General features: G+C 40.5%; 15 protein-coding genes across 24 annotated transcripts; 5 read left to right on the top strand and 10 right to left on the bottom strand.

The window, feature by feature from the left end:
• Positions 1–5796: 5796 nt before the first annotated feature.
• On the bottom strand, positions 5797–30582 carry LOC307029195 (glutamate decarboxylase 1). Of its 6 annotated transcripts, none has more exons than XM_079664939.1 (20): positions 30443–30582; positions 21147–21233; positions 20029–20126; positions 18947–19449; positions 17909–18081; positions 16162–16224; positions 14960–15115; positions 14296–14538; positions 14062–14152; positions 11636–11748; positions 10879–10994; positions 10703–10782; positions 10558–10612; positions 10034–10150; positions 9885–9949; positions 8878–8956; positions 8619–8768; positions 8416–8523; positions 8020–8109; positions 5797–7485 (listed from the first exon to the last, which is right to left on the bottom strand). In XM_079664939.1, exons 5-20 carry the CDS (start codon positions 17982–17984, stop codon positions 7312–7314), a joined length of 1776 nt encoding a protein of 591 aa, XP_079521065.1. In that variant the 5' UTR covers positions 17985–18081; positions 18947–19449; positions 20029–20126; positions 21147–21233; positions 30443–30582; the 3' UTR covers positions 5797–7311. The 6 variants fall into 6 exon arrangements, with proteins under 6 accessions (XP_079521065.1, XP_079521066.1, XP_079521064.1 ...); XM_079664940.1 differs by lacking the exon at positions 30443–30582 and adding an exon at positions 23040–23083; XM_079664938.1 differs by lacking the exon at positions 20029–20126.
• sp5a (Sp5 transcription factor a) lies at positions 28000–30581 on the bottom strand. The gene is made up of 2 exons (XM_079664944.1): positions 30443–30581; positions 28000–30072 (listed from the first exon to the last, which is right to left on the bottom strand). Exons 1-2 carry the CDS (start codon positions 30491–30493, stop codon positions 28996–28998), a joined length of 1128 nt encoding a protein of 375 aa, XP_079521070.1. The 5' UTR covers positions 30494–30581; the 3' UTR covers positions 28000–28995.
• A 3093-nt stretch (positions 30583–33675) lies between the features above and the next one.
• Positions 33676–94089, bottom strand: myo3b (myosin IIIB; the record flags this gene model as incomplete). 4 transcript variants are annotated; one of them, XM_079663982.1, is made up of 38 exons in its annotated part: positions 94004–94089; positions 93659–93695; positions 88707–88890; positions 88231–88251; positions 87409–87543; positions 86112–86216; positions 85751–85850; positions 85033–85109; positions 84175–84320; positions 78991–79056; positions 76873–77028; positions 74220–74304; positions 74018–74134; positions 73541–73645; positions 73309–73392; positions 72986–73188; positions 72812–72910; positions 72603–72717; positions 72371–72497; positions 71619–71829; positions 70685–70832; positions 69452–69605; positions 69191–69279; positions 68713–68842; positions 61464–61543; positions 60646–60666; positions 59444–59521; positions 58480–58685; positions 56287–56398; positions 55976–56138; positions 55496–55576; positions 53988–54084; positions 52559–52613; positions 51545–51668; positions 40335–40435; positions 39911–39957; positions 39434–39588; positions 33676–33813 (listed from the first exon to the last, which is right to left on the bottom strand). In XM_079663982.1, the coding sequence occupies exons 1-37, from the start codon at positions 94056–94058 to the stop codon at positions 39480–39482; spliced, it is 4023 nt and encodes a 1340-aa protein (XP_079520108.1). In that variant the 5' UTR covers positions 94059–94089. The 4 variants fall into 4 exon arrangements, with proteins under 4 accessions (XP_079520108.1, XP_079520111.1, XP_079520110.1 ...); XM_079663985.1 differs by lacking the exon at positions 88231–88251; XM_079663984.1 differs by lacking the exons at positions 60646–60666; positions 88231–88251.
• Positions 94090–94891: 802 nt separating this feature from the next.
• Positions 94892–132152, bottom strand: ubr3 (ubiquitin protein ligase E3 component n-recognin 3). Its single transcript, XM_079662462.1, is given in 40 exon segments — positions 94892–96856; positions 97473–97612; positions 97764–97973; positions 98923–99102; positions 100567–100692; positions 100918–101025; positions 102644–102768; positions 103790–103893; positions 105379–105484; positions 107819–107834; positions 107836–107905; positions 111387–111523; positions 111767–111967; positions 112457–112567; positions 113178–113311; positions 114175–114324; positions 117090–117178; positions 118550–118995; positions 120882–121052; positions 121132–121236; positions 121871–122012; positions 123063–123159; positions 123841–123982; positions 124079–124164; positions 124401–124534; positions 125416–125468; positions 125560–125688; positions 125778–125867; positions 125956–126021; positions 126107–126193; positions 126359–126492; positions 127249–127428; positions 128179–128407; positions 128634–128764; positions 128850–128916; positions 129083–129123; positions 129482–129637; positions 129794–129946; positions 130236–130375; positions 131681–132152. Coding segments are annotated over 40 exon segments (5538 nt in total). The 5' UTR covers positions 132115–132152; the 3' UTR covers positions 94892–96738.
• A 1076-nt stretch (positions 132153–133228) lies between these two features.
• mettl5 (methyltransferase 5, N6-adenosine) lies at positions 133229–135789 on the top strand. Its single transcript, XM_079666189.1, has 7 exons — positions 133229–133464; positions 133544–133658; positions 134284–134468; positions 134827–134909; positions 135156–135207; positions 135281–135330; positions 135646–135789. The coding sequence occupies exons 1-7, from the start codon at positions 133365–133367 to the stop codon at positions 135685–135687; spliced, it is 627 nt and encodes a 208-aa protein (XP_079522315.1). The 5' UTR covers positions 133229–133364; the 3' UTR covers positions 135688–135789.
• ssb (small RNA binding exonuclease protection factor La) lies at positions 135383–140968 on the bottom strand. The gene is made up of 12 exons (XM_079666188.1): positions 140782–140968; positions 140095–140167; positions 139904–140007; positions 139246–139420; positions 138923–139027; positions 138717–138820; positions 138014–138085; positions 137878–137920; positions 137648–137788; positions 137383–137569; positions 137141–137293; positions 135383–135863 (listed from the first exon to the last, which is right to left on the bottom strand). The coding sequence occupies exons 2-12, from the start codon at positions 140152–140154 to the stop codon at positions 135784–135786; spliced, it is 1224 nt and encodes a 407-aa protein (XP_079522314.1). The 5' UTR covers positions 140155–140167; positions 140782–140968; the 3' UTR covers positions 135383–135783.
• Positions 140969–141443: 475 nt separating this feature from the next.
• klhl23 (kelch-like family member 23) lies at positions 141444–145544 on the bottom strand. 2 transcript variants are annotated; one of them, XM_079667420.1, is made up of 5 exons: positions 145466–145544; positions 145095–145270; positions 143721–144950; positions 142567–142719; positions 141444–142492 (listed from the first exon to the last, which is right to left on the bottom strand). In XM_079667420.1, exons 2-5 carry the CDS (start codon positions 145099–145101, stop codon positions 142182–142184), a joined length of 1701 nt encoding a protein of 566 aa, XP_079523546.1. In that variant the 5' UTR covers positions 145102–145270; positions 145466–145544; the 3' UTR covers positions 141444–142181. The 2 variants fall into 2 exon arrangements, with proteins under 2 accessions (XP_079523546.1, XP_079523545.1); XM_079667419.1 differs by lacking the exon at positions 145466–145544 and having other exon boundaries at positions 145095–145336.
• A 696-nt stretch (positions 145545–146240) lies between these two features.
• On the bottom strand, positions 146241–154356 carry phgdh (phosphoglycerate dehydrogenase). The gene is made up of 12 exons (XM_079663541.1): positions 154014–154356; positions 152173–152321; positions 152024–152089; positions 151848–151902; positions 151592–151690; positions 151375–151507; positions 151142–151290; positions 150892–151044; positions 150208–150346; positions 149868–149995; positions 149552–149771; positions 146241–146683 (listed from the first exon to the last, which is right to left on the bottom strand). Exons 1-12 carry the CDS (start codon positions 154149–154151, stop codon positions 146529–146531), a joined length of 1584 nt encoding a protein of 527 aa, XP_079519667.1. The 5' UTR covers positions 154152–154356; the 3' UTR covers positions 146241–146528.
• Positions 154357–155290: 934 nt separating this feature from the next.
• On the top strand, positions 155291–158740 carry cfap210 (cilia and flagella associated protein 210). Its single transcript, XM_079663540.1, has 9 exons — positions 155291–155523; positions 156309–156517; positions 156645–156818; positions 156917–157122; positions 157206–157362; positions 157437–157576; positions 157663–157855; positions 158084–158248; positions 158317–158740. Exons 1-9 carry the CDS (start codon positions 155475–155477, stop codon positions 158656–158658), a joined length of 1635 nt encoding a protein of 544 aa, XP_079519666.1. The 5' UTR covers positions 155291–155474; the 3' UTR covers positions 158659–158740.
• A 1345-nt stretch (positions 158741–160085) lies between these two features.
• ppig (peptidylprolyl isomerase G (cyclophilin G)) lies at positions 160086–167253 on the bottom strand. Its single transcript, XM_079666521.1, has 13 exons — positions 167100–167253; positions 165529–165612; positions 165108–165182; positions 164905–165012; positions 164566–164610; positions 164392–164479; positions 164255–164284; positions 164025–164164; positions 163703–163880; positions 163437–163622; positions 163257–163347; positions 162193–162326; positions 160086–161895 (listed from the first exon to the last, which is right to left on the bottom strand). Exons 2-13 carry the CDS (start codon positions 165587–165589, stop codon positions 160911–160913), a joined length of 2121 nt encoding a protein of 706 aa, XP_079522647.1. The 5' UTR covers positions 165590–165612; positions 167100–167253; the 3' UTR covers positions 160086–160910.
• Positions 167254–167694: 441 nt separating this feature from the next.
• On the top strand, positions 167695–174354 carry fastkd1 (FAST kinase domains 1). Its single transcript, XM_079666923.1, has 15 exons — positions 167695–168018; positions 168140–168650; positions 168746–168814; positions 168983–169108; positions 169189–169587; positions 169687–169797; positions 170198–170329; positions 170415–170892; positions 170983–171091; positions 171163–171291; positions 171383–171514; positions 171598–171711; positions 171983–172127; positions 173839–173953; positions 174060–174354. The coding sequence occupies exons 2-15, from the start codon at positions 168316–168318 to the stop codon at positions 174153–174155; spliced, it is 2490 nt and encodes an 829-aa protein (XP_079523049.1). The 5' UTR covers positions 167695–168018; positions 168140–168315; the 3' UTR covers positions 174156–174354.
• Positions 174355–174488: 134 nt separating this feature from the next.
• klhl41a (kelch-like family member 41a) lies at positions 174489–177580 on the bottom strand. The gene is made up of 6 exons (XM_079666924.1): positions 176427–177580; positions 176181–176338; positions 175981–176088; positions 175706–175891; positions 175057–175203; positions 174489–174938 (listed from the first exon to the last, which is right to left on the bottom strand). Exons 1-6 carry the CDS (start codon positions 177510–177512, stop codon positions 174827–174829), a joined length of 1797 nt encoding a protein of 598 aa, XP_079523050.1. The 5' UTR covers positions 177513–177580; the 3' UTR covers positions 174489–174826.
• Positions 177581–178385: 805 nt separating this feature from the next.
• On the bottom strand, positions 178386–182024 carry bbs5 (Bardet-Biedl syndrome 5). The gene is made up of 12 exons (XM_079665199.1): positions 181809–182024; positions 181410–181492; positions 181260–181325; positions 180867–180916; positions 180608–180735; positions 180392–180527; positions 179939–180034; positions 179591–179653; positions 179349–179483; positions 179011–179094; positions 178757–178780; positions 178386–178660 (listed from the first exon to the last, which is right to left on the bottom strand). The coding sequence occupies exons 1-12, from the start codon at positions 181868–181870 to the stop codon at positions 178559–178561; spliced, it is 1029 nt and encodes a 342-aa protein (XP_079521325.1). The 5' UTR covers positions 181871–182024; the 3' UTR covers positions 178386–178558.
• Positions 182025–213110: 31086 nt separating this feature from the next.
• olig2 (oligodendrocyte lineage transcription factor 2) lies at positions 213111–215110 on the top strand. Its single transcript, XM_079660411.1, has 2 exons — positions 213111–213204; positions 213660–215110. Exon 2 carries the CDS (start codon positions 213682–213684, stop codon positions 214477–214479), a length of 798 nt encoding a protein of 265 aa, XP_079516537.1. The 5' UTR covers positions 213111–213204; positions 213660–213681; the 3' UTR covers positions 214480–215110.
• Positions 215111–228636: 13526 nt separating this feature from the next.
• On the top strand, positions 228637–230043 carry olig1 (oligodendrocyte transcription factor 1). The gene has a single exon (XM_079666744.1). The coding sequence runs from the start codon at positions 228847–228849 to the stop codon at positions 229603–229605; it is 759 nt and encodes a 252-aa protein (XP_079522870.1). The 5' UTR covers positions 228637–228846; the 3' UTR covers positions 229606–230043.
• Positions 230044–238953: the final 8910 nt, after the last annotated feature.

The raw sequence follows: 238953 nt of genomic DNA on the forward strand, positions 1-238953 counted from the left end.
TGATCAAGAAGTGATAATAATGGATATCATCAGTGCTATAAAGAACATGGGCTCTAGGAGTAGATTAGTATAGTTGAATATCTCTGTAGTGCGGAAGCTCTTATCAAATAATTTGAAATAAACTTGGCCAGCATTGTGATTCTCCTCATCAATCACATCAGTTATCCTGTCAGTCTAGCGTCTGAGAGAGCTCACCTTGATGCTGTCTCTTTGCTGCACTGAATGATCCTTAAAGCTTTAACTGTGTCCTTACTTTAAGAGAGGACACACCGATCTTTGTGAAAAATCCTGACAAGTAGATGTTATTCTTGACATTGTGGTGTGAACCAACATAATCACTTTAGAATCATGTTTCTTATTTCGCACTTTGACCTCTGAATATCGCCAAAAGCAAAGTATTTTTTACCTGCATGCGGATTTGGTGCAGCAAAAGAATCAGTCTAAAGACCTGAAAAAGGCAGAAATTTAAAACATTTCAGTTTCAAGTTAGTTACTGTTTCGAAGTGTTATCTCTCTTTTAATGTGGCAACACTTATTTATGTTAAGCTTCACAAGACAACAACAGGATGGTTTGTTTATAATAAACTAATAATTTCAAGTAAGTTTTTCAAGCATTAGAAGAATTAAACATTGAATGGTTCTAGCTAATCCAATGTGAGGATGTGCTACTTTTTTCTGATAATTTTTGTTTTTTATTGAAAATATTGATTAAAAGCTATCTTCATTGGCTTACCACAGTCACTTCTCACTATTTTGTGATGTTTTATCAGTGTTGGGCAAGTTACTTTAAAAAAGTAACTAGTAATAGTTATAGTTAGGCCTACTTCTCTCACAAAGTAACTAGTTACTTTATTTGTTACTAAATAATAAAAGTAATTAGTAACAAGTTACTTTACTTTACTTTAAAAATAATAACAATAAAAATACAAGTTTTTGTATTGTTATTTGCTGACTTGTTCTCTGAAGGCAACAGAGTCGACCGTTGCGATGGGCAGCATGTCCTCAACAACATGGCAATCTATTTAGTTGACTCTGGGTGACACGTGGCGATTTGAAAGAATCGTTTTTTGGCTGTTTAGATGGTGTTGCTCCATCTGGGTCACTGCCGGTGGTTGAGACGGTGGGGTCTTTGGCGACTAGTTTTATAGCCCCATGTACATTACTTAGGTGCTTCAGGAGATTGGCATTGCTGTTATTCGATGTGGACAATGCTTTCTGTCCTGCACACAGTTTACATTTTTACCGTAATATTTTGTGCGTCCTTAATCCCCACAAATAGAAAATAGTGGTCATATCTCCAAGTTGTAAATGCGCTGCTGCTCTCGCTGATACTTGCATCTGCCATTGTGTGTGTGTGTGTGTGTGTGTGTGTGTGTGTGTGTGTGTGTGTGTGTGTGTGTGTGTGTGTGTGTGTGTGTGCGTGCGTGCGTGTGTGTGTGTGTGTGTGCTGGTGGTGAGCGTTGCCGTGTGTGTGTGTGTGTGTGTGTGTGTGTGTGTGTGTGTGTGTGTGTGTGTGTGTGTGTGTGTGTGTGTGTGTGTGTGTGTGTGTGTGTGTGTGTGTGTTAGCATTAGAAAGTGTTTGTGTGTCTGTTTATGTTCCCCATAAGGCAAGACCCGCCCAAGTCTGTCTCTGATTGGCTTATCCTGAAATGTTACCCCGCGTTAACCAATCATCACTCCTCTCTGGTTACTTTCACTTTTCAATGGTGCTGTGAGAGGACATCGCTGTATTCGCCTGTAAGTTACATCTGCAGGGAGATTCGGTTCAGTTCCATCACATAATGTAACGCAGTAACGCACCATTTAAATCACAGCAACTATAACGACGTTACTTAATGGGAATATGTAACTAGTAACGCTATTAACAAACCGCTGCGTTACAGTAACGCGTTACTGTGTAACGTGTTAGTCCCAACACTGTGTTTTATAGAACAAATTTGCAAATGATTGCCAAACAATTCAATAACAAATCAATAGTTGCAATCCTAATATCAATAACATACAAATACTGAACATTACATCATTCATTGTTGTTGAGCAGATCTTCATATCTTTTATCTACTATCAGTGAGAAATAAACTTCGCTTGGTGACACTTGCTCCTTCAAGAAGAAGATAAATAAACTCTGTATTTCAGCAGAAGCTTGCTGACGCTTTAAAACTCTGCGATCACTGTTCTGGATAGCTCTCTAAGATTTATACTTCTCCAGTCCTGCAAGAAATTTACAGCTGAAGCGGCAAAGCACTGTGCTGCTCTCCAGGCATTAACTGTATGAAACAAGTCTGATTAGGACAGGGAGACATTAACAAAGACATGGCCATAAATTAAAACGTCCATCATTTGATAATAGGTTTCCTTGTGTGTCCCGACCACACACTGCATTTCTACACCGTAAGCAAAGTCCCAGGTACAAACATCATAAGCTGTAATTGTCAGCGTTAGTTTCCTAATGTCTGTAAGAGGTGATATTCAGCAGAATGAAAGGGTCGTCTGCTGACATAATGTACTCTGTTGTGCTGGGAGGCAGAGATAAAATGCTAAGTAAAGGAGAAAATCCTGCATAAAGATGACAGGGCATGCAAGCCTAACATCAGTATAAGTCATGTCATTATCATTGTTATTTATCATTTTAATATCAGCAATATTGAATGTTTCCTCTCCTTACCATGTTGCCTAGTTCTTATTGAGGAAACAGGAAACGCAGCAGAGCACACGTGAAAGCATTAGCCTATATCACTATATGATTGTGCTTGGAGGTTGTTTTGTTCATTTAGCATGCGTGATAGCAATCACTTGGTTAGCGGCAGTGTAATTGCTCCTGGGCTCATGCTAATTCCTTTAGAAAAATGTCCAGCAGTAGACATTTACTAGCAGCCTTCAACTTTAACAAGCGTCACATTATTGGTTTACACTCCTCATCCATGCAGACGGGCGAGGTAAAGTCTCTAGATAATTTATCTCCTGCTTAAAACTTACTTTCTGCCAAGATTAATCAAGCCATGGACACACAGTCAATAAGAGGAGGCTATTTAGATAAGTGTAAACCATTATTATTACTTTAGAAGTCAGAGGCATTAAGGTGTTACAATTGATTCTGTTTGTTAATGTCCGACTTACACTTTATGTTCAATTTAAGAACAACATGAGCAGATTGCAGTGTTATAAAAACAACTTTTAGAGCACAAGAACTATTGACCTTGAAATCAATATATAAGAGTAGAAAGACTCTTATATATTATATAAGCGTGGTTTGTTATGTAAATAAGGTAGAAAAGGTTACCAAATTGTTTTCAGGCTAAATTGTGGCTATAGCGGCATGATGTGCATGTTAATGGGGTGTAGAGGAAAGGAGGGGGGAAGGGCTGACATGCAGCCCGCAGTCAATATCATCATCGTCATTTCATTAGACTTGACTTACACAATGCCAACGTCAGTATCTATCAGGAAGCTAATGTGGCAGTGATTCCCAGGGGCGGGAGATATATTTGGTACTTCAGGAAACAGCACTGCCTGAGATCCGTGGATAAATATAAGAGAGAGGATAACACAGCTGAGACAGGATAGATGGGAGAGCGACCCATTGTGGGAGAGAGAACTTTGCCTCAACGTTAAAATATCCACAAAATGTGTCTTTAACGGAAACACCATTAACACAAAGTAGAAAAAGACATTGCAAGAAGCTCGATGACTGTGATTATCTTTGGTTAATTTCACATTTGGAGTAATCAAACTGGGTTGAAACCTTTGTGTGTGTGTGTGTGTGTGTGTGTGTGTGTGTGTGTGTGTGTGTGTGTGTGTGTGTGTGTGTGTGTGTGTGCGTGCGTGCATGTGTGTGCGTGTGTGTGTGCATGTGCGTGCGTGCGTGCGTGCGTGTGTGTGTGTGTGTGTGTGCGTGTGTGTGTGTGTGCATGTGTGTGTGTGTGTGTGTGTGTGTGTGTGTGTGTGTGCCAGGTGTGAAATGGAGGGTGAACCTTTATATATACAGCCTATGAGGTGAACAGACTAGTGCAGAGACAGACATTAAGCGTTTCACAGTCTGGTGTTCAGAGCCAGTCCGCCCACCCTCCAGGGACCGAGGCTGCAAAAACAAAACTGCTCCTTATTATTTTACTGCCGCTGATCTCCTCTTGATGAAAGTTTAATTATGCTTGTAATTAGAATTGATGGCTATTGCTGATTGCTGATTAAACTGAACTCCCTTTAAAATACTGCTATATGTCAAATCTATAGTCTATGCCAGTTGCAAACCTTTTCCTTTCAAACCTCATATAGCTTTGTATACCAAAAATAGATAATTGTCTGAAAAATGATCATGTTCACTGAACAGACGGACTGATATTTGTATACTTACTCTGGGTGGCCATTCCTCCATGTGTAGCGAGTTACTTGACTGTGACCCACTATAGGAGCTGAAGCCCGTGGTTTCATTAGCATTCAATCATTATAAGATTCTCCAACACCTGCTTCCAAATTAGCCATGTCATTACGCTTTGGCACCCTCAATGATGCAGAGCTACAAAGAAAAAAGAAAATCACCCTGTATTTAGATATGGAAAGAAGTCAGGGGTTATTATTTCTATTACCCCATTATAGGAGTAGTTATCCCGTTATTCCTCAGTAACTTTACACAGCAGCCAGTGACACCCGGGCTGTAATGATCACTGCACTGAAGCGTGAAACAAAGAAGCAGCGTCTGCCCTGGTGGAGGATGGGAAGAGAAACAGCCCCTCCACGGCTGTTTCGAAATAAAAGGCAGCCAGGCAGGGCTTTCAAATAGGCGCCGTGGATTTTTTTTTTTAAGAGAGCACAGTCTAATGCCTTTTATGATAAATATCTTAAAAGTGTGAGTAATGAGAGGAGTGAGAGAATTGGCAGGCGGTGCTCGTGAAATCTCAGCTGTGAGATGATCAGCCAATAAAAAGTCCCTTCAGGGTGATTCATCTGACCAACGATGGGTGACAGCCAGGTGGATTGAAAAGATGTACCAGAAAAAAAAGAAGAGAGAGATGGAGGAGAATATGCACATTTACCCAAAATCTTCTACTAGTTTTAGACAGACAACATCAGGCTAAGATGAATGAATCATTCCACAACATTGTTAAGCTCTGTCCAAATAGGAGACCTTGCTTTGCATATATTAGTCTAGAGGTCAGAGACAGTTTTCTCACACTCAATCTGTCTGTGGCAGTGACTGATGAACAGCCAGACCATGAGACTGAGAGACTGTTTACTCTAATGATGTATTTGTTGGCCTGGAAACCCCAGTCGTCTTTACCACATAAACAACATACTCAACCAATGTTTCATCACCTTGATATTTCATAAATTGCTCTAGCAGCACCAACCCTGCCAAATCCCACATCATGTGAAAAGAGCTGTTAAGGGCTCTAACCTTACCCCTAAGTAACTAGCATGCAGGATATCATGAACTTTATTTTTCTGAACTAGCCTATACAAAACTTGTATAGCCAATATAGTATGTAAAACATTAACTATCATTCTGGTGTAATGAAAATGCTTCATGCTAACTTCTGCATTGTGTCAGCTTCACCATTCAACCCCAGTTTGTGTAGAAGGGGAATCTTTTCAGTCTAATACTTTCTATATAGTGTGTTTTAATAAGATTGGGGAAAAATAATCCTCTTTTCTTTGGGAATTTCTGTTTTTATCTCTCCACTATAGCAGTGTAAGTAGAGCTAACGTCACCTAACCACATAGACCGTTACTTCTCCATTGTAGATTGCCACATATATTTGACCTATTACAAACTGTAAAAAAGAAATGTGCCCACAGAAGTTTTTCAGCTCATGTTTTTATTAGCGCTGTGGATACAACAATAATACTCTGCAAATGATGGCATGAAGTTAAAGTGCCTACATAGAATTAAACAAGGGATATTTCATCCCACTAATTCAGGAATGTACAATTGTTCAATAAATCTCATCACAGTAGCAAACACTGGGCATGTTGTTGTTCAAGCTAAACTCTTCACGATAAATAATCTCGAGTTGTTTTTCTCAACATAAAAGTGTGCCTATTGAGCGTGTTAAGAAAAACAACATGTTGCATATTCCACTAAACACATTATAATTCAGACATATGTCTGTAGCATAAAAGGTGGGTTAGCTTTGTGCTTTTTATCTGAACTAAGTGCCGGCAGTAGCGGCCGCACTGCCGGTCATGCCTCCCACATAAAGCAGAGTGTCTAGACAACATTCAGTCAGTGAATCACAATGACAGTTACACAACATATATTGCACTAAAGTTAAGGGCGATAAGTGAAGTATTCTTATACAAACATCTGAATCCATCCACAATTGAGAATTAAGGGCATGTTCATAAATGTAACTCGACCCTTCTTTGGTTCACAAATACACTAAAATAATTCAATGTTGTTCAAAACATTGTGATATGATACAGCAGAGTTTCCAACTAGGAAGAAGGATACATTACAGATGGATCAAGACAGCAGATAACCTATCAACAATAAGAATCTCTGGGTATAAATAAAGGTATTTATCTATTACATATAATACTGTATGGTTCATTTACATATAGGATTTTCTCACTGTAAAACTAGGACACATTTGGCACAAAGGCAATGTAACAATACTATACACAATCTACACAAACATCTCTAAAAACACAGCGATCAAGTACAATGACTGTGCTATATATTCCCATCTATGTAATATAAAAGGGAAATAATAGCTAGGGTACAATGTGGCGAGGCATCTGGCTTGAGAAATTACACAGACAACATGGAGTATCAGTCAGTACACCATATTCAGTATATATATTACATTAATACTGTTAATGGAAATGCTTTTAAGTTCCCTACATTGTGCTCTGGTACTTGTGAAAAATATTTTGATTTCATTCTGTTTTTAATACTGACCTATAGTACACAGTAAAATAACCTTTGAATAGCTGTTATAGAAAGAATCACCTAAGTGCTCTAATATTCTTGATATTTCATTTTTACATGATTTTAATCTTATCTGAATCTATAGTTTTATATACGTTTAATTCGACGTAACATATGGATTACCAAGAATACAGTGAACTTTTGTGATTCTTTCACAGTTTTGAGTTTCTTTTCTCAGATATCCTTTTGTGCAAATGTTTTGAATATGTGTCATTGACAAAAGAGACAGAGAACACACAGGGCTTATTATTTCTTGTGCATTGCCAGAGAAGATCTGTAAGCAAAAATGTCAACGTCTTTATGAGACAGAAGGGACATGAAGCCAAGCTCAACGCTCTCCGGTCGGAAACATGTTGCGAAAAAAAGCAGTTTATGTGTCGGTCTTACAAGTCGAGCCCGAGTCGCTCGATCTCCTCGATCAGGAAGTCGATGTCTGACCTGGTAGCGGCGTGGTTTGAGATCACCATGCGGAAAAAGTTGACCTTGTCTCCTTGAGGCTGGTAACCCACCATCGTAGTCCCAGACTCCATCATCATCGCTTTGATCTTTGGGGCCACCTGTTGCAAGGAAAACACAAAGTATCACAGAGGTGGAAGAATACTCAGATCTTGTACTTAAGTAACTCTGTAGCAAGTAAACGTCATGCAAATCAAATGTTACTCAAGTATTATCATCAAAATATACAAAAAGTAAAAGTACTCTTTATGCAGATTGGCCCATTTCAGAATAATATTTATTATAAATGTATAACTATATTTTGTTTAAATTAGAAGTATCGATGCATTCAAGTGTTATAAAAGCTGGTAAAGGTGGAGCATGTTCTATTTACTTTGTATGCTGCAGGGTAGCTTGTGAATTTAACTCCTGGTGTAACTAACTCTTATTTAAGGGTTGATATGAGTAAATGTACTTAGTTACTTTACAACACTGCAATATTACCATCCTAACTCTGCAAATTACAAGCATATGCACACACAAGATGTCCATTACTTTACTTTGTGAATCCCTACATCCAAAATACACAATGACACAACCTAAGTGGGCAGGGGCAGTTCAAACTTATCTTGAAAAGCAGATTGATGAGTCATTACCTTGTGCAACCTCTCTTGCCTCTCCTGGCCATCAGGCAGGCCGCGCAGGCCCGGCGGAATATACCAGAAACACACATTAGTGTGCTGAGGCTGATAAGAGAAAATGGTAACAACATTTGTAATGAGCGGAGATAAACACAGCCTTCTGTAATTTCAGCTTTTCTTGTCTGCTTGTCAGCAATGCAAAATGGTCAAATCAATCCTAAAAGCAAGTTAAGATATGAGGTACATTGATGTAGTCGTTTATTACAAAAGAAAAGCAAGTGTTCTGTGGAGAGGAAAACCCCAGACACAGTAAGAATAGTACAGATAGGTGTCCTTTTTGCTGCATCTTAAGTATCAAATGAATTCTCAGTCAATATGTTTGCATTTAAAAATGTGCTTAGATTATCTTACCTCTCCTTCGGACACCAACTCGTAGCCCTCTCTGTTTTTTATTTTATCGTAGAGGTACCCTGACAGATCCAGGCACTTGTCAATATGCTGCTCAAATCCCACAGTTCCCTTTTGGGTAGATTAAAAAGAAAGGAGTTGTTACCATCACATTCTAGATATGGCAGCGGTGTTAGTAGAGGCTTTCAATTTGTATTAAGTCACACCTTTGCCTTCCACATGAGCCAGAACTTGAAGATATCCACATGCCGTCCACACTGAATGGCCTTGTCGCCCGTGTCGTATGAAGTATCGTACTGTTTATCTGGCTGGAAGAGGTAACCAGCACACATGGAGTTGCAGCCTTGTAATAATCCCTGCAATGGACACAGTGGTGGTGGAAGAAACACTGAGGTTACTAAACATTGGCAGAAAACAGTCCGCTTATCGATCTTGCTGGTGGAGGGGTGATATTGTGTGTCTCACCCTCTCTCTGACCAGAACGGCAGAGCACTGCAGCGGCACACCCATCATTTTATGGGGGTTCCAGGTGACTGAGTTGGCCCTGCACCGATATTGAAACAGTAAACAAAGCGCTGTGATTGTGTGTGTGTGTCAAGTCTGGGAACAAGAATCTAAAATCTGAAATAACTGTGGACATGAGTCCTTTGAAAGAGTGTCCAGGTTTACCCCTACTAAGATCATAAACAGATTTAGTAAACAATTTAGTATTCAACTTCAATGAAGGAGGGCAGATTGGGGTGCCATGATTAGCCACTTTTGTTGTATTTTGAGTTCCCTATTTGACTCCTCCCATTCCCTGTAACTGATCTACTGTCTGCCATGTTTTAAAGGCTATAAATGGAGAATGATTAAAAAAAGCTTTGTCTAAATCAAAGTAGGTGAGTGGAAGATATCCTGACTTTGAAGAAATAACATATTATATTTCTATATGGTTTAAGTAAAGGGTAAAAAATCAAATAGATTGAAGTAAAAGTTTCCTATTGAATTAGTAGGACATTACTCCAAATGCAAAATAGTACTCTGATACATCTCAGACGAAATGACTAAAAATATCGTCACACCATCAGCCCTCGGTTGTTATATCTCTTAGACAGTTTCTATTTCAGTACCCAGAGCACACTCTGCTGATCCCAGAGTGTGCTGCTCTGAATAACCAAATGGGATATTCCAACAGCGCTCCAAATGTACAAATGGTCCAGGTGCTTGAAGTAACTATTTACAAACGCAGTGGTAGATGCCCATGGATTTCTAACTCAAGGCCCCCAGTTTTACAGGAAGTCCATGCAAAAATATCCCTGATGATCTCATGGTTATCCTCCAGACCCACAGAGGAAGTTACTAACACTTCACAACCTGAGTTTTGCTCTCTGTGACAATCAAACTGAACTTCATGAGTAAAATATCCCACCCTTGTATTCCTGTACTGCATAAATCATCATGTCAAATGTTCACTCATTGAGTTCTTTTACCTCTCCACTCCATTCAGCTTGTGTCTGTGTTTCCTGGACATCAGCAGACCTCCTCCCCAGGCACCCTGCACAGGACACAACACATTTATAACAACAAGGATGCAAATGTCCACACAGCTCATCATTTAATAATATCAATATCATCTTACGTCCACGTGAAGCCACATGTTGTACTTTTCACAGATGTCTGCAATTTCATTGATGGGATCAAAGGCTCCGTAGACGGTGGTACCCGCAGTGGCATTCACAAACATCGGCACATAGCCCTGCAAACAGGGAGCATCGGAGAGAAAGAAAACATTCCATTGTTGGCTGGATTCAAGTAATTATGTTGACCCTCTCCTTGTGATTGTTGACATCAAAGACACAGACTTAAACACATTTCACAAATAATGCACTCTTCCTGTCTGGCCCTACTACTGCCTTCCCATTTATTCTAGTCTGTGAATCACTTTGCCTTTGAAGGAGAACTTCCAGGGTGTTACGTTCAGACCCAGGGAACATCACATGTGAGCAGACAGACGCTTTAACCTTATTGAACAATCCTCACTGCTCTGTCAGACACAAGTGTTTCCTTTGGTACGAGTAAACTCCATGGATCAGGGTGTTTCTCATTGCATGGAGTCACTGATACAAAGAGCACCATGTCTGAGACACAGCTGCTGACATTTACCTTCTGCTTGGCCTCTATTACTTTTGCTTCCAGATCGGCAGGAATGACTCGCCCTCTGGAGAAGAAGAAGAAGAACAAAACAGTTGTAAATTAATCTAGGTATTTGATATTCTACCAAACTTGTGGGTTCAGTAGAAAGCAAAACCTCTCATCTGTGCTCAGAAGGATCAGGTTCTCTGTCCCGAAGCCCAGAGCTGCACAGGCCTTCTTGATGGAATAGTGGCTCTGCAAGAAGCAACGTTTGATCAGTCAGTTCAGGCTGGATTAACACTTATATATTCAAACTTTGTTACAGTTATACAAAGACAGTTTTAGACGTACGTGCTCTGAGGTGAAGAGGACCAGCCTTGGGGCAGCTGACATGCCTTTGGTCTTGACATCAGGGAAGTATTTGTATCTTGCAATCATCACACTGTACATGTTGGAGATTGCTCCTCCTGTAGAAACAAACAGAGGTAGGAAGTTAGGACGGTAATAACTAAATACAGTTACTTGTTAGTTACTTGTACTAGCATAACTCCATTTAAAGGTCCTTTACACAACACATATTTCTGAGGGAAAGTTTTGCTCCACTACATTTATTTCAGTTTTTAGTTCCTGCAGATTATTCAAATGAACTGCATTCAGCTAATACAATATGAAGCGTAATTATAGAGTAGGCTGCACAGCAGTTTATAAGGCTTTAAAACTAGCCCCGCTTTTAATAGCTGCAACATTAAAGTAATGTGCATACACATTCATCCAAAGACTACTATATATCATTGAAATTCCCTATTTTCCATATTTAGAACTTGATTACAGAGATGCATTGATCAGATACTTGGTCCGATAATGGCCAGATTCAAATAATTGCCGTAGCTGTCATTACATTAGTATAATAATTATCTATCAAGCTATCCCTAATTTATTACATTTTGATGGCAACACTTGATGACAACCACATGAGATATTTTAGAAGTCAAACTAGAAATTCAGAAGCATAGCTAATATACAAACATACCAAAACATCTGGTGGTATCTGTTTCAGTCTGGAACGATAACAAAAGATTGCCTCAGGATTATTGAGGAACTTTCTCACCTGGAGAAAATATCCCATCGCCCTCTCCATTCGGCCAGCCAACCATCTCTCTCATCTTTTTCAGAGTCAGCTGCTCCATGAGCACAAAGACAGGGGCGATCTCGTAGGTAAACCTGAAACCAACCAAAAAAACACATTTGTATATTTAATGAGAGGTGGATGGAACTCACAGCTCCACTATAGTTTTTGGATTGTTGCGTTTTAATTAGGTAACACTGAATAAATACTATTTGTCTCTCTAGTGTTTTATTAAAGCGATATTCTACACAACATAAAATGAGCAGGAGAGACTGGGATCAATAAAGATAGGAAATATGCTGGTATTTAACAATATGTGTTTGTGTAATCTAATTGTACAGCATGTACTGAGCATGCTGCTGGCTCGATAGAAAAGGAACAGATACAACATTATGCAAATGGTCACACTTCAATAACAACACCATCTTGTGTTAGAAATGGCCTTCTGCTGCAGTGAAATGAAACAACAAATGCCACACAGGCTCATTGACAGAGCATCAGGATTGTGCTTCTGCAGAAGCATGGAAACAAATGTGGGAATAGAATGTGAGAATATTCAAAACGTGAACAATGCAATTTTAATAGGACTACCATAGAAACAAAGGAACTCAAATAGTTATTTCACATGCCTTTAACTTTCTCATTGTAGGAATTGTTTTCCCATGTCGTGTCCTCTGAAGTACACATTTCTTTCCTGTCTAATCAAAGTACATTAAACCCCTCTGCCTCAGAGAAGAGCACAGTTGATTTGGATTCACAGCACAGGGAGGCTCATCCATCTTCTCCTGACCAATATTCTTCTAATTACATAAGTATCTGTCTATTCAAGCAAAGAAAGTTAACGAATCAGTGGAAGATTGCAGGATGTCGCATTGTGCCCCTCAGCATCTTCAGAATACCCACAGGAATACGGAGAGGGAAAAATAAACAAGTCATATGCCACTTCGCAGATGTCGCACATTAATTTCACCCGCATTCATTCATGCAGGCGACGCTCTCCGATTCTGATTATGTAAGACCTGGAAGTGATTGTCACTCTATTAGTGTCAGTCAATATCTGCCAGGGGTAATTAGGGTTGATGGAGTAATTAATAAAGGTAAATTACAAGTATGTAAGCAACCTCCAACCTCTGGTTCAAGTCATCCTCGCTGATGTTGCCAATAACACACAAGCTGAGAAAGAAAGACTGGTGGCTGTGCCAGTATGAACGGGGCTATAAAAACTTGTTTAAGGACTGTTTTTAATATCAATTATAATTTATAAACCCACTATAAAGAGCACATTTTTACTGGTACAGAAATCTATCCATAGATATCCATTTATATGTTTTTACATTTGAACTCTCCCTCAAAGGTTATATTTCTGGTTAGGTTTGTTTGTTATTTGTCTTTTTGTCAGAAAGATACAGAAAAACTATTATCCCAGTTTTCATGAAACCCGGTGGGAGCGTGTAGCATGGGCAAAGGAAAAAAGCATTAACTTTTGCAGAGTGGAAACGAATGATGGGGCTGATACACCGATTATTATTCACTCATGGAAATGGCCTCTGAAGGTTTGCTTTCTCCCAGTACCCATCTAGTTTAATTGATATTATCTGTACTGTACTGCATATTGTATTCAACCCACATAAGTGCACAAGCAGTAATGATAAAAACATTTCCTCAAGCTGCATACGACCTCACTAAATATCAGCATATTACCTTTATTTAGTCGTTTACAAAAATGGAAATTAACTAGAATCAAACCTGGGACTTATGGTAAGGTAAGGAAATTACGTTTTTTCATCATATGTTGAGCTATCAATTAGAGTATCAGATAGTACAGAGGATAACAACACAGATGGAGTCAACCCCCTCAGACACAGATTCAGGAAAACTAAACCTAAATATCTTAATGCATGGAAAAACTCCTCACTGATTCCCACTGAGGGCTGTGTGCAGATGGTCTGAGGGGGAGAGGCTCTTTCCCCTGCCTGGCTTTGTTATGTCACAAGAACTAGCTTCCGATGAGACAAAGACACCATGTAAACTGTTAATGCGAATCAATAGGCAATTTAGTTTGCCTGCAGGGCTGAGTTATGTGACCACAGCCTGGGCAGAGACAACACCGTGGGGAGTATCTCTATAAATGTATTTTTATTTTCCTGCTTGATTGACAATCTATTACTCTGCTACCAGAGACGGTAATTACTGCATGTCACTTCAAGTGTTCCTCCAACTGAAAGCCTTTCTCCACGGGCAATGGAGAAAGGCAATGGATATTAGCATGAAATTAAACTATCGACTTCCAAACTGGATCTAATTCTTACTCCTTAAATCTTGAATATTATCCTCATTAATGCATTTCTGCAATGAACAATTTATTTAAAGAAATCAACTAATAAATGAGACGTTATCCCAGTACTCACATGTTGGTGTTGGCTGTGGAGGTAAGCCACTCTCCTGCCAACCCTACGATGTCTAATCCAGTGGAGAGCTGGTTAAAGAACCTAGGGTGACCTACGATTGATAAAGAGAAAACAAAGCAACATAATCCCCAGAAAACAATGCATCACTGGAGAATGAGAGAGAGAAAATGGCTTATCTGTAATCGTTACACTGGCATGTCAGCTAATAGGCCTTCAGGCCTCTTTCGTTCTCACCTGTTCTCACTCCGTACTTCAAGGTGTCCCTGCAGTCCACCAGGATCTGCTCCAGGGACTCAGGCTGGTCAGAGAGCTCCAGGTTGAAGCCCTCCATGCCCTCCAGCAGCTGGTGGGGGTGGTGGAAGTCCAGGACCTTGGTGGATCTGTCAAAGGTCTTCCTTACGTAGGTGGTAAGGATTTCCACAACCTCCAGCAAGAACTGCATGGTGGGCTCCTCTCCATTTTTGGCCGGCAACAGATCTACAAAATAAAAAACATACATTTAATTTATATTTGTTTGTATCTCCTCAATAACGATTTGCACTCATGTTGAGTTTTTCCAGGTTCATTTTTTAACCATTTACTTTCCTGTGACCTCTGGGTCTCAACTCAGCAAGTTAATCTTAGCTTTATTTTTGGTGCCAAACAGTTGGGTTTGAAGCAGCATTGAATAATTAATAATCACCAACAAATGCAGTCCTATTATTATGATAGTTATGTTGCCATTAGCAATATGTAATCAGCATATTATTTACTTGTATTTATTATCTATTTTACATTATTATAATCCAGATTAAAATATCCACACATATATTTCCTTAAGTGTAATGCGTTGTAATTCAAATAAATTGCAATTATTTTCAAATATCAAACACAAAGCCATTTTCCTCATCATTTTTACCTCTGGCGTACATGTTGGAGAAGTCGTTCTCCGTGCGTCTGAAGTGCGCGTCTCCTCCGGTGTTATCGCAGGACAGCAGGTTCTTGCTCGCTCGCTCTTTGAAGGAGCTCCCCATCCTGCCCCTCTCCTCCAGACTGTTGTTCTTCTGCAAAAACCCTAAACGATTACAAGAAGCAGAGGAGTCCGCATGGTGGTTACACTCCCCATACATGTTGACAGCTGCAGCTTGTTGATTACCTGGCAAACTAATACTTTCCAATCTGTGACTTTTATCTCCTCTTCGTCTTTCTCCGGGGAGCTACTGTTCTTACTCGCCCTTTATTTTAAAAATAGGGTTCCATGCTGCCCAGGGAATCCTATTTATGGGCGGAGGGCTCAGTGGGAGGTTGAGCCTGGTGACATCAGCATCAAACTCCAACCATGCAAAAACAAAAGGCTGTCGTGTAGCGGCTGTAAATTCTTACTCAAGCTCCTGTCACAGGAGCGAAATACACGATAAAAAACAGACTAGACGTAGATTTTTACAAAAGATATTCATTGATAAATAAAGCATGCAGGAGAATATACTCCACATATATATTTGACAGAAATCTCCTCTGAAAATGTTACAACCTGTTTATTTAAAGACATGAATCCTGCTGTTTAGACCCTGATATTAATCCTACCAGAATACAGCTTTGTTTTTTGTATCTCCCTATTGTATTGTGTAGCTTTCTACGGTGCTGGGTAATTAAATAGCCTTAATGAAACCAGCAGAACGTGTCGGTCAAAAATACTAGAAAATGGTACCGCGCGCTGGTGCGTGACATTCACCATTATAGGATGTCTGTCCGCCCTTTGGGTTGTGTTAGACTGGAAAACACTAAACAGTGTAAATCGGAAAGTCCATCTTTGAATATTCCCTCTTCAATTTCATCAGCATTGGCTCAGGAATACATGGATAGTGTCGACAGGTGCACCTCGCCTTTTCTACATTATGGTTAAATAAGTAAATCCAGATGTAATGGAATAAACTAAATAATATTGGTTAATCTAAATGGTTAATCCTTGCTTGTATGATATTAAAAATAAATCCTGTTCGCCCAGGAGTTTGTTTCCATTGTAATAAAATGATGCAGGCCATAGCCTACAGGCTTTCTGAAAAGTCATATTTGATATTTTCCTGACACATATTTCTTAAAAGAAAAAAATCAGCAACTTACCACATATCTTCATTCCCAATTTTCTAGTACATCCATGGGCAACTCCACACCAAGCATCATAGCCTAAAATTATCGTTTAAGAACAATTAGAGGGCCCCACATTTGCTTGAAAAAAAAGAAATCCAATTTAGGTGTACATTTTTATCTCAAACAATTAAATCGTGGACATGAATGGAGAAAGGTATATGAGGTGGAGTGATGTCGCAAACTGAAACTAAAATAGCCAGCATGAGAGTCTTGGGATTGTTTTAACATTAAACCGGCCCTCCCCCGGCCCCTGGATCTGGATTAGCCTATTTCCACTGTATGTCACCGTTTATGACCTAGGCGAGGACTTCAAATTAATTATCCCTTTGGATCCACGCCAGGCTAAAGATCTAATTGAGTGAATAGATAGATGCTGGTTAAAATGCGAGCTTCAGTAGACATGAGCCGGCTGGCCGCTGACAGATAGAGAATTACTGCGTTATCAAGGGCTACCAGCCACAGAGGGGATGGGGCACCTTGGGTGGAGGCATAGACCAAAATCCTCAAAAGCAGCAATTTAAGGGAGGAGGGGTGGGAGACTGTGTGTGTGTGTGTGTGTGTGTGTGTGTGTGTGTGTGTGTGTGTGTGTGTGTGTGTGTGTGTGTGTGTGTGTGTGTGTGTGGGGGGAGGGGGGGGTGCAGCCCCATTCCCACATCCCAATTTAACCCCTTGCTTTGGATCATTAGATAAATCATTACCCTGCTCAGCTCATTGGGCGCACTTAAACTCAGTCCCCTCAATGATTTCTCCCAAGCCAGGGGATATGAGATGGGCAACAAAGGGACAGCTAAAAACTGAAAAAGGAAGAAAAGAAACACGAGCAGATGTGCTGACAAAAAGGCATTCAGACATTTTCAGAGGTGCAGCTCGAAGGCTATACAGGCAATTTACGCATGGGCCTAACATGATCAAATCTCTGCTTTTCACAAGACTCTCACTGATTGACGAAGCAAAACCGTACGATAATAATGTCATTAGAGAGAAAAAATAGCTCATATTTTCACTGCAGACATTTGAGTGGATTGGATTTTTCTTTTTCTTATATATTTGTGTCAGGAGCACGTATGCACCTGTAACATGATTTTAGCCCTCTATTCACGAGGAGCAGGCTTCTTCTTTTATACCAGCTCACAATGAAAGGACTGTGGTGGCTGCAGGGTTTCTACAGAGCCCCTTCTCGAATGCTGCAAAGCTTAAGTGTACCATTAGGGCCACTTTAATATGGCTGAATTAACAGACACTTCAGGGGCAATTTTCTTTTTCCATTTTTTTCATGCAGGCACTTTATTCAGCCAGGGCGAATGTAGGCAAACCAAATAAAAATAAAATAAAAATAATGCATTAACACACCACCCCAGTTTTAAATAATAATGAAAAATCACAGTAATAATAATATTGTAATTTTTGCAGCAACATTTTTTATATATTTTTGCCTTTGTGATCTGATGTTCCGGTGCTGCAGCCTCGGGCTTGTTTGCAGGCTAATTGCCTAAGTGTACTGCTATAGTGGAGGGTATCAGCTTCTGACAGCAGCATTCGTCTGTCAGCAGCAGTCGGGAGGTCGGGATGGTGAATGAAATGCAGCGGTGATTTGTGGCAGAGGAAGCCTTCTCAAAAGACAGCACACTCTTTTTTCTCTCCCTCGATGAAAATGATTGATGGCATTTCCGACAAAGTAAATAGCACACGTGAAATAGCATATTATCTGTCATGGACCTACTTGTGCCCGGTGGTCGTAAATTTGTCGAGTTGGGATCCGACTCGCCGGCAGAGGAGGAGGGTGCAGACGCCGCCATCAGAGCCAAAGTCCTCACCTCAAAAAGCCTGGGACTTTTATTTTTTCTTTAATGCCCCCCAAAAGCTGTCTTTATACCATCCAATACGAAAGTCTCACTGACAGGGAAAGAGAAAAATCCCATATAAAATAAACAATAGGCTTTTTAAATATGTGCCTCTTTCTTCTTTATGCTTTTTTTTACATTAAAAGAGATGCTCAAGTTGGCGAACCAGACCGACAAGGACACAGTCTGTCTTGCAAGTTGAGATTCAATTAGTCGTCTCAGGATACAGAATAAAACATATTTTAAAATCTAAAATGACAAGTTAATCTATAACTGCTGACAGACAAAAGAAACCCCTCTAGTTAATAGCCAAAAGCAGGTTATTTCAAACTCATATCTTGATCCTCCTCAGGATGGATGACGGTTAACATCCGCCAGACAGCTTCATGCCTGTCCTCAAAATAAATAGCACGGCACTAATTGTTCTATATCGTATATCTATGAAATACAGACATATTAAACATGTGGAGATAAGGCAAAAAGGCAATTAGCAGCCTACAAAAATGAAAGTATTTTTGATTGTACTCAAATTAATAATATGGCCTATAGCCACCAGTAGCCTGGCGTTGAATCTACAAACTTGCATGAGAAATATCATTTTAAAGAGATTATTTGCATTGTTGATCGTGATGCAGATTCAAGTCACCCACTGAAAAAAGACATCCTGCATCCCTCTTTACAAACCACCAATCGGTTATTAAAGACAATGAGAACAATTAAATGGAGCAATTACATATTTGCAGAATAAACAAGTGAAATTCCTACACAAACTAAAGGCCGACTCTATCACTTAAAGCTATTATTTTTGCAGACAGTAAACCTTTTAAAACACCTGTTAGAGCATCACCAATGACAATTAAGAAATAGTTCGTTGAGTTTACACTTGAAAGACAGCATATATGAATAAAGCTACTTACCGGGATTACGTGTCTCCAGGTGAACAGGGGCAGTCCAGAAAAAGTGAATTTACCACCAAATTAAGTCCTGAAGGAGAAACGGCTGCGCTCTGAGGCAACACTCCGAGCAGCAGAGGCAGAAAAAATAGACCCGAGCTTCAATCACTGCTGGACCCACGCAAGGTGACCTTCCTTTTGTTGGAGTAGGTTTGATTTGCTGACATTCAAATCAAGCCGTGTGTGTTTATTGTCATTGCGCACGAATGAGTCACTGCGAGTATGGTACTACCTCCACCGGTGCATCTGATCTGTTTCTGCAGGCAGTCCGCAGGTTTGATACTGAATGGCGCCGCTCTTGGCCCCTGAAGTGTGACTTTTTTTTGGAAGTGATGATTGTCTTCGTATCTATATAGCTCTGGTCTGAATCCTGGTCACGGACTTGAAGTTTGATGATATGAGCAACACATTACGTGAGGAGGAATCAAGATCGAGGAGGGGAGGGGGAGAGGGTCGCTGGTGTTGTTCTTTGTGGGGAAACAAACAAGAGCACAACAATAAAGACACAATCACGTGCCTTAATACTCCATTAATTATATTATTTATTTATTTATCCCGTTCCAATCATGATAATTAGTTTGTAACCCCACATAATGAACTGAGATTAAAACGCTGACAGATCATTTAAACGCTATTTCCCATTGCCGAATCTAGAATTTGCACCATAATAAGTCTTATGTTCATATACTTTTTGTCCAGACAGGGTGATTTTTTGAAAGGTGAAGATGTAACCTATAAGGCATGACACAATGAAAGGACGAAACATCCACTAGGTGGCAGTGAGAAACCAAGAATATGACTCCTGCAGGGGCAGAGTCACAAATGGGCCACTCCAGAAATACTTCATGAAGCTAATTATAAACCGACCCATTAATCTGGAACACGTCACCATCATACACGAGCATGGACACACACAGAGACAAGCCAATCACAAGCAATCACCCATCAGTCTCTGGAGATCTCTTATCTCTTGTATCATAAAACTGATTAAAGGTCATTTTGTGACACTGTTGAGATAAAACATATAAACCGTACATTACACTCACAGTTAGGACAATATGGTTGTTTTCAGCACTGGAGAGCTCTTCAGCCTGCTCATGCTTTTAAAAGGCTGCTGTCCAGCCCTGACTTCTTTAAAGGTTCTCTGGGAACAATGAAAGGGGCAGGTTCATATTTGTATTGCGTGCCTCTACTGTGACATGTTTACATGTTTTAACGTTCAAAAAGCTCTTTATTTTGCTCATACTGCCTGTGCTGCAGCACCCCTTTTCACCCTCTGTCTGAAACCAGAGCCCAGTCTGCTCTGATTGGTTAGCTGGCCGGCTTTGTTGTAATTGGTCCACAGTTTAGAGATGTCCCGCCCCTTAGCCTATCACATGCAAATCTGTTGGAACGCTATAGCCAATAGAAGTACGAGTGTTACATGGTGATGTCATTATGTTTTGAAAGTATACAAAGGAGTCCAATAGAGGCGTTATAGGCAGTGAACGTTGGGGTTTTAGCCTTTGCAGACCATTTACAAGCACTAAAACCTATGTAACACAGCTCATGAGAAAACCCCAAAAAGCATAATAGGGCCCCTTTAAGCTTTTACCTTCTGTATCTCCCTTTATGGGCCACTATCATTGATGTGCGTCAGTTAGGATATGGTCATTTGACTAAGACTAACCTTTTCCAAACAAACAGGATTTGTAAGGATCTCCAGGCCCAATTCCCTCAAATGTAAAGGACCCAACACAGCATTGTTTGAGATATTGGTTTATTACTCTTAAAAAATGAAGAATGTTATAATAAGCACTAGCAGCTGGCATTACATAAGCTCACAGACAACAATAACAAATAAAACTATATATTGCGTAAGTTGCGGGATAGAGAATTATTTACAAACAGAAGAGTCAAACAATATAACTTCTTGTAAATCACATCAATTTAAGCCCTAAAAAAGACCTTGATTATCCCCCCTCAAATGTAAACAACTGATACAAGAACTACAACGACAAAGACCCGTGGAATTAGGGAATATGCACAATATTAAAGATGAAATACAGAAAAACTTCTTGATTTGCGGGCATTGGCCCTTATACAAAACAGTAGTATAAAAATAAAGGGCCTACCTTACAGAATATTTTCACATTTATTTAATCGATCTTAAAGCTATACTCACATGTCCATATGTATTTTGAAGCAGCTGCTGCACTTCCTTCCCTTTGTGTTACTGTTCTTACGCTCCAGATCAGCACAATGACACTCTCTGTGGAAAAAAAGAGGGGATTGTATATTAAAAACACTGAAAGTTTGATTAAATCGCTGAGTAATCATATTTGCCTCAACTGAACTTAAGAATGCATTTTTTTACACATAATGAGGATGCTGGATTTAGTATTTTCCAAGGAGACAGGACAAATCATCACAGTGCATGCAGTGCTGTATTAAAATAGACCTATCCTGTTAAGCCTTTATCACTAGTTTTAGTAAATGTGCAATTAATCAAGTTCCAACAAACCAATTGTCACACAGTAAACCAGGGGGTCTGTTTAATAGACCGTCTTTGTGTACAATCAATACTCTTCACAACAAACCCATTTGCACTTGTCACACATCTTTTGTGTACCCATCCTCTACCACCAGTATCTGTCATGAAGACTTGGTATTAAGGCGACCCTGCAGTGACAATGGATGATTTTTGGTTTCTCCGCTACAAGGAAGTGATTTAAAAAAAGAAACAACGAAAGATGTAAAAACCAAAGGGAAAGTGGTGGGGTTGTTTTTTTACCAGGAGCTGTATGAAACTCACCACAAGATGGGGCATAACCCAAATGTAGAGAGAGAGAGAGAGAGGGGAAGAGAGGAGGAGTGGATACAGGGAGATGTGCTCTTAGTATATTTGCCTTTTTTTTTTATTGTTTTCACTGCAATCTGTGACCAAGACTTGACTTAAACAGTCTAGCTGTCTAAATTGAAAACAGGCCAGTGAAATTAAATGAGACATCGACTAAAGAGGAAAAACAAAGGCTGGTCTTTTCCTTGTTTCTCTCAGAGCCGTTAGCTGTCAGTGAATTTCCTTCAACTGTCACACGGTGTCTCTCTGATCTCTCCTTCATCTTGTAGACTTTACATGTTGGTCTCAAGAAGCACTCATCTTACTATAGTGGTCTGCCTTGAATAGTGTGCTAAAAGCTTTATATCAAAATTAAAGTCTGTATAGAACTATTCTGAACTCAGTCCCTAACAAACAGACCCTTGCTGAGAGCCATGCTGGTGAAACAGAGCTTAGCAGCTAAGATCAGTGATAACATGAGTTAATGCTGAACTGTGTGAAAAGCCATGTTAGATCTGGTTGAAGCAGGTGAAGATGTGCTAACATCAGCAGCCATCATCTGGGACAGTTTCAGGGCCAAGTCTTTTACACTGACAAAATAAGGAGGTACAGTACTATCCTTAAGTACAGCTGTGAGGTACTTATACGAGTGTCTTTTCATTTTATGCAACTTTATACTTCTACTCCACTACATTTCAGAGACAAATATGGTCCAATCCATAATATCTGGTAAGGATTGGAAGTCATTGGGACACTTGACATGGAAGCTTATACTTTCAACAACAACAACAACAACAGCAACAACAACAAAAAGCCACTTATACTATTACAAAACTTATGACAAGAGGAGTGTCCATTGTAGTAGTACAATGCTGCATTGATTTAGAGTCATTAAGTCACATAACATTAAAACTATTTAAAATAAGACTTTTTGAAATAAAAATAGCTTGTCATTATTTTTCATAAACTATAAGAAAAATATATATAAATATATATAATAAAACAGCTGTGTTTTATTTATCCGGTGTAGTAATAATATTGGGTATGTGGAGGCTATTGAAAGATTTGTTGGTAAAAGAAACCCTGGGGTTAGGAGCAAGTGCCCGGATGTGAAACCGAACCCTAACGCGGTTTTGCCGGTATATAAATAGTTAGCATTTTCGTTCCAATTAAGGTAAAATGCTATTATCAGTAATCTCTCAAACAAATCATGCCATTGTTGAATAAACCAATACATACAGAGGATGGGAGCACAGGACTGAATATGAGAGCTGGAAGTTCTCCACGGATGTCTAAAGAAAACTGTTGTATGAAATCTATATATCCATGTATGAAATGCGTGTGGCTAAAAGCACTACTTCCTGTAAATGTCACATGACAGGATCACATGATGACGGTGGGAGAAAATATACCATTTCGCCGCTAGGAGGTGCAGAAAACAAGTTAAAAATCAACAATACAAGAAAGATACAAATAAGATAATGTAAAAAAGAATGACAAATTACTGTAAAACAAGAACTACAGGGCATTTAAAATGAAAAGGGGAATAGCTGTGCTGTTTTAAAGTTGTATAATTTAAATGCACAAAACAGGTGTACAGGACAATTGTAATATCAATAATTGGAATGGAAAATCCCCTTGTGAGCTTCAGAGGTTGTGTTACCTTACATTGCCAAGACAAGCTTTACAAAAACTCTGACCCACTTGATCTTCATCATCACCTTTTCTCATTTTCATCGCTTTCACACGTTTTTCAATGCCTTTTTCAAAACATTTAACACTGACCTCACAGAAAGACCTAACACTCTATTGGATTAGCTCATACGAAAGCAAGGATCTATTTATAGTTGATAGGAAGGAGTTTTTATTCATCATCCCATATTTGTTTGTGGGACATTTTTTGTTTTCTTCGATGAAGAAATGTACAGAAAGAGTACGATCCATGCTCTGATATTTGTGCATCTTATATTTGTCCCATACTCCAACTATGTAAAGTAACAAATGGCACTAGCACAAATGTTGTCTTTTGTTTAGTTATTTGGTTAAGGCCTGTGTTTGAACTGAACATGTAACTTCTAAATAGACACAATTGTTCAAGCAAAAAACGCAAATAAATGTATTTTTTTAAAGATAAAGACATGTTGCCTCTGGAGGCTTTCAAAAGACGAAGTTTTGACTAAGGTTTAAGCTCAAAGAGGGTCAAGGACAGACTATAAACAAAGTTTGATCTTGAATTAAAACACATCCACAGGGAGTAGCTGGTTCAGCTTGCACTGCCTTGTATTATTGGGCGTACACTGCAAAGCTATATGTAAATGCTTATCTGCATCTAAACATATTTATGTATTCAATAAAGAGATGGAAATCAGTTGTGAAGAAAAATATCATGTTTTAATTACATTTTAATCAGTGCGCACTGATGTATAAAACATTCAGCCCAGCGTGAGACTGACTCTTCTGACCTCTTACATAAAAACCGTCATTCGATTCACAATTTTTAATCAAAACTGCCATGAAATGTCCTCTTCATCCCCACAATGTCTCGATATAACAAGTCAAAGTTAAAATCTAATTTAACCATTTTTCATGGTTTTAATACACAATACTCCCTTATTCTTTAAAAGCCAATTAAAATATGCAAAAGTACAATCCTTTAATTTTCTCATAAAAATGTAAATGACACAAAATGGATACTTACAATCAGGGGAATGATTTAACAATGGAAAAAAAATCTACTTGTCTCCATGAAATTACAAAGCACTGACATCTCTTAAGTAAAGTACCACATGTAGGCTACATTAACTGAACTAAGGAACAACTGGGGTTTTTACTTCTCATGTTGTTGAGCTTTGCAGATGTAATGGGATGCATTATGGGGTCATCTTGCAAGAAAACAAGGTTTTATTGTCTTTGACTGAATGAGTCTGTTGTCTTGCCCTAACCACTGGAGCATTTTAAACTGGTCTCCTGTGAGACATGAAAACCTCCTATCACCTTCTCACAGCCAGAGACTCTTTAAGCTCCTGTGTGAACACAGAAGAGCTGAGCTCCAATATCTTACATACAGTCCACTTAAAAGAGTATCCGTGAAAGCAGCTAACAATCATTCTTTTAGTTTGATTGAATTAACCCAGTTATTTCAACAATTTCCAGCAAACTGAGTTGTGGCAATAACTGACTTATGTGCCGTGGATATGACCAACAGTACCTGGTCATCTTGTTCTGCGGTGTCCAGCCTTTCTCTCTAAACATATAACTGCGATGAATGCAGAATCTGTGGGCCATGGGAAGGTTTTGTTATTGCAGGCATTATGGTTTACGTTTGCTGTCAGATTATTTGACTAAATACAGCTGAGTGGGCTTTGGCTGAATGCAGTCAAACAATTGATTGTTTCACACAGATGGGTGTGAAGAGCAAAACAGTTGTAGAAATATCACTGAAGCATTCAAGCACAGGGGAATCAGCTACTAAATTAGTCAGCTGTCTACGAAGGTCAAACTACCAACTAGCTAGTTAGCCATCCATCTCAGAGCTCTTCCCGCTCTCTCCACAATTCACCCACAAGAAAAATATTTGCCTTGGAAGGCATGTTGTTACTTGAAGGCCTCAAAAACCGTTTAAATGTATGCTAAAGAATCCTACATGAACTCAAACATTGTAGTTTTTGTGCTGCTCCATCCCGATTTGGAAAAAAGGTGATTATTTGATTTATGTGCATCAATCAGAGCTTTTGCACAGCAAGTCTCAATATTTATTTTGTTTCTTTGTAAATCTTGTGATATATATTCAAACACTTTAGATTTATTAACTGAATACTTTAGTAGTTTTAAGTGGCTTTAAATTGAGGAGCATAAAGACAAGAATACAGTGCTGCTTCTCAGACAGTCCAGCTTCAGCTCACAGATTTAAGTATCATATTTCTAAACGCCCAGACCAACCTTTTTCACTTGCTCAACTAAATGTAACATCAGCTGCAAAATGTCAAGCAGTACATAACTATCCTCCATAGAGAGCAGCAGAGCTGTTGACATCAGGGATTTGATGCATGCCGTTGCTTGTCAGTCATTTTATTTTGAACAGACTCTGCAGAGCCAATGCCAAAGTGAAGAGGGATCACTTCGGATGAAAGGGATTGTCCCTTTGCTGACTGAACCTCATCCCAAAATGGTTGAAAAAAATGTAACCCAAAAGAAAACGACATATTGAATGAGATAATTAGGAATGAGCATTTCATCTACAATAATTATATAAACTTAATTATGCTTTTTATTTTACTTGACAGTGAAAGTTAATTCATTTATAGAAAAAAAACTTAAGCCACAACATATGATATCCTATCTATTATTAATTAAGCATTAAGGCCGGCTAAAGTCTTAAAGAATAGTGACTCTATCTTGACAATGAAGCCAAATCAGAGCCGAACAATGCCTTTGTGCTGAGCTGGTCTGCTGCATTCACCATATCCATCCACAGGCATTATTTTATAATAGGATCATACAGTGTGTGGATAAAGACTTCATAGTTCAAATGGCCACGTCTCATCATACTACTGTAGGTTTTTCCTTGAAACCTCCTCCTATTGTGTGAAATGTGTGTTAATATTAACGCAGATTGTCCATTTTGGGGATTTGGTGAAACTGGGCTTACTGTAGCTCTCAGTGAACATCTACTACCAAGCACATATTGCAGCAAAGCCGTAAAATAGTCAGTGCAGAGTGAGAAATTATTAGTTTGAATGCTATAGTTGATATAGCAAATTATCAAAAATTCAATTACTGTGTATAACGAACATGTATGGAAAAAAAATCTGTATTTTATATCTATTGACGTAAACAAACTTTTAACAAAACTAGCTAACATCATCATTTTTATTTGATTGTTGTCTTGAGTAGGTCATTATATTGATGTGTAAAGTTTATTTAGCAGGGACAACAATGTAAGGAGGAGAAGGAGTGAAATCAACATAAGACATATAACTTAGGCTGATGTATATGCAGCGGCGGTCATGGCCTTGAAATTCAGGTGAAAGTCAGTTTGCGATTGAGAAAGTTCGATTCCTGCATTTTGAAGTACAAGCAAAGTCAATCTTTAAATTTGAATGGTTGATTTCAAACTTAGGGTCACTTTGTCGCACATTTAGGTCATCAGATGACAGGGATATTTTACGATGGTGAAGTGAACTAAAGTGGATTAGAAATAGGCAGAGCATTTTGAGAAAAAACAACTAATAATCAAATAAAGTAATACCAATGGACTCAAACCTGTTGAACCTTCCAACATGTAATGTGTAGATAAAATGTTTGTATTTTAGTAAAAATGAACCTCTACAGATGACACTTTACTCACTATATTTGTCTGTTTTAATGAACTTGAGGTAACTGACAAAAGGGGGCGCTGTTGAGGCAAAAAACTGTTAAAAAAGCCGATGGATGGCAGTGGTTGTTCTCTTGATACTGACGTTTTTAGTGATCCTAATAAGACATACAGGACAATAATGTGACTGCTGACAGAAAGCATTTATACTCTCTAATAGTTAAGGACGGAAATTGGACCTTTGGATTATTGTATCATCAATCACATCTATTAGGTATCATTTGTTCTATGTTGATATGGAAGCAGTTCCCTCAAGGTAAACAAATCCAAGTATTTCTTCCCAGAATGTTACTTTTAATTTCCATCTCCTTAAGTATCAGTATTGTGGACGTCAATACTGATCCTCATTAGTTAGTTTAATGTACTTTGAGTGAGGAGAACTCAATGTTACATGACAATATGCGTTTTTCTCTGTACAATCTCCCCTATATAAGCAATTAAAAATTCCTCACCCAATAACACAACACTAAGTTCTTTGCCTAACACTTTGAGAGACATTAAACACGCTGAACATCTTGTGAGTAACTTGAATCAGGGATATTCATAAAAGCTGAGAGTTTCTCATTTCCTCCACGGTGTCACTTCAAAGTCCTTAGGTAAATGTAAAACTCAAAAATGGTCGCACAAAACAAATACACCACATATCAGAGTGCAGCAGTTTTACTACAGTTGAGTCTAATGGTAGAACATTAAAATCCAACTGTAAAAAAAAAAAAGGTGTGGTATTCTCCATCAACTTTATGTAAAATGTTATTAATTTTGACGAGTGTTTGCATTTTTTCTCTGTACAAAAATATTTAGTTTGGGTGAAAACTGTCCCTACATAGTTACGGTAGAAAGAGTTTGTGATATAGTTAAATTCACAATATCAGCACCTGTATGCACATGTGAAGCGCTCAGTTCTTTGTATGATGGAGAGTTCTTTTACAAGTCAGTTTTTACTCAGTCCGTTGAGATTCTAGCTTACAGAGCTTTATTTTGCTGTTTAACGTTGAACCAAAAATTATTAGACAGTGTATATACATTTCATTTTTTTCAAATACAGTCCATACAACTCTGCTTCTGTCAATACTTAAATATTGCCTTTGTGTTAAAGGGTAAACAATATCAGCAGTAGAATATCAGGGCACATTTTGACTCCCGCATTGTCAATAACATTTTTTTTAATGTTGTTTTATTTAGTCTGAAATATTCCTTTTTGACAACCACTCACAGTGAGAAACTAAATATAAGAAACGCTTTTTTCCACAAGGCACACTAATCCAAGAAATACTGAATATGTCCTTTTACATAAAAATTGATTGTCTTATCACCCATATAACTGAGGAGTATAAAATGAATTATTCGAGTTTAGAGTTGAGGAAAAATGTTATAATCTTTATTCTCACACAGTATTTGGGTCATATCAACAATAGCATATCTTTTCAAGAGCATGCTTAAAAACACCCCGTATGGAGCAAAAAACGGACACTTTCATTCAACAAAAGCTATTAAATATAATTTACAGGGGAGAGAAATCTTCCACCGAAGACAATGATCAAACACAAGTTGAAAACTTGAATTCCTTGATATGATCTATAGACAGTGAATTCAAACTCATGAGCTATAACTTCTCCATGGTCCCAAATTAACTTGTGAAACTTTATATATACACACAAAAATGTGCTACACAGACCAGCAATGTTAGAGATATTGTCGGGATGTAAGAAATCAAAGTAAATGGAATACCCTAAACAGATGAAGCTCACTGTGTACGTTAACTAATGTAGGACTGACTGTATTGCACTAGTGATTTCTACTGTTTTAAACGACTACAAGGTGTTACAACATATTCCTCGTGTCCTCCCTTTTTACATGGTCAAGTGTCTTGTCGTGGCACTTGGTCTTTTTGTTCTGGTGAGTTTTGACATGTTTGGCCAAGTGGTCACTCCTCATGAATCTCTTGCAGCAGTCCGGGCAAACAAAGCGCTTCTCCCCCGTGTGAGTCCTCAGGTGTCTCTGCAGCTCGTCCGACCTGGTGAAACTCTTCCCACAGAACAGCCAGTTGCACACAAACGGCCGCTCTCCAGAGTGCCACCGCAGGTGCGCTTTCAGGTGAGAAGTTTTCCCGTAAACTTTCCCGCAACCCGGTATGTGACAAATGTGTTGCTTCTTCTTCCCGGGCTCGTCGCTGGAGGTGGAGGACTGGCAGTTGGGACACCTGCACCTCCTGCACCTCCGCGCAGTCGCGAGGGGGGACTTGGTGTGCAGCAGAGCCGCAATTTGCGTCTGATATTGCGCAAAGTCCGTATGTCCCAGTACCAAGCCCCTCTGCAGCTGGAAGCGATGGTGACCGAGGGAGGCAGAGTGGCTTACATGGTTCCCCTGCTGGAGGCTCCACCACGGAATATCCTCTCCATGGTTTGGGGACAACTGTCTCTGCTGCTGGTGCACAAGGCCGGACGGTCCCGTGACAAAACTTGTCATTGCGGGCGGAAGGGGATTTGCGGCTGCGTAACTTACGGCGGGGACGTAGGTGGGAGGGCAGGAGGACTGCAGCGACTGCATGGAGCAAGGTAGCATCTTCACAGGGGAGAAGTCATAGGGGTACGAGGGGTCCGCCGGAGGGGTGAGGGGCAGTTCGTGGTGCGAGCTGAAGGAGCTCTGGATGTGCGCAGTGAGCTGGGGCTTGGAGGATAGTCCGAAAGTTGAGTTGCCAGCCAGGCTGCTCTGAGAAATCCCCTCGTTAGTCCACGGGTGAAATAAACGCGAAGGGGAGCCCAGAGTTGGGTCGTAAGGGACCTGGATGAAATCGGTGTGGTTTGATCCGTGGTGATGCCCGATCCGGTTACAAGTGGCAGCCAGGAGAGCCAGCGGGGAGTGCTTACAGTGCTCTGGAGAAGAGTTGGGAGTGCGATCCTGGATAACCGAGACACACGTGTTTTTATATTACAACCATTTCAAACACACTTTATGAGGTTAAAAAAAGATAAATCATGTGCAACGTTTTAATATTCAACCAAAGGATGTTAAAATAGTTTGTCTAAATCTAATGTGCACTAAATCCTGTCGCCTGAGTCGTGTTGATGTGACATAAAAGTTGGCGTAATGTTGCTGCAGCAGTCATTAAGACTGAAACCATTAGCGTTTGTAATAAAATTATATGACACTGGACTATCAAAGTAACACAACTTTTATCTTTGTTAAATATAAACGACTCGCAAACGTAAATCAACTCGCATGAGTGAGTTTACAAGTTATTGAAGTGAACAGAAACTTGCGCACAAACCTGGAGAAAAGCCTGGAGTGTTTCATTCCGCAGTACAGCCACTGCTGCCATGGTAAGCGTCCTCCTCCCTCTCGATGAAAACAAATAAAAATGAAAGCTCTAATTTAGATAAATGTGAGCATTCGCAGTAAAATGTCTCGTCGAGCAGGTCTCCACTCTTCAGTGCTTCCTCTCTCCGAGATATCCTTGGTCTATCTGAAGAGTGAGGGATCACTTCTTAGAATTTGATAAGGACTTTGGTGGGCCGCCAGCCAGTCAGAAATAAGATTTATTACTTTGAAGTTTGCCGCTGCCCAATCATCAAAGAATAGCGGCTCTTTGAGAGGGGAAAGCAAATCCTTTGAATCCACAAAGCTCCTATGGTGTGTTTGTTGGTCTGGATAAAGGAGCTGATTATTAGGGGGGATGGGAAGGGAGGAGATAAAGGCGGGACAATTAATGAAGTAATCACTATGTGGGAAATGTATATACACAAATAATTGGATTTTCTTGATCAAAGACCCCCATGCCGCCTGGAGACCTCAGTATTGGATGCTGTAGTCATCTGATCCTCTTTTTGTAATTAAGGATTTGTAGCAGAACCCTATGTGACAATGTGACATTGTTATCTCTGGAGATCTCCAGCGTTGCCTGACTGTTTGATGGAGGAAAGAAACCAAATCAAGTGACTCAACACAAAGTTCTCATCTCTCAAGAATCTGCGACTATTACATTTTTAATTTGAATTACATTTTCTTTGTTGTTCCTTTGAACTACAACACGGCATTAAACACTTAATTATGCCCTCTCTGAATTATTTAAATACTTAATTCTCCCTCACTCATTTCAATCATTTGTTTTATCAGGACCTTATTTCTAATTTAGAATTTTTCTCTTTGTTCAGCATCGAAATGTAAGCTTAGAGCCTTAGGGTAAAATCCCACAGCTAATTCAAATTATAACATGTTACTTAACATGACACAAAAGGGAAACCTCTGTTTTAAATCAGGTGACAAAAGCTACTCTTGAAATGGTGATGTCTCAATTATTTTGGTTCTGGGGAGGAAGTTCAGCACAGGATCTCGTCCACTCAAGCATCCAAATTAAACAAAGGATATTTAAGAAAACTTGGCACAAAGGCTACTGGCATAAAATATCATATTCCATCCTGTTTTTGTTTCAGAATATTTCATAAAAGTATGCGGTTTTCTTGAGATAATATTCAAAGTTTTGTGGCAGAGAAGTCGAAATGGAAGTTGTAGTTTTCTATATCATTCTCTGATCTTTATCTGGCTTCCCTGAAGAAACAATCACTGTCCTCTCAACTAGTTTGGAGCGGCAGATTTTGAATTAGATCTGTTCCTTTGAAGGGATTAATGTTCCCAGTCCTCTCCCACGGCTTTACACACAGTCATGAGGGAGAGGGGGAGTCCTGCTGGGCTGCACTGGAGCCATGTTAAACTACAACTCTGGCTACAGGAGTGGTGTACTCACACTGTCTGACTGATTAAAAAAGTGCAGAACTTCTTGTTTACATTAAGTTATTGCAGCATTGGGTGATGAAGTGTGTTGTGTGGAGCATATAAAAAGTGTGCAGAAAACACTACTTTGAATTCTGAGCTGCGTTGTATTGAATCTACCGTTTACAAGAGAGTGTGAGTGCTTTTATACACCTGTAAAATCAGCTTACATTGACAGTGCTAGAAATGGTTGCAACCTGATCCTCCTAATGTGTGAATGTTCTTTTTTTGCAGGATCAAGAAATAGGTACCACTTTTAAAAAGGTACCCTATAACACGGTTTACAACTAATCGCTTTATCAAATCTTTATAAATAAGTTATAAGCAATTATGATAAACAATTTGCCAAGTTGTGCATACTTTTGTTGATCCATCTTTAGCAGAAAGTGAGAAGCCCATAAGTATTTTAATAATGGTACTGTTGGTACGACAAATTCTACTGTTGGTTTACATGTATTCACTTTTTGCATTTGAGTTTTTAAGGATTTGGAATCAAAATAAATTGACACAAAAGACAATCAGACAAGGCGTGATGCTAAATTGGGTCAGGGTCGTAAAGTTGGGGAGGACCACAGCCATCTTCAAACTTGGCCTTCAATTGGGTTAGAAAAGCTTTGTGACTGCATCTTGTAAGGTTGCAAAGCTTAACAGGTGAAATTTGGCAACACACAAAACGTCGCAAAATATAACATTTTATCTAATTAGAAAGCTGGCCTTTCTGTATTTTCACCAAACAGGTGAAAAGCAGACTACCAGCTGAATCAACCAAATTGCTGAAAAGTTAAGATGTCACTTCAGTAAACATTTTCACAGTCTACTGGGTAGTTTGTATTTGTGCAGAAAAGTCCTGTCAGTTAGTGTTTGCTGCCAGGTTTAAATGTCAGATAAATGTCAAATGTTGTAATCTGCTCTCTTATGTCAAACTAGACAACTGTTAAAGTAAAGGGAAAATCCACCCTAAAACAGAAGTAACATTCCTCTATGATCCTGAACAGCAGCGCTGCTTTGAGGACATTAAAGAAGCAGATATGAATTCTGATTTAGGGTGTATTTCCACTTAAATCAGCCTTACATGTAAGCTGTCATGCTATGCAAAGGCACATTTCAGAACATATTTGACAAGTGCAAGAATTTTGTGAACCTTCAGAATTACCAAATTATTGATATCTTCCTTTGAGATACTCGGTTCAGCCCTAAATGCAAGTTCTTACATTTTAATGCATCTCAATGGGACCCCAGCTGAGAGATGGATTTGGCTGAGCAGGACTTTGATATATTTTGTAAGAAATTCATAACTGTGTGCTCGACACAATGTCCAGCCCCTGAGGTAATTTACTTACTCCAAACCAATACCGTCTGATGGCTATGCCTCAAGTTTTACAGAGTCACCTCAGCCGTGGTTTGGTTTAAGGAAAAAAATCCTGCAACATTTGATGGGAAAATTAACTTGGAGGAACCCCATTCCAATATTTCTCTACATGTAGACTCAAAGGTTTGAACATGGATCCAGCTTCAACCATGTGTGTATTTCATATGGTTCTTCAAAGCATGTGTAGGAAATGTTCAAAACTGTAATCACAGATGAACAGAATATCTAAAAAGAAGATTCAGTCCTGCAGTGGATACAGTAAACTGAACTGAGACAAGCTCAGAAAACTCAATTCCCTGCCTTTTAAAACTAAATGAATGAATAATTCAACAGGTGAAGTAGAACAAAAACAACAGTAGTCAAAAGTCAGTAGTTTAAACATATTTATTTTACCCTTATAAAATGTCAGTTTACTAGGTATAAATATAAATGTACAATAGATATATTAGCATGTTGCTGATTTTGTTTTGGTTCAGGTCCAGTTCAGAGTCGAAGAAGGCAATCTGCAGAAAAGAGAGAAAAAGTGCAGTGAAAATCACGGTTATGCAGCACACTCTACATTGTTTTCATTTTTCATTTTTATTTGTCCCGCTCATGGTACGCAAAACCCAATGTAGAATAATTGCCAACAAAACATGTCTCTACAAACACACCATTGAGCGAAAAGGAGCAGGGAGAAGAAACAAATCTTATATCACCAACCCCTTTCTAAAAAAAATAAAAAAAAATAGAAATAGATGGTCTGCCCTTCATAATATATATATTTCTTTTCACAGCCAAACATAACAGTATCTTAGGATACTAAGAGAAACACATATCTTTCACTTAGCTTGAGTTTTTATTGGTATAACTTTAATTAAAATATACTATTTATTGGATTGACCCCAAATGGATCTCAGAAAGTGGAGCTGAATGTGATCTTGACATTTTGAAAACTTTGAGCGAGCTGACAGTGTGGATTGACAGAGTCAGGGGGCAACGCCACAACAGGAACCCCTTTTTAGCTTTCCCTGTTCTCCGGACAGATGGAGAAAAAAAACAGGTTCAACATCTGTCTCATACGAGAGATTTCAGAGAGGATGTGGGTGGGGGTGGCGAGGGTGCATGTGTGAAAGTGAGAGTGAGTTTGAGTGTGTGGGAGAGAGCGAGGGGAGAAGGAGAAATGCTCGAGGCTACTGGGTACTTGAGCCGCTATAATGGTGTCTCGTATGAGAAAACATCTGTGAATTTCCTCAGTGATCTGCAACAATGTATAACTCAGAGCAGTCACTCAGCAGACCTTTTGAAGTTGCTGTCTGACAGAAAGCTGCCATTGTTCGTAGCCCCCAACGCACAGAAACTCCAACTTTGGTCTCACTAATTTCCCCTGCAATGCGATACAACTGCTTTTTTTCTCTTCCTCTCTGCCTCCTCTGAGCCTATGAAGCTGGAGATCACTGCATATTCAAGAGCAAAGAGCAAAGCCTTGGCAATGTGCAGGATTGGCCTGAGGTCACGTAAGGCGGGACAGGTCATTTTACCTTCCCTCAGCCCACCCTGGATGCCTTAATCCAGCCTAAAGAGGGAGACTCTTCCTCCACCGTGATGTACGTTACAGCCTGCAGCCCAGGAATCTGTAATCATACTATATGATGTGACATCTATTATTGAATTTACATCCATTTGTTCTGATCTTAAAACATTACAATGAGATTCCATGTTCTAGTAAGCGCGATATTTTATATTAATATGGCAATTTGAGTACATTAATTGAACAAAGTTTTTGAGGAAACTTTAAAACAGAGTGAAAAAACATTATAGAGAAATATTAACCTTTATCTTAACGAAGATCAAACATGTTAAATACAGTATTGTATTGCCTTGCCTATGTCAAACCACCCAGTTAGCTTAAAATATCAACTCAAATATAGTTTGGGCTAAATAAAAAGGAACATTTGGGCCCTATTTGAGCAGGTGACCTTAAGAGGTATGTTATAAATACTGTGTGGGGAAGTCTCCATATAACTACACATATAATACCACAGCTGAACCTCACTCTTTTTTATTGTGACCTCAGTCAAAAGGGCAGTTTGTTAGAGCACCAGGTGACACCTCCCTGCTCCTCCTGGCAGTGGCAAAAAGACAAGTTTCTGTAATGCATCCCAAACTGAAACAAGGCCGTGATAATTCTCACACTGTTACCCGTCCAGCGTGTGTTCAACGGCAGCTGGTCCCACCATCTGGGAAAGCAGCATCGGGGCAAAAACAAACAGGTTACACCTTTGGCCATGCCAAGTCTGCGAGTGCCCCGCTCCGTCTAAAAACTGAGAGGCTAATCATAATTTCACGCTCTGATTTGTCAACATCCCATTCCAACCCCGGAGGAACCAAAACAACTTGAAGTCCCTAAATGACATACAGGATAACAGCTTTGCCACACTGTGTTTTTATTGTTCTGGGTAACCCTGTTCTTCCTATAGCTTTTACACAAGGAAGCAACAAAATGGTTGCATTTCTCTTTTTGCAAATGGAAAGGAAGCTCTAAGTCTGACTGAAACATTTGGTCACCACCAAGATTAGCAGACAGGAACAAACTCTTATCTCCTCATGCATAAGTTTTATATTCATGCAAATGTTAACAACAAAACAGCGCATAGAGTGCCCTTAAAAAACTGCAGGTGTGAGGAAGCTGAAACAAAAGCCACTGTAACCCTAATGGCATCCCTTGTCATTAAGAGACCTTTGATGTATGTACTCAACAGACTCTTTTATCTCCTTCTTCCTCCATGCCTCTTACTCTCTCTGTCTCTACCCGGCTAAACCAGTTTCTTTATTAATGCCGTCTTTAGGGAATGTTCTTTTGCTCAGAGCCCTCAACACACATCTGACATCTGTTTGCCGCTCATGTATGTCACTTTCTTTGGGCACCAATCATTAGCCTCCGAAGAGCATCACAATGCAAAGTTTGTAGCTATTCTAAGAGTCTGTTCGTCCCCTGTCCTTGAAGTTAGTGGGAACAAAAACTATTAAAAAGAGGACTTGGCATTCACCCTTTAAAAGAGCTGTAGTATGCATCATAATGGAGTGTGATATATATTTTACTTTGCTGAAAATATGACGCATCTGGATATCAAAAGCAAGTAAACTGCATTAAAACAGTATTAAAAAAGCTGCACATAAAATACCGGTATTCAAACTCTCCCTTTGAACTCAAAGGATATAGAAACAGAACAATGTTGGCCTAATCGTGTTCTCTCTTTGAAGTGAGACATCACTATTAGGTGAAAAGGTAAGTATGCTTCTTTAGAAAAATAAAAGCTTTTCATCATTTGTTAAGACTGCGGCTCGGCCGATTTTCATAAAGGTGGTTTTAAAACTTTGGATAACAGTGTTTTGGGGCTGCCTTGCATGTAGCTTTAATGAAGCAATGGCAAGAATAACAGCAGCAGCAACGTTAGCCACATTAAAGGAGCTCTCCCTCGCACACCAGATGTTGATAGATTTAATGAGGAAAAACAAGAGGGAGCTGGATTCACGCAGACGTATTAAAGAAAACACAGGTGTCAGGCTCCGACACCGAGCTGACATCGCTCTGTCCTCAGCGTCCCGCAGACCGTCAGCCAGCACACAGAAGCTCCGGTTCACTGTTGTTTCATAACATTTGCCTTTTTTCAACACATAATCAGTTAGCCCAGATAATTACGTGCACACCTCCGCTCACCTCCTCTCATATGCTAAAGCAGGCAATCAGCCAGGGAGTTAATTTGGCAGAGAAAAGAAGCAGGGGAAGAAACACCCACTCTGAAACCATTTGTCACCACAGTCCAACCTTGTTATTCAAACTAGAGAGCCTATTTGAAATTCCTCTCCGTGGTAAAACAGGGCCAAAATAATCAAGGGAGCATGATCACACTTAATTGATTCAGTGTACTTTTAAGATGCACTACAGGGTGCTGGGGTGACCTATTTCAGACTGTCTTCAGAGGAACCAACTATCCCAGCAAGGGAGTGATGCACAACGAGGATTTTAATTATGGCAGGATCTGTGGCTAGGACCGGAGGTGAAATGCTTCTGAAGTGACTGTGACTCCACATTATAACACTGTAGACTGGGGTATAACTTTATGATCCTTCTTCTGGTGTTTTTATATCACGATACATTCATTATTTTATTATGTGAGCTGATTTGATAATGGGATTCATTGACAAGAACAAAATGACATAAAAACATGAACACTCATTTTAGATAGCTATAGGGCTGCTATTGTAAGTCCCTTTGCATTGTCTCGTGGATGCAGTAGTGGCATGTTAGTAAGTGCATTTACTCCAACACTGTGCTCAAGAACAATTTGTAGGACTTTTGGTAAAGCATTTTAATGTTATGCTAATTAATACTGCTGTGCACAAAAATGTAGAGGGAGATTATGTCTACTTTTAACTCTGCTTTCTGCTAGTACTCGTGTACATGGAGTATTTTAAACGTTTCAATGTCTACTTTTTAAGTAAAGTGTATGAATACTTTTTCCACCTCTGCATAGAGAGTGCATTTCTCCCAGAAGATGTGTAACATTCAAAACATTTCCAATTTACCAGACTACCACTATACAGAGTGTTTAGTAGGAAAATGACAGGTTAAAGCAAGAATAACTACAAAATATGTTATCTTAAAAAGTAATGTGAATAAATGCTTTAAAAAAGAATAGTTTTACAAGTTGTGTGTATGTGAGGAGTCAATCTCAACCAGAGTCGGACCCCCACAGTTCTTAAAAGTGAGATTCTAACATTTTGGGTCTCTTAAAACCCACCGGGATTCGAGTGAACCTGAACCTAAGAGAAGCCGCTATCTCTGCCTCGTTATCTAGGCAGAGCTATAATGTTTTCCCCACTGAGTGTAAGGAGGATGAGATCCTCAGTCATACCACCATACTCTTCCTATTAAGATCAAAATCTCCTCTCGGGCCCTCGGGTGTCAACAAAGGGAGATGCAGTAAATGATATGCAAATTGAAAAGAAAAAAAAAACCCCTCTACAAATCAACTCGCCAGCCCTGTATTTCCGACACTTCACATCTTAAAAGAACATTCCTGTATTTAGGGTGAAATTCAAAGTGAGGTCTAGCTCTGGTCTGTGAGGCTGAACGCGGTGATTCCAGCTCTCAGACAGCACAAAGCCCCTCGAACTACAGCCGCTCGCTCTGGGAGAAGTCGAGCGGAGAGTTGGAGCTTTCAGAAGGATTTGTCTCCGGATCTGTCTTAGACAATCGACATAATGCTAAGAAATAGGTAGATTTTACCGAGTCAGGTTAACACCACAGAGTTTAAAAAGGAACATGCTGCCTTGCAAGATGAGAGGCTCCTTAGAGTCAATGTGGAGCAGGGCTAAAACCACGATAGATTAGCCAAACGACAATCAATATAAAGTACAAACTTTCAAAATTAACTATTTATCTTGTCTCAGGCATTTGTCGGCGTTTCATAGACTGAAGAATCAATCAATAAATAATTAGTGGAAACATGGATAATAAGAGTAATCGTTTCTTTCAGCCCTTAGCATAGAGCTTTACCATCTGACACTAAAACTGCAAATGGGTGCTCAGCGTTTATGTGTTTTGTTGTGACTTTGCAAAATGTTTTTCCATTAATAAAACCTCCTGTCCCCAGCGCCCCACATGATGCTGCACCTTTTGAGCTACATGTATTGTCATTAATTAATTGATTGACAAAACATCTGTACAGTTTTGCAGCAGTTTGTAAGCTGAATGTTTATTTCTTCTTAAGTGCAGGTTTAAAGACCCCAAAAAACATTATAATATAGGAAATGTTTGCAACACTGAGACACACAATAGCAGCAAGTCAAGCAGAGAACGAGGAAAAAAGTAGACGTTTGAAGCCCCACCTGGCAAAATGTAACACCCATGTTTCTATATTCAAGAATTAAAGCAGCAGCATTTGGCATAATGCTTATTGAAACCGTAGTAATACATTCACTGATGAGTAAGTAGTTCCTGTAAATACTTTCAAACCGCTTCAGATGAACAGCTGAGGGTATTGCTGGAGCCGGTCTCTGGACTGCAGCTACTTGCTCCACATCTAACACTGAGCATGTTCTTTGGAGTGTCTGTCTACATGTCTGCGTCAGTCTTACCGGTTGACATGGTTGTAAGGCTCAGCTCTGACTGACGAGGGGCCCACTAGAAAGAGTGGGAGGGGGGGGCGGTCGCGTACTCTTCCTCAGGGATTGACTCCACAGTTGACAGTAATTTGTAGTACTCATCTTCTCCATCCAGAACTTTGATTTGACTGTGAAGGCGAGAAAGCGGGGAGAGGTACGATGTGAAAATCTAGACATTTAGAATAAAAACAATATTTGCAGAATCAGCAATGAGGAGGATGTCATTTATTGTGCAAATACAAGTCAGACCTTCAACAATTCAAATGAGCACGCTGACAAAGCCTTAATATGTAACCCTCTCTAATGACGCAGAGCAACTGCTCAAAAAAAGACTGTTATTTTGGGCTCTCCATTTACATGATAAGAAAACAACTCCATTTCTGGATTCTCCTATTCCACAAAGGGCCTGCTCTGTTTGGAGTTGCTGTAAGTAGGAAAGCAGTTATTTACCCAAGTTTTCTCGGCTTCCTCTTGCTCCCCTGGTAATCCAGAGTTCTCTGAGGAAAGGGCCAAGAGCACACAGTCAAAAGATGAGCAGAGAGTCATTAATTTTTAATTCAAAGTGATTTTGTGTTGAATGCGAGCAGATGCTGATAATATCAGAAGTCACAGCATAATTTTTTCTGATCAAAGGGCTCAAGTGAGTCTGATGAAGCATGCATCTTGCTCAGCTTTGATAAACCACATCAATTATTCACCGTGAAGGCAGACATCCTGACATGAAAGCAACAGATAAAGAGCATAAGCACATGTTCAAGACAAGAGGCAGAGAAGCGTGGGGGTGGGGCTCCAGGGTCTGGCACAGGTAGGTTTAATTGTATTATCATGTGGAACCAAAGTCAGACAAAGGCCTTTATCGGCACTTTGAACTCACATTTAGCTGGTTGTAGTACAGGCTGTCTTCGGGGCTGTTGAGCAGCTTGGGCTGCTGGCCCCGCCGGCGAGGAGTTCTCTGCTGCAGCTTCATCACTGGACCTGCAACAGAGGAAAAATGAGGGCAGGGATCCAACCAAGCAAAACAACAACAAGCACCGACATGATACATGATACTGACGCTGATGACAGCAGCAGTAAACAGACTCTGCCCTCCACTTTTTAAATCTGCACCCTCGTGTGACAAAGTGGCAGAGGAATATTCTAAATGTACATTGGTTCAGGTTTAAGATTATGTAATTTCATCGATGAGCTGACTCAATAAGAGATTATAATTACATAAATCCACACAGATATCCATATCTAATGATATCTCTCCTCACAGGTGCACAGCCGAAAAGGGTTTCATTTGTGAAATAGCTCAAATGCAGAAGGAGGCAGATGTGAGGGTGGTGTGTAGTGTTACTTTTCAGATCTTTCAATTTCCGTGGACAACAACACAAAAACATACACATCACTAGAACTTACTCTTTTAGAAACAAGTTAAAACTATTTAAGTGCCTGTTATAATACATACATAAACAGCTGTGACCCTCTTGAAAGTGGTTACAAACATTTGCTAACAGTCCCTGAAGAAGCACTAATAATATTACTGATTGTATTTGAGTCGAAAGATATCATTTAGGTTGATGTGTTAAAAATGATGTTTAGCTTTGATTAACATTATAAATGAAGAGGTAGTTAGGGCTGTGGTGAGAGGCAAGATCAGGGTCAAATAGCAGCTTTTAATCATAATACATTACATTTATAAAGCGCTTTTCCTGGTGCTTAAAGCGCTTACAAGCAAGTAAAACAAAATAACAACAAAAGTAGAAAGTGCTAAGGTAGGAGGAATAAGGGCAAGGGGTTAGTTGATTAGGAGTTTAATGAATTACAACTAAGTTATCCAAGATGTTAAAGGAATTAATGAGAAAAATTTAACCACTGCAAAGGTGTAAAATGCACCAGGTGTTGGTCAAACATGAAAAATATTTTAAAAAAAGAAAGCCACTTTGACATCATTAAAGGAGTTTTCTTCTGTTTTCAGTCTTAATGCTCAACTAACTAGCGGCCATTTGTACAGAAAAGAGAGTTGTATAAATCTTCTCATCCAAGAAAGTGAATGTGCATTTTCCCCAAAATGTTAAACTCTACCTTTAAGGCAAAATCCCACTAAATCAAAAGAGTGTTTTGTTTTTATCATAGCAGATAATAGAGGAACGTTTTTAGGATATCTGCATAGGAAATGTTTCCTGTCTCCCCGACACAATGTACAGAATTCGATATGATGTGGATGAATGGACTATTTGAAGTAAACTATAAGCTGGCATATAGACATTACATTTCCACCAACCCACCATTCACAAGGACCTCAACAACTCCACACTGACTCAGCAGATGTGCGGTAGTCTGGAAGATGTTCAGCCTGCTACTTCCTACCGTAACCAAGGACACTAATGTGAGCTGTGGCTAATCTGTTAAACATAGTAAGAAGTCATTTGATTCCCACCCATTGAATGTTGTCTTCTCTACTCTCTGCTGTTACTTCTCTTGCAGCAAATAACCATATCTTTGGCCGCATAGCGTTGTTTTCCTTGATTGTTCAAAACAGTGTACTGAATAATTAATTATTCATCGCTCCACAGAAAGAGAAATGTTACTGACGCCTTACAAAAGATAACGAGCTACTTGATAACCCCATTATTTAAACACAACTGTTATGAGGGCTTGTTACATTCTTCCATTCAGCACACCCAGGGTTTCAAAATTCATAGGTTACAGAAGTGTGTTTTAGAGCCGAGACACCTTTACAAGGAAGCATCTATATTTAATGTCAGATAACGTTTCATCTTCTTTGCTTGCGTTTCGGGTGAGACAGGACATTTCTTCATCATCTCTTGCTACCTCGGCTTCTCTACCTTGACTAAAGCTGCATTTGCTTTTTCCATCTTAACACTACTTTGTACTCACTTTGAACAGACCTCATCACATCTCAATCCTATACATCAAAGAGCAAGCTCCCCTCTGCACCCCTCCCTATTTCCTCGGCTTTCTTGATGTTATTCAAACCAGCGCAGGTTTACTAAAGTCACACTTTGTAAATGCCCGCAAAGTTCCTGTCAGTTCTGAGATATTAGCTAACTTTTACCGTGAATCTTATCTATCCGTGCCTCTGAGGTGTTAACCGACCACTGTGTGAATCTCTGTCACCCCTGAGTATTAGAGGATATTTGGATATATTTCATTTACTGAGGAAAATAGCTGTGGAAGGAAAACAGGTTTATCTGCACCAAAAGCTCTTTAAATTTAAATATTATATTAAATTGTACAAAGTTGCTTCTTAGCTTTTTGAGACCTAAAGAGCTTCATCTACATTGTGATGAAAAATAAATAAACCAACTAAAACAAAAATGTTTGCACACATTACATTTGAGTTAAACAATATGTATTTAGGACATTGTGGTGCTAATGATGAAGAAATGGATTTGATAAGCAAATGTGTTATTCCCATGAAATTGCATCAAAGCATTCAATCACAATTAATGAATCACAACGTCCTTGAATGAAGTTTCCAAATTCATCCCGTTGTTAGATAGACTGCAGACTCCATGTTTTAAGCAAACGTATGATTTGTTTATTTTAAAAATAGGAACTCCACAAATATGATGCTCTGACTCTTAACAGAATTCACTGCAAGCATTACGAGTCCAAAGACGCTCTGCTGTAGCTAACAAATGAGATCTGTTGTAGGCAGGGGCGGACTGGGGGGAAAAAGTGGCCCGGGGATTAATTGACAGACAGGCCCACTAAATGCGCGGCATGTATCGGCTGGCCGGCGACGAAAGTATGTTACTTAACAAAAAACCCTATGCATTTTATGTTATTTTGGACCATTATTCATATAGTAATCACATTACCTGAGCCCTTGAGTTGCCTAGAGCAAAATAGTTACAGCATATATTTAGTGATTTTAATGTTAACAGATCATTGATGCAATAACATTTTGACCCAATTTGCCTGACTTGACACATGGAATAAAACATGGGCGTAGGAAGCATCCTCAATGTGGGTGAGACCATTTAACAGGGGGTGTGGGCAGGTGGTGGAACTCACTTCCTCTAGGGGGGTCCGGGGGCAAGCTCCCCCGGGAAGATTTCTTTTTTAAATGTTGAAGTTAAATGCATCAATCTGGTGCACTTTTAGAGCAAAATTAGGGACTAAATCTATGGCAGTCAGTAGGGGCTTGGACTGTGAGCCGTAGGGTCGCCGGTTCAAGTCCCCGACCAGACCTACATTTGGAGTGTTGACTTCTACTTGGAGAGGTCCCAGTTCACCTTCTGCCCTGCCGTGGTGCCCTTGAGCAAGGCACCGGACATCCCCTTTCCCCCCTCACTCCCATTGCTCCCCGGGCGCTGTACAATAGCTGCGCACTGCTCCTAGTACTAGACTCCTGTTACTAGGATGGGTTAAAATTAGAGAACACGTTTCACTGTCTGTGCTGTGTGCTCTGCATGTGTGACCATTAAAGAGGGTTTCATCCCTCCCAATTCTTCTTCTTCAACACCCATATAAAACAGAACTGTAAACAGATTTACTTTTTCTTTCAACATTTATTTGAACAGCAAGTGGAGGCAAAAGTACGGAGCCCCTAAAGGGACATGAAAAAAAAAAAAAAAAAACAGAGAGAAAAAAAAAAGTCAAGATAACGGGTTAGTATCTCGTGCGCACGAGATACTTTCTCGTGCGTACGAGATACTTTCTCGTGCGCACGAGATACTAACTCGTGCGCACAATATTTTTTTGGGGAGAAAGTTACCGGTGCGCCAAGGAGGAAGTGAAGCGCACAGGACACAACCATTTCATTGCAGACTGTTATGTTTACGTGGGGAAATGACAGTGCATTATTTGAGATATATTTCGTACTCAGACTTCACTTTAAGGACATTTCGGCCAGGGGTGTGTGGTCACTCCAGGAGGCAGCGGGACGTGTAACTCAGAGAAGAGCTTGTTTGTTTCCCTATAAAAAAGCTGCGGGGGAAGCAGGTACTCTGCGAGTCACGGACATTAATTCATAGATCAAAGCAGACTGGTTTACAGACTCTCCTGTTTTGCCAATCCGGTGCTTAAACCAATAGCTCTACACCCCTGTCCGAAATGTCCATAAAATTAAGTCTGACTTCAAAATATAGTCTATCTCAAATAATGTATACTCTGTCATTTCCCCACGTAAACATAACACTCTGCAATGAAATGGTTGTCTAATGTGTGTTCCACTTCCTCCTTGATGCATCGGTAACTTTCTCAAATAAAGTCAGGAAAACGGATTTGTTTCTCGTGCGCACGAGAAACGAATCCGTTTTCCTGAATTTATTTTTTTTCTCTCTCCATTTTTTTTTTTTTCCCATGTCCCTTTAGGGGCTCCGTACAAAAGTGACTGCACCCAAAACAATAAACCTGCTAGCTAACTAGCCTAAACTCAGTAACAGAATGTGGGCAACACGTTCACACAGCCGCGCGACCTCTGAGTCAGACGTCACTTCCCCCTTTTCTATCCTATGGGTACAGCCACTCCCCCTGAACCCCGTTTCCCTGCCAACCCCCTCCCCTATGCAAGCCCCTCCCTCTGAACCCAGGGCTCGCTACAATACTGTATATACAAACTATACAAAAGCGCCTTTACGCTTTGGAGCTTGCTTATCCATCTGTAAGCAACTGCCAGCTAGGCCTCTCAGTCACTCACTCCTGATCGTTCACTGCGCAGTGACAACTGCTAGGGGCCTGATGTGTGAAATTGAAACTGATAGATAGAACAAAGGTAGCCTATCAAAACGGCCCAGCCCAGCCCAGTGGGCCACACCCCGCTGGGCTGGGCTGGGCTGGGCTCGACTCGGCCGGAACACTTACTAATGTGGGCCGGTAGGATTTAGGTAAGCGAAAAGAAAAAAAATGGAGTGGCCGGACAACTTGCAAATGTGGGCCGGTAGGATTTAGGCAAAACATTTTTTTTAATTTTTAATTTTATTTTTTGGCCCTCCAGCCCACACACAGCACCTGCCCACCGGGGAAACTCCCGGTATTTCCAATGGCCAGTCCGTCCTTGGTTGTAGGCCTGAATGAATGATTCAGTATGTCAAATATTTTATTGTGAAAAAAAAGTGCATTTTTCAAACTCAAGTGCCACAATCTTAACTCTCACTGAGTCTAACACGATTTTAAAAGTTTTTCTTCAAGGAATCAACATCTCTATCATTTTAGGTACGCTAGGGGAATCGCTCTAAGGATCTTTTGTTTATCACTTTAGTCAAGATAATAACGGCGGTGACTATCATCATCAGTTCAAACATTTACTTTGGTCAGTACTTTGTGTTATGAGCCAATACCCAAAGCTAATAATATTCCCATCAGCTGAACATTGTTTTTAGATCTTTATTAGCAAGAGTTAGCATGCTAACATGGTTTTCATATACAGTATAGCATAGCAATGATATCATCATTGTCAGCGTGAGCATGATGACATAGTTCAACACCATATAACTGCATTTCTTTCTTTGTTTTTGACACTTTCTCATGTAATTATAGTTAGTACAACCATAGTGTGTTTAATGATACTGGGCTGTAGTTACGTTTATTTGAGAAAATATAAATTTGAATCATTGCTGTAATATTATTTGAGATTTACAATTGGATGTTTTCCTAAACAGCTGCTGCGTGTCCTGCTGCTGACATGAATCCCGAAACACTAAACACGGGGGTTGAGCATCACCGCATCACCATTTATCTATTATGACCTGCAGCGATTAGAGCGTGTAGCAGATCACAGGATGGTTCAAAACTCCCATCTCTGCGCCTCTGTTTGGGAAATCACCGCCATTTGATCCAGGCCAGCCCCAGAGGAATGCTGCTCCTGCAGATACGTTACAGCAGGCTGCCAAACCGGCCTTTGGCAGGAGAGCTTGGACCTGAGGAGGCAGCTGGGAAGAGGTCAGTCAGTGGCTCTCACTGGGGGTTTGCTAAATGATCGTGGGTAATGTCTGCTGTTTGGGGTGGGGAGGAATAATGGTCGGCTGGGAATACAGAGGCAGCGCGGTTCATACAATATTGATTTCTCCGTATCAAAAGAAAGCCAAGCGGAGTTTGCTCTTCTCTGTGAGAAACTTACATATTGTACACGTTTGCTTCTTGAGATAAAAAGGACTGCAATTCTTTTTGAGATAGGTGTTTCTTTCATTTTCAAAGAGCAGCAGATGACTCGAGTTACGTCTCTAAATACCACTTTGAAATCCCTTGAAAATCAGAACGCTCCTTCAACAACAACATAAAAGAGCTGCTAAAAGGGATTTTTAGTGGAATAAATTAGAGATGTATCGATTTACTTCAGAGATCACGTGCTTGAATCACCTGACTTCTCTCGGACCACAGAGAACCACTAGGGCTTTGTTTATTCAGATGGAGGGAACAGAGTTACCAAAAGGCATGGATTATAAGGAAAAATCATCAGCAGGGGCCTTTGATGTCTAAATGAGGCATGCGCAACCCAGACCTCTCTTCTTACCTCACAACTGACTCTTCACACACACACACACACACACACACACACACACACACACACACACACACACACACACACACACACACACACACACACACACACACACACACACACACACACACACACACACACACACACACACACACACACACACACACACACACACACACACACACACACACACACACACACACACACACACACACTCAGACACAAGTACGCAAACATACGCACGGATAGTAGGGCTGCTCGATTATGGCAAAAATCATAATCTCGATTATTTGGGTCAATAATTGTAATTACGATTATTAAATGCGATTACTCATTGACTTTGAAAACATCCATTTATTGGAGAAAAACATTTTGAACAGTATGTTTTCAACAGTTGATTATTCTGAACTTTAAGTATAATTCAACTGGGAAAAAAATGGTTTTATTTCGATTACGTTGTTTTTGTAATCGTTGCAAGCCGTAATTGTGATTAAAATACGATTAATTTAGCAGCCCTAACGGATAGTATTCCTCAGTTGCAAACAGATATCTGAAGTTGAAGAGGATTTCCAGAACTTTTTACTGCTCTTGAGATTTATCACCGTTCTTTTCTTTTAGATTTTTGGAAATCATACTTAAATAGCAACTCATGTGTTTTAAATTACAAGACAAACTGGTCAGATCCTGCAGATAATGCTACAAAAACAGCCTGCATCTGTTTTCACTAATGCAAGCAGAGGATGTTGTTACTTACAACCAATTTTTCACACTGAAATCAATCATTTCCTCTGACAGCAAATGTGGAACTTTGACTCCTAAAGAAATGTTTGCAAGGAGGAAAAGTCTCTGAAGTTTGTGGAAGTCGATCATTTGTCACAGACTTAAAATGTCTAATTTATAACAAGCAGCATGCGTAAGAGGTAATAAGTGAGGAGGGAGAGATGAATAACAAGGAAACCAGGTTGCCAAAGATATCTTAAATATGCAAATGAGTGGCTTTTTTCTTCTAATCGGTGTGATCACTTGTACATTCATCCGATAAAAACGACATTTTGTTATCCACGATTGCAAACTAATAAGGTCTTCCGTTTGGAAAAACTTTGTTAAACTACATCAAATGAGTGAAGTGCGAAATTACAGAGAACTTGGAGTATCATTTCCCACCTAGATTTTACGTCTGTGGAGATTATTCTGTTGGAATTGTGATGATGAGTAGTTTGGAAGTACATCCTGTTAACTACTCCCACTGACATTAAGAGGATTACGTAGGTAGCGTCAGACAGAGGCAACTCCTTCCGTTAAGTTGAGTCTTTCCTATCCCCTCCAAATCTCTGCTGCCGCTACGTCGAGCCTGTAATTTGCCTAAAACTGAAGGCATCTGGTTAAGACGCGGCGATACGTGGAGACAGACGGATCAATCAAAAGGCAGGGAGACAGCGAGAGGGTGGGAGCGTATTTGTCTAGAGAACATGGAGAGGGTGGATCATTTGTCTGGCAGATGCATGTTGATATAGTGATGCTGCTGTTGATGCTTTGAAGGTGTTGGTGGGTTGCGGGGCAGCACCTGGTGGCTGCGAACCTTGTGGGAGGACATGTGGGGAGGATGTTAAAAAGAGGGAGGAGAGGAAAGTGAGATGTAATGGTGAGTGTGGGTTTGACCTCAGTGTGGGTAAAACAGCATCCGTATTCCCAATGAGCTCCTTCAGCGGCAGCTTTAAAGCCCAGAGAGAGCTCAAGGCTACGAACAAAATCAATTCTTATTGACTGTACCATGTTATGCACTGAGGGAACATAACTATATCCAAAAACTTCAATTATTTTCCGCACCCTTTTAATTTTTCTCATCCCTCCTCGCCGAGGTTAACTATCTTCCAAGACTCAGAGGTAATTGGTCTCTGTGTTGTGGCTCCACTTTATCACTGTCTCTCTCTTGACATGTATGTTTACCACAACTATAATCTTCAAAAAGCCTGTTAACATAAGTAGCTCAGCTTTCATAAACCATAAAGTCAGCTCTGACTGATCCTCAGCACCATCCTGTTTACCACGCTGAGGAGCATAAGCAGCACTCTGATCATATCTGCTGCTTGCTAGCAAAAGGCTTTCTTTCAGCACATGCCTCTGTGACTCATTTCCAAACATGTTGTATTAATATTCAGGTTTCGGGAGACAGGTGACGAGAGGTGACATCGTCTCTAGTGTGCAGCTTACACGACTTCACTGTGTACATGTTCTCTGACAAAACACAGAGAATCAAAGGTTGGTGCTGCTGCAGACATCTGAGAGCGCCTGGAGTACAAAAAAGCTTGAATGCTCTCTTTCCAGCGTAAAATGCAACACTGCGGGTGTTTTGCTAAATAGTAAGAATATTCGCCTAGCCTAATGTCAAATATGCACCGAAACGGGAAAATATCATCTGACTCTCTAATCTGCTTTGTTTCACACATGAAAGAAAAAAACTGTGCTGACTAGGCTTTGTTAAATCACTCAGAAAAGACCCAACGTCCGTCAAACACATTGAACGGTTCCAGGTCACGCCCCGGTGTTTTGGCTTTAATGGGAGCAGAGTGTGTGCGAGTGTGCGTGTGTCTGGAGGGGTGGGGTGATTCGATTTCCATGGCTAATTTTCAGTCTTTCTCCACTGGTGTCCTGAAACACTCCAGGTCGAGCTCCAGCTCGAGAGAAGCGATGCGATCACCAGAGGCGACAGCAGGATGAGACACAGGAAGGAGCTGGTCTCCAAACATCTGGCAGCGCACGGCTTCCATGACTCGCTCAACCTCAGGATGAAAAAAAAAAAAGGTCCTCAGATCTGCAGGGATCAAAGTGTGCCCTGGGTGCCTCAGCCACCGTGGCCTCCCTCATCATATTCAAATGGGGTTTCCTGAAAGAAGTGGAGCCACAAGCAGACCTTGCAACACAAACGAGGCAGGAAGAGGGGCGACGATGAATACCTGAAAATCTGTGTGCGCTCCCCACAAAATAAGCCCTCGGCGGAAGAGGAAGAGGATTTTCTTTTTGTCAGGACATTTAAATAGAATATAACTGAACTGTCAGATATGAAATGTTATTCATGTGCTCAAGGCTAATTTACTCTGTATTGAGACCCTACCAAATATCAAAAAGCAGTCTGGGAGTGTTTGACTTACTGCAATAAATGATGCCAGTGAGACTAAACTAGAAAAGTTTAAGGCTGCATTAAATAAGCGGTTCTCTTCCTGGACTTCAGGACCCCCCAATGGGAACTGAAAAATAACAACTTTGTCCTTAAATGTTTTACATTCTTAAAACAAGTGAACGTGTTTGCTAGCTAGTCCATTGAGAAAAATGTTTACCTTTTTCATTTGTTTCAAGTATTTTTTTCTAAAATCTAGTTAAAGTTTTCTTCCTGCTCGAGCAGCAAGCTGATTTCCGTCTTGTGAAAAGCAGGTTAATTGCTCTTGGAGACAGGTGGAAATTCTCAAATTCTGTAAGGCTGAAGTTACTTTAGGATGTATATTCTATGATACAATACAAAGTAGAGCATTATGCTACAGTGCAGAGCTCAAACGTTCTGTGTTTAATGGCAAACATCAAGGAAATCATCTAAATATTGTATATTAAAGCAAATTTTAGGATGAGAGGGATCCTAAGTGCGAGAGAATGTGACTTTAACACATCAAATGAAACACCCTACATCCTAGCCTAAGGTAGCTGGGAATCAAACTACAAAGAAAGGATGAAAACAAGGAAGTAATTCAGCTGTTGTTGAAGCTCCTGTGACATGGGACAAAACATACTTTGAGCAAAATGCCCTCAAACTGGCATTTACTGCAACGTTTCTTTCCATAATCGCTCTGACATTATAAATGCATCAAACACTGCCTCCCTTCAGCAGCAGTGATGCCTGGGAGCGGGGGTCACCTGTATGCAGCATTACCGAATTAGCCGCTATCTAACCCAGACCTGCTGTGGCGTGCTGACACTAATCCCAGGCCTGCTAGAGAGCCCTGTCTGTGTTACATTATCATGTCTAATCCCCGTAATCTCTCAGCCGTGCCGCTAAATGCTATTTCACCTCCGTCTCTTACCTCATACCCCTCTAATAACATTAATGAAGGGCCAGGCCTCCATTAACCAGGCTACCCCAGTGGCGGGCTGGGTGACGGCCGTAATCGGAGGCCCCCTGCACAGCCACCCACTCAGCCTTCCAGGCAGCACGAATTAATGTAATTCATCGCCTGGGGCAGAAAGCAAACCAAACATATGTTCAACAAATCAGGGTTTGTGTATTTTCTTGTCACCGTTACTGTGCAGGTCTATTAGAGTCATTGATGGGATCCTTAGTGGATGGCTCGCCGTGCGGGAGAATGAGAGCTTTGAAGTGCTCATGCCACTTCGAAAGCCCCCCCCCCCCACTTGCCATGAGACGTTTATGATGAGCTGACCCGGGTTATTAAAATACCGCAGAAATGATCACCTTTAATGCCGCTCTCTTTCTGCTGTCAACAGAGAACGGCAGCAGAGGATCGGCTGGGATGAAAGGTTGAAAGGGGCCCCGTATTAAAAATGGCACTTTATCCATTAAGGCGGGATTTCTGCTGTCTCTTTGTGTAATTACCTGCACCCGCCAGCTCTGTGCTCGGGCTTACCTTGTTTACACTGCATGTCTCGCAGTCTAGCTGTCTCCCTGCAAGGCTTCGTCACACTGTCTTCGGCTCTCCCTTTGTCTCTCTTGATGTCTTTCACTTGTCTGTCGAGGCTGTCGAGGCCAACCTTGAAAGAGGAGGCGTGAACACAACCAGAAGAGTAACGTCAAAGACAGTAACGGATAAATAGACCCAAGTTAAAGCAAGCTCCGTAATGTATTTGTATGTTGTGTTTTTCAATTTAATCATGTAGACACTGTATTCATTTATTTACAATTTGGCACTCATCTAACTCAAACCCATTAATGTGCTTTGCAATGTTAATCAAATGCTAATGCAATTGCATATCCCCCTTCACTAGCCCTACCTCCTAGCAAACAGCACCACACTGACTTAATTGTGAGGGTGAAAAACAGCTCATACAGACTTCCTCTCATATTTAATTTTATCTTTGAATAAAAGAGCTATAGGAAAGTATTAATCTGCTTAACATTTCTAAGTACATCCTCCAAAGGATTTTGCTTTTTTAATCTTACATATGCTCGGCAGAGTTACTGGCAAAAACTGTACATTTTCCTCATTTCATCCTTTCAACATCAAATGGTGAGCAGCAAAAATTGGATCAGACTTCAAAGACTGTGATGTGCTCCAAGTCACGGAGTGGCTCTTCTATTTCACATATTGAATCCGAGCAGGATATCAAAGTGCTACCAAAGAACCTCAGGTCTTTACTAAAAAAGGGGTCTAACATCTGTAGAAAGAGGAGCGCAAAGACAAATCACCTCAGGGAAGAGCGAGCATTTATTCTCAGCCGTGAATTTCCAGCCTTTTGATTCTCTCGTTCCCGTACCACCCTGTCTTCTCCGCCGAGATGAAGGATGGAGCAAGAGAACTCTTTTGTCTCAAGGACTCAAAAAATTCCCAAAGAGTAATCTGGGTTAAAGCCGCTTTGTAGAGGAGCAGCATTTAATATACACGGCTAAAGTCAGGCGTCAGAAAATGCTCGTTGATACTTACATTTCCTCTGTGTATGTCATCCGCGTGTGCCTCTTTGCTCTGTAGGATGCTAGACCTGTGAAAACAATGAGCATTTATTACTGAAAGGAACTCAAATAGAACAACACACATTGTACATGTCTGGCTATAGCATAATATTGAAGAACTAAGGATGAATTGTACTTGGCTCCTTGTTTAATTGCAGCTCTGGTTTGTGATTACGCAATTTGCAGAGAGCAACGCAGGGACATGTGTCTCTGTGTGATCAATCATTGTTGCATTATAAAAAAAAAAAAAAACACCAAATGAGACAACATCTGCAAACACAATGCTGCATGCCAGTCGCAGTTATGCTCGGAGCCTAGAAAAACAGAATCTCATCCAGTTTGGACGTGGTGATGCAACTGGAGGCTCTGTTATTTGGATGCAAACACAGAATCTACGCGTGGCAGGGAGGAGGGATATCAAAAGGGAAAAGAACAGCATGTAGGTGAGAACATAGATCTTACAGGAGGAAAATGGGCCAGATCATGTCAAAAATAAATCTATATGGAGAGATTCCAACACTGATTAAACAGAATTGTTAAGTGGAGGTTTGAAGTTTTTCTCACCAAGGAATATGATTGTAAACACGGAGAGAAAAATCCCAGATGGGGCTCCGCTCGGTTTGAGTATACAACAAGCATAACATTTTCAGAAGTGTAAATCTAGTATTTTGGAGTGTGGGTCTCGGGAGAGATGCACAGCGTTGACCAAAAGTCACCCGAGCTTCCTTGAACACATGGCATGAGCAATGCTACTCCACACACATGTGTTTTTAGATTATAGTATTATGCTTGCGTTGTTTTGTGGAGCTCTTACACAAACATGAAACATATCATATTTTGCCTCGTTGATAGATTTGTATTAAGTAATCTCAAACATCAGGATATTTGCAATAACTGTGTTGAGTTATGGTGCCGAAAGAAGAGCTAAAGATGGAGCTCAAAGCCGCCATCGACACCATGTGTGCTGCTGTTCAGTCGGTGGCTGCTCTGCTGCTTAGCACATACTTTCTTAATGACCGGCCTGCCCATATGTTGAATAAACACAAAGTGCTCAGCTCGTACATCTGGAGACCAGTGCAGCGCCCAACCCCATTTGTGGTCAGACAAGTGTGCTATCTTGGTGGAAAGATATTTATTATTACGTTTATAAAACTGCAAGCGGTGGTGCTTAGGGAGGAGCTTCGCCCTCTGCTTAAAACAACATTACATTATGGTGCGAGAGGAGATCACGCAGCAGGGCAACATCTGAGTGACAGCAACGTCTCCTGCTCAATAAGCTGTCTTTTATGGTACATTTATTTAAGGTGATATTCAAAGCTTATTGTCGGCACCAAACCAAAACATGAATAGAGACTGCAGGAAACGGGAGCAGACCCTAAATGACAAGAGATGCCAAAGCTCACTCTGTGTGCTCCTCCTTGGTGGTCTTTCCTCCAGCCTCCGGATGACTTATGTGCCCCTGGGGTTCAAGGTCCCGACGCACCCGATGGCCCCTGAAAGCTGCACAGGATATGAAAGTCAGACACTCACATGGTCAGAAACTCATTTCACTCTCTGTGCAATCCATGGAAACAGCATGCATGCAGTCTACTGAGGCAGATATTGAATGTAATCGGTTCAATGAATACAAATCACAACAATTTATCTAAGCAATAAAACAGCCTGGAAAATGCATCCTCTATATAAGGAGAGAAGGATAGCAGTGGGAAGACATTGTGTGGTTATTGAGACACACTGGGTTAGATTGATGGTAAACGGAGCCTGCTGACTTACTCCATCAACGGGCTTTGTGTTTTTCTTGTAAAATTATATGTGCAGGGAAATAAAGCTCAAGTACATTGTCGAGCCATGGTTCTATTTTGCATGGTCTAATCTGATCAATGGTGAGCATGTCCCCCAGGCCCCGCTGAGATCTGAGAAGCCACCAGGCTCATACATTTGAAAGGCATCTGTTTATTTTCAGAATGCAAATGCAGCCCACCTCAAAGGCTATAAGCTGCGGAGAACACACAATGTGAATGTGCTGGAGTGCTCCGCCGGGGGGCTGAGGCCCCACTTATGTCAGGTTCAGGTCCCCCCCCCACCTCACCCCCCCCTCACCCTGAACCCCAGCGGCCACACACAAACACACTTCTCCAAAGAGAAAGACAGCGAGGCTTTTCTCACACCAAAACCATGTTTACCCATTCTGCAGCGTTATTTACAAGAGTTTTAATGGAGGACATTTACACAAGGTGTGCAGGCGACTGAGATGCTCCATGTGCCAGATGAGGGCAGCCCTTAGGAGAGCCGGGGGATACAAAGCCAAATCTCCTCCCCCTGCCCTCCTCTCTCCTGCCCCTTTTGGCACCCTCCCTTGTCCTCCAGTGAGAGGCTCCAAGGAGGGGGGGGGGGAGGGGGGGGCACCCGGGAAGGTTAATGTGCCCACTTTGATCTTCGTCAAGGCACACTGAGTAAGAATTAATTTACATTTCAGATGAAAAGGTTGACAGTATAAAAAGGCATCTTGTTTCTGGTATGTGAGAGCTGTGTAATAGGCCAGGAATTTGAGAGAGGAAGTCGTGAGGAAACAGAAGGGATAAGCCTCTCTCTTGCCTTTACTGGGAAAGAGATGAAAGGAAAAAAGGATCTCAGTATGCACTGTTCTTCTGAAACATGAGGACCAAATGCTGCCCCAACTTTCAAAAGCTTTTTCTTTATGCATTATTAATGAATTATTACTGTTTCGTAGGCCACTCATTGAGATCAAAAAGGTGTTTCACAAAGACGTAAGGTTTTCAGCCCTTTATCCCGTTTCCTTTTGAAAATGTATGAAAAAGTGATCTCTTTTTCCACCGGACACATGAGAAATTCCAGAGGTCTGCACTTGAATATATGAAGAACTTCATTAAAAACAAAAAACATCTCTTACCTGACTGAATGCAGGTAGCTGCCTCATCTCGCCCCTTTTTGATTTTCTTGACGTTCCGCCGAGCAACACAGCCCCTCCAAGCTTAAATAAAAAAAAGGGTAGTGTGTGAGATTGCTGACCTGCCTCTGTGAAACAAAATAGATTGCACATACTACACAAGATCCTACTTCAAAACACTGCTAAACCAGGTGGCAGAGGGATGGATCCCTTTGAACTCTCTGAGGTCTTATTGTCTGCTCTGAAGCATTTCTCTTAACCCTCCTAGGTCAAGCTGTGGTTATCAAACTCATCTCTTTTATGAAGACTCGTCGGCACAGAACAGACTAGAGGTCATTAAAAAAACAAAAAAACAGTCAAATTCATTTAAGTTTCATCATTAAGTGATAAGAGAATACATCAGAATGTTAATTAGCATTTTACTTCACTTAAGTTTGATCATTTATTTCCTTTGTTCTGTGTTTATTTAATAGACCAGTGTACCTGACTGGATGACGACGGCGCAGCGGTTTCTCTTCTGCTTCCCTCTTCGGTAACGTCGGGCACCGAGCCAGCCTTTGGTGTAAGCTTGGATCACAACGACCCGCGCTATCACCTCCCTCAGCAGCAGGTTCAGCTGCTCCACGTGGTAGTACCGCAGGAACACCTGACAGGATGTTCAGCCCACGTTACAGTATCCCAGTATCTACGGTTAACCTAGACTTTGGTAAATGATGTACTGATTATAGGTCAAATGTACAATTCCGACACACATTTCGTTTTTGTTGAATGTCTTGCTGTAAGAATCACATTACCTTTGTCCTCCCCAGCACCCAGGCTTCCAGTTTGGCCCGCTTCAGTATGGCAACAACGTTTTCTTTGCTGGTCTTAGGCATCTGGTGAGCCCGAAACGCAAGGTAGTAATATCTGTAAAAGAGAAGGCACAGGGAAATCAAAGACATATTTCATCTACTGTATTTAAAGCACTTTAAGAGCAGAGCCTAGTTGTACCCAATATGTTGTATTATAGATTTCGTGATCAGATTATAACATGAAAGTAAACAAATAAACTGCAATCATCAGAGATAACACTTTAAAAAGGAAACCTGATTACTGCTTTCTTTGGTCATTTTTGATTTGATGACATTTGTCGGTTGAAATGTATCCATCAAACAAAGATAGTTTCAAGAAAATGTATCACAAAGTAAAAAATAAGAGATTTTTTAAATAAAGGATTAATGCTTGTGGTCAGAAAAATACATTTGTTGAATTTGACATTTTGGGAAATCTGTTTAATCACATAGTCCTAGTTAGAAAATATTTCGATCCGATTGTGGATTACAAAAACGTAATGTGTATCTGACAACATTTTAAAGTTACGTTCTCCGACATAGGTTAAGGAAAGATGTTTTTATTTCATCAAAACTACTAAATTAAGTTGATAAAGTTTATAATAAAAGTATCATCATAGCTGGTAAATCGCCTGCTCAGTCAAAGCAGAAAAATGAGCCTGACGTAGACATGACTCTTCAACAGAGGCCCTTTGTTGGAGTTCTTTTGAATGGATCTCTTATTTCAGTGGCCGCAGAAGATGCCCATCAGGCCGGCCTATCGGTGTTCATCAGCTCCACTGCAGGTTTTATCGCTCACATCGTCTGGATCCGTCCCCTGATCCTCTTGTTGGAGTTTACAAAATACCAGCAGAGGACAAAAGTGGCTCTAACTGTTTGCTCAGGGACATCAAGGCTCCAAAACGACTGGTTCATCTCTTGTGTTCTGGCGTTGGTCAAAAAGAAGAACAACAAGAAGAAGAAAAACTTCTTTGAACTTCGCTCCCCGCCTCAGTCTACAGCCTTTCATTCTAATTCCTGTTGATACCTGTTATTTCTTTGATGGTAAATACAAAGCACTGCTTGGCAACATCAGACAAGCCTTTGATATGAGAGCACAAATTTAAATCAGTTTTCACTAAAGGTGCAGTTTAGCCGTTCAGGTCTGTCTGTATGACTTCTGCCTGGCTTAGGTAGGATCATATGGATTCAGTATCAAGGTTAAAATATAGTCTGAAGAGGTAGTACACCCTCTCATTCACACACTTCATACAGAGGTGGGGAAGGGAGAAAAGTTCAATCATTGCGTCATGGTTTCCCGAGAATCACATTTTTAATATCTAATATTGTGAACAAAACTAGGACACGCAAGAAAATACCAAGTGGTCATTCAAAGTTTTATGTCACCAAACTTGAGCATAATTTGTAAAGCTTCCCTGAAGCAGTGAGACTAACCAGGCTCTCGAAGTTGTTCCCTACAGGCCACAAGCCAAGTTAATTACATTTGATATCATGTTAAGTCTCCACATAAGAGGTGGCTAGAATATTTTTCAAAGGAGAGTTGATCAAACATAAGTTCTCTTGCATTTTCCCACAGACTCGTCTAATGTGTATTTTTTCATAACCAGAGTTGGGGATTTGTGGGTCGGTCCTTTTAACATTTTGGGGTTGGACATTTGAACAGGAGTGCGTATCAACAGTTATCCTGTCCCACATCTTTAAAAACAACACCCTTACGTAAAGTCCCCCTTTTTTAATGATGAAATCTTGTTTTTAATTGTGTTTTAATGTAATGCCAACGGGACACAAAGACTACATTTGAGCTTTTCCAGGTCACTGAGTTTAAGAACAAACTCTTTATGAATAGTAAAAGGAAATCCATTAAAATGCATCTCCCCTTATAATCACAGTTCCTCCCTGTTTGAATTGTATCCATATTTTCCGGAGTGCAGTATTCACCCCGTTAAAAAGAGCTGTAGGATTTTGTCTTGCACTATCACTAATAATGACTGCCAATTAGTCCGCCTCTTGCTCTGCTCGACTTGTACCCCTATCTCATTAAAGAACCCGTGTTTTTGTGTGATGCAGAGCACAGCTCACTTGTTCTGCTCTATCTCTGGGGCTGTGCTGCACACATGCTGCAGAGCGTAGGTGCTGCCTGTCTTACAACGCTCCTACCTGTTGACAAACTCTTCAAACAGGATGCGGTGGGAGTATCCTTGGCGACGGATGTTCACTGTCTCCAGGATCCCCGTGTAGCGCAGCTGCACCATCACCCTCTCCTTGCTGAATCGTAGCGCCTGCCTGTCATCGTTTGGTTTGATGCAGCGCACAAAGTGTGGCTGACCCACCACCATCTTAGACAGCAAGTCCATCAGAGAGTACTGCAGACACACGAGGAGACAATGATAAGCAGCGGGAAGAGAACAAGGACAAACAAAGACCAGTTATCACATGTCTTCATATTGTCACAGTGCAAAGGTGTATGTTCAGTTATGGAGATCTACCCTTTTACTTTTTGCCAGACATAGAGGTGTTTTATATATTCTAAACTGAAAAGTAATTGACATGATTAATTAGGCCTATGACTTTCCTTTCTCATAATATAATGACTAAATCAAAACTAAATTAGCAGATTAGAAGTTCCTTTTCTAAATTGCAAAATAATTGAGGAATTTCTTGTGTAGTTTTTGCTTTACTTATTATGCAAATGTTAAAAAACACCTGCTGTGATTGTTTGTCAACATATTATAACCATACGAAAAATCACAACTACTTATTTTTTCTTACAAAATGTGTGGCGTTCCATCTCCACGAGTGGGACATACAAAAAGATATAGGTTAGCCGATTCTAATTTATAATCTATAACATTGAAATCCATCTTAAATAGAGACACCTGATCTGATTCAAGCATTTCCATAAAAAGATTTAGGCTAATTTAATCTAACAATGTCACTTTGTTGACATTTGCAGAGTTCTGTCATTATTCCTTTTTCTTTTAAAGAGTAATACATATATATATATATATTTCTGATAAATCGTGAAACAGTCTGTGTGTTTGTTTAAAAAACGGATTCCTACTGTGTCCAAACTGTTGCTTGTTGTCAGACTGAGAGGAAGCAGAACAAATGAAACACATACACGGAAATAGGAGGCTACAGTCTGTCTCCTCATGTTGGTGGTTTCTTCAGGGTGACGCATCATCTCCATGGTGTCCACCTCAACACAAACATCCAGCATGAACACGATGCATTGATAAACAGGCCAGACTCAGGCAAAGAGCAGCAGACTCAAATAAGATTCAGTTTGTTTGCAACCTGACTGAAGTAGAGAGAAAGGTATTTTACATCAGGTCTCCTTCCTCTAAATGGGCCAGTTGGGAATACACAGCTGTACTAACTGTGCCGTCTGTATAACATAGCCCCATAAGCACTTAAAGCTAACAATCTAGAGAATAAGTCTGCACTGCTTTGGGGCATGGGAAAATTGCAGAGCATTCTGAGAAATGAGACCAGCCGTCACCGAGCAGACAGTCATCCCGACGACGACGACGACGACGGATTAACGAGGACACAATATAAGCTTTCTAATGGCCTTAGCAGTTCATGGCTTCATCAAAATTAATGATGCAATAGATATTTTATGGTAAGTCTACGTAGCAAAGTGCATATCTTAATTCTTTATTCTACCCAAGTGAAGAGAAAGAAAAGTACGTCAAACGTTCTCTGGGTTACACGAAGACAGGAATCGGAGGCTTTGACACTGGTGTTTTGAAAGGAGATCACACAGAAGTACAAATGGTTATGGAGGACTCACTTCCACTACTCTAACAACCGTCACTCTGCTTTAATCTGGGCATACTGGTAACTTGTCAATTTGTGTCAACTTTCTCCTGAGAACATGAGGCATACATATCACATCAATCACATTGGGTTGTGCTAAAGAAACCCTTTATGTTCCAAGAACACTGAGTATGTGCTAAAGGCAAGTTCAGGAAAGTTTTGGCATCTGTTTGTTGCGCATTAAGTATTTCTATAATCTAGGAAGATACTCTACAGAGCAGTTGTTTACTTTAATAACACACATTTGTTGCTGCGTGAAAAAATACTTCAAAAGACATGATTTACATTTTCCAAATACAAGACGGTGATTGATGTCGGAGGAAGGAAGCTGCACAGAATTCAAAGTTAGAGAAAGATAAATAAAGTTTCAGTTTGGATTACAATGATGACGAGTTGATTTAAATAACTTGTGCATTTCCCAAAAAAAGGTTGCTAATTGTAACTGACTGAGAAACATCTTTTTGACCCATTTACTATATTTCTATTACTATTAGGTCTTACCTTCAACAGGTATTTTGGAGACTTTGAGCCAGCACGGGTCGGCGAATATCATGCAAGTAAAGGAAGAAGAGAAGTAGATAGACAAGAAGCTGAAATTCACCTTTAAGGGGTTTTCCACAGTAAATCATAATGTCAAAACGTTTTCTTCATTTTTGGACAAAGAGAAAACTACTTATAATTCCAAAATATGATTCATATCTTGGAGACATTATGATTTGACCAAATGCTTCCCCTTAAATAAAGAAAAACAGACGCAGTGAAATGAAAACATTGTAGTGGGAGTGAAGAAAGTTGGAAAGAAACATTCTGGCCATCTTTCTTGCGGTAAAACACATTGTAGTGTTTGTGAAACCAAGACATTCTGCTTTCAGAATCTCAGTATGAACAAGATATATAAATACATTTTGACGTAAATATAATATTTACAGTGTACTGCTTTGAGCTTTGAGGCTTGCCACCTGAAGAATGATTGTGGATTAGACTCCTGAAACTACCCTGCCCTCTTAATAAAGCATGTTCATGAAATTATAAGCTTATTTTGGAGGACCTACTTTTTCCCCCCAACTCTTTAGTGCCAATTAAAAACAATAGTTAGTTAGTCTGAAAAACACTTTTATGCCGTAGACACTAAATGCCAGATGGCGATTCTACATCACCACAAGCAACGCAGCAAACATAACAGGGTAGTCAATTAATCTGGGTACGCTTCACAGCACAAGTTTTTTTTTACTGGGGTTCTTATGGTGCAATGCCTTTGAGCAACAAATAAAAAAACATGAAGTTCTCAGGTGTGAGGATTTGTGCTACAGGAGCCTCACCTTGGTGCGCCCTGAACCGAGCTGGGGGGGCAGAGATCTGGAGGCAGCGGTGACCCGGGCTCTGGACGTCGCCAGATTTCCTGTTTCAAACATCGAAAACAGTCACGAGTGGTAGTGTCAGCTCTTATTTAAAGCTTTAAACAAGTTGTGTGAAATAAAAAGAAGGAATGATTATTGAACTATCAAACATGGAGACACAGGAAAATCTTTGTGGTGATTTTCTTTTTCAATATGCAAGATATTAAGAAAAACAAAGTGAACAGTGAGGTTCATACTGAAGCATAGTATTAGAGACAGTTCAGAGGGAGTCTAAATCTGAGCTGAGTCCCATGGACTCAGGAGTGCAGCTGCGTGCACAGCAGTCCAACAGCCCCACACACAGCGGAAAGGATATGAACATAGCATATGCAAGACAGTCTGAACATTTCAAAGTTTCTGCACAAGATGTCCAAATGTTTTCTCTGGCTATATCTTCAGAGGCTAAACTGTGATTAATAGCAGTGAAAGAAGCCTTTGAAGCAGGATTGGTGACATCAAAGTCCTAATCCATGGGTGGCAGGATTTTTATAATGAGTGGGAAGTATCTTAACACATTTCAAAGGGTTTACTCCATGAATAAACAATAGCTGCACAGATGTGCCACACACACCTTTAGAAAAATACGTCTGCAGACACAGGAGGCAGCGTTACCCAAGCAGCCGTGTATGGCAAGGAGGAAAACCTTTGTACGTTTTTTAAGATAAAGCTGAAGTGACAGGCCAACAATTGTTCTAGATTTTCTACCGCACACAGACAAAGTTGGAAAATGCTAATATAAAGTCGGCTTCTGCTTTACAATTTCAAGACTCACGTCAGTTGTTCAGGACCAGTCTGACAACGAGCCAAAAACTTAAACACTGGATCAGCGCGTGGCTTTATCAGAGGCCTCTGTACTATCAAGTGAGCATTAGAAGCATCAATCAAACACTGGAGAGATCAAAATCAATTTATGATGGATTAATTACCAACCAGACCACTTCTAACTTTAGACAAAGAACGTCCAACTTGTGCCAAAGGTCTCATAGTGAGCCAAGGCAATGTGGCGTCTTAGGAAACACACACACACACACACACACACACACACACACACACACACACACACACACACACACACACACACACACACACACACACACACACACACACACACACACACACACACACACACACACACACACACACACACACACACACACACACACACACACACACACACACACACACACACACACACACACACACACAGCAGTAGTCAAAACATGTGAGAGAGCTTCAAAAGGACTCAAACAGTCTTTTAAGCTCGTGATGATGATACTGCTTTTAGCATTTGACAGTGATCTGTTAATTTGTATTTATTTATCTACTTATTTATTCTGCGATTAATATATTTTGGATTTGGTAAACATATCAATTCAAGATTTCCTGTCACATTTAAATATGTATTTTTATTTTTTTTAATATTGTGTTTGTCAGAGTATCCACAGGTTTTGAATCTCAACCTAAAAATACAAGAAAGAAAAGTGTAAAATATGATAACATGGACATATGGGTAGTTAATTGCTCATTATGAACACATGTTAGTGAGAGGGCCTTGTGTTCAGCATCACAGGGACACATTTTAAATCCTCCAAATGCCCCTCCAGCACAATAAACACAAAAACACACACACACACAAAAAAGTATGATCTTTGAGAACAGGAGCCGTTAAACTGTGTCGGGTATATTACCAGCACACAGGCAGGGAGGGCCCCGCTCCAATTAGCCCAGAGTAAAGCTGGATGGATTAATTGGAGTGGGTCTTGTGCAAATGAAGTGTGCTCGCTCCTCTCCCCATTAGTGCTGCTGGGCCAGATCATCTGAGCACATTTGTCATGATGAATTAGCGGCTGCGAGTGGAACGAGCTCACGGAGTGTCACTGTGCTTTCACGCCTCTCACTTCCATGACACCATCAAGGGGAGATGAAGGCGCTGCGCCGCGGTGAGAGAAACTATGACAGTTGTACCTAAGCCTTGCAAATGGACACTCACTGCTTTCTTCATATATTCCTTGGCGGGTCGTATTAATTCATTCTTCTGGCGGGCTTCAAACCCCCTCCTGACTAGATGATTAGAGCATGGGTTAATAGTCAGTATTCTCAAAGATTTCCGTCTCCAGAGACATGAAACCAAGGGAGCACCTGTGATGTCCGGCCTGAAAGAAGACCTTCTCATTTAGATACAGAGAGGATCTTGTCTAATGATGTGGGTTATAATTATTCAAACACAGAGACGAGCGAGAAAGGGGAAGACTACAAAAGGCCACATGTGTTTCTACTTATAGTTCGAGGCTTTTTCATACTTTTGTCAGTGCTCTTAAATAGAAATAAGATGAAAATAAAAAAGAGAGAGGAAGAGTTTTAGTATAGTAGGCATACAAATTAAGAGAGAGGCAGGTGGGGGGTGTGGGGGGGAGGGGATATTTCCCATCAGGTCACTCAGTCTTGAGAAACAGGCGGTGGAGGAGTGTCCCACTGATCGTTTCTGCTTCACGCATGTTGCTCTTGGCATGGACATCCAGGACAAACACAGAGTGGGGTGTGGGGAGGGGTGTGGGGGGGGGGCTAGAAAGAGAAAAAGCCTTCCTTGGCATCTGTGCGTTCACTTTGAAAATTAAGCCCAGCAAGAATCCTGTAGGAAAAAAAAAAGCTCAAGCTGGCAGTTGTATTGGGGTTCTATTGACAAGAATAGTCAATGTGCTTGGGATTAAAAAGCAATCCGGCGTTCAATATGACACCTCCCTGCATGCTTTTATGAGTGCCAGTGTGCGCCTTGTACTTCAGAAGCTGTGGATCGAGCTGTCGACACGGGGGACAATCAAAGTTGTAAGAGAGAGCAGCCTTCCCGAGCTGAGTGAGCAGAGGCTTGCTGGATATCTCCGCCGCTCTCCCGCTCTCTTTTTGAAAACATGTGATCTAGAAACTCAACTCAGCACCCAAGCAAATGAGATTAAAGCACCCATAACCCCCCGCCACCCTTCCCACCCTCCATAACCACCACCGTTTATGCCTAGAGATGGCTCCGGGGGCTGTTGATTTAAATGCCATCCACTACTGTCAGAGCAGATCAATCATAAAAAGCATGGTGTAATTGGCTTTTAGTGACACAACACAGTGTTGCATTTATCAAAGGATGTTGTACCATGTGACTTAGGAGAGCTGGCTCCTCGCTATTGATGTGCGGGCCCGACAAAAATCCCACTGCTGACTCAAAACATTCTCCAATACCACGATTAGGGGAGAAATTGAACAAAAGTAATACTTGGTGAGTGTCTCTTTTGGTAGTGAGAGTGTGTGGAAGTCTAGTGAAAGACTGTCTGCCCACTGGGATGAAAACAAGCTTCGACTGCCAGAGAACAAAGAGCCAAATGTGTCAAATCCCAGGGAGAAGCCTGTCATTTCCACACAGGAGCATTCCCCGACATGAATGGGGGGACAGAGGGAGACGGCAGAACTGCGGCTTCATGTGAAGATGATACAAAAAATGTAAATTGTTCAGTATTCGTTACGGACTTGAACTTATAACCCCTGATATTTCACAGGAGAATGTTGTGGACCTTGGTTTGTTAACTGTCAGAGGAACAATTGTAAAACAAAAGTATACCAAAGCAAATTCCTCGTATGTGTAAAACTACTTGGTAATAAAACCGATTCTGATTCTGTAAATTACAAAAAGAAATCTTGTCACTTACAAGAAATGTGAGGCCTAAGATTGAGGACACTGATGGGCGTACATTATATGTCTACATTTTACTCAAACTAAAGAGGTACTTAGATCCTGACATTTTAGGTAATAATCCTGATTTTAGATTTTTTGTTCAGTAAAACTAACGCCAAATGAGGTAACACAATGGTCATTGAGCCAATTTCCCACTTATTAATTGGCGACATTCCCGCGAAAAATCACAAGCAGTAATCTCTAGGAAGTGAGATCCAGAAAATAGCACCTATTACTGCTGAACGTTGGCGATGCCAAAGACAATGAAACAAAAATCTTAGAGATTGTACATTTAAGCCAAAGTAGCAATAGCACAATAAAAAAAAAACCTGCTGCAATAAGTGAAAGCCCTGAATCTAAACATGTTAGTATTGGAAGCAAAATGCCAGTGTTGTATCATTATATAATGTCATTTTAAATTGATCACTAAGATGATTTTTAACTACTTCATATGCTGCTGGGTTTTGCATAAAATCTTACTATTCACATGTTGTATGTTAAATATTAATCTGCAGCTCATTAGCAACACTAGTAAAACATCTTTTAAAAAGCACATCAAAATGACAGTACTTGATTTAACTGCCAACAAACACACATTAAAGCCACATTCAATCACAACATTCACTTTTCCCTCCTTAATGAGACAGATTTAAGTCATGGTTGTCTGCTTTCTCATGGCTTTATGAGGGTTTCTCAAACCACAGATTAACTCTCACAAGAACCGCATGAATACATCAAATCTTGGGGAGGATTTTTCGATCTGATAAACAATATCTTCTGAGGCAGATTTTTAATCAAGTCATCTTAAATTAGTAGAAATACTATAATCCAGGAGAGAATATCTGATGCTCGAAACTAAAATCCATCAATGGATTAGGCCTTAAAATATATCTGCATCTACTGTATATAGCTCTTTGTACATTTTGCCACATGTAGTCATATGCTCAGCAGGCATATGCAAGTTACAAGTATAATGCTGTCTTGCTCATAACAGTCTTTTTTTTTACATATATCATTCATTACATATTTTAATTCATAGTATTGGTCTAGCCACTCTCTGAAACCTAACTTTCTTTGAGCATACATCACAGCACTGCTCATTCTCCATTTTCATTGTGCTCTGACAAAGGAATGGCAGTCTCGAATAGCTGTGTGTGTGTGTGTGTGTGTGTGTGTGTGTGTGTGTGTGTGTGTGTGTGTGTGTGTGTGTGTGTGTGTGTGTGTAGCCGGAGGGCTGCCTGGCTGTGCTGCTTGTAGCACAGCACATCTGCACACACACACACACACACACACACACACACACACACACACACACACACACACACACACACACACACACACACACACACACACACACACACACACACACACACACACACACACACACACACACACACACACACACACACACACACACACACACACACACACACACACACACACACACACACACACACACACAGAGACACACACTGTGACCACAGGCTGCCTAGGCCCTGGTAGGCCCGACTGAGCCGAGCCAACTCAAACACTGTGATCCCCGTGATCTGGGGAAGGCCCTGGCTCTAATGAATGTGTCCGTGCAAATACATCCTACTTCCTCGGACAAAACACCACCATATGTCCAGGCCTCAAGGACCCACATTCTGCAGGGCTCAAGTGGCCTCGCCATTCACCGCCTGGGAGCTTTTCACTTTCTGTGGCCCTCCTGATTTCCAAACATGAACTGCATCGATTCTCATCACATTGCCAATATGCACTGTGAAATGAATGAGTAGTCTACTGAAATATCAATGTGGATTGCCTGTTTTAAACGTATTTAAACAAATATAACATGGAGGGGAAAAATGTGGATTACAGACAGTGCCTGTATCGTTGCACTATTTGAAATGCGTGTGCCAGCAGAGACATTAACATTCACTGCATGTAAGTGTGTAGGTTGTCATCCCAGATGCATTGTTTTACTCTCATCAGTGTCGGTTGCAGGTCTACGAGGGTGTCCCCTAGTGGTGACACTCTGAGAAGGAGACCCAGAGTGTGAAACCACCCTGGTGTAAAACAGATTTCCATCAGATCCCCCTAGATAATGGTAATTTCACAGATAACAGTGAATCTATAATGTGAAGTAAAATGCAAATTAAATCCCCCCACAAATTTTACCCCGAAGAATAGATTTATAATTTTCTTATGATATACTGTATCTCACTTTAAAAGGCGCTCCATCTTTTCCAGAATGATAAGCCGGAGCAGAACGTTTCATAGCTTTTATCTGATTAGATGATCAGCTGTTCCACAAACTGCAATAAAAGCATTGGACCTCCAACTCCAAAGCAATAACAGAGTGATAACTGCCAGCATATTGCTGTCTTTACATGCACATGTTAAAAAAAGATCTTTATAATTACTGTGAGGCATTTGGAGAGCTTTTTAGGATAAACAGGCTCAAACTGCAGAACGCAGTAACAGTGTATTTCTGTGACAAATCATCACATTAACTTGATGCTCCAGTCTGAATGGCAGGACAGACAAAGTGCAGTGGAACAAAAAGGAAATAAAGAAGCTTTTAGATCTCCTGGACAGCAGCAGTAAACATTACAGCACATCTCAGTATATACTCAGTGCCTTTGTGCATTAAATGAGGTGTTCACTGAGTGTACTTCTCTGAAGCCGTTAATTGCAGAAAGGAAGTGGCTGAAGGCTCCCTTGTGCACAACCTGCAATTGAAGTTTACAGACACATCCCGAAGATTTCTTCTGGAGCCTCAGCTAAGGTGCCTATTGTGAATTGAAGCTCCTTTTAATGCCACAGGGACTGAAAGCAGGCATTTACAGGTCCCCATAAAAGGAAGTGAAACACATAATGTGGCTTAGCTGAAATAAAGTAGGAAGTGGGAATCTGATAACTTAACACATCTATTAGCATTCCAGCTAAGTCAAGTGACCAGAAGGCCTCAGCCAAGGCTAATGACGAGCACATTACTCTACCTTCATTTAACCAACAGAAAAGAGGTGGGAAGAGTTGCTTTTGTATTCTGTAAATACTGTTTCTTCATCCCCTGGGTATTTAGAAACCTTATCATAAAAATATCCCGCTGCACCCACAATCTGTAGATAGCATTCAGCAGTGAGTAACCAAGAGGGACAGCTTAGTGGAAAATAAAAACAGAGCGCCGTGCAGAGAGCTGAGCCTCTCAAGAGATAATAGAGACTGCAGATTTACCCGAGCACGGCACACAGAGGCTTGAAATGAAGGGGGACCACGAGATGCCTGGGAGCCCCGTCTTTAAGAAACCCACTTACCTGAACACTCACAGAAGCATAGACACAAGCACAATTCACAGAGTAATACAGTGGGAACCCGGCATTGTTAACAATAGTTTGTCTGGAAGAAAAGTTTTCATTAGCATATCCTTTGTGGTTGGATGTAGAATAATGTCCCCGTTAAGGGCTGATCTACCTGTTTTAGTTAAGGGGCTGGAGAACAGCTGCTGCAGAAGTTTGTCCTCTGATGTTCTCAGAACTACGACGATGTCCACAGGAAGAGTGTCTCTGTTCTTCTCCAGGAAACCGTCCACGTTGTACATTACCTGTCGAGTTGGACACAAGGCACACACAAAATGTCGCTTACATTTTAAAATGCCAATCTGGTTTGTCACTTTTGCTGAAAAAACACTTATTTTTTTCTTTTTATTTATTAAATCAAGTGGCATTTGTGACAGGCATTTAGAAAACTTGAACTATATTGACTAGAGTCAGCTACTATATTGTCTATAAAATGGATATTTCTCGTTAGAACTGGCATACAAGAGAACAAACTATACTCAACAAATATCCGATAGTGTAATAGATATTGCTCATATTAAATATTGGTAACACAGGGCTAACTGTCACAGTTGTAGGTTATTTGTTGCTTGGATGTAAAACCTATATTATACCTTTCCTGCATAATGCTGAATCCCAAAACAAAGCTCCACACGTTTTGGTATGGTGAAGTACTTGCAGCGTAGATTGTCCTCAAATTTATCTGTTGGAAAGAAATGAGAAAGACAAAACAAGTTAAAGTTACAAAATGCTTTGAGCAGTAGAGGTAGGGATGATTTAAGGTTTCTAGTGTGGCATGAGCTGCAGCGACATTTAAAGAAGAAGTGACCTCTGACCTCTCATGTTTATTTTATTCATGTTTGCTCCAGGCTCACCCACTAGTGTCTGATCCGAGGCCTGAGGGAAGCGGCTCTCCTCGTCCATCAGGGACAGCAGCCCCATGGGCTTCTGCAGGAACATGTCCAGGATGGGCCTGTTGTCCTCGTACTCCACCAGGCTGGCATCCACCCCCTCGCTCTGATACTCCATCTAATTAGAGCCAGTGTATGTATAACAATCTAGTTAATGATTTCTCTAAATGACCCAATTAAACAATCTGGGCTAAATATGATTTGTGCATGTGTGGGGGGAAAAATAGTTTCTAATCAACAAAACCAAACAGCTGCGGCGGCGGCGGCTCAGTGTGTCTATTGCTGAAGTTCACAGCATAATACAGTCTTTCATTGCATAAAACAGAACAGCTCTGAAGTAACAAATAGAGCCACTTTATTCATAATTAATTTCACTTTGCAAATAACCCAGTCATATCATATTATTGCATCTATTTCATTTTGGATCAAAAAGTTGTTTTAAATATATATTTTACTAATAAAGTGGAACCAATGGATCTAAACCGTCCTCATGTTTAAGTCATTAACTCAGAATAATCAGTTTCTGTGTACAGCGAGACGGAAAACACCAAATAAAAATTCCTTTCCCACAGAGCACCAGCCCTTCATCAGGGGCAGCTCGCACTTGTTTATAGAAGGGAAACATTTCCACGGGTTTAAAGGGACTTATTTTCAATGATCACTGCTGTAATGAATGTCTAAATGCTAAATGTTGCTTCCAGTTCAGATTTTGGAGAGGCAAATAAACATGAATGGGAAAGAGTATTGTCAGATTTTATGTGTGAAATCATGCCTCAATAAAGCATTAAATGTAACTTAGCAGTAAATGGGCGATATTAATACAATTGCTCTTTCTTAACTGGTTTTTCTTTTAGAAGTAAAGTCCCATTTCCATCAAGGGACTTCCCTCACTTTAGGGTAAACAACTCCATTAAATCAATTAAGAATTTAATTTGGTGGTGCATTGCGGTAAAAACAATTCTTTACACATCACAGCCTGGCTGAAAGCAAAGTGTTTATGCTGAGAGCATCTCTGAGAGGATGGATGTGAAAACACAAGAAATAATACTAAAATGAATGATTTCTATAATTGTTTTTAATGGGAATGTTGTTATACAGTCTTATTGCTGAGGGGTGTTGTGCGGATACATAACATGTCTAAGCAACATTTATGTACCCATGTTATAATAATGACATCCCTGTGTAAGTCAAACTCACCTGTTCGAGGGCAAATATATGCTGGTTGAAGTAAAACTGGATCTGCTCGTTTGCGATGTTGATGCACAACTGTTCAAACGAGTTTTTCTTGAAGTTTTCAAATCCAAAGATGTCCAGGATTCCCACATTCATGCCACTCTCAGCGGCACTTCAAAGGAGGAAAAGGGGACAAACCAAATTATTCTTCTATGTTACGGAACAAGCAAATCCCCAGCAGGAATATTAATTGATAAATCTTTAATGATAATCCAAGTTCAACCCAAATACAGAGTCTGCTTTGGACAGCCTAGGAGTCTGGTGAGAAATCATAAACATCAGCTTTCAAAAAGTCAGAGCTTCATAAATGGTTTTATTTTCGTTTGTATCGATTTAACCTCCAGCCATTTTCAATATCTGCACAAACAATACTTATTTCTACAACACAGCATGAAGACTGAACACCCTGCATTTCATATTCAGTGCTCGCAGCTGCTACTATTCATGATCAGTCATTACCCGCTGAATGTAGAGGTCACCTTTAGCCCGTGCTTAGTTAGTGGCAATAAGGAAACGGCAAAGATGACTGGATTGCCGACAGTAACTCCGGCTTTTGTACATCTCTGCGAGACGACTCCTTGACAGTCAACGCTCATATTTATGAAGGAATTCTTTTGGATCAATGAACAGCCTATCTGCAGTCTCTCTGAAGTCTTTTTAATCATCTTAACATTATTTTCTCCACACGCAACTCTGTATCAAAAATGTATGAAACTTCTTTTGCTTGTCTTGTGTTTGCCCATTGATATTCTCCTCTGCATGTTTGCATCTACCTCTGCAGTCTTCCATAAAGGTCAACAGAGATTTGCAGAAACTCTGCGAGATCACTCCAGCTAATGGAAGAAGAGAGAGTAACGGTGAACGTCCACACAGATGTTCGTCACCAGAACACACTCACCAGATATTCATGTCAGGCTGCAGCAGGGAGTTGATGCGGTTCACTATCCAGCTGAAGAGGCGTCCGTACAGGGCCTTGGACATGGCGTCCCGGACGTCCGCGGCCTTGTCCACGGTGTTGGTGCGGATGATGGTCTCGCCCCTGGTGACGACACACTGCGAGGTCAGAGCCTCCTGGAGTTCCTCAGGGCCGATGCTTAGGAGAGACGCAGCTGAGAGAAAAGACGAGTTTGATAATCAAGAGCTCATCTGTCTTTTTCATTAGCATACAAATAAGCTCTTACTGTGTCTTGGCTGCTTTACATTATTTTATGTAAATAGAGAGGGGCTGTGAGCTTTTGGATACATTATAGTGACAACTGCATTCAGAAAGGTTTCCCTATTTCCTGGGTAACAAGATATGATTATTGTTTATTTGGTGAATTGAACATTAAAGCGGCGATAAAGGCTTATGTGACATCCATTAACTGTCTTCATGTGTCACACAAGAACGATGACATAAAACAAAATTCATTACACAACATAAATCAATCACATAGAGACCTGTGAACACATTGCTCGAATATAATACCAAGGATGTGTTTTCTGCTGAGAAGGATGGCAATTTAGAATGCAGAGATTGAAATCAATAGATTGTGTCCTTCACCTAAATCTCATCACAAAACCTTTTTTCTCTTCAGGGAAACATTTAAACCTACTAAAAGAATAGTGTTTCTAAGTATTACAAACACATTGTCTAATTTTAAATCTCACCGTTGTCTAAGGCCTCTGAGTTAGGCACTTCACTCTTATCTGTCTGGTGTTCGGATGTGATGGAGGCAAATTCAATATTGCCGGTGTTCAAAATGGCCGAGAGAATTCTGTAAACAGAGTTGACCTCCTAAAAAAACAAGAACAAAAAACATATTAGAGCATTTCATTCCTTATTTAAATTCTCATTTTTTTCTGCATCCAAATACAATCTTTTGATTGAGTTTGAAAGTACCTCCTCAGTGAAGCCGATATTTCGGAAGCACTCCTGAATTGCATCAAACTGCTCCGTGTACAGCTTGCTAGAGACGATGTCTTGCATCACCTTGCAGTGCTGGGTGTCAATGTACCTGCAGATGCACATTGTAAAAAGACCTGTGTATATTAATGCTACAACATGATGGGAGTAGAAAGAAGGCAGGAGGATTATGAAGCGGTGCTGACCTGGGAGGGGTCCGGTCTGGCAGCCTGTAGGTCTTCAGCTTGTCTTGGTGGTAAAGGCCGGCGTATATGTAATAAAATATGTGGAAGTTCTTCTCCCACCTAGAGAAAACACACAAACAAGTGAGAAGAGTGACAAAGGGAACTGCAGTGAGACTAAACCTGAGAAACACATACATCGCCTGTTTAATGACCCTGGATTTCTCCAGCAGGTACTCGGAGATCTTGGCCCCGATGACCGCTCCAGTGGGAGTGAACTTCATCTCCAGGTATTTGCCGAAGCGGCTGGAGTTGTCATTGATAGCCGTGCAGGCGTTCCCGAAGGCCTCAACGAGGGGGTTCACCTGCAAGATCTTCTCACGCAGCGTCCGATTGTTTGCCTGAGAGCAACAACATGCTTCTCTGATTAACCGGTATTATTAGACTTATATCATTTCCAAATTCTTGCAGTATTCACACAGACTTTTAACAACAAAAATATGGTGATACTGTTAGTGTACCTTTCCCAAGAAAGTGAGATGTTGAACAATCAAATGAGCACTTTCTGTTTTCCCTGCACCGCTCTCCCCACTGATTATGATACACTGAAAGAGAAGGACATACATTTGTTCTTATTAGACCTCTATTGGAAGAAATCACAAACAACCTTTTTAAAGAATCTGCTCGATATTAATCATAATTTGTATTAATGTTACAATACCATTCTAATTAAATGATTTTTCTGTAGAGTACCTGGTCTTTGCAGAACGTCACCATGCCTCGATAAGCTGCGTCTGCTGTAGCAAAGATGTGAGGAGGGTTGTCGGCCCGCTTCACTCCGTGGTACAGCTTAGAGAACTAAGAGAAGGAAGATGGCACATTATTGATCATATTATTACTTTTTTTGTTGTAAATATTAAAAAGGTCAGTGGAATTCATTCTCTGGGAACCATAAATGTCTGTAGCAAATGTAATGATCGTCACGATTTCAGTCTGGACCAAAGTGTACCAACTGACATTGCAATCCCAAGAGACAAGCAACCGGCCTTTAATTTAACAATGAGGGTACATGGTTTTATTGTTATAATTTAAATCTGGTAATCAGCTGTTTATAATATTTAAAGAAACCAATTCTTATTCTGACCTAACAAAAACACACACAAAAACCAGCCAGTGGATGATGTGATGGGAAACCACTGGGAACATCTGTGTGACTGGTCCATAACCAACCTGAGGAGAGTAGATGCTGAGATTCTGGAAAGGATTGAGAGCGATGAGGATGTCGCCAACATAAGTGTACACCTGCAGCTCATCATACCTCTTCTGGAGGTGGCTGATTATTGTCTCCTGAAGGAATAAAACAAACATGGCATCAAGTAGACTGCACCCTGGATTAATCAATACATGATCTGATGAACATTTTAAATCTTACCTCATCTAAGAACTCCAGGTTTACCAGATCATCATCGGGACTGCTCTCTATTATGAGGGTTTTACGAGTATTGATCCGTTCGTGCCTGTAAGAAGCCAAGGACATGATAATGCTTCAGAAAGCTGTAAAGGGACCACCAAATGAGAAACAGTAGTCCTACTGGTTGGATCTAAGACCCAGTCACTTCCAAGGCTTGTGTGAAGCCCTTAAAGCTCTCCCGGGGGACACATCTCCCATTATCGCAGGCTGTGATTGCACTTCATCTGTGTTTTGACCTATCACTCTGCAATGGGCCCCAGCGGGCAGAGGTCAACGCTGAGCCAGCTGCCTCTGAGGGACTGTGGAAAAACCTCAGGGGAGATCAGAGAGTGTGTGAAAAAGAGCTGTGAGAGCTACAGCGTTATGTGTCTATAAACAAGTGTGTACAAAGGAGAGGGTGGGTGATAATCTATACTTGTCTAACTGCCATCCCATCCAATGGAAAGAGTAAAAGCAACACTCAATTGATCGTATAAACATGTATTGTCTGTGTAGCAAAATCTGATATGGCTTCATTATTTGTCAGTTTCATTATTGTCAAAATACTATCAATTCCCCAAAGATGAAGCACACAGTTGGTTTTTAAAGGCAAACAAACGGATTCCTGCTGCTGTCCATACCAACAAGGACTGGGTTTGCTCCAGCTATTTGTAAATGCATAGCTACATTTGTGAATAAAGTATTTCCTACAAAAAAGCATGTGCTTGTACATAAACAGAGTGGAAAACTGAACTGAACTGAACTTCCCCCTCGGGGGATCAATAAAGGTTCTTCTTCTTCTTGTTCTGGTTCTGGTTCTGGTTCTTCTTCAGTAAGTAAAAATGATCTTGGTGCAAACTAATGATTTGCATTAATATAGGCTTTAGATATGTGCACATTTGCTGCACCTTCTAATGAAAAGCAACCAATTATCTTATTTAAATCATATTTATTATAACCGCTTTTACTCTTCGAACAGGTCATATGTCATCAAGCTAATGTTGGTTTTTGTTACAGTTACACATGGCAGTCACTAGGTTTTAATATTTTGTGACGACTAATCCCGACATGAGCAGAAGAGCAGCCTAACTAGGCTAAGTTAAAAATGAATAACAGTGGGTTTAGCTGGTTCTTAAGCATTCATCCTCAGCGAAAAATAGTCCACAACAAATGCACTATTCTCTCCTAAACAGTATATAAAAATGCTGAGTGACAAGTGGTTTTGTTACGAAATTCCAGTACCTTTTGTTTGAAATGGTTCCCTATTGGAGTAGGCAAGTCAGAAAGAAATGAGAGACCGATTAAACCTTTTTTTGGGGGTATTTTCATAGCATTTGTTGACAATTAAGAAATTAAACACATTGTCATTAAAAGCTATTTCAAAGGCAACCAAAAACACTTCTGGCTTCTTCTCACTCTTGACTTGAAACTGCAAAAAACTATGAAATATCTCATTCACAAGATGCATCTATTCTGTTATACAATAAATAATCAATTATATCATGAACAAAAGTATTCAAGCTTCAGGTTAGGAATTGTTTCCTCCTCTGCCTTTGCATTCATTCTGTATTCTGAATATAGTGTAAATTGCAGGAATAAAGTGGCATGCTCGATATGTGGTCCCTCCAAGTCATCGTGTGCCTCTTGGGAAGGACTTGAGACCTCTAGCCTCTACCTCTCTCCTGCTTTGAAGTAAATCACACTATTCCACCTACGGCAGCTACTTTTAAGTTCTCTGTCTCTATGTCTTTATTCTTATCTGCAGTCATTGTGTGCTGATCTGTGGCATGAGAGACTAAAGCAGGCGAGCCCAGTTCTCGCCCTACAAGCTCCTAATCCCATTATCCACTTTCACTGTGGACAGGAATTCGGGATCAGGCTCAGGCACCGACTCTGCACACTCTCGGGAGTAAACAGAGCTGGCACAACATCAAGACGCTCAGTCAAGGGCAGGTTCAGCAAACTCTTTTATAATGAAGATTAAGCATCGCGAAAGTCACTATATCTGCAGTTAATAACAGGAGACTTCCCGCTCTGTCATTCGCTGCCATGAGGGTGTCTGGGTGAACTATTCATCCTCAAACATTTTAGAATAAAAGCTCAAGAAATCTCTCTCTCTTTCGCTCCATATCTTAAAATCTATTAATCGAGGAACTTGTATAGTAGCTGCCATCTCCATCTGCGCAGAAGCAGCCTTAAATGTGTCATTCTAAGAAAAAGAAAGGAAGAACTCTTGAAATATCTGTTTTCCAAAGTCGAATTTGAACAGAATATTTCCTCAATTACTGGTTAAATCACACGGGACAGAAAGGGCTTTATACTAATGAATCCTCATAAGATGGTTGCTACAGCCACTGGCCTAAATGGCATTTATTAATCTGAGGTTACTCAGCACAATCACTCCCTCTGAATTAGTCACGCTCCCCTAACTTTTCTGTAATCACATACTGTAATGTCCATTACTGGGGCTCGTCATCATTTCTGAGTGTAAGAAGATCCTGCCCCCTACTGGACAGAGGGAGTATCACCGCTCAGTCAGAGCACATCTGCAGCGACACAGACAGCAACCAGCTTGGTCACAGCACTATGTCATTTCCTCAGCGATAATAAGATGTGAGAACAAAAAGAGACTTACTTGGTCTTGGTTGTGCAGCCCAGTTCTTGCTGCTCCTGGATGAGAGTAGCTAGCTGCTGTTGTAGAGCCATGTCTTTGCCTTGGGCCTGCTTTATGAAGGGATGCTCCAGGAGGTGGGTCACAGATGGCCGGGCTTCAAAGTCCTTTATCAGACACCTTACATATCACACAAATAAAGGATGCTTTGAAGACTCCTAAAGTATTTATCAAGTGAATGAAACAGCTAAGAGGAAACACCTGGACATTGCAGAAAGCGGGTCTGACAGACAGTGACACCCAGCAGGGGGCTCCTTGTGTTTTTAAGTCTGGGTCACTAATCTGTCGTTCTGTGTCTGAGTATCACATGGTCACTATCACCATGGCCCCCGAGCCCAAACAAGCTGTGGAGGGGCAGTAAGTCCTATCTGTGATGTGCAGTGTTTGCCAATGGGTGATGTCACGTTGTGATACTGGCTCTCCGACACAGCTCAGCATCAGTTAGCTGCTGATACAAACGGTTGCAAAACATTGACTATTAAAGCAGCACAGGAAAAACAGTGGGTTTTCCTTTCTGTTTCTAAATATTTTATAAGAAATCGCCGCCGCCAGAACTCGACAATTCATCCATTATCATTTGATTTGTACTGTTCAATTACCTGTTCGGCTAAAGACTGTCTGCGACTGAGCACTACAACACCAACAATTGCAGGCAGAAGTGAGATAGGAGAAAAACACCAATCTAATTCCTGCTAATCTACACTTGAATTCTGTTTCCTTTATCAGTTTGTTCGGCTCTGAGAGTTAATTCCATGAATTCATTAGCGTCAGGACATTAAGCAGAGGTTGCTACTATTAGCAGGGCTGTGCTGCCAGGATGCTGAACGGCAGCCACTTTGTCACCCAAGTCAGCTCTCTGGCTACACAAGTGCAAATGCTGGTGATGGATTTATTATCCCGACCCCCCCCCCACCACCACCTCAGTTTCCCCTACACACACACAGGCTTCCCAAACAGCCGGCAAAGCTTGATAACATTGTCCAGCCTCCCCACAGGGAACCCTGCTGCGCTTTGTTTGTGGAGGATATCATCTCACACAATCCATTAACATAGATTATAGAGTTGCAATCCAAAAAAGTATTCATTTAAAATCATTGCAATTACACTTGTAAAAGCTGCGTCAACTGATTTCGCAACAATGTGTGTTGGCATATGCCTCGCCTCTGTCCTGAGCAATCAATAATTCAAGTGACACGAGAAAAAGCAAACACGCCTTCAAGGCAGATGGTCGGTTTGTTTTTTCAATTACTGCTTTCCAGTTAATGCATTTCAATGCAAGCCTATGCTAGCTGGAAACCATGCCCACACAAATTGAATTTTATTTTCTCATTATGGTTCGGACTCACACACCTCTGTGCGGTAGATATTACGGTTGTATATTCCGAGCAACCCTTACAAGCCCCCTCTGACATTATTAGCTTTGCACAGAGGGGGAAATGATAAGTTATCTGGGCCCGGGATAGACCTGATAATAACTCAGGTGAATTAGTTTGTTCCTCTGTGGCAGATTTACACAAATGAAAGACTATGAACAGAGGGTTGATAAGATCTGGCTATAAAATATAAATTCCCCTTTATGTTTACATGTGCACCCCCCCTGCTGACAATGTGCTAAAGCTCATGTTCAGCTGTGTCTATATAAAAAAGAAAAAACAAGGTTATCTCCATCATTTCATTTTGGACATATGCCATATATGTTTGTTTTTTTAGTATGTTCAAACATCTTATTACATTATACTGTAAATACAAATGTATATTTAGTTCTCCTCCCCAAGCCATAACACCTCCCACTCTACCCCGCCTCCGCACCACACATATCTTACCATATCATTATTTATTGACAAAATGACAGTATTAACTAAACACTTTGAGGGATTCTTACCAAAAATACTATTTGTGTTGATGAAATGAATTAATAAATACTTATTTGCCAATGTTTTGTTTTCTAAAAAACCTAATCCACCTTCTTTAGTATTGCTCCAGCACTTTTTTAGACGTCAAGTGTTGCTGTGTGCTTTCATAGCCATTTTTAGAAAACACCTGAGGGTAAAGGTTGACAGGTTGAAGTTAGAGGACACTTACTGGCCGATGAAATGGCAAAAACTTCTGCACCACTGCTCTGGATTCCGTAATGTAGGGGAGGGGTTCCTGAAACAAAATCACACATACAAAAGTCAGCATAATATTTAAGAAACCGTTGTTTCATTTAAATGCATTCAGATAGCGCCATGATCATCAGTGAAAAGTAACGCTTGTCTCCTGAGTTAACTGACAAATGATCGCTGGCAGGCGGAGTGTGACCGCCAGACTCCTGAGAGAGTTTCTGGTGCAAGGACGAGCTGGTCTGGGTCCAGGTCTGTGGCAGCCACAGAAAAAGTGACAAATGATAACAGCTCCTCCACTGTCTGGCAGCAAGCATCTGCCATTGGGAGCCAAACTTATGGCAGCTAGTTACACCTCTGTCAGCAGCATTTACGGAGGCCATCTATAATGAGGCTAACACTTTTCAAGTGCGCTCGATGACATGAGGCAGGTCTGTGTGAGGAGCCAAGGCTGGACGCTGTCGTCTCCACAGCGAGATGCAGGTCTGACACCTGGAGGCTGGGCCCTAAGTCACTGTCAGCCAAACACAGACAGACCTGCTCCTGACATTATTAACTGTATTAATAAGTTCACATTGGTTGTTTCACAGACTGACAGACAGGTAGAACACGAAATCTCAGGTGTAAAAGGAGAAAAAACTGCATGGATTTGGTTCATTTTGCTTATTACAAACAAACCAGCGGTAAAGGCAGCTACACATTAAACGACAACATACATAACATCCTTTTTTTCAAAGAGGAGGAGAAGAAGTTGGGGTAGGAAATCTGTCATTTTCCGCAGCACTACGTTAGAGGAGTCTTTGATAAGGAGTCAGACAGGCAATCCTTTCCAAAGTGCAGATCAAAGCCGGTAACTGACTGCTTAAATGCAACCTCTAATATGAGCCTGAAGACACGTTCTCGCCTTGATGTTGTACCATACTGCTTATACATTAGAAAGTCAATATAGCAGCACACTGCTGATAACACTGTCAAGTGCGCTCATTGTGCTTAGCAAATTCAGGCAGTATTTTCTTTCACTATTCGTGGGAGTGCGGGCTCTTATTGTAAACACAAATGGCTTATTCAAATCTAGGTCCAGGCAGAGCTTGTACTGTCACACGTTCCTCGAGTGGATTGAGGCAAAATCACTGAGGTGTCAACAGCACTTGACGGCTGGTACTAAGCCATGAAGGAAGACAAATATCAGGCCAATGGAATATCTGAAGACTCCAAGTGCAAAATGTATCATTCCTTTTTCCATATGTAGAAAAGCATTGTTATTTTTTCTTCATTGCAATCCAGTCTTTCACTGCTACACTTTATTCAGTATTGTGCGTGCTTCCTTACTTGAAGTCTGTCCATATAGCGCTCTATTGTCACTCAAAAGAAACCCTTTAAAGGATTTGAATCATCATCATTTTCATCATTGACATATCAAAATGATTTCTCTAGTCATTCCATACCAGACAGCATGAAACTGATTACATTATCAAAACAAGGCAACAGTTATTTCTGTTTAGCGATGTAATGAAATGGAAATATACTGTAAACCCTTCTTCAAGGTTCCTTGCAGAACATAATAAAGCTCCATCTTATCTTAACCTTCCTTGTTTAAAGTGAAAAATAGGAAGTAGGTATCTTGAAGCAGAAACACAGTGGCCTTTGCAGGCTTAACAGAGAATGACTTCAAGGGTTCAAAATAAAGACTTATTCAGCGAACAGAACACTCGCTTAAACATTTCCACTCATCCGTCACCGCAGACAGAGCACCAGCCCTCTTTTGCACATACATGCTTGAACGCACAGATCTACTGCTACATTTATCATGTCTTTGGCGGCAACGTCACCAAGCTGCAGCTCCTGGACACCTGACATAGCAGTAAAACAACAACATCAAAGGCGGAGATGTTAAAGCCTTTACTCATGATTGAAAATCATCCAACCAGACAATGCTCTGTTGTGAAGGGTCAAGACTGCATCGTGGTGTTTCAATGGGAAATCTGTGACATTAAGGTGTTTTGTCACGTCACTTTTTTCTTTACTTAAAATGGAAATCAAAACCATGAGAGTTCTTTAGAGGATTGTTTGTCTTGCATAACAACCGGCAATGTGTTGATAGAATTACCGACAGGCTTTACACAGATTCCACATCCACATTATTTCTAAGTTATTAATCGTAATCAATTCAGGAGAATAATATTTCACTGCTGTTGATTTGTTTTTGCCAAAAGACTTTCTGAGTCTCAGAGAAATTGACTAAGCAACTAGTTCAATACTACTGTATGACAAAATACTTCCATCAGCCGCAGTTATTCTTTGCTTAATGATTAGCTAGATGTGAGTAGCATTGTCATTGTGAGCTTGTTAGTATGCTGACTTATCTACCTTGCTCTCAGCGCCGGCATTGCACTATGCTCCTACAGTATGATGAATAAAGGATTTTCTACGACCATCTTTGCAAGGCGAAGATTTAAAAAAGGAGTGTCAAGCAATGCAAACAAATGTGTAATTATAGTATATCCACATGGTTGAGTAATATGTGGATGTAACACACCCTTCAACACACGGGCCAGACATAACTCTAGCTCACTTCTTGATGTCCACCTCTTCGAAAGACTTTGTTGTGTATCAGAAACAGCACTGATATCCCTCACTCTCTACTCTTGGCTGTTCTGCTCCACAGATTCTAACTCAGGCTTTTCCACGACGAGCTGTCTCTCACCAGCACGCTGGTCTGAGTTTCTCTCCCTGGGCCTCGTGATTTGATTATCCTTTGTTGCCTCTGACAAGCCATCATTTACTTCTATCTTCTATCTCGTTCGTTATGCTCCCCGCTCAGACACATACACGTACTGTTAAATATGTGGCTAATATCTACAGGGATCTGGCCGAATAAACACAACCTTGGGACGTCTTTGCCAATTGCCACTAACCTTTACAACGCATTTTACACACACTTTGGAATGACTCTAGACACTGTGGGCCGATATGACATAGAGAGAGTTGGTGGAAGCGATTAACCTTACCGCTTAATAAATATCACCATCTTTGTTCTGAGTGTATGTAATTAATTTTGCAGTTGATGATTTTACAACTTTACCCTCTGACATGCTCCGTTACCTTTATTCATGGCCAACACATCACATATTTGTTGTATGCACTGTAACACTCAATTACTTGTAATCATAACAAAGAGCCAAATCACAAGATCCTTGGATTAAACTTGACATTAAACCGAAGCCTCAGAAAAAAGCAGAATGATCTACCTGAGATTTAAACATATGCATGGATGGGCGGTACGTCTCGGCTCATTAAGCATGAGATATTTCTGAAGCACAAACAGACCACGCACCAAGGTGACCCTAATTCATGGAGCTCATCAGCTTCCCCTCTGACAGATATCAGAGCTCCTCTTATCGTTTATAGCCTGCGGGGACGAGACGTATTTCCACCTGTGCAGGTTTCCCGTAGCACAACTAAAACGGTGACATAATGGCTATTTGCTGCTGGCCCCTGGAGTCAGAGTGGGGATAGCAAAGAGTATTTATTTGGTCGTCACGCGGAGCCGTTTAAACTTGAGAGATTCTATCAAGTGGTAATCTCACAAAAATAAAAGAAGTATAAATAGCAGCATCATGGGCAGGTGAAAAAGTACCGTGACTTTAAAAAAAATGGGAAAATGTATAATATTAATCACAACTGGGATAATTGTTTTGTATAAATAATCTTTTATATTATATCTCACACATTTCTTGTTGGCTATGTAGATGTGTTTCAGAGAACTGCATGACAGTGAAGCTTTTAGAGCCTGGAAACATTACTGTGTGCAACTGTATAACATCAGAATGAAGAATATGCCTATTGTATGTTTTAGTGCTTGCATGGTTTCATAAAACATGGACTACCCAAGGACAATACTTTGAAACCTGTGAAGATGAATCTCAGATGGTTTCATCATGAATCACTCTCACCGGCAGTTAAAGCCAGAAGGTGAAACACATTTCCCTATTTAGAAAGCCATTCACACAGGAGTCATAATTTACACCACATTTCCTGGTGATTGTGTCTCCTGAGCAGCAGTGATGGGAAGATATATTTGAGATAAATGACATGTTAACAGAATAATTTCACGGTTCAACACATTTGCTGTGATTTATACCACAACCGCCAAGCCTTTAGAGCCCCAATTCAAACCAAAAGGGCAAAACATCTATTTTGATTGGATCAAAGACAGTTGGAAATGTATGTCCAATTCTATCAACATCCTAGTTATCCCAAAGTCGAAGAGAATTTTCAAAAAATCAGTGGTAATTAAATAGGATTGGACATATGACATGGGAAATGCATTTCCCCCCGTCTTATTATGGCTATTGTTTGATAAGAAAAACAGCTTGACAGAAACCACTTATCCAGTTCAAGGTTGCTCTGTCTACTCCCCAAAAAATGTGATTGGTTATAAGGCACACATCTGAGAAACCCCTAATGTTGAATTAGTAGCATTCATTATACCAAACCGTCCTTGCTCTTGTAATTATTTTAAAATTCTGGTTGTATTTGGTGCTGATGAAATGCTGCGTTAGCTCCGTAATTCCTGCCACACAAGCCATGCATGTTCCTCCTCTGGCTTGGCAGGGAGGAGATAACATTGTGACGGGGAGGAGGTGACAGCCTCATCTCAATGTGAATGGAGCTAATCACCAATGCAAATTGCAATCAGAAGGGCATATCTCTACCTAACTGAGAGATAATTGCGCGATTGTGCTGATAACAAAAGGTCAACCGCGTGTAGCCACTAAGCTCTCAAATGATCATCAGACACATACCGTCTCCAGCAGTGAATATTTTTACAGATTGAATCACTGCATACATTTTAAGGCGAAACACTGCTACATTTTTTTTGATGATGCAGATTTTAAACACTGATTATTCAGCAGATGCTGCCTTTCAGATTGGAAACATTAACATGCAATAGCAATAACAAACATGGATGCAACCACAAATATCCAGTTCAACTTTCCTTTCCTGAATTTCAATTTGAGTTGCCAAGGAAGCCATTTTTTTCATCACCTCTATTGTCAAATCCAGTTTTCCATTGTTCTCCTGACATAATGGAAAGCTGTATTTGAGCGTCTGTGTGTGTAGCCTCCAGCTGTGTGGGAGGAGCGCCCTCTAGTGGACTCACCGCGGGATCTTGAAGAGAGCTTTGACTGGATGCATCTCAGACAGTGGGGGATCTCCATCTGCCAGCTCGATGGCTGTGATGCCGAGCGACCACACATCACAGCGGGCATCGTAAGAGTAGTCGTACTGCTGCTCACAGGCTATGACCTAGCAATACAACGGAGCAGTCACCATCTGAACAACTCATATGTTCCGGGGCCAACATTCAAAAACACATAATGGATAATGGCTCAATTGCCAGTGAGCTGGGATTAACTCACATCTCCTGTAAATCATGTCAAATTCTAGATAAGAAAACATTCAAGCACTAACGATTTCACCTTAGACATATAATGTAGTAATAAATTAACAAAATCTGTTTAAAAGGACCATAAAGCTGCATTTCACTCCCTTGTTATATCACTCTCTTACATGCTGACAAAAAGCTGGCAGGGTTACAAAGATCTATATTTATGGACTTTTTAAACACTTCAGTTCAGTTGCTGGTGCTATGAGCTCCTCCGTCACACTGACAATATAAATGACACTACATTTAACAGCCGAGTTTATTCTAATTGCCTGTGAGGTTCCTCCCTCGCAGCAGCACCTCATTTCTGCCAAAGAGTCAGCCGAAGGGGCCACAGACTCCCAGCTATTAACCTTGAGGCGACCTCAAGAGCTGCAACCGTGGAGAGGAATACACAATGACACAGGGGAGAGTCACACAGAAATAACTGAGCCTCTCTCCCAGTCTTTGTGGCATATATAAGAGATTTCGCTCATTTAAAATGTTCAATTAGGCACTTAAGCATGTGTGATATTTTACTGATGCATAATTATGGAGGAACATGTGTGTGTTAACTGAAGCGTAGCCACTGACCTCAGGAGCCATCCAAAACGGAGTCCCGACTGATGTGTTCCTCCGCAATCGTGCACTGGTCAGTTGAGCTGAAACACCTAAAAAATAAAAGAAGGAAATATAGATGTTTTAAATATAATTTAAGGTTTGTACGTTAATCAGTTTGATTTGCTAAGAAAATAAATGTGTGATAGAGTCTCACATGTGAATGAATCAATAAATCCTGGCATATAATTTAGCGTGGCAGCCTGCCAAGCAGAAATAATAATGGGCTATAATCATTTCAAATTATGTAGGACAGATTTTTATCAGCATGAGTCCACTTCATCTCCACGACACAGAGGACATAAACATGCCTAAGGGTGACTCAAAGTCATTTGCCATAACAGCTTTCTTTTAATATGCAAAGGATCAAATAATGCAATTTAAATGAGCAATAATAGCCTTGGGTTAAGGCTACGGTCCATGAAATAAAAAGATGTTATGGTGAGCAGGGGACTAAAGTGTGCGGCACATAAAATGATTTATCCTGCGATTGTGTTTGCCTTCAGAAACAACGTTGTGCGGATGTGCTGCTGACACTTTTCATAGATCAATCAAATACCAAAAGTGCTTCATTTATCTGGCAATGGATCTCAAAGACAAGATAAAGCTAAGAGACATTTCTCAGAGCTAGGTGGGTTGGTATCTTTCCAGCAGACCCTGAATTGGCTAAATTGAATCTCTCAAAGGCCATTACCAAAGTCAACGAGTTTAACTCCTCCTTCGGATGTCAGGAGGATGTTGTTGCCTTTGACGTCACGATGGATGATCCGGTTGTTGTGCAAATGCTGAAGACCCTGGATGAAAAAAGGAAAAGGTGCTCAGAATAAAATCAACGTGAATTTTTTTGTCGTTTGTTATAGGTATAAATTCACATATCAAAAGGGTTATGCAGTATAAACTTGATAAAATAACTCCCACAGATGTTCAGAAGGTGAGACATGATTCATTACAGCCTGCCACACAATCCCTGCTGAAATGAATACTCAGCACGCCCATTACATGTTTGCATCCCGCCTCCTGCATAACATTAACAGCTTTGCAGTGGGCCAACTTACCAAGAGGGCGCTGTATAAGATGTATGCAATAACGGGCTCCTGCAGACACTGGCTGCGCATGAGCAGGCCTTTGATGAGTTCTGTCACAGAGCCGCCGTTGCACAGCTGGGAGGGAAACAGAGAAACTCCAGTGACTCGTCCATCACTCAACACTGTAGATTATGATTCATGGAGAGAGCTAGCCCACACACACAAGAGGAAGCAATGCAGCAACACATGGCAGCATGATAGCATCAACAGTCATGTAGATGTGGGTGGCCTTGACAAACTAAGGACCATTTTACAAGTTTAAGAGCTCAATTAAACAACCACATTTCTGAGAAGACAAATACAATTTATACAACACATACATGTTCACATTCAGAGCTAATACGGTTTCAACCTCATAAAATACTTGCAAAGTTGACTTTAACAATATTTTGTCAGTCTATGATGTAAATAAAATTAAAAAAAGAAGTGCATTAGCTTTGTGTAAATTGAAATGCAGTCCTAATTAGCTAATTACATTTGTGAAATGTTATCTTAATGAATGATTCACATGTTTTTTTCATAGTTCAAAGAGAGATTTTAAAACTGTTATAATTATGTTCAGAACAAGCTGTAAAAATAAATGTCAATCTCAAACAGTGTTGACATTTTTTGCAGCTATTTATTTTGGCTAAATGAACGTAGCAAACTACAAACTAGCTAGCAATGTAGGAACTATGGTAGGAACTAGGAAGATGACATTGCCATCATGGTTTATGAGCGTTTTGGATGCAGGCAACCATAGTGGAGCTGGTGGTCAAAAACTAAAAACTTTACTTCAAAGGACTCGTTTAAAAATGTGAGAAATACGCCTATTTGCCTTCTTGCCAAGAGGTGATTACATAAGATAACTGATATCACTCATGTCTGTAAAAGCTGGTTAGCTAGCTTAGCACAACAGGGAAAAAAGGCTAGCCTGGCTTCATACAAAAGTATATCAAATAGATTTTACATTTCACATTTGTGTATGGCTTAAACAAACAAAATATCGTACGTAAAATTATTTGCTAATGTGCTTTAGAGGCGAACAGAGTCAGACTAGCTTCGTTTCAAATCTGTATGCTAAGCTATGCAAATTAGCTGCCGCCGGCTGTAGCCATATATTTACGATACCTGTTAGCATGAGAGTGATATTAATCTTATTATCTTACTTTTGGCATAAGTCAAATAAGTAAATTTCCCAAAATGCTGGGCTTTTCTTTTTTAATAGACACACAGGCACACTTTTAACATTAACATAGGATACTGTTAGAGAGTAGGAAGAACTCACCTCAAGGACCAACCAAAGTTGTCCACCTGATAAGTTGTCTGATTTGTAGAACATGCCAAAAAACTTCACCACATTAGGATGGTTGGACAGGGAACTCAGGATGTTGTATTCTGCCTCGATCTCCTCATCCACATCCTTTAAACAGCAACAGAAAACAGGCAAAATTGTATAATTTAATTGCTAGAGTTGTAGCTATGGAAATAATGTGAAAAATCATTTAAAATAAACTGTAGGCTATTTCAGGTTGCGTTCCATTTTAAGAAACAGAAAACAAGTAATTGGTTGACTATAATTAGACTCCTAGATAGGGTTATAAAGGAAGGGATGGACCTGGGTGCTAAACTATTTCCGGGAGTGCTTTTCTATCAAAGTAAATCTCAGAGGAAGGGAAGAACACCAGTCAGAGAGGCAGAATTTCTCTTCTTGGACGTCTGAGTGATAGTGTCAGCAGACTAATCAGGGAGAGGGATGAGAGAGGAGGCAGCTTCATCTTCACGGCCATCAGGGGAGCATCATGCTGCATAGCACTGCCAGGATGGGGATTGTTCCATTGACACAATCACAAGCACACCTCAGACCAAGACTCACTAGCACAATGCGGTGCCAATGCAGAGGCTACAGCGCTCTTATCACACAGACAAATGCACAAATATAGCCAAGCTACACTTTCTGGTAAAGGTTTGTTAGACCTAACAGGAAAGGAAAAAATTACAAAAGGGAGACATTGATATATGTATAGATATACAGTATATATATCACTGGATCAAGTACAATAACAACTGCATCAAGATGGAGAAGAGGAAAAAGGAACTGGCAACTTACTCGGTTTGTATGGCTTGCATGCTGAGACAAATCACATAGTTATAAAGAAAAACACAATGGTTTTAGTCTTTTGCTTTTTTTCCTGTCACAATCATGATTTCTAGCAGTCTTAACAAATGATGTCAAAGTGAAGGCTTAAGGGCTACTCTAACACATAGAGTAATATCAGATGTACTTTCAAACTACATACGGAAGGTTGGCTGAGCATACATGCTGAGTCATAAAGAGAATATCAGACAGTAGACAGGGTTGAAGCTGAATTATAAGGGGTTATAGGTAAGTATGTGAAAATAGTGTTTTATAGGTGACATTCCTCTTAACTAAAACTTGGAGAAAAATGAGGAGAAACACAACGTAAAGACACAAGCATGAAAATAATGCATCTTAAATAAATGATGAAGGTATATCCAAATTGACAAGATGTAGCCAAAGTGGTTTTGAATTCTCCAAAAGGTATCACAGTAAATGTCACTTACATTGATCGGGTCCAACACTTTCACTGCTGCCTGACTGCCATCCTTCTTGTTGATCACTCTGTACACTTTCCCGTACGTTCCTTTACCAATGGTCTCCACTATGTCCCAGTTATCTGATGGATCGCCTAGGTTCTCCATGCCAATCATGCTCGACTTGTATGGATACAGTCCATACAGTGACCTCCTGAGGATAAACAATCCCAGATGAAAAAAACTTAACAAATGTTTTTATATGAATGACAACAATGAGTGATTGTTTGAAATACCTCTGTAGTGACATGCAAACGTAATAGAATACAAATAAATCCCTTTCTAATACGTAATGCTTTGTCCTACAAAGAAAAAGCTTCTTGTGAACAAGGCAACAGTTGAGCCTCAGTGAAACACACAGACTTTTACATTGTTGTGACAAGACAAAAAAACTCCTTTTCACCTCGTCAACGTCACAGACAAACAAGTTATTAAAATAAAAGCATTCAAAACTTTATGTGGAGTTGTTTATGTATAGAGGAGTTATTTTATTCCACAGGGCCCTCTCATTCAGCTCAGTGAAAGACTATACCCGCCAAGAGAGCCACTTAACGGGTTGAAGCAGGAGAAAGATCAGCAAAAACACAAAGCAGACAGCTGTAGTTGGAGATGACAGTACGCTACTTACATGGCAAGTGTTATTTTCTTCTGACTCATCGAGGCTGAGAAAAATTACAACTAAAGAGTCTCTTGTGATCATCACAGAGCAGCACCAATAGCAACAGAAATTGCTTCGTCAAGAGGACGGGCAACGAGTGACAGTTCACACACACTGAATTAGCTTTCTCTTCAGGGACCTTGTCACTGCCCACTAAGGAGTGCAATCTCCTCAGGATCAATTGGATTGGACAGAGATTAACTTGACAAGTGCTGTGCTGAATGAGCAGTGAACCGGCACCACGCTGTTTTGTGAAATGATCATTATGTAAAAAGATTGTATATTATAATGTTATGAGGATCCATGATCAACAGCTAGAGTCTTATATTAATCCTCCTTTATTTAGTTTGTGATGTTTTCCTGACCAAACAAAACATGAAAAGACCAACGATGCAAAGAATTAGGTGTCAAAACAACTGAGACAGAATTACATGATGGATAAGGAACTGATATTGCCAAGTTGGCTTACATGCATCCCATTTTTGCAAAGTGACACATATTCTAGATTAGCATGATGGAGAGGAATGTTGGTGTACCATCTTGCGCCTGCACCACTTGTCATAAACGTGTTATACATCACAGAGACTGCATGACCCTGAGAGGAGGGAGTGGAGATCAGCAGATTAATGTGAAAAAATCGTAAATGATGTTTAAACCTACGGAGCTGTGGCAACTCACGTGAGGACAGATTTATGAATTGTTGTGCATGCAGGTTGAGCAATGGCATTCGTGTAGATTCTAGATGGATATCCCGCCATTCTGTGGAGACGCTGAAATACGCAGCACTGATATCCTTCACTGTGTCCTTCAGGCAGACATGTGGGATAGCAGCACTGGCCTAAGTACCTTTAATCTATTTTAGTTTATTACACCTTGAAAGAATAATTACACAAGGTAACTACTGAACCACTTAGCCTCAAGTTGCATCTCCAGTCTAACAATCCATCATTGATTGCTTAAGAAGTAAATAGCCCATTTTAAACTATCTGGGAAAAATGCATCACACCTCCCTTATTAATCAAAGAGATCCAAATCTGTTTACCTGCCGTTTATAACTGTCGACCCGTTTTGTAACATAAGTCTGCATCTACGATGTGCTTTGAACACATAACCAGTCCCCTGTTGCCAGGATACTTTCAACAATGTATAAAACAGAAGGCTCATATTCCTCTCCGGCAGCTTTTTGTTTCTAAAGACCTGCTGCATTAGATAATAGCAACCTTTTCCCACGACTTGTAAAATGAAGCCTCAGATGTGCAGCTGCAGATCACATGAGAGCCATTATTGTTTTTAGTGACTAATGTCTAATACTGTACAACTGTCTTCAAAAAGGTAAATAGTACAAGCTGTTGTGCGTCAGTTAATTATAATTGTAGGCTCCACAGCACCAATACTCCAAGCTTCAATGTGAACATCATCATAACAAAAATGTTTGCTTCATGGTAAGTCTGCAAACATCAAACACAAAGACCCAATGTGGCCATGCATCTATTCATTATTCAAAATGCTTCTCAAAGATCAATAAAGCTGAGATCATAAAACCAAAAGTCACACATACCTGTCTCTGTGAAAGTGTTTGTCTCTCCCTCACACTAAAATGCTCCCGTCTAATTCATGCTAATATAGGGATGAATAATTCACCAGTAATCTGCTACCTGATCTGCAGGACTGTTAAATATTCAGGTGGCAGATGTATCCACTCATAAAGGTCGCTGTTATGAAGCATCTCAGGTTGCACACAGGTTACCAGGAAGTGCATGATAGTTGCTAGGTCACATGACTGCTGCCTGTCTCCCCCTCTGCACACGATGTTCTTAACACATCCAACTGTTTCTACTTCATCTCAGAGATTCGTCTTAGTTTCTTGTACACCAGTAGTAGATACTATACGCCAGTGCAATTCATAGGGAGTGTGTTATGGCAAAAAGGATCAAACCAAGGACAATCTGTCCAGAAAGTCATGTATATGTACATAATTCCAATGTTTTTGAATGGTTTATATTATAATAGTCTGGCATAATAGTCTGGCATCCTTTACAATGTTTCTATATTTATAAAACAAAACCTTCCACTCCTGTGTATTATGTTGTTACAATGCTTGGGTAACCAAAAGAGTTAAGTTGAATTTCATTGCAATTGCATTATCAAGAACATGAATGGGATTTTATGAATCCTCTTCTGTTAAACTAATAAAATATGTATAGGTGTTTACACACAAAGTTTCTCCGGCCATATAGTGACAGTAAAGTAGATCAGTGGTGCCAAATATGTGGGTCAATGGCACTTTAAGGGGCCACATGATACATCTGAAGTGGTTGCAAGATGAAAGTAGTTACGTTAATTTTTTCAAACTGTTTTCTAATCCCTGCTGATTACTAGATAATTCTCTTGGGACCTATAAAGCTGGATTTGGGGACTTTCATAATTAAATGTACGTCAGTTATATTAAAGCACCAATCCATGGGAGATGTAACAGAAATTAAATCCATATTTGATACAGTGTATGGTCATGGTAATTCGGTTTCAAAACTAAAGTTTTTTTTGTTGTTTTTTTTACTTCTGTTGAATGTGTTTGCTAACCTGAATCTGGCAAGCTTTGTTAGCATTATGCCATTTCTTTTGTTTATTGTTCCAAAATGAATTCTCTCCACTTTAGATCCCATCCACAAAGACTTTTTTCTGTTCCGTCACAAAATATAAAGAGAAATTCCAAATGCTGTTCTCTTAAATGGACAGGAGACGCATCATTGCTGCTTTAGAACAGGACACCACTGATCCTAGATGGCAGCGCTCAGGTTACCCTTTGTTTACCATACTGTCAGCCTCCCTGAAAAAGGGATATAGTGTCTGGTGTTCAAGAGCAGCTCTGTGAAAAAGCAAAGTGTATATATTCTTTTTAAATCCAACATCATCTAACTGCACTTCAAAATCACAGGAATGTGTGTAAGGCTATACATGGTCACGTAATGTAATAGTAAAAGGCATAGCATGCTTGTGCTAAATATTAGGCCTCCCAACATTTGCATTTACTGTGCCGCATCTGCTTAAGTCCAAGTTTCCGTGATGGTTGGAGGTGGAAACAGCTTTGGATGATGTGAACAGCTGCAGCTCAGGGAATGTCTTTGTCACTTTGAAACAGAGCAAAGTAAAAGTGAGTAATCTAATTTTCTGCTTCCATCAAACTCGCACAATCCTACCCTCTCTGCTAAAGCCTTGCGGGAACTCCACTTGGTAAACCCTTTCGGTAAGTCTGTGGAGAGAAAAAAACTCTGGACTATAATCCCTTTTAAGGGGATATGAAGAGGCTTTGCAGTAAACCTCCAAGAGCCACGAGCCAGGCTGAAAGCACAGTGCCCTTGTTCTCACCCTGCCAGCAAAAGCCTCACACGACAAGAAAAGTCCCTTAAACTCAGCAGTCCACCTGCATGATTAATTCACCTTAATTATATTATTGGATAAACAAAACACCAGCCTTATCAACAAGAAGCTAACAATATCATTTATTTAATTCAACTCAAAAAGGCACTGTCAAAAATCTTATCTGATGAAAAATATCTCAGCTCTTTTAGAATCGACAGTCATGACAACACAGTACAGTGCAACACAGTAAACAAGTTTACTGTTATATTCAAGTTGATTAAGATTTCACAATCTGAATTGAAGAGCCATGTGTATTATTTTATCACCAAATTGTTGCATCATTCTGACATAATTGAGTTTTTGGTCTGGTTGTTTCAAAATAATATACTTCCCCACCAATACAATATTTCAAATTAAATGTATCATCTTTAAATTATTATCAAAATAATGTGTTTTGAGTGTATATAAGTTATGTGTTGGTCTTAAAAGTGATTTGTACCCTGCATAATTTGAAATGCTGACTTTGGGATCAAATGCACTTTTTTTTAAATGTTAAAATATGCAAAAAAGGCATTATCTAATGATACGTTTATGTCAATTTTGGAGGAATCTACAGACACAAATAGACAGAGTTTAGTGAAATAAACCCCTTAATGTGTACTTTGGATGTTTTCCTTTTACCAGCCTGGAAGAAGACATGAAGTAAAATAGTCAAACTCTCAATGAAAAACGATGTAAAGCTGTGTTAGCTAAACAAAGTCGTTTACTGTTAATGAGCACTGTTGTGTGCAGATCATTTCACAAAGTGAGCCTGTCAGTGAAGTATCCACAGAATTAGAGCAATTTAGACATGCTGATGGTGTAGGCTTGTATTTTACCTAAATACTCAAATCATGAGTCCTACCTTGGGATTGGTGCCTCCGTGTGTCCATCTCTAAAATCTGTAAAACAGGGGAAAGTGTTTCAGATGTCAGCTGGCCACAGTCATCCATCTCTGTATCTGGGTCAACAACACTGCAGAAAGTTTACTGTAACTTTCCTGTAACTAACTAACGAACTAACTCATGTCTAGCTGAGCTTACCGTACATGGCAACATATCCGAACTGATTTCCCTGTTTACTCAATGAAGGGTTTTAATTATTAACATACAGACATCTGAGCATGTTGTCCTGCAGACCGGAAGCTCTTAGCTGACGGATGTCCCCTTTAATAGTGTATGCATGGTGTGTGAGGAGGCAGTAAACCTACCTGGACCAGTACCGGGAGTAAATGAGGAAATGTGCAGAGATGCATGTCGCAGCATCCCTTAGCATCAAAAAGTTGTGGCACATTCTCGATGGTTTAACCCAGATAAAATTCCTCCGCTGATCCATAGTAGAATTGTATTATTTGTGCCTAATTAGCAGGAAAGAGAGGCTTTGTGTGGTCATGGTCATTAAACCAAGGGCCTCCCTTGTCTGAGAAACTTCAACCCAATTAACCTCAAAACACTCGGTCACACGGCGAGACTTATTTCTGCCCACCATGAACAGGGCAGTGGATAAACAATATGAAGGTATCCCATGATACCTGTGATGACACATTTACTCAGTTTTATAATAACACAATGTTTCCCTTAGCAGTTACAACTGGCATACACTGATATTTCTGTAATCTCACTAGTGGGTACTGAGGCAATTTGAACATATTTAGCAGCTTTTCACACAATCTGTATTCTTGTTTAAAGTTATTCATTCAAAAAGGTCACAGGATGTGATGAGCTCCAGTGAACTGAGACCCCTGGTGGACACAGTTTGGAGGTGGATGCATTTTTCCCTCACTCCAGCTCACATCGGTTGACTTAGGGGAGAAACGAAAAGGTCATAACAGAAAGTAATATTTATGGAGCTGGTGGAGGCAGTGGCAAGAAATCCTATTTTTATATTACTTCCATCTAGCACTCATGTCAGTCAGGTTGCTTGTAAATTACTCATTCACTTCTTCTCTTGCTAGAAATGGTTCTGAATGGTCATAAGGAGACACAAAAAAATACTTATCACTGCATCTGTTGCATCATGATTAGGGTGAATAGAAAGAGTAGAAGGTCATTTATTTTAGTCATAAAATTGGCCACAAAACAAGAAAATAAGACAAAAATCAGTGTGTTTATATTTTATTCACATATGTTACATTTTGCATTAAATGTCCAAGTTACACTTTCTGGTCAAACTCAGAAAGCTCGAGTCAGCACCTACAGTAATGTACTGTATCCTCGCTTCATTCATACGGGAGAACACACTAGAGCTTTCAGTTACAATGTACACCCATTACTCATTGGCTGTTTGGTTGCGGTCATTTACAAAGTGGGAAAAAGTAAATAAAGAAAGAGGGGAGAAACCAGTGTCCAGAAAAGCAGCATGCATGAATTCAAGAGGAAGGTTTTTCAAGTGTTAACCTGTTCCGTAAAGATTCCTCGATGCAGCACAATGTGGTCTGCGTTTCATAACCAGGCGTCATTGATATCAGCAGCGCGCTGAAAATTAATCTCACAGGCACGACCGGATACATTTCCCTTCGCTGGGAAAAAGAAAAGATGATCATCTCAAAATGAAGTAGCTAAGACACTTAGATAATGGTGGCTTAAAGGATGTCATGCACAGTGAATAACAGATACTCAAGTCTGATCATCTTTTTTTAAATTGGAATACAACTCTAAAATCACACCTAGATGATGCAGGAGTAAGGGATAGTCATCACAATAAATGCTCTGTACTGCAGTTAGGACTCGGCAATCAAAAGAGTAAGAAGGGGAAACTTTTTTTTTTAGACAGCACGGACAAGTGAGGAGAATTGACATTTCGTTTTGTAAGCAGCTAACATTAAATTGAGTCATGGAGTTTCATATCTTGAGAGAATTTGGACAGAACCGGTCAAATATTCCTGCTCTTATATGGGTGTCAGTTTTGTCCAGGACACCATAACTGTGAAATGACATTTCCTTAAAAATAACGCTACTTAAGTGTTTAACTTCAGGGTTTTGGTGAATTAATTTAAGGTTTTTCAATGACCAGTTGTGTCTTCTTTTGTGTTTCCACTGGCCATAGAGTTTTGTCTTTAGAGCCAACCTGGGGGAAAGAAGCGCTGTGCGATAGGGCAGAACTACAACATCTGTAGTGAGCTTGATAAGTGATAAGAGGTGACCGCACACCTTCCTTTAACATTAAAGTGAGTTTGAGTCAACATTCCCAGCCATCTATCATAAACTCAAAGCACAACCTTAGAAAAAAAAAAGACTTCACAAAAGTTAAAATGACTGAACATTGAACAGCAGCATTTATTTAAATATCTAAAACATATTTTTAAACAGCAAAAAAAAAAAAAAAAAATATTCCTGAGGATGGATTGCAACTAGACCCATAAAAAGAGTCTTTGCTCGCTTGCAAATAAACTCTATAGTGTGTTGATGGGTGGACTCGCCCGCCTACCCTCTCATGTCAGTAGAACACGAGTGCACATTGCAATAACATCGCTACACTCTTCAGGAGTTGAAACTCATGCCAGCACAGCAGAGCACATTTCGATAAATAAAAAGGGATATGCTTTAACATCATCATAAATGGTGCGAAAAGTAAATCAGACTTTGCAGGGACATTCAGCACTTGATATATTTTTTTTGTTTAAACCCAAATAAATACAGCGGGCTTCAAAAGCCTGTTCCACACCAAATTGAATTTTGGGCAAAGTTGTGCTTTTCACTTTGATCTTACCGAATTCTGTTTTTCTCTGTTGAAAACCACACAAGAAATCACTTGAACACACGTGTTAATCTTTAGGCATGATTGTACACCAAACTTCACATAAACCGAGGCTGTGGCAGCAATACCCTCACCGGGATGTTTGTGTTTATCACGTTAAGAGTTCCCAAATATTTTGATGGCAGACACATAAGCCAGAAAAAAAAAGAATCTTCTCCGGTCATGGGTTGCTGTTTGCAGTGGAAGATCTTAGAGTCCGTTATAGTGAGGCCCCCAGCGCTTATTGATGTGATCAAAGGTGTGAGAAACCCACTGTTGCTCCAACACTCGATACCTCTCCTCACATAAGAAGAGAGGTTTGCCACGGCTGGAGAAAGGGGGGGGGGGGAAAAAAGAGTGAGAAAACAAGAGTGAGAGCTGTGTTTTTTTTCTCTGAAGCAACAAGTGCTTAAAACTATTTCACAATTTCATACCAGATCATATTCCTAAGAAGGTATGTTTTGTGTGTTTAGTTGAATACAAAATTAAGGCAATACAATTTTAACGCAATTATAAAGAAAACATATTCTGGAGATTTTAGGATTATCATCATCATCATAACATTAGTGTGCTGTTGGTATACACTTTTGTCCCACAATGCACAGGGACATTGGAGGGGCTATGCACAACTGGAAAAGGAGATTTGGTCATGTGAATCTGTCTTTGTGAAGTTTAAAAGGCATTGACTGCCAAAACTCCCTTTATGTTACTTAAACTGCATCCTTTTGCAAAAGTACAAAATGCTATAAGTGTATTTTACATCTTGTTCACTGCTAAATATCTTGTGAACAGATTTTTCTATGACAATCATAGATAAAAACTATATTCAATAAGTACTGTATGTATAGTCCGATCCAGAAAGGGATCTTTAACTTTAACTGAGTAAAAGTAAACTGTATAGTATTATATAGTATTTATAACTGTGTGTGTGTGATGAGTTGTACCGTAGATCGCGGTCCTCCTCTCCGTGGGCATCGAGGTAAACAGAACCCCACAGGCAGAAACGATGTCCACGGATGATGATGATGACTGAGGCGTTGATCAAGAGAAAGATGCCTGTAGCTGCGCCACAATGTTGGGAGTGCTGACAACAAATAAACAAAGATTTTTAAAAAAAGGATCCCGACACTGTCAAACAGGTAAATCAATTCTGCTTAAAATGAGATAAAATGACTTGTTTTGGGACTCACAACAAATACAAATGTCCCGAGCTCTTGAATCATTTAGAAACTCACCAAAACACATTCACAGATACCCTGCTGTTTGCAGCAAAGGCCCTTGAGACAGACAAAGGCCCCACAAACCAGACAGAGCGCGGGGTCTTTTGGCACTTTTTTGCAGGCAGTGCAGGCCTTCCTGTGATAGTACTGGAAGATGACATTGTAGTTGTCGGGGAGCTGCAGGAGGCGGGGCGCGGCCCACTCAGGCTCCTGGACGAGCAAGGTCTTCAGGGGAGAAAAGAGACAGAAGTCCCTCAAATATTCTGAAACCAGGCCATAAATCTAAAATGTGCAATTCAGTCCTTAATCCATTTTGTCCTCAAACTCTTTCCTGCTCTTTTTTAAACTAAAATGAATGACTGCTAACTAAAGATAAAACATTGAGAATTGCTTTCAGCTTGCAAAGTCAAAAATAATTCACTATGTCTCAACTTTCCTATTTTGTATGACATCTTTCGGCTCAAAGACTTTATAATAATAGGTATCAGAAGCTACATTGACATGCAGGACACCCTACGTTTCTGCAAAATGATACACATCCAAGGTTACTGAAACACTGACTGACAGCTTGTACGACACATGGTTAGTTATGCAGTCATTTTCCTTAGAAACTACAAGCTATGGATCATGTCAACCAAGGTTGAAACTCATTTCAAAGTGTCAATAGCATGAGACACGAGTCATTTACACGACATCAAACTCAAAATACAACACTACTTCTTCAACACCTTCCAGCCAATTAAAGCTCTTCTGATTTCACAATATGCTGATGCTTTCTGAATATAAACCCTGGTGCGCACAAATGGTTTAAAAGAGCTAGGACTACATTTATTATTTGAATGAAGAAACCACAACACATGGAAGGGCTTAAAGCTAAATAAGAGTGATCAACATCTCTATATATTGTATTTTAAAAGATTATGGACGTCTCATCTACATGTCATTTACAGGTATTTGTTGCTGTCTTTTTTATGAATCAAAAGGTAAAAAGGCTCAACATTTTGATAGGGAAACATAATGTCACTTTTCAAGAGCAGCAAAGAGCAGGCAGGGTAAACGTTTTTAAATAATGAAATACACCAATACTCAGAGGTCTCAAAGAAGATTCTGGTATGAAGTATAGCTATGTCATGATACATACACATGTGTCCTCTGGTCTGAGATTCAAACATACCAATGATTGCTCCGCCTGCATCTGAGAGAGCCCGGTGACCTCAGCGCACCACTGTGTCACCAGGTCAAAGGCATCGGCCGCCCACTGCAGACACGAGGCACTGTGTGCGTTGTTGGAGGGCTGAGGGGCCGAGGCTAAGAGCCCCAAACACACAGCCAAGGACGGGAACTCCTCCTCCTCCTGGGAACACACAAACAAAGGAAACAGCTGGTGAGGTCACTCTCTTTGCTTTAACCAACACCTGTGACTCAAAGGAAGTCAAAGGATTCAAACTCTCGTCGGCAAAGACCGTGGGAGGTGAAGGGTCAGAGAGCAGAGCTCGGATTAGGAGACAACAGAAGATAGCTAATTAGAAATGCTAACATGAGCAGCCGTGGAAATGAGCAATGGTAATTATAGTTCAGAAGGGGGGGGGGGGGGGGAGAGAGTCTGCGTTATCTTTTTTATGCTTAATGCAACCAAATTGAAAAGCTGATCTAAATGAGTTGCATTTGTCCTCTATGACACAGCAAGTGGGGTATTAAAGTGAAACAGAGAGTGGATAAGCCACGCTGTTTCAATCAGGGAGAGAGAAATAACAGAACATCTGAATGGATTTCACCATCTTTCTTGAAAAAGAGGGTGGAGACAAAAGGCGCTTTCACACCGGAGTACTTTTCCCTTTTAGTTCCGATAGTTCCTGGGATTTTGCGTTCACACCAAAAAGAGAACTTAGTTCAAGAGAACTGTTCCCCCCGTTTCAGTCCCTGCTAGAGAGCAGGTACTTTCCTGGGGAGAATAAAGTTCCAATTTCTGATTGGCTGGACGAATTACAAACCACGTCCCGTAAAACTCGGGAAAATGTTATGAAGCCGCCATTGTATTTGCTGGCATTAGCATTAGCATTAGCCCAGCGCACCAACGGAGAGAAACCAACTTATGGCAACACAACAAAAAACATGGGAGCGGTGGAGATGAGGAGGTGTTGGCGTTCTGGAGATTTACTCTGAAGGCTTCAGTAGAAGCTGCTGGGAGTCCCAGCTGCTTCTACTGAAGCCTGTCCCTAACTCCGGGGACTTCGGCAGTATACGCTGTGCAGTTGTTTGCGGCCTGCCAGTAAACCCGAAGAAGAAGAAGTGACGTCAGCGGCTTCATTTGCCTAATCCTCCCTCAGGGAACTTATTCTGGTGTGAATGCGATCTGCTCTTTAGTTCCATGGGGGTACTAAGTGCTGGGTACTAAGTGCTGGGAACTAAGTACTGGGAACTAAGTGCTGGGAACTAAGTGCTGGGAACTAAGTACTTGGTGTGAAAGCGGCTAAAGATTTGTTTTGAAAACCTTCAAACTGAAAATGATTTGTTATTATGAAAAAGCTGTGAAATTGATGCCGATCTGAGCTTCGTTCCAGGTTTTACATTTTCAGGTCTTTAGAGGCATCAGGCACACATTTTGAGACATGGGGAAACCTCCATCTGAAACCCCTCAAGTTGTTTGTATTGAGGCATCATTCATGCTGGTCACTGGGCATGTTGCAGTTTGAATTTTAACAACGATGTAGGCTAGATTGTATTGTTATTTATAGGCTAGCAGAAATATTGATCATTCCTGCTGCAAGAACACAAGGGTAAGGTAACTCCAGCAGGCAGGATTCACGGTGGAACATACCAGGCAGCCGGTGAGGGTGTCTCCGTAGAGGTGATGCTGCAGGAGGCAGGAGAGACGCAGGAAGGGCAGGCAGAGCTGCTGAAGGCTGAACTCAATCGACAGTGGAGACCACACACCGGACATCAGCTGGAGGGAAACAACAGAAACACTTGATCAATAAGCAGCCAACAGCTTGCTGATAACACCGTGATGTATATCTCCCCTGGAGATTAGTGGAGGTATTAGACCAGTGTCTCTCAGGATAATGGCCAATTCATTGTTCAAATGAAAATGAAAAAGAGCCGCAAAGACAGAGGAGAGAGAGCAGCCTCCTGAAGGCAGCTGTGATCAGAATTCATTTCAGTTCCTCACCATTGATGTTTCTTCAGCGTTCACCTTGTAGACACTCTTGTCCTTAGAGAGCTCACTGATAACGTGACTGAGCAGGGCCTCGAAAGATGTCTCGGCATTTGCAGCATTCTGTGGCAGAAAATCAAAACGTTGACAATATGTAATCAAACATAAAAAAGCCCCTTATACATAAATCCAGCCCTGAGTCTCCTCTGACAGTCAACAGACGTACGCTTCAATCAAATGATTCCCAGTTTCAACTGAATTAGGAGAGAACATTACAGGAAATGGCTTTGTTATGGGTGGAAGAACAAATCTAGTAATACGTTTGTAACAATTGTGAATAATTCTCCTTAACAAATATAATATTGGAAAAAAAATGGAGGCAAGTGGTTTATTTCTATTGCACAGCAAACAAATACAGTGAGCACTACTATGAATTACGAATATCAGAAGATACAGTCAAATGCAGATCAAAAGGCTTAACCAGTGCAAGTATAAAATGTGCTCCTATATAAAGATGAATGCAGAATAATACGATTATTTCCTCACAACATAACTTCTGAGAATAAGTGGTAGATACATTATTGCACGTGTGTTCTGATTAAATTCAACTGGTTTAGTTTTTGATACAGAGGAAAAGCAGCATGCATTTATCAAGCTGAAGGGGGCTGAATATAAAACAGCAGTCTTATCTCGTCTGCTCTCCTTTGTCATAGATTTATTGGGGAGGAATTTCAAGCCCATGGATTTCCTTCCTCGAGGCTCTGATCTTTGTTCAAACTGCATCTTTTTTTAACAACTTCAATTTTAATTACAGTGGCGTTGCACCAAATATAAATGCCGTCCTCATCGAAGATTCAAATCCATTTTAATGGCAGCTTGTGAGTGCCTGCACTACTGTTCATGACAGTGGAGTCGGAAGATACTAATCCAAACCTCCTTTATGCATAGAGACACTCTAAAGGGGAGGCTTTAAGCTATTTGTCTTTTGACATTCAAGCCAGCAACTCACTAATACAGATTTAATAGACTGAAGACAGATAGCCAATTAATGCAACCCTCTCACGCATTTCAAGATAATGAAGATCGACTGTGGAAATCACGTAGATGAAACGGAAAGGGGGCTCAATTCATCTCAATAGTGAGTTATACACAATGATTTACTGTTGGAACAGACGGATTCAGGGGTTACAATGGGAGGATGCTACTAGCTCAACAGACAGGGGATATGAGTTGACTTTAAAAATGTCACACAGTGGAATTGAAAATGCATAGAGAGAAGAGTGAAGTCCAGTGAGGGGTCTCCTAACACAGCTTTTTGAATTAAAGGTTCATTATGCTGCCGTTAGTGCTGTGACCTTATCTTTACTGAATGATCCTTTTTCTACATTTGTTTTTAGTATAATTGTTTATATATATATATATATAACACCTAAGAGTTCAACAGAGATGTACAGAATACAGAGGCCCATGGAGGCAATACACAGAAGTAAGGAAAAACCAATAAATCAGCAAAAACCAGAAGTACAAGCTCAGAAATAAGCACATCACTAAGGATATAGAAAGACATTTCAACTGACGTCATGTAAATATCACTTTGTCTTAGATGCCTGTAATATTTGCTTTACATCATTAAAGCCTCTGAGAATTTTCAAAAAAGGAAAAAAGGCTGACTGTGCACATGACACTGAAAAGTCAGCATGTCATTATGAATCAAGCTAATTCAATGTGACCTGACTTGTACCTTCTTCAGGGCTCCAGATGTGCTCCAGGCCTGCCTCTCTTCTGGGCTGAACTTGGTGGAGAGTGCAGCGAGAGCTTGGGTGAACTGCAGGTTGTAAAGCATCTTCACCACACAGGTGAAGTGCTCTGCACAGGGAGAGAGAAGGTGAAAGTGAGTATAAAAGCCAAGCCGAGTAGACGCAGAAGCTCCATTTACACAGATCAATTGAGGCTGAATGCATAACAGTCAAATAAAAGTGATCAATATAGGAATGTAAAAGATCTTCCAGCAAACAAAAAGCCAGTTCCAGAGGGTTGGCAGCTATTCACAATGCCATTGTATTTGGATTCTCAATGGAGCATAGAAAGCCTGAGTGAACAGAGAGCAGGATCATTAGCAGTGTGTGTCAGGTGGAACGCGTGAAATGAAGGATATTTAGGTTAGGTTTAAAAGAACAACAAACAGAGGCATTTGTTTTCTTCTTCAGCAAAAGTCTGCGGACAGATCCACGGTCAGTAGACACAATTAAAAAGGTAGAAATGAAAGGAAACAAAAGGAGGCCATCCCATTATAGCCATCGAGTACAAAGGACCCTCTGGGAACTGATCATACCTCAGCCTTTCCATTTCTCAAGAAAGAAAAAGAAAAACCATGTAACAATGATTTGAAACACCACAAGCTTAAGAACAATCGGACAAACCAGCAAACACTATACTTCATGTTTTTAACTATAATGATTCTTTTATTCAAACAAAAGCTACACTTTCCAATAAATTCACTTTTACCATGTTTTAAAAATACAAAATTGTCCATGTCTGCGGTCAACCCAATTCAGATTCTTCCTGCTGCATCACTATTAAACATGACTGCAGTGTGTTGGGCCAGGTCTTAAGGTGGCCCCCCACGCCAGATCCTAACACGGAGGAGATGAAGCGACAAGCCAGAGATGAAGGGCACACGAAGGAGCCGCAGCCCTCCCATCAGCGGGGTCGTGTCTCTCTGATCCTCACGGCCACAGGCCGGCCACAGGAGCTCAGATAAGAGATGTGAAATGCTTTTTCCAGCACTCAGCTCTGATTACTGCTGATAATGGGGCCGTCCTTGTGCAGCAGCCACTGAGACACTCCCTGCTCTCTCGTAGTTTCATGATGCAGAAAGGAACTGTACCTTTTCGCAGAGGCTGGGGCATTGTTAGCACGAAGATGATCAGGAGGGATGGGATATCTCGAAACAGCATGGGTACCTCAGGGGTCTCGTCATCATCAAAATCACTGCAAAACATCCAAAAAAGCGTTTTATTATTCAGAAGGTAGTGTGCTATGCCAAATCACTACTAGAATTAAAAAGACACCCATTTGCAAAATAATGGCTGTTCCCCATTTTTACAGACATGTACCTCATCTGAGGGTCATTTATGACATGCTCCTTTGAGTGTCTCTAAATTCTTCTATTTTGCGATGTTGCTAATAAGGCTCTGGGGAAAATGTATGTCTGAACGCTAAAAGCAAATCACACTAACAGTTTCCTAAATGCAGTGATGTTGTGTTTTGCATGTCTAAAAAAGGACTTCTTAATAGGGCTTGAGAGCAAGGGGTCTCGCTGTGTCTTTTGTTTTAAATTTGCTTAACAAATACACGACATGAAAGGAGCTTTTTCTTGCATTCCCCGAGCAATTTCCTTAATGTAGCCCTGGTTACATTATTCGCATTGTGTGCCATCTCCATTTAAATGTCGTCTTGTTCTGTTGACAATTCAGCGATGTTCCAATCTCCACTCTGCTCTTGAAAGGCCTCGGGGGCTTTCAATGAGAGGAACTGCACTAAAAGAATAATACCTTCCATTACCAAAGCACTCACCAGTTAATTCCACTGTGCATTGGAGGAAAGCCTGAGAGGACGAAGCTTTCAACCCTGCGGAGACCACTGCACACAGACTAGATGTGCACGCTGTAAAAGCTCCATACACTCCTCTCTGGTTTTTCATATAGAAATAAGGCAAGAATGTAGAAAACTCTTTGTCCCGGTTAACTAGGCTAGATCAAGTTGACTGCTCGAGGGTGACAATGACACTGTGCCCCCTCCCGAAACAAAGTATTTTTAAGCACTAAATGGCTCCTCTGAGAATATTTATAGCTGTGAGCACTTTGATAGTAACAGGTGTAAAAGCTGTCTTCGAACACTAACAGGGAGGAAAGGTTGTTCAAGCTCATCGTGTATCGTTAAGTGCTGGCAGCTTTATAAATCCTGACAAACGAAAACCTATTAGTGCATAAAATAACATGTTGTGATGTACAGTAGTGACTCAAGAGTGCGGCAGAAACTTTGTCTTTCGTATTTTGTAAAATACGGGTTTGTGTTGAAGATTGGTGGACAGCTGGGAGCGGGGGTGCCACGCTGGTGACGGTGTTGGTGTTGTGCAGTAGTTCTCAGTACAGTGAATTTGACAGGGTCGTTTTTTGCTCTCCATGGAGTGCCCTGTAATTTGCCAGATGCAGCAATCATTGGTATCTATGGTAACCGTCCATGGTCCCCTTTCTGTTTTTAGCTTGGCTTTGTGTGGAGCAAAAGCTGTTGGGGGCAGGAGGAAATGGTGGCGTTAAGAGGGAGGACAAAGTGGCCCTTTGATTGCATGTTTGTGTGAGGAAGGCAAAGTGTGAGGGAAAGTAGAGAAGGGGGTGGAGGGGGGGTAAAGGAAATGTATTTAGCAGATTTATAGATTACTGTTAGTAGAGGTACTTTAGAGAAAAGGCCACTCACTCTGCCTCTCTGCGTTCTATAACCTGAGTCAGCTTTGTCCAGGGGTTGTAGGCTGAATCTATGCTGTACAGTCGCATGTGCATCGCCAGCACATGGAACAGCTGATCTGAAAAGACATAAAAAACAAAAACACATCATTGTCGTGTTTTGGACAAGGTCGGGAACAAAACCAGCAAGCGTTTGTTCTTCTCGGTCTTCAGTTTCGCGCCCCAGCAGCAACCGGTGTAGATCGAATGGTGAAAGCAGTCTACTTGAACCGACTGCAGGCTAATGGTTCGGCTCCGGTAGAACCAGGCCAGATGGATACAAGCTAGTGTTTGATAGCCTTGAGCAATCTTTGGCCAGGTCACACCTGTTCGTTGTGAAACTAATGGAACATGAGGTGAGACCTGCTGCGCACACACCATCCTTCCTGCGCCCACGATAGCTTTTAATAGGAGAAAAGCTGTTATGAGTACCAAATCGTATGACATAACAGCAATCCGTAACATGGGTAAAAGGCAGGAAGTCATTTCAGATGTTCAGTAATATATTCCAATTTGAAGAGATGTCCTTGTCTTTCTTGTTAGTCTAGATATAATTTAATCAGTGTATTCTAAATTATGAACTCAAAACCAAGTCCATTAACAAACAAACAAAATAGCATAAGAGCAGAAGCTGAAACACACATATGAACTCGTTAGAAGCCAGCGCTTAAACTGATTCAATTAGTTTCATCTTCAGGTGAACTCAACAACCTCCTGTAAAACCTAAACCCCATTTCAATATGCAACACTAATCCTATTTGATTTTGTTTTACGGGGAATTAAGATGTAATGCAGCAAAGGGCTTTAAAAAAAATCAGTTCTGCAATTTGACTTGTGTGAACAGTCAATACTTAGAGCAACACTGCCCTCCACAGGCAAACAAAGACACAGCATGAAGAAAGCAGAGTGTCAGTTCTCCATTGCATCCCATTTGTCCTCTCTACAGCTCGTTTCCTCTCTTATTTCACTGCTTACCTCTTACCTGGATGAACCCAGAAGAGCTAAGGAAGAATTAGAGAGGAATATTGAATACAATCCAGCGAAGTCAAATCCTGCTATTATCATACAATGTCAAAATGTACGCAGATGGAAAAGGCATGATATTTCAAGCTTCCGGTCCAAAGTGTGATCACATTTATTTGTGTCGAGCCAATTGATAGTGTGTTAGCCGGTTTTCATTGGGTCGTGGCTTGTGACAACATATCTTAAAGGATACAGTCTGCTTTGATGTTTCTACAAATGACACAATAAAGCATGTAAGTTCAACTATTTAGTATTAAACTAGGAATATGAATTCAACAGTCATTTATTTAATTATTTACATATCAAAATGTCTTCCATGAAAGAGTTATATTATTATGTTAATGTTGTAAAAACGTTCAGCGATATAGCCCCAAAGATTAATTCAAGTATTTGCAGTTAAATAAACCAAGGACGTGCAATTTGGAGGCGGACTCTCTAGAGTTGATTTGGCCGGTTTCAAGGGAATTGCAGGCAGCTCTCGTCTGTGCTTCATCGTATTCTCATCAGTTGAACAGACGAAGATCCTACTGGGAAAAAGGCTTAAGAACCCCATGAGCTCTCAGTTAGCACACGTCTGCCATTTTCCTTCAAACCCATTTCCCTAAAAAAGAACGATCACTAATGTACTGCAACTGAGTACATTTGGCCGTCAGCATGGCTACGTGGTTAATGTAGCTCATAAATGGCAAACCTCCAGTGTGAAATCTCTTCCCAGCCACTCAAGGATGACAGGCCATTTCACTGCAGCAGCCTCAACTCTGACAGAATAATTAAACAAACAGAGAAGGGGATGTAGTCTGTACAACTCCAACACCTTCATATCAACTTTCGATATCAGTACTACTCGCCCCACTTCATAATATTTTGATCAGTCATCAATACAGCGCTTGCTGGTAATTGGTCATGTTCAGATTTCCCTTTGAGAACTCAGATCACTGTTTTCATCCTCCTTTAGACACATGCCCTTGTCAGCGTAGACACAATCAACTAAAAACAGCACTTGACCCATTTGTCTGCTTCATTTACCCTGACTGCTCCCAACAACTCACCTGGGACAGCATCTATCCTTGCCTGCCATTGCTAATCGACCCTTTGTTTTTCCCTGTTAATGGTTCAGCTGTAACACGGTAGAAAGGGTTTGCTCTCAAGTCAGACAGTTTATTACACTAAGGCTCATGGGAAATGTGTATAGTTACCTGCAAAACATGGCACTATAATTGTCAAGCTAAACTGCACAATACATGTGACATTTTTCAACCATTTTATGAAAAGAGCAGTGGAAACACTTTAAGGAGCTGAAAACCAACAGATAAAACATGGTTGGATAGTCATACGTATAAGTACATAATTGTAAACTATAAAAGATGCAGAGGGTAGGAGGAACCACTCACTGAGACATGAGCGTTTGGGCGGCTGCACTGGCTCCTCCAGAACACAAGTTTCCTCCTCGATGAACAAGTTCCAACTCCAGGTTGGTCCTGAGGAGACGAGACGAGACATTCATATTATTACAGAAACACTTGAAACAGACAGACACAAAACCTACAATTGTCAAACATAACCCTTGACCTAAAAGCAAATTGTGCACAAAAAAATATAAGAGTGATGCGCGCGCGCACGCACACACACACACACACACACACACACACACACACACACACACACACACACACACACACACACACACCCCCCCCCCCCCCCCCCCCCAGTAATCCAGCTCACACTGTCCGCAGCAGCGAGCCCCAATGTGAGTTTGGAACATTGAACAATGTCAATCTATTCTAGTAGACCTCAACAATGGAATTATGATCAGTAGAAATGGCCATGACATGGGACCTTTAAAATATAAGGTGATCAAACGAACCAAAAAGTAATGACTTGCTGGCAACCACTTTTTAAAAGTTAGCGTTGAGCCCTGATACAGTACAGTCCATTATCAGTTAAGTTAAGGTTTAAAATAAACCCTACCACACAACGATACACTTAAAAATGTGTTGCCCTATATACCATCTCCATAATCCAAAACATTGTTTGTTTATAAGGTTACATGGGATATGTTAATGGCACAAACATTTGAAATCTTAGGTAAGGTATTAATTTAAAGATGCCGTCATTCATCAGAGAAAGAGCATGCTGGAGGTACTTTCATCATATTCAGCTTTGGTTACATATCCTGCCTCTTTTACCCGTTTGAAAGATGCTGCCTAGTCAAGCCATTTGCCATTTTCTGCGCATGTTTTGAAGAAGCAATACCGTATCAAGTAAATGACAGCTTTCCAAGACTAATTTTACACAAGCTACACCATTAGCATAAAAGCTGTTCCAACCACAGTTCATGCTTAATCTCCAACGTGCATTTCCCATGCATATCAAAAACACTTCTCACTTGTGAATTTTAATTTGCCAATACCAAAACAGTGAAAAAATAAACTAGAAGCTCTAAGAAAGTACATAGATGGTGAAAACAGATAGGTAATACTAAAATAAGAATGATCTGGGCTTGTTTTCATCTCGCCTATGGCCGTCTCTTTCTATGGGCCAGGGAGGTGGGGGCAAATCCTCGAGTTCCCTGGGAGAAAAAGCAATTTCACATAGATAATGCAGCCACGGTGAAGCTCCATCTGGCTTTTGCTGATAAGAGTGCCCCTGTGACAAAGGAATTTTCCACTCCTCGGGCAATTTGCGCTGTTCACTGAACTTCAGAGAGCCAACAGGCACCAAGACACACTCAGGGGATCTTGCTGTTCAGGGTGGAGGGCTGGGGGAACCTCAGTGTTGGGTGGGCAAAAGGTCCGGAGAGTTACACTCCAGGAAGGGCAGGGCTTTTGGGAAGGGAGTGGTGAGAAGTTAAAGACCCCAAGGTTAACTCAATGCCAGTCGTTTTTGTTTGACCAGCTTGTCGAGGAGATGCAAACACCTGGGGAAGTAGACTGAGGCTGTAACTGTTTATTTCAAGATTTGTTTTGTGGCCTTTGCCAGAGGGTGGGGGGGATAGTGACATGGCAAAAGTCTGACTGGGACATCGCAGGTGCATCATGTCATCTCGGGATACATTTAGACTGCAGGCAATCCAAGCCACGAGATCAAATTTGCAAAAATCTCAATTAATTTTTAACGTTTTTGTTCAGACTTTCTAAAAATCAATCTGGATATGCCAAAAAAAGGATTTGGGCGGGTAGACTGAACAAGGTATAGTAGCTCATACCAAGATGCTCCACAACGATGCATTGTAAAGGAACGGTGTGACGGACCACTTTAAAAAAACAATAGTCCTAAAATTAAGTCAGAAAAGGTTAAATAAATCCAAACTATAAGTGAAGATAGAGCAAGAATCAATTCTGCTATACTGTGGGCTAAACTGACAAAGCTGCTGATTGTACACACGAACGGCCCTGTTCTTGCAACATTTCCAGGACCTATGCAGTAGTATAATGAAAACATTAATAATACATAAATAAACCTTCACAGCTCCCTGAACAAGTTTGAAAAATGCAAGCAATCCATATATGTGGTGCAAGTGTTATGCAAAGACTGCAGTATTGAATTTCAGTTCCTCTCTGGAGCTAAATGTTAACAAAGTCAAACTTTAACACAGAGAGAGAACACTACTGTCTTTTTGCATGGACAATCACTGTTACTCAAGCTGAGGAGCTGGCATTAGGAGGAAAGTGACATCCCCATTGTCTCAACAGTCAGTGGTGTGTAATGCGTGTAAAGATGTGTGAGTTGGTGCAGAAAGAGGACCTCTACATTTGAGGACTGCAGACACAGAGGTCAGTAGACACAAAGAAAAAGAGATAACGCAAAATGACCGACTCATAACTTATTAGTTAGGATTGATAGAAAAGGGATGGGATAAAACAAAGGAGTATTTTAGATTAAGAAAAATAGCTTTTAATGCCGTCTTTTTGTTTAAAAGGGTGGTATTCAGCCCATCTACACTGCCTTGTGGGACAGACTAAGGACCAAAATCATATGTATATATTTTTACCGATATCATTCCCAACATATTGTAAATCATGTTGCCTTTGCCATAAAAGTCCAATGTAATCGCAATTTAAAAAAAAAATTAAAATCATTAAGGGCGCGTTCACACCAGCCTTGTATAGTCCGGTTGAATCGAACCCTGGTGCGTTTAGCCGCTTGGTGCGTTTCATTTGGGTCGGTGTGAACGCAGTCCGAGACCTCTTAAGTGAACTAAACAGCCGGACTCTGGTCCGCTAAAATAGGTGGTCTCGGAGCGCTTGCTTGCGAACTCTGGAGCGGTTCATTGCTGGTGTGAACGCAGTCTGCACCAAAACATAGGAAGCGTAGTATTTACGTGTCACAAGAACGCGAATATCTTCAAAATCTTTAGCGAAAGAGTCTTTCAAGACATCCGCGGTTGTTTAGTTAAAGAGTGAAGCAGAATGAAGTGTTGAACAGTGTCGTGTAAAGTAAAAATGCTCCGCCAACTACATAAAAGTAAGAACACCTGTCGTCGGTGACACGCCCCTCCTTACTGCAGAACGTCTCTCATTATATGTGTTATAATGTTTTTTAACGGACGTTGTCTGATTATATAATCATATGCGCGTGACGCTAGTGTCTGTTGATCTCCAGATTAACAGCAGCATGAGAATAACCTGCCGATGCTCCATGGCGGAGGCTCCGGTAGAAATTGCCGGGATTTGCGTTTTTACCCCCTTAATGTTTGACCAATGGTTGAACAGCATTTCCGTGCACATGACTTGTGTTTAAAGTTTATAGTCCGTTTGAGTTTTGCCCGTGTGAACGCAAACCGAACCGTGTGGTGCGCACCAGAGAGCGGACTATTAGGTGTGAATGCACCCTTAACCCTCATACAGAAATGTTCTTCTGCTTTCAGGAACAATATTTCTTTTTTTTTTATTACATAACAAGTGTTAAGAAGGTTCTATGAGCTGAGCCCAACTAAACTGAGTGTGGCTCTCTCCTTACCGTGCCACGGAGTACATGAAGAGGAAGTCATTATCAGGGGAGCCGGGGTTCTTGCCGTAGTCCATGTATTTCCTCTGGGTGGTATTCTTGACGTCTTTTATAACTAGCTCCATCTCTTTAGTCAAGTTGGATTCCGTCTAAAAGAAAGAAAATATTTATTGAGTGAATTTTTGGAAGCTAACAAGAATAACTGGAAGCTAAGAATAACGTGTGAGCACTAAGTTAAGAATGCATTCAACAATAGTTGGACTGTCCAAAGATGTGTCATTTGTAATAAACATGGCAAACATGGAAAGACATTGGCATTGTCCTTCAAATGTTTCTGTGTAAAATACAGGATGTTTTTAGTAAAACACTCCTGGATGTATTGTTTAACTCACTGGGAAAAGTGCAAGTCTCTCCTGAAGGTCTCCCACCTCCTTCACCAGCACCAGCGTCTTCTTGTTAGAGGGTGAGTGCCAGGCTCCAGCATCTGTGCCCCGCCCGGGGCGACAGGGAAGGACACTATTGGCAAACTGTCGACACAGTGGGCACGTGAATTCCCCCTTGTCCACAGAGAAGCCCTGCAGGACCTGGTCATTCTGAAAAGACACGTGAAAGTTAGAATATGACCTTGAAAGAGGCGCCTATCACTGGAATTAAATAAGGTCAACATTATACGCAGCGTTTCACAATGTCTGGCTCAAAATCTTTAGCTCATACTGAATCTACACAAAGTTAATGTCAACGACTAGTGGATCTATGGCTCTAGTGATCTAGGGTAATGATTTTCAAAAGTGTATGATTAAGCCCAAGTAGTTTTAAAAAATGAGTTAATGAGTGCAGGTCTATTTATTGTCAGAGCTAAAATTATTCCATTGTTTTGCTCAACTTGTGTCAAATCAGTAAAAAAAAAATAAAAAAAATGCAGAAGTATTCAATTTCTTACAAAACAGTTAAGAAATCTCTCTTATTTAAGTAGCTTTTACTCAAAAACAGACCATACATCACTGGACTAATGCTTGAATTGTCATAATTGTAATTGATTATTTTCCATCAAAAATAACTGATAAGGTCAGGATCTCTCTTACCCTCAGAGACTCCATGTATGACTTGTGGCAGTCGATATGCAGAGTGTGACCACAGGTCTGAACGTAGACGCCTCCGTCCCAGCCTATCGACACGGACTGCAGACAAGAGCTCTGCAGAGTTCACAAGAGAGACATCACATCCATTAAAGCATGCAAATCTGCCTTCAGGCAGTCAACCTCCTGGACCTTATGTTTGTACTGTGGTGCTAATAAATAAATACATGTAAAGTTTGACTTAACAAACTACAATAAACCCTTTTCATTTGATATTATAAAGTCAGCAACTTTTATCGAACAATTACACTGCATGGTTGAATCACCAGCTTTTTAGTAGATTTGATCACATTCAACTAGTGTAATCATTATTTGTTTTTCTAATGATGACTTGCTTTTGTCTGCCAACTGGTACAGTATGTGCATTTCTATAATGCTGTGTCACATTTGTACATCTTTATAGCGATGTTACAGCAATTAGCTGGCCTATACTTTGACTGTAAAAAGCATTTAAGAATGTAGTCTTTATCCATCTATCAATTTACAGTCTCTTAAAAGGATTCCAGCAGATGCTTCAATACACACAGTATAAACTAAATGGCACAAAGTTCAAACAGACCGAAGAAAAAGCTTGAGCTGCAATTTAAAACAATGAAATGCACTAATAGTGCTCTCAGCCTTTTTCCCTCTCCTGTGTAAAGCTGACCATAATTTCAGAAGCACCTACATCTTTGAAGAATCGTTGCATGAGCGTGAGCACGACATCATGAGACACTCCACACGTGTCAGCAGCGTAGATATGCTCTTCATCACTCGTCGGCAGCTTCTTCGCCTCTTGGTTTTTGCAGCGGTGTCCGAGCACTGAAAGCCAATCACAGAGGTCAGTTTAAAATATGAAGATACATGTGTTGAACAGAAAGATGAAAAAAGAAAGAAGGAATTGTGGTCGGAGTTAATGCAGTATCAGGGCAACAACTGATCACTGATAAATTACACATTTCATTTATTTGGTGACAAGTCAGAAAGTGTTTTCCTTGATTAAAAAAAACTTTAAACGGTTAATATATTGTCAATTAAGATATACATTTTTCATTGACTACCCTATAAAGTTTTACTTAAGCAAATGTGTATTCTTGTTTATGACTGATAAAACAGACACAACCTGACATTTAACAACAATTAAATCAAAATATAAAAACGTAAAGCTTTAAATGATAAAGGTGTCTTGTCGCCAAAACATAGGACAGTGTTTTCGTATGCCATTATGGTTCTGTGGGTACCGCTGTTGGTGACTGTTGGTCGATTTGACAAGATGTTTTTTAGGTTGAGGTCAGTCTTCTGAAGCGTTTTACAGGGTGACTAATTAATCATCAAACATGCCATTTATGTGGATGGCAGTGAGTGATCCCCCTCTGTCCGCATGAATGGAAAAGACATGACCTCTTACAATGAAATGCTCAATGACCAAGTGAGCAGGGATCAACATGAATGATGAATGAGCCAATTAAATCAGTCGGACCCTCCCCCCCAACAATTCTGATTTCCTATTCAGTGACTCAAAGGGGCTACCGTTTTGGTTTAAAGGCAAGACTTCCAACAGAGGAATAGAAAAGTCATGTGTGGTTGTTTAACTTGTACTCAAAAACCAAGATGGGGAACGGACGTGTAGGTTATCCTTTGTGGTATATGAGAATGGAAGAGGAGGATGCTGGGACATGCAGTACCTGAGGATGCTTGGAGGAGAACTACAAGACCGGTGGGTCTGTCCTCGGTGGAGGGTCCGCTCTGGCCACAGATCACGCAGTCATAAAGAACCTCGGACTCCATCACTTCAGACGCTCCTAAGTCCATGGCCGCCTCCGTTTCAGGGGATTCTAGCACAGAAACATATTTCTATTTATACAGGTCTAAAAATATGTATCAAACAACACAATATGGTTCAGGATCTCTTCAGTAATTCAAATAACTAGGTTGACAGAACCAAGATATATATATGACAGAAAAGATCAAATCTAAGAAAATAAGTAGAATTTTTTTTTCCGATGTATATCAAACACATGGGATACACTACAAAAGCTGAGGCTAATAATAACTGGAAACCTGGAAATTAGGGCTGCTCGATTATGGAAAAAATCATAATCTCGATTAATTGGGTCAATAATTGATATCAGGATTATTAAAAACGATTATCCATTTACTTTGAAAACATCCATTTATTGAAAAAAAAATGTGAACAGTATGTATTTAATAGTTGATTACCCTGAACTTTAAGAATAATTCAACTGAAAAACCAATACAAAATTAAATTAAAATAAAAAAAAAATCGTTTTATTTCGATTATGTTGTTTTCATTATCGTTGCAAGCCAAAATCGTAATTGCGAATAAAAAAATGATTAATTGAGCAGCCATACTGGAAATACTATGCTGAGAGGATAAGAGAAGAAATAATTCAGGTTCAGAAATCTGTATTACTGTACATTCCCCTCTGTGTGGGTAAAGCATCCAATCAAAAACTCTTACAGGTAATAAAAAGCATCACGATGTAGATCAGACACAACACACCATGATGCTAGGGGGGGGGGGGGGGGGGTAACTGAGTACAAACCCAGCTTCTACTCAGACAACAAACGCTCAGTAACACAACACCGCTCCTTACTAATTAACCCTGGAAATATCCAATTCTGAAAACATACTTTCTTGATTGTTTAGTCATGGGAGAAACAATGGAGAATGCGATATTTACTAATACTGGAAACAAATGTAAATTCACTCTCTGCCACCCCTATCTTCGCATGATAACCACAGCACCAGAAATTAATTACTGATATGAAATGAGTTTTAAATGTTAAGAACCGTGTTCAATTTGAGCAGTAAATATTGTGGACAAATGTCAACCTGTGTTGATTTATTGCCTTTTGGAAGAATATGTTTTCAAGAGAGGTCACTGTGTTCCTGGGGAAATGAAAGATGCATTTAGATGTCAACACCACGGCTTGAGCCCCAGGCCCGCCCGGTACATAACAACCAACCAACACACAAAACTGAAAGATGAGATGAAACACACACAAAACACACAATGTAAGTGAGTGTGTTTTATGCTTCATACGACATGCAATTCTGAACCTTACAGTTTAGAATAGGTCTTTATTGTTAGCATGTTTTTATATTAGATTATTGAGGATACTATCAATCTCCTTGCAGATATGTTTGATCCATATTTTTATGATATCTGCCTACACACTTGAATTTGATGTTTGGCACACTGAAATATTTTACATCTCTTTTTGGAAAGAGCTCTGAAAACTCGTACTTACTTTGATAATTATAAGTAACTGGGACACGAGCGACACATTGTTGTTGAAAATGTCAAGTTCATTTCATTGCTTTAAGTAACAAAATATATACAATTAACAAAATGTTATCTCATAGAAAAATCTTAAAAGCTAGGCAAAAAAAAAAAAACTATTATTCACAGGAGGCAATGTATTTTATTTTTGTCATTTCATTGAATTGACCACTAAATATCTGCACCTTTATATATAATAATAATAATAATAATAATAATAATAATAAAGGAAAGGAGAATTACCGGTAATATCAAAAAACAGATACAGGCTACCAGTTTGCGTCTCTTGGATTAAATTCCCAATTTTAGATTTATATATTTCTTTATTTTCTCTTCCAAACTTAAATAAAATCCTACCAAAAATTCCAATGTGTTTTTATTGACCTTTTATTTATCATGTGACAAAAAGTGGTTTTAATGCTGACGATAAGACCGAACAGCAAACCAGCCGCCTGTGACATGGTACTACCTGAACCTTGGTTACGGAAATGTGTCATTGATGTCTTCTTTCCATCCCATTCAAATCGTACTTAGCCGTGATTTGAAGTACAGCAACTAAAGTGAATGCTCAGCTGAAGAGGTCATGATACAGGCCTGCCAGAATGGTCCCGTCTGATCACAGCGCTCATTATTCATTCACTAACCATGCTGTGTCAAGGTGGGCCCTGGGAGTAAAGCCCACTATTAGTGCTCTGATCCTATGTGCCCTCAGCCCTCAGCCAGCGGCCCCCCCCACACTCCCACAGGAGCGCTCTCCTCTCAATTTCTCCTAACAGGCCTGCAGAGACCACGAGCAAAGACTCTGCCCACTCTCACCTTGCCTCAGTGGAAAGGTTTGAACTATGATACGTTTTTTTTTTTAGCCAACAGCGCTTTTCTTCAAGGGCTACTGTAGCAGGATGTCCTTCAGAGGAAAAGGGTTGCTTTGTATTTGGAGCGTTTATAAAAAAGGTATTTTACACCAATGTCAAAACAAACCCAGCGTGATTAACACACTAGAGAGGCGCATGAACTGTACACACTACAGCAGGCTCTCTGAGTCCTCGCAGAAGGCATAAACATTGCTCGGTGTAAGTTGCAGATTTGTCTTTGTGATTGTGATCAGTTTAAAGAAACAAGTCAGAGCATTTTTCCTGTATGGCAAAATGATAAAGTGTGGATCCAGACCTTTCCCCAGCACCGACATAGCCCTTTGGAGAGGTATGGCTGTGTTTCTGTAACTATGCCAGATAAAAGGAGACAAACTATTTGCAAACAGAATTAAGAAAAAAAGGTGAGCTGTCCGTTCTTACCGACATCCATGGCCGTTTCCATGAAGCTCTTCTGCCTGGAGGCAAATTCAGCAAGAAGCTTCTGCTGTCGCTCTCTGGCCCTTTGACGTCTGAAAGAAAGAAGAGGGAAATGATATTTGATGAATATGCAACAACATCCAAGTACTTAAATAACCGCAGATACCCAGTACACAGCAGTGCTTCTCCTTTGTCAATAAAATAATGTCTTCACTGACATTTTCATTTCTTTCAACCCAGTGTTTAACTTGAGTTAAAAACTAACCGAATACTAATTGTGGGTACATATTAGAATATCATGAACTACTAAAAGAGGATATATAATCATTTTATACCAAGATTATATTAAACAAATCAGATTATTTCCATTAAATAAGAATCACTCAGCAAGGGAAAATAGGGATTTCATGCACCGACAACAAGCAGATAATAAGTTCCTGGCACCCACTTGCTCCATTTAAGAACATGTATCACTCCACTTCACAGATGCATTTCAGTAACATGGAAACAGGCATGTCTGTTGTGCGGGGCATGTTTCCCCTGATCCCCCACAGCATGAGCAACAGATACCTCCATGTATCCGGGGGTAACGGCACACAGCAGGTGTCCGACTTTAACAAAGCTGTGATGGGAGAGTTCAAAAGGTTGATTATTGAACTAATACGATGGGTTGAGCCCATTTTGAAAGGGCCCCGCTCTTGCAGACTTACAGGGCGAGAGCTGACTGTAAATTAAGTCCCTAATAAGAGGACATAAACAAATGCTGACAGGAGCGTCACAGCTCAATAACTTTCACTGATGGCTTCAGGGGCGCCGACAACCAGCGTGAGGAATGGGCAGCCGCTTCTTACTTCTCGCTCCCACTGACCGCACTGCTGCCTGACGGTTGCCATGGAAACTGCACCAGTTCGTGTGAGATCTCCTACCTTTACCTCCGGTCTGTGAGGTGAAGCCAACCCCAAAAGCAGGCAATTATGAAACGGTTATAGCCCATTCCATCATCATTAGAGGAGGGAAATGGGAGACACGGACTAGTGGGTGAATGTCTGGCGGGGAGTCAAAACCCACTGAGTTTCACCTGATTTTTGGAAGTAGCCACTAGACACCATTTTTTCGGTGGTTCAAAATGAACTACAGTGTCATTGCCAACACAGAAAGGATACTTGTGTGTATTATTTTTCTTTCGAAATAAAAATAAAAGATGCAATCTTTTATCTGCTGCTATTTTGGCCACATAAGTTATTTTTGTATGTTGTAAAATATAAAAAATGTTTTGATTTTAATAATACAAATTATAATGAAACTCCCTTTTGATATCGCTGTGATACATATCAATGTGCAACAACGCAAAACTATAAAGTGCTGCAAATGCATTATGGAGCAGTGCACATATAAATCAGTAGTAGTGGTGGTGGTGGTGAGTATGTAATTGAACAGATTTAAACTGTACATGATGATCTTACCTCTCATCTTTATCCATGGTTTTCTTGTCAGAGGGACTGTTCTTCTTTGGGGGCACAGGAGGACACGTCTTTCCACAAATGTCCTGGATGCTCCGCTTGATCTGGCAGCTGCGCGCGGCTGCCTTCGTGAGGATGCGCTCGATGGCTGTAATGCCATCTCCGTGAGTGTGACGACTCGTGTCCATATCATCCAGCCAGGACGGCGACAGATAGTTCTGCTTGGACGAGAGCTTCTGGTGGAGCTTGATGAGCAGGGACAGCATGCTCTCTCGGATCTCTAGAATCTCCGTCACCAGCTGAGGGGGGGTGCCTGGTGGGACCCAGCGTGTGGAGGAACTCTTGGGCCTGACGACCTGGGCGGCTTCAGTGTTGCTGCGGTTGATTATCTCCTGGAACTTCCTCCTCCGCTCCGCGACAAGGCTGAACACCTGAGCTTCACGCAGGTTCTAAGAAAACATAGAACACATATTGTTTTAACAATCTATTCACACAACAGTACATATTCACGTCATGACTAACAAGATCATGAGAAGATTGTTTTTGTTTGGGGGATAAAACACTCAAATCTGGCAGCGTTAATATACCATGCCCTAAGATTAAAGCTATTTGGAGACACTTATGGTACATACATAAATAACAAAATGGCTCACAGCACACAACATTTCAAGTATCAGGTCCACATCATATCAGCAGAGTATGCAAACAGATAAATAGAAAACTGTTGTGAGAAACATCCCTTTATTCCACCTGCAGCTGGATGCTTTCAGAGATCTGTCTTTGGGCATAAACATCATCTCTTAATTTGCATCACTGGCAGTCTGAAGGACTTTGATGGATTGGAGGGGTGACTCTTTACCATAGTGACACAGCATACATAGAAGTAAAATGTCCATTATAACATTTCAGCTGACGCTTCATGAATAACGTTGCCGATAGCACTCAGAACAAAAACATTCCTGAGGAAAATTCAAATCATCATGATGGGCACACAAGCCTTCTTAAAGATAGCCATGACCTAACCTGACAAAAAGGACCTGAGCTGCACCGTTAAATAAACATATATAATATAGCCCAGTCAAGGCAACATCAATCATACTGACATGCGGTTAAAAAGCGTTTCCCCAAACCTGCATTTCACATGTAATTAGTTTCAGCAGTCAAGAGGGAGGGGAACTGCTGAAGCGCAGCAATATGCACACACCATAAACACACCAAGGCACACTTCATTTGAAAAAGCACAAAACAAACGTGTGCAAAAGAAAATCCTTTCATATTTCGATAAAAAGTGGAGAAAAACAGCTGCCAGTGACTTTGAAGCCACCAGCCTTTTAACTTAAAAAATAAAAAAGGATGTTGATAGGTACCTCTCTCCAATTCCCTGAAAGACGCCGGGAGTTCTGTGGAGCAAGTACAGCAGAACGAACAACAACAATAACGGTAATGAGATGAAAGAGGAAAGGGGAACATTGATGAACCAAACTGTAACTGTGTATGTGTTAGGTGTCCTTGAGTGTTTTAAAATGAGCCTATAACTCAAATGTATTATAGTTATTTTTATTATAACAAGTAAGATGTAACTGTTTGTCAATTCCAGTAGTTTCCACCCACTTTCGCTCCCTGACGATGTGCTGGCTGGTGGGTTACATGGAACCGATGACAGGGAATGGAATAAGTGCAGAAAGCATATGAGCAGCAGGTATAACGTTAAGACCCTATCGGCTGATAATCAAATAGCAAGGGGTGACGCAAATTATTTATCTTTCAAAGCCTTTAAGAGTTATTAGAGGCAGTCTCATAGTACACTTACTTTTTAGATTCAGTCCCTTCATGCCATGTCAAATATGTGTTTATGAGTCTACAATGTTTATTACGCTGTTGGTAAAAGTTGTTCATATTCAATTGCAGCAGAGAGCCATCAGCATAAGCGCGGTTGTGCTTTGAGTGCCAATCCAAACGAAACCACGCCTGACGTCCATTACGCTGATTACTTGACTAAGAGGGACTAAATACACCAACAGAAAAACCAACGGCATCATAAGTCTCAGAATACCTTTATTCTGGCTTTATTCTTTAGTCTGGCATCCTCTAGACTTATCAAGTGTTAAAGTCTAACCTTCGCAGCCACACATTATTACAATACTTCCGTACTGGGTCTTGAGCATTTAGGTGTTCAGCTTTCATCCCCAGCAACTCATTTGATTTACTTTCCTGGTATTGGCAGGAAGGACGCAGTGACTAACAACCTGGGAGTCAGTGTAGTCACTACGAGTTTTCATTTGATTCTTGTACTGCAATCAATATCACTGTGGTTCAGACAGAGCCCCCCCGTTACCTGGCCATATGAAGAAGCTTCAGTGCTGGTGCTGGGAGGGGCCTCTCTCTTCACTTCAGGAGCCGTCTCAGGAACCCGGACCCTGACAAAGTTGATGACGTGGTGCAGGTTGGAGAGGAGGTTTGTGCCAGGGAACCAGCTGTCATGGCAGTGCTCCTCAATGCAAGGCTCCTGCAAGCATAAGATCCTGTTAGGCACTAGAAGTGTGGAAAGTGAGGAGGGGGTTTTATCTCAAACAGCCCTGTCTTACCTCTTCCTGCTTGTTGTCTTGATCCTGGTTGTCCAAGCCCAGCTCGATCAGGTACATCACCATGCACAGCACATGCTCAGACATGTTCTGATGGTCCATCCAGACCTAGAACATATCAAACTATTAGTTTAGACACACTTTACCCTTTATTACCAGCTTTATTATAGTAAACTAAAACTGTGCAAAGCCACAATCTCTTCACAGGATTTAAATATTGTAGTAGATCTAATGCCGTTTAACCAAGCGGTTCAGCTCGGGTTTAATGTTGACCAACTAGGGAGGGGGTAACATTTCAGGTGCAGTTGTCAACTCAAAGCATCATGGTCATTTCTACACAGATCTCTAAGCGTATATTTCTTATTTATATGAAGCAACAAACTTGAGACTTTGTACATGGCCCAAAAAAGGAAACTAAAACAAAATATATGAAAATTAAATAAAAGAAGCAAAATCACTGTAAAAATGTTACTAAATCTAAAATATAAATGCCCTGTATATTTAAAACTAGTATTACGTTAATAACTACATCTATATTATACCTCATCCAAACTAGCAGCTGCACCTTCTATACTTGGAAAGTCCTGTATTCTAAAAATATCGTCTAAGGTGTCAACATCTATTCAAATCATATTACATGTGCATCAATTAAATATGGCAAACAGAAATACTTTTGATTTAGCACAAGGGGTATATTGAGATAGAAGGGCTGGACTATAGCAGTAGTCATCAAAAGGCTCACCTTGTAGAGGAGAGTGAATATCACGATGTGCAGCGTCTTGCAGTGCAACAGCTTGGTAAGGCCTTTGTAACACGGATGCAGGGCAGTCCTCTCCTTGTAAGGTGGCCATGGGTTGCCAGTGTGAAGACCAGACTGTTTTAAACTGTTTAACAGAATAAATAAACAAGTAAGTAATACATCAACATCAGTAATACACAAAACCTAGGGCTCACCGCACCCATAAAGGAGTAAGCTAGCTTTTCACAACATAAAAGGTTGAATTTCGCACATAAGGAGAGATCATGAAAGAAATAAGAGTCTGATGAAGTGACACCGAACATTTGTTCTGGATAATTCACTGCATAAAAAGGGGTTTTAGTCTATGCAACAGAGCAGCCAACAGGCAGCACGGGCGCTCACTCTATTAGTGATGATGGGATCATTGTTATATAAAACCAGGGCCAGCCTGACAGGCAATCCATCATATTCAACCCGTGTGAATGAGCCACATGAGGCTGCTATCACACTCTGAAGGTGGCTACGGCAGCTTCAATATGCTTCAAGGAGAAATATGCCTTTGTTTCATTTGATTTAGAACAGCAAACCTGTCCTAGAAAAAAGCGTATAGAGCTTGTAAAATAAGTGCTATCAGTGATTGTGCCCATACTATTTCAAAGAAGGCATTGAATCCCATTATATAAGAGGTTATCTTCCCAACTGCTATTTCAAATACAGATGCACTCAGTGAGTATAATTAGCATCTGTTCTCGTTCCAGCGACCGTAAAGAAAATTAACCCCAAGGTATCTCCTTCACCTCCATGGATGTGTTTGTCTTGGGAAACGTACGACCCGCAATCGAACAAGAAAGATTTCCTCAATTCTATTACAATTTAGACTGAAATATTGATTCAGCTCGACAAGCTAGCTAATTGGAACCGAATCGAGCACCGGCTAGACCTGACCTTCCTTATCATGTCCCCTCATGGGCAGGTGAGAGAGTTGACCCTACGACACTGAGCAGAGTATGATGCAGGCTGGCTTTGTCAGGGATCTTTTTAAAATAATAGAATACTGTGAAGCTTAATAAAAAGGACAATCGGCGAAAAGGGATAAGATAAAGGTTTTTAAACGAAAAATCCCTGTTTATCAAATATCTTAGGTATATAAACAAACCATTAACTTGGGGCAACCAAGTCAACAGTGTTTACTTACAATGCTGAGTATCTGTCCATTGCTGACTGGACGTCACGGCGATAGACCGTTCTGAGAACGACCATGATGGGGTCAAACTCCTTCTCCCACACCTCCGCTGTTTAAAAAAAAACAAGATAAATGTTAAGGGACCTCTGGTAGAAAGTGACATTGATTCACTTTCTTCCTATTTTCCCCTTCTCTATGTTAGTGGTATAAGCCTGCCCCCAAGTGGTCTGCTGAGGACGTTTATAACAGATCTAATGCTCAATGCTTTCAGGGTGTTGAGGCCTCATATTCATTTGTTTTTTTACACATTTCGACCCACAAATGAGCATATTAAGTGCTTGGTTCACCAGTTCACCTCCTGGGCCCTGCCGTGGTGCCCTTGAGCAAGGCACCGGACACACCGGTCTGAAATGCAATAGATAACATGTATTCCCTCTAGGTTGGTTGTGAAATATATCTATCATCAGGGTTCCACATCTTTTTTAACATCAAATGTAAGGACTTTTCAAAGACTTTACAAGCCCAATACTCTCAAATCCACAGACCAACATGGCATAATGTGAGACTTGGATCAAGGTTAACTACTGTTACAACACTTATAAAATGAGAACTAGCATGCTTTACAGAAATTCTTAATGATATAAATGTAAGCACTTTAAAATGTCTATGTTTTTTCTATTAAAAAAAACATTGACTTCCCCTACTGCACTTTACAAAACGCTTATAAACAGGTTATGCGTTACAATGGACTGTTTGTGTCATGCCTCCACTCGTCCAACAAACACCGTACCTTTTGGTGTGTACATGCCCTGCTGCATGGAGCCTCCGGGCTCGAACACCGGGGCTTTGAAGTCAGCCACAGCAGAGAGCATCTCCTCGAAACTACAACTCCCTGGGACAATGCCACTCTTTGGGTTGGGATTCTCAGGGATCTAGGAAAACACTCTTAAGGAAAAAGATTACCACGGGTGACTGAACATAGGTATTCTTGAACATATATCTGTAATGAAAAAGGTATTGAAGGATACAAGGTCTAACAGTGCGCTGTGTGTACGGTCATTCATACACAACTGTGAAACCATCTCCGCCCGCAGAATCTCATCATCCGTCATCCCTGTTGGTGAGACACAGAAGTAGAATGTAATGACAATCTGACTCAAATTGAAGCCACGTATTAAATACCACTTAGCACAACTCAATAGAGATATTGCTAGTAATATGGCACAGGATTGATTTGATTTTATTGTAAGCTGTTTCTTATTTTTACAGCTCTACTGAATGCAATTGTTTATACAAATGAAGCTTGATGTCTCTCTGTAGACTGCGGGCGTACTCGGTTGTACCACTTACCCAAATGAACGCGAAGGCTTGTCAATATGACGAGGAAGGTGAGCGCTCCTTCAAGCATCGGCCTCTCCTGCTCAGAGTCCAGCGCGGCGTTCTGATGCTGCGACGCCATGGTCAACAGGTCGACCACTTTGAACCTTCGTGACAGAAGACAGTGAAGATCATGCTTCTGAACTGTATTACATTCAAGACAAATTAAGATTACCGTAATTTTCGGACTATAAGCCGCGCCTTTTTTCCCATTTTTCGACGCTGTGGTTTATATAACGGTGTGGCTAATCTATGGATTTTTACAGCTAACGGCCACTAGGGGACCTCCTAAATCTATGGATTTTTACAGCTAACGGCCACTAGGGGACCTCCTAAATCTATGGATGTTACAGGTTACAGTCCACCACCTTTAACTCTATGGGCTCTATGGCCGGTCCGCGCCCCCCACCTTTAAGCGGCGGGCTCCAGCAGGAAAAGCTGGAGGCCGGAAAAGAGTGAGACAGGTAGCGCGCAAAAGTAAAAGTGGAACCGAGAGTGGTACGAGAGACGGAACGAGAGCAAGACAGACAGACATTACGAGAGCGAGACAGTTTGTCCCCGTACCACTGGTTGAAAACCACTGCTGTAGATCACTGCCGGTACGTGCGCTGGGAGCGCACCGTTTAAGTTTGAAAGTTGAAAAGTTTGTGTGTCTGAAACGCTATGTGATACAGTACAGTTTACACAGCACATGTTCTGTAGCTACTATTGCACTAAATGCTAACACTTGAATACGTTATGCAAATATGCAACTTGTTTGTTGAAATGTTAATAAATGGGAGCTTCCTCAAACAGCCATCTCTTTCCCGACAATCCCCTCTGTGCACGAACCCTTACATATGGTAATGAAACATTAAAACACCTGCGGCTTATAGTCCAGTGCGGCTTATATATGTACACATCATTCAATTGAGCTGCTGCGGCTTATATTCAGGTGCGCCTTATAGTCCGAAAATTACGGTATATGAAAGCATGTGAAGGAGTTTACCTCTCAAAAACACTGGAGATGAAGTAGTCCGGATCTAGTCTTGATGCACAAACCTGCAAAACAAAATAGAAAAAAGAATGAAAAAATGATTTTGTTAAAACTGTTTATGACCGATACAAATGTTCCATCAAAATCAATACAAACCTGGAGCAGGTAGATGTCCGGGTCGATCATGGAGTTGCAGAAGTGGGACTGCACGTAGGTCATAGCCTGCCCCTTGATCTGCAGACCGTTCCTGACCCACATGTTGCTGTGGATCTCTGACAGGCTTGCCTACAGACATACAAAGCAAAAGATTGAGTTAACATATGGCTACAGACCTTGTAGAGGCATGCACATGAATATCAACCAGAAATGTGTACCTGGATTTGGAGTGGATGCACCATGATCTTCATCAGCATCTCTTGGTCAGGCAGGAGGCTGTCCAGATCCAGCCCTTGGCACTTTACAGCCTGAGAATGTTCAACCAAACAATTCACTTTAAAAAACAAACATGAGTATACTTGGGAGTCATGTCTAAAGGTTGAGTCTTTGACATACCTTACTGAGGAACATGGCATAGTAGCGGTGCAGTGGCAGATGAAATGTCACTTGATTTGGAGCAGGCTGTAAGAGAATTAACAGTCATGAGAAACAAGGAGAGGTTAAAAGAAAAAGCTTTTTACAAAGTGGTTTAGCTTTAAAATGTCACCTCGTCATTGAAGCCAATGGCATCGAACCAGATCTGCAGGGTCTCCAAGCAGTAGCGCACCACCGTTTTAGTATATTCCTGTGTCTCCTGTCGATAGATAATATATGTTAACCATTGAAATAAGGTTAAGAGAGTCAGTACATGCAGCACAGGATGCTTGAGAGGCATGTTCAATTGATCATTCTAGATAATTGGAAATGCACACAGGAGATGTGTTTGAAAGTAGTGGTCTGTGTGTAAAGACATACTTACTTTGACTTTGCAGTGTGTTAAGAGACCCCACATTGGTTGTGCGCAGGCCTCGAGCTCGGCTGCAAACGCTGCATAGTATGTCTGAGACTCAAACTCCACATGTTCATTCAACTCGCGCTTATTCAGGTTCATACCTATCACAGCAGGAAAGGGTTTACAAGGTTAGACAGTGTTGGCTTCATAATTTCCATATGAGCTAAATATATGTTTTGTTCCCACACATATTAAAATGTCAGTGTATATATATATATATATATTATATATACACACAAATTTCTATTTTAAGAAACCAAATGTGTATCCTGAAAGCCAAATAATTCTCTATTAAACACAAATATTTTAGGCAGTAGCAGTGCAGCAGACATGCGTGTATTTGTGACACTGTGCACCTCAAGTCAGCAAGAGGATACCCCCCTGCAGGCGACTGTGAAAGGGTGACAGTTATTTTTAGGTTTGTGGAGAGTAGACATGACAAGTGAGCAGCTCACACCACAATCCTAGTATAGTGACAGTCTTACACACCACCACCCACTTCCTCTATGAGACATTATCATCAGTAGATGACAGGTGAGGTGTCACTAAGAACTGTTGGTAATACTAAACAATTTGGGAAAAAATATCTATTTGCAATTATTTTATCTGATATTGGAATTGCAATACGATTCAAAATATTAGAGGGAATTTTAAATGTTTTATATTTATATTATAATTTGAGGATCCATAACAAAAACAACAAAAATGTTGCCTTCAATGTATATTGTGCCTCCTGCAATTCGGATACTGCTTTACTCTATATATTTCATATTGATCAAAATGAATTAAAAGTAGGAGCAATCGTTTATTTTGATGATTCTCTAAATATACAATGTACCTATCCAACTGTGACTTACCTTGAAAAAATGACACAAAGCTCATCCACAGCATCAACAATGAATGGTCTTCCAGGAACTTTTTGGCGACACTTTGGTGTGAGAGGATGTTAATAAAATCACTAACTAATGGCCAGTAGGTGTTGTTCTTCAACAGAGCCTCACTGCAGTTCACCACAACATGGCGGCTGTTCTCTTCATCTAAAAGGAGGGGGGGGGAAAGAGACAAGGAAACAAGCAGGCATTAGTAAATGGAATGTTGCATCACTTGGTTTTTCATTTAGTCATTAAAAAAAAGAAAAGGACTTCAATGTGAAGAAAGACAATACACTGGCTAATTACTCAAACACCTCGCCGCCATTTAGGGTAACGAGTTTGTCTGCAGTATAAAAAGAAGGGCTTGACTGAAGTATTTCAAATTCAAGCTTAATTCACAAAGAGCCTGCAAACAAAAAGCCATAGAGATAAAACATCTGTGCATGTTAAAAAATAAAAAGCAGAGCAACAGCTGCATTTTGCTCCTTGGAAGGCAGGCCAGCATTTCATTCTCAAAAAATGTCACGGGCTTCAGTTACCCATTTTGTTCTACCAAAAATGAGGGTGGTGCAGTCTTAATAAAATAGAGTGAATGATGAACCATTAACACGATTATAATGAACTCCGGTTATGATGTCAGCCATGCGCATCCCATAACACGTGACCTTTTGAGTGATACAATTGGACATCTGAGTTCTGACATTGAAGCTTAGAACATGAATTTCGGTATGATAAAGGAACAGTTTCACAATGCATACTGCCAGACGGGTTTATGATCAGACTGCAACATCAACACTGAAAAACAAGACAGGATGTTCACATGTTCTGTAGAGCATAACATCAGCCACCAGCTGAAAAGTGACAAGGGCTTTGGAAGCAATACAATTAGATATCTGATACATATGGACAACTTACCCTGAAGTTCACTTTTGATAAGGCAGCTCTCCATCATGTACAGGAGGACGGTGACCATGATGTCCAGCAGCTGACACTCCTCCGTCACATGTCGAGCCAGCTCCTCGTTGCTAAACAGCTGCACACTAATATGTACAATGCGGTTGGACATGGTGTCCGACTCGTGGCTTTTCATCAGTGTTTTCATGATGAATGCATAATGCTGAACAAATGTTTTTGTAAAAGTGATCTACCAGAGAGGAGGAGAAAAGCCCATAACACAGTTATGGCTTACGATGATGCAGTCGTTTTTAAGGAGGATTTGATTCATTTAAAAGCACCATTTCAGTTACCCGAGAGGCTACGCCATGCATGATCAGGAATTATATTATAACTAAAATACAGACATGCATCTTAAAGTGATGACAGACTAGCATTTTAGCAAATAATTGAAAAAACATATAAGAGAAGCATACCTTGTAATCTTGATCTGGCAGCATGTTCAGTAGGAAGGTGACCATCTTCTGAGGAAACTCATATTTGATTGTCCAGAACAGCAACTCCTCCAGAAAGCATTTATGCTTCAGAGATTCAATAATACACGGGTCTGTGGGCAGAAAAAGGCACATAATAAGATGGCTGTTTAACACAACATACTCTACACTAGAGCATTACATTTCCTTTACATTTACCTTTGGTACTGCTGCTCAGCTTTACCCTCTTCCTCTGTCCAACAGACTGCCCTGCATCTTGGTCCTCCTGAGAGATAACAAAATGAGGTTAGTAAGTCATTCCATAATAACTGTAGATCAGTTGATATCAAATTGAATTGAAAAAGGACTACCATTTTGGTAATTATTAAGATTTTAATTAGGAATGGTTCAAATAAGTTATGATTTATTCTATCTGGGATGCTGGCACATACCTCTTTATTAGACTCATCTGGGCTCGCTGGTGCTGCGTTTCCTAAGAAAAGCAATACAAACATTTAGCCACAGGCAGCCATGATCAGCATCTTAAGCCCCTTGACATAACAAAGCAGCTACCCGAGATATTACAGTCTGCAAGACTGACAATTTGTTCAAACAGCAATATTCAACATGAGTTTAAATAAGATGTAATTCACTTCAGAAAGATTTGAGGATCTTCTAAATCATGTAAGCAAAGTTTAATTCGTCTAGAAATAAGAGCTGAGGTCTAAACTGTTTGGTTATCTTAACCCTAAATTAGATCTTACACAAATATTGAATTGAATAACTAAAATACAGGCGGTTCAAGTACATGTGTGTAGAAAGTGTAAAAACTTCTGTTATGGTTATCTTACCCAATAGGACCATAGCCCCTGCACCCCCTTCAGCACCTACAGCGACATCAGCATTAGCACCTTGGGCTTTCTCCTCCACAGACACCAAACCGGAATTCTTCAAGGCTGACAAATACTTGTCATAGTTCTTGTTAGCAAACAAATTCTCCTCCTTGCCTGCAACCGTGAAGCAAAGCAGAAATTGCAACAATTAATTGAATAAAAAAGACATGTACTTTTAATATATATTGCTTACAACCCAAAAAATACCACTAAAAGTATGTGGTATTTTAATGCTTCATGATTATCAAGCTTTCTAGTACGGATATTTACCCATGCTCAACTCCTTGAATGTTTGCTGATTGGTCAGGATCTTTGTCAGTACAGTCCTCATTGCGCCTCCCATCTTGGTGAGCTCCTCCAGGAAGGAGATCTGGGGCTCCAGATGCTGCAGGACTTTCTGTAGATCTCTCTCAGTTGAGGTGTCTGGCAGAGCAAGATAAGATATAAGACATCAGACGCGGTATATTGCGAACATCATTGTGGATGCAAACAATTATCTTGCTTGCCCAGCAGATCCTGTTTGCACTTCATATGCAACAGGATATCCACAGATTGTATAACATATCAAATTGAATGATAGAAGATAGGATACTACAAGACACCAAAACGTTTAAGAGAAATGTCTCAAAGTTACAGCTTTTGTTAAAGATGGTAAATGGCTCAGAGTATTTAATATTATCACATGGCTGTAAAGAGAAGACTGTGTTTTCACCTGATTCAATGTACCCATCTCTCAGATACTGGATGATACACAGGATAAAGCGAGGAAGAACCATCTCAGACATCAAGAGAAGGTCTCGAGGTATTGAGGGGACATTCTCCCCCGTTCTCAACCGATGCCGTCTGCAGAACCTGTCAGCAAAAAAACAAATGGGGATTTTTAACAGTTTGAAGTCTTGAATCCTTCTAACAGGTGACACCAGAAGCAGTGACTCTACAAAGGTATTGCCCTAACCTGAAGGTTGGGTTTAAATATAAGCTGCTTTCAAAATCCCTGCCTTTACCAAGTGCATAGTACTCTCTTGCTCATTTGTCTGCTGAACAAAGGATTGTGGGTCAGAATAACCAGAAAAGTCTGCTGGCTTCCATGCTTCAAAAATGCAACTGTATGCAGCTTGAAATGCTGGTATTTTGTTCATACTGCATTTTATATACTTTGAATCATGTATTGTAAATAGTAAGGTATTGGAATTCATGTGATTACAGCAAGGTTCATAGTTGAATTTCATTGGGTTCAGATGTAAAGATGGTTGGGGTTTGATGAGCAATCAAGAGTAAGAATATGGGAGTTCTGGCTGTTGTTTATCCCTGATAATCCACAATGAGATCTGTAGCAACACCAAAACTACAACATGTATTGCTCAAGAGTGTTGGACTAATCAGTCAGCTGCTTGATGCTGACAACATTTTATTTCACACCATAACATCAGAAATAATGTTACTAATATAATAAAGTATTACTATCATTCCTTTTATTTTATAAGATTGTATTATACAATATTAGATTGTATTACATATTACTATTATGCATAAGCATGGTATAGTATGTACATCCTATTACATTTGATATTCTGTTATACTGCATTACATTATTACTAATATTGCATTGCAACTACTAGTAATTGGACCACACAGGGTCTCTTTGTATAACATGTTATTAATTGCTCTTGTATAATTCCATCTTGTTTAGTTTCTCCTCTTATTTTACAAGCATTTGCCTCCTATTTTATATATTTGTTTTAGTCTTCTATTTGTGTACTTTCTATTAATAAAGGGTTGTGGCTGATTCTGTCTGTAACAGTAGTAAAAGAGGACACATGTATCACAATGACCCAAGTCCCAGACCTTATCTAAGCTGTTATATATCGGCAGTATGTAGAAACCTCCACGTACAGCTGCTGGTGCCAGCTGGCTAACGCTCAGAGCAGCTTAGACGAGGGTTTCCTATAATTTAATGTGAGGAGCATCCTCTTATTCTAAACTATAGCTGACTGGCAGTAAGCATATCTCTTACAGACTGAACTAAAAAGTAAAAGGGACTAAATATATCAGGAAAAGGTATTAGCTGTGATAGGTCACATCTTACTCAGACCTGTCAAAACAGGACTGGCCGTTGGTTAGCTTAGCCAGCTTAGCTAGCCGCTAGCTTGGACTTACCCAGTCTCTCGCATGACATTACTGTCTCCACAGTCACAGGCCCCACCAGCCTGGCTCCTGAACATGTTGAAATCATGGCCCGTGTGGTCTCCATTATTGAAACACTCAGCACACAGTGACATGCACGGGGAGATACCACAGGTACGGCATCGATATGCCACGAAATTGGCCGTCCAAACCAGTCCGCACAGAGTAGCGTTGTCATAGGACCGGACCGTTTTGCAGAACTCCTCGAAACCTTCGCCTCCTGCAATCAGACATTTACACCAGTCCAGAGCCTCTGTGTCCGCCGCTGGTGTCTCCGGATTTAGCACAACGTCGAGCAACTCCTGAAGTTGTCGCACCCCGGAGCTATTGTCAGTCCGACTTAAGTCTACCTTCAAGTGGGCGGCAGTAGCTTTCTTGTCCCGGCGCAGCAGCGACGCCGCCATCATGCACTCTGGCTTGTTGTACACAAATTTATTTTTGTTGTCTTGCTTCCATGTTCTCGGGCTTTCTCGCGATACGTCTAGTCTCGTTGTCCTTAGCGGGCGTTTTTTTATTCCCAAATCAGTTAACACTACAAATAAATAAACAGTAATGTGTCAGATTAAACAGACATTGACGTAAATATATAATAGCAAATTTAGTTGAAATAAAACTTTAAAATAATATTATATTAAATAAAGTAACACAAAAAGGGGGTAAGTGAAGAAATGATATTGGGAGCACAGTTATGCGTTCATTGTCTCACAGTTTTAATGTTCTGAATAATCACAATATATAGTTACATTTATTTATTAAATAAATTGAAGTGATGTTTTACCTAAATGTACGTTTATAAAACAGCAATGACTGCACTTGATATAATTAAGCCTTGTATAAGTATTTGATCTAGCACAGTCTGTCTTGTTTAACCAGCTCCATTCATGCACAGTCATACATGCTGTTTTGTATCCTTGTTTCTATCTAACTGATGCCCTGCCACTCCATCCCATACATATAAAGCATTATCTCTTAGTGCACCCATGCAAGGTAATGGGGAGTGGAGAGGGCCTTAGCATAACTGTGTAGTTCAAATTATTAACAAATAATCTCTCGTTGTTACCCTCATGTTGTAACAATTACATTATTTTCGACTTTATTTTTTATATTTTTAGAATGGTGTTTTCAGTTGCTTGAAACAGCTTTTGTTTCCCCTTCACAAAACATAATTGTCGTACTAGTTGTAGATATCACAACTGAGGTGCAGGAAAATATTGAAAATTCTCTCTAAAAATGTTAAAAAGTGAGCTGTAAGAACTTGACTTTGTAAATGGTGGATTTGTATTTATCATATTTATATACTTTGTTATGATGATTATTCATAACAAATAATTATTGTATTCTTCTAGAGATCATGTAATCATACATATTCAATTTGAATGAACTAATTCATATTTTAAAGTGTCTGTTTACTTTACTTTAATAAAGTGCTTTAACCTTTAATAAAACAACTACGTTTCATAAAAGATGCAAAAAATGCATGGAGGAACTACTATCACGCGTTCCGGTAGTCGGATTGTTTTGGTTGATGCACACACCATCCCGGAAGTCGCATTTGACCATGCTTAAAATACACTCACTGCGATTCTAGCTGAAAAATAACCTTTTGAAACAACTTGTCTGTGTTGTCACGCAAGTTTTGTACATCACAGTCTCCAGTATGAAACTCAAAGAGTTAGAGAGCTGTTTACAGCAGGTGGACACGTTTGAAGAGCCGAAAATCCTTCTTGAGCAATATCCAACCAGTCCTCATATTGCTGGTGAGATGACAACATGTTATCATCGTTTCTTTATAGCGCACAATGTTGTCATTAACTGTCTATTGTTTTCTCCACACAGCATGCATGCTTTATACAATACACAACACGTTTGATGACATTGAGGGGAAGCTAGTGGCAGATCTGGGATGTGGCTGTGGAGTCCTCAGCATCGGGGCTGCGGTGCTTGATGCAGGGTGAGAGCATCTGACCATCCTCATATAACTAAATAACTGTGTCAACAACATTTGGATAACAGCTGTACTTTTCCATCAGCGTCTTTCCACATCAGTAATGGAATATACATTTGCTCAAGTATTGTGCTTAAGTACAAATGTGATGTTTTTTCTTTACTATTTCCATTTTATGAAACTTAACTGCTATACATGATCATTCAATGCATTTGTCTGCCATTCTTACTTTTAAGATTACATGTTTAGCGATCCAATTACCTCCAAATTTGGTGAACTTCATTTTTTTTCTCTCGAATAAACTGAAAGATACAGGTTTTCTTTTATGTGAAAGTTATTCTACGTAAAATGCGTTAAATACTATTCAATTAAATAAAAATGAAATTCTACGTTAAATAAACGTTTTAATACACATTAATGCAGCAGCTATATTAATCCCAAAACAAACAATACTTAAACACTGACAACGAACAATTGACTGCACTATCAATACTTTTAGTTTTCAGACTTTTAAGTCCATTTTGATGTTATCACTTACATACTTTTACGTATATATATTGTGGTATTTAGTGCTTTTACTTAAGTAAAGGATATAAACTGTTGATCCTTCTATTCTCCCTCTCTTATTCAGTTTGTGTATTGGCTTCGATATTGATGACGACGCACTAGACATATTCAAAAGGAATGCAGAGGAATTTGAGATTTCTAACCTGGATCTGATCCAGTGTGACCTGTGTTCCCTTGAGGCAGAGGCCTATGCAAAAAAGTTTGATACTGTAATAATGAATCCTCCATTTGGGACCAAACACAACCAAGGTGAGTGCACAGTTTAAGGGAGAACTCTGGTGACTTTTTGTGCTTCTATGACGTTAGGGGACTTCATTTGGGTCAAAGTAAAGCAATCTTTGTTCCTACAAAACCATAATGCAAGACAAATGGCATCTGATTCTACTTCAACTAGAATACATTCTGCCTTTCTTCCTTATTACCATATAACTTGGGTTTTGACATGAACAGTATTTATAATTTGGAAACTGTAATCATTGTTACTCTCGATATGATTAAACACATTTCAGGTTTTATAGGATGGTCAAGTCTCCTTATGGCATTTATACAAATCTTCATGAGTTATTGTAGCCCTAACAATTTACATGTTTCTATTTTATTATTCTAGGCATGGACATGAAGTTCTTAAAGGCAGCTTTAACAATGGCAAAGACAGCAGTGTATTCCCTCCATAAAACCTCAACACGAGAGGTAAGTTCATTTCTCATATCAGTCACATTAAAAAGGCACTCTTGTTTTACATAGAGCTTTCAGGCCAAGTCCAAGTTGCATCTCTAGTCCTTGAGGGCAAGTCCAAGTCACGGGCAGAATGACAGTATTTCAGGCAGACTCCAAAGAACAAGGATTTTTTAATACATTCTGTAACTGTTCTTTCAATGAAAACTAAAGGAAAAGGCATGGAGACTGAACCGTTTGCAATTCCTTATCTGATTACAGCACATACAAAAGAAGGCTAATGACTGGGGAGTGAAGATGGAAGTAGTAGCAGGTGAGAACAATACAGTGCATTTACAACGTATATATTCAATATCAAATATTCAAACTCTACATTCTCTTTACAGAACTAAGATATGACTTGCCAGCATCTTACAAGTTCCACAAAAAGAAATCGGTAAGCTTATAACCCGTCTCATGCTGTGATAAAAAAACATTCACACAGATGATTCATTTTTAAAGGTTTTATTTGCTATTCACATATGCAAACTTCAAATAGCAACGCAAAAGTTACCACTCATTGCAGGAAATCTGCAAGGGAAAAATTAATTGCACAAAACCTAACAAATGTTTAGTTGTTATTCATGTTTGATAAAATTAAAAAACGTCTTAAGTGGAGAAATATAGGGACACAAATAATGAGAGAGGCACAAAAAAACAAAGACTTAAAAAGGCTGAAAACTGACGCCAAGCTTTGCTATTTGTTTTCTAGGTCGACATCCAGGTGGACTTCCTACGATTCTCCACAGACTGAAGCTCTCACTGGAATGGATTTAAGTTGCCTCTGCATTTTCACTGTTTATAATAAATGTTTCACAAAAAAAAAAAGAATCCTGGTGCAATGTTGTGACTAAGATCCGTTTTCAGTTTTGGGGACCTTTGCTGCGGGCCCATCATTCTCTTCTCTTTCTCTCTTTGGGGCGATGGGTGCTGGAGGAAAAGCACAAAGTAGATACAATATAACATTCAGTGTTTCCCCTACCATTGTCTTGGCGGGGCGCTGCGCCCGCCCTGCCAACGGAGCCCCGCGCCCTGCCTGAAATTCAAGGTGTTTTTTTTTGTTTTTGTTTTTATTTAAACAAATATATATAGCACCAAATTGCAACTGAAGTAATCTATCTACGGTCACTTTTCACATTGAACATGTGCTCTTTTATTAAATAAAGTAAACTAAACGCCTATGTTATTTATCCAATGTATGTGCATGTTTCAGTGTGCCTTGCATATTCACATTCTCACATAGGAGAACAACAAAGTGTAAAAAAGTCAAACAAATCTGTATTGTTGCCCCAAGCTCTGCCCGCTTGTGTGTGTCCCCCCCCCAGTTTCAAATTTGTTTATTATTATTTTTTAACCACAAGCCGCTATTGTCACGGGAGAAGGACACACACAGCCTGCCTAGGTGGACGCGCACGAACGTAGCGTGCGCATTCTAAAAATAGCTCACAGATGGTGAGCAGGTACCGCGGTTTGGAACTACAGTATTGAATTTGACAGAAAACAATGAAACGCCAGCAGAAGAATAGTCTAATGAGTTGGGTGAAAAAAAAGACACGAGATGTGAGTTGGTTTATTCAGTAAATTAGCTCAGGATAATTGGATGTTCTGTCTACACCTGTTGATGTGAGGCTAATGCAGGATTTGCTAGCTTGATGCTACCGGCATTTAGCGACAGTGACTCAACAAATTGCCACTTGAAATGTATCGTCAGCTATGTATGACAAGCAGACTGCTTGTTTAATGTTAGCCTCACACCAATAGCTCGATATGATCATAACACGATTGCTTTCATATCAGAGATCAGATGAGGTGGAGCTGCCTTCAGCAATAGAGGATGAGGCAGAGAGAAGCAGCAGCAGCAGCACAGGGTTGCAGCAGGTATGTTATAGCTGTAGTCAGGTGATTTAAATGTATCAATGAAAGGAAGAAGTGTAGGCTACATAAGAAGGGAATACAGTTTGAATTAAAGTAATACAGTACAGTGTAACACTGTACTGTATTACTTTTTAATGTACAATACTTTGTTACTGTACGATATCACTAACAATAATCCACAGCTCCTCTCTGCTCCGGAGGACAAAAGAAATGTGGGTGCCCCGAAAAACAAATTGGGCAGCACCCTGCCAAGGCAGTAAACCTAGGGGAAACCCTGACATTGTTTTTAATATCTAACCCAAATGTGACCCTCTGGAAGATGCTTGACTTACCGTCATCACCATCGTCAAATTTCGTCTTTTTGCCCTTGTAATTACTCCTGCCTTGATCTCTGCCGCCTCCTCTTCCTCCTCTGCCGCCGGATCTTCCCCTTCCTCCTCTGCCGCCAGATCTTCCCCTTCCTCCTCCTCCTCCTCTTCCTCCAGCTTTTAAATACATACAAGGTGCATCAATACATTTGACTATTGGTGATTTGCGAATCAGATCAGCCGCTAGGTTGAAAAAGCGTATTTACATCTGTTTTTGGTTCTGTTGAAGGATTCTTGTTGAGCTTCGATTATCTTCTTCATTTCCTCTTTCTCCTCTTCTCCCTCAAGCACCTGCCATGTCGCACTGTTGGACTTGATCTTCAATTCCCCTCCATGTGCCTCTTTGGCATTATCGAATGCCTCCTTTGCGACTCCGTCGAACAGGAGGGTGCCCTTGTTGAAATCAAAATAAATCATTTTAACTACCCTGCATCTCTTTGAGTGAGACTTATGTGGAGGAGTTTTGCTTACCTCTTTGGCTCCTCTTGTGAAATCCACCCACTTGATCTTTCCATGCCCAGAGAACAACTCATGGAAGTCTTCTCTTGAAACATCTTCAAGCTCTCCTGAGAACTTCAACAGGCAACCTGTCTTCTCACTCAAAAGCAGACCCTGCAACAAAAAGACAAATGATTAGGAGTGAGCCCGGAGCCTATCCAAGTTAGAGATTGGACGTTCTTAAGCACTATTAAGGATCTTACCATCTCTTTGTCTTCTACTTGTTTCTGCTGGTTATCCTTGTCCCTAAATATGTTTTGGGGGGAGAAGGAAGGTCAGTAATTCATCATAAAATGCACCGTATGTTTTAGGACAGAAAGGTGTTGTTTGTGTACTCACTGTTTAGCCTTTGCTTTGGACTCCGCTTTGTAATGTTTTCTGTCTTCTGCTTTCTTTGCGTGGTAGTCTTCTCTGCAAGCAAGACAGCAATGACGATGTTATTATAATAAACACACTGAGGTTCAAAGGTTTGTTAAGAAATGTTCATTTTCGTGATAAAAGGTTATGGTAATCCAAAATTCACAACACCTTCTTATCTATTGGAATATTCTGTGTACTGTAATATTACATTTATAAACCACCATACCAAAGAAATGGTTTGCCTTCATTCATAAAACCTAATCGAAAGATTCAAATATTGATAATGACATTTGGTAACATGTGTCACCCCAAACATGCCAAAATATCTACTTATGTTTCTGAATTGCGGTGGACAGTAAGCACCCTGAGAGGGAAAACTATTAGACAAGACAGTCTTTGAAGTAGATATGTCTGCACTGTTCTCGTTATCCTTAGTTTGAATCTTTATGGTTTATTGCACTTAATGTAAATGGCTTTGGATAAATGCATCAGCTCAATGATAATGTAATGGGTACAAATCCTCTGCACATACTGCATGTACGTACTCCCTCCAAATAACTGAGTTGAGTATTTCTGAATTCATATCTTTGAAAGTATGTCAGTCTCACATTTGGTCACCTTTCAGATATTTGCTGACTTCACTTCTCAATCATAAGCCTTTGTCTACTAAGATAAATCTTACCTTGATAAAACCAGCATCTCATTGTCTTTGAAGGATTTGATGTCTGTACGTTCTAGGAACTTCTTGGCTGACTCTTCAGTGACAAAACAAATGAACACTGATCCCTGTAAACAACAAATTCAAGTATTTAGAAACAAATCTCCCCTTAAAACTCAATGGAAAAACATACTACGGTTAATTGTTCCATAATATTTTTTCTAATTTACCTTGAACAGACGTTGCAGGTTTCTTCTCAACTGAATGTTTTCTATGTCTTTCTCACTCAGCCACTCCTGAATCTGATCAAGGGTCGTTTCGAGAGGAAATCCTTTCTAGATGACAAAAGATATAAGAATGTTGGTAAAAAAACAAAACAAATGTTTAACCTAGGATAAGGATAAAATGAACATATGTTGTAACCTTCATTGACGGAGGATGTAGCAAAATGTTTTGTATTATACTTCAATAGCTTGGTGGGCCTAAATACTGACAACAAAGTGTGAGTCATAAGAGTTCCTAATAAGTGTTTTAATGCAATTAAAAAACTTACCATGTACACAGATTTGTGTTTAAGAGCATCTTTGTAGTCATCATTAATTTCCGGTAAGGGTTTGTCTGGAGACCTCCGGATTTTAGTCTTGTCTTCGCTTACCTCCAAGAGGCCAGCGTTTGATTTCTGGATAGCTTCGGCAATGACGCTGATTTCTGTAGTTAAAGACTTCAGTCTGGGGAAGGAAAACACATTCAACAAAAAAGCTAAGCTCACAAATAAAAGGCAACTGAACTCCTGCTGCACTGTCTGCTCTCTCAATTAATTAGGATTGATTTCAAAGTGCTGACTCACACTAGCTGCTGTCTACATACAAATCCCTACATGTAGACTTTTTAAATAGAAGAGGTTGTTCTTCAAATGTCCTAGAAAAAAATACCTATTTTTGACCAAAGGTTTTCATGATGTGGTTTGGGTCATGCAAAAGGTTTTAAAATAGATTAGTCATCACTGTTTTGCTCTTTAATCCTTCAATTTACCTTTCCTTCCACCAGCTGTTTGAACAATTCTCAACCTCACCATTCCTTATTACATTCAGTTGATGTTTGTGATTATCAATGGATATCTATTTACGAATTAATCACTAAAATAAAAATGATTAGTATTTGAGAAGTAGTGTTTTGGAGCAGAAAACGTGATGAAGACAAGAATAACAAACCTGTTGAATTTGAGCAGCGTCTCCAAAGCCACCCAGCCCTCATCAAGTTGGAGCTGTTCTTTGAGAAACTTGTCTTTTGGAAGATTGTGATCCCCAAAGTAGTACTAGAAGTGGGAAAGATACATTTTTAGAGTTGAATTCAACCAAATCGTATAAGATAATAAAAATCAAATTAACTAAAAAATAATTACCTCCACTTGTCGTGCCACCTTTATCTCAATTGGAGACATATTTTCTTGCTTTTCTGCCATGATTGTAGATGATCTAGTAAATAATAAAAAAATATTAGTCTTTTTATGGGGGCATTGTGTTTTTGTGACATGTGCTAGTGCTAGCTACAATATTGATTAAAAATAAATAAAGTGTATATTACAATGTGGTATTTTATAATTAAATACAACTGAAAACCAGATTAGTGGTCGAAATCTACAGCGTAATACAGAAATGATCTTAAATAAATAAAATCGAAGAAGCCAATTGAAATATAAACTAATATGAGCATCAGCGTTTATTTGACAAGGACAGGAAACGGTCATATGATGATGCAAATGCTGATAGCTTGATAGCTAACATGCTAGCTCACCTGCTGCGGCCGTACCGGCCACGCTGTTTTCACATATACTATAAGCCAAGCCACTCATTTTTTTGAGTCTGGTAAACGTGTCAGTTTATGTTGTAATCCGTGATATTTTAATTTAGCCGCAAATAACTTTAGTGCGAAATGTTTAATTAGTCATTAACGCGTTGGGTAAACCCATACTAGCAAAAGTATGCTAGACGAAGAAATACTGTTCTCCTGTAAACCTACAAACAATTTCCTATGATATTTAAAGAAACTAAAAGAGCCACATTAAACTACCTTGAAAAGTTATACTTACGAATTGTTGAGTCTCCGTTTGCAGCACTTAGAGCCGTGGTTCAGACCGAAAGTGTTCACCTCTTTGCTGCACGTTGTGGAACTGCGTGCTACGGAACACAGCGAGGACCAAAAAGAGACGTTTCACGCTTACGCGACGATGATTGTCCGCCAGTTGTGTGGATCCGAGCAGCTGCGGTGACAAACAGTCTGATTATAATACCTGTCTGTGTGTGTTGGCGGGTGCAGCCCCGGGTGTAGCTGTCAGTCAAGGTAACTGCATTGGTAATATTAATACCATACAGTGTTTATGGTAAATATAATAAATAATAATAATTAAACTTTATACAGCACCTTTTATGAAAGATGCAGCCCAAAGTGCTTTACAGAGCAAGACAAGATACATCAAAAATAACAATGATTAAAAATAAAGAGTGGGGGAAATAATAAAAAACCATTTTGAAAAAACAAGCAGAAACTTAGATCACAGACCTTAAAACAATAAAATATGAACTGTGATACGACTCAAACTTCCCCAAATTAAAAAGATAGTTTTTTCATTTACTTTTAAAAATTCTAATGAAGTTTGCTTTGCTAAGATCCAATGGAAGGCTTTACACGCCCTGTTTATTTTTTTTGTCTCTTTTCATTGTAAAACATGTAAAAATGTTCTGGAGGTTTTTAGTTTTCAGATCTTGTATTTTATTAAACAATATATTTATTGCATTTCCCCTATTTCCACACTAATAAAACAAAAAAACAAACAGATCAACAACATGTAGGATACATAAAGTGTTGGGGAAATGTTATTACAGGCAGTGGTGAAATGTACATTTACTTAATCTGTATACTGAAGTATTCATTCAGGTGCAATCAATGCACTCTAAATAAAAAAACCTTTACATAAAGCAGACAGCCTTTACCCTAACATTTAACATAAAGATGTAAGATGAAGCCAAACACAGATTTCAGTGTGACTGTGTATATATAATAATATATAATTAAATGTCCACTTAGCTCACTTAAAATCAGGCAAAATTCCCATGATACGGTAGTGATATATTCAATCAAATAAAAAAAGAGCAATTATTTTTGGCTTCCTATTGAATCTGAGGTTGTTTTGTGTGAGGTGTATTTGAATAATACTCATACATTCATCTTCTTTCTTTTTTCAGTATTTCTTTCAATCGTTAAAAACTGAAGTACCCAAGAGTTAGCTAAAGTGCCAGCTGTGGAACCCCTGAGTTTTAAGTGAAATACTTGTTATTGTACTCACAGTTTGGCAAATATGTATCGCTTTAGTCTAAGGACAGTTCAAGCTGTGGTGTTTAAAAGTGCACCTGATATCTTCTGACTGTGATCCAGTTTTCCTTTTACCATGATCCATTTGGCACACAATAATGTGTTGAGGAGGGTTTAACACTAAACACTGTAAACACAAACACTTCCATGTGATCTGGCAGGGCTTGGAAGATTTCCCACAATTTCCCAAGAGTCCAGCTCAGGGTTGTATTTCTCAATGCTCTGCAGATAAGTCCCCTTGGAGTAAGAGTATCCACCTGTTACATAAATACAGCCATTTATTGCCACCGCCCCACACTCCATCCTCCTCTCCTTCATCACTGATATTGATCTCCATTCGTCTCTCTCTATGTCGTAGCAGTCTGCGATAGTTGTCTGTCCACCAACCAGATACAGCTTGTTGTCCAGGGACACAGAACAAAGCCCATACTCTGAAAACAGAAGATTTTAGATCAGAATACAATGTTAAGCATTTTTTTTAACCTCTTCTTCCTTTTTCTCATACCTGGATGCGGACTTATTGTAATGATACTCCACTCATTGACATCTGGCTTGTAGACTTGGATCTTTTCATATGTGCAGTTTCCTCTGTACCCGTAGTGACCTCCAGTCACATAGATTTTATCTCCCAATACTGAGGCAGTGGCATTTCCTACGCCTTCAAAAAGAAATAGAGGTTATAGGTATCATTTAATCAATCACTCGCATCTATGTTAACCTCTTGAGCCTGCATCATTGATTTTTTTTTTACCAGTTGGGGGAAGTGCAATAAGCTGACACTGACATATTATGAACCTACTAATGTGTGGAAAACAGTGTTTATGTCCAACATTCACTGTTCTTTCAATTCCAGTTTTGCTACCAACTTTTGAGAAATATAATTTATTTGCAATAATCATTTAGCCACTGAATTCTCCACTGTGTTCACTAGCTAGCTAACTAGCTACAACTGTAGAACTGCTACAATGTGTTTGACAATACGAGCTACCATAACAGTAGTCATGTTAATTATAATATATATAATATTAAATACTAGTTTTCATTTTTATTATTGCTTTTATATTGATTTGTCCTTGTTGATTTCCTGGGGGTTCCAGCTTTATCTATGTTCAGGAGATGATTCAGTCGTTATACTGAATCATCTCCATGACAACAGAGCAAATTCCATCTACTCAGGATGTGGCTATAACTCAGAAAGAAGACATGTAGAAGGAACTTGAATTACGAATTGTGTAAAGCAGCTATTCCAAAGGTCAATAATGAACACAACCATTAATATGACCAAACCTAGCCAACAGTTGATATAAACAACACTATCTTTGAGGAAAGCATTGATTTATTGAGGTTGAAAGTTCATTCTTGACCTCGGAAAAAGCAGTAGAAAGAAAATCTATCCCCAGGTTCCCTTAGGAAAGCTGTCAAGGAGCTTTAAATCAAATCACATGAGCCTCGTCATCAGATTATAGGTTGAGAGTGAACTCTGAAACTCAGCTTTTAAGACAAAGTAGACAAGAACTGCAAAGAAAAAATAAATCAGGTAAACATCAACAATGTCAATGAGAATCAGCCAAACTCCTTCTGGCATGATCATCAAGCTAATCTGACCCTGTAAAGAGAACCAGTTCACAAATGCATTTACATAACTTAATGTATTCATACCTTGGATCATTTTTGCCAAAGGGAGCCATTTCTTTTTCAAAGGGTCATAATATTCCGTCTCTTGCTCCGGAGCTCCTCCCCTGTAGCCTCCGATGGCAAAAATGCAGCCATGTAAAGCCACAGAGCAATGGTAGTACCTAGCTGTGATCATGGGGCAACCCTCGGTCCATTCGTCAAAGTCACAGTTATAAACAGAAACTGTGTCCAGAGCCTCAACAGTGTTTGTCCTGTAACCACCAGTCACATAGATGTTTGCTCCAAGTAAACTGATGCTGTAGCTCTCCCTTGCATGGTCAGGCATGTCTTTTCCTTGCACCCAGGTGTCGCTGATAGGATCCCAGATATGAACCTCACAAAGAGGGTGCCAGTAGTATCCCCCAACGATATACATGCTGGAAGACATTTTTCTGGTTGTAGACATCTCTTTGCCATTGGACCTTAAAGCCTGAATGATCATAGACTTAATCTTCCCTTCACTGTTGAGCAGGCATTGTCTGGGGACCTCTAAAGTAGCCTTGAAATAAATCTCATCGAGGTCCAGGTGGATGGTATGCAACAACTCTGCAGCACAGTGAACACGCTTATCCAAGTCATGGGTCACCCATTTGGCTACAGCATCTATCAACACATCATCCCTCTGCATGGTGAGGTTCTTAGCAGCCAACACTGATCCCATCTTCTCATGATCAAGCTCGAGGAACTCGTCCTGCTGAATGAGCTCTGTGAACCTGCCCAGCATCACTCTGCGCGCTTCCCTCTCCAGCCCGGGACAGAGGTGCATCTCAGCAAACGCGTGCATCCCCAGGCAGTTGTCCACATCCAGGAGGCGGATGAGAAACTCCTCACATGCTTGTTTCACAGAGATGAACTGCAGGAGGTCTGCAGCCTCTAGCAGGCTCTGCACGTTGCTCTGAGTGATGCTCACCTCAGCTGTGTACACATAGTTCACCAGAGCATCCAGGACCAAACAGTCCACCCCGATGAGCTTGATGACGCTGTTTGACCTCTCCCTCATGTCGGCTGTAAACATGACTTTGAAATAGGAGCTGCGGGCGGCCAGCAGCGCCTTGTGGCAATGAAACACCTGTCCGGACTCGCCACATTGTAACGCAACGTCGGTAAACAGACCACTTATGTAGAAATGCCTGAGAGCACCAAGGAGCTCTGTTGCATGGTCACCATCACAGAAGCCATGTGTGTATATTTCAGCTGGCCTGAGTGACATGATATCTGGGGAGAACACAGGAAAACATCAGCTCTACAATAACATAACGTTAAGACAGACAATAACTCACTGCAATTTCGTGGTGTCAAATGTATTTTATCTATCCCTTAATTTAAGATTCGAAAGCTAAAAGATAAACTATACCTTACCTCTCATCCTATTTCCATGGATGACCCTTGCTGTACTCGACAGTGTGTGAACGCTCCTCTTCAAAAACACACACGAGCCTCAATTTAGCTCGTGCAGGACTGTCGCAGGCAGCCCTATATCCTATTTTGGTATTTGTGTGCAGCGGCCAACCCCCTCCTCTCTCCACCAGCAGGTCCTTGAAAAAAACCAAGCAACCATTCAGAGGATTCACCCAACACCGCTATTTTTCTCCCCGAGCCTAAATATAACCTCCATCCAGTTTCGTGATGCATTCACGTACGGCGCATTACTGAAGCCATGAGGCAAAGAAGCATCACTAACAGAATACAAATAGTATACACATGAGCGTCGCCTTAAATACACCACTTACATGAATCATTAGCACTGTTCAGTATTCGTGTTTCCCCCCTTTCCTGTGGTTACCATGGCGTTTTGAACCCACTCTCAGTGCGGCCAAGGCTTTTCCTAATCCTAACAAGGATTAACAGCACAGTGCAAGAGCTCGTGCACAAGATTCAGGAATGACCACATGAGCTGGATTGTAACATTTTAACATGAACAATTAGATTAAATCTAAGCATCAAATCACGGAAAAAATATGGTGCTTACTGTGTACACTAAATGCAGAAAACAATGTTTGAAAACGTTTTTAAATATGCCTACTTTTAAGTTGCAAGGGGTAAATTACTTTTAGATAGGAAAAAAGTACAATGTGTGTGACACCTGTATATAGTATTTAACAAATGATTGATGTTGGTTTTCTATGTTGTACTAATGTGTAGTGTAGAAATACAAGTCAAAGACAAACAACAAACTAAAAACTAGCATCAAAATATAATTGTATATTTGCACCATCAGCACTGGTTATACACAATGGCCAATTTCATAAAAGGGTACATTATTGAATTATACTTGTAATGTGAACAAAAGTTCTAATACAGGACTCAAGTAAAAGAGTACATAGTGACTTTCCACTACTGATGCTGGGTTGTTTAACTGGAGATGTACAATGTAATGGGACCCTGGAGGATCAAATACTATAAACTGTGGACACAAAATTACCATAGAATTGAAATAAATCCCCTCAGACACAAAACATCTGTAAAATTGACAGTGTGAAGATTACTGAATGAAAAACACCCAACTGCAGTTACATAACAATTTTTATTGCTGCGATTTTAGCAGTTGTACTTTTTTTACACCTCTCTAAACAAAACGACAAGAAGACACTCAACATTTATTTATATTTATAACTTTTACAAACTACATGTAAAAGATCTAAACACTGGAATGTTATCAAAATGCATGTTTTAAACCATTAGGTTTTAACTTCTTAACAAAGTTGTTAGTTGTAAACGCTAAGACCAGAGATATCAATTATATTTGACACTCTCAGAGATGATAAGACTTTCAGATAGCATTGCTGCGGTCATTTAAATGCTGAGCTGTGCAACCTCCTTAACCAAAGGCTTCAAAACACTGAGGTCTCCTGGGAGGGAGGAAACCCCCACACAATACCAAAGATCCCCAGTACGGTCTGCAGGAGCACTGAAAGACTGGATCTCCACTCCCGCTGTGGCCAGAACTCCTACAAAAAACAATGGAAAAGACAGAACCGGTATGATTAAAGGAAATAACAGCCTCTTAAGTGCTTAAAAGTCATAACTCAGAGCTACCTGTCAGCCAAAATGAAAACCAATTTAACAATAGGGAATACATATATAGTTTTTGCCTTGCTGAAAGCAGTAAAGTCGAAAAAAAAAAGTGTGACTTCAAAATGAACTTCACATTAACAACTTACTCCCTGCAACCCTACATTTCCCCTTCACTAGCTTTAAAGTAAGATGTGCGTTGTTATATTTACTCCATTAAAGCATCTGCCTGATGAGAATAAGATTAAACATGATCTTGTCAACGCCATAAATATGTGGCTTCTTAACTGCACATTACATAATCTATAGGACAATGAGGTTGGAATTTTCAGATACAAACAGGATAAAGAGTATTTTATCTTGTACTATTCATTTTGGTGATCAGAAATAGGTGTTGTTGAATTTAAGTCTGCTTGGGACGGGTTGTAAAAATATGTACTCAGATGTTTGCAATGACCCATGCAGTCAAACTATCACACTATTATGAAAGCTTAAACCTATCATGCTATATTTGAAAAATATATTGTAGGGCCATACCTATACAAAAGATGTCTGAAGTTTTTTTTTCAAAATACCAAACCGTTCACCCATTGTAGCCATCCCTCATATAGAGTGGCGAAATCCCTCCCCTTCCGGGAGACCTCCATGGGACCTTATTTCGGAAAAAGTATGTATTGAAGTCAATGGAGAGAGAAAGATTATCTTTTGATCCCGTTTGAATTGTGCAACAAATTACACATATGATGTTTGTCAATTTAAAAAGATAATTTTGCAAGTCAAAAAAATAAAAATGTGTCGTAAAACTGTGAAGTAACACATTTGTTTGTGCGAAGCACTCAATGAACTACAACTCTGGTCTTGCATACGTCACCAACACCAAGATGGCCGTCACGTTAGCACATTTCACCTCTTTCTTTCAGAATGAAGTGAAAAGTATTAAAAGAGGTGAAAATTACTACAAGTCTGGCCATGTTGAGAGCTGTACATACACAAAAGGGGAGTTAGTCAGTTCCGTAAGAGCCAGCATGCGGGACCGGCTTTATAAGGTTTCGGTGAGTAACACGAGTGTAATGTGTAACGTTAATGTACGCGACTCTGGGATTTGTAGTCTTTCAAGTTGCGTATTTTTCATAGTTTTATATTTCAACAGTTTTAAGACAAACTGTGACTTTTTTGATTTTTTAAGATTGACAAACATCATATGTGTACATGGCACAATTCAAACAGAATCGAAAAGATAAGTTCTCTCTCCATTGACTTCAATACATCATTTTTCAGAAATAAGGTCCCATGGGGTGGAAGTAGATGGGCGTGACTTCGCCACTCTATACTGCTCAAACCCCTCTTTTGCAGCCCCGTTAGAGAAACGTGGAAAAAAAGAAGAGGAGGCCGAGCTAATGCCTGATCAGAATTCTACCGGAGATAAAGTTACATTCGGTTGTGATAAAACGCCATCCTGTTTAAACCACGTCAAGGATTATTTCTGAAATAGTATGGAGCTCAAATGCTTTTTCTCTTGCGGGTTTATCACAAGGAGAGTTCTTTTATTTCCTGCTTTTTAAAAACACATGTGCTCTTCAGGTTAGCTCTGAGTGTTAGCGAGGCTTGCTAATGTAAACAAAGACGTCCAAAACACGTCAGGCATTGTTTCTGATAGCAACTTTCTGTGGTTCCGCCGACGTCACCTCGGATGGACACGTCAGTTCGATGAAAATCTTTATCCGCTCGTTGTACACCCGTTTTTTAAAAGATTTGGGTACGGAGGAAAAGAGAGGGTTTTATTTTCTGACACTGCGTGAGTTCCCCGACGCACCGGGGACACATGTTTATGTATAAAAGACATCACAAAGTGCATTTTGCGTGATAGGTCCCCTTTAAGTTACTAAAGTGAAGTAGTGGTATGCAAGAATATCATTTTTTGAAAGATTCCCCATTACATTACAAACTAAAAACAAGGATCGAGAATGTTATTAGAGCTAAAATCAGCCTTGACTTACTGCATGATGGATCTCTGCTGGTTTCTAATTTTGACTAAGAATGTTGGGTATGTTTTATATTTAGTTTATCACAGCTCTCACTTTTGTTTACCCCGCTTAAGATCCACACAGACTTTGTTAACCCTCCTGTTGTCTTCGGGTCAAATCTGACCGATTTACTACTTTTATCAATCATAATTTTTTTGTTTTACATTCGATTGCATTACGGCTTTATGATATCCTTCACAGTAGACATTTGAACATATACAATTGCTGATCACCACTTTCATTGCATTTTGGATGATTTAGTCAACTTTGTAACACCCATGATGTTCACGGTCAAAAATGACCGCCATAAAGAAAAGGAATTAGTAACCATCCGGATCAGATAAAAACACACAAATACTCTAGGTGTGCGTGTGCGTGTGCCCCCCCCCCCCTTGTCACACACACACACACACACACACACACACGTGCCCATCCCCCCACACCTGGCAAACGCAATACATGTTCAGTGTCTATTCTTTATATATTTACTGCAGTTTCATGTATACCAGTAGTCTGATACAATATTCACAGTTTGAAAGGGTGTTAAATGAAATTTGGTGATGATTAATGGATTTTGTGTTAATGTACTAGCAGTTAAAACAGGACCGGTCAAATTTGACTGCGAACACCAAAGTAACGGTTGGGAAAGCTTAGACAATAGGAGGGTTTTAATATAGAGACCAACTATTTGTAGCCATCAGTTATGTCCTTATTCTAACAACACCAGTGTGATTTCACCAGAGCACTACTGGGAAATAGCCTCATCCTAAAATTCCTTACCAGCCACCGAGGACAGGAGCTGTGGACTTGCGGAGGCCTTAAAGAACAGCAGGTTTCCAGTGAGAGAGACCGGCTGTCTGAACGCACTGCCACTCAGCTCCAGCAGCACCGGCACGCCACCCTGAACTGAACCAGTGGCTTTGAAGCTGCTGCCGTTGGCCACAATCTCCACCGTACACACACCACCTGCCGCATCAGATGAGCAGTGGGCCTGGTTTACCTGGAGAAATGCATGTAGGAAGAATTTATTTAAAAAAAAAATGAAGACACACACGTTATTGTCATGTGAACTTGCCAGAATTAGTTTCTGCTGTACCGTGATTCCAGACTCCTTGGCAAGGCTGAGCACATTGATTAGGTTCGGGCAGGAGCCAGATCCATTGGCCAGCAATCCAACCATTACTGATGCAGTCATGTAACCAGTGGAGGACTTCATGCAATCCCCTGGTTTAAAGAAAATTGTGCATGGTGTTGACATTTAAATACTTCAAATGAAATATGTGGACTTTAGAAAAACAGCAGAAAGCCATCAACTGCAGACACAACAGTGATCGCTTCAGAATCATACCACTAGAGGGAGAAAGAGAACACGATTACAATATTTTCTATCTACGTTATATGACAGCCCCTTAAACCGGTTAGACGAGTGGTTTTACCTTGAGTAGAGATTTGAACACTTGTGAAAGGTTTCTTTGAAGAAGTGCATGACTGCAGCACGGCTCCAACGGCTTCTCCGAGTTTGATCAGCTGGTGAGATTCCTGGGAGAAAGTGCTGGCCAAAACTGATGCATTTACCTAAAAAAAGGAGAACAAAATTGAATATAAAAACAAGACATGAACAGTAGAGTGCTTTTGTGAACTGGGTGTGCTGGCATATTTTCCTGTTTTCTGTACAGGAAGCTTAAGAAATCTGACAATTTAGGTGCCTACAAAAACGTAAATTGTATTTTTACTTGTGTCTACTCGTTTGTGTCTTCATTCACCTCAACTTAATCTCTCCTGACAGAAAGAATAATCATTGGATATTAAGTTAACGGGTATTAAACATAAAGTGTAAAGTATAATTGCTTTATAAAAAAAAAAAGTAGCTTTTCAAATATTGTTCACTTTGTTTTTTTTTTTTTTTTTTTAAATATGACAAGTTAATTGTATCAAACTGGGTGTAATTTAGCATTTATATTTTCCATGGCTTTTTTTTTTTTTTTTTTTTTTTTAATGTAAAATGTCTTGCATGCTGCACCAAAAAAAAAGGTTGATGATAAAATGTAACACTTCATGGCAACAAAAAATGTCAAGGTCTGAGAAGTAATTTGTTACAAGTAGAACGGAGTGTTACTTACTGCTCCGACCAGCTTCTTGCCCTTCACCATGTCCACAATCTGCAGAGCGATGTCCTCCCCACAGCGAGCCTGCGCCTCCTTCGTGCTGGCTCCCAGGTGAGGACAGCTGATCACGTTAGGGTGGTCGACCAATGGACGGTTCTTAGGAGGCTCCTGTGACAGAAGCATGATCACAAAGTAAGATGGAGAAACCCTTTTATTAATATTAAAGAGTGATAAATGACACAATTTCATGTTCCAATCGTCTTGCCTCAACAAAGACATCGAGCCCTGCTCCTCCGCACTGTCCGGACTCCAGAGCTCGGAGGAGAGCGTCCTCATCGATGATGCCCCCTCGTGCACAGTTGACAACCTTTACTCCTTTCTTGCATTTAGCAAACGATTCATCATTAAGAAGACCTTGGGCAAAAAAAGAAAAATTGAGGTTCACATTTTCAGTAAAATGAACGATGGCTGTGTAATGATGAGAGCTTTGAGACTAACCGACAGTAGAGGGCATCAGAGGAGTGTGAACAGTGATGTAGTGACACTGTGGCCACAACTGCTCCAGGGACATCTGCTCCACCCCCCAGCTGGCTGTCACCGCAGGAGGAGTGATTGGATCATAGCCGATTGTCTAAGGAGGGGAGAAAAAAAGCCATGTTTGCATAATTCAATCACCAAGTGCAAATAGTGAACAGTTTAGTCAAGTATAACTTACCCTCATGCCGAATGATTGCATTCTTGAGGCAACTTCCTTTCCTATTCTTCCAAGTCCAACTATTCCAAGGACCTTGCCATAGAGCTCTGCACCCATGAACTGTAGAATTAGGAAAAAAACATTGACCTCATCCAAGCTTCACATCTGATCAGTGATGACTGGCTGAACAATGGAGCCGACCATGCATCAGTAACCGCTTTGTGTGCCCACTGCAAACATGCACAGCATATGGGGGCAAACTAAAATCTCTGCTTACTTTTTTGCGATCCCAGTTCCCTTGCTTCATCGACATGGCAGCCTGAGGCACAAATCTGGAAAAACAACCACATAATAATAATAATAATAATAATAATAATAATAATAATAATAATGGCACTCGTGCAGAACTTCCATGCACTTAAAAAAAAGCATGTTGACAACGGCTGATCTCACCTTGAGAGGCTCATCAGCAGGGCACATGTCAGCTCGGCAGCACTGATGGTGTTTCCGCTTGGTGTGCTGGAGAAAACAGTTAACAGTTAATGGACAGTACATTATACTGAAATTGCACAGGAAGAAAGTTACATAGACTGGAGACTTACTTCATGACAATAATACCCTTCTTGGTGGCAGCATCAACATCCACATTGTCCACGCCGGTTCCAGCTCTTCCGATGATTTTTAGATTAGCAGCATCGATGACATCAGCTGTTACCTTTGTGGCAGATCTGACCACAAGGCCATCGTAGTCCTAGGGTGGAGAGAGGATCACAGTTCATCTCATGGAGTTGTATATCTGTTGGTAGTTTATTAAAGGCTAGATTTACACCTCAACAAAGTGTCAATGTCCATGTTTCCAAAAACCTTCCACTAAATCACTCTGCTCAGTATATTAGACTAGTGCAAAGGTTTTTGGTCAATTGTGCCACTACAGCATAAAACAAACAGTCATGAAAAGGGCCTTAAAACCAAGACTATATCTTGATGCCCCCATTCTTCTAGGGGAGCATTTTGATCAAAAAATTTACCATGAGCCGTAAACAAAGCCACCTCCTGATCTGTGTGGCCTACATTTTTACAAGATACATTTGTAACCATTGAAACAGGTCAGTTCGACAACACAGTATTGTCTGTTTTCACCAAGTAACAAAATGTTGCTTTTGGACACATTTTCTATCTTTGCTTCGTGTTTAAAAGAGGCACAGTTGCTCATATTAAATAACATTTTGTGAACAACAGAGAAAAGCAATATACTCAGAAGGCACAGTGACAAAAAAAACTGTCCAATGAATAAGGTATTGTTGTTCAATATGACTTCATGTTAACTCCTCTTTTATTGTTTGTAGAAAGCGAGTGGCAACAAAACGGCAATGGGTGAAGATCATTAGGACTGGAACAACCCAGCACCAGATGTGAAAGCACCATAGATAACTCAAAGCAGACAGCACACATGAGGGGCAGTAAGATCAATGTGGGCTTAATGAGATTTAGGAATAGTTCAGGTTTTTTAAGTTGGGTTGCATGAGGTACTTGTCCACACTTGTACTTGTATCTACAATAAATGGCTGTCAGCACGTTCCCAGTTTGGAGAAGCAAACAGGAGTTACAGCATTGAAAAGTATGTTCTGCTATGAACAGAGTTAAAGCAAAATGTATTTTAGCTAAATAATCTGTTTACTACTTTACCTTGCTGTCAGACAGCCGTTAACCAGGAACATGGGGTGTGCTACATCCATATACTGTGGATAGACTATAGAAAATTACCCCAATTAACCCCACTTCAGAGAGCGCTCAGTGGTTAAAAAAAATAAGTCAAAAGAAAACCACTCACTTTTGCTTAAGGCCCTACAAGAAGTTAGTCAAGTCCTGCATACTGCAGTAATGGAAACACTTGTATCCATTACGTTTGTAGTCTAACCATTTCATTGCAATCCATACTTTCTGATCCAACACATCTAAAATGATAGAAAGGCAAATACTAGTTTCTGATACATGCACAGCCGGCCCTCTGCAATAAACTGACAAAAGCTGCCAATGTGCTGCATGTGGCACTGTGAGAAAGTGATGGGAGAGCTGGTAAAGTCAGGGATGAGTTGCATCAGCTTCACAAGGGGCGGTGCTAAATGCAACTACAATCAATTGGCACATCCAAACCCGACAAATACGTTTCTGACTCAGAGGTAAAGCCTGAGAAAAAAGGTATTGGTATATTGCCTAAAAAAAAAGTGTACAGACAATTAAACCTTGTATGAAAAAAACAACCAAAAACAGGCGTTACTTCATTGAAAATACTTTCACTCAAGACATATGCACAGCTAAGTCGATTGGGAGAAGCTTTAAAATGATGCGAGCTAAACTTTTTTTCAAATATGTGGCGCAGGAATAAAAAACGACAGCGGATGCATGATCAAGCTTTTGTGCGACACTGGTGTGCAAACTTTACCTTAATCTCCGCCATTAATTCATCCCTTTTCATATTGGGTTTTTCCGTAACTCGAATGCCATTTTCCTCCAGAATCGCCTTGCAGCGAGGATCGACACTTTCACTGATTAAAACAGTCTTGATGCAGATCGGGGCCATCTTGGGGTTTTTCTTCCGGGGATCGCTGCTTGTTGCTGGTTGTCTGGAAACGTCGGGTGGCTGGTCCTTTCCTAAAGTGATGGACACCGTTGCTTGGTCGGTTCCCTATGCTGGTTTTGAAAGGAGTTCTGGGATTTAAGACGGCCCCCTCAAAGTTATCCCGCCCTCGTGTAGCTCCTGCTCTGATGTAACGATAGAGGAGGCCCTCTGGAAACCAGTTTAACAAAGTAGTGCCAAGCCATTAACAGTGGTGGAAGAAAAAACGGCTTTTGTAAAAATTGCATAGCTTATCCCTTTAAGCAGGCATTAATAATGTGTATTTTAGTAACAATATAAAACTATTAATACCACTCATTTTTTGTAAAAATGCTCTTTTACAAGAAGAAGCCCTTTATTCAAAAATCATACTTAAGTAGAAAAACATAAGCATCAGCACTGCCTGAAGTAAAAGTTCCCTATACAGGCCATGCAAAAGGCCCATTTCAGAATTATACACATTACAAGTTTGTAATTGTTAATTCCTTCATGCTATACATGTTTTTATTTAACAGTAGATCAGGTCAGTCAAGTCCATTTTTCAGTCTTAATTCAAGAGATGCTGTTCATCACATGACTCATTAAGCTGCACATGACAGCCCCCTTATGTTTGTTTGTCAGAATGTCACAGTCGTAATAGTACATATTTTTTTAACACTAGATTTTACAAAACAGATGATTTGATTGTATGCTGATGAATCTGTATGAGTATTGGTACAGCAGTTGTTTGATTGGGTAGGCCTACAGTATCTGTGTCATTGAATTGTGAAGGGGTGTTTCCCTGTCTCCATTACCCTGAACAGAACAGCAGTAAGAGCAAAGCAGTTCTGGAGTCTAGATTGAACATTCATTTGTTTGACTAATCTTCATTTAAAACAGATGTCCCACCACTCAATTCAATGAGTAAACTGTTATTGAAGTAATATGTATCCAATTGTATTGGGTTTCCCGGTTGTCTGTGACAGCTTGAGCAAGTCATACTTTCCTAAAATATATGTTTGCATGATTTTAAAAGTGCAAAGGGAAAGAGGCAAACATTTTTGGCCATATTTCTATGACATTGATGTGTTTGATGTTACATGTTGGGGTCCCACAGCGCCATCTGGTGTCCATCAGCTGAAATGCCATCAGCTGAAATGCTTCTGATTGGTTCAGCCGTTGCCTGGATACACCGCAACAACAAATGCGGACACTGACAGAGCCGTTTGTAATCTGAATTTAACACTAGCTACAGAAAGATTTCAACATTCAATTGAGTAGTGCTTTTTTTTAGGTTATAGATATCAAATGGCATCGGTGGTCCAGCACGGCCGAAGAACAGGCTCCAGTAAGAGAGGTGAGAGTTGATCTACTTTAAAAAAAGGTATCTAACGTCTGTCACGGCTAAAATATTTTTTTCAAGTAGAGAGCAGTCTTGAAATACTTACCTAAAACTCAATACAGAAAATGTGGAGGGGCCTTGGAGAACATGTTGTTTAGTTATATTGCATCCATCCAAACGCATGCCCAAACTTCTTGCCAGAAAACAACTTCCTGTAGATTGATAGAGAACTGCACAGTGCTATTTTTTGCATGCATTTATATCTCATACATGCAAGGCCTGAGCCAGGATTTTAAATCCCAGAGTGCAACCTCCCCCATGAAGCAAATAACCAACAAAACAAGCCTGTGAAATGTTATTATTGTATTTGCCCATATTATAACTTTAAGAGTTATGTATTGGTCTGTGTAATAATTGCTCTTTTAAAGCTGTTTTAACAATTATTTGATATATTTCTGGTAGAGAAATAGAAACACCACACAACACACCTAAATTGGGAAATTTCATTTAGCAGCAATACATAAATAACTTGAATCAGATTATTAGTTTTTACAGGGCATAGGCCTACATACCTCATTTTCAGCATCTCCATCATTACAAAATCTGCTATTTAATTCCTTGTGTAATGACAGAATGTAACTTTAACTTGGAAGAAATAAATATGCATATTCTGGAGAAAAGCTTTTTCTGGAATATGTGACTATTTTAAAGTATGAATCAGCAATGTACTCAACTATCCATACTCCACAAAGGGGTGCTTGAATATAATTCTAGTTTTATTTCTGCATTTGTTTTATTAGTATCTTCAGCTGAGGAACCCAGCAGGATGATCGAGCCCCCAGACCTCCGACAGGTCACTGTCTTAAGCAAACGAGAATGGCAAAGGATTCAAGATGAAGTGAACCAGGTTGATAAAGACAAAGAGGATATGAAGGAGGCAGCCAAACAGAGAGAGGCCCTGCATTTGCAGTCAACGGAGGTGGTGAAACTCTGGTCCAATACCATCGCTGTAAGTTTCCTGTACAGATTTTTCAAAGATTTTATTTGCTGTATTACATTTTGACCTGCTTATTATGTTGCAAAACAAAAGCACAGCCTAGAGCAAAAGGTCAATACACTGTATTTTTTTTTTAAAGGGTCAAAGGCAAAAAAAGTTAGAGGCAAAGAAGAACCGGGAGGAGGCTGAGGAGGAAAAAAGGAAAATGATTGATCAAGAAGAGGCCAAATTTCAGCAGCAGCAGCGTGAAGAGGCCATTGAAAAAGCCAAGACTCAACTCTATTATGAAACCAACCGTATTAAAGGACTACACGTTAGTATCGCATGAGAAATATTGTGTCACCTGTACATGTTTGGCTATACAGTATGTTGATGTTTTGGGATAATTAATGATTGTTACCTCTTCCACAGCGTGCCCTCGTGCTGACTGAGGTGCTGGAGGAGAGGGAGGCGCAGATTAAACTGAAGCAAAAGATCAAGAGTGCCTCTAAAGATGTCGACAAGGAATTTCTGGATCTGGAAAAGACCGATATTGACGAAGCTTTGAGACAGGAGCAGGAGAAAGCACTTCGGAAAAAGCTGGAGGGACAGGCTGTGGTAGGACACCTGAAAAACCAGTAAGTCTCACATCAGACACATTATAGGCATTCCAAAGATATGCAAACACATGCCACATGAGAAAATGATACCTGTTCTTTAGGATGAAGGAACGTGAGCAAGTGAGAGAGCGTGAGAAGATCGAGAACAGGAAGGACGGAGAGGAAGCCCAAGGCCTTTTAGAACTCCACCGTTTGGAGTTAAACATGGAAGAAGAAAGAAAAGCAAAGCTGAGGAGAAACCTTATGCACGGTCACCTGGTAGGGCCTTAGCAGCACAGGTCATCTAGTAATTTTATAATTTATGACACCTAATGTTTAATCTGTATATGCAGGAACACGTCGCCAACAGTGACCTCATAAGAGCAACACATGCAAAGAAGCAGGAGGCTGAAGAGGAGCAAATAAAAATGTTCCTCTCGTCCAGACAAAAAATTGTAAAGTTACGGAAAGAAAAAGAAAAGGAATTGTTCAGGTAAGGCCCGGCAAAACAACCCGAAGTGATACAGTTACAGTTGGATCCATTGTGTATTAAGATCATACGTGTGACACGTTTTTCAGTGAGGCCCAGATGCGAAGAGAGTGGACCATGAACAAGCTGACTGTCACTCAGCAGGAGAAAACTGACAACGAGGGGCAGAGGATCGCAAAGGCTGTCGCTGAGCAGGATGAAAAACTGGCACAAAGGAAGAGAGAGGAGGATGAGAAGAAGGCGGCCATGTTGGAGTCAATAACTGCACACAGGGAATTCATGGTAACACAAGTTCAGATATTGCACCTGCAAAATACTACGGTTGCATGAAGCTCTTTATAAAGTAGTTATAATAAGGACATATTATGCTTATTTTCAGGTTCATACATGTAACTTCGGTTTCTACCAAAACATGTTTAAATGCAGTAATATAAAATCAGCAAATATGTCAGGACCGGCCCTACATGTAACAAAAGGTTCTCACCTGTTTCACAAACTGTGTTTCCCTAGCAAGAAAAGAAGGAGCAGAAGGACAAAACAACCAAACAAAGCATGATGGGCACACTTACGGCCATGAAAGAGGCCGACAGAATATTTGAAGAGAAACAAAAAATGAAGGCTCAGAAGATCAAAGCAGAAGGACGAAATGCACATGAGTGCAATGCTACAGAAATGGTAATGTTAAAACTATCTCAATGATTCATAGCCCTTTTTAACATGTCACCTTTATCCTCCGAATATAGGCTAAGAAAGGTGCCAAGCTCCAGCAGCGGAAAAGAGAGGAGCAAAAGTTTCAGGAGGACTACGCAGAGGTCATTGCTAAAGAAGAACACCTGTTTCAACAATACTCTCACGACCTCATCAACGCAGCGGCTGGGGCTCAGCGAAATGTGTTTCCTCTCTCCAAAGCGGCAGGGCAAGGGATCGGAGGAGGGCTCGGTCCTGCTTCTTGCTACCTCGTTCAGGACAACACTGGGGCTCAAATGCCCAAATATGTCTCTGGTGCCACCCAGGACATTAAAAGGATTAATGTGGCACGAAATATTCTTCAAGCCAAGATGAGACTTGGGTTCACATGGTCATAGGTCTCTCCTAGCTGGCAATTCTGGTTTAAAGTTTTGAACTCAGTGATTGTTTTGATAACATCAATAAAATGTTTTGACTGAGGCTGTTTGTGAAATCCCTCCCTCTCTCACTGCTAAAGTAGACTCAATAGTCTATTATATTTAGTCCTCAGTTTCAGCCATACTGTATATGGTTTCAGCACTACTGTCACGATTTTGAAATTTCGAAAAGACGGATTGCATTGTGGGATTGAAATCCAGGTGGGTGTCCAGTATCGTGAAAGACAGGCAGGCAGTAGTAACCAGAGGCGGGCCTCTGTACTTGAGTAAAAGTACAAGAGTGTAGGAATACTATGTTAGAAGTAAAAGTCCTACATTCAAAATGTTACTCAAGTAAAACTACAAAGTATTGGCATCAAAATAAGCATAAAGTACCAAAAGTAAAAGTACTTCTTAAGCAGATTGGCCCATATCAGAGTAATATGTATTATTTTTCGATTATAATTATTGATGCATTAACGTGTTATCAAAGCTTCTTAAGGTGCAGCTTGTATCGATGACTTTGTATTCTGCAGGGTAGAGATAAGAGGCAAATTCTCTCCAGGTGCAACTAAAGTCTTATTTAAAAGTTGATCATGTTACACATCAAAATCCAAATCTGTAAAGTAACTTAAGATATTAAATGAACGTAGTGGAGTAAAAGGATACGATGTACCTCTGAATTGTAGTGAAGTAGAAGCACAGTACCATAAAATGGAAATATTCAAGTGCAAGTATCTAGAAATGTTACTTAAGTAAATGTACTTAGTTACTTCCCACCTCTGGTTGGACCAAATGTACTCTAAAGAAACGTTGTCTCCATGTCCTGACAGACAACTCATGTCATGGAGACCATTGTTGAGCTTTGATAGAAAAATATAACGTGTAACTTTTACACCGAGTACATTGTACTCTGTACAGTAGCCACATTTGGAGGGATTTTAGACAAACACTGCTGAAGGGAGTTCATGTTCATTAGCGACAAGAGCAGTTGGTTTGGCTCCCCCCTCTGGCAATAAGTCATTACAACATGGGAGAGACCATGGCAACCGAGAAGCAGCAGCAGCTAAAAGTATGAAATGGACGCACCAGATAAAAACCCCTCAGTGAGGGAGGATAGGCTGAATCAGCACCGAGCGAACTCGTGAGGCATGTTTGTCTTTATGTATTTACACTCCAGCTTTAATCACAACTGAAAGTGAACATTACTTTGGATAACAAAATGTAGACACTGCAGTTGTATTATGTTATTACTGTTGATTACTTGTTATAGTTGTTTTTTAGGATGTTAAATATTTTATTGGCCTTTTGTTGCATTTATTACAGAATATTAAAGCAATTGATTCAAATCCACGTTGAGCTAAACGACAGTCAGGCTCTTCTAAAAACCAACTTGCACAAAACACAAATTATACAAATGTTTTTTATGTTGTACTTACAGCGTGACATTGATTTTTTTCTATTAAAAAAACAAACCAGGGTGATATCAAACCTGGCTAACAAATAGGATTACAGCTCAAGGTCATGGATGTACAAAAACAACAACAACAACAACAACAACAACAACAACAACAACAAAAAAAAACCACGGATGTACATGTGTTATCTAACTATGACATGGATAAGCATGCAAGGAATTATGAGTGTTCTTTTCCGGAACGATCGTTGCTAGTAAAAAATGACTTGAAGAGTAAACATGAGACATTTGCCAAACTTGGAGACGGAACAGATCCCACAACCCAACCAAGTTCAATGAAAACAAACATCAGGAGAACATTTCTTCAGGGGGAAGATGCATTATAAAGGATCTGTGTTGCAATAAAATCAGTTTGAAATTTCAACTATTGCAAAGTCAAAATATAATTTACCAATGAATCCAAAATAAAAAAAAACGCCTTTTCAAAGAACCTCTGGTCATGTACAATTGAAAGAACACCTGGTCCGTACCACTAACGCAGTACATCTCTCCCTCAGCCACTAATCTAACCCTCTAAACCAGCTGTGCAGCTTCAGCTAACCATTGCTTAGTGAGAGACACGATCAAAACAAGTCAAGTGTCGGCCATTGCAAGTTTGAGCAGTCTCCAGACAGTTTTGAAATGTAGCTTTGACACATTTTTCTACAAGCGTCCCACTCTAGACGGAAAGCTGATGCTGCACACTCCAAGTTTAGTGGGTGTAAGATAAGGGACAGACAGTTCAGATCTACTTCTATCCCTGTAGGATGTGATGAGCTCAGTCGCTGTCAGAGCTAGAGCTGGATTTATTCCTCTTGCTGTCGTTGCGCTCTCTGCCCTTCGTGCTATCTGGTCTCCGAGTGGCTGGGCTTCTCCCGTCTTTAGTTCTGGAGGTACTTTTCCCTTCTCTGCGTTTGGAATCTGGACTCTTCTGACGCTTCCTCTTCTCCTCTCTGTCACTGTCTGAGCTGCTGCTACGTCTCCTCCTCTGTCTCTCGGACTCTTTGTCCTTCCTATGAGACGAGCGATCTTTGCTGGCGTCTCTTTTGTTATGACTCTTGCTTCTCGAGCGCCTGCCTCTGTGGGAGTCTCTGGGTTTATTTCTGTCTGGACTCCTTGTCCGATGTTCCTTATCTCTGGATGTTCCCCGTTTCCTGTTCTCCCTCTCGCTGTTGGGCCGTCTCTCCTGACTCTTGCTACGCTCTCGGCCCCGCTCTTTGCTCTTGTCTTGTTTTTCTTCTTTGTCTTTTGAGACAGCGGGTGTGCTCTTGTCCCTGTTTCTGCTACCGGATCTATGTTCATCTTTTGAACTGTGTCTTTCCTTGCTTTGTGACTTTGTCCTAATCTTCTCACCATTTTTACCTTTGGCATCCTCTTTAGGCTTCTTCTCAGAGTCATGACTCTTATTTCTATCTTTACTTTGATCGGACTCGGACTGCTTCTCTTTCTTATTTCGGTCTTTGCTCCTCGAGCGACCTTTTCTGTCCTCACTTTTGTCTTTGTGACTCTTCTCTCCGCTTCTCGACCTCTTACTCTTCTCTCTGCTTTTACTGCGGCTTTGAGATTTATCTTTTTTCTTTGTCTTGTGTTTGCTATGCTTCTCATCCTTTTCAGCATTGTCCTTTTCTTTGCTTTTAGATCTGTGCGAACGGCTTTTCTTCTCTTTTTTACCCTCAGCTGCACGTTCGTGCTTTGTGTCGGAGGTCCGTCTCTCTCTTCTCGGAGCTTTAGCAGCCTCTTCTTTGGCATCAACCATGTCGCCTCTGAAAACATACCAGAGGAAATGTCACCACCTGAAGAACATGACAACTGACCTCTGGTAACACCATGAAGCTACATGACATCCGTACAATAACGTTCTTGGCTAATACATTCATTTATCAGACACGTAACGTAAGGGTTCAGAGGACTCTTCTATGATTTGCTTACATAGTGCACCTTGTTCAATTACACTTGATTAGCTTTGAAAGTTTACGTGTCACAACCACCATTATCTTTACTATATTTCTGACTTGCACTTTAATATACTCGTGAATAATACAAAGTGAGGATTCTCTTACTTGTCTCCCTTTATCCAGCGCTCTCCGGGGACCGCCCTCATCCTCTGACGGTTCATCTCTTGACGCCAGTGTGGAGGAGTCTCACTGCGGCGGAAACCATCCCTGGACCTTGAGCGAGATGGAGTCCGATAGCGCTGTAGAAGGGAAATTACAAACCACTTACCTCTCTTCTAAACAGACAGAAACTGACTTAAACACAGATATAGAGCGGGACATTTGTGCGCATTGGCTGGGAAGAAATGAGACCAGCTAAAACTGACAGCACAATTAAATTATGGGCTAAACAAGCTACTTAAAGGTAGGGTAGGTAAGAATGGAGAAACCAGCTCGAGTGCGCTAGAATTTGAAAGTACGCAGCCGAAGAAAATCTGCCTCTCCCTTCAGACTTCCTCACAGAGCCCCTCCTCCAACACACACGGACATGACCAATGAGCACGAGATAGGTTTGTGCACAAGATGGAACGTAGGCCAATCCAGTTATTGTAGCCGGGCCGGCTCAGATGATTGGTCGTGCTTTTTACAGCGCCACGGCTTCCACAGATGAAATGTTTTTATGTATTCATTGTCAAAGCATTTCATGTATTCATTGCTATCGGGATGTTAAGAGCATTCCATGGAATATAACAAAAAGTGTTTCTGAAGTGAATGACCTACCCCACCTTTAATGCCCACAGTGGAAACAGCGGTTTCAGAGTTATATTAACTGTAGCTATAAATGTGTTTTGTTCTCAGTCTTCGGAAGGGGGGAGCCAGTGGTCTAGCTCATCCCTTCTGCAAACTGAGGTCGATCTCGCACTGGAATAAGGAAGACCATGATGGAGGAAGTCTAGTCACTTGGCAGTGCAGCCAATACAGACATTTTAGAAAACAGCATTCAAATGTTTATGGATGGGGAAATAAAAAGTTTTTTGCATCACTGCGTTATTGAAGTTATGGTATTTTTTTCTCCATATTCGTTCGGCCACAGTAGCAAGAACCACAAGCTAAAAGCCAAACATGAATTGAACTGTGAAAAAGAGCAACACATGTTAGCTGAGCTCTTCCTATTGGTGCAGTGTACCTACCCGTGGACCCCTGCCTTTTATCTTCCTCCCGGATCTTGTCATCGCAAGTCTTCTGTTATAGGATGACTGAGAATTATATCTTATGCCAGCACTAGGAAGAGAAAAACAAGGCATTACATTTAGCGACCAAGGCATGAAGTTTGGATTGTGATCACAACGGTTGTTTGTGGGCAGACTCGCCTCTCTCTGGGTCTTTCATCTCTACTTGACGGATCCTTTTCAGACTCGTCTTGTCTCTTCTGGACCGCCTGGGGACTCCTCCTCATGAGGAATCGGTTCTCTGGGATGGCTGGGATATCTTCAGGACGCACAGTGGAGGTAACCAGCTCTTCTTGTTCTTTCTCTTCAGCGCTCTCAGCCTCCGACCTAGGAAAGCATTGTGGCTCAGAATCAAAACACCGATCAAACTTTAGACTGGGGAAAATGTGACAGTAAAAAAAAGCTACCTTTTCTTTTCCTTCTTCTTCTGTTTCTTTTTTAGCTTTTTCATCTTCTTTTTCTTTTTCTTAGATTCCTTCTCAGACTCTTCTGTATCCGAGGAGGATTGTGACGAGCTCTCAGAGTCGCTGGAGCTGCTGCTGGAGCTGGAAGGCGCCATCTCTTTCTTTTTTTCATCCTTCTTTGCTGCAATAATTAAAGAGTCTGTTAGAGGCACGGCTTTATACATTCTGAAACCTGAATGTGCTCAGACAACATTTGCAGGAAAATAATATTTAAAGTGTTGGAAACAAATTTAAAAACCACTAAAAACAAGTTCCCCAAACAAACCTTTAGATTTAGGGACGAGCTCTCCACAGTTCATAACATTCACGTCAGCATACGGCCGGCTATTAGGATCTGTCTTCTGGTTCTCCATGGTTTGAACAACGTCTTGGCCAGAAATCACATGACCAAAAACCACATGGACACTGAGAAAACAATAGAGTGGTGGGGAGCTTTAGCAACATTGATCTTTTTAAAACAAAGTGCACAATGCATTGAAATCAAGCTGCACTCACCCATCCAGATGTGGAGAAGGTTTTGTTGTTCTGAAGAGTTAGAGCAGGCCAATCAAGAGAAAGAGAGCACATATAATTATTATGAGAGAAAGAGGAAATAATGCATCAAATCTTTAATGTGTTGATAAAGTGCTCACATGAAAAACTGCGATCCATTTGTATCTTTGCCTCTATTGGCCATGGACAGCAGGTACTGCTTGTTGTGTTTAACAGCGAAGCTTTCATCTGGGGGAAAAGGAGAAGATTGTACTGCCATCTTGAAGCCAACGTCGGTTTGGTTAACAACTGACAGCTGACAGTGGCCTCTTTACCTTCAAAAAAGCCTCCGTAGATGGATTCTCCTCCTTTTCCATTTCCTATGAAGTTAGAGAAAAGAGAAAACATGAGAAAGGGGGCTACAGCAGGAAAGAGATTTATGGTGGTATAAAACATTTGATGGCTGGTAGTCAGAGATTGGTTTGGTTGATGTGAAGTTTGTTGATGCATCATTATTGGATGCTGATATAGCTGATACGAATTGACAGCCTTGTGATGCTATTAACAGAGAAACTTGGAATAATTAACTATATCTTCACAGTCTTTAAATATGTTTGACTTAAATTACAAGTGTTAAAAACTAAATGCACACCCTTCTAACTTTATTAACTGACCTTCGCTGAAGTCTCCCCCTTGAATCATGAAGTCTTTTACGACTCGATGGAACAGGCATCCTTTGTAGTGCAGGGGTTTCATGGTTCCCTTTCCAAGGCCTTTTTCACCTGAATGGAACCAAAGTCAATTCTCAGTAATCAATATTTAACTCTGCTATGAAGTAAAAGGTTGGCATCTTCTTGTGGATAGATGTATTGTTTACCTGTGCAGAGGCATCGGAAGTTTTCACAAGTTTTGGGACAGATGTCTGAAAATAACTCAATCACAACTCTGCCAACTGTGAGAAAAACAACATTGTTAGTTTTGTTCACCATGTTAAGAAATGACCTAAAAGTAATCAATAGGTACATTTACCTAAAACTAATGCAATATAATACATATTAAAAATATCATTACAAGATGTCCTCCAACCCTTCTGTCCAATCCATTTCATATCAATGAAGGCAGACTTATATTAGGAAACAACTTTTAGTTTACCATTTTTCTGTTCAAACAAAAACATGACAGCATAACATTTTTGGACGCAACATTTATTGTAGGGCGGTTATATTAAAATCTATTATGATGTAGCTGTTATTCAACAAACAGAGTGTTTATATTACTAAGTATTGGAAAATTCTTACCGAGCACATTACTAATGCCGACGTCAAGGAAGACCCGAGAGCGAGGCGTCTTGATCCCCATGATCACCTTTACTGATCAAACACCTGAAGAAGAGAAACACAGATAACATGAAGCTAACTTACAATCAGTGGTTAAATAAGTACATTTAGTTAAGTACAATTTTGAGGTTATGCACTTTATTTAGTACTTCCACTTTTGTCCTATACAGTACTGATAAAAGTCATAGTTTCCAGAATAGAAATATTACAAAGTAGAAAGGGAATTTCCATACAACTTAAGATAGTTGGACAATTAAAATGGCAGAGAATTTCATGTGAACATTTGCCAAAGAATTGTGACATCTATAGTCCTAACCTCTGGACAAAATAATTCAATTATGAGGATTAATAATTAGAGTGATACTGTAGTTATAAAATAAGAATTGTTCTCGGTCTTCGAAAGGGGGGAGCCAGTAATCTAGCACATCCCTTCTGCAAACTGAGGTCGATCTGGCACTGGAATGAGATTGGAAGACCATGATAGAGGAAACCCAGTCACTTGGCAGTGCGATTTAATGGGCCAGAGAATGGGGGAAGGGGGGGAGAGAGACAGCCGGCTCGGGATTCGAACTGGCTTACAAGGAAATGAAATGTGCACAAGAGTCGCCAGCTCTAACCACTGAGCTATCAAGCAACACGAGTAACTTTAACATCAGTATATAGAGATCTTTAGTTACTGGTTACTTCGCACCCAGGTCTTGCATTATTAAAGTTTACAATTCCCAGCAGTATATTATGTAAAATAGCTTTACCAGTTACAACAATGAAGTGATGCACGCATATATGCAGCAATAATATATGATTATTATAAAGACTTCTGAATTAGGCTTTTCTGCATTTTCAGTACTTTCACTTCCGATTACTTGGGTATATATTGATGGCGATATGTTTTTCTTGTTATCTTACACAACATGCCTGTTGGAATTTTGAACATGTAACAGAGTATTTTTAAACTGTGCTTTTAGTACCATTACTTTCGTAAAATATATAGTTCCACCAGTGTACTCACTTTTAGCTTATAATTGTCATTTAACAGTCAGTATTAGCTAAAAAAGAAAACTGCGTACCTATAAGGTCTGACCCGCTGAACTTGTAATACTAATAAGAACATTTGGTGCAAAGACAAACATTAGGTTTTTTCCTGAAGGATATAAAATAAACATAAACCTTACCGACACAGTTAACGCTGATTTGACTGCTCGAATATATAAAAAGAACGAGGCTAGCTATTTCTCGTTTGCTTCATAATCAGCTAGCTAACTAGCAACGCTATTGAAGCATCACTTCACCCGTGGATCCGCATTTAAAGAAACCCCTTTTCGTGTTTATCAATCAAACATGTTCACACATTCACCAATTTGGACTCTATCGTTATAGTTTCAAACACCGTCAGCCTAACGGTAGGCCTAGTGTTAGCATTAGCAACTTTACCTAGCATCCACCAGACAACATGTTACTGGGATTCCTATTACATTTCGACATATTAACTGCACACATGTCGCTAAGACATGATCAATGCAAACACACATCACCTGGAAACACAAGGATATCACTCCATACAGCGAACAGCTTTCACAGACGACGACAATTAAGTTTCATTCAGTGTTGGACTAACTGTTTTCTAAAGATGGCGCGGCTGGGACGTCAATGTATTTCAAGAAGCGTGCGCCAGTCAACGCAGACGGTCACGTATCTGAGAAACAGGGGGCAATAAATGCCCTGCAACTCGTCTGTCAGGTACATGTTTCTGACAGGCTGCTTATCCAGATCGCTCATGTTGGTCATTTCCACACAGCAAGCAAGGACCAAACAATTTGATCTTTCATAAAAAAAAAATACAAAACACCCCTTCCGTCTCCCTTTAAATGCATGGCGTTAAAAGTTAGCCACCCTTTCCAGGGAAAATTGGGAATGTAACGTTGAAATATTTTCAAACGTTACACAATTTTTGTATTTGTATGTAAGTGATACAGACATAAAGCACTTGTAAGCAATGTTTTAACGCTGGAAAACCACCTTAGCCTAGCCTGGACTGGTTGCCTTGTACAAGGGCGATTTTGAGCTCACCAGTATGCGTGAGCGGCTGCCTGAAAGGCATGACCCAGGGTATTACAATCCCTTTGTCCCTTATGTCACTGGCTACGGAAGTGAAACATTATAGCACCCATGCTGGCTAATATTGACTTTGAATAAGAGGTTTTAATGTCATATTCTATTTGTGTTAGATATGTAATGTTTGGATATCTGCAATTTGTAGAAATATAGCAAATAATTCAGGTAACACGTGTATTTTGGCTTTGTAAGTAATGTTAGGACATATTTTCTTTATCCACGTGAATATCGCGTTAACTTAGCAACGGGTAACTCACTGCAGTGTTGCTGTTCACTGAAGGAAAGTCATACAAATCTGTGAATGGGGCTGTCTACGAGATGAAACGCTCTGAACCTTAGGTCAGCATGTCACACTGAACTTACTTAACTGTCATGCACGTGTTTTTGCATTTGTTTTATACAATCAAAACAATTTAAGATATTTTGATGTGTATATTTTATGTGTTTGTTTTGTATTCAGTGTCCACAGGTCCCTGGTAGAGCACCCACCATATTCCTCCTCCAGACTGTAGTTTTGTTGTTTTGATATCAACTGGCTAAGCCTGGCTGTTGGTTTGACATTCAGATGCACAGTGTGGACTGGGTTTGTTTAATGAAGGTCCCAGTGCATACTTAATTTGAGCCCGCTTCAGTGTGATGTTTAGGCTCAGGTGTGGTAGTTCCTTCCTTCGGAGGCTCCTTCATGGAGGGACAGTTAACCGAGACCAGGTTATGCAGCAGCTGCAGGTATGCGCTGCTGAAGACCAGGTTTTGGATGTGGTGGGTAAAAACAAGGCCAAGCTTACAGTGAACCATGTCAGCACAGCTGTGGGGATGCTGTTTCAGTTTCAGAGAGAGAAGCCACAAAAGCTCAGGACTCTTAAGGTCATCAGGTGCCATCCTCAATTCTTAACCCTCCGGGTTTTGGCAGAGAACAAAATTGCTCTGATGGATGATTTAACGTTGGTCGACACGCTTTACAGTTTCCTCAGGTACAAGAATATATACCCTAAATCATTTTAATTTATATGTTTTTGGATGTATTTTATAGACATAATAACAAACTGTTTTATTATTCATCTTTTAGGTTTAATGTGGATGGCCATGACTCTCTTGTTCAGCAGTTAGTTTCAGAAGCATGGCTGAGAATAGACAGGTATGTTTGCATTACATTCTTAGGTAACTATTATGGACATTGCAAATTGTAAATGTTATAAAAAGGTAAATAAGCATTTTGTTTTATACATTTTACCAAAATTGATATTGTCAAAATTGTTTGTTGAAGTGTATAATGGTTTTAAAACAAATGAATTGGAATTCACAGACTTCCAATGGAATCCCTATCCAAGTTTTCCATATGTCTCAATGATCTGCAACTTCAAAACAGTCCGCTAATGGGCCACATCACCAGTATAGTGGATCAGAGTTTGTCGTACATTGATGATGGCAGGTTGGTCAAGTAACAAATGTTTAATGGATTATAAGTACCTTTTTTATATATTACATTAACGCATTATCATGTTTTTCCAGGATCCTGACATCACTGATGGTCAGCATGTCGTCCCTGGTGTCTCCCCGGCTTCAAGATGCCCTTATTAGCAGGGCAGAAGAACTCCTGGATACCATGGATCCAGCTAAATTTAACAACCCGCGGAGAATAGTGCAGTTCATGCGAAACATAAAGCGCAGTTACCGGCCCCTGCTGGACAAGTGCAACAAGATTATCTTAATGAACATGTCCAATCTGGATGCAGAAAACATCTGCATGATCATGGGGCTGTATCAGGGTCTGCAGTTCAACAGCTGTGACTTCAGTCTGGCTGTCAAACCAAGACTAATAGAACTCATTGATTCGAGCACGGATCCTCACTCCTTTACCAAACTGTTTGTCGCTCTGGCTCCGATGGCCAGTCAGGAGATCAGAGACGGGTGTGTGTCATTATTAGTGTAGGGATCAGTGAGTTTAATCTAACCATTTACTGCAGTTCTTCAGTCTAATGCTTCTCCAATGTGGTGTCATCTCTTCAGGTTGGAGAACACTGCCCTCCTGTTGGCGGATGAGCTCACTCCACATCAGGCTCTGGCTTTAGCTGAAGCTCTACAAGTAATTCAGAGCAGGAATATTAGCTTACTGAAAAAGTGAGTTTATTATGTCTTATCTTAATAAGTGGAGCCAATCTTTTTGCCGATATCTACTTACTGCAGATACTTTAAATGGTAAAACGGATATTAGTACAGCAATGACAAGTCTTTTAGTTAAATGTTCATTCTTTACCTCAGAAACATGCCCATTTAGCTTTTCTCGTGCTTCTGATCGTATCTCAATTTTTCTCTGCAGAAGAAGTTGTCATCAAATTGTAGATATCTAAATTTCGAGGTACAAGGTCTCCATTACAGTTATACATAGTTTGCCTAAAGAGCTGTGACACATTTATTTCTAATTGTATCATATTGTTCACAGGTATTTTGTCAAAAATCTTTATCATAATGTGGTTTATATCAATATTTAAAATGTAATTATTACACATTTCTTTTCCAGAATTACATCAGTGATCCGGAGGAACCTCCATGTCTACAAGCCAGTGGAGGTCGCACGGTTCACCCAAGTGCTTTTCCATTTGAAATACCGGAACCCTGAAATCTTCGCTAAACTAAGACAGATTTTGGTCGAGTAAGTGTTTCTTTCAGCTAAGAAGGACATGTCACTTTATTATTTGATTTAATTAAACTCAGCCTGCTTCCACTTTACTTTGCAGATTTATGGCGTGCAGCGTCGTCCCCTACGAGGTGACCATGTTGACCCGTGTTCTCTCCCTGTTGCCATGCCAGCGCGTTGAGGAGAGCGTGATCTCCCGGGTAACGGCAGTGGTGACCCAGTGCAAACTCAATGACCTCAACACCATGTCTATTTCCGTTGCCAAGTGGTTGCATAATGAACCCTCCTACCGCCACAACACTCTGCTGCTTCTGCTGAAGACCCTGAACCGCTGTGTGCGCGAGAGGCTGCAGAAGGCCGAGCGGCTGGAACCGCTGCTGGAAGAGCTCAAGTACACTTCAGGAGAGTGGTTTGAGGAAATGCTGCTGGATGAGACAATGGTCACATTGAAGAGGATGATGGACCAAATCCACTGGACCAATGTGCCGGCGTTGTGCCTCTTTCTAACCAAAATAGATCACATCTGCCCTCCCCTGTTGGACCGTATTGCCACTGTGGCCATTAAAGACATTGACAAGGTAGGTTCCTTTATGGACATCCCCCTATGTTAACTCTGGAATAGTTAAATATATTAGGAGTACTTTTATACTTTCCTGTATTTTTTTCAGATTCACTACCGGGAAATACATGCCATCCTTCTCCCGTTCAGTGTAATGAATTATGATACACCAGACGAGTTCTATGATGGCTTTATTCAGTGTGTGACTGCTCATATCAGTAAGTTGATTCATTTAGACTTTTTTATCCTTATTCTAAGCTTGCACTAACACCTTTCTTTCTGTCTGTAGGCTCCTTTGAACCACATATGCTAGTTCACCTGGGGTACACTTTTGCTTTGGCTGACTATTTTCCTGAGGAAATAGTCAGAGAAATCTTCAGTATAGAGTTTTTGGGAAAGCTGGACGCCGAACTCGAAAGTAAATCCCCTTTTAGCTTAAAAAAATTAATTCAACTTGAGATGCAAGCACTTCCCATTTCAGGAGTAATTGTTGTCCCTACTTCCTGCAGCTCTACCTGATAATGTCACCATGCGGACCAGACTGCGCCTCATGGAGCTGAACCGCGCCGTGTGTCTCGAGTGTCCTGAGTACCAGGTGCCGTGGTTTCATGAGAACTACTGCCAGCAGTTTCAAAAGCAAGGTATACAATGATGGAACCATTTTTTGGTTACGAAGCATGGAATTCAAATGCATCTACACTGTGAAAATGTTAATTATTTTCAGGGAAAGTCACTGCAAGTTCTATGCAGCAGCAAATCCACAAGATGCTGTGTGAGGTTCTCGGTGGCATTAACTGTGTCCGAGTAGCAGTTGTCACCCCATACTTTTACACTGTAGGTAAGTAATATTGGAGTATTTCCATCGGATAAAGAGTAATTTGATGATGTGTGTCACATGTTTCTACTCTCAAAAAGTCTGCAAATGTAAAAAAAAACATACTATAGGTAGCTTCTATGCTCTAAGTATTAGTGTTTTATTACTCATGATGAACAAAAGATTTAAGATAACTGTTAACTGCATGACTTTTCCATTTAATGACATTCCCCAAACTTGGCCCCAAAAAAGAGATGTATCTTTATGTTATATGACCATGTCTTTGTCTTTTCAGACTTTGAATGCGTTCTAGACAAGCACTTGCAGCCGCTGCCCTACAGCGGGCCCAGCACTCTGCAGGTCTCAGACAGAGGAAAGGTTTACTGGGGAACGAGCTCAGAGGATACCACCTGGGATGTGCTGACACCTGGAGCTCAGCGGTAGGGATTTATCGGAAATATAAAAGATGATCAAGTATACCACTCAGAAATGACATACAGTTGCAAGAAAAAGTATGTGAAGTGAACCCTTTGGAACTACCTGGATTTCTGCATAAATTGGTCATAACATGTGTTCTGATCTTCATCTAAGTCACAACCATAGACAAACACAGTCTGCTTAAACTAAAACCACACAAACAATTATATGTTTTTGTGTTTTTATTGAACACACCATGTAAACATTCACAGTGCAGGGTGGAAAAAGTATGTGACTCCTTGGATTTAATAACTGGTTGACCCTCCTTTGGCAGCAATAACCTCAACCAAACGTTTCCTATAGTTGCATATCAGACCTGCACAACGGTCAGGAGGAATTTTGGACCATTCCTCTTTACAAAACAGTTTCAGTTCAGCAATATTCTCGGGATGTCTGGTGTGAATCGCTCTTTTGAGGTCATGCCACAGCATCTCAATTGGGTTGAGGTCAGGACTCTGACTGGGCCACTCCAGAAGGCCTATTTTCTTCTGTTGAAGCCATTCTGTTGTTGATTTACTTCTGTGCTTTGGGTCGTTGTCCTGTTGCATCACCCATCTTCTGTTGAGCTTCAATTGGTGGACAGATGGCCTTAAGTTCTCCAGCAAAATGTCTTGATAAACTTGAGAATTCATTTTTCTGTCGATGATGGCAATCTGTCCAGACCCTGAGGCAGCAAAGCAGCCCCAAACCATGATGCTCCCTCCACCATACTTCACAGTTGGGATGAGGTTTAGATGTTGGTGTGCTGTGCCTTTTTTTCTCCACACATAGCGTTGTGTGTTCCTTCCAAACAACTCAACTTTGGTTTCATCTGTCCACAGAATATTTTGCCAGTAGTGCTGTGGAACATCCAGGTGCTCTTTTGCAAACTTCAAACGTGCAGCAATGTTTTTTCTGGACAGCAGTGGCTTCCTCCATGGTGTCCTCCCATGAACTCCATTCTTGTTCAGTGTTTTAAGTATCGTAGATTCGTCAACAGAGATGTTAGCATGTGCCAGAGATTTCTTTAAGTCTCTCGCTGACACTCTAGGATTCTTCTTCACCTCATTGAGCATTCTGCGCTGTGCTCTTGCAGTCATCTTTACAGGACGGCCACTCCTAGGGAGAGTAGCAACAGTGCTGAACTTTCTCCGTTTATAGACAATTTGTCTTTCCGTGGACTGATGAACATCAAGGCTTTTAGAGATACTTTTGTAACCCTTTCCAGCTTTATGCAAGTCAACAATTCTTAATCGTAGGTCTTCTGAGAGCTCTTTTGTGCGAGGCATGGTTCACATCGGGCAATGCTTCTTAAGAATAGCAAATTCAAAACTGGTGTGTATTTTTTATAGGGCAGGGCAGCTTTAAACAACACCTCCAATCTCGTCTCATTGATTGGACTCCGGGTTGGCTGACTCCAGACTCCAAATTAGCTCTTGAAGAAGTCTTTAGCCTAGGGGTTCACATCCTAGGGGTTCACACACTTTTTCCACCCTGCACTGTGAATGTTTACATGGTGTGTTCAATAAAAACATGAAAACATATAATTGTTTGTGTGGTATTAGTTTAAGCAGACTGTTTGTCTATTGTTGTGACTTAGAAACAACTTATGCAGAAATCCAGGTAATTCCAAAGGGTTCACATACTTTTTCTTGCAACTGTATGTTTGACATCCTCCTTTCTCTTATCACTCAGAGTTGCTGTGAACTTCCTTGATTCCAAGTCCTTCTGCAAGAACTCTCAACATTTGAGAGGGGATGCTCTGATGAAAAAAAGACATCTTGAAATTCTGGGATACCTTGTGGTTCAGGTGAGAATACGTAATATAAGATTGCATGTTCGAAGTGTGGTACATCTCTTACACTGAAAATGTGATATGTCAGTCACACTCAATAGTTGTTTGTGTTTTTAAACAGGTCCCTCACTTTGAATGGAACTCGATGGAGCTGTCGACTCCGAACGCATGGAAGGAATATCTAAAGAAGAACCTATTTGGAAAGCTTTCTTCCTAAAGGCCTTATTTATTGAACATTGAAAGTAATGTTACACTCATTGAGTTTTGTTTTGAACGTCTTCAGACTTAACTGAGTTTGGAAATCACTACTGCTGTTATCATATATCAAGTGCTTCTTATTTTCAACTCTAACCTCATTCTAGATTGTGTATTTTTGGCTTTTGTATTAAAACAAGTACCGGTATTTTAAATATAAAGCATCACTATCTTTTTTTTGTGACTTTTCTCATACAACAAGGATACAAGTATTAAAACCTGCCACAATATTTATAAATGTGGATGTTGTCCATGTAAAAACAAACCAAAACAACATGTCAGACAGACACTGTGAGCCTGTGGAAGATACTTTAATACTGATCATGTACAGGCTCCATGTTGATGTTGATTATAGAAGCATTTTCAGATCAACAGAACAAAAACTAAATTTCTATGCAATCCTTTCCCAGTATACAACAATAACAATTTGATTTATTTTAAGAAGAAGTATATTCTGAACAACTGATGTGTTTTAGTAGATCGGAATCAACAAAATCTGGTCCAAATCTAAAGAAATATGGCAATTAAAACTGCTCACACACAACAGGCAAACAGGAAATCTGATATGTTTAAATATTGAATTCACAATAAGCCAGTAAATGAAAGCATGTACATAATATTTTGCAGTGCCTTTTACAGTTTGGGCATTCTGGCTGCATTCAGGCGCATGGACACACAGGAGGCTCCAGCTGCGTAACGCATCTCTCTGATCATACCGCTCCACTCTTTCTTGTCCTCTTCATACCTGGTGAGGCAGAAACAAGATATCACTATACAGTAGGAGGATAGTTATCATTGTAGATGAAAGTGAGCAAGATGACACCACATATTCTAACATTTAATGTAACAAAATCCACACATACTGCCAAATGTCGATGATTTCACTGGGTGCACACTCTTTGTTGTCATTCTCCACCATGGCGAAGCCTCCTACAGTGAACAGCTGCCCCCCGCAGCTCACCAGGTTCACTGAGCTCCTCTCCTGGGGCAGCTCTGTGAACGGGGACCACCTGCAACAAGGTGGACTCAGCTGTGTTAATATGATAACGCCGTGTGGTCGTTTTTTTGTATTGTTCTTAAAAATCAGCATCATTTTCTGAGAGGAAATAATATTAGTTTATAGAATAAACTGACTTTTCCCCCTTTTTTTTTTTTTTAATCTGGATGCTTTCTCCTCTTTATAATACTTTAAATTATGCACTCTGTAGATCAGAAAAAAATCACTTGGTTTAACTGCCTAATTGTCATCAAATCTTACAAAAACATTTTATGAATATTTGATAATGATTTATATGTTAATAGAAAATATGTACTAATGTATATGTAACTTGCATTTCTTTAAAACAAAATGTATGGGCTCCTATGACTCATTTGAACATGTTTAAGTCACATCTTTCAAAAACGTCAGGGTTGTATAACTAACTATTTAACTAAATAAATGTGATACCAGAAACATGACATGCACATCAATTGGACGGGCTTTTTAAAATTGAAATAATAAAAAGCACATACTTGTTGGTTCCAAAGTCGTAAGCTTCACAAGAAGCTATGAGGCCTTCATCATTGACGCCTCCAGCGACAACGATCTTCCCTTTGTGGATCACTGCCCCAAACATGGCTCTGGGTGTCGTCATGGTAGCCACCTCCTTCCACTCTGACTTCTTGTGGTTGTAGGCAAACATTTTATTTGTTGCTTTGCTTTAAGTAAGACAAAAATTCTGAATGTTAAAATCATAATTTGCTTCATTTAGGTTCATTTTTGCAATTGCATTACAGTGCAATCTCACTTGTCGTCTGTTTTTCCTCCGATACAATACACCAGCCCGTTCTCAGAGACCACACAGTGGCCGTGGATATTCAAAGGCAACTTTTTAGTTTCACTCCACTTCATTTTTCTAAAAAAGAGCAGATCAAAAGTAAATGCACATCAGAACTTTCAAAAAGACAAATGTACTGAGTGAGCTAATCCAAAATGGTTGGGACTTACTCAGTGTCATAGCACATAACAGTGTCATGAGACACGTCAGACTGTAAATCTTTTCCTGCGACAGCAAAGAGGACATTTTCACACTCGCCCAGAGCAAACAGACACCTGGGGGAGGGCATGGGCGGGAGGGCCATCCATTCAGCGGCGAGACTGTCAAACTGAAAGGCACATATGAGATATTCTGAAAAACCAAATGAGACATAACTTTTGATGTGTACATCTGCCATGTCAATAACAGATTTATACCTTGTAGAAGTAGCACTGCAATGGCTTTTCTTTGTCCTCTTCATCTACAAACAGTCCTCCCAACACATACAGATTGTTCTTCTTTGACACAAGACTGACGTGGTTTCGGGGGATCTGCTCTGACATTGCAGCGAGTGAACATTCATTGTCCTGGGGGTCATAGGCCACGGCAGCGGTGTCATTGATCATCAGAACCATGTCTTTGGCATACATGCCAGTTCTGCGGCTATCGTTCAGGTAACCAGGCAACTTTCCCTCCTCTTCTTCCCCATCCTCTTCACTTTTCTTCTTCTCTGGCAGCTTCCCCGCAAAGGCTTCCTTTATAACTTTGATCTTTTTAACAATCTCAGGATCAGCCTTAAGTATTTCATCCTTCTCCACCTTCTCCTTGAAGTACTTCTCTGGGAGTAAACGGAAACGAACGCAATCAAAGGCCTCCTCCAAGGATTTCACACGATTCTCTTTGTCTTTCCTGATCCACCTCATGAGGGTCTCAAACACTACTTCCTCTTTTTCTACATTCAATGCATCTGCTCCAATAATGGCAAAGAGTTCAGGTGAAGAGAGCTCTAAGAAGTCTGCTTCTTTGGCTATGGTCTCAAACCGGTCTGCAATGTGATTTCTGGATGCCAGTGCCAGTCTGGAGCTGTTCAGCATCAGTGCCAGCCTGTAGATGCCAAGGCAGTTTTTCTCTGACAGCTGCTTTTGGAGATAATTCACACAAACCGTGAACACCGAGGGGATCTGGAAGCGGTTCGCAGCAGCCAAAATACCTTGCACATTGTCGTCATTGATGTCAATGTCCGCTGAGTACATGTAATTTACAATCGCCTCCATGACATCGGGATCCAGGTTCTCCAGAACAACATCCATTTTATCAGTTTCCTTGTCATCTTCTGAGAAGTAAAGCTCCCGGAAATAAGGACTACAAGCTGACAGAATGAGCTGATGGCAGGGGATGCTTCTGTCCCCAACCTTTAGGATACAATCAATCAATTTATTCTCATTCAGAAGCTCTTTGAGTCCATCCTGCAGCAGAGTGCTCTGAAACAGACGGAGATCTTCCCTCATGCTTTGAGGATCCATTCTTTCAGGACAGGAAGTGGACAGAAGTGTTCACAACAGTCTATCCTAGCTGGTGAAGAGAGAGAACTATGGGCAGCCAGGTCTGAGGCCACTTCAATATAACCGTGCTCTCTCTAAATATAGCCAACCACCCAATACATGAAGAATTCAGATTGGCCCAATGGGAGGGCTCACCCAGCTGTCACAGGGTAAAAACAACTGTGGAGCCTTGTCACCCTAGTCATTTGTCACAACATTGTTGTATGGTCAAGCAGAAATATCGTATGATATTTTCACCGCTTCTTGTTTATCAAATATGGGAAAATATAGTTTTTAAAAAAACACACACAAGTCCTGTGCGCAGATAATACATTTGAGAAAACTGCTTTTATTCTGAATTCTATAGTCCTACACATTGGTTGTATTGGTTCTGGTTTAATTGTAATCTTGACATTGTTGAAAACGAGAGCCTGCCTCGAATAATTCCTCAAGGTTTAAATGAAGGTTCAGAGAGAGACAACGGCAGGACTATTTTTCTTCAAGCACTTAATGTGTGTTCACACATGTGGGTATTTAATACAATCATATGTATTTTGGAGACGACTACATGTGAAGTGAGTCACACTTTCCTGATAGTAATGACTCCTTTGCTTCAGTGTGATTCAGTATTTGTGGGGGGAGTTACCAAACAAGAAGACAGGGTCAGTGAACAGCTGCTGCCACAGGAGGTGACTGTTTGTCCTCTTTACAGATTTGTAAAATACTTGAGCACCTTGTGTAGTTATGTATTTAGCCTGTGATCATTGTGTTCTTCCCACATGAAAATGTATTTTTGGTGCAATACAGTACAAACATACAATTATGTTATAAGAATGTTAAAAAAATACTCTCCAATATCTATTTAAATACATTTATTAACTTTAAACAACACAAACTCAATTATATTTAATAATCTAGTTATATAAATATCCCACATTTGAATTTGGTATTCTCTTCTTATCAAAAAGTATCTATGCACAAACTGTACAACTTTAAACCTCACCTACAAATAAATGTTTCTTATTATTTCAGCCCATGACTTCCCACAGTCCTTGAAGTGTGAAACCATCCTTCAACTTTTCAACGGCGAGGCCCAATTCCTCGGAGAAAACTGGCTCACGGTCTTGTTGCTTTAAAACAAATGAAAAGAGTTAGGACATAACATACTTTGGATTTACATTATTTAAAAAATATAGCTTAAGATATAAATATGTATGAGACTTTACCTTATTTCCATCAGCAAAGTAAGCCTGTGGGCAAGAATCACACACAATTCCCACATTTATTAAAAAAGAAATGGGACATGTTGTCTGTGATGATAGGTTATTGTTGTCTGATGAGCATGGCTCTGTACAAACATGAGCACTAGGCAACATGAAATCATGTTTGTTCTTTATACTGAAGGGCATTAGCTGGCAGCTATTCTGAGAGTTTGAAAACTAAACCATCAACTCCCAGAGGAAAGATGAGTGTAACTCACGGTAAAAGCATCAGTCTGATCATCGGGCTCAATCTCCACGTCATCAGGAGGCTGCTCCACAGTGAGCTCCTCCAACGGCTGGGGCTGAAACCATTGTTAGGACAAACAGCGCTATGACAACAAGATCAGCTGAACCGGTGAAAAGCCAGCTACAATGTAGTATTCAAAACAATTAGGGGAATACAGACGCAAAAGATTAGCTGTGAACATTCAGTACAACAACAGTATTTAAAAATAGACTTACAGGTTCCACAGTTTAGCTTAGACTGAAATGTTTGAATGTTATACTGTAGAGGTGCTCAGGGTCATTGATACTAATATCGAGTGCAGATTTGTACCTTTTCTTCCATTTCAAAGTCCACTCCGAATATGGGGTTGGCAGAATACACCTTATGCAATGAGTTGATTTCCTTCAGTGCGTCTTGAAGCTTATCCACTGGATCAATCTTGAACCCGAGCACATAGCCACCACTCTAAAAAACGATAGAGTATTTGTGTATTTTGGTTTCTCACAAACTCATATCAAAAAGGTATATGTAAAAAAGTAATGCGAATGTGACTCAAACTGAAGAATATTTACCTGACGTGAACTCTCTATCACCAAAGCCAAGCCAAACTTTGAGTCTCTTATTCTGATAGACCACTTGAGGGGGAGAAAATATGAAATATACAATATCAAACTGAGAGAATAACAATGCATGACTTTATAACAAAAACACTACAAGTGCAACTACCTGCATTAAATAATACCTAAAGGTGGCTCATACTGTAATTGTTCAGTATACTGTAATTAAGTTGGACAAAAAAAGGGTGAAATCACATTTATACTTCTTTGTATTAGAATCGATAAGGCATTTTCAATACAGTATCAAACTGTAATTTACCGGTCAGCTAGATATGAAGAGTTATTGTAATGTTTCACACTTACAATCTGAAGGTAAGGAATGCTGACATTGAAGCTCTCGTTCATATTGGCGTGCCACACGATCCGAACGTTGGTGATAAAGAAGGTTCCAAGGTTACCCTAAAAAAAAGAAAATGGACTCAGTTATTCATATTGTAAACTAATGACCTCCAGTCATCACATCACACTTAAAGTATTTCCTTCAGTTATTAGATGTCGACTCCTTACAATGTATTTAAACAAAAGAACACTTCATAGAACTGTACTGCTCATTAAAATCGTGTGTTAATATTGACAATAGACAATACACACACCAAATACATTTGGGTTATGCAATTTAACATTTGATTTCGTCCTGTTAGTATAGTGCTTGTTAAGTGTTAGACTTAACGTGTGTGTTTTCAGAGAAAATCTATGAAAGCAAGCTATCAAATGCAAAATTGAAGAAAATCCAAGAAATATTTAAGGCACTCGCACCTGATCACTGGATAGATTCCAAACTCCATTAATTTTATCATACACTTGTTCCCGGGGCAAGAGCCTGAGCTGCTTATTTTGAATGAGAGCGGCTCGCAACTTCAGGTCCCTGAACATTTTGGACGTCTCATAGGCCCTGTAACAAAAAGACCAACAAAAGTATTCAGTAAGAAGTACATTTAATGAGAATTAAACACTACTTCTGAGTTGTTTTACCTGTGGACAGCAATAACAGAAGTAAAGAGGCGTGGGCTTCCTGGAACAACATTGGTGAAAATGAACTCAAATCTCGTATTGTTGGACTTTGTCAAGATGTAGAGTGCTTCAGTCTGGCCTCTCAATTTCTGAAAGAAATAGCATTCAATTAATAAAGTAACATGTTTATCTATCATTATCTCATTTGTTCTTCTTTTAATGACAGTGTGAGGATAGAATTAATTATAATTAAAAGGTATAAAACCAAAGTTAAACTCACCGAGTTAGCTGTTCTTGTTGTGATGTTAATGATGGAGTTGTAACCCACAGCTGAAAAAGATCTAGGTTGTTATTATCTATATGATTATGGCATGTTTATCTTACCAAATAGTAAAAGCACATTTTCTGTTTTGACTTTTCTATAATCGGTGGCAATAATTATCCACAAGATCTTTAGTTTAAGTTAATATACTTTTAAAATAATTAACAAATGTTGTGCATTGCCTTGTTTTTTTATGATGCTGTAACAATTGTTTTCTTCCAATTTGGGATTAACCAAGCATTTCTTATTTTATTAATACCATGACTGTCCATCAGATGGCAGACATGTTCAGCTGATAGTAAAGAGAGAGTTAAATAATAAATACACCTAGGATAGACATGAGGTACTCACACAAATTGACTCTTGGCAGGGCCAGAGAATGCCAAATGATTCTCAGATTAGTTACCAACAATCGTCCTGCAAAATAAAAAGGGACATCATACATTAAGTGACCAGCAGACATGAGATGGACCCGTTTTAAACTCCAGGATAGCTAACTACCTCGATCTCCGTTGTTTCCTTTTGTGTCTTCTATGGAGTCCAGACAGTCTATAAGTACTTCTCCTGGACGAGTTTTCATCTGCCTGTGAACAACATGGATGGAAAGATTGTTCAGTGATTTGGCGTTGTGGTTTTCTTTCTTTAGCTAAACGCAGGCTATCACAGTTTGGTAATTTAAGCATTTTGACGACGTTAAACTACGACATACTGTTACATTTGCAACATATGTTATATACCCTACGTTTCTCCCACAACATAACATAAAGTAACTTGTGATTGTTGTAACTAACTTTATCTGACATTACCTGAGGTTAGCCAATTACTGAGCTAACAGGTTAGCTAATGTGTGCAATGGTGAAATACCCTTAATCCCCCAAGTATTTCCGTGAAATGACTTACTGTGCTGTTATGTCGAATCTAACGTCTCTATCTTCCCAGAGAGCATCTAAAACAGACGCCATATCTGCCGGTAATAGCACCTCAGTTGACTTTAAGTACGTTTTCTAGCTAATATACTACCGTTGTTTTGCTAGCTAGATGATAGCCTTGCTAATCTGGACAAGCCTCTCTAGTGTAATCACCGTGGCAACAGACGGCAAGGAAAGAGGACCAAACTGTGGACCTGTTCACAATCTCACTAGTAATTACTTTATGCAAAACCATGTCGTTTATTTTGTTACTTTTGCCAATGAGAACTATAATCTGAATAGTATTTTGTATATTTTCAGTCACTTACACAATGTCTGTTTACTCATTACCTCACAATGCAATGCAATGTTAACTCTTAAACACTAATTCAGTGAAGCTCATTCTCACTCAGTCTACTATATTTTTCAACAATAACAATGATATTAGGAGATGCCATATTACTGTAAATGATCATGATGATAGGTGGTCAAGTAGACAGGAAACGTTCTTATGATTTAATTTATGAATCAGAGAGATAAATTAGTATGTCAAGATTCAGCAAACCCAACATCTACTTGGAAGGACAAGCCTGGCTATTTACATTCAAGAAAAGACTATGATATCAGGCTCCTCATTTACAGTCTACGATCCGCATCCTACTCACATTGTAAAGTGAAAGGATTCTTCTGCCTTTTACAGAGCATAAAGCGGTTCTTTTGTTTTTTTGTAATTCACTCTCACTTTATGTTTTTTAAACTATTCTAGGTTTCAAAGATGTGGAGATTCTAATGGAAGACTAAGACAGAATGTGTTAACAACATGTTCGACAGGTATTTATATTTAAACAGGTGCAGTTTTAATTTAGGAAGGTATCTAGCACCATTTCACGTGAAGCATTGAGGTTTATTTTTGTTCCTTATGCAGTCCTTTCCACTATACTTTATGAATATCTGAACTCTGGTTCACCCATATTTGTTTCTATTTTGTGTACCAAGGTTTTTCCAGATGCTGCCAACAATTGGATTATTTTAGAAAAGCTGTAAAAAAAAAATGCTTATCTAAATTTTATCCACTTTTTCAAACTCAAAAAAAGCATTAGCCCTCTCTGCTGTTTAAAACTGAAACGACAGCTCTTAGGCAGTCTTTAACCCCATCAGCAGGTCCCAACAACCAGTTAAAAGCAGTTGAAATACTAATTATATAGCCTATTGATAAATGAAAAACTATACACTTTGAACTTAATTGAGTTTATTTTGAATCCAATTACCACATACTGACACACATCCCACGTAGTGTTCTGCACATTTTTATAAAAAATCCTGGACATCGAAATTAATGATTATCTTTTTTTGCATCCTGGGTTGCAGAGCAATACCACAGTGTAACCAGTGTTCAGATGATTAATCAAGCACGGAATTTATTAAAAATGTTTTACCAATGTGATTTAAATAGTGTTGGAAGGCTCATTTTCTGACCAGCACACATTTTTGTTCTGTTCCCATGAGTTGTGCTTTACAGAGGGGGCATTCCCCGCTGCCTTCAAGCCCCCTCCAGCAGTCCAGCGGGGCTAGACAAACAAGACCCGGGGTCCAGTCAATTTGTCTGGACAAATTTGGGGATTTGGGGCCTCGGCAAGCTATGCAGGGACGAGTGCTAATTGTTTGTGTGCCAAGCAACTCCTCTCAATCCCCTGGTCTCTCAAGTCACTCTATTCACCCTGGTCTTTGTTTGGTAAGTAACTTGAACCTGACACATCTGACCAGGGAGAGTGGTATTCAAGTCCCCCCCCACCCTTCATTCATGATTACATTCCGTCTTTTGAAAGATCAGTCTATTGTCCAGGAGTGAAAAGTAATAATGTCATTTTTACTTTTTCTCAATGTATGCCTTAGTCACCCTTACTTTGTTTCTGTCTCATGCGCTCAGCTAGGAGGATGGATGTGCAACAAATGCTTTGGGGGAAGATGTGGTCCTCTTGTACCTCCACCCCCTGGTCAACAATGAGACAATCTGAGAAAGTGGCTGGAGCGAGGCGTCACCCCAGGCACCAGTCCCTCACTAATTCAGTGTCGCCCCTCGGCGCTCTCCTGGCATGCTGATCAGAGGATTAGGCCCCGGAGACGGCATCGAGTCAAGAGCAGGCTGGAGAAAGGGAAAGGCATGCAGGGGAGATGAGGTACATGCCTGGTTTCACACGCACTCACACCCGACCAGAAGGCAAGCAGACATGCAGCGTGAGGACCACACACTTCCCTGCACTATTGGCAGCTTGTCAGTAGAGGGCACAGTACCACTATCCAATGTTTGCACAGGGAAAACATAATTTAGGACAATATGTAAAAGTAATTACATTTCCTTTTCACCTTTTGAGGATACTATAAAGTAGAGCAAAGAGTGTAAAATGCTTTTTCTCTCCTTACCTTCCCCAATTGTCCCTTTGAGAGACTATAAACAGCTATTGAAACACAGCAGAAGACAAGTATACTGTAATTAGTTAGACATCATAATCATGGATATAACCCAGACAACCATCAAACCAACTATTCTCTTGAAATGCATGAAAGAGAATGCTGAATAAATAAATCAGTTAAGGTCATTTAGGCAAGGATTTATGATAACTATATATCTCCCACTTTTACATAAAGCGCTGCCCAACCACTTTTACCTGGCGGGTGACGAGAATATAATTATGTTTGATACATCAATTCCTTAATTCTGCTCAGCTATCACTTTCCATATAAGGAAATCTCCCACACTGCAACTATCAATTAACATATCCGGGTGCACGATAAATACACTGTGTAACGCACACTACACAATAGCTGTTCTTTCAGTAGTGTGGGTGTTGTTGCCAAAACTGAAAACAGTCTCCACAACGCCGTTTACAGTAACTGCCAGATAGGGATTCAGAATTCCTATTTGAAATTTAAAGGACAGAATACAGTGCCCTAAAGGCTGCTTGCATGCTAGAAAACGTTCTGCATGCTGCAGCTATCGTACAGCTGATGCCCTTTAACACATTTTGAGCCCCTGATCCTCAAAACACCTGAGTCTGCTACTACTAATGTCAGGTACAGATAATCCCAGCAATAAAAGTTTGGAGTTGTTAGAAGGGATAGATCCCACCTGCAGAGATAATTAATTATACAATCCATCTGCTACTTTTGTTGGTCTTAACAACTCAAACAGGAGAGATGTAAGAGATTTAAGAAATGCTAAAACGTGAAATCATAACGATCATTTTTTTTATTTATGTAAAGGATGTCCACATGACCAAAGACTTGTGGAAAGCTGGTCCAGTGATTGTTCGGCACTGTGTCTGCATCGGTTTGTGGTCCTTGTGGTCCTGCTTTTGGAGTTGCAGGTTGGGCATGGGCGCCACAATATGGGCTTTAATACAGACCAACAGCCTCTCTATCAAAAAGAAGGAGACAGAGCAATTAGCCCCTTATAGGAGAAAGAAAGAAAGAGGGAAGGACGGAGGGGAATTGTGAATTTGACACATTAAATGGTGACAGTCATTAGCATGTGGCTGTGTGGAGTGTATTCACTGGATCCTTGAATGCATATTGCTTCACTACCACGGCCGTACCCCCACCTCTCTTCTTCTCAGTCTGTCCATCATCCCCACGACCATCGTTCACTTGTAATCACCCTATTTAGCCTCTTTTTTCTTTCACTTTCAACAGCTTTTCTGTCGCCTTCATCTTTTAATGCCGTCACGCTGACTGAAGTCTCTAGAATCCCGAAATCAAAAACAAATTAAGCTGGATAATTAGATGTAGGAGACAAATGAAATGTCAGACACTAGTCGGTAGACTGAACACCAATAAAGCATCCGGTTATCTTCCTGCATTACAAGCAGATATAAATGTGATGCTGTTTATAGAACTCCTTACCAAAAAACGGTGGATGTTTCTCAGCAGAACCTGCAGGGGTTCCTAGGACACATTAAAACTCAGTTTGTCTTGAATTAGCCTGACACAGCTTCTGTTCGAGCTGACTTTCGTTTGTTCACTCTGCTATATGAGCCTGGAAAAGAGCAAAGTAGCAGGCCCAGTGTGGTGCCTTTTCCTCCATTGTGCTGAGATCACCTCATGCCAGCTTTGGGCTGTCACATTAGCGCACATCAAGACACTGAGCAACACACAACCCACAGAGAGCAAGTTTGTCCTCTGAGTTTCAATCTCTCTCTGCTCAGTGTAAATTCAGTCTGGAGTTTTGTGTTTTGTCTATAGGCAGAATGATAATTAAAGAGGCAATTGTCAATTAGGACTGAATACAATGTCTTTCAAGGATGGGATTTACATCATGGATTGTAAATGAATTAAGTAATGCTGACTCAGCTGTTTTATACAGCCTGTGTAAATGTATGCCAGTGTGTAGCCAACATTGCAGGTAGTGATATGGATGTGGGTTTTTCAGTGTAAAAAGCTTGAGGATGATCCTACTTTCACTCAGGTATCCTTTGAGAACTGGGTCTGTAGTTGAGTTGTCACATTACTGAATGAATGTCGCAGTGAACTGATCAGGCTATCATGGATTCTTAAACTTAATTGAAACTCTGAAACCTGTGTGTGCATCAGGAAGTGCTTTGTATGTCGTGCATGGTCCTTATAGATAGATAGACCTTTAATTTGTCATTGTACAGGTACAACGAAATTACAATGAACTCAAGGTGCCAACACGCAACAACAAGACAATATGAAAACAAGAAATGGGACTTGATAGGGAATATGTACATAAATAAATAATAAATAATATGATGTATAATAATATGACTTCTGATCTGTGTTTTAATAAACATCCAACGTGTAGGTGCTGATCAAAAAGTTAAAGTATACTTTCACAAGTGTTCAAGTAAATATATCACTCTTAGTGAAAGCACATTCGAAAAGCATCTCTCAGTATGTAGAGGAGGAATGATTACAGCAACACATGATTATTGCTTTAAGACAGACTTGAAACATTTGAAACATTTCAAATATTTCCTTTTCATGTAATGTTGCAGCCAAAAAACATATTTTCTGAATGAAAAAAACATATTGAGAAGTTGATAGGATAATGGCTTGTTAGCTTTTATTTTTGTTCTTGTCAACAAATCCCAAATCAACTTCCCTTAAGTCCATTTGGTTTTACTGAAGAAATACAACTTAAAACAGCTTATATTCTTACTCAATTTGAGTTAAAATTGGAAATAGTAGAGATCATTTTCAACTACATTGGGTTCTCTGACTGTTTATGGCCGAGATGGATTAAGTCAAATAAACAGTTTATGTTCAAGCTCATTGATTGTGTCTTCATGTTTTTTGGACAACAACGGAGGTCTTTATGCCAGAGGAGTGCAATTTATGAGAATGTGGATATACAAAAACAATATCTGGCTGCAGGATCTATTCATTTTTGCTTTCTTTTTATGGCATTTGGTCAAATAAGAGAATATAGGATGTTGCCAGTGTTATCCTTTAAAGTCGTCCACCAAAGTCCATTCTCCTCTTTACACAATTTACTCTTTCTCCTCTCCTGTTCCCTCTGTTGTGGCCTCTGTCCCCTTTTTCTACTTGGCCTCTCTCTCTCTCTCTGTCCGCCTGTTAGGGCCGTGCAGCCCGAGCTGTCAGAGCAACAATCCCAGTCCATTAGTATGGTAATGAGGCTGCGGGCCGACAGGTGGCCTGCTAGACAGCTCAATTAAACTGCTCATTAAAGAGGAAAGTTAACGAAGCTGCAGCCCGGTGCCAGTACGGCTTTAACACACAATGTGATGTCACAGGCAACAAATTGCTGCTGAGTAGGGGAGTGTGTCAATCTGCGTGTGTGCGTGTGTGTGTGTACGATTCCTTCTCTGTGTCCTTGTGTGCAAGTGTATGAGTGACATGATTGTATAAAAGCAGTGAGTGTGTCTGTGTGTGGCCAGAGATTGAAATAACAGGTCAGGGAAAGTTAGATGGACATTACTAATAAGGCAGATATGCAGCTCGGTCATTAGATAAGATGAGAGACGGGGGAGGAGACGGGGCGCAGTAAAAAACAAGTCACTCAGACTTGGCCTTTTGCTGTCCCATCAGACTGCCAGCGGCCGGGTTCTTTGCATCATTAACTGGACAAGAAACTAGTTGGGCACTAATTACTATTAAAACGGAGAAAAACACACAAAATGAAAGTTGTGCACATTTTTGAATTGAGTGACACATAAACACGACTGATGCACCTATTTGGATGTTTAATCAATCAATGATACATAACAACCTCAAGTACAGCCAAACATTTGTTCTAATCTTTGTTCTAGTCTTTTTTTTAAGACATATAGACATGGCATACTGTGTGCATGTTTACAGAGTTATTAAAATTGCTGTTATTATTCCTCCTTTCCATCCTGGCTGGGAAGTAATGCCTTTCCAACTGTGGCTCGTTGTCCTGGCGTTACATTGCATACCATGTAGATTTCCTTTCTGTTTTGTTACATTACTGAGGAGGACAGGAACCAGTGTCCAGGGTGACAAGTTATCGTAAAAAAGAGTTGCTTTGTTGCACCTGGGAAAACTGACCTACATTTTTTATCAAACATATATTCTCATATTCAATCTTAGCAGTGGTCTGATCAGCCAGAAGAATATAAAACACTTGTGTGAATGAACAAAGTATCCCTGAAATAAGATGATAGGTTAGACATAAATAACCAGACTCACTGGATGCATACAATAGACGATCTTAAATTCCTGACAGGTCACTCAAATTGACGAACATTCTGAAACCACCTTCATAATGTGGTAAAATGTGTTTTCTAAACTGCACAATTGATTTATTTTGGATTACAACCTATACTGTATATCGTATACAATTGTTATGAGATGACCTTGTGCATTCCATCAAGTTGTGCAAATGTTACAGCAACTAAATCTGAATCTTCTGTATCAAAACTGAAAACTATTGCCAGTATTATTATTAATATTATTATCGACAACAGATACAAAGTCTTGGGTTATTTCAACCCTTCCTCAATACACAGGCTGCAAAGGGACTTTGATCCATTAAAGGTTCGTATAAGAAGTAAATATGCATCTTTAAGTAAATTAAAATGTTAAATATGTTGCTGCATTCACTGTTTTAGAATACAATTTGTTGTTATAGGAGTTACAGTGTATGATTGCAGGTTTTTCTTAGGTTTTTCTTTCAATTAGATTAGTCTGGTTGGGATCGCAATGGGGGGCATTGAGTGCAACATGTTTTGATAGTCGCTCATTGTTTATTATGTATGAGAATAAAGATGTAACACGACATGGTAATCAGTTTGTAACCCGGACCAATTTAGTTTGTAATCCGGGGGGCGTGCTCTCTCAAGTGTGAAAATGTGGCCATATGCGTCATGCTTCTTCCTCTCTTGTGTTTCAATCTCTGCGTCTATGACACGGAGGATCATGGGAGTTAATGGGGTAGGAGTCCGGTCAACAAACGGGGTTATGTATGGGCACAAACATGAACACGGTGTGAAAACAGAGCCGCCAGATTCGCTCAAAGCTGTCTGAAAGATGTCTGCCCTTATGAATATGCTAATCCCAGTTTACCATGAACAAAAAAATGCTCATTAATTAATCAACAACAATGGCCTCCTTTAATGACACACTAGCTGCCATTGGAGACTGAGACTAGTTTATATGTGAATATTAATATAATAACAATATTCATGCAAACCATTTAGGCAGTAACTAAGATGGCAAGTATCTTATATGTATGGTTATAAACAGTTATGGCTATAGTTTGCATAAAACAAAGTAGAAAGTCGTCAAAAGATACAAATCTAAAAATGATGGCATATGAAAAGCCAAAAAAAGAAAAGTAAAATAGCAAATTCTTTGAAACACCGAACGCATTGAGAACATTGGAGAAGTCACTAATTAGTTGTTTAACGAACATAATAACAATTGTCATGGTTACAGACGGCCAGTAGCCAGACACTTTCAGAGGTGTGTCTGAAGAAACGGTTTCCCTGCATTAACCTACATAACATGTAGTACATGTGAACCAAACTGGATAGAAACAGGCCATTTTCATCCCAATTATAAACTGGAAATGATAATACAGTATACATTTGTCTTGCTAGATCACGTTAAGCACCGTGATAAATCAAGTAAATAAGGGAAAAACATCATCATTCATTGTAGTTGAGTTAGTGAATAAGTTGAATAAGGTATGTCTTTCTGTGTGTTTGTGGTTATCATCCAGACATTTCCCTCAGAAGGTGTTGTATCAAAAATAGAGCTAAAACATATATTGGGGTTTTATAGGTGAACAGAAACATGATGTGAATTCTAAAGGCCTTTACAGCCTAGGTTCTCAATAAGTTCTGGGCATTGCTTAAGAAGCTGCCAGCCCAATGTATATGCTATGCTGATCACTACCCAAACTGTTTTAATAGCTTTTATATGATTTAGTGTTTGCCCTTATAGTTTTTAATAAGGAAATTCCTTCTTCTTCACACCTTTTTGTTTTTGTTTCAACCTTAACTTCTTGATTTTCTCTCAAATCTTCGCTGCCTTCATGATGTGTCCAGATGATGGGAAGTTGTCTTTACATTTGTCCTGTGTGCCTGCAGCAGTGGATCATTGAGGTCCAAGCAGTCAGCAGGCAGCAGCCCGCTGGTCTATTATGTTACTAATTGGTGGCATGAGTGAGATGGCTACAATATCAAAAGGCAGGAAGCAAAGGTTGGAGGGACTGTGGGGGGCGAGGAGATGGAGAGAATGAAGGCAGGAAAGGGAAACAGAGAGACAGAGGGAGAAAGTCCGAGATGTGTTCTAATTAGAGTAGGGCGTGTCTGTACTCCATGTTTGAGGCAAATTAGGTTGACAGGGGAGTGACAAGTTTTGTGCATGTGTGATAAGCTGCTCTAATAATAACAGCTCTGTTGGTGGGAAATGGTCAAATGGAACTGTGGGAACTCAAAAAGAAAGTGCAGAGATGGAGAGTGAAAGACTTTGGGAGTATTTTGTTATTAACTCTGAATTTGACTTCACCTATGAGTAAGTAAAGTGTCATATTTTGTTGTGTTAGTAAAACTTAATTTTGTCCCAAGCTTAATAACACATTGTTTTAATTGATCGTTTGATATTACCAATTCGGGTTTGCAGTCAAACATATCTCAATTAGCTCTATTAAAAGGGCATTTTGAATTTTACCCATTAGGGTTAATCTTGTTGTGAGAAGGACTTTGAATCTTGCAAACAACTGTTTTTGAAAGATGGCTTGGAAAAAAATATATTGTTGAAAAATGTATCTAAAAGAACTATCAGCGTGAGCATATGGTACGAAAATATTACAAAATACCAGTGCAACAAAATGAATACAGTACAGGTTGTTGTTGTTGATGAATTATCGGAAGTGCATTATTCAGAGATTCTTTAGGTCAAGGGACTAAGTTCAGTATCTTTGCCTCCCTGGGTCTATTTTGACAATTCTTCTTTAATTTCTCTTGTGAGGCTTCTTATCTCTAGGGAAGTCAAAAGTAATTTCCGGAATACCCTGCTGAAGAAGTGGCATTGTTCCCTGATGTAGAGTACACAGTAGGAACCTATAAGCAGGACAAACAAACAAATAACTGCTGGTTTCATTGGGTAGTGTATTCCATCATTTACTTTTTGCTGCAAACATCAGACAGAAAGAGGGAATATCCCCTGTTGAGCTGTTAGAGACAGAAAACAGCGCTAAAAGTAAATTCATATTGGGCTTTAAATTCATCAGGTGGTCTTAAACACGATGTGGATGAAGTTAAAAAAGCACCAGAACCGCTACTTAATGGACTTTTTCATAATATTGATTTGTCAACTGAGTCTTATTGCAAAGTCAAGGATGAACTTAGACCCTAAAGTTTTTACTTAGAAAAGCTGTTTGGGTAATGTTTTAAAAACAATCAAATAAGTGACATAGTTGTACCAACATCATATGTGTGTGTTGTGTTGCCCAACATCCCCTATACGATCTCCCTCGCTTGCCCCCAGGGTGTCTTCTACATGTGTCCTAATCGCACCCCTCTCCCCGTCACTTCCACTGACCCCCTGTTGTGGAGGGAGAGAGCGACATTAAATCTTAATCTCACCCGCTTGATGGAGAATGCAGGTCCCTGAAAGGCAGCATTTTCTGGTTACATGAACCCATTGGGGGTGGATCAACCATATGCCAATTGACATGGCTGGGGCTGAATGGCCCAACGTGGATTGTAACAGTGGTCCTTGGACAAAAAGCCCCCGGGGGCTCCCACACCTCCACCAGAACTGAACAGACGTCCCGGCTGCTGCTGACACAAGGCGGGATACACCCACCCACCCACCCACACACACACACACACACACACACACACACACACACACACACACACACACACACACACACACACACACACACACACACACACACACACACACACACACACACACACACACACACACACACACACACACACACGTACAAAATTGGTGGCCCACTGGCACGTTTTTGATATGATGTTGGGGATACAAAGATATAACACAAATGACACTGTTGAGCTGAAAGCTGTCGTTAAACATGCACTAACAAGAATTGTTGTAACCTGATAGGGCTGCAACATCAATAATTGATAAGCATTATTTGTTATGTTTAAAAGGTTTAATGGTATAAACCTGAATACTCAAAATCTTACATTTTTTTATTAACAAAGACAGAATAAGAACCCTTAGTCCACAGTGTGTATAACCACATACTGTACATACAGTAAAAATCTAGACATTTTCTGTTCTTTAAAAACATAACCATGACTTTAATTCATCTTCATGCTAATTTAACACATGTTTTTTGGATGCACTTTGTCGTACAAAAACCACCATGAAGTGTCTCCATCCAAAGAGCTGCCCAGCATGTCATTGATATCACTCTTCATTATATCCGTCATACATTTAGTAAAGAATCATCATTTAGGAGTAAGTTGTTGACCATGGTTTTGAGCTCCATTTCCCACGTTTTTGTTGTTGTAAATGCCAAACATTTTATGTGAATCTGAATTTATGATCCGTCTGTTTCTGTAATGGTTTTTATAATAAAATAAACATTATTTGTATAATACTTTTGTTGACCACATTACGTTACAATGTGCTTTTTTAAGGAAAGAAAACAAAGAATAAAAAGCTAATTTAAGAAGAAATCAAATAAAAATGACAAAAGCAAAATGTTAAAACTGGACTAAGACATAAAATAGCAAAACAGCAAATTCACATATTTTCAGTGCAACCTGATTGCCATCAAGGAAGACGGACTATTTTCCCAATACAACATGTAAAATAATAAGCTTTCAAATTGAAATCCTTTTTGTTGTCAAAGGCATCCCAATAAACCCCCTGGATTTAGAAGATTATTATTACTGTACATTCACCACAGTAGTGCAATAAAATTGTGTTAGAGATTAAAAAGTGTTCATCATGACTGATCATACACATATAATTCAATTATAATCAGATAGCAGTGAACAATCCTCGTCTTTTCTACACCAGTGATCCCACATGAGAGCCTGAGACGGCTTTAATGGAAATGTTCCTGATTGGAGAGGCACTCCACTGACTGTACCACTGGAGAGGCCAGTGCGTTCGCCATATGGGACAGGGATGGTCAATAGGATTATGTTGTGCACCTCTCCTTCTCCCTCTTCTCTCCCCACACATAATCAACCAGGGGATGAAGTCCGAGCCCACCAAGCCTCCGCCGAAGTGTCCCAGATCCCCTTTAGCCTACTTGGGAAGGGAGAGTGGGGCAGTGGGGGTCTCGTGGGCAGAGAGAAAGAGCAGGGGGGACCACCAGATGGATTAACATATTCAACAGAGCCAGAGATCAAGCCTTTATAGAGTGAGGACAGAGGGAGGCTTTCTCTCACACATACAGAGTCTGAGAGAAAACAGAAATGAGTGTAAGCTGGATTTGTTTTCATTGTCATGGAAAAACAGCGATAGGCCAAGTGATAACTCCGCTACTCAGATGTAGCCTACATTTTTCTTCTCTCGCAATTGTGGGCCGGACATGTTCACAAACACTTGAGGTAGAAAGAAACTAAATGCATTCACTCACAGTCACAATACGTGTGCGTCCGTATTAAATAAGTAACTTTTTTTAGATGTTATACTTCTACATATTTAAAGATGAATATATTGTACATTGTAGCCTCATAATCAGACAGAATTGACAATCGTATCGCACTTATTGAGTTAGTTGTTTGAGAAGCTGCAGTAGCAAAGATAAAATACAATTTAAGATAGAGCTAAAACAGTTATGCAATTAGATAATGCACCCAGAAATTAGTGACACATACTGTAGAAGTGTCTTCTGATCTAAGGCAAGGAAATTATTTGTCAGTGTCTTCCAAAACCATTACAAATCACAAGAAACAAATATTCTCTTGTAAAGATTTTAGAAGTTTAGGCTCCAAAAAGTGTTAAAATAGGGACTTGAGGTTTGCACGCGCGTGCACACACACACACGCACGCATGCACACACACACACGCACACACACACACACACACACACACACACACACACACACACACACACACACACACACACACACACACACACACACACACACACACACACACACACACACACACACACTGCTGGGCGAACTTGTGGCCCTGTCCCAGCATGGGCACCAGATTAGGGACCCTGTTTTTTCCTTGGTTTGCTGTTCTCATGACATGTGAATGGCCACTGAGATAGTGGAGGAACATTATCCAACACATTCATCTCCACATCAAAGATGAGCCCAACGGTCGGAGGAATACCACCCTGAAAGAGAGCAAAGACCCTGCTACAAATGTTGGATTAGAGATCCAAAAAAAGGAAAGTAGCTTGTGTAGTGTTTATGAGTGACTGTTGATATCTGATCAGGCTAAATTCTCTTTTCCTTTACATGCATCCTGTCTGAACCGACACGTTCTTTAGCTGTGTCTCCTTCTTACTGTCATAGTGAACATTTCAACTTCTCATTGTCAGACAAATAAGAGATAAACATGTGAATGTAACATTACATTCATGTCTCTGGACTAATTAATCCTCCTTAGTTTAAGCTTAAAATGTGAGTAATCACTTATTTGTGTTTCAGTATAGCAGTCATTCCAAAACGATGGGCTATAATCTGAATCTATAACAGGCTTCACTCTTCTGGTTTCCGGCTTTACAACAGATGTTGGTAGGGATTTGCTATTCAGCCACAAAAACATTAATGAGGTCCAACAATGAAGTTGGGTGATAAGATCTGGGTCACATTTGGTGTTCCAGTTTATCCCAAAAGTGCTGAATGAAGTTGAGGTGAGGTCATGACTCAATGCAGACCAGTTTCTTAGAAATTACGATTAAATTCTACTCAACACTTCCAGCATTTTTGACATGTAAATCAGACTTTTTGGATTCCTCAGTTATGCAACTATGGTTTGCATTAACCATAACAATACTGTATATGAATGCTGGACCCTGAAGCCAACCATGCAAAAGTCTCTAGACGGATGCTACACCAGAATGTTGCGAGCAGTACTTAACATCAGCAGGAGTGTACATGTAACCTACAAGATCCGAGGGAATACCAAGGGTGAGCGAGAAAACTGCAGCCAGGAGAATGAGACTAGCAGGACATTGCCAAAGGCATCAAGAGCTGCCAGCCAGCACATTGGTGCTGTGGGAAGCAACACACGGGCATCGGTCACGAGGACGTCCCACACCAACATACGTGGACGTACTCAAGAATGACGTAGGAGCACAAAGTACCAATGAACTGGCCAGATGTATGGAGAACCGGGATGACTGGAAGCGACGATGGAGGGCTGGTCTGAGGGCGACCTAGAGAGATACAGATCATTTAGAAAGCGAGAATGTGAAAGAACATATAGACATTCTTGTTGCACTCAAGACTGGAAAGACCTTGCTTTGGTATTGATGATACTGGAAATGTCCAACCTTAACTCTTATGATAACGTTTGTAATATATATGAAGATTTATTGTAATTGGGATTAAGGGCCTAGACCCTAGACCAAACATAATATAATAATGTAATACCAGATTTATGATCATGCAGTTGTCTTGCAGAACAAATATAAAGATTGAGTATGTCGGTGACAGAACCACCTGTAACTGTTATAAAAAGATTAGTCTGTCTCCAATAATTTAGGAGAGAGCAAAGATTAGAAGAGAACATGGAGACCTCTGAGGAAGACAATGTGGAGGGAGTTGTGGGAAGGTGAGGGGTTGAACAAGTGGATAAAGGAACTCACCACCAATGATATCAATCTGTTGAGCAGCAACGTGCAGGGAACACTGTAATCCGTCAGGTTTGGCAGTCGTACACTCATCAAAATCAAAGTGAGCTTAGAGGGTGCGTTGATAGTGGAGCAAGAGAATGAGAGCGGCATATCGATGTAGGGAAGGAGACAGAAAGAAAACAATGCAGCAGCATCCAGAGAAAGGGGGAACCTGCTGCCTGGCTGCTGGGCTTCTGATTGATGAGGTCACTGAGAGGGCTTCCCCAAAATGAAGAGTGTCTTCAGAGGGTCAGCCAGAGGTTGGGTAGAGGTCAGAGTGCAGCCAAAGGGGAGACGCAGAGTGTCAAAGTATCACAACAAATTATCGTAAAGTGATTCTAAGAAAATGTCTTCCCTGTCACTGATGGCCACTGTGTGCTGTCTTGGACTGTATCGGCTAATATCAGAATGTGTATGATCATCATGGTGTCAGAGAAAATCTTCATATATGAGATATGATTAGCTGCCATGATACTCTTCACAAAATCGTACTGTACAGTTAAACTTATTGGCGTCTGATTCAACGTTAATTTTGGCTCATTGTGTCATCACTTTGTTCAAGTTGGACTCTCTTTTCAGTCTCTGGAGACTAACATGTGACATTAATGGCAGCTGAGGTCATGGCATCCTCTTTTGAATGCCTCGCATTGAAATGCAAACCCCCTTTCCCCATGACTATTATTCTCATCTACCGGCCACCCAAACCAAACCCAGCCTTCATCTCAGAGATAAAAGAACTTCTCTCTTCAGTCTGTACCACCTCTGCAAATACTGTCATACTGGGGGATTTGAACATCCATGTTGACACCCCCTCCCGCCAACCTGCAGCTGACTTCTTGCAACTACTGGATGTTCTCAACCTCAAACAGCATGTTGATGTCCCCGCACACGCTTGACCTGGTTATCACTGACTCGGCCCCCATCACAAATCTGTTGGTTTACGATCTGGGAGTGTCGGATCACAAGGTTGTTTCAATGGAGTTCAAATTGTCTCACCACATCAAGCCCAAACGTCAAATTTATTTCAGAAATTTGAAACACATCGACACAGAAATTATGACTTTGGACCTGCAGCAAATCCCCCCTTCTGCAAACTTCACTACAGTCAGTGAATCAGTGGAATACTACAACAAAACCCTGAGTACTGTCCTGGATCTCCACGCCACACTGAAATTACGAACAGTCAGCTTCTCTCGCTCAGCCTCTTGGTTCACTTCAGAGTTGCGTAGCATGAAGGCAGCTGGGCGTGTACTCGAGCGGCGTCTCGCACGATCTGGACTCACTGTTCACAGATTAGCCTATCAGGAACATCAAAAAACCTACTCAAAGTCACTCAAAAAAGCACGGTCACAATTCTACTCCGACATCATCAGTAAAAATCCTGGAAACTCCAAGCAGCTTTTCTCTACTGTTGATCATCTCCTCAAGCCAAAAACTCCCTCACACATCGACACTACAGAAGAGCAGTGCAATCATTTTGTTACTTTCTTCAGGACAAAAGTTGCCACTATTCGCTCTCTTTTCTCCACCCCTTGCGCTGTGTCTGTCCCTACTGTTAACCCACAGCATGAGATTTTCCAACCGCTCTGCTGCTTCACAGAAATCTCTCAGCAAGAGGTTGAGGACATCACCTGCAAGATGAAACCCTCCACCTGCACACTAGACCCTCTACCAACAGCCCTTGTCAAATCGAACATCTCGGCTATAAGTCCCATGATCACCTACGTCATCAACAGCTCCCTCAAGGCTGGTCATGATCCATTGGCTCTTAAAACTGCCGTCATCAGACCCCTTCTCAAAAAACCCACCCTAGACCCAGATATCCTCGCCAACTACAGGCCCATCTCCAACCTCCCATTTCTAGCCAAGGTGCTGGAAAAAGTAGATGCCGCCCCGCTTCAAGACCATCTACAATTAAATGGCCTCTTTGAAAAATTCCAGTCCGGTTTCCGTTCCGCCCACAGCACTGAAACAGCTCTGGTCAGGGTCACAAACGACCTGCTGATGGCGGCTGATACTGAATCCCCATCTCTCCTCATCCTCCTGGATCTGACAGCAGCATTCGACACTGTCGACCAGAACATTCTCCTTCAGCGCCTCGAACACACCATCGGACTCTCTGACTCCGCCCTGAGCTGGTTCCAGTCCTACCTGTCTGGAAGAACAGAGTATGTCTCCTTGGGAGGTGCGAGGTCCCAGACACACCCTGTCACCTGTGGTGTCCCTCAAGGGTCGGTCCTTGGGCCCACTCTGTTCACCCTGTACACTCTGCCCCTTGGCCGTGTCATCAGCAAGCATGGAATATCATTCCATTGCTACGCTGATGACAGGCAGCTATATATAAAGACAGACTCTATCCCACATGCTTCCTCACTGTCACCATCATCGTCACCGTTCCCATCAACATCCCTTAACACCTGCATTGAGGAGATAAAGGCTTGGATGCGAGAAAACTTCCTGCAGCTAAATAGCTCCAAAACAGAAGCTATTTTAGTTGGCACACCAAACCAGGTCCAGTCATCCCTCATGACCCACATCACCTTTTCTGGACAAAACATACCCCTCTCCACAGCAGTTACCAACCTGGGTGTAAGAATTGACAGACATCTAACCTTTGACACCCACATCAAACACCTGTGCAAAAAACCTCCTTCTACCACCTCAGGAACATTGCAAAACTCCGTCCCACACTCTCCCTGTCAGATGCTGAACAACTGGTCCATGCCTTCGTCTCCTCAAGGCTTGATTACTGCAACGTTCTCCTCAGAAGCTCCAATATGTACAGAACAGTGCCGCTAGGATCCTGATGAGGGTGAGAAAATACAACCACATCACACCCGTCCTTCATTCCCTCCACTGGCTTCCTGTCTCATTCAGGATCGAATACAAGATCGCACTACTGACCCATCTGCATCCACGGGAACGCTCCTTCATACCTGAAGGAACTTCTCACATCTCAAACCTCCACACGCAACCTCTGCTCCACAACTAACCATCGGCTTCGCCCCCCCCAGGACCAAACTCCGCACAATGGGGGATCGGGCTTTCTGTGCAGCTGCTCCTCGTCTGTGGAATTCCCTCCCAGACCACCTGAGGACTCCACAGACCACTGATGCCTTCAAGAAAGGTTTAAAAACCTTTCTTTTTAAAAAAGCTTTTGATTCAACTTTTGTTTATTTTGTTTGTTTTTATTATGCCTCATGTAGCACCTTGGGATTGCTGTGAGCAATGAAAGGTGCTTTATAAATCGAATTTATTATTATTATTATTATTATTATTATTATGATAATCATTTTTCATTCAAACTTGGTTGATTTGGCAGAATGCGTTTATTCCACAAAAATGAACGCACACAGACTCTACAAATGTTAGCCCTTGCCAACAGCTTGTGAATACTGTCTTCTGATCTAATCTTAGTTTTACCAGCACCATCGACTTTAGTGTTCCTCCAGTTTGGTCACTTTTCTTTCCAGTCAAAAAACCTATAAAATGCATAGTAATATATTATATTGAGTTCTTACATGATAATCATTGTTGCCTTGATGTGGTCAAAGTACTATCTCGTATAGGTAGTTCAGAAATCACACTGATTTACAGAAGCTTGTCAGAAGGCAAGACTTATGAACACACATATACTAAAAAAGGATACACCTGGTTGTAAATTACCATAAACCCTACTATGATAATCCCCCCTCCCCCAAAATAGCATACATGCTAATTTCATCATACATACAGTACACACAAAGCAGTTTCCAGTGTTGTCACTTTAGTGTCCCCTGCTGGGAGGGCCAACAGTGGAGTAGCTAGTGTCAAGGTAACCTTTTCAACTGTGTTGGAGCCACTTGGTAAACACACACTATAATTACTGCTTATTAGAGGCTATAGGAGCCCATTAGTAGCACTGGCCCTACCCCTCACTGCCTGCACCTCATTATAGAAGCCAGCACAGCACAGTGTGCCTCATTACCACCTGCCTGTTAAACTCACACACACACACACACACACACACACACACACACACACACACACACACACACACACACACACACACACACACACACACACACACACACACACACACACACACACACACACACACACACACACACACACACACACACACACACACACACACACACACACACACACACACACACACACACAAGCAAGTTAACATGCACTTGTTAGAACAATGCAGGTGCTGCCAGATTGAATTCAGGTGTTGACTGGTTACCTGGAAAATAGTTGTGTTTGTGTGTGCATGTTCATTGCATCATGTGACAGTCCAAAATGATCAACAGGACTCATCTATGACTGTTTGCCATTTGTTAAGCTAATGCCCATTATTTGTATTTGTGCACTTTAAATGTATATGCTGCATTTACTTAAGATGGGAATCCATTCAATTTCAAATAAATGTGTCGCTTGGTGTTGACAAAGGCAGCATTTTTCAGTCTAATGGGACTTTTGTGAAAGACTTTTGTTTGGTTGTTATTATTAATGTGTGACACAGCCATCCTTGCTTTATTAGAAACATCGAAGTACAAAAAAAGAGTGTTATATCATATTATTATTATTAACAATTTTATCCGAACGATGCACAAGCTCTGTGACAATTGTAATTAAGTGATAAGAGGTTGAGCAATGTAGCAAGTTAAGGGTTAAACTATAGCTACAACATAGTTCGTATTTACTTCTAGAAAACTAGCTATAGGCATGGATAGTTTAAGCTTAAAAAACGACAATGCTCGCTCAGTACCGGCTACAACTGCCAACCATGCATTATATGTGCGCAAACGCATAAATACAAATAAATGTTCCTCATGAATTGCTCCCTCAGTGTGCCCCCATTTTGACCCGGTCTCTATTAAAAAAACAAAACAATAATGTCACATTCCAGACCATGCCACCCTATGCTGTTCACTGTGCCGCCTGTGCTGCAGACAAAAGCCTCCCTTCTGTCAGCAGAGTGCAGCTGCCATCGCCGTTTCTTCACTTTACTGGCGATATTTACTGGGGATACAGGCACTATTTTATTCCCCCTCTCCCTTCGATTTCTCCCATCCCTCTCTGCCCTCCCTGCACCCGCTGTTAGGGTAACAATTTCTTAGTCTGTTGACTCTGCCATGGCAGCAGACGCAGATAAAGCTTTTTTTCTGTTTCTCAGTGTTTCGCTCTCAATCCTCTGTCGAGTTACAGTAGCTGAGTGAACGGCACCATGGCAGCACTGGCAGTTAAAGACTTGTATCTGTCTCAGTTGCATGCTTTCTGTGTGATTTTCTTTGTTCTGTCCTCCAGGTGAATGCCATGCTGGCAAGGGTGCCAAGGAAGCAGATGGCTTCAGAAAGCAGAAGTAGAAGGAACAAAAATGTGGAGGAGGGACCCTGTGGAGAATACTAAGCACTGTGGGAGATGCAGCAACAAAGGTTTAATGTCTAAACTTTAAAAACATAACCATTTAAAACGGACTTGTTAAATGATTGGTTAATATCAAGATTATCTTTTCTGATGTGCCTTTTATTGGAATTAAGTTTTATTAAACTGAGGTCAGATTTTTTATATATTTGGCCTAGTTACTATGTCCAATGCAGAAATTCAGAAGATCTGACAGTTTCTCCAGACGTCCTTAAGCACATTATTTGCTTGAAAAAAGGAAAACAACTACCCTAACTATGTGGTTGTGGTCCTACATACGAAAAAATAACTTGTTAGTTACTTACTTCCATCCACTGGAAAAAGCAACAAAGGTCAGTAATGAACCAGAGACATTGCAATTACAAAGTCGTCGTCTTAACCAACACACCAAGTCACGTCAATTAATTATTGGTGGTATAACATCTTTTGACTAAACAAAGCGTTGTAATATTGTGGCTTTCACCCTGTGCACATTGCATTTATGCTTTTAGGGCTAATTTTGACAAAAATACAATCACAATACTTGATGTTATGAAATTGTGTTAATTCCCTGTAGTTGATTGGAGGTCATTCAGATCACTAGTTGCACTTTGGCATTTGATAGCTCCTGATTAAGAATTGACAGCAGCTTCGTACGTTTCCTCACTTGGCCAATCAGGGTGTGGCGGCATATTGCAAACCCAGGGAATTTTGTGCGTGCCATCATTTAAAGCACAGCCCATCAGATATTGTCAGTCATATCTCTGGTCTTTGTCTCTGCTTTGTTAACTTTTCTGATGCAAGGTGATTTGGTCATACTGACACCTAATTTAATTATTACCTGCATTAGGGCGTTCTGTTATTGTTTTTATTGGTTTACGTTTCATCAAAACTACCTTTTTACATTTCCTTATCATCAAAGACATATATTCATTTTTAAAAAGACAGTTTATTTTTTATTGAAAAGGCATTTTAACATCATTATTAAGGAGGTATTTTTTATTGTGAAGGCACTTGTGGGTTTGATTTCTAAAATGATTTAGAGAACATATATTTTCATTATTTTATGTCGTTTTAACTTTTTCAGGCTTGCTCCTGATGAGCTGAAATTTGGGGAATTGGTACGGCCACATCATCCACACAAAAAGTATCTACAGAATACATATGATACAAAGAAATGGAGAAACATCTAATTGGGAATCAAATCAATCAAAATCAAGAGTTCAAGAGCATTCAACATTGAAGCATATCACATTTTCAAAAATAGGATGTTCTATCCGTTTGAGCAAATTAACATAAAAAACTGGAGAATAAAGACAGCACCTGTACTGGCATGTCTGCCTGGGAGAGTTAAGAATCATCAACCTGAAGCACCTGTTAGTCTAAGATTTAATTAGGAAAGAAAGGGTGAGCTCTCTTTGCCTGCATTGAACAACAGGTTCCTCTCTTGAGAATCCCTCAAATTCTTGCCATGTGGTTAGAGGTGGCTGATAAAGGAGCATGTGTGGCATTCAACATATAAGCATATGTGTGTGTATGTGTGTGTGTGTGTGTGTGTGTGTGTGTGTGTGTGTGTGTGTGTGTGTGTGTGTGTGTGTGTGTGTGTGTGTGTGTGTGTGTGTGTGTGTCCACTCCAGGGTGCTCCAAACTTTGAGGACAGCCCCTCCAGAAAACACAGGCCTGGCCCTCCAAACTCAAAGGACGAGCTCCATTCGACGCCTGGCAACGGCACTGAGAAATGGAGAAGAGATGGGCACAACGGAATGGGTGGGCAGTAAATTATCAACTTTGAGAGGAGAAGACACGATATTTATTTATAGCATTCAGCCAGGGCACTCAGGGAAGGTTGAAATGGAAAGGGGGTGCGCGTCTTTTGCAAGGGGCATCCTAGGTGGTCAGCATTGACCTGTACTAACCCCTTGTATCCTGTCTCATTCTCCCACCCTTCACACTTGTCTTGTACCCAGAACTCCCGAGACCTCCCTGGTAATTAGGGAACGAGTCACACCCACTCCCTGCCCCCAAATGTAGTAAATGTTCCTCCTTCTCCTGGCCTTGTGACACACACACTCACACAGCCACAGAATTGTGGCTTCAAGGCACCATTCAGCCCGGTCCCTACTTGCTCTATCCCCCACTCTACATTTTATCACCACCCCTTGTTTTGTTTTGCTGTCTCAATCCATCAATCTTCCCATTAGCCTCCATATTACGGACACCACGGGAAACGCCCCCTTTACACCAGCCCTTCAAATCTGTCTTCCTCTCTGCAACTCCCTCAGCCTCTTCCACTTGCTGCTGACTCTAGCTCCATCCTTCAGTCCAGCCTCATTAGTCCTACCTGCGGCTTTCCAATGATCACACTCTCCCTCGTCCTGAAGTTTTGCTGCTGATTCACCTCCAACTTAAGGTTACCATCAGACTGTCCTGGGGCATGGAGGTTAAGATGGAGATGGACAGTCAGGAGCACCATTGGGGATGCTGCGGACGGTGATGGGGGTAGCAGCACTTTGGGTGGTATGTTTCCTCCGAGGGTGGGACACAATGCCTCCAGTGTTCAGGCAGGCCCACAGGAGCTTGTTTTACAACAGGGGAGGGGCGGCCATCAATGGCCAGATGATGTGAACCACCCTGAGCCGATTCACAGTGACAAACAGCCCCCTCCGAGGAGACCCCCCCCCCCTTTCTCCTCCTCCTCTTTTCTGCTTTCTCCCATCGCCTCCCTCCTTCCCTCCACACATTCTGTTCTGTTGGATCAAAACCAGGGCAGCAGAGAGCAGGCAACAGCACCGCAGCTCAATTGACTGGAAACGAGGACACACACACACACACACACACACACACACACACACACACACACACACACACACACACACACACACACACACACACACACACACACACACACACACACACACACACACACACACACACACACACACACACATACTCAAAATGTCTCACATGCATAATGGGTATACATGCATACACTCACGTGCACAGAAACACACAGGAACAGACCCTTTCTGTCCGTCTTCTCCTAATGATGCCTCAAGCATCTTGCTGGAACATGAATTGGTATTAGTTTAATTAAACCAGCGTGGCCCTTATTTGTGTTCCTCTCTTCGTGCTCAAAAAGGAAAACTGGCTTGATGACAGCATAATTGCTGAAGAATTGAAGGAGAGCTAGTGTGTCGAGTTGCCAAGTGGGCCTTAAAACCCCCCCCTTTCTCCATCTCCCCGGGCTCCGTGGCCCGGCTCTGGAGACCTGTCCATTCTCTTGGGCCCCAAGTCCGTTAACATTTGCTCAGGTTAGGCCATTCAAACAAGCCTACTGAGCAATAAGCCCCCACACCTAAAAGAGCAAAGCAGAGTGTTTGTGAGTGGATTTAACCTGGAAACTCTATGGTTAAGTTCTGGATGAATTTAGATTAAAAGTGACTTTTGTCTGATGAAGGTCTGTCTGTGACCAACACACTCTATCTCCTATCAGTGCCACTATATCATGCCAACCGTTTAAGAATTGTTTTGCCCATACAAACAACAATACATGCTGCTATATTACCTACTGTACAGTATCTGCAAGAGGTCACCTGGCTGAGACACGAATGGAAAAACAAAGACATCCAAAAATAACCGTATAACCGCTCCAGATGAAAACCCCTGAAACCCAAAAGGTGTGAAAAACGTACTTTTAGGGTTTTAGCTTGAGTGCATGTTTGTGTACATGTAAGTGCGTTGGAGGGGTGACAGCTGGTTAGCAGTGGGCTGGTAATAAAGTAGTCGAGACCCATTGTTAGGGATGATGTGTGTGTGTGTGTGTGTGTGTGTGTGTGTGTGTGTGTGTGTGTGTGTGTGTGTGTGTGTGTGTGTGTGTGTGTGTGTGTGTGTGTGTGTGTGTGTGTGTGTGTGTGTGTGTGTGTGTGTGTGTGTGTGTGTGTGTGTGTGTGTGTGTGTGTGTGTGTGTGTGTGTGTGTGTGTGTGTGTGTGTGTGATGAGATCAGGAGGCTGCTAGTGAGAGTAAAGGAATGTAACCCAGCCTCTCAGTGCCTCCATATGACGCTAATTGCAGCAGAACGGGGATGGCCTGGGCTACTTGTGTACACCATTGTTGTTCCTCAGCCTATTGTCTCCGGCCTTCTGACAATCGCCATCTGAATGAGAGCCTGTTAAGCTTGGCACAGCCCCATCATTAGACCCCTTTACACCCATTGTGATGCAGCACTGAAGATACTGTAGGGCTATCAGTGACTTTCAGGAGGACTGAGGCTACAAATTATTACACAGATATATTTACTTTTTGTTCAGGCTGTCCAACCACACAAAGACAGCAGGTTTCCATGGGAGGAAACCTTTTGTGTGGATACTTTTGAAAATACCTCTTTCCCCACACAGACACTACAACCCAAACTTCATGAATCTGTCCATATGTCTATCCATAGATTAGATTCTCCTCTTTTTGTCATTGTATTCATTTTAATAAAAGGAGTCATGTTTTAAAAATAATCCAGTTAAAATGTACAGTAGAATACACAATCCTTCAGAATAAGGTGTTAACCTACTCTCAGTCCAAAGATGTTACAAATCCTTAAAATAGCCACATGTATTGTAATACAGGCATATGACTTGATACATTTGTTTGAATAGTTTTTTACCTTAAGAGGAACCTGAAAAGGCAGGTGTGGATAGAGCCTCATTATTAGTTTCAAATTCAAGATCACAGTATGGTGGACACTTTGTAGTCAGTTTAACGCAGTCTACTCAAACTGTACGCCAATAAATCATAAAGGTTTTGAATAAACTTGATTTGGACATTACATTATACAGAGTGCTCTTCTGCTCAAATTAATATAAATTGGGTGCACACAAAATAACAGAAACACCTTTCAGAATAATTAAATACCAAGAGTAACATTTGGCCTATGATCTTCTTCTCATGTAACCATAGCTATAGTTTTGTTCACTTTTCTGTTGGATACTGCCTAGTTTTTGATACAAAAATGTCCATAAATAATCTATAGAAATGTGTCAAATCAGATTTGAATTTAGATTGCTTGTCAGGATTAGTCCTTGACATCGACGCTCAATGGTTGCACGTTGTCAAAACCTTAATTAGAGAAAAGGTATGTAGATTATTTTGTGACTCAATATTTAAACAATGTGAAACAATGGAATGAAATGTGACATGTCACTGTGTAGGTAATTTCCAGAACTTTCTAAACATCTTTCGAAAAGTTTCAACAGTCTCAGAATAAGGTCACCATATTTTTGCCCTTTGGACAATTGACAGCATCACTTCAGTGAACGTGACACTTTTTTTGTACACATAAGTTTGCTCCTGGACGTACAATAGACATAAACCGCCAGCTGGCCTGCTTTGGGCAGTGTGCGGCTCAGTCTAGTTCTCCGTCTTCCTAAAACAAGCATCTGGAGGCCCAGGGAGTGAATACAAGTGTGAATATATTCATCCCCATGCTGCTTTGTTAAATCTCTGGGCGTAAAGCCGTTGTACCCCCCTGCCCTCCTGCGTGACCCCAGAGGATCAGAGACCAGGTTGTCGAAACATTTGTAACATTTGGCCAAAGCAAATCTCAGGCTGCCTGTTGAATTGAAGCTCAGACCATAGAGGAAAGGGGGAAAGAATCCCCCTGGAACCCTCAAAACACTCCCTACTCTGGACCAGGACCCCCCTCTCATTCCTTATCCCTTACACACACACACACACACACACACACACACACACACACACACACACACACACACACACACACACACACACACACACACACACACACACACACGCACACACGCACGCACACACGCACACACACACACACACACACACACACACACACACACACACACACACACCGAGCATGGAGGCTCAACCCCTCACAACCTCCAGCAAATCCCCTTTATCTTTTCCCAGCCAGATGGGGCCGCTGGAATAATAGCCGAAGCCCAATGAGTTCCATTCAATTTGTCATGCCGTCTAAAGGAGCTTGTAAGCTTCCCATTTGCAGTTATGTTATAGTAACCATGGGAGGCTCTGCAGTGTTAGGACTTAATTACCTCCTAATAGCTGTTGTAGAGATAAAGCCCCCAGCCAGCATAACCTAACACTGTCCAGCCCCTGAGACACAGGCCCGAAGATCCTCTGGAGCCAGGATGCTTCATCATGTGAGACGTCTGCACTACGTTGGTGACCTCTTCTCTTCACCCCACCTGCACCTGTACACACCTGTAGAGGTAACAGATTAGTCAACAGGTTTAACAGACTTTTGCATTCAGAGACTTTGGAGGAACTCTCCTGGTCATCTCAGGTTAGGTAGAGCTGTAACTGTCTGCTAAGATTTATTTTAGCTATTAAACTCTTCAAAATTGATAAAGCATAATTTCAAGATCTATTGGATAGATGCCCATTAGTTGTGGCAAAGACATTAATGTCCCCCAAAGTACAAAGCTTTACTGACTTGACCTCTGACCTTCCCTCTGGTGCCACCATGAGGCTTATATTTGTGGTTTTAAGTGACATGTCTCAACAATAACGAATGGATTGACAGGAATTGTGTTTTAACATGCATTATATCCTCATGATGGATTGTAATATCTTTGATGATTACTTAAGGTTCCTTCAAGTACCATCATCAGATTGAAATGTATTTTACGTTGACATTACATCAGCCTTAGCTGTATGTTCTGTTAAATATTAAATAACTTATGGCTACATGCACATCATACATTTCTGATAATTACCTCCCTCATTTTGAAAACGTTCCATGCTTCACTATACTAACACAAGCAGTTTTTGAAATTTTGGTGCAATGTTTTTGCTGAATCCAACTTGAAACACTTACGAACATACTGTACACTCGTATGAATTTTAAGATAAGAATACAGAAATGTTCTTGCGTGATGCCAATTAACAAAGTACACAATGCCATGAGAGCCAAATAGTTTGTTGAGGGCAGTTCATCCAACTGATCATCTGTTTTAGTTGATGAAGACCTGGGAGAGGCCCGAAACATGCGTGATTCAATAGATCTATTCAATCGCGCATGTATACAGTCTAGAATAATTATTTTTTCCTTCACCCTGTTTATTCACATGATTATTGTGATAAAATATACCCTCTTATGATACCGGTGCAATTATTAAATTGCTCTGGTAAACTTCTCATTGAGTGTTTCATTGTGGTCCATTGACTATATTGTCATTGATACATTTGTGTGTGTCCCCCCCCACATATTACTTGTTCAACTACTTTGCATTTGCAAAGCATGTTTTTGTTAAAGTGTATAGCATTCTACAATGAGTTGTTCCTCAAAGGACCACAGACAACATTCAAATTTGTACTTCCAGTACTGGAGCTTAACTACCATTAAATGTACAGTAAATGGCTTGTGGAGGAGAGCTGCATATGTGAATCTGACTAGAGACGTTACACACAAAAACAGTAACAGCAGTTATGGTGGCAGGCGGCATCTCACGTTCCTCACTACAGTTTTCAACAAAAGCGAGAATTTTGCTTCATTTCGTTCCAAGTTTTCACAGAGAAAGGGATTGAGAGGGAGAGCCAGGACATTATTCATGTCTTTCAGTTAATTTGGCCTCGGCCGGTCAGCTCCCCAGACAGAAAAAGAAACCTTCTCGTGTTTTTCCACCCTCCTCTCTTTTCTGCTTTTTTGTTCCCTTTCTTTTTTTATTTTGGAGGCAGATTAGTAGGATTAAGTATGGCTCACATATGCTCCTCCTCACTATTGGTATTCACCACGGCACCGGGCCTACCGCCACCCAGACTGATGGACAGAGCGAAGAGGTAATGTTGGTGAGGAGGAGAGTCAAAGTTGGAGGGAAATAGGAAATGTTAAAAACACCACTGTACACACTTTTGGCTGAAGGCTGTTTTCCCCTCCAATTTGATTTGCACTCTTTAGCTCAGACATTTATGCTACAGAATATGATGATATTATTAAGTCCAACAGTTTGTATCAAGCTCTCTAATGTTTTAACACGTCCACACCTCTGTGCACAAAGCCAGGTCCAGAAATTAATTGTTCTCCCAGTTTGGTGTGAAAGAACTTGACCGGTCTGCTCAGAGCCCTTTGGGGTGAACTGGAACAATGACTGAGAGCCAGACTTCATCACCCAACATCAGTGGTTGACCTCTCTAATGCACTTGTTGCTGAATGGGAGCAAATCCCTGCTGCCAGGTTTCAAAATATGGTGGGAAGCCGGACAGCAGAAGAGTGGAGGCCGTTAAAGCAGCAGATTAAAGCTCATGGTGTCATTCATTCACGTGTGTTTATGGCAATGGTGATCTCAGTCTACGTTACGTTTCTGTGGAGCTTAATTATTAGCGATTACTGCATATTACTTGTTCAAAGACATTGCAACATGTTTTGCACATGAAATTAATGGCAATTTAATCGTATAATAAAGAGACAAGTGTTTCGTTTGAAAACCTTTATTGAACAATGCACTTTCTACAAGAAATCTGAACGGCTGTTGTTGTAAAATGGCGGGTCCCGCACCTGTAAAACATAATTACAATTAGGCTACACATTATATCGCGTCATTAGCAGAGCGTCTTTACGTGGCTCCGTCAATCAACACATGTAGCCTATATAGGCTACCAACAACATACGTTTCTGGAAAACCATTTTGTTAGCGTCAATGTAAAGATACAGATACATTAAACAGCAGATTAGTCTACTAAACACTTAACTGTGCTCTCAAGATTCTCAGGGTGCGCTATCAAAACAGTCCCCCAGGTAAACCAACACCTAGGCCTATTTATCGTTCCGGGAGGGTAACACCAAATATAATTATGTAGAGGGTGGTAAATATATATTTGATTAATTTTGTTAAGCTTTTTTGCATTTGTTTTCATGTATGTAATGTATGTAAGTTAATTGTTGGATGCTATGTATTTTCATGTCATGTTTGTTTAAAACATTTTTTCAATGTTTTATGTAAAACTGACATGACTTGCACCCCTTTTTTTTGGTAGAACCTAAGTATTGAGACTATAAATTGCTGCCCTTTTTTTAACCATTTCGGGTTGGTTGTTTAAAGGGCATGGCAGCAGGTCTTGCTGTGGATTGTGTGTGGTATAAAACCATATATAATTGGCATGATTCGAGTTGGTTGCATTTCCCATATCATATCCCATCCTATGGAGTTGACAGCTCCAAAGGTCAGTCTTACAGTCTTTTTATGTTTGTTTGTTTTAAATAAAATTGAATTGTTGAAAAAGTCTTGCCTGCCACAAATATACTGAGTTATCATTTGTAGCGATTCTCTTTCTTAGATTCTTAGCTCCCTATTAAAGAAAACAATACTTATTGTTAGTGAAATATTTCTGACCGAAAGTGACTTGCCACACTGCAAGCTGCTGATGGGAGTGTACAAATAATTGTATTTTGTGTAATGTTTTGTTCAAGAAAATTACATAAGTGAGAGCACTAACCAAGGAGGAAACTTTCAACTTAACTGTTGACTGACAGCTGCTTTGAATTTTGAAATTAAAAATCACCCTTTAGGAAATTTGAGCAAATTCCCCCTTTAATTTGTTGGTATAAAAATTACTTTTAAAGTAATTAGTTATGCATATATTTAAGTAGCCTATCACGAGTTAACTTTATACTCCAGATAATGTCCATAATTATACAAACTAAGTGTATAGGCTAATTTAGACAACAATTATAAGATGTCTAAGTAAGCCCTAAAGAGGGAAGCCTGTAATCTGCGTGATTTATTGTGAATCCGGTGCAGGAGTGAGAGTGTGGGAATGTCTAATGGAGCAAGTGGTGGCACAGATACAAACCTCCTGATTTAAAACGCCACTTAAACCGCCTTCATTACCATAATCTTATTTAACGTTGCTGCGGAGTAAACACACGCAGCAACGGACAGAGGACAGAGAAAAATAAGCAGATATAACGATGCGAAGAGAAAAAAAGAGGGGGTGGGGGCAGTGTGTGTGTGTGTGTGTGTGTGTGTGTGTGTGTGTGTGTGTGTGTGTGTGTGTGTGTGTGTGTGTGTGTGTGTGTGTGTGTGTGTGTGTGTTTGTGTGCGTGCGACTGTGTGTGACTGTGACTTGATTCTGTGAAATCGTTGACACAAAGACACCTGGCTGACGGTTTGCCGTACGGAAATATATTTGTTTCTGGTTGGCTGGTAGGTGAGCATTAAAATATCAAATGCACCCCCCCCCCCCCCCCCCCCTTGAATTTATAGTTCCGGTCATGATAGGCTATACCAACTCTTAAATCAGTGCGCCAGAATAGGATGGATGGATTGTCAATACATTTAGGCTACATTTTATTCTGGACAAGCCTGTTTATTATCATGAATCTATTTTTAAATAGGCATAGCCTATATAAAAAAATGCATAGGCTACAGACCAACCAGATGTCAATATAGCCTAGTTCGATTTATTGATATATTGATATATTAGTTTTCTCTGTGGAAAAAACATACAGCCTATTGTATTATTCTACAAAAAAAATCCGCCTTTTGAATTCATGCTGAGTCTGGAAAAAGGTTATTGACTTCACGTTTTTAGAGTCATCTCGAGCCATTTTTGTTGTTTTTAAATCAATATTCAAATGCAAACAGGATCTTCCGAGGCCATTCTTGTTAAAACAGATAAACTTGAGGCAATTAGTGCTGATTGCGTCTGACTGCACAATACAACTCATATTTGGGGACAATGTTGCTGTCACTTTGAGTTACGTCCGAGAGCAAATCACCGGTTTGGGCCCTTATGTCAGCCAGAGGCCGTCTGAGCAGCAGGCCGCACTGCTATCGCTCACTGCAGACTAATTGAAATGTTACGGATCTTAACCGTTAGAAGCAATTTTGCACACTTCATTAATTAACGTTAAAGATGCACTTTAACGGCAGCTGGTCGACAGCGGGTAACAACGGAAAACACCATATTTACACCAAATCTGCGAGCAGGAACCATATTGCGCTGCTTATTAGGCTTCGACCCGTTATTACTGTTCATTTTAGGAGGGAACGGGATTGTATGTCAGGCGGTTTAATAATAACAAATAAGAAGAACGAATTTTCGATGAAAAAGAAAATCATTCATATTTGATATATTATTAAAATAAATATTGGATGTTGTGTTAAGCGAAAAGAACGTTAAAAACATTTTTTTAGACAGTTTCTGCCTAATTAATTATAATTTTTCTGAATAAATAAAAAGTAAGTCTGAAAGGCACATGTTTATTAGGTTACGGTTTCAGGATAGTGAATAATAGCCTACAGACAAATTACTATTCACTCATAAGAGGCGAAATATGGCTTATGATCGGTGTTGTTATAACAAAATCCATCCATACGCGGGCCAGCATTTTCACAAGAAGGGGCCATATGTAGGAGGGAGTGTGTCTGATTTCACTTAATGCTGTGTGTTGGTAATTACATCAGGCTGGAGGACCCTCCGTCGCCCTCCTCCATCCTCCTCCCCCTCCTCTCTGCACGGATCTGATTGGTCGCTGGGAGGCAGCCGGGACAGAAACTGCGTTGTCCTGGTGACCCGGCCTCTGAGGCTCGAGCCCGCTATAAAACCCCGCAGTCTCACGCAGGCGTGCCAAATGGGCTGTCAGATGCGATTTGGAGTAACAAGTGGATTTGACGTTTAGGCTTCTCACCATCGCGCTTGGAAAACCTTTTGGTAAGTTTTAAATTATTTATTTGTTACACTTTCTGATAGACAATTAGGGTTGTCTTGTCTACATATTCCTATGTCTGCCTTTTGTATGCCGAAGCAAGTAATAAACATGCAGTTATACAGATAATGGAAAACAGCTGATCTTTTATTCCTCATTTGAAGCGAAGCAGCATAAAGAAAGTTGTTTTTTTACACGAAATGTCGGCTAGCTGTTAACTGTGTTCTTTAATGTTACATGTCTGCAGCTTTTAGGATACATATTTTTGCTTTTAAAGCTACAAGTTAATCAACATCCAGTTGAACTTTTAGGCTTTAGACTATTAATCAAGCGAATACAATTGCAAACCGATTTTTATATCAGTCGTTGTAACCGCCAAAAATGTTGCTTATCTTATAACACATTGCATGAGATGAGCATTTTGGCTATCAGTCAATTAATTTAACCTTTCTCTTATCAGATCACTGTTCTGCACCTAGACCATGGACTCAGATACGAGCAGACCCTCATCTCCCGAAGAGGACGACATCTTCCTGGCCACCCTGAAAAAGTCAGTGCACGGCTTCTCCAGCGCAGTGTCCTCCTCTCAGATCGACGCTCTGTCGGAGTTGCACGGCCTCCACAGCTTCACCGCCGAAGACGAGGAGACCCTCGCTCGGCTGTCCAAAAAAGACCGAAAACTCCTTACAGAAAACGAGGTGCAGACCATCCGTCTCAAGATTAACAGCCGCGAGAGGAAAAGGATGCACGACCTCAACGTGGCCATGGACGGGCTCCGCGAGGTCATGCCCTATGCACACGGACCCTCGGTGCGCAAGCTCTCCAAAATTGCCACCCTGCTTCTCGCCAGAAACTACATCCTGATGCTGAGCAACTCCCTGGAGGAGATGAAACGGCTGGTGAGCGAGATCTACGGCAGCGGCGGACACCACGGCGGCTTCCACCCAGCGGCTTGTGGGACTATGACACACGCGGGGCCCGTGCCGGGACACCCGGTGGTTCCTCACGCCTCTCACCCGGCTGTGCACCACCCGCTCCTCCCCCCGGCCGTCTCCTCCGCCTCTCTGTCCGCGCCGGGTATCTCCGTCGCTTCGGTCAGATCCCACCACGGACTCCTCAAAGCGCCCACACCAGGTGCAGGCCCCCTGGGCAGCAGCTTCCATCATTGGGGCGTGAGCACCGGGATGCCCTGTCCGTGCAGCATGTGCCAAATTCCGCCTCCGCATGTGAGCAGCATGAGCGCCATCCCCATGCCGAGGCTGACCAGCGACTCCAAGTGACTCCAAACTAACCGGAGACGAACTTTTGGGGCTATACAGACTCTCTCCCCTTGTTATTACTCTTTTTATTTATCTTTGTTGCTGAATTCGTTGCCTCAATGGAACCAGTAAAGAACAATGCATTGATTTCCCTCATCAGGACTTTGAGGTTTTGCAACTAACGTAGTGTTTTATGGTTATTAACATAAACTGTAACAGGTGTTTCTTCACAGAGCGCCTAAAACACAACTTCTGCTTTTTTTTTGGAAATCTTCAATTTGTGTGTCTCTCCATTTATCCACTATAGATAAAAATGGAAAAGGTCATACCACAAATATAGATTGTAAATATGTAGATGGTTTATTCTGTTTAAATAGTCGGAGATATCTTATATAATTAGAGTCTTGTTAATGCGTTGGGAAGACCCCCCTCACATGATGCATCTGCTTTATTCTGTCCGTATTATTCAATTATTCTGTCCTTATTTTCTCCCTTGTAGTTTGTCATTCTCTGTCTGACCGAAACAATGACCACTTGTTTATTTTTTTATTAAAATGAAAATGATATTTATTTACTTATTTTGGACGGGAATGTCAGATGGATCTCTGATTATGTTGGGGTTTGAAATGTAAAATAAAGACGATTAATTGAAAAGAAAACATGTCTTTGATGTTTTATGTTATACATTTATAATATTTTCTTTTTTTCTAACCATTGAATAGTTTACACAACAGAAGGATAGATATTCTAACTGAGATTTTAAAAGCAGCACTGACCCAAGGCCTTCAATTACACACTTTCAACACCAAACTGATAATTAATAAGATTTCAAGGTTTAAAAAGACACAAAAGTTCACAATTTCATCCTTAAATGACTATTATAATACTGATTATAATTTTGAAATACTAAATATATATAAAATGATTGTATGTTATTAAAAAGAGAGTTGAGATTATTTTCACCTTAAAGAACACACTTCATTATTCTACTTAGCTTTTACTGACCATTCATAAATAACATTTAAATAACTTTATTTAAAAATTCTTAGCTAAATAATTTATTTTATGATTTTATAAGGAAAATTGACTTGACACAAATATTTCTTCTGGCAGCATATGTGCAGTGCTTCAAAATTCAGCCATGCAGGAGTAGCAACATGTAATAAGGGTGTTGTTCTTTTGAGAATATTGGACTCTTAAAAGGTTAATCTTAATTGTTCCTATTTCAAGTCCCACATAACACGGATTAATTACATCTAATAAAAACAGGAATTTCTTTCCTTAAAACAAAAATATAGTTGGGGGAGTATAATTTATTTATTTAATACATATAATATACTCTTTTTCTTTTGTGATAATAGTAACAATTACATGCAAAGACTTCATGAAACAAACTTGTTCCTCATCCCTCCTGCTGGATGATCACAACAAAGTTTGTTGTGAGTCTGGTTGGAAAACAGTTTAATTTCAACCAAAAACCAAACAGTGATTAGTTAAAGCAATTCTGCAGGTTACGTGTTGTGATGAACAAAAAGATACATTTATTACTTTTCCATTTTCATAACTGTGTGGCAAGAGGGCGACCTCTAATAACTGCATTTGGAGTCGCCAGCTTAGCGAAATAAGTGTGTAAACTGAGGATGATCACAGAAAGACTGTGATGAGTAAAGGCTGGTACACTTTAGGAAAAGGCAGCAGCTGCATAGCAGATTGTGCATGCTGTTGCAATGTTTTCTAAAGGCTTTTGAAGCTGGAACGATATGAACTAAATATCTGAATATTCATGCACGCATTTGTTTATTCGTCTCATTACTGGAATTGAATTATTCAAAGTCCTTCAGTGTTTTGTAGGACGTTTCAGAGGAAGAGGTCATTTGATGCAATACGGCAAAAATACAGTTTATTTGCAGGTAAGCTAGAAGACAATGATTTGAAAAGAAAAGTCTAAAACAAATATTAGGCCATCTGAGAATGTATTTCCTCTTGATACTTTAATGTACTTTGCATGACTATTATTAATCATCATCAACTCTCTTACTTCTTCGTCAAACTGATTCATATTATGTTATTTGGCAGATCATACTTTACTACTAGTACAGTTGAGGTTCTGTTCGATAAAATAAGAAAGTATAAGTGTATAAATAAGTGGCTTACTTTTTGAGATTCTGTCTTTTAGGTGTCTGCCAAACAGTTATTCACCAAAACAATGTGTTCATTACTTAAAACCTAGTTTTTGTGTCAGTAAGATGGCCGATTCCACCGAAATGAAAAGTTGATCCGTCATCATGTGAGCCGTATTAGTCAACATATTAAGATGTTTCCCCATGGCAGTCGAGACATGTTTCTTATTTATAAATCTAACTTTGTGCTACTTTTTGAAACTCTGACTGCTGGAAAACTAAAAAACAATCCCATTTCAATTAACAAACAATAACCTGCACATACAGGTGGATATAGACTAACACAACAATAATCCATACAGCTGTTATGGGAATAACAATCATTAAGATGCCTTATAAATTCATAAACTGTAGGATCATCTGTCTTAGAACATCTGCTTTACATCAAGTGTCTTCAAAGCCATCCGAGCACCATTGTCTGTGCAAAACACAGTTAACATGGATAATTAAGTATCATGTTGCAGACATAATGAGACTCCCCTTCCCCCCATGATTTGCTCTCTTTTGTCTTAAGTTCATCATTAAATAACTCAGTATAATACATATTAAAAAATGTGAAAGATTCCCTTGTCAAAAAGTCATGATTACACAACAAACTGCACTCCATGACAGATGGATATAAATGAAAGAAAACAAAATCTGAGAAGCTTCAGTGGTTCTGGTCCTAGATTTTAAAGACAATACATCCAAAATTGATGCAAAGGCAACACATTTCAGTCAAAACCTTCTGCCCATTCTAACGTTTTATGACTTTACTTAAATAGGAATGGACAGAAATTCAAGAAGGAAAGAAATATAAAGTCACCTGGATTACATTTTAGAGGAAATGTTTCTAATGAACATACCTGACCAAATATTCGTACACTGTATGAATTTCACCAACAAATTATTTCGTTTGTTGATTCCGTCCCAAATAAAGCAACAAAATAATTAACACTGATTTCATGGATATCAAAGAGCTCGCAGTGCCTGGTGGAGGTTAGGGAGAGATTGTAATGTTTTAAATATTCTAAATGAATCTTAAGAGCATATGAATATATATTGATATAACATTCAACCATGATCTTTTCTATTACTGTAACCAAATTAAATGCTGACCACCCATCGGACAATGGATTTTAAACCCAATCTAATGTGTCATTCTTGCAATTTGACGGCCTTACCCACTTCCTCTTGAACTCCTACAATACTCTTGTGTTTCTCCACTCAAACATATTCCTCTTCTTATAATATCAGTGTTTACGGTATTTAAGACCTTTTGTTTTGGAAACATTTTGGAATAATTTGCAATCTCACAGTGTGTTCATGAGTTTTTCTTTCTATTAGAAATCCAGATTAACATCATGTTAAAGTTAAAAGAGAAACTGACTGAGTTGCATCTTTTCAGCTCAGCCTGAACACTGTGGTCAGAAGCAGCTGGGCTTCACATCGCTGTGCCTGGATTTGAATAAACAGCTCCTTATCCACTGTTGGTGGCAGGCTGACTTATCCATTGATGCTGAGAGTGTGAGGTTGATTCTGTCACAGTTTAAATATTCATAACTTTGGACAGAAGGGGAGCATCAGCCTAACACTGCTGTAACTGGATTTAAACCCTCGTGAAAAAAACGCACAGATGTACACCCTTTCAGCTCCGCGCATCGTGTTGTGTTAGCTGAAGGGATTAAAGATCGGTGGGATGCATCAAAGGTGGCGGAATAACAGAAAGAGAAACAGAGTCTATGATGCATCAGAGGAAGAATAAGAGAGAGGAGATAAACAAACAGAGAAGTGGTCCAAGACAAAGGCAGGATTTAACACTTACAAGGGAATAGATGGAGCTCTAAGGTGAATATGAGACCTCAGAGGTCACTCTTTCCCATGGGATCGATGTTTACTCCAACTCAGTCTCATCTGCCCATCTTAAACCACCATTACACACTGTGATGGACTAACACGCACAAAGAGACATGGCAGGCAACAAGTGGGAGCTTAGCTGAGTATTAAGCTGTTTTTATTTGAGTTGTTGACAACTCTTTTTTTTCGAGTTAAAGGAATAAATTATGCATATCACTCATTCTTTCAAAAAGTTAGATGAGAACATTACTTTTTATGGCTGTTTAATGTAAACATTTGGCAAACAAGATATCACTTGGAAACTGAGTTTTAGAGATGCTGGTAGGTTGATTTTGTTGCCTTCAGAAAGAGCCATGCTTACTGTTTCCCCGATGTTTTCAGCTTACGAAATGCATGAATGATATTGATCTTATTCGCTCAATCTCTTGCCAAAATAGTTTGACGGTCCACTACTTTGGTCTCAGCCATTGACGGACAATTTCTGACTTTGGTGATCCTCTGACTTTTCCACAGGCATCACCAGGAGTAGGACATTTCTGGTTTTAGGTGATATGTTTACAAGTGTTGGATATGGCTAAAACATTTTGTATAGACTTTTTATATTCCCCCTGACTGCTTTTGTTGGTGGTTCCAGGTACTGGTAAAACAATCCAGTCAGACACCAAAATACAGCCGTTTATAGAACTACTAAGATAAAGGAGAAAAAAATTGCAGAGTACACTTGTATAGAGGGAGACCTCGGATTTCCTGCAGGGTGATCTTATCCTAGTCCTGCCACTGAAATTCAATTGATGATAAATAAGTTTACCATATTGGTTTCATGACTTTTACAAAAAACAGCACACAGGTGTTGATTTATGATAGACCTGATTTGGATCTGCTTTGTGATGGATTTTGGAAAGCCTCAAATGAACATAATTCATTTCAAATTGAATGTGGCCTAGCCCTTGCAATCTGAATATAGCATGTGTTGTCTTTATTTCTCAAGCTGTTGTGCAGGTTCTTTAGTGCCCAGTATCTAATTATTTTCCTTTTACAGACAATGCCTCATATCCTGATTGATTTTATGTCTAGGACAGTACTGTTAGTCTCGCATTAACAGGTTGGGTTGGAAAGGGTTTAGAGATAATCGCTGATAATGGGTCAATTATACAAACTGGATGGTCTGATACGTCATTGATTTAATTTTTTGTGGTGGAATTCTGGATTCATTCAATATCTTTTAGTTTTGTATTCAACAACTTGACCATTAGTGCAGTCACTCCATTTAAAAAATCATCAGGATATTTTGCAAGCCAGTTTATTAAGAACTTCACAATACTTGTGTTTGTGTGTCTGTTCAATAATCTATGAAGCGCAGCAGATGAACTCCTCGATCGGGTGGATCAATGTGTTTAGTAAAAGCCCAGTGAGACAAAGACAGAAGGGTGTGAGAGTAAAGGAAAGCGAGAGAAACAAAGCGAGTGAGCAGAAGATCCATTGAGTGTGTTTTTTGTGGCTGAAGAATCGTCCCCAGTGGCTTTGAAAAGAGGGATAATCCTGTCAAGTAAGCAGACCTTTGGATATTCATGACTGGTCGAGCGGCTCCGTGGACTGAAGGAGGACACAGTCAGGATGGGATTAAACATCAAAGTGAATGTGAGGAGAGCAGGACTGGGACATGAATCAACCAATGCAGAAACACAGAGGTCTCAGAGGGGTGTGCTGGGGGCCAGTGGGGACCAGTTGTCTGATGGGTGGACAGCACTTTGAATGACTCCAGGATGAGGGCCTCCTAAATGCTTTTCAGGAGAGCGATATGGGGCGGTGTGTGCACCTGCCTCACAATCTGAGAAACATACAAGCATCGGACTTAGAAACAAAATAAGTTCTCATTACTGTCATCTTCAATCTGTTGATCCGCTGAGGAGGGGGACAATGTGACAGAAATGACCAAGGGATTACAAACCACTTATCTGCACACGTTGCTGGGCCTGTTCTTCAGGATTCAGACTATGACTATGCCTCCATGCACAAATCCAGGTCCATAAGAAGTCGTTGTACCAGTTTCTGGGGGCAGAGGTTGACTGGCCTGCACTGAGCCCTGACCTCAACCCTCTTCTCATCTTCGGGATGAACTGGAACATCGACTGTGTCCCAAACTCTATCACAGATCAGTGACCAACCTCACTGAGGCTCTTGTGGCGAATCCCTGCAGCCATGTTCCAAGTTTAGAAACGCTGAAAGAGGAGGCTGTTACTAGTCATGGATTTGGAATGACATTTGGAAAAACCTCATAGTTGTAATGTTAGGGCATCCACATACTGTACTTCTATTGGGTTTCTAATGTGTCTATTTCCATCCCAATACATTAGAGTTGACTGTAGTTGTTGGTGTTTAAAGCCTTTTCATTTTTGTTTAATTATCTTCAGCATATATTTCCAGATAAAATGTCCATTTGGTTACTGTGGTTCATCCAAATCCATATGTGTAAGGATTATTTTCCAACTAAATGTTGTCAAATAATCTCTAAAACGGTTGACACATTTTCAGTAAGCAACAAAAGAAAGATAAATGCATATATATATATATATACATATACTGTATATGTTTTATGAATTGGAAAATTGCAAAATCCATCAGCATCTGCCAACATCCAACTTGATCTTTTCATGAAATCCGTCCACCTCTAAAATAAGCTTTAAAACACTTTACCTTGAAAAAGAGTTACGTTTAAAAGGAAAGCAACGTATGATGTATAGTCCAAAATATGCTTTCCAACATGATCCCACTCTCTATACACACCACATTCACATTTTGGAAACCAGCTAAATGTATGCATGTGCATCGTGTCAATGACGTCCCATATGGTAGGTCGACCATGTCGTGCTCGTGTCTGTCCGCCGGCAGTGGCCCTGCCAGCTCTGACTGCTGCTAGCAGCTGGGACTGTTGGACAAAGAAACTCAACCTGACAGGACTCGGGGAAACTAAAGTGATGTTGGGAAACACACAGGGTGTCTATAGAGTTGGCCAAAAATGTTTGAATTCAAGCTGTGACCTTTCTTAAGTCTTACATTGAGGGACATGGCTGTTTGGATGGATCAGTACTCACATCTTTTAAAGAGGACTTAAACCTCTTTAACTCACCAGTCAAAAGTATTTAAATTTGAAGAACAAAGGTGAAAACAAGATATGATGCCACTGCTCTTCTCTATTACAGTTTCAAAGTACGACAACATGCTCACTCAGCATTTTTACTCAAATCACTGCTGTGCTAAAGATCATCCTCACAAAGATACTTTAAGTCTCATGGTTTTTTTCTGTTTTTTACAGGCTTCAGTCTTTCTCTGGCTGAGGTGAAGTCGGTCTAGTGTGATGATTTCAGCCTCCACAGCAGCCATGCCACCCTGAGATGTTTTAATAACTACAAGCCCAATTTGTCAAGTTACTGAGGCCTGATATCACGTTGCACTGCAGCATATGCCTGCTCTCTGAGTTGTTGCCTCCCCAGGGTCCCCTGCTTCATAAATCAAATTAGCACTACAGTCCACATGGCTGTCATATGATTTACATGTGAGCTGGACGGGAGCAAACCAAAGTTATAAGGTCTGTTTCTAACCATTTAATTCATTCAAAATCCCCACAGAAAAAAGAACGTGTGAGTGACCTATACCACACTCTTAATAGTTAACAGTCCTCAGTGGGAGGCCAGTCATGCGTTTTCAAGAACATCTGTGATAAACCTGCTGTAGTTCAATCAGATCGGAGGCTGAATAGAAATGGAGAGTGGAGGCTGCTTCAGTCTGATCTCTCAGGTCTTAGCAAGGATTTTAAAGTGCTGAGAGGCTGTGAGGAGCAGCAGCACAGTGGGAGGTGAATGAGCTGCAGGAGGAGGAGGAGGAGGTTGTGAGGCACAGAGGAGAGAATCTGGGCTGTCTCAAGGGGAGAAGGGGGTTTGTGTGTGTGTGTGTGTGTGTGTGTGTGTGTGTGTGTGTGTGTGTGTGTGTGTGTGTGTGTGTGTGTCTGTGTGTGTGTGATACAGGGTGTATAGGCTGACAGATGTGTCCATCAAGGCCTGAAAGAATCATCTTACATCGACTGCATCCATCTGCCAGCCTGGCGTTGCAAGATTTTGTGAAATCAGAACAATGTCTTGAAATGCAAAAATGATGATCCCCATTCATGAAACAAGTGGGAGGAAAGTTTTGAGGATTCGACTCAAAAACCAAAGTTTTCCAATGAAAAACTGAAAAACTGAAAATTGAGAAAATGTTAACAATAAGCTCTCTCAGACTTCTGAGTTTTAATTAAACACTTTATAGTTTCACATTTCTCCTTATCTGTGTTTGTTTTTATATTTCAGAAATATAAGAAGTCGTTTGACGTGTTAACTTGGTGTTGAAGATACTTAAAATCAGTCCGTAGTTTAATATAAAGAATTTGTGGTATAAAGAGTGGCTGGTTGTGTTTCGCTAACACCCAAAGTTTTTTGCCTTGAGCAAAGTTTTCATTTATCCACCGACACCATTAACACCCACTCATTCGCGGCGTAGCAAATTAGAGAAATTAGCACCGGACACCTTTCCTCTCCAGCAGTGTCTTTCTCTCCACACTCCCCGGTCAGCTGGGACATGTGATCCCTGCAGCGTGTCCTGGTTCTGCCTCTTGAGCGTCCACCGGCTGGCCGAGCGTGAAACGTGTCCAAAGGGAGGCATCCAGGGAAGAACCCAACCAGGTAAATTCAGCAAAAAATGTGGATGAGATTACTTTTAATTTACTAGTGATGTCCATACAGAAAGGCTAAACATATAACTGCAGAGACTTCACATCTAACACATTCAAGAGATTGAGCTTCTGGCCTTAAAATCCGGGTCCCAAAGGCCTGTCGGAAAATAGACAAGAAGTATTTTATGCCAACCAGGCATTAAACAAAGAATGACTGCATCAAGGAACACTTTTTTTGTTGTTGCCAAAGACACATTCAATGCTTGTTCCCCTTTCTGCTTCACATTCAGAAGTCTAATTTTCGGGATGTATCCTCATCCATCATACCGCTATCAGCTTTCACTTTAACAGTGACTTTGGTGTCGCTGCACCGCCCTCCATATAGATGGCAATAACCTCTGGAAACCCACCCTTGGCCTTGTACCGCCAATAAAAACCCAAAAGAAACATCCCAACCCGCCCCCTCAACATTTAGACTTTAACTAGGGGTGCTCCTGACCTCCATCGCCCGGTGAGAAGAAGAAGAAGCTCTGTGTTTGACTTTGGACAAGGATTCCTGTGGACGTTTAGTGTCTGTGAATCCATCATTGTCACGGTTAAATAGGATCGGGGGTTTTAAGGATACTTTGTGGGGGACGGGTTAACTAACACTTTCCTATTAGCAACCACCATACAAATCCCTGGTGACATTGTTTCAAGAAGAACATCTGCTGTAACAATACACAATCATTGAGTTGGACTATGTTTGGAGTGAAGTTGAAATGGCTGCAACGAATGGAGAGTGCTGTGTTTGACTGTTGCAAAGAAATCAATGTAAAACTTTAGAAAACAATCAAGAAAAATAAGTGTTTATAAAGGACTGTCACACCATGCAGGAATACATCAGACACAACATAAGAAGCAAGACAAATCAACGATAAACGTCAAGACAACAAAGTGTCAGAGGAGCACTTAGCAACCCTAAATATGAATGTGGCAAATGTCCATCTGTATTTAAACAAGCGCGACCAACTGAGCGTGTGCAGCTATTGAGAGTGAAGCATTTAGGCTCTCTTTCACAAAGGGCCCGAGGGCTAAAACCTTACACCCCTCCCACCTTCATTATCCCTGCTATGATCAGCACCAAATGCCGACTATCCCAGGCCAGCGCTCACAAAGCATGCTGGGAAGGACAAAAGCAGACCTTCAGCCGATTGGTTCCACCTTATTAACAGCTTGTAATCTTCTCATGTCTTTGGACAGGCCTCACAGAGCAGGAGTTAGGGCGAATAGACGAGTGTGTCCTCCGTTGCTGCTTTGATGCAGAGCAGCCTTTTCCCCTCTGAAAAGTCCTGCTCTGTTATATTTCCATTGTGGCCGCTGCACCTGTTTGCCCACAGGGACACATGGAGAAATCAGTCACTGGCAACTGTTAATTTCTCATTAGACTCTGCACATTGTAAACAGAAGACAGTTTGGTATGTGAAGACCGTAGCAGGTGCACCTCCTTGTTATAGTGGACTTTTATGTCTGTTACTTAATATAATAGGATTTTGTACGTTGAATTGTTACTTACACTAAATTAATTAGTTGTTTTTAAGAAAGTCTGATTCAATTTGTTAACGTTTTTGATATTTGATTTGACTTTTAACAGCAGTTTGATTGGAGTTTTGAATTGGAAAAACAACAACTTGTAAACAATTTTTTTTAACATATATTTTTTTATTCTACAAATGTCATGAGCCTTGTATACCGGAAGTCTTTTTGTGCTCTTGTCTTGTAGGGTTATTTGCTTAGTTGCATCCATCCTCAATTAAGCCAGTTAATGTTTATTTATATTGCACAGATTCTGATTTGCCATTTTATGCAAGGCTAGCCAATGTTTAAACAGCAAGTGAGACAGTTGGTGAAAAACAGATGAGGACACAGAAAAATAATCGTCCTATTTTGTGGAGCCTTCTTCAGACATTGTCAGCATAAGTCCTCCCGGCGAGGCAGAGAAAACACATCGACACACCATCAAGTGACACAAAAGAGCTCAATCAGACACCTGATGTAAATTGACTCCATTAAGTCAAGATTGCCTGTGTCTTGGGTTCATTTGTGAAACTGTCTTTATATTATCCAGTGAGGTGGATTGATAATTATACCAATTTGTATTCAATTAAAGAGCCAATAGAGGTTGTTTTGTGTGTGTGTGTGTGTGTGTGTGTGTGTGTGTGTGTTTGTGTGTGTGTGTGTGTGTGTGTGTGTGTGTGTGTGTGTGTGTGTGTGTTTGTGTGTGTGTGTGTGTGTGTGTGTGTGTGTGTGTGTGTGTGTGTGTGTGTGTGTGTGTGTGTGTGTGTGCGTGTGTGTGTGTGTGTGTGTGTGTGTGTGTGTGTGTGTGTGTTTGAACAAGGAAACGTCTGCCCTGATGGTCCAGCAAAGGAAGAATTCAACTTTCTTTTTCTCCTTAAGAAAAACTGAATTTATCAGTAAGATTAAAGGGAGTAAAAAATTCTAGGAAAATTGCTAAATATGTTTGAAATGTAATTTGCAGTGTATATCCTGTTTAGTATGCCAAATTAGTCTCTGGTCAGTTTTAGTTTTGTACTTATTTATACTAAATCTTACATTTTGTAAAGGTTGTTTTAATTTTTCCACAAATTCCACAAAATGTTGGACAAACCTGGAGGTCCAACTTATTTATTTTGAACGTGTACACTTGTACAGCTGAAACCTCAGTTGAAACAGTAAGAACATATGTGCTCCATTAAGAATGACTCTGTTTAAATTGCTAAAAAAATACACAAAAATTAGCCTTATCCACACTGGAGTTTTTTTTTTATTTCAGTGGTGTCACTTTGGGTGTATTTTTCATCCTGTATTGTGGGATAAATTGAGCCAGGAGTTTGGCTGAGGTGTCTTCCTGTTTGTCAGACGCAGGAAACGGCTGCACACAGACGAGGCATTTAGCTCCCAGGTGCAGACCCACCATTGGAGGGCCTTGCCCAGATGGATATTACTCCTTCCACCATAAAGACACTAGTCTTCCCTGCCCTGAAGCCCCCGGTACTCCTGCCCTGGTCCAGCCTCATCAAAAGGAGCCTGGAAGCTGGGAGGCGGATATGCTGGGCTGAACCCCAAATCAAGCTCACTTTTCTTTCCCTTGTAAGCAGAGGATAAAAAAAGTGGGGGAGGTGCGCCTTTCTGGTAGACACCAGCTTCTTTCTTTCTCCTCTTTTCTGACTTCTGTATGCGTGGCTCCTTGCAGGTGTCCTTTTTCTTCTATTGACACTGAAACCAGATCCCTGAATACAGTCAAAACCATCATGGCTTGTTTTCTTTCATTAGTCAGTTTATTACCCCTCATTGTTAGAGAGGCCCTCAGTCAAGAAACAAGGCACGCACACAAACACAACACACACACACACAGACATGCACACATTCATCCTGGCTGCCTGCACTCTGTTCCCCTGCAGGTGCGAGGGCCATCCGCCTGCCTCTTTTCATGAGGCCCTCCCTTTCCTGTCCGTCTGCAGCCTTCCATTCAGCTTCAATCACAGCACCAGCCGGACGCCACCGGAGAACTGACAGGGAAGGGAAGCGCCTCCACACACATCTTTCACTTGTTGAACGACAAGAGAAAGAGCGGCTGGGGAGAAAAGAAAGGGTCTTCCTCCTCTGCATCTCCTTCTGCTTTCATCGTAAACAACTTGCTTTCTGTTTGTAACGGTGCTGTCCTTCCCCTCTTCCCCCTGCCTTCCTTTTCTCCCGCTCAGATGGGCTTTACAAGGAAAAGAGGGGGTGGAGGAGTGAAAAGGAGGAAGACGGCAAGGCTCCCTGTGCAACGGAGTGATGCTGAGGTCTTTTTGTGGCTCATGAATGGCACATTTGAGGTTTCCAGCCTTGCTCGGTGCCCCAAGCCAGCTTCACCTGTGGTTGGAGTCAATTGGCCTGTTGTCTGTACGTCTGGAACCGTGCCCAGCTCTCTGCCAGCCAATTTGGTTAGCGTAGCTCCTCAGAACTGAGCAACAATAACCTCCACCTCAAATCCATCAATTAACTACTTGCACACAATGATGTATCCATTCACTGTTTGCCAAAACTGTTCTCTGACACAATTAATACGCATGCTAATACTGATTATACCTGCCCTCTGTCACATAACAAAGTGCCGATTATCTTAATGGCATCCAAGTTGTTAAATGGCTGTAGAGGTGCATTCCATTAAGCCCACACTGTTGTGCCTTTTGTGAGTGCTTTCAATTAACTTCACACAAAGAAAAAGTAAAAGCAATGTTGCTCATGTTGTCAGGTGCTAACAAGAGTCTTCACTGGTGGCTTTTAGGCACAGTGTTGCTTTGAGCCAATGCTAACATCAATGTGCTAATATGCTCACAATGCTAACTCGCTGATCTCTAATGTACATCACACTCACTGTGTTAGAATGCTAACAATGACTAATTAGCACTAATGACAAAGTACAGCTGAACAGCTATACAAATGAAGCAACAGTAAAAGTATCTTATCATGCCAATAACTAGTTAGTTATGACAGTCTATTTCACTATAATACTCTTCTTTTCTTTATGCTTCTTAACCTACTTTTACTTTAAGTACAAAACTAGTAAAACTATTTAGAAATTCAATGATCGTCACAAATGGAATTCACAAACGACTGGAAAAAATTATAATTTTGCTTTGATTTTCAAAATGCTTGGTATTGTAGCATTATGAATGTTTTCTCTTTTGTGTAAGATCTTTTGTTTTCTGCTTATTAGTTTGGCTTCATTGTACTGTAGCTTCACCAAGGTTTACCAAGATGTAATTCTCTTTTGCATGGGTGTCCTGGAAAAGATAGCAACAGTGAAAAGAACATTTGAAATATAAAATGTACACTAGCCCATAAAACGTTCCTATCTATTCTTCATGTTCAATTTGAGTTTCATTAAAGCCATCTTAAAAGTGAAAGCTCCATTTGGAATAATACAAAATGACAACACAACTTTCAAAATAAAATGCATAAAAAACAATGTACAGTAGACTTAACTGTTAACCACATACAGGATGTTAATTGGGTATTTTAATTTAGCTTATAGTTTTCTTGTGTGTGGTTTAGAAAAAGAGATCCTGATCTCATCATCTGTGGGATTAAGTAAATGATCCACTGATCCCATTTTCATTTTCTTGCCTTAATTAGTCTTAATTTTCACTGGGATTCTGCTAGTGTTGTAACCCTCTACCCGTTGTTTTTCATTTAACTGTCAAATAAAAATAAAAGTCAGACATATACATGTGTGTTTCTAAAGAGCACATCATGTGTCTGGGAGGAGTTGAGCTGAGGTGGGGGTATGTGAGGGCAGCATTTAGCTCACTTTTCAACTGTGTGAGCTGTCATTCTCACCACACGCAGCTGTGGAAATGAGACAAAACTGAGCTGCCACTTTAGGAAGCTCTCATTCACTCACTTGCTCAACCAGAAACCTCTGAAGGCAAAAGTAAAAACTTTTGGTGACTCTTCATTGTGCTGGATGGCAGCTGTTTTCTGCAGCAGAGGGGAGATCAGCAGGTGGAGGAAATGAAGGTTTGATTTTTTTTCACTGTGTGGATTTTTAAAGAAGAATTTAAGTGTTTTTGCTTTGACCATTTTTTGTTTTTCTCTCAAACTTTATCTTTTGCTGAGGCAGTTTTTAAAGAAGACCAGACTATGAATGTGCTGTCAAACCCAGGGATCAGGGGGCAGGAGCAGTCTCTCCCTCTCTGTGGCCCCCGGTCGGTCCAGGACTTACCCCACTGCCCCCCAGGGTTCAGCTCCCGCCTGAATCCTGCCCCAATGCTCGGCCTCCAGAGCGGACAAAGACCGCCCAAGCCTCAGAGGGAGCTGAGCCAGGAGGAGCAGCAGGACCTCAGGAGGAAGATCAACAGCAGGGAGAGGAAACGCATGCAGGACTTGAACATCGCCATGGATTCTCTGAGGGAGGTCATGGTGCCGTATGCCTCCTCTCCATCCTCTGCCTCCCCCCCTCACTCCCACCAGGCCGGGGCCCCTCCAGGCCGCAGGCTCTCCAAGATCTCCACCCTGGTTCTGGCCAGGAACTACATCCTCCTCCTGGGGTCGTCTCTGCAGGAGATGCGGCGGCTGCTGGGGGAGGTGAGTGTGGGGATGGGGGTGAACACAGGACCGGTCCCCCGGCTGCTGCTCGCTGGAGGGTGGCCCCTCATCTCTGGCCCCAGTCAGCTCCTCCTCACCCAGGAGTCCCTCCTCACGTCAGCAGCCTCGTCCTCTTCCTCCTCGTTGGCATCTGCTGCTAAATGTCCCCTAATGTCCCCAGGCCACATGGAGGCCTCGCTGGCCCCTGTGCACTGGAGCTCTGCGGGGGCCTCCGGAGGGCCCCTGTGCCCCTGTGGAGTCTGCAGACTACCCAGATTTAACCACTCCAATCCGGTCCCAAGATTTCCAAAGTGACACTTCGGGGTTGAAGTTACTAAATGGACTTGATGACTGTTACCAGTGTGCCACGCTTTTTTATATGAATTGTTATTTCTAACATTTAGAAGATGTCTGTAATAATTGACTGCAATAACTCACTTTTTAAACCTGATGGATCCATTCTGTATTTGGAAGCCAGTGTCTTTTTATGTATAAGTTGATAAGTAAATGTAATAATGCCCGTTTTGTTTGAATTATATATATTTAAATACTTTTTAGGGAAGCACTTCTATGCTTATTATTGGAAATGTGAGCTGTCATGACTGAGTGTTTGTTGCGTTTGATTAAAGTGATTTGCCTTTTTTGTTGGAAAACGGTCACAAAAATAGGGCCCTATAACTAGAGGGGTCCCAAATCAATACATTTTATGAAATAAAAAGTATGACGTATAACAGCAGTGAAAACACATTGTTGATTTCAGATGAGAGAAATTTGTGTTTCTGTCTGTGCTTATCTCTCTGGTTTGAAGTAGGCTTGCTTGTTTTTTTGGACAGACCCAGCAGGCTCTTAATCCTATAGTATTGTGTATTTAAAAAATACACATATTTTTTTATGTCTGAATATATATGTTAGTTTCCTCATTATGTTCCACAACATCCACCCATAACACCACATCAGTTTCTCGCTAATGTCGTCTCAACTGCATTAAGTTAAATGAAAGAAAAACGGATGCTGCATTTATGCCAAACTAACTTGAGAAGTAATGCACTGGCTAAATTGTATTTTGTGCCGTTTCACGTTCATTGGTTCTTCACTGCTGACGAGGTGCTGAGCTTTAAAGCCTCCTTTACCTTCCACACCCCAAAATACTGAAACAGTCCTCATCCCTTCCTCTATTCATCACCCCAACAAGCAAAAGATCAAAAACCCACCCGTGTAATTACTGCTGCGCAGAAAGGAGGCCTTTTGATTATTAGCCCCCTCTCTTTCCTCCGTCCTCAAATTCTTGATGTTTCTCTGTGTTAAGGTTCCGGGATGGGTGATTTGGTGCTACTCATTACACTCACTCCACAATATGTTCAAACGCCCAGAAAATGTGTCTCGCTGAATGGGGTTCACTCCTGCAAACTCGCCACCCCTCTGGAAGAAAGCAGGCAGTCCCTTTCTGAGCGAGAATAAGAGGCACCGGTAGGAGGGAGGATATTCTCAGCCACAACCTGGCCCTTAGCACGGCCTGCATGAATACAAATAATCATAATCATAATGCTGATAAAATACTCAAAATAATTGCTACCCCGGAATAAGAGGATTATGCAGGGTAGATATGTGAATAGTGGCGAGTGAAAGGCTGGGAATCTATTAGCATCAGGGTGGACAAAAGAGGAGCTGGATGCCATTAAGTGAGATTAACCTAAATAAGGCTTGATTTTCTTACAAGGAAACAGGAGGAAGGAGAAGAGGGTGAGAGTGAAGGAGGAGAGGAGGGGGAGAGAGGGAGAGCCTGATTCATAGATCAAAGTAAGATGGCCAAACTTCACGTCTTTCATTTACATATAGCTGCTTTATCTCTGGAGGGATTAGCTACCTTGCTATTTTCTCCGGGTTGCTCTCCATTCTGCCACCTTTTGCCCACCATCCTTTCCCTCCTGCTCTCAGGATGGTTCAGCCCTTCTTCTCTTCTTCTTTTTTTTTTTTTTTTTTGTCCGGCTCCTTAATTTCTCCCCCCTCTCATTCTCTGCCTTTCTCTGGGTTTCTCCAAGAGGCTCTCACTTTCTCGAGTTTGGTGGTTTCATTGTTGCAGCGACGCAGGGGTCTGGTCAGTCTTTGTGTTAGCACTTTAACTCATCTCCATTTCATCACTGTTGTTCAATGGGGCGAGGAGGGCTTGTAAGACAATACACACACAAACACACACACACACATGCACACACATACGCACGCACATGCACGCACGCACACACACACACACACACACACACACACACACACACACACACACATTCACACGTGCACATGCACATGCACATGCACACACACACACACACACACACACACACACACACACACACACACACACACACACACACACACACACACACACACACAAACACACACACACACACACACACTCACTCACACACACACTCACACACACACACACACACACACACACACACACACACACACACACACACACACACACACACACACACACACACACACACACACACACACACACACACACACACACACACACACACACACACACACACACACACACACACACTACCAGAAAAGAAGGCTATAAGCACTGAAATCTTCTCACTCTTAGCACATCCAATACCTTTGTCATTGTTTTTTCTACCATTGTTCATTTTCCCTCTGTTTAACTAGACCTGACCTACAGGGCCTCATAAGAACAATGACAATATAACAATACATTCCATGTAGACATACACCGGCAACACAAGAGTCAAATGGTACAAATGGACATTATGTAATAACACCCAGTTTAGATTCACAAACAGCTAGACAGAGTTTCCAAAATTAGGTAAAGTAACATTCCAAATATATACTATTATATATTGAGTGAATATAAAAGAAACTAAATGAATTCAGAGCACTGACCATGATTGTTTTTTATGGCCTTTTGACAACTCACCAATTAACTTAAGCTACAACTATTTTTTTTAACAACTTTTTTTTTCTGTAGTTAAAGTCAAGTATGTTGATATTTTCTTTCTGCAGCTGAGGCGCAACGGGTAGAACAGCATCTCTTATAATCTGAAAGTTGGCGGCCCAAACTCCTGAAGCGGATAACATCCAATTTCCAGCCAGCCATTATATTTAATTTAACAGCGACTGCAGTATAACTTAAAGTGTTAATATTGTTACCACAATGAGGAATATCTTCAACTCTGAACAAAGTAGTATTTAAACCCAAAATACAATATTTCCTAATAATTCCCGGAGTGTCACATTATATACCTGAAAGGTTTTCACCAATAATATATGGTCACTGACAAATGATATCATTCTACTGAAAGAGGCTTTAGATCGAGGGTGATTCCAATGGATGCACTTTGTTGTCTGATTTAGAAGACACGTGCAGGGAATTATGTTCATATAATATTAACTATTGCAAATTGCTAAAACATTGTCAGTAAATGTTTATCGGGAGATGCAGCATGGCTATTGTGTAAGCCCTGTAAAACACTCTGAGGTGTCCTGATATGGAAATCGAATGGACTATACAAAGAAAAAGACAGCCTGCCTTGTGCTTTGGCATTCTCTAGTGCTTGTGTCAGATTTAAATTTGCGTACACAGAAGTCAACCATTCAGTAAACAGCTGTGAAGAAGCTTTATTCTACAACACTTGTTGCCAAACTGCCTTCACAAGATGGTGCTTTTTAGATCATACACATTTTTGCTAGAACCCATGCAGCTTAAATGCACAAGTTGCTTCATATTTGACTTTAAAGAACTCTTATTTCTTTCTATATATCCATTTGGATTTCATTTGTTGTGTATCCAAGCAGTCACTTTATATTCCAACATGTGTCTCTAATGTGGAGCGTACACATTGTGGTGCACTGTCCCCTCTCCTGCAGCCTCTCATCTCAGAGTGTTGTTTGCCTGCGGCCTTTGTCGTACTGTTTCATAGCACTTAACCAGTCAACGTGGGGAGTCCTTGGCTTAGGAAGTCCTGAGCCATAAATTTCATCTCCACAATGAGCAGAGCACAGGGGCTGGTCAGGACCCCCATTTACTTTTTAACCCAGCTTTTATTCATACCCTCCCTAAATAACATCAGACCCTCCTGTTCTGTCCCACCCTGAAATTCCCCGATCCCCTCTGTCACCCCTTCTTTCTCATACCGAGCCGATACAACAGGGTTACTGCTGAGCCCGCCGGCCCGCTCATTAAGCATCGTGTTCTCTCCCACCCATTCCTGCCCTCTGTCCTATTCACACCGCAGTCCTCATTACAACTTTACAGGCCACCATCAACCGCCACCTCATTACCCCAATCCACCGGCTAAAAGACGCGCTGAGATGGTGTGTGGTCACATTGTCTTTTCAAAATCTGAAATTATCTGTAAAGCTATGCAAAATATCTGGTTTAGGGGCTGATTTTAAGTTGAATAAGTTTGTTTATTACGTGTTAATGCGGCAGGTGGTGGGATAAACAGTAAAACACTGAAAAGACACACACTGAGACACATGGAAAAGCTTAGAAATCATGCTTTGGTTTCCTTCCAATGCATCATTTATAAAAAAATATAAATGTATGAATAAAATCATGTACCAAACAGAGAAATTGAATTGTTGTTAGACAAATAACAAGAGGAAACATTATTGGTGGGGAAGGATTTGGACTTTTAGCAAAAAAAGAAATAGTTTTCAATAAATGTTTGATTACTCCTCTTTTCATAGCAGGCCGAAGTGTTTTTGGGGCCCCATGGAAACACCAAATGTCAAAATCATGACATTATTTAGTGACCCCTTTTTCTGAGGTCACATAAGGCCAACCGGCTCTCCCTTAAGTCACTAAAAACCTTGTGTCCATCTTGTTTTTCTCACATGTATTACTGTTACTCAATGATAAACCAGGTTGTCACTTCAGTTTGGTGTAAAGAGTCTGCACTGCATCGACATTTCTCTTTACCGATTCAACACTTCTTTACCAACAGAAGACAGCGTACAGAGTATATCTGAAAAATGATTGAAACCAAAGGATTGATTACCTTTCAGCCACACATCGATATTCTTACGCCATATTTAATATCGGAGATCCAAGACAAAGATGGGATGTAAGAAAAGGGCATGATCGTTCCTATCACCTGCCACATCCAAATCAAATCTTCACCTCGACCGTTAAACCTGATTTTCTCTGAGTCGGTGTTGGGGGATTATAGTCTATCTATTTTAAAAGGGGGGCTCCACATGCATTAGGTATAGTTATTTACCTTTACTGTTGACCACTTTGTAATTTCTATGATAAATGTTAAGAGTTGTGATATGAAAGTACACATGGAGTTTTGGAGGGAACACAAATAGAAGCTGTGCATGTTTTGCCAAAATCAAATTGTATTTTTCATAATCGAAACATGACATCTTACACCTAAGATTGGAACCAGGAGAATACGTATAACACAAATAAGACAATAAACATAAAACTATTAAGTCATGCCGTTACAAAATGAGTGAAAACATGGGAATGGTCCTTTTAGATGTGTGTTAGTGTGTCGCTGTGGTAATGAACCCCCGGCCCTCGGTTTGCCCTCTGAACCCTCGGTGGCCTTGGAAGCAGGAATTCCAGTTAACACATCACAGATGAGTTTTCTTTTCTTCTTGTTTTGTGTTTTTTGTTGCTTCTCGCCAAACGTAGGCTGGGTGTGGACGGGACCTGACAGCCAGCAGCCCTCTCGCTCCTCTGTTTTCCTGTCTTCTTTCTTCCCTTCCTTTCTCTCCCTCCTCTGTTTGGGCTCCTCTTTCTTGCCTCCTTTTCTGCTTAATTGAGTTGTTTGGCAGGCGGGCTTGTCAGACAGCACCGTCTATGTGGGGAGTCTGAGGGGCGGGGGGGCTCCCGCCATTGTGCTCCCAGAGACGGGTTAGTTTTTCACCGTTACTGCTGCATGAGTGAACATGGCCCAGATTAGAGCGAGGGGGAGCTGGAGGAACATTTACGAAATATCACAAACTTCTATTTTGCATAATATTAAATTATTACAAAAATCTGCAATGGTTTTAGTTTTTCTGCAAAGTTTGTAGCTCATAACAACCTAATTTGTGCAAATATAAGGTGTCTTTTTAACCTGAAAAATAACATTTGTGATTTGTAATACATCACATATTGAATAATGCCATGGTTAGTACAATATGAAAAAAAATTACTATTTCATTTGAAAGGCTATTTACTTAAATCCTTCAAATATAATACGTCTGCATTCATCATTGGGATTGGAGCATTAGACGAGAGAGTCTTCTCAGTTTGAAGTGCTCTGCAAACCCATAAATATCTTCTCCATACGCGGGTGCAGAGTGGTCTGAAGAAGGCAAACACTGACTGTGTGTGCCGTCATCAATCATCAGAGCAGAGGAGAGGGACGCAGAGGACGATTTCCATTTTGTCTTCTTTTAGGTTGGCGAGTATCTAACTCATGGTATCCCGTCTTGGTGATAAAATGACCGACTAGGAGATACAAAAAAAAGAATAAACAAGGTACCTGTTTGTGTTTTGAACCTGTCTTTAAAGAATTATCGACGCATAATAGATATTAAGTTATCTCAACCTGGTGGTTGCAGCTATAACCTAATGTAACACGTTAAGTTTACTCAGCACAGTTTGTAAGGCCTGTTAGATTTCATTATAAGGATCGTAGCAGAGGTTAAGCATGTTGCAACTTATTTACTTATGGTCTCTACATGAATGCCGATAATTTTCCAAACTGTGTGCAGTAACTTTTCTGTATTTTAAAGTGATTTTCATCAAGACCTTTGGTTATCATCTCTTGAAATAAATGTTTACTGTTAACATGGGGTCACTGAACATTAAATGTATCTCCGTGCAAAAACAGCTACTTCTAACAAGACTCTGGGACTTATATCTAATACAGTAACATTGTATAACAAGTAACAATCCAGCTTGTATTGTTTAAATGTGTTATTATTCTTTAATCTTCTTGTGTACCGTTTGTATTTTGTAACTGTACGATAAGCACACTCTCCTCTTCCCTCAGGGTCCATGAACCTGTCCATCTGCTCACACACACACCAAAACAGACAGCCAAGGGCAAAGGGGAGAGTCTTTGTTTGTGTGTGTGCGTGTTATAAATATGAGTGTTTTGAAGGGTTGGGTGTGTAGTCAGTTTACATGGTACAAGGTCTGGACCGGAGCCACTAGACTTCAACTCCCTCCCAGAGGCTGCCCCACATCTCCTTACTTTCAAATTACACACACACACACACACGCACACGCACACGCACACGCACACGCACACGCACACGCACACGCACACACACACACACACACACACACACACACACACACACACACACACACACACACACACACACACACACACACACACACACACACACACACACACACACACACACACACACACACACACACACACACACACACACACACACTGTCCTTGGGTTGAGGTGTCCAGGGTTTCTGCTGGTCAGCAGAAAGAGAACGGCTGTGTGATGGCTCAAGTGTGTCCGTGTGTTTTTAAGGGGATAGTAGCTGTCAGAGAAGCCCTGTGTGGGTATGTGTGTGTGGGGGTGTTTGTGTGTGTGTGTGTGTGTGTGTGTGTGTGTGTGTGTGTGTGTGTGTGTGTGTGTGTGTGTGTGTGTGTATGCAGGGGTTGCTGGGGGCCACAGATCGCTCCTCCTCTCCTCCAGCCTGCTGGAATGCCAAAAGCAGCCGGCAGGGTCAACACAGGAGTCAAAACACTTCAGAGGAACGAGGAGAGGCTAAGCGGTGTTTTGCATTTTTATCGCACAGGTACATGATTTTGACCCATTGAACAATAAACTGGAATAACTTTATCTTCAAGCTTGAAAAAAGCTCGAGCGTAAGTTAAAAGGTGGAGAACGTGTGTTGGCAGTGCTGCTTTAGAGGTCAGAAATGAGGGAAAATCTGGATGCACTTGAACACAGTGTGTTTGTCCTATAACTGGAGTTTAACAGCATTTACTCACTGATTTTCAACAATCACACGTAATTAAAGGCACAGCTCTCTTATTTCTTTCTGTCTTTCATTGTCAGTTTGTTTGATGATCGGTGTAAACATGAGGTAAAGATAAAGCTTTAAACAGCCATCCACCGGCTTTAACCTTCTCTTTCAGGCCTCAGTCACAACAGCATTCAGAAAATTGTTTAACAAATGCAATTCATTTAAGTTGAATCATCTCAATTGCTGGATTCATGCAAGGCTGCACAAATAGTGTGTTGAGCATTCACATACACCTTGACTGACCACACCATTTAGGACAAAAAGATGCAGAGTCGGAAATGAGGATGAAGTGAAAAGTTATCACCTAGTTCTAGCACTACGTTTTTTCAAAAAGATGTCTAAACAATTTTGTTTGTGACCAGGATTACAAAACTTTTTGCAGAGTTATAAGAAAGTCTTGTGTCATTGCAAAAAAAAAAATAGTAGGGGGGGGGGGATTTAACAGAAGGATTTACATCCCTTTTAAAGATTTGTGGGATTACGACTGTTTACATTAGCATTATATTTTAGACCATAATTCTGAATGTGAGCAAAAAACAACTCATTGCAAAGGCAGCAACTAATGTGTACCAAAGGATTGCAGTGTGTGTGTGTGTGTGTGTGTGTGTGTGTGTGTGTGTGTGTGTGTGTGTGTGTGTGTGTGTGTGTGTGTGTGTGTGTGTGTGTGTGTGTGAGTTTGCGTATAAATGTGTGAGTCCTGAGTCCTCTGCTGGGAAGGGCATGGTCCATTCCTCCTGTGTGCAGGTGTCATGGCTGGACCTCTTCATTTGCATACATTTGCATGCTGTCAAACGGAGCTGCTGCTGACAGCTTCCAGAGCCGACTGTCTTCCTGGACCCCGGCCCAATCCTGTCGGCATGGTAACACAGCACGGTTAAGCGTGGCGCTGAGGGCTCGCGGCCAGGCCGGTCAGCCTCGATGAGAGCTTCAGGGAGACGTCCATCAGTGGACAGACATAACTCACACCAACGACCTCCAAGTGTCACTAAGTGAGGGCATGAAAAAAAGGGGAACACGTATGTTGGTATACATGCAGGCCCTTTTTACCAAATCAAACCACTAAACGCAAGTAAATAAAAGTATATTTTGCCTCTCCCTGTTTGTGTTTCCACCAAGAACCATAAAGATTGCCACTAAAGCATTGCAAAGCAAACGCTTGTTGTTGTTCCCATTCAATTTAAGTTGTCTCACGCTTCAAGTCACTGCAGACTTTTTTCAATTTCGCACAAATACCGTGATCTTTATCATCAAATATAGTAGTGATTGCGTTATACTAGGCCACAGAAAATAGTGCACAACAGTATTTATCTAACTTTTTGTTGTTGTTATAAATGATAAGCAATAATAAGCTATGCTTCATGGGTTAGGGGTTAGGGGTAGCTTTTATTTTTCTCATGTTACCCTGGTCAATTTAGGGTTAGAGTTACCATTAGGGTTTCTCATGAACATTTTCCTTAAACCATCCACTGAAAGAAAAGAGCTGCCAAATGTGTTATTTTCTTTCATCAGAGCTGTATTTCCTATGTCTAACCACTCCCTCCCTCCAACCTTAAAAACAAACTGAAGGTGAGTCCACTATACAATCTCCCTTTCTAAAATAAACTGCCCTTTACCCCCCCCTCCCTCTTCCTTCT

Source organism: Notothenia rossii, assembly GCF_949606895.1.
Source record: "Notothenia rossii genome assembly, chromosome: 2".
NCBI lineage: Eukaryota > Metazoa > Chordata > Actinopteri > Perciformes > Nototheniidae > Notothenia > Notothenia rossii.

What these genes read in the sequence shown, in the direction of transcription:
- klhl23 (XM_079667420.1), bottom strand. An exon ending in TTTGGCAAAAATGATCCAAG is followed by an intron (nt 142,720 to 143,720) that starts GTATGAATACAT and finishes TTCTTTTTGAAG; the next exon opens with GCGTAGGAAATGCCACTGCC. An exon ending in TACAATAAGTCCGCATCCAG is followed by an intron (nt 142,493 to 142,566) that starts GTATGAGAAAAA and finishes TTCTGTTTTCAG; the next exon opens with AGTATGGGCTTTGTTCTGTG.
- mettl5 (XM_079666189.1), top strand. Translation starts at nt 133,365, where the DNA reads ATGAAACTCAAAGAGTTAGAGAGCTGTTTACAGCAGGTGGACACGTTT. An exon ending in TGGGACCAAACACAACCAAG is followed by an intron (nt 134,469 to 134,826) that starts GTGAGTGCACAG and finishes TTATTATTCTAG; the next exon opens with GCATGGACATGAAGTTCTTA. An exon ending in AGTTCCACAAAAAGAAATCG is followed by an intron (nt 135,331 to 135,645) that starts GTAAGCTTATAA and finishes TTTGTTTTCTAG; the next exon opens with GTCGACATCCAGGTGGACTT.
- olig1 (XM_079666744.1), top strand. Translation starts at nt 228,847, where the DNA reads ATGAATGTGCTGTCAAACCCAGGGATCAGGGGGCAGGAGCAGTCTCTC.
- LOC307029195 (XM_079664938.1), bottom strand. Translation starts at nt 17,984, where the DNA reads ATGGCGGCGTCTGCACCCTCCTCCTCTGCCGGCGAGTCGGATCCCAAC. An exon ending in ATTGGGAATGAAGATATGTG is followed by an intron (nt 15,116 to 16,161) that starts GTAAGTTGCTGA and finishes GTAATCGTTTAG; the next exon opens with GGTTTTTGCAGAAGAACAAC. An exon ending in AAGCTGAATGGAGTGGAGAG is followed by an intron (nt 8,957 to 9,884) that starts GTAAAAGAACTC and finishes ATATCGGTGCAG; the next exon opens with GGCCAACTCAGTCACCTGGA.
- olig2 (XM_079660411.1), top strand. Translation starts at nt 213,682, where the DNA reads ATGGACTCAGATACGAGCAGACCCTCATCTCCCGAAGAGGACGACATC.
- ssb (XM_079666188.1), bottom strand. Translation starts at nt 140,154, where the DNA reads ATGGCAGAAAAGCAAGAAAATATGTCTCCAATTGAGATAAAGGTGGCA. An exon ending in ACGCTGCTCAAATTCAACAG is followed by an intron (nt 139,421 to 139,903) that starts GTTTGTTATTCT and finishes TTCCTTCCCCAG; the next exon opens with ACTGAAGTCTTTAACTACAG. An exon ending in AACACAAATCTGTGTACATG is followed by an intron (nt 139,028 to 139,245) that starts GTAAGTTTTTTA and finishes TTTGTCATCTAG; the next exon opens with AAAGGATTTCCTCTCGAAAC.
- bbs5 (XM_079665199.1), bottom strand. Translation starts at nt 181,870, where the DNA reads ATGGCGTCTGTTTTAGATGCTCTCTGGGAAGATAGAGACGTTAGATTC. An exon ending in GGAATCTATCCAGTGATCAG is followed by an intron (nt 180,035 to 180,391) that starts GTGCGAGTGCCT and finishes TCTTTTTTTTAG; the next exon opens with GGTAACCTTGGAACCTTCTT. An exon ending in ATCAGACTGATGCTTTTACC is followed by an intron (nt 178,781 to 179,010) that starts GTGAGTTACACT and finishes TCTTGCCCACAG; the next exon opens with GCTTACTTTGCTGATGGAAA.
- fastkd1 (XM_079666923.1), top strand. Translation starts at nt 168,316, where the DNA reads ATGTTTAGGCTCAGGTGTGGTAGTTCCTTCCTTCGGAGGCTCCTTCAT. An exon ending in GTGTGTGACTGCTCATATCA is followed by an intron (nt 171,092 to 171,162) that starts GTAAGTTGATTC and finishes TTCTGTCTGTAG; the next exon opens with GCTCCTTTGAACCACATATG. An exon ending in GCTGGACGCCGAACTCGAAA is followed by an intron (nt 171,292 to 171,382) that starts GTAAATCCCCTT and finishes TACTTCCTGCAG; the next exon opens with CTCTACCTGATAATGTCACC.
- klhl41a (XM_079666924.1), bottom strand. Translation starts at nt 177,512, where the DNA reads ATGGATCCTCAAAGCATGAGGGAAGATCTCCGTCTGTTTCAGAGCACT. An exon ending in GGAGGAAAAACAGACGACAA is followed by an intron (nt 175,892 to 175,980) that starts GTGAGATTGCAC and finishes TCTTACTTAAAG; the next exon opens with CAAAGCAACAAATAAAATGT. An exon ending in TACGACTTTGGAACCAACAA is followed by an intron (nt 175,204 to 175,705) that starts GTATGTGCTTTT and finishes ACCTTGTTGCAG; the next exon opens with GTGGTCCCCGTTCACAGAGC.
- cfap210 (XM_079663540.1), top strand. Translation starts at nt 155,475, where the DNA reads ATGGCATCGGTGGTCCAGCACGGCCGAAGAACAGGCTCCAGTAAGAGA. An exon ending in TCTGGTCCAATACCATCGCT is followed by an intron (nt 156,518 to 156,644) that starts GTAAGTTTCCTG and finishes TTTTTTTTAAAG; the next exon opens with GGTCAAAGGCAAAAAAAGTT. An exon ending in AGTGCAATGCTACAGAAATG is followed by an intron (nt 158,249 to 158,316) that starts GTAATGTTAAAA and finishes CTCCGAATATAG; the next exon opens with GCTAAGAAAGGTGCCAAGCT.
- ppig (XM_079666521.1), bottom strand. Translation starts at nt 165,589, where the DNA reads ATGGGGATCAAGACGCCTCGCTCTCGGGTCTTCCTTGACGTCGGCATT. An exon ending in CGGCATTAGTAATGTGCTCG is followed by an intron (nt 165,183 to 165,528) that starts GTAAGAATTTTC and finishes TTTTTCTCACAG; the next exon opens with TTGGCAGAGTTGTGATTGAG. An exon ending in CCTTCTCCACATCTGGATGG is followed by an intron (nt 164,165 to 164,254) that starts GTGAGTGCAGCT and finishes TTGTTTTCTCAG; the next exon opens with TGTCCATGTGGTTTTTGGTC.
- phgdh (XM_079663541.1), bottom strand. Translation starts at nt 154,151, where the DNA reads ATGGCCCCGATCTGCATCAAGACTGTTTTAATCAGTGAAAGTGTCGAT. An exon ending in TGCAATCATTCGGCATGAGG is followed by an intron (nt 151,508 to 151,591) that starts GTAAGTTATACT and finishes TCCCCTCCTTAG; the next exon opens with ACAATCGGCTATGATCCAAT. An exon ending in GGCTCGATGTCTTTGTTGAG is followed by an intron (nt 151,045 to 151,141) that starts GCAAGACGATTG and finishes CTTCTGTCACAG; the next exon opens with GAGCCTCCTAAGAACCGTCC.
- sp5a (XM_079664944.1), bottom strand. Translation starts at nt 30,493, where the DNA reads ATGGCAGCAGTGGCTGTACTGCGGAATGAAACACTCCAGGCTTTTCTC. An exon ending in CACTCCAGGCTTTTCTCCAG is followed by an intron (nt 30,073 to 30,442) that starts GTTTGTGCGCAA and finishes TCGGTTATCCAG; the next exon opens with GATCGCACTCCCAACTCTTC.